Source organism: Cyprinus carpio, chromosome B20 (assembly GCF_018340385.1).
Source record: "Cyprinus carpio isolate SPL01 chromosome B20, ASM1834038v1, whole genome shotgun sequence".
NCBI lineage: Eukaryota > Metazoa > Chordata > Actinopteri > Cypriniformes > Cyprinidae > Cyprinus > Cyprinus carpio.
The window spans coordinates 12,212,307-12,496,020 of NC_056616.1; the positions used below are offsets into that span (position 1 = coordinate 12,212,307).

At 37.0% G+C, this 283,714-nt stretch overlaps 8 protein-coding genes and 2 pseudogenes across 9 annotated transcripts; 3 read left to right on the forward strand and 7 right to left on the reverse strand.

Annotated features, from left to right (window-relative positions):
• Positions 1–7,919: 7,919 nt before the first annotated feature.
• Positions 7,920–92,691, reverse strand: kcnh5a (potassium voltage-gated channel, subfamily H (eag-related), member 5a). Its single transcript, XM_042747164.1, is given in 13 exon segments — positions 7,920–11,274; positions 24,600–24,796; positions 27,294–27,546; positions 31,327–31,526; positions 50,513–50,942; positions 54,583–54,597; positions 54,600–54,666; positions 59,467–59,870; positions 60,591–60,706; positions 66,542–66,670; positions 70,661–70,767; positions 73,291–73,414; positions 92,072–92,691. Coding segments are annotated over 13 exon segments (3,282 nt in total). The 5' UTR covers positions 92,145–92,691; the 3' UTR covers positions 7,920–10,107.
• A 376-nt stretch (positions 92,692–93,067) lies between these two features.
• On the forward strand, positions 93,068–106,686 carry LOC122141103 (annotated as a pseudogene).
• Positions 106,687–109,958: 3,272 nt separating this feature from the next.
• On the reverse strand, positions 109,959–124,225 carry LOC109054160 (serine/threonine-protein phosphatase 2A 56 kDa regulatory subunit epsilon isoform-like). The gene is made up of 14 exons (XM_019071458.2): positions 123,795–124,225; positions 117,737–117,897; positions 116,425–116,621; positions 116,214–116,315; positions 115,383–115,475; positions 114,492–114,622; positions 114,199–114,258; positions 113,900–114,008; positions 113,679–113,732; positions 113,521–113,571; positions 113,170–113,289; positions 112,606–112,733; positions 112,049–112,150; positions 109,959–111,967 (listed from the first exon to the last, which is right to left on the reverse strand). The coding sequence occupies exons 2-14, from the start codon at positions 117,891–117,893 to the stop codon at positions 111,865–111,867; spliced, it is 1,407 nt and encodes a 468-aa protein (XP_018927003.1). The 5' UTR covers positions 117,894–117,897; positions 123,795–124,225; the 3' UTR covers positions 109,959–111,864.
• A 4,008-nt stretch (positions 124,226–128,233) lies between these two features.
• On the reverse strand, positions 128,234–140,543 carry LOC122134613 (annotated as a pseudogene).
• A 1,071-nt stretch (positions 140,544–141,614) lies between these two features.
• Positions 141,615–144,931, reverse strand: snapc1a (small nuclear RNA activating complex, polypeptide 1a). The gene is made up of 11 exons (XM_042746336.1): positions 144,543–144,931; positions 144,324–144,462; positions 143,810–143,972; positions 143,553–143,693; positions 143,358–143,459; positions 143,078–143,218; positions 142,943–142,990; positions 142,491–142,553; positions 142,106–142,238; positions 141,925–141,984; positions 141,615–141,799 (listed from the first exon to the last, which is right to left on the reverse strand). Exons 1-11 carry the CDS (start codon positions 144,550–144,552, stop codon positions 141,765–141,767), a joined length of 1,035 nt encoding a protein of 344 aa, XP_042602270.1. The 5' UTR covers positions 144,553–144,931; the 3' UTR covers positions 141,615–141,764.
• A 2,633-nt stretch (positions 144,932–147,564) lies between these two features.
• Positions 147,565–166,174, reverse strand: LOC109100693 (hypoxia-inducible factor 1-alpha-like). The gene is made up of 15 exons (XM_019114129.2): positions 165,685–166,174; positions 160,409–160,599; positions 159,465–159,610; positions 159,294–159,378; positions 159,087–159,196; positions 158,567–158,769; positions 156,235–156,341; positions 153,851–153,998; positions 151,886–152,142; positions 150,592–150,818; positions 150,341–150,463; positions 149,926–150,257; positions 149,637–149,727; positions 149,186–149,303; positions 147,565–148,962 (listed from the first exon to the last, which is right to left on the reverse strand). The coding sequence occupies exons 1-15, from the start codon at positions 165,714–165,716 to the stop codon at positions 148,808–148,810; spliced, it is 2,325 nt and encodes a 774-aa protein (XP_018969674.2). The 5' UTR covers positions 165,717–166,174; the 3' UTR covers positions 147,565–148,807.
• Positions 166,175–169,892: 3,718 nt separating this feature from the next.
• prkchb (protein kinase C, eta, b) lies at positions 169,893–194,539 on the reverse strand. 2 transcript variants are annotated; one of them, XM_042746508.1, is made up of 14 exons: positions 194,411–194,539; positions 184,535–184,598; positions 183,922–184,078; positions 183,778–183,812; positions 183,592–183,671; positions 183,382–183,511; positions 183,162–183,292; positions 182,892–183,038; positions 181,499–181,672; positions 178,890–179,044; positions 174,877–175,015; positions 174,589–174,777; positions 172,116–172,262; positions 169,893–171,236 (listed from the first exon to the last, which is right to left on the reverse strand). In XM_042746508.1, the coding sequence occupies exons 3-14, from the start codon at positions 183,975–183,977 to the stop codon at positions 171,090–171,092; spliced, it is 1,530 nt and encodes a 509-aa protein (XP_042602442.1). In that variant the 5' UTR covers positions 183,978–184,078; positions 184,535–184,598; positions 194,411–194,539; the 3' UTR covers positions 169,893–171,089. The 2 variants fall into 2 exon arrangements, with proteins under 2 accessions (XP_042602442.1, XP_042602441.1); XM_042746507.1 differs by lacking the exon at positions 194,411–194,539 and adding an exon at positions 187,112–188,028.
• A 23,326-nt stretch (positions 194,540–217,865) lies between these two features.
• six4b (SIX homeobox 4b) lies at positions 217,866–225,315 on the forward strand. Its single transcript, XM_042746716.1, has 3 exons — positions 217,866–218,739; positions 220,480–221,117; positions 223,700–225,315. Exons 1-3 carry the CDS (start codon positions 218,018–218,020, stop codon positions 224,173–224,175), a joined length of 1,836 nt encoding a protein of 611 aa, XP_042602650.1. The 5' UTR covers positions 217,866–218,017; the 3' UTR covers positions 224,176–225,315.
• A 5,959-nt stretch (positions 225,316–231,274) lies between these two features.
• LOC109054155 (homeobox protein six1b) lies at positions 231,275–233,380 on the forward strand. The gene is made up of 2 exons (XM_019071457.2): positions 231,275–232,122; positions 232,824–233,380. Exons 1-2 carry the CDS (start codon positions 231,563–231,565, stop codon positions 233,116–233,118), a joined length of 855 nt encoding a protein of 284 aa, XP_018927002.2. The 5' UTR covers positions 231,275–231,562; the 3' UTR covers positions 233,119–233,380.
• Positions 233,381–250,741: 17,361 nt separating this feature from the next.
• Positions 250,742–254,164, reverse strand: six6b (SIX homeobox 6b). Its single transcript, XM_042747062.1, has 2 exons — positions 252,681–254,164; positions 250,742–251,465 (listed from the first exon to the last, which is right to left on the reverse strand). Exons 1-2 carry the CDS (start codon positions 253,250–253,252, stop codon positions 251,300–251,302), a joined length of 738 nt encoding a protein of 245 aa, XP_042602996.1. The 5' UTR covers positions 253,253–254,164; the 3' UTR covers positions 250,742–251,299.
• Positions 254,165–283,714: the final 29,550 nt, after the last annotated feature.

Below are 283,714 nucleotides of genomic sequence, written 5' to 3' on the forward strand. Positions count from 1 at the left end.
TAAAGTTGCTCTTGGCAGGTTCATGAGCGCTGAATGACCGATGACGCCCTGAAGCTCACATCTCCGAAAACGTTGAAGCAAATTTTCAAAAAAAAACAAAAAAACTCATATTTGAAGTCTAAAGAACTACAAACCCGATTCCAAAAAAGTTGGGACACTGTACAAATTGTGAATAAAAACAAAATGCAATGATGTGGAAGTTTCAAATTTCAATATTTTATTCAGAATACAACATAGATGACATATTAAATGCTTAAACTGAGAAAATATATAATTTTAAGGGAAAAATAAGTTGATTTTAAATTTCATGGCATCAACACATCTCAAAAAAGTTGGGACAAGGCCATGTTTACCACTATGTGGCATCCTCTCTTCTTTTTTATAACAGTCTGCAAACGTCTGGGGACTGAGGAGACAAGTAACTCAAGTTTAGGAATAGGAATGTTGTCCCATTCTTGTCTAATACAGGCTTCTAGTTGCACAACTGTCTTAGGTCTTCTTTGTCACATCTTCCTCTTTATGATGCACCAAATGTTTTCTATGGGTGAAAAATCTGGACTGCAGGCTGGCCATTTCAGTACCCAGATCCTTCTTCTACACAGCCATGATGTTGTAATCGATGCAGTATGTTGTCTGGCATTGTCATGTTGGAAAATGCAAGGTCTTCCCTGAAAGAGACGATGTCTGGATGGGAGCATATGTTGTTCTAGAACTTGGATATACCTTTCAGCATTGATGGTGCCTTTCCAGATGTGTATGCCACATGCACTCATGCAACCCCATACCATCAGAGATGCATGCTTCCGAACTGAGCGCTGATAACAACTTGTCCTTGTCCTCTTTAGTCCCGATGACATGGCATCCCAGTTTTCCAAAAAGAACATCAAATTTTGACTTGTCTGACCACAGAACAGTTTTCCACTTTGCCACAGTCCATTTTAAATGAGCCTTGGCCCAGAGAAAACGCCTGCGCTTCTGGATCATGTTTAGATATGGCTACTTTTTTGACCTATAGAGTTTTAGCCGACAACGTCGAATGCCACGGTGGATTGTGTTCACCGACAATGTTTTCTGGAAGTATACCTGAGCCCATGTTGTGATTTCCATTACAGTAGCATTCCTGTATGTGATGCAGTGCCGTCTAAGGGCCCGAAGATCACGGGCATCCAGTATGGTTTTCCGGCCTTGACCCTTACGCACCCTTAGATTGTTCCAGATTCTCTGAATCTTTGGATGATATTATGCACTGTAGATGATGATAACTTCAAACTCTTTGCAATTTTTCTCTGAGAAACTCCTTTCTGATATTGCTCCACTATTTTTCACCACAGCACTGGGGAAATTGGTGATCCTCTGCCCATCTTGACTTCTGAGAGACACTGCCACTCTGAGAGGCTATTTTTATACCCAATCATGTTGCCAATTGACCTAATAAGTTGCAAATTGGTCCTCTAGCTGTTCCTTATATGTAGATTTAACTTTTCCGCCCTCTTATTGCAAACATCCCAACTTTTTTGGAATGTGTAGCTCTCATGAAATCCAAAATGAGCCAATATTTGGCATGACATTTCAAAATGTCTCACTTTCAACATTTGATATGTTATCTATATTCTATTGTGAATAAAATATAAGTTTATGAGATTTGTAAATTATTCCATTCCTTTTTTACTCACAATTTGTACAATGTCCCAACTTTTTTGGAATCGGGTTTGTACATTCTTGCCTAAAAACTCTTTAAACTACATACTGTGACACAAAAACTATTTTTTATAAAATGAAAGTGGATTTGGGCGTCCGCCATGACACTTGCTGTGAGAAATACTGGAAGCTGAGTGATACAAATGGTGAAAGAACTGTTGCATATAATATAATATAATATAATATAATATAATATAATATAATATAATATAATATAATATAATATAATATAATATAATATAATATAATATAATATAATAGTTTTTTGTTATAAATTTTATTATTAAAATATTTTATAATGTTATTGAAATAAAGTAAATAAATATTAAATGGAAAAACTAAAAGTACTTAAATGAAAATTAGAGTTAATTGAAAAAATAACATTTATTCAGAATAAAACTGAAAAAATAAAGCTAAATAATACATTAAAAATGACAAAAGCACATAAAACTAAAACTTTAAATGAAAATGAAAGCTGAAAATATCAAAATAAATGCTAATTCAAAATATTAATAAAAACTTTAATAGTATATAAATAGTACAAAAATAACACTGACATTGGTCTTGCTATAGTACTATTCACTAAAGTACTCATAGTACCTGGTATCAGAATGGGAAAAAAAAATTATATCACTCACCACTAATTTGTGTAGCCTGTGACACTTAAAATCTTATAAAGAGAAAAAGTTAAAACTATTCATAAACCTCTTTGATTCTAGTGCGTATCATTAATGCAGCAAATTTGAATGTGTGGAAGAGAACATAAGAGATAAGTACTTCTTTTGGGCTCTCCTTACACTTTGAGAACCATCTCTATGTGTGTCAGGATGGCTTTGTATTATTCAACTAGGCACTCCAAATTTGACACAAGGGGGTTTGGAAGGGTGAAAATTGCCTGGATGTGTTCAGTGAATGATCTTACAGAGTAACTCTGCAGTCCATCTTGAGGGATCTGATTATAGGGAATAGATTCAAAAGTCCTCAGGTCAACACTGCTGGCAAGGTATACTTGCTGTAGAGTCACTGTATCACAACAAAGACAAATAATGAAGGTCCTGCTGGAGTTGGGTCAGTGTGTCAAATCATTTAGATACAGTTAATTATTTGTTTTTGACATTTTAGAATCTAGATTATTAGAGAGCAACTGGATAGTTGAAACAGGACAATATTTTAATGTGAAATGAAGTGTAATGCGATAACTTGATACAAAAACAATGTGCATTTTAATACAGGTAAAATTAGAAGAATGACAAGATAAGTAAATTAGCACAATTAAATTTTTATTTTATAGTATCAGTGTATTACACTGTATATAACAAATTCTTAATATTCATGCCAGTGTGGTAAAAATAATCACTTTCCCCCACCTCCCTCAGAAATATTTTCATAATATTTTTTACACTGATAAAAAGGCAGTCTCATTTACAGTGGAAAAGGAGCTTAATAAACTCAGTGGTCACTGCTTCCAAAAGGGTTCAGAGGAGCCTGGGCAGCACTTCAGCTATGAGAACAGATGAGAGCAATGAAATTCTGCTGACGTCTGAGACATGCAGGTCTGAAAGAAAGAGAAGTCCTCCTACAGTGTGTGAACTGCAGATCAGCTTGAATATATGGTTTATCTGACACCAATTTCTGTCCAGTTAGAAGTTAATTTTAACCTCAACCACCTTTTTATTCATAAATAAAGTTCTTGTGATGATTTTGAGGTAAATGCCTAATCTTCACCTTTACAGTGTCTAACATACATTTACTCTCTTTTTCGTGTTTCATTGTTGAACAGCACTGAATCACATTGGACTTAATTTGGCTTTTTGACACTGATCAACAAAAAGAGACTTTAATTTCAAAAGGGAAAACTGATCTCTACAAAGTGATTATGAATAGCCTATAATCAGTTTTCACCCTTATATGTGACTCACCAAAATCACCACTTGTGCAGCCAAATGGTTTTATAGTCATAAATACTTAATGTTAAATGAACTTGTGTTCATTCTCCGATGAATACTTCTATCTGCAAGGTCCAAGTTTTGGTGAGTCAGAACTGCGGCAGAACATAAACCATGAGGAAAAACGAATACTCCAAGCAACTCTGAAAAGAGTAAAAGAAAAGTACAAGCCAGGAGATGGACGTGGCACTGAATATATCTTGGAGTTAAACCAGTAATTAAGAAATGGAAATGCTTTGCAGTCACAGCTTTATGGGAGAGTGACAAAGAGAAGCCACTGTAAGAAAATGGCATATGACATCTCGTTGACACTTGGCCAGAAGACATGTGGAAAACACCAAAGCCAGCTGGAAGAAGGTTAATTTGTCTGATGAGATGAAAATTGAGCTTTCTGGAAATTAGACTATAAATGCCATGTTTGTTGTAAGCCAAACTTCACATGATCAGAAACACACTATCATGTTGTAGGGATGCTTCTTTCCCTGGCAGGTTTGTAAGGGCAGAGGGTAAAAATGAATGCAGGAAAACATAGAAGCCCTGATGGAGAATCTGTTTTCAAGCAAAATGGTGACCTTAAGCATAAAGACAAAGCTTAGTATTACAGGGATAGTAAATGAAAATTCTGTCATCATTTACTTAACCCACAGTTGTTCCAAACCTGTATAAGTTTCTTTCTGCTGATGAACACAAAAGTAGATATTTTTTAAAAATTATGGTAACCAAACAGCTCACGGTTGTCACACACGGTTGCAGAGATAAGATTGATGAAGAAGATAAGGTAACACTTTAGGGTTACACTTTATTTAAAGGTGTGTTACAGTGTAATTATACATTTAAGCACTGAGGAATATTAATTAACTACATGTTCTTATTATATGGCTAGGGTTAGGATTAGGGTTTTGTTTAAGGTTACTTGCATGCAATTATGCATAATTTATTGTTAAAATAGTAAGTACACGTAGCATGTGTAACAAGGACAACTTAAAAAAAAGTGTTACCCACTTTAGTATAAGAACCAATTCTCACTATTAACTTGTTAACTGGCATGCCTTCAGTATATTTTAACATATTGGCTGTTTATTAGTGCTTATAAAGCACACATTCTGCATTAGCAACAGTGTTAAAAAGTCTGCGGTTTTCCCATGGAATTGGGCTACTTTAATTAACACTGTTGCCGCTGGTTGTTTTTCATGTCCGTGGGTTTAAGCGACCCCAATAATGTGATATTTAGCCCCTGGAATGCGAATTTTACTGGAGTATCCCCTCAAAATGCAATTGGGCTAGTTTTTATCTTGTTTCAATAATTATACTGTATATATATATATATATATATATATATATATATATAATAAACCACAATTTGGAGGTTTTGTTGCAAAAACCTTGCAACCCTGATCAACAAATTGTATATCCCTAATCAGACCCAATACCTAAACTTAAAAAGTACCGGTTAGTAGGTTACACTTTATTTAAGGTGTCCTTGTTAAAACAAAATTATACATTCAAAGTCACAAAATGCAATTACTCATCTCTAAATCACGCGTATTCAAAACAAACAAAGAAACAAAGGCATAGTTTGATGATGCCGTGACTGAGTGTGGAATCATGGGAGTTGTAGTCTTCGGGACTCGGGCAGAAATCATGTTCATGGATGAGCTAATGCATTAAAGATTTATTCACGTCATAGTATGAAGCAGGACGAGGCTGAAAGCCGTCGAAGCAAACGAGGTCACTGAACGAGCATGACACAGGGCTTGAAACCAACGGAGCTTTTATTATGCCACAGTCGACTGCTTCCGCTCCTTCCGGTCGTGCTTATGTGGTGTAAAGTAGCGCTGTTTTATCATACTAGATACATTTGAAAGTTCTGTTAAAATATTACTCTGTGCGGTCGTCACCTGTGTAATAAAACGGATAACATTTTAAAGCATATTTGGTGTTTCCATGTTTTCTACAAAATAAAACCGGTGTTGTGCCCAATTCTGACCCCTGCCAGATTATTACCCCCCTAGTATTGGTTGGTTTAGGGTTAGGTGCGGGGGAGGGGTTAGGATTAAGGGCGGGGTTAGGATTAGGCAATCAGATTTCAATGAGAGGGGTAATAATTTGGCAGGGGGTCGAAAATGGGCATAACATCAGAAATTTATGTATTATGTCATTGGCAGGTGATGCAATGACCAGGGATGAGCCACTATTTAAAATAGCTATTTCTCCAGATTTAAACATTCTTTAAACATTCTTATTAAGGAACTAATAAGGTTAATTAATAAGGTAACAGAATGATAATAAAACAGACCGAGAAACTAGGTCAATGAGGAAGACAGAACCAAAATACAAAGAAACATAACTGTGACAGTCGTAACCACTGATTTCTGGCGTAATTTTTTTCTTCTTCAATACTTTTGAAGTCAATGACTACCATCAACAGTTTGGCTACCAACATTCTGCCAGAATTGGCAGAAACAAGAAGTTTTGGGTGAACTATCCATTTAACAAATCCTGATTTCAGTCCAACTGAGTATTTATGGGTGCACTTTACAAAGGCCCATCTTCTCAAGATACTCATGCAACCTAGGGTGACCAAACGTGCCATTTTCCCAGGACACATCCTGGCCAGGATTTCTATATTGCCTAATATATCCAGGTTTTGGCTTTGGTTTCCTGTTTTTATACTTAATGAAGGTAATATTCGTTTGACCAATAACATGCAGACATTGTACATAATCTACCAATCATGGTGCATGAGAAGGTGGGATCTACAGAGAACGGTCAAAGCAATGCAAATAAGTGTACATATAAGTGTTCGACTTAAAGCAGCACTGAGCATACCGATCGGTGTATGACATCAAAGTACTTGCGAGAGCGATTCAAAAGCACAAGAAGCCGTCTGCTCTCTAGAGCTCTCACGGTACTTTATCATACAACAATTGGTCTGCGCAGTGCAAACAGAGCCAAAACATGGAGATTTTAGGCAATATAGAAATCCTGGCCAGGACGTGTCTTGAGAAATGGCCTGTTTGGTCACCCTAATGCAACCTGACAGAGCTTGAGTAGAAATACATAATTTCTGTAAGAAGTTTTGACCAGTAGTAATTTGGCAAAATGGATTAGTGTCAAAAAAGCCAAACTATATCATGTATTGAGAAAATTTCCTACGGCATGAATCCCTTATAAAGGCACGGTAGCTAATATTTTCTAAAAAAAAAAAAACAACAAAAAAAAAAAACTATATTTATGTTATTAAATAAACTACTGTAGACAAATATGCATTAAATCAGTTTTATTTAATTTAAATTCCTTTAATTCATTATTAAAGGATACTGTTTGATTTTAACATCCCACATTTTGGTTTTATCTTTTACCATTCACAAAGTAACACTGTATTTTGTGATGTGTTTTTAGTGATTTAGTGCCCAGGCCTCTGCCCATTTTATGTGTGTGCAGGAAAATTCACAGCAAAACACTGCTTTGGCAGGCAAATATCATTCTCATTGGCATTAAGTTTTATACAGTTCAAAAATGCAGCATGCAGTCAGATGCCAGAGTCCAACGTCTCACTGGGCCTGTGGTGCTCACCGTTGGCTCCAGCGTGTGTAAGGATTGGGCACGTCATCTAAAAACCCTCCCCATTCTGAAAAGTTGCAATACCCAGTGGAGCTGAATACCCTCATAGCCTTCAGAAAACTGTGTGTAATCCTCGAAACAGGCACCCTGGGGTCCACACAGCAAGTCAGCTCTATTCCATTACAGAGACTCACGTCAGCTGCCACACTATTACAGCTTTTAGCATCTATTATATCCATCTCTTCAATTTCATGGGAGACTCAAAGAATAATCCTTTCACTGTCTGTGCTCCTCTCCGGTGGGCTGAATGACAGGAAAAATAACTCAAACAGAATGAAGGAGCACAAGACACTGAATTCTCAAGGCATGAAACCAATGAATGAATAAAAATAAATAAATAAATAAAACATAATCAAGAGTATTTTATTTTTTATGATGCTCCAAATGTGTTATTATTGGAGGATATTATTACGGTTATTATTATTTTCATGATTCAAAAAGTTGAAGTCAGCTTGAAAGAGATAGTTTGGCCAAAGATGAAAATTCTGTAAAATGTATTTGCTGTCATTTTATTTTAACTAGTTTAAAGTTTGTTTCTTTTGTGAAACACAAAACGATATATTAAAAAAAATACACTTTTCTCTCTTCCACATAAAATAAAATAAAAGAAAAAAAAAAAAACAAATAAAAAAACAAAAAAAAAAAAACATTTTGACCAGTACAATATGAATCTTTTTCATTTTTTGTTACATTAAAGAAAGATTCATATGGGTAAATGATGACAGAATTTTCATGTTTTAGTTAACTATCCCTTTTCTCAATATCAAATCATGTGGTTTGGAAATATTATGCCCCTATTTCTCTGAATACTGGCATCTTTCTTATGTTTATTTTTCTTAAACAGAAAGCCCAATAACTCTTTTATCACCATCCACTAGTGACAGCTAATAATGGGGCTGAGAATTTGAGCAGGACACTGATTTAATGCGATTAATACAAAAGAACTAATATCTTTGGTCCCAATAAACATCATAAACTCTAAAACGATGATTAACCCAAACTATTAGTAGTGAACTAATATTATTATCTGAGCACTTACAGTGATAAGCATCTGTTTATCAAAGAGGGAACCAAATTGGGGAATAACTGGAGGGATATACGATAAATCCTATTGCTTTGACGCACTGTTGCTTGTTTGTGGTTTGCTTTATGATAGTACATTTTTATGTTAAAGGATGTATTTGCAATAACAGGAAAAGTAATACAACCACAGTCCTGTTGTTGTTATATTCATCTTAATAGTCTCTCTTCTGAACCCCATTCAGCATCCCTTGTGTTTGGTTTGAACATCACCAGAATGGACTAATAACATACAATACAACTGATGGGAAATAAGAGGTGAAGGGGCATTATTCATTACGCTATAAACTGTCTAAAGCACCCATAAGTATGCTGATACGCAGTGAGTCACTGCCTGTGGCTACAAAAATGTAATATTTAGAAAGTTTCCCACAGCACTTTCAAATGACCAACTGAAAGATTCATTCAAAATCACTGCCTTTGGAGTTTAGTGTGGCTTTAGTTTGGGTACTGGATTAAAATGTAAAGGTTTTGAAATAAGCATCTGGAATGAAATTATACATGGGTAGTATACATTGATATCTCTTGGGAAACAATACTAGGAATCCATAACCTTTCATATGTAACACACAATGTTGATGCCATGCAAAGAATTCAGTGCATGCTTGTATAATTTCCAAATGACCTGAATGTGTTCATGCTTTCCCAAAATGCAGGCCTCCTTTTGTGACTTGCACTTTGTATGTTTGCATAATTGATAAGGGAAAAACAATTAGTCCCTAGTCTTACCATGGCAGAGTTAAATCCATCCAGCATGCAGATATATCTCTCTAAAACATGTAAAACAGCCCCTCAAAAATTGGGCTAAGTCATTACTCTCTTATCTATCATAACGTTCCACAAAATAAATACAGAAAAGGCGATAATGATAATGGAATTTGAAACAGTGTTGGTAATGAAATGTGTTTCGAATATCAAAAATGAGTTTAGTTATTAGATAATCGCCTTAATCACATCCAAGAAATCATCTAGGCAAACAATCCTGCAAACTTCCAATCATTATGCTTATAAAGGAGAACTGCATACTGGGGGAAATAATATTTGAGCAAACTATGCTAAAGGCATTGTTCACCTAAAAATGAAAGATATGTCATCAATTACTCAGCCTTGTGTTGTTTCAAACCTATATGACTTTCTTTGTGTAAAACACAAAATCTTGTAAAATGTCTCGGTGGTTTTTTGTCCATACAATAAAACTTTATAGGGTCTAAAGCTATGTTGGATCCCACAGTATTACCGTTTTTTTGTACAGACAAAAACAGGTAATACATTCTTCAAAATATCTTCTTTTATGCTCTACAGAAGAAAGTAAGTCATATGGATTTGTAACGACATCAGTAAATGATGACGGAATCATCATTTTTGGAGTACCTATCCAATTTAAATGACTGTTGCTGTTAACAGCCATTTCACTATGAAGATCGACCGATGACAGCATTAAACCAAGCCTGATCCTGTCTTAAAACAACCCAAGATCCCACATCTAGGGCATCAAGCTGTCGTTCAAAGAGAAAATGCCCTGAAATATCACCTGGTTAGAAGATCCCATGTGCAAGGTCAGAATAAAATCGTCTCTGCATGCAGCCGACTCTGTACATGTACAAGCAACTGCAGGCCAGATTCCAGCTGGACATGCAAGTATATATTTACAACAGCAAGGATCCTTCCTCTAATCATCAGTATTCACCTTTCCTTCCTGAGTGTGAGGAAGGGAAGTGATATAAACAGCATATCAATATCTAAATATATTTATCCTAATTCAAAGGGGTCCATTGTCCCCCTCTGTTTCTGGAGTGACAGGCTGAGAAACAGCAAAGATGTCCTGGCACTGAAGTGGGGTTTTTGGCGAGGAGGTCTGAGGAGGTGGGGAAGGTTTCCTCTTCTCTGATAGAAGTCTCAGAATCTCCCCCACCTGGTCCTCCAGAGCCGCTAGCCGGCTATTTAATGTCTGGATGTCACCTTTTAGCTCCAGTTTTGCCTCGTACAGACTGTTTTGAAGCACATTCTGTTCAGGGACAGGCTGAAAGTGAATCCCCCGAAGGGTCATGTCGCCCACTCCAGGGCTGGGCTGCTCGTACGGGCTCCTTTCCATTGAACATCTCTCGTACGGGCTCCGTGAATCACCAACCCGGTCAATGCGCAAGTCACTTTTTGTGATTCCGCTGTCACAAGAATCAGTCTTGTGTAGAGCACTATTCTCATCAGTCTCATCGCTACTGTTACCATTTCCACCGGGACCCCTTTCGTTAGACCGCCCTCCCTCTGCTTCCTGGCTCTTCCCATCTTCAGAGATCACATTTAGCGGCTGGGGTACATCCCCCCATTCCTCTTCCTTCTGTTGTGGCTGCTTCTCCAGTTCCAGCGGAAGCATAGGAGATGATCCTGATGCAATGTTATGAAAACGCATCCAGCCTCGTCCTCTTCCTCCTCTTGGTCTCACCGGACTTGTTACCTTCAGACAATTTGAGTCCTCTACAACAAAGCTGGGCTTGAGCTCCATAGCCTCATGGCCTTCACTCCTGTTTGGTTCCTCAGTCTGAACATACGCTAGAGTGCTCTGGATTGGGGTTATCTGTGAGACGGTAACAACGCTAGAACCGCTGTTTCCATTTCCCGAGCCAGGGGCCCCGTTTTGCATCGGGGCCACGTGTTGGTGTTGAAGAGGATGGTGTCCCTGGTACTGGGGCTGATATTGCTGCTGATGAATCTGGTGGGACAGCGGATGGAGGTGGTGTTCCACCTGAAATTGATTCCTCTCCAGGTCATGCTGGGATGAACCTTGTGTGCGCATCTCCTTCTGTTGCTTGAACTTTTGGAAGAGCTTGCGGACAGGATGGTCTACGGGGATTGACAACGTCACCTCATTTTTCTGGTGTCTCCTCTCCTCTTCCTCCTTCTTGACATCGACAATCTTGCGGAAAACAATCTGTGGAGACATAACAATATGTAAGAAATCTGTATGTTTGGAATCCATGTCTGCTTTGAATGAATTAATTAAAGAACTGATTCAAGTTCTAAAGAGGCACTAGTTACTAAGAAGGCATGAAGAACTTTTATGCTGGTCATATCATCCACTGACTAATTACACTGGAGCAAAAACATATTTGTCATGATTAGGGTAGCAGAGATTTACGATTCCTCAACTATTCTTCACTCGTGACCTTTACATCCAAAGCAGAGGGGAATAGGTCACCATATAAAACTCCTGAAAATAATTCAAATCCTATAGCTATGGAAGCCAGTTTCCACCTCAGAGTAAAATAATAAAAAGTGTGAAAGTATTAAATTAATTTTAAAATAAAATTGAAATAAAGTGACTTTTTTTAAAATGTGCAAGAATTTTACATTTAGGTGTACAAAAGCTTGTTACTGGGGTAGTACCCTCAAAGCAACATCTTTCAAACCAGTACATTAAGGGTCCATATTATTACTATGAGGTTATTATGTATAATATATTTTTAGAAATAGATAAGGTAAAAAGATGTCCCTTTAAAGGTACTGTCCCAATGACAAGATGTTGCATCCCTAAATGTACTATTTTGCACTTTTTTTCTGACAGAGTGTCTGTGAGATATAAAGTCATAACTGTGAGAAGCAAGGTCGTAACTGTGAACTATGAAGTGGCATCCTCCACCTCCCCCAGCTCCAACTGTCTAGATCCACTATTGGTAATTTCATGTATGCTATTTGTGTAATAGTGACATATTTTTATATTTAAATATATATATAAATACTTATTTTATTGAATAAACCATTCACAAAATGAATGCAGTAATGGGAACCACAGTCTGGTTTCTGTTTCAGCAAGATTTACTGTTTCAGCAAGATTTACTGATTTAGATACAGTATCACTGTTAAAGATGAAGTATTTGCTCTCATGCTTGCAGCCGGTTATACAGTCAAGTGCCACTGGCGTGGTTCCTGAGGCAGAGCAGTATTGAGCAGGACAGTAGAGTACACAAACGAACAACACTGGAGCTGTGCCAAGTAGGTCAACAGTTAGGTTCAGGAACTCGTACCATTTAAACTACCAGTACTTTGAGGTTAACAGAGCATTCCTCCTTCCTTCCCCCCTCATCGGATCCCTTTCGGCTGTGGGTATACGCATGGCAGTAGCTTTGATCGCATACGTTTTAATTAGAGTGTTAATTAGCCACCCAAGTCCCCCTAGCTGAGCACCCTAGGGAGTTCTGCACGGCCCCACCTGAAATACAGAGCAGGACATGCGGCCACACAGCTTGTTATTTTTAATGGAATTTCATTACACGTTCAAAGACAAGCCTGAAATAACATTTTGTTTTGTGTAAAACTCTCACTTGTAATGACTGTCTAATCTTTGTATCACTTACACATTACAGTAGAAAAAATCATGAACTTCTTGTAAATTACTCTCTTTTTCATCACTATCGCTGTCGTGTGAGATAATGTAACAGCGACTGTGCTGACTTCCTCCAGGCAAACATTGGTCTGTAGTGTTAAAATAGAACAGAGCGTGTCACGTGCCCTTTAGTTATCCCTGTGCAGTCCTTTGGCACCCTGAAGTGCTGCGTCGCATGTCACTTCTCATCTCCCAGGAGGACTCTGGTAAATAATGAATCCAGCCCCCTTCTGCCTCTTCATATTATTTAAATGTCGCTTAATACGAACAGAATGAGATGGGAGTGACAGAGTAAACTACAAAGAAAAAGAGAGAGTGGGCTAGGAACAATGTGTAGCCAAATACAAAATAAGCTCTAGGGTGCAGAGTGAGAATGCAACAAAAGAAACAAAGGTGTGTGCAGTGATGGACGCTAATTATGTATGGGAAGTGACAGGAAACGGTTCTAAAAAATACTTGTTAGAAATAATAGTCATCACATAACTGCTATTAACAGTTGTGGCATTAAATTTGCATTCTGAACCTCTATTTTGTCACTATTCTAAACAGTTCAAATTAGGGTTTCACTGATACATTATTTAAATTCTGGCCAATACCGATAAGCTGTTAATGATTTTTTATGTTATGACATAACTCAATGGTAAATATCATACATAACTGCAACATTACAACATTATTATATACATTGTGGAAAATATATTCATTTTGAGATTTGCTAAAGATCACATTTAACAATGTTATTAAATTATTAGTAACATTGTTTTTAAAGATCAGCTCTAAATAAATAAGTGTTAGATGACAATGAAGGCAATCTAAATGTAAAAACAAGAAAATGAGAATAAACAGTTAAATATTCAATATCAACTGATTCCAGTAAATTAAAATATTAATAATATTGCCATTAACCAATATATAATGCATTCCTAATTTAAACAGCCATACACGCATCTGAGTAAACACTTAAAACAACCCACATTCTTCAGAGGGTAAAGGATACAGTAAGGCTGCTTATTATAGCTAAATATAGTACCGTAATCTCTGTCTACCATTAAACACCATTACATACTGTATATGAATGTTAAAATGCAGTGTAAGTGATGTGTATAATATATGGATGCAATGTAATGTGCCCTTGGAATAAAAAAGAGCTGTGAATTAAGTGAAGTGCCATTATGAATATAAGAATATAAAGAATTAAAAGAATTTACTCTTTGGCCTCAGTTATGCACGCTGTTTAATTATTCCCTTTGTGCAGCCTCTTATTGGATAATGACAATTATCACAACGCTCAAGCTATCTGCTGAATAAAAGCAGAGACAGAAAGAAAAAAACGTGTGTCAACAGCCTGCATCTCTGCTGCGGAGGAAAACTGATTAGAGATTTATAATGAATCTGTTAGCATCCATGGGGAATTTTAATGAAGATCCAATATTTCATTTGCACCTCAGGAGCAAGCGTTATTATTTTAACATTCTTCACCTGTGTGAAGAGACTTTTTTCCTCTTCCAACAAAGATGGATTGTATAATTGGAATAATTGCACAGGCATGCCGGGTCAGTCTTGTTTTATTTAACACAGCTGTGAGTTCACTCCTGGACAGAAACTCAAACTAATGAGCTGTAGTATTAGACTAGTATTGCTGCATGTCTGAACACCAAAAACTGTCCAGCCTGCAATTTAACAGAACTGTCACAGAAGGAGTATTAGGGACAAATCTACACAGCATTTCTTCTAAATTTCTTGAGATAACATCAGCCCCACACAGCAACAGCGGTTCAGGCAATGGTGCTGGACTGTTTCAGACTACTGTAAATCAGGAAACCTGTTTGAAAACCATCACTTTTTGTCAATACAATGAAAGTTTAAAGGGTCAAAAAGGTACTTTTCAAAATATATTATTGTGTTTTTTACAGATGAAAGTAAGTCATTCAGGTTCGGGACAACATCAGAATGAGAATATAATCACACAACTTTAATTTTTTGGGTGGACTATCCCTTTGAACAACATTATCACAAGAAGTGTCAGTGTGGTTAAGTTTGTCAGTGTAACACATAAACACCAACATTTAACACCATGTGTGGTTGATTGAGACAGAAGTAGAGCAGATGCATGAGCTCAGAAACCAGGCCACGTGGTTACGGAGGAAAAAAGACAACATGAATGATTTATTGGACCTAGAAAATGTGCCTTATCTCACTTCCCCTGATTTCAAATTAAAGCACCTGACCAAGCTGTTTAGGCCAAGATTACCAAAAATAATCAAATAGCAAAGTGAGCATATTAATAAACCTCTCTGTATAAAGGAATTGAGACTTTTTACAAGTACTGTTTTGGTTGCTTTGCTGCAGAAGCATTGTGACATAAATAAGGGTAGCTAGAGTTCTATTAAACAATGCTTGGTTAACTTGATGTGCAATACTTTTGAACAAAGCAATTATTTAGCTGAACTATTTAGGAAATGCTCTCAAGAGATGTCCAACTTAAATGGTACAATTACTCATTTACAGTATATGCCTAAAATGCGTGCACTGGGAAATACTGTAAGAAACTCCTAACAGCATTTGGTCAAACAAAAACAACATAGTCCAGCTTTGAGACTAAGAGTATTTTTTTCTTTATTATTTTTCCTCTTTAAAGCACCTTTAAGTATGCTAAATACATTCTGCTACATATACATGGTTTGATAGTATTTTTTTCATAGTAAATTAAGTAAATGTCAAGGATATATACATAAACTTATGAGATCAAGTGAGTATTGAATTTTTTAAGTTGTATTTTTTTGAAAAAATATTTCAAGTAAATTTGAAACATTAATCACGTGACTAATTTGTACAGACAGTCAAATATGCTCTCTTTCATTAGCCAGAGTACCAATTGGTTCTCATGTGATGTGTATTGTATCTGAGGAATAATCCAGGCAATTCTGCCTCTTAAAGGTATAGTTCACCCAAAAATGAAAATTTGATGTTTATCTGGTTACTCCCAGGGCATCCAAGTTTCTTCAGTAGAACAAAAATGAAGATTTTTAACTCAAACCATTGCAGTCTGTCAGTCATATAATGGAACTGAATGGAAATCATGGCTTTGAGAGTCAAAAAAAATCATACACAAACAAACCCAAATTAAACCCTGCAGCTCGTGACGATACACTGATGTGTAAAGACACGAAATGATAAGTTCATTACCTCCACCTATCTCTCAAATGGACCGTTGACACTCTATCTACAATATCATTTAGGAGTATCAATGGTCCATCTGAGAGATAGGTGATGGTAATGCACTTATAAGTCTGCGATCTGCCGTAAAGCAAGAAGAAGAAAAAGATGAGTCACACGCCGGCTGTTGAGAACGCGCTCAGACTGCAACGGTTTGAGTTAAAAATCTTTGTTTGTGTTTTACTGAAGAAACAAAGTCACCTACATCTTGGATGCCCTGGGAGTAAGCACATAAACATAACATGAACTATCCCTTTAAGTTAAACTCTCAAATACCTGTTTCTTTAATAGATGCATTTAGTTAAAAAAGAAAAAAATGTTTATTTCCCTTGGACGTTGCCTGACTTTGATAAATACATGAAAGGAATGAGACAACACTTTCATCACTCATGACAAGAGCCACATGGAACACAACATGGCCTGACAGTGACTGAGTGACAGACAGTGGGATCGGTGACAGTTACACCGCCCCGATGTATCCCTGGGGATGAGGTGGATTATGAGGAAAAAGGCCTTAACATACAAAAATCCATTTCTTTCTTCTCATTCAAGTTTTATGAATGCCTCTTTCTTTTCAAAAAATATACAGTACTGAAATACATTAAGATAAACAAGATAAATAAATCCTCTTTATGCCTACTGAAAAGATTTACATTACTTACTTTTATTTAAATTGGTTATTGAAGATTATACTACCAATAATAAATAAATAAAATTGAAGTAAGGCTGTTCTTGATTAAAAATATAAAATTCATAAAACCACTTCAAAAGCCAGGCACAGAACTCAAGTTATAAAAGTCTTTGCACACTTTAACACACCTTTTTTAATTAAACCCGTGTTCTCTTGGATGTTCCAATTCAAGAAAAAAAAAGTAATAAACTGTATAAAGTGTGTGTTTGTGGATGTACTGTAAGAGAAATTCATATTTCCTATGTAGCCGAATTATCCTGCACTGGTTTGGTGTTTTTTTATTCTATATTAAGCAATAAGCACAACCAGCAGAGTCAAATTCACAGCATGAATGCTGAAACTTATAATTTTTCTTGAGAAGCATAAAAGCATTTGCCTTTGTTCTGGTATGCATTGGTTTGAAAAGGTTACGAGTCATATTATACCCAGGTGCAGAGATCATTTTTTTGTATATTATATGATAATCAACTTACAAGGTTTATTTCTGTGCCTGGTTTGATATTATTCAAATTACTCACATTAGCCCCGCTGAGGTGTAGTAACAGCAGCTGTTGAAAGTCTTTGAGTCTCTGCAGTCTTTCGTACAGCTGTTGAAGCTTTAGTTTTGTTAGAAACTGTTGAAACTACATCCATCAGAAAAAGCTAATTTACAATGAGCGATACTTCAATACTCCACTGGCCTTGATTAGGAAAAAAGATGATAGAAAAAGTCTAATAACCAAGATGCATTTGAGGCTTAAGCTTATTTTTATTTGCATATGCTCACTCATGCAAAGGTATCCCTCCAGCTCAATCAAACACAAAGGATGTATTCAGGCTCACTCAAAAAATGACAGGAATTTGTGTTAGACGACCCAGGCTCACTGGGAAATGTGTGATTCTGCCATCATTTTTGCAAAACCTGAAATACCTTACATAATCCACATCTACGACACATCCACAAGAGGCGCTATCATTTTTCTCCATTGCAGATGTGGGTTTATTAAAATATTGATATTTCATTGCTTGTAACACACCATTTTTAAAGTGAACTATCCAGAGTCTGGCACTAAATAGTATGTTTAATATTCTGCAAAACGTGACTGTGGCAGCGTTTTATGGTGTTTGTTGTACGTATCACGGTAGTTCAGAAATGAAATGTCCTCTGTTGCATTTAAAATTAACATACTACCCACACTGATACCTAAACCTAACTGATAATGGTAACAAAAGCAAATGTGAGATGAAAACTCATTTACTAAAGCAACTATGCTGTTTTAGCTTCCTTATACAAGGCTTTGAGCTCTTTTGACTCCTGTATCAATATCATAACCGTAATTTGTGTGAAAAGGAGCAAACACTGTGGGTGTTTTTATTGCACATAGTGTTCATTTCACATGGAAACAGAAATGTGTGTATAGGTTTTCAGTTTTGCAGAAATGTAGGCAGTCATGCATTTCTAACACGCCTTTGTTGGTGTTAAAGCAGGAATGGAAATAAATTTTAGACTGAGCACTTCTGCTTTAAGCACAACAAACACAAAAAGTCTATTATTGTGTTAGGGTTGAAAATAAGCCATACATTGCGTAGAAATAAAGGGGCAAATAAACTGTGATGACTGAGACCCACAAGGGTAGTTGTTTTCATGGTTGGTATTGTTGTAGAGATTTGAAATGTGTCCCTGAGTTTTGAAAGATTCAGATGATTTTCTGCAGTGCAAATGGGTGTAAAGGCAAAAAGTACAGGGAATTGAAACAAGTCTTCTAAACACAGCAAAATCCAACAGTGTAGATTAATGGGATCTGGCAGGCATTTATCCTTCCTTTGCAGCCCCCTCCCATTCAACACTCCTCCGCTTTGCTACTTTAAGTATAGCGAGATGCTGAAGATCTGCCAGAGACAGGGTCAAACCCCCCAGCCACCCCCCAACCCATCCCAATACTAAGGAATCAACAGCCCGGGAACACCCCGCTCAGCACTTTCCAATCACGGCCGGCCAATCAGCAGATTTTTGCCCACTACTTCAAAGTCAGGACTATGATAGTCCCTTTCAGACGATCACGTCCATTTTTCTGCATTCAGACATTCAAGTGCCTCTTTTCACTCACCTATAATGCTTCCTGTCAAGAATACATCAGCTACAGAGAACCGATGCCATTTTGCAAGCCATAAAATTAGAGTCTCTGTTTGGGGATCAATACCTATCTGGCCTTTACTCCTGAAGCCAAAAAGCTGCATTTAATCAATTCATGTCTGTGCCCACAGACCTGCCAGCCAACCTAAACTAGTCTAAAAGGATCATTTCCAGATCAGCACAGATTTAATGACAATCAAGTGGAATAAATCAGTGTCTCAAGACACTAACAAAGAAGAAAATCAGCAAAGAGGATTTTTTTTTTTTTTTTTTTTTTTTTTTTTTTTTAATGAAGTATTATATTATTAATTTCAAGTGTGAGTTTGATAATGAACATTTTTGTGAAAAATTCACATTGATGATTCATTTCTAAAGTGAAAAGAACTTTTCCACTGTTTTCATGTTTGCTATATCAACACTCTAAAATTTTTGGGGTTGTTTCAGCCCAATTTTGGGTCAAATATGGATTAATCCAACTGTTGGGTTAAATTGTGCTTACATTTTTAAATTAACTTTTTAACAGTTGGGTTAGTCCATATTTGACCCAAAATTGGGTTGAAACAACCCAGCATTTTTTAGAGTGAAGTTTCAGATATCATCTACTGTATGTACCTTAATTTTCAGGATTATTAAACTTATTTAATGTCTCCACAAAGTTTAAAGAACGTAATATAGACTTGAGATCAGGACAAGTCTAGCTTCATGGATACTTCTGAAGTAATTTTGGTACACTGAGATATTGCCTTTGAAGTTTAGATGTATCCCTGAAGTAATTCTGTAAGAGAAGGCATATGCCCCATTAGAGTTACTATTTTTATCGATAATGTCCACAGTGGCCATAGAAAATATTATAGTGATCTACTTGCTTTGCTTTTCAAACTTATCAACAAAGATTTAAGAACTGAAACTTGCCTGCAGCATAAGATCAGCCAGTCTCATTATTTACATAAAATTTCTGATCGTGTCCTGCCCAGATTCCAGGAAGAAATTGTACAGATACCTCAATACTGCCTTCTGGCAATGAGATGGAGCAGCTGTAATTGTTTCTATTCATTATTTACCAAAGACAAATTGAAAAAAATGTGTCTTGCCTCCTTTGGTATACAACTGACCACTTTTCTTCCACAAAATCTCTCAAAATGAGCTAATACTTGAATATTCTCTGTGTCAGGTTTTTTAGATGCCCATGTACTGTATGTGACTGCACCCTAACAGCAGTTTTCTCATATGTGCCCTTGCTACAGTATACTGCTTGCCTTTGAAAAAGGCATAAAATGCACTTAGTTTTTTTTTTTTTTTTTTAGAGTTCAGCATGTCACTATATACATACACAGTAACATTTATTTGGGGTTGTTAGTAAGATTTTTCTTTTCTTTTTTTTTTTAAGTTTTATCTGCATTTATTATTCCTGTGATGCAAAGAACATTGAAAACACTTCTTAATATTTTTTTCTGGAAACTGTAATGCATTCTATTTTTAAGATTCTTTGAATAAAAAATCTAAAAGAAAAATATTTATCTATGCTGTTTCTTTGTTAAATTGAAAGTTAAAAAGCTCAGTGTTAAAAATATTTTCTAACAATGCAAAAGTCTTTACTGTCACTTTTAAAAAATTGTACTAATCCCAAAGTTTTGAACAGAACAGTACAGTACATACACATTCATACTGATGCTTCCAAGACTAACTCATAATTTTTTCCAAATTTGACAAAACCCTATCCATGTCATCCAGCTAGACAACATTACCTTGGTGACAAATCCTCAGAATGTGCAACAACAATGTAGAGTGTATCACAGAAAACCAAATGTTCATGTTTGCAAGGCGCTAAAAATGGAAATAAAATATGCATGAATGTAAAAATTCTTAAAAGGATTCACTGTGGGACACTGCTGGTCAATGCACCAAACAAGTGAGCTGTTCTATTAAGCACGGCTTATTTTCTGTGTGGACACACTGTGCTCTGATGATTTCTGTACGAATCTTACTCTTGTTGCTGAGAGAGCATCTCTCTGCCTGTCCTGTTGGTAATGGAGGGGATGATAAAGTTGCTTCGCCCACCTTATTGGCAGGGGTTTGCAGCCTTCCAAAGGCCTTGTAAATCTTGTTAGGAGGAAAGCGTGGCAGGTGTGGAGGATTCTGCTTCCTCTTTGCGTTTGCTGTCTAGATGAATCAGCTCAGGCAAAAAAAGACTCCGATCTGACACTAATCAGCAGCCAAAGACAACAGTTTGTTTGAGATTGGCTTGCATTGTCTGCTGATCTAGCAAAGGGATTGTCTACTGCAGTGATTCTTAAACTGGGGTACGTGAGGTGATGGCGGGGATATGCAAACAAAATTTTGGGCATTCATTTAATTATACCCCAACTTAAAGTAACATTAAAACCGAACATGTGTTTCTGACAAGCAAAATGCCACTTCTAATGTAAAAACTGGAAAATGGGAGTGCCGTAAATGGTCAAATACATGATATCCAATCAGCTTACCTCATCTTTCGTGGTCAAAACTGACGGCATCCACACAAGAAGCATGCATGCGATAGGATGCCCACTGAATATGCTGCTTTAGTAAATCACACTGCTGTTCAATGCATCTTTAAAGTAGATCTTCACTTAATAGCATGAAGAGCAAATATTGACACGGACTGTACAATGAAATTGATTTAAACTCTCTTCGATAGACACATACCCTGTGTGAGTTCTTGTTTTGACGTTTAAAATACGACCAAGAATTCAAATTTCCCTGAATATCCAAACGATAGCAAATGTGACATTAATTTTTACAACAGTTCAAAAAAAAAAAAAGGTAATATTAAGTGAACATTTTACATTTTAAATGTAGCCTACATTTTAAACAGAATATTGTCATGTTTGTTATATTTTGAAACGAAAAAATAGTTCCAACGAAATCCTACCATCTGGTGTGTGTCTCCAAGCAACATACAGCGCTGTTTCTTTAGTGAACAAATCTGCGACTTTAAACGATTCTGAGAGTCAGTGATTAATAACACATTCATAACTACAGAATTTTTCTTAATTATTGAGTGAATGAACCTGTTGGCAGTGTTATTTTTAAATCTAGCAAGTATCACTTCGATTTGCCATCATTTTTTGCTCTATTTATTATATTATTAATACACTTAATGGAATGTTAAGAATATGACATAAAACCTTACATACAAATGCCCCAGGGGTATGCCGCTGTAAAAAGTTTGAGAACCACTGGTCTACTGAACATGTGGCCTCGAAACGGGATAGATATACTCAGACATTTCCTTTAAAACTGCCAAACAATGTCTGTCAATATCAAACCATCAAAGCTTGTCAGTTCCACGAAGCTTAATGCGATCTACTCTGACCATCATGAACCACAGGAGTTACTTTAGCTAAAAAAGAGAGAGTTCACAGGAACAGTTCTTTACAAAGCACACCACACAGCTAATCCATGACTGGATGTAAAGCTGTGGAAAAATTCACTCACTAACTCACTAGTGGCCAAAGGCCTGGGGCTCTGCGGCTCTTAGAGTGACCTTTGCTTCAGAGATATTTACAGGGCTTTCACTGAGCTTTTTTTCCTTACAATCGGGACCTCGGTGAGCCGTTCAGACATTGACCAGCAGAGATAAGCGATAATGAGGGAGTCTGAAGGACAGCTGAAGAAGCCTTTAAAGAAAGTGTGAGAACTTGGGCTGTGAATCTTTTATTTTTATAATAATGCCGCCTCCTAAAACACCTCTTTTTAGCCAAATTCTAAGGCATCATCACAAATATCTTTCACCCATTCCCAGAATGTACTGTGATGAGTTCAGTGAAAAAATACATCCAGGATTCTTAGGGTGAATAAGATTTTGTAAGTAATTAATCACTTTATTCAGCAAGGATGCATTAAACTTGATCCAAAGTGACAGTAAAGACATTTTACAAAACACATCTATTTCAAATATATGCTTTTTTTGTAATTATTTCTACTCATCCAAGAAAATTAATAATAAAAGTTTAATAATAAATGTTAATAATTTTTTTCTACATTTCTGAAGGATCATGTGACACTGAAGACTTAAGTCATGGCTGCTGATAATTCAGCTTTGCCATCAGAGAAATAAATTGCATTAAAAAAAAAAGTTATTTAAAATTTCTAATAACAATATTTCATAATATTATAATTCATTTTTCTGTATTTTGATTATATAAATGCAGCATAAGGGACTTCTGATGAATTAATATGAATATAATTTATTAATATTTAAATATCATTAAATAGGTCCAGTAATTACATATTGATTGTATATTATATATTTTCATATGCTATAATTACAAATTTAAATTTCTGACCAGCATTTGTCATGTCGTGTGTAGGGTGAAGATGAGATGACAATAACATAATAATATTAGTAGAAGGCCACTCTTCTTATTATCATGAATGATAACTGTGTGTGGTGTGTGTTAGTTGGTGTGTGTGTGCATGTATTCCTGCTGATTTGACTCATGCTTTATTCAGAGTGTGCGCTGCGGGGGGGGGGCGTTTCTCCTCAGTAAAGCCGGCCCATCAGCTGCGTTACTCAGTCGACTGAGAGCAGCGGGGTGTTGGGGCGGCCTCTGTCACTCCACCGACAAAGAACCAACAGTCTGCCTTTATAACACTTCACACTATTTTCACCTCAGCCTGGTCACTATAAACGATGGTTCTTAAGTCTAATATAAACAATGGATCTAAAGTCTAAGATAGCATATTCAAGTAATAATCAACAGTAAAATCACTGTATGTACATTAAAAAACCAAAAGTAATAATGCAACAAGAATTTTTTCATTAAGCGTGAAAGCATGTAGTCTACTAATGAAAGACATATCCCAAGCTCTACAAATCAACTGCATGCAAAATTCATGAACTCAAAGTTACTCAGAGACCTTGAAGAACCATAAACCTTTAAATCAATTAATTTGTGCCCTTAGCAAAGTATCCTCTCATTAGACAGGTCCTTTTTTGCTGTGGCCAGAGGAATGGCTCACTGATTCCTGTCTGTGTCCAAGACGTCCAGCAGTTCTATGAAAGAATTTAGTCATTTATTTTGTTTACTTGAAGGCATACAAGAAGGATCTTCCTTCCCTCATTATTTAAAAATGACATTAACCCACCTAATTTCAGTGCATCGTTTCCTCAATAATATAGATTAGCTACAGCAAGAGAGGACATTTTTGCATCTAAATATAGTTTTACACAATGCTCACTAATTATGTAACTCAATGGCAGTAAAGTGCACAGATGAGGTCTTCTAACTGTGTTGTGAGTGCACAGGGTCTTTCTTTTGTCAAGAGACCCAAAGTTCTCCATGGGCAGTCTGTCAGAATGAATCATTTATGTATTTAAGGAATGTGAGGTCAGGTCTGAAAGCCACAACAGAGCTCTGAAATCATGCCAACAAAGCACACAGCAGGACTTCACAACACACATTCAGGTCAAAGTGCACCAGAATGTGCTTGAATCTCTAAAACAAAAAAATCTGACTGATATGGCAAAAGAAAAAATAAATATGAAAATATGTCCTTTATTTCACTCATAAAGCAGTAAACAGTCTTGTCTTTCTTCTTTGTATCTGATTTTTGTATACTGTACTTTTTACTTAAAATCGAAGATTATCATCATGTAACTCATCTTAGAGCTGGTTGGTTTTATTCAGGTTTTCTAATGTCTGGATTTTTAAACGCCGATGCAGGAAAAAGCCTTCTTGAAACAAGACTTGAGAAAAAGTGGGCGATCATGTTTGAGTTCTATTCTCCAAAGCATTTTAGAAGAAATTCAGCAAAAGTCTGTTGCCATTAGAATGTGATATTTGATGATAACATGTAATCAGCACTTACCCGCTTGCGGAGGTTGCAGGTGAGGATGAGGTTTCGGGAGAAGGAGTTGGCGAAGGCCGTGTAGAATTCCAGCACTTTGAGTAACGCGTCCCTCCGGATGACATGCAGGTCGCAGTATGTCAGAGCCCTCACGTTAGCACAGGCATGAGCCAGTGTGGATTCCTTCCAGAACACATCACCAAACACATCACCCTTACCTGGGACAGGAGACAGGGAATGTAGTTTGAACAAACATCAGAAATAATGTTGCAGGAAAAAAGTATGCAGCCCCTTTGGAACTGCCTGGATTTTAATACTTATATTAATACTTTTATTCAAATCCCACCATGCACTGTGAATGTTTACACAATGTGTTCAGTTAAGACATGAAACATTGCAAGATGCGAACATTTTTTATTCCATAGCAAAAACATCAGAACAGAATTATGAGATTTAAACTCAGAATTCTGTGAAACAAACTCAGAATTGTGAAAAAAAAATCTCAAAATTAATAGTTTATATCCTACAGATCAGACTTGTGGGATAAAAAGACCCAATTACCTAACAATAATTAATTTTATCTTACTAAAGTATGACATAGGTACAGTATCTTTGAAGTTCACACACCACACTCAGGAGAGAATCTGTACAAAGTACCCAGTGTTCAGTGCTTTTGATGAGGGGCATCATTAGGAGCCCAGCAGGTTTAGTCTGGTGGGTTCAAGTAAAAGCCTTGGGGCTAATTAACTCACAGCGTTCTAATCTTATTTCATAATCATTAAAGCAAAAGAGCATCTGATCCAAATCCCCATTAGAGAGAAGAGACGTTAACTTCCTCTCTTCAGCGTCTCATAAGGTCTAATGTCATGTTGTTTGCAGAAGTCAGTGAAGGGCACGTCACATTCTTGTGGCAGCGGTACATCAGCAAGACTCGAGAGATAAAGAGAGATCAAGAAATAGTCCATTCGAAGAGAGAGAAAATTTTTAAAACGTGCCTGTATGCGCATGTCTTCATCAAAACAAAATCGTTGTCTTGTTTTTATTGTTCATAGTGGAATTGGTTCCAGGCTCAGAGTTAAATAAGGAGGTAGTAACTCTCCTTTTGTTTCGGAGACATATGAAAAAAAAATAAAGCTGTACACAATTGGACAGATCAACAATGTCAGGATAGTTATTGTTTTGTCCATTTTTAATAAGAGGTTTATGAGCCAGGACTTACTAATCTTTTACAAGAGCAGTTTGCATGCCTAAAAATATGCCTTTTTTCTCTTGACAACAAATCTGGTCATTGTTAGAGCACTGGCTGCACTGGAGACTGTGTGAACTATCAGTGCACATCCCTGTGAAACAAAAGTCTCAACAATCAATGGACGGAGAATCAGTCCCCACAGTTCCATTACTGCAGGATAAGGAGACGGCATGGACAGAGTAACAAATGCCACATATAACGCAAGGAGTAGACTGTGGGCTTTTATGCTACTTCGGAGAATGATGCTAGCAAGTTCACTTTGCAAGATCCTGTGTGAAAACCATCTTTTAGGATTAACTGCATTAGTATGTGCCCTTTATAAGTTTGATATTTTTCTGTGCTTATCCAAAGCGTGATATGTTTTGGAGCTGCGGTGTGTACCCTCAGGAAAAACCTGCAGAGCTCTGAAGTGTTACTGTAGAACAAACTGGCTAATTGTGCAGCATTGGGCTTTCTTGAGTTTAATAAGAATGCAGGATGTCTTGAGAACTAAATGTTCAAAAGCTGTTAAAAGCCATTTTCAACATTACTGGCTAAGAAAAAAGATACAGTTTATTGAACACACAGTTGATTTCTTGTGACCACAGTAGGGTATGTTGTCACAATATATGGAGTAAGTTGTCACAATGGCAACTTTGCCAGTCTTGCTATTATTTAAAACTAAGACTATTAGTAATAATTTTCATTGACTGACCAAGAGTTAAAATAAAAGAAAATAAAAATACAAACTGAAAAGCTTAGGAACTTAAAAATATAAATAAAAATATATATATATATTTTCTAGGTAATTAATTAAAATAAGTTTAAGTGCTGCAATTACTAAAACTGAAAAAAAAATATGAAAAAAATAAACTGAAATTAAAATAAGAATGAAAAATTTAAATATTAAAGTAACAAACTGATATTAATAATGCTATATTAGTGAATAGATACTAAAATAACATTGCTTATGAAGTGAAAAAGTGAAAGACAAATGACAACAAAAATCTAGAAAAAAGTTAAAAAGTTAGAATAATATCAAACCATTGTTATGGTCTCCAGGAATTTTTAGCCAAGAAAGACTAAGACACAAGATCTAATTTTCAGTCCTCGCATTCTCATGAAAAAAAAGAATGAATTAATTAATTAATTAATTTATTAATAATGGAAGCATACAGAATGTGTGTGAATATAGTTCAAACTTCCTGTTAAAATCAACTTTCTAGTAGATCTAGCAGAGTCTCGTTAATTTTATGTTGATGTATGATAGTGTGGTTTTACTGTGTTCACTTGTTTACCCAATTTTAGTTAAGTAAACCAAATTAGCTATTTAAACTAGGTGTTTCAAACCAACATACATTTCTCTATTTGGATTTTTAGCACAAAATCTTATAGTACGTTGAGATATAGCCCTCGTGATGACTTCCCTATGTGACAACTAACCCCTTGTATTTTTTTTTTGGTGTGGAAAGAATGATTTAACTCACCTAAAATGGCAATAACCTCATCGTCCTGAATGACCTCCAGCGATCCAGAAACCACAAAGCAAAGAGTGTCCACACTCTCCCCTGCATGGAAGATGAGATCTCCTGGAGCGCAGTGTGTAGTCTGGAACTCCACCGCCAAAGAGCGCAGACAGCCGTCACTGGCCAGCCGGAAGGCAGGGTGCTCGTTGAACACCTGGCGGTTGAGGTGCACACAGATGTCTGCACGCATGTCCTTAGGACAGATGGACAGAACCTAGCGAGTAAAGCAAGGAAAGTCATGTCTTAATGACACATTCTCTTAACAGTAAGAACATAGTTTAAATGAAGCTCTTCATTAAATATACATAAGGATGTCCTATATGACATAATTTCTGCATTCATTAACAGTGTTGGGGAGTAACTAGTTTTCTACTGTAAACATAAAGGGGAGGTCGTGGCCTAGTGGTTAGAGGGTTTGACTCCTAACCCTAAGGTGGTGGGTTCGAGTCTCAGGCTGGCAATACCACGACTGAGGTGCCCTTGAACAAGGCACCCAAACCCCCAACTGCTCCCTGGGCGCCGCGACATAAATGGCTGCCCACTGCTCTGGGTGTGTGTTCACAGTGTGTGTGTACACTTTGGATGGGTTAAATGCACACCACTAATAATTAAAGCATTAATATTACTCCAAAAGGACTGAAAGGACAATCCTATATATATATATATATATATATATATATATATATATATATATATATATATATATATATATATATATTATATATATATATATAGGTATAATATATATATATATAAATGTAAGGTAGAATAGGTACAATAACCTGTATAAAATAGTTATACAATCAAACAGTGAACAAATAAATAAACAAACAAACAAGCACTGAATATTCATTCAAGCTTAAAATGTTTTAAATTTGTGAGAAAAAAAGACAATGTAGTGACATGAGTGATATGTGATATTTTTACTGCAGAACATCTTGATTAACCAATCAGAATCAAGTATTACAGAGAGTCACGTAATAACATGGAGTACGTCAGTTATTAAAATGATAGGCTAGGGCACTGAATTGCATTGGTAAACAATGAGTTTATTTTGCCTTACTGCGCTTCATTACTTAGGCTAGAGAGAAAAAGAAGTCAAACAGAAACATGTTCAGTTGCTGGTGATATTTGGAAATGTCAATTTCTGAATATTTCACTTGTGTGCGGTCTACAGTGAGAGCTAAATTAACACTGAGCTGAAGAACCTGAGGTTCAAAAAATATTCAGTAATGTTTATATTGTAATGCTATTAGCATACCATGATAAGCTGCCTTTGACACAAGCGTTTAACAATTAACTTTTATGTATAATAAAAAAAAGATGATTAGAACTGCTTCTGCCTGTTAATCATAGTTGTTGTTGTTTTTTTTTTTTTTTTTTTTTTTTTGTTTACTGTTTATTGATTCCAATAAGGACCCAAATACAGTCGCTCATTAATGAGCCTAAGTGTCTCATTTGGCTGAGGGCCTCAGTATTGATTAAAGAACAGGAATCAAGCCTCTTTGGTATCATGACAGCTAAATCAATTTGATTTGGGCAATAACAACGTCCAATTATATCAAATAGGGGTTTATGGAATTTATTAAGTATTATTAAATCATATTAATAGCTGTACATTTGATGTAAATATACAAAAAATAATTTATTTACCTGTTTAACTTAATATATAAGAATGACACAAATTTCAGATGGCACTTAAAGGCTTTTTCATCTGAACTCTTCATATATATATATATATATATATATATATATATATATATATATATATATATATATATATATATATATATATATATAATCTTTTTTTTTTTTTTTTTTGCCATTACTGAATGCATATTACTGAATATGCATTTGTAGGAGTTTCCCCTTCAGATGCAAAATTTATGGGAGGAGAGTATGCAAATGAATCACTCAAAGCGATTTCCTAAAGTTTACGCTCGTCAAATTACTGGTATTTTGTGTTGGTATTATTTAACGGCCAAAAGAAGCATGTCTTAAACCAGAGTTTTGTTCCATCCCTACTCCAACACACATACCATGTAGCTTTCAAATAAGCCTGAAAGACTTGATTATCAGGTGTGTTAAATTAGGGTTGAATCTAAACTATGCAGGGCTCCGGCCCTCCAGGAATTGAGTTTGACACCCCTGTCTTAAACTTTTTTGCGCTTGAAATGGCTGCAATTATTGCTGCTAGGAGGAGGCACCGCAGAGAACAGAGAGCACATGGTAGAAGGGAGAGGATTTTTTCCACACATATTAATTTATTTGGAATGCCAGAAGAACACATTATCTGAAAATATCGTTTGCCAAGCCATGCTATTTTTAATTTGCTTCAGGAAATAATAGACGACTTGGAACCCTCAACTAGAAGTCATGCAGTACCGAGTCTATCAAAATTTATTGCAACCCTTCGTTTTTTGGCCTCTGGTTCTTTTCAACTTACTGTGGCCTCTTTATTCTTTTATTCTTTATTTGCAACTATGCTAATTTGCACTGCGCTTGATATATTGTGTTGGTCGATATGTAAATGAGATGTTGAGTCAGTGTTCTTAAATTTGTACATTGTTATTAAATCACCTGCAATTTCCACGCCCATCGGCGCTGATTTGGAATTGCACTCTCGCGCTAATTTGCCCTGTTTGGTAAAACTGGCCCTATAGCTGTAATTTGTTTGAGTAATACTGCAACTGTGTAGTATGATTTAAAAAATATACACAGTATATTATATGAATGTAGCATAGACCAAAAATCTGTGTGTAGATCTAAATATGCACAGTATGTGAGTGTCAGTGCGTATGGGGTTATGGCATTAATATTACATTATTAAGTGCCCATAAAAAATTTGTCATGTGCTGGATGCTTTTTCAAGCTAATGTTTCCATCATGTGGAGAAGCACACGCATGTAGGCCGTTCTGTGCATGGAAAAGATCTAATACACTTGACCTGACTTCACCAGAATGCAATTACAAATGCAGAAACCAATTACACTTTGTGCCTCAATTACCTGCACAAGGCCTATTAATCTATATTCCAATTCTGATTTACTGCTCAGGTCATGATAAATAATGCAAATGAACACTGTTATACACATGTATAACAAATATCTAGACTTTTGGAACATGTTCTGCTCATCTTATAAATGAAAAGTCGCAACAGGTAAATTTTTTTTTGCTCTGCAATTGTCCATCTCTGCTGTCTTTTTGACAATGTTTAAATTTGCTTATTATGTCCAGTACCATACATAAATAAATGGAGAGGATTTCTCACCCCACACTGCATGAAAATCTGAGAAGTCTAAATTTGAGCTAGAGGTTGAATAGATCTACTACATTCCCTGAGGGTTGACGTCTCCTGGGATATTATGCAATTTCCCATTCTTCTTTTAGAATGAGATACAAAAGGAGGTCTTGATGGAGAGACACTTACACAAAAAAGATGGCCCGCTTTTCTCCACATCCCTTATTTTAAGTTTGACATTTCTCATGGAATGATAGCATCCATCCAAAAAAAAGATAAAGCAAATGATTTCTCTTTAGTTCAGAATTTGGGATTGCACTGCTTACATCCAAATATCATGATCAGAAAGAGAGATGAGGAAACTGCTTATTATTCCTTTTACCACTATAAAGATTAAAGAAAAGTAATTAAACAATGCCTTCCATGATCAAAACCATATCCTTAGCCTTGCTTAGCTAAATAAAAATAACAAGTGTTTGTATGTATTAAAATGTGTCTTTAACAAAAAACACTGATGAAAACATGTTTGCAGAGAATAAACCTGCATAAATAATGTCACTATTGTAAAAAAGGGTTAAAATGTCCCTCCAGTCTTTATATTAGATCAAAAATCAAATACCACAAATTTCCATATTTCACACAAATTATGTTTCTTGATCAATATACTCAATAAGAAGAAAAAGAATACATTTCCCTCATTAAGGCTTACAAGGTATTTGCTAAATACATCAGAAAGAGGAGCAGGTTACCCACCTTCTCTGTGTCTATGCCTTTGGTCATGGCCCATGTGGACACAATGTAGTCCATAACTCTCTCGCTCAGTCCTTTAGGCACCTGATAGAGCTTCAGGAAGTCTCTCACATTGTTCAGCATCTCATGGTAGCGATTGGTGTTCGTGTACATCTGCTGAAAGATGGTGGTCACGTTTCCAAAGATGGTGGCATACAGAAGAGCTGCAGATCACAGAGGGGCACTTTAGAAAGCTGCTATATATAAAAATCAAAGGCTAGACTGAAGTAAGAGTGTCTAAAAGTATCTGAAGAGAAATGGGTGCTGTGATTCGCTGGCTGAGGAGAGCTTCATATGAGCTTTGGTGCTAATGTTTGAAATAGAGATCAGCAATTTGAAATTTCTTGTGCATTAAATCCCTCTAGTATATATCTAAGCAGAGATCTGCAGCACTGTTAGAAACATGATTCTGACTGAAAACTCTCATCAACCGTATGTATGCACATGTTTAAACCTTTATGAAACAAATAATGTATTATCAATAATTCTTAGCTTTTCAACATTTTTTACTTTTTTTTAAATTTAAGATAAAATTTAAAACCACACATGCACATGCAATGTAGTAAAATATTAAAATATTAAAATCCTAAAATGAAAATTGTATTGTTGTTTTTGTTTTTAATATTATCATCAACAACATTAGTAATAACAACAACAACAAAATGATAGATGAATCTTTATTGTTATTACTACTACTATTACTGCTACTATTTTTAAATACAACATTAGTAATATTAGTATTAATAATAGTAATATTAGTAACAATCCCAATAATAATAATAATATAAATTATTATTATTAATGTTGTTTTAATATTATTATTATCAACAGCATTAGTAACAACAACAAAATAATATGAATAATTTTATTGTTATTACTAGATTACTACTACTACTATTATTATTGTCAACAATATTAGTAATATTAGTATTAATCATAGTAATAGTAACAACAACAATAATAATAATTATTATCATCATCATTATTATTATTAAAATAAGCAAGTCTTATTTTCAACAATATTTATAGCTTAAACTGGGATAGGTGAACATTTTGTGAGATCCTTTTCTATGTACTTATATACTTTTAAGCCGATGCAAGATGTAATATTTCATTAAAATGATAAAGTAAGAAATTTAAAAGAATTCTATTCTTTTACAGAAACACTGTAATCAAACTAATACAATCTGCCAAATGTCAAAGAATGTTTCAAGTATTCACAGAAATTCTATTCCAAGCAACAGCCAGCTATGTAGCTTTTTAGTCTGCTAATATATCTTTGCCAGCAAACATTGGCAATATCCCCCTAATCCTATCCCAACTTACACCCGAGCGTTTCCATGGAAACGCAGACCAGAATAGTTTCTGAAATCTATTGTTATTTTGTTACCAGTATGTTCTGAGAAGGCGGACAGGAAAACGGCTCAGACAGAAAGGATGTACAGCATCAGCAGAGAGGTAAGATTCCAGTGGAAAGCGAGAGGCACTTCAAATCACATCAGTGATTGACAAGAGCCCAGTCATTCAGAGAATAGAGCAGGGTCTGTGCACCAATCATCCTCGCATTCACCCTCTTTTGACACGCATGCCAAAGACCAGCAGGAGCTTGATCAACATTAACGGTCTATGCAAACCAAAGCATTAATTAACTGCACATGCAAGTGAACGCAGTCTGAGTGATGATAATAGCGTCTGCACACTGATGCAGCAATTCATTTCTAGCCAAGACACCAGCGACACAGATCAATTTTGGGCCAATGATTCATTCGTGTGTCAGTCTTCTGCCTGTTTTTACTAGTGTAATCAATATGAAAGAGCGCAATAAAGAGTCATCAGCTGAGACATATTTTAAACTTGTCTGGTAGTCTAGAAATGTATGCGCATAATTATGTGCCAACCCACAAGATTACACACACCTGAATGAAAACCAACAGGGTCATTTAAACAAAGCATTTTCATAGAGGTAATTGCAACACAATTACAAATACAACACACTTTGACATAATGTACATGATATGTGTTTAGTGAGTAATTAAGGGATAAGTCAGAGTTTATAGGTAATTGATGAGGTTAGTTTTTCAATGACTTGAGTTCACTGTTGGTATAAAGGTCATGCAAGCATACGATAAACTAGAAGAAGCTGAGCCAACAGAATAGAGAGTGTCACTGCATTACACAGACTATGTGGAAATAGAAAAATTTAGGGGAAACATTAGAAAAAAGATTTGATACTACCATTCAAATATTTGGGATCAGTAATTATTATTTTTTACTCAATCTTGCAAGAATGCATTTAATTGGTCAAAAGTGACAGAAAATACATTTATAGTTTTTTTCAAATATAAATATGGAATTTTTGTAAAAAAAATAAAAATACAATTTTTTGAATGAACAATGAATCCTGAAAAAAGAATTCAAGAATAATAAGACATTCTTTAAAGCACCAAATCAGCATATGAGAATGATTTCTGAAGGATCATGTGAGTAATGACTGGTGAAAATTCAGCTTTGCATCATGAGAATAAATTACATTTTAAAATATACTGCAATAGAAAACAGCTATTTTAAATCGTACAAATATTTCACTATATCACAGTTTGTTTAACTGTTTTTATTTTTGTGTTTTTGATTACTTACATGCAGTCTTGGGGAGCAAGTTTTAACAGTGTTGTACAATATATTTCAAAATGTGAAACCTTTTGACCTGCCAACAATAAACATGAAAATACAGCTTTTTTCAGTGTGGATAGTAATTAAACTAAACTGTGCTTGGAAATCTAATACTGTTAAACATTCTTGATACCAGTTAGGAAAAATTGAAAATAAATGTAAATAAAAACTAAATTTAAAAAAGCATATGTTGAAATTCTCTGGCATGAAAGAGAAAAGATGATATTTAGCAGAATATCCAAGCTGAAATTTTCTTTTTTTTTCACAGTACAAGTGGATGGGGACCACGGATGTGGAAAAGTGTCCATAAGCAAAGATGATATGATTTGGAGTGGAGAGGATGCATGTGAAATTATGAAATTATCCCTTCAGCTTTTAGCACTGCCTCTGTAGTCTTACTTGATCTCCACGAGCGTCAAGCTCCATCAGTTCTGCATTACTTCACATTCATGGCCTAATCAAATCTACTGGAGACATGATAGTGGGTGGTCCCCTCTTGAGAAGGGAATATTATATTCCTATGGGTGTTGGATAAATGTTGACTGATGGAGGCAAAGAATGGTTGCGTGTTAGCCAGACATCATTTCTCATCGTCATTTCTGGCACCATCGTTTTCATAAATGTCTTCTCTCCTCCACTGAAGCAGACATTTTCTCATTAGGTCAGGGTAATAGCCAATTTGATGCCTTTTTATGGGGTGGTAATGGGAATAACAAAGGCCTTGCAGATGCACTTTTGATGACGGCTAATGAAATAAGAAAGAGTGGTACCGGACTGGAGAGGATTTTCGATTGGACTGGATCTCTCATGCGCTGCATATAGGAGGAGGAAATAGTCACCCTTGCCCTTTGCAATTACAGTAAAATGATTCATGCTCTGTGGAGGAAGCTTGCCTTGAGCCATTTTACTGTATTTAGAAAGATTCTGTATTCTGAGTGCATGTAGAAGGTCCACCTATAAAAATGTCGTCCTGGGCCTGGAGTAGCCCAGATAAGAAAATACTGTTTATTGTCAAAATATTCTAAGGAAGGTTTCCCAAACAAAGGATCACAAAAAGCTCCATCAAAATTATAGCATATGACACAAATCAGTATTTCAGTCTTGTTTTCCAATAAAATCTAAACATCCTTAAAACAATGTACATTAACTTGTGAAGTAAAATGTCATAAAATATTAACAGCACCTTTAAAATAAGTTTATTTTTCTTATTTTTTTATTTTTCTTATTATTAACCTGATTCAGTATTTTTATATTTCTCTGAAAACCAGACCTAATGTCATTCTGTCATTCTTAAGTCCAAATATCTTGTTTTAATGGAATAGTCCTAAAAATTAAAATTTGCTGAACATTTTCAGCAAATGTTCATTTTTGGGTGAACTATTTTCCTTTAAGGATTTTTCAATGGCCAGCAAGTCAAAAATACTGAGTAGGAACATGATTTTTTTTTCAGTGTTGAATCACAATTACTGTCTTTTTGAATAACGAGCACAGTAAAGGATCTACACTAGGCAGAGCGATTCCCAAAAGGCATATGGGTCAGAGAAACTGAGTGTTCAGGCAAGTGTTAATAGCAGCGGTTTTGATTCATTTAAATCCGTATCTTTCATACACTCAGCTTTGCAAAAAGTCTCAGAACGATCCCACAGAGCGCCTTTACTCCAAGCAACAAATGAATGATGCATCGCCGCATTGAAGAGGTGACGATCTCTAGGATGTGACAGTGATATTAAGAGTGATGACAGCACTACAAAGCGAATCCCTTGTAATAGCGCCACTGCTCAATATCCAAGCTCTTATTAAATATTTACAGGGCTGACTCATGCGCTGCTCCAGTGAGCTGTGCTGCCTGGTGGCACAAAGTCGTGAGATGCAACCCTGCAGTCCACACAAGCCCTGCACGCATAATTCTGTTGAACACATCCCAAAATAATAAGTGCAGCAATGTAGGACAATATTAACAAGATTAGGAAGGCAATGGCTTAATATATGTAAGTACAGATGATTGTGCAGGGCTGAGTCCCAGAGCTCCACAGCGACGTGATTTTGTTACGTGTGAGAAGTGGGCCTGTGAGCTCTGAGATGCATGCAGAGGAACGCAAATGTACTGTGTAGTCAAGCTTGCTATTCAATTCCTCCTCTGGCCAAAAGTTTCACACAGGAAAACATTGTCTGCGCACTGTTTGTGATGTATTGAGAGACTGTAAGTTACTGTTGGTAATGAAGCCAACCTATCTGGATATATAACACAATGTATTATTTAGTACTAGGAAAAATAAAAATTAAACACTGGCGCTTTGTTTTCCACTGGATGTCGGATTCTATTTACCAGCACCCACCATGGCACAAATAATGTGACTTTAAGTGTCTGTTTAGCATGTGAAAGATTATGGATTATGTATGCCACTTAAACATCTTATATACAGTATATAGTTTATGCAAAAGAACATGTTTTAGCGCAGAATTGTAAGGCCTCTGCTTATTTTCTATTAAAGTGATGAACAGGAACAAGGTGTGATGTCCTTCATCCGCATAGTCTGCTTCAGAGTCTGTGCTTCTGTATATGAAGTGAATATGACGGCTGTGGGAACATCACAGCTTGATCAGGTAGAACTTTACCCCTGCGAGCAGATGCTGAAAGCCAGGTTTTTGCACAGTCACCATACTGACATCAAATTCAAGATCTTAAGCCCAATTTATACATCTCCGTCGAACCTACGCCATAGGCTGACGTGCACATCTCCAAAAATAACTGGTTTACCGGTTCTAATTTCTTAAAATTCAAAGCATCTCTGACTTTTGCAAATTGTGCTCCTGGCAGAGTTTAACCATCATTTTGAATATTAAAGGAATAGTTTGCCTAAAAATGAAAATTTGCTGAAATTTAGTTTTTTTTTTTTCATCTGAAGAAATTTGGAGAAATTCAGCATTACATCACTTGCTCTCCAATGGATCCTCTGCAGTGAATGGGTGCCGTCAGAATGAGAGTCTAAACAACTGATAGAAACATTACCATAATGCATCAATTCACATGCATCTACATAAATCTAATCCATCAATTAATGTCTCATGAAGTGTTTGTGTATGACGGCACCCATTCACTGCAGAGGATCCATTTGGTAAGCAAGTTATGTGGTTTTACATTTCTCCAAATCTCTTTGGATGAAGAAAAAAAAACTCTTCTACATCTTGGATGGCCTGAGGATGAGCAAATTTTCAGCAAATTTTCATTTTTGTGTAAAATATTCCTTCAATACATCATCTTCATCAAACAGTAGCTGAGCTTAAAAGAAAACATTTTCACTCTCTATCAGTGATTAACACTAATTTGATGATGTTATGTTAACCTTAATGGACATAGATTAAAGGTCAAATTTAACATGTCGTCCTTCAAAAGCTTTTCTTTTCAGAAGTAATGGATCGAAAGTATAACAAAAGCAGGGACAGTCCCTCTGGGGCAACCTGAGGTTAAGCACTTTGCTCAAGGGCACACTGGTAATAGGGCCATGTGCTGCACTTTAGGCAGTAATAAGCATGTAATTTTGACCAAAGAAGACCAGTTAAATTCACAATGTGAGAAAAACCCTCTTGCGGTGTCTCTGAGTTTTATCCCTCAGTGCTACTTCCTACGAGAGGGGTTCTGTCAGAAACATAGAGAAGATGATGGCTGACATGCTATTCGTTCACAGAGCTACAGTGGTGTACATTTATGTTGCCTTGTCAGGGAGAAATGTCCAGTATACTGTATGTTCAGATATATAAAGCTAAAGGACATGTTCATATTTTCGCTGTTTGCTGACACATCACTCCCTAAAGCAAAGAACATATCTGCTAAATTCGCCCACATTCTCTCTCAAAAAAAACCCCAACAACAACATTGTTTGCAGGAGATAGTTGATGTGTGAGTTTTGTTAAAGGTGTCCTCACCTCATCTCTCTAACTCTGATCTATCATCTATCTATCTCAGTATCTACCCATCTGTCTGTGTATCCACAGTATCTACAGTGTTGAGAAGGTTACTTTGCAAATTTAATAGGTTACAGATTACAAGTTACCTTATTTAGAATGTAATAAGTGGAGTAACTATACTGATTACTTTCATAGGCAGAGTTTCACTTTTATGCGTGGGGGAGGAACCCACTAGCAGACGAGCCAGGAGTACTTTTTTATATGTTCTACATTTTATATACTGTATTACATATATTCTACATTAAAATACATTTAGAATTTACAATGACTGCTGTATAAAAAGTAAAAAAAAACATACCTAAAGCCGCCTCTTTTTCCGAATTGCGTAGATGATATCTTTCTTTCACTATCAGTTCTGATAAATTTTCTGTCAAATCATTCTCTATGTGCAGTAGAGAAAAATCTGAGAATCTGTCCTGTGAAGATCGGAAAATTTATTCTCAATTTTCATATTCTCCTCATAACTGAGAAACCAACAGGCAGTGCAGCATGAGTGCATGCTGCAGTAGTCTGAAAATGTTTGGATATTTGTCCTTCCCTACTCTTTTAGCTTCTCAAGAGTGATTGATGCTATCGCACATTTCACAAGATCCATTTCAGCCATCACAACCTGAGGGTGAATCTTAAGGCTTGTGTACATGCATAGTAGAGGAATGATGCCTTTTTAGTGAACTGAATACTGCATCACACGCCACACTCAAGGCCATCGCTTCATGTGATAATCGCCTGCCCAGATCAGCCAGCAGTGATCAGTTCACCACATTTTTACAATAGTATTTAACGGTTTTATTTATTTTTATTAAAAAAAAAAAAAAATCCAATTTCCATTGTTCAGTTACTTTGCTAAAGTGGGAAAATAATGAAAAGAGAGTCCTCTCATCTATTGTGAAAATCTGAGTCGCGACTCAAGAGGATATGGGGCTTAAAAATAATTGAAAATAATTTAGCCCAAAATTTACTAATTCTATCCACTAAAATAACAAGATAATAAAAAAAAATGAGAAAATATGAATTCTTTAATTCTTACATTTTATTCATAGCTCAGACAAAATCGTGATAGGCTCTCATCTAAGCCAAAAGCCCCCCCCCCCCCCCCCCCCAAACTCTGCCTAAGATAACTTTATTAAAGTAATGTAACTGATTACTGATTTGATCACTTTTCTAAATTTTGAACAAATGAACCAATCAAAAGCATCAGAATAGCATCACTTTACTAAAAGGCATTTAAATGGCAGGAGGCATCGTGCACATCAAAAACAGATAACGCAACATATTAATATTGTAATAGATTACAGTTACATTTATTTTGTAATTAAATCATGTAATCCCATTACATGTAACTAGTTTTAACTCCCCAAAACTGAGCATCTATCTATCTATCTATCTATCTATCTATCTATCTATTATCTATCTATCTACTACACTAACAGTATTGATGACTAACAGTATTGATGACCGCCTGTCTATCTGCCTCCTTAACTATCTGTCTGTCTATCTATCTACAGTATCTACCTACCTATTCATCTGTCTTTCTATCTACCTATCTATGGTATCTACCTACCTACCTGTCTATATCTAGATCTATAGTATCTACCTAGTACCTATGCACTTATACCTGTCTGTCTATCTACCTAGCTGTCGTATCTATAATATCTACCTACCTACAGTGTGTGTCTGTCTAACTATCTACAGTATCTATCTACTTACCTACCTACCAACCTATCTACCTGTTTATTTATCTGTAGTTTCTATCTATTCTGCAAATTGTGCTCCCTGAAACACCTCTATAAATCTATGCACACATAAAAAAAAAGAAAAAAAGAAAGGAAAAGACTTGATTGATTCAATATTATTCAATAGTGCTGATTTGGGGCCTTAAAAGTACAGAAAGTCAAACATTACATTTATTTATAGCTGCATCTAGCACGATACACAAGCCAAATGAAATGAGCCTTCCGACATTACCAATGCAGCTGAGTGAACTCCTTTGATCACTATCTGTATCGAAAACAAATACAACCCGTTGTTACTGCCTCAATGCGAGTAATAACCACCATACATACCAATCAAACCACAGTGTAACTATATGTATCTGTAAACCCCACCAGACATAGATGGAAATTAAAAGACGAAATACCGAGGGGAGAACAAGAAGAGCACTCTCAGATCAAACTCTCCCACTTAATGAAGATGTTCAAACACATTCTTCAAAAATGATATCAAAACATGCTCTCTTTAAAGAAAAGATGCATGTGATGAGATATTTTCCGTCATTTCGCTCTCTTCTACTTCTGTTTAAAAATCATCATTGAGAAACTGTTTGACATTATGTGAACATGGAAGGAAAACTCGGACTGACTGATTGAAACGTGCAGCACTCCTCTCACTAGATGTACAGACGTAAGACTGCTGATCTAGTGATGGGTAAAGATGTCTGAATAACGTGACTCATTGCTAATGAGGATTATATTTGCATTCTTTCAGACTGATGAGTCACCATCCAGAGATCTCCCTGACCATGATTTATTCAAGAGGAGATAGGGCTGTTCCTCACACTTCTGCAGTAATGATCAGTCTGAGGGGGACAGAAGCACCGTATGGAAGGCAGAGGTTAACAGAGATTTGATCAAGTCATATATATATATATATATCTATATATATATATATATATATATATCGCTGGAATCACATAAGAATTTTTCCCCAAAGGACAAAGAAAACCAAGACCACATGATTTTTCTGCATTACATAACAGTCTTGAGCAATGTACTAAGCTTATTTAATGCACGGTCACAGTCAGGTCATCATAGAGGCTTGTCACTTTCAGTTCCATATTTCTGTGTAAATAAATGAATGTCATATACGCTTTATTTACTTTATAGGTGAAGAATACATTGGCTCAGTAAAGGAATTATGCAAATCACATAACAAAAAGAGAAAGACTGAACGACAGGATCATTTATAAATCTGTCACAATCAAGGAGTGGAGGATGGTGCTCCATTACTGTACACATTGTTCATTTTGTTTACTATAGTAACAAGAGTTGGGTTGGCGAGAGATTATAATGAGCTGTTAATTATCAAGATTACTTCAAAATATTGGAGAAAGGAAATTTGTGTATGCTAGCATAACTACCAGCAAAAACAATGTGATAATAAAACCTACCATGTTGGAATATTTGATTGGTTTGACTGATATTGGTTTACTGTACGTATCTGCATGCATGAAAAATGCCCTCATGGATAACACTGCTGCCTAATTAAGTCAGACTATGAGTAGTTAGTGAATAAAATCCATGTTTTTGTGCTGAAATACAGCAATAAATTGATGCAAGTGTTTAGTGAATCAACCAAACCATTTTTCTGATACAATTAAGTCATTTTTCAGCCCTTATGAGGCGATGACCCAGATGAGTCAGTAATTGTAAGTTAACGTAATGCTCTTGTGCTTGGAGGAATAAACTCGGCTCAGTTCCAGCATCAGCCCAACAGGGATAGATGCCTTAACACAGGGATAGATGCGGTCAGGTTCAGCAATTACTACAGTGCCTGCAGGCAGACACCATTTCTGTCCATCACTCTATTTCTCTCACCCTGTGTTGTACTTCTCCCATATCATTTTATATCTCCCCTCTGCTCTTTGAATACTGCTATATAGCAGGACAAACACATTTTGTTCTTAAATAGTATTAGTGATAGATTGTAATAAGTAATACAAACAATGTCAACTGCATCATGATAAAGTCATACTGTGGCCATTACCCTGAATCTTCATGACACCAAGTTGCTGGCACCTGGCTATGATATTAGAGTCAAAAAAGCAGAGTGTGTTTGACAGTACATTTCTTCACAGCTGTCATACAGCATGCAGCCTGTGACTCCTGTGTGCTGTCAACCTGCTGGAGATGTCCGGGGTTTGCTCTTGAGCGAGCGCCACATTCGCAGTCAATCTGTAAGGTGTCACTTAAGCTGAAGATTTATAAGGTCCACAAGAGGGTCAGAAATTAACTAGAACTCATGAAGAAATGCCACACTCCAAAGTGACCCAAATGACACACATATATGTAAATACCAGTGTCTGAAATTAACTATATGGAATTGATTCCATGTGGCAATTTTTCTGACTAGTTATACCTACACGTTTAATTTTGAATGAATGAATGAATGAATGTATTTTTATTTATATTTAATCAGGGACAATGCACAAAAAACATTAGTCTAAGAAAGAAGAGATGTCGTGTGCCAGGTTATAGCAAAAAATGCTAATTTCCACCCGCAGTCCCTAGACAGATGTTACATTTACAACAGTTCATAAAATATATACAGTATTATACATGGAAGCATTACTTCACTAACATCATAAGAACACTCTCCACTTCATGATATACATAAATTATACAAGGAAATGTATAAATATAATTTTACTTTAGTAGTTAATTTTACTTAAGTAGTAAATTTTTATCAAGCTGATTACTCACTAAAAACTCCCACAGATAATTTTTTTCAGGCCATTTCAAGTCTTATTTTGATGTAACCAAGTGGATTTATATATAAGTGTCTGAGTTTTTTAATTACTTTTTTTTAATAGTCTTCCCATTAACACCATTAAATTGTTCATTCAGACTGATACATGAACGCGGAATGCACACAAACACAAGAGGTGAGATTTATTGCATGAACCAATCACAGCCAATCATAACCAGTCATATCCAATCATATTGCGAATGAAGGCATTGCCTCTTCTTACATGACTTTCCCCCATTCGTTCTCAATTACTCCCCTCTAAACTCATTGCATGCTTTAGAGTGTCTGTTAAAACTCAGTGGGTTCATGGGAGGTGAGAGAGATGCGGATTCCCGCTGTAAGTTTACCTGGTATCATACTGGACAGTACTAAATAAACTTATACACTTTTTAATGTCCTATTTTGTAATATTTGTGTTGTTTTATTTAGATTTTATCTCATCCAATTTTTTGAGGAGGTACTGCCTCCCTTGCCTCCTCCATGGAAACACCCCTGATAACGCCCAGAGAGTGCACATATAGACATAGATGTAGGTTAGACTACTAAGGGAGCACACTACGTGATTTAGTCTATTAAAATACTTTTAGGATTCCCCAAAATGCAAGATATGGGTGTAAAAATGCTGCATATGACTTTTAAGTCTTTTATATTTATATAATCTGATAGATATATCATCTGATATATCAAAGTGCCACAGCAAAGCTGTTTTGTGTTACTGAATCAATCAGCCATTTGAAAGGATCATTTAAATGAATGACTCAACGACTCACTCATGCAGTGATTTGCCGCCACCTACTGACGATTTTAGCTTTATATTTTAAGTATTTCTTCCCCCAAAATCATTTCCAGTATTACTATTGCCTACAACAGACCTATATTATCTTACTATTTAAATTTATTGATTAAATTTAAGAATTTGACACAAGATGATGCATACATTTAATTAGGTTAGAAAAAATGAATTCAATTTAAACTTATTGGAAAACTTCATTTCTGTTACCCCTGCAAACTAACCTCCTCACAAAATATGAAGATATTTAAAAGGTTTGGGATTCATCTGTCAATGGCAGTATTAAACCTGTCCAAGTACCTGCACAATAACAAGATCAGCAAAATATCGTCTTATTATCGTTATCAACAAAATGGCAGAAAATATAGAGATATCACTTTGTGTCATTATCGCACACCCCTATATTTATTCATTCTTGTCCTTGTACATATTTTAGTCAGCTACCATTTAAAAAAAAATGATTTAAAAAATATATCATTCATAGTCAGAAAAAATGCATAATGTTAATATTGGTCACTTGACATTTACAGTATGCATTTATCAAAGCGTGCTCTCTCTTTCTCAGTAGTGAGGTCAGTGATCTCTCTCAGCTTACACCAACAGAGGGATTTACAACATGTTTTCTATCTTCCCGAAACTAACCCTCCTTCTCCTACTGCATTAAGTAACCTCCTCCTCTCTCTACATTGCTACAATCAATACAGCACCTCAGAGAGGCACTCAGTCCCCTAAAGCTGAAGATGCACCACAACAGTGTCTATTACTCACATTTTCCACATCTGTCTCCCAGTAGTGCATGCTGGTTTTTACTCATTTTCAACCCCAGTTTAAGTGCAAACATTTTCCAACTCCATTAGGCAGTAAACACAAGGAAATCTATTGACGCCTACACCCTTAATAGTTCACAATATTATCTGACCTAACCAAGGGAATTATGAGTCTCCTGCCAAATGTGAGTCAGGCTTGATAATACGCTGGTATATTGTGGACCAATAAAGGTGACTGGGAAACCACCAAGAGCCTCCAAAAAATAGTGTGTCAGAGAATTTATCTCAAATTAATGCAATTACACATGCATTATGCTTTTCCTAAATTAGACACAGTTTGACAACAAATTCAGCTATTTATACTGTTTCTGTACAGCATTGATTGTAGGTTCAATATACTTGTCATTTGAATGGACTGGGAGATCAATAAACCCTCTGGACCTTAAACTCCTGACACATTCTACCTCCTACTTAAAATGCTGCACATAATGATGCATTGCATAATACATGTCAGCCACTGTCCCTGTTTGCTGTAAGACATTATGGGCGATCTAGTTTCTATTTCCCAAGACTGCAGCAGGAGGAAAAAGACTGATTTACATTTGAATAGGTGCAAACCCAGAATGTCTTGGCAGAGAACAGCAGATGATTGTCAGAGGTGTGCATATGAGAGAGAAGACTCATTAGAGTAATTATACACCAGGATACAAAATCTTTGGGTTTGACTGTCCTTCAAATAGAAGAATGAGCTTTTTGCTATAGGTGCGTAGAGAGCAGGGCTATAAATACAACTTGTTATTATTGTACAATTATATAATAAATAAAAAAAAAACTAACTGTGTCTTGTAACCTATATTAAATTCCATAAGTAATGAAATGCTGGTATTTCATGTCATTAATTTGATTAAAATTTTTTAGAAGCACTGCTATTATCAGAAGAACATGAAAAGGAGAGCTGGTTCAGCATCTGAACAGCCATAAGCTCAGGCACAGTCAGCATCTAATCAGAGACGGCAGATCAATAACTTCACAAATGCAGGAATGCATCAATGTATTGCACTGACTGAACAAGTTAACACGTCAACTTTATTTGTGAATACTGCTGCTTATTGACATATGAAGCATGAAGAAAAGACATCCAGAACAACACTGTGCAACTGGTGAGTGGAAATGACTTTCTCGGTGGGGTGTTTCAGACATCTTGTCATACGCAACACATTCAAACTGTCTAACAATATAGCCGTCATAGACTGATGTAAGTCTCCTTAAAATTATAGCTGCAGAAACAAATCTTACAAATCTAACCGTAATCTTACTGTCTTTATTATTTATAAATGCCCTCAAAAAAAAGTACACTTTAGCATACTTTTAAAAAGAGTACTTACTATGGACATACTTTAAAATAATATACTTGCTGTAAGAGAAAACTTAATGTAATGTTTTCTTACACTTAACTGCATGTTAATTACAATTTAATGAAAACATAGTATAGTTTACATTTATATTAAATGGAATTAGTTTAACTTGCTATGAAATTGAAATGCTAAGCTAAAATATATTTTAATGTCATTTCTATTAAAATTTGCAATTTCAAAAAAAGCTTATTAGTGTGTTAAGAAAACATGAAAATGTTAAAACAATTACAATAATGTTACAGTTAAGTGCCCTTTTTTCACAAGGATCCTCATAATCACTTTATGAAATATTACATTACGAGATTAAGAAACTGCAAAGATACCGAAGCTTCTGAATCTTTATGCATACTCATGAACTGAACAAGACAAGCAATGTAACATTTACCATTTTTTCATATGCATACTCATATTTACTGTGGAGTTGTTAACAAATGCTCCTGTTGTTTGTTGACATTCTGAGAATGCACAGACACTTGCTGACTATAATGGCACTTTACAAGATGTGATTCCATTAGACATAGATCTGGTTCTTCTGATAATGTCTGCCTCACTGAAGGCAAATGTCTCCCCTGTGCTGACTGTAACAGTCCCCTATAACTGTTGATGCTCAAAGATAGCTCGAAACGAGCCACGCAGGGTCATTACAGCTACTGCTGAGGTCTATGAGATGAAGAAACTATCATATCGCTGTACCAGGAACACATAAACCTTTGGAAAACCCTTGGGTGAGACCATTACTGCTGACTGAACTGTACTGCAGTAGCACTCTGGTCAGTGCCAAAGAATGGACAAGGTTTATCGGAAGATTCAAGCCCTATGAGACTGTGGTCACATGACAGCTTGGCCCCGAGGAGTCCTGATGCACAGAGCATCAGTTTCCTTACTCAGCACACACCATAAGTCTTAACCTAGACAGTATTGAAATGTTATGTTGCTCGGAGTCTTCTGAACTACAGCCTCGCATTTGTCTTACACCCTACTCAAGAGAATGAGCGAGACAAAGACTGGGAGATGTGGACAATGTGGGCAATTTGTTATGTAATGTATGTATGTTTTATTAATCAGTTCAGCCAACTCTTAAAGGAATAGTTCTCCCAAAAAGGAAAAAAACTGTAATTTTCTCATTCTCATGTGGTTCCAAACCCATTTGATGTTTTGCTTAGGAACATGAAAGGATCATGTTGGAAATACAAAGCACTTTTATATACAACAGCAGTTTAAAGGAAGAAAAACGACCTGAGAACTGGACCTGTATACGAATGCTTCTTTTTAGCTAAATAACTGATTGATCCGATTCAAAAATCGGATTCATTCAGATTGTTTTTTTACAAAAATGTAAACGTGAAAAATGTAAACAAACATTACAAATGTTGCCTTGGCAAATAACTGAAATAAAATCAGTGTTGGCTGAAGTACTAAAATAGTGAAATCTGAAATTAAAATAAAAATCTAAGTTAAAAATTATTTTTTAAAATGACTAAAACTTAAACTAAAATTAAAAAGCTAATTCACAATATTAATAAATACTACGAAAGTATATAAATCAAACAGGTTTTATACGTGTCTGGTTTATAAGAACATATTACTATATCATAAGCTTATAAACAACATATATATGCGAAGCATCTTGAAAATATCTCATTTCATATTCCACAGGAGAAATGAAGTTTTAATTTCTGCATCAGCTGTCTCTTTAAGTGCCCCAGAAGCAGTAGTACTTGCTCTCTCTCCTCTCTCAGTCCCACAATGATACACTGAACCTTAACAAGCCCAGGATTTATGTTTAAAAAAAAGAAGTACAAAGCAAATTTATGCACCAGCAAGAACAAGAGTCTAAACTGTAGCTCTGTTTCAGTAAAACAAAAAGGCCCTGATCAGCACAGCTGGCTTTAACATGGTGATTAACCTAATGCTAATTCCACAGATAATATAAATCCAGTCCCATTCATACAATGCATTAAACACTGATTCACCACCACCACACAAAAAGTACATCCACAGATCCGTGATTAGCACACATATGACTCTAAGAACAGGCAATTAAACTCGGTTTGTGTAAATCAGCTAGTCTTTATGAATTCATATGGTTCATTAATTCTAAATGTCTGCTTCATCATAATTTAGTATTAGCTGGATTTGGCTAATGCAGTACAACAGAATACGACACAATGCACCATACTGTAGCACTGTGAGATAAATCCACAAACAACACAAGACTTTCTCTCCATCTGCTGTCATTTGTGCAGACAGACAGAAGTATGACAGAAACGCTGCAGAACAACAAAGCAATATATCAACGGCAAGCACTGTGATACTACACATCAGGAAATGATCAGCACTGCGACTCACTCCAACTAAAACTGATCTGAAGCCAGCTGTGCTTTATAAGCTGGAGTCTGCCAAATGAAACTACCTTTAGTCAGCTTTCCAATTAAAACTTTAAAGCTGAAGTGTGTAATTTCTGTGCTAATAGTGACACTTATAGAAAGTGTAAAAAAGAAAAATCACACCACTGATTGAGTCACAAGTGTCACACTGCTTAAATAAACAGAAATCACAGCAAAAAAAAAAATGAAAGAAATCTAAAGAACATTAATACATTTTATAAATAAATAAATGCTGGTTTGGTTGGCTAGATGGATGGATGGATGGATGGATGGATGGATGGATGGATGGATGGATGGATGGATGGATAGATAGATAGATAGATAGATAGATAGATAGATAGATAGATAGATAGATAGATAGATAGATAGATAGATAGATAGATAGATAGATAGATAGATAGATAGATAGATAGATAGATAGATAACAAATAAGTCAATTTATTTTTCTCATCTTGTAAGGATGTTTAGATATTTTACTGGAAAGCAAGAGAAGAATACTCATTAGAAAATAATTTTTTGCTGTAATGTTTGAAAAGCACAGTGTTTACACTCCTCACGAAGTTGACCTACAAATGGCTGACTCATAGTTGTCTCTGCATATTAAACTAGAATATAAAGAAGTATTTTAGAAAATCACATTTTTTAGTATTTTAGCATGAAAAAAATTACATACTGTACTACACTTTGTACAATAATCTAACTGCTATTTAAATTTACAAAAGTATTGCCCTCTATACAGTATCTCTTTCTAAACTGTGCATTTAGCTGTGCCGCTGTTCCCTGTTTACTCACTGACAGTTTTTTCAGCCTCCTGGGTGGCTCACCTTACGTTTCAACCAACAGCTTACAATTTTCTGTAGCTCATTCTATCTGCTAGCCCTGTGGATCTGTAGAGGATTACTGATGGAACTGTTCAGTAACTCAAAAGCTGACCTACACTACTGCTTGGCTACTACAGTACTTATGACCTTTGGAGAAGGTATTCTAAAAATAACAAGTGATTAGGTGAGGAAGAGCAAATAGTGGCATAATGGGTTCAGGAGGTTTAAAGCACAAGTTTATTCATTTATGATTGAATGTAACAGCTTAAAGAGAGAAGTTTCAGGAAATGTTTTCACAGGCGCATTGCAGGTCTTACTAGGACATGATGTAAATGTTTTTCTAAACAGAAATCCTGCAAAGGTAGAAAATAGTTTTATATCAAATTATGTGATGTTATATGATACTATTAATGTGTCTGCAATGCTTTTAAATAGCACTTAAAGTTTGGTGATATGCCCTGATTGACGAGAATTTAATAAACACTCTGATGCTATTTTAAGTGTATTCCCTACCTTGAAGTTCAGCCTTAAACCATAAAGGATACACTGACATTAAAATTCTGGCGATACAAAAAGCTGCTAATTATTTTCATGTTTTGGATGATAACGATAATAATGTAAAAATTCATCAAATTTCTACAGTGTTTTGACTAAATAAAAAAAAAATATTAAAAATTATTTAAATTTTTTATAATTTAATTATTTAATAATTATTTACTGTTTGACAGTTTTTTCAACACTTTTTGCAAAACACAACACACAATTCTTTATGTAACACACAAAAATCTAACAGGAATTAATATTATGGCAAAGGTGTTTGCAAATGTTTGCTTTTGAGATGTGTTTGTGAGGTTTTGAATGCAGTGCTTCATTTTCAAAGAGATGTGAGGCGTTTTGCATTTTGTGTGTGCAATTCTTGGATTTGTGTGTTTTGAAAGTTTTGCAAAAAAAGAGGCAAAGTTTTGAAAATGTGTGTAAGCAGTTGAAACAAAAAACGTAAAAGATTATGTTAGATGACTGCAAAAGCAAGTACGTACAATGAAAGGAATAGTTCACCCAAAAAGCAATATTCTGGATATAGGATTTATATTTTAGCCAGAATGGTTTGAAGCTAAAATGTCTTAATGATGGATTTGTTTCTTACAAACACACAGCTTTTGGGGCAGAAGGTCGCAGGTTCGAGTCTCGGTGCTGGCAGGAGTTGTAGGTTGGTGGGGAGTGAATGAACAGCGCTCTCTTCCACCCTCAATACCCGTGGCTGAAGTGCCCTTGAGCAAGGCACTGAACCCCCCCATTGCTCCTTGGGTGTATGCACTTGGATGGGTTAAATGCAGAGCACCAGTTCTGAGTATGGGTTACCATACTTGGCAAATGTCATGACTTTTTTCACTTCACAACATTTTAATTGATGGACTGGAGTCCTGTGTATTACTTATGAATTATTATGATGTTTTTACCAATTGTTTGGACGCTTATTCTGATGGCACCCATTCACTGCAGAGGATCCATTGGTGAGCAAGTGTAGTAATGCTAAATTTTTCCAAATCTGTTCTGATGAAGAAACAAACTCATCTGCATCTTGAATGGCCTTATTGTGCATATATTTTTAACATGTTTTCAATTTTGGATGAACTATTCCTTTAAATATACATTATTGAGTGCTACCAATATAAACTCTAATATCAGTCAGTAACTGGAATGGCATCGATATATTGTGCATCCCTAATCTCCAAACATTTACCAACCACCTAAAGCTCAATCTGTCTAGTAAAGCATCCACGAAGCAAGGACACCATTTAGTGATACTTACAGCCCACCATCATCATGGCCACCGAGAAGATCTTCTCCCCGTCTGTGGTAGGTGCAATGTTCCCAAAGCCAATGGTGGTGAGACTTGTCATGGTGAAATAGAGAGATGATATGTAGAGTGTGTGCTTACTGGGACCGCCTTCCCAGTGGCCAGAGCCACTGGCATTGTAGCGGTATGGTGTGCCAATACTGATAGCCAACTGATAAAGCCAGCTCTCCCTCTTGAGGTTGTTGGTGCCCTCATCGATGATCTCATAATCACCAATGCTGTACCAGATGCAGGCCAGCCAATGTGCCACCAGGCCAAAGACACACACCAGTAAAACTAACACAGCAGCACCGTATTCCAGATAGTGGTCCAGTTTGCGTGCCACTCGACCCAGACGGAGTAAACGCACCACTTTCAAAGAACTGAATAGGCTGCTGAGACCCTGGCGAAGAAAAAGAGAATGTATCATCAGAGATGGTAACAACATGTTAACACTAGCTGAACTCCATCACAAATCATGTTTTAAACATATTGGGGAAAAAAATCCACATGGCACAACTGATCAGCAGCCAATGAACTTGTTTCTCAACATTCAAATACTCAAATACACTTCAGAAACCCTCCACCTTCCCCAGCTCCACCTGTATAGATCTACTACATTTTTTTTTTATTATCGTTTATCAGTTGGAAAAAATCCTTCCAACAAATGATTGCAACTATATTGTTACTCTGTCGTTATCATTATATGGTGTGAACGTCCCAAATCTAAAATAAATAGAACAATATTTATAATTTTATCTTATCATTATCATATCTTAACAAAACAATATTTTGACAATATTTTCAAAAAACTGTTGTACTTTTTATAAGAAAAAATAGTAAAATATTACGGCAAACAAGACAATAAGAATTTATTTTGGAGAATTGAATCCTTTTATGGGAGTTTTTAATGAGACTGAAATCAGTTGTATCACTTTATGTCCAAAAAATGATCAAAGCTTATTTTAATTTAGAAATGATTCATATTCTTTAAGAGTTATGTTCAAGTCATTGTATGTATCAAAATACATTTCTGTATTTTAAAAGAAATCCAGACAAAACAAAAAATAAATAAATAACTTTTTACATTTTACTTTAATGCAGCATATTATTGAGTAGTGTTGGCTGGTGACATACTTCTCTGTGTGCAATGTAAACGAGCTGGAAAGAAAACAGTTGTGTAAGAAAATGCTTAGAAACATAAAGACATATTCATGTTGGCATGTATTGTTTTATATTGATAAGGTGCACTTGAAAGGCTTAGTTAACATAGTTCATGATTTTAAAAAAAAGTCAGGAGTAGATTTCAAGGTGAGATCATCCATGTTCACTTGAACATGAATAATTCCAGGTTGATGGGTGTCATATAACTCCAGAGACCTGCTCTTTCAGCCTATAGCCACTTTGATCTGACACCTTTCATGTCAGAGGAGGAGGAGAGGATGGATAGCTGGGATTCCTCGACTGATCCTACCACTCCATCCGCCACATCCAAAGAGAATCTTTAATCTCATGAGTGAACAAAGTTGTTTTATTGATCAGGCAAATTCTTTTGAGCTTATGAAAGATTACAGTTTATAGTTTGGATGTATGTTGTTGAGTCTGTATCATTAAAGGGTGGAATAAATATAGTCTTTTTGGCTCTGAAAGCAAAATAAAGAGGATGCTTTCACTCAGCTACGCCCACGCTTGCACTCTATCCCTTTGAACAAAAGCTTAAACATTACTTGTCAACTTCAGGCCAATGCAGATTATAGGCTTTTAAAGAAAAAGCCCACTCTGATTAACATATATTTGTAAGAGTTTGCTTAACGTACACAAATACGGCATTAACTTATTGGAAGGCCTACATAGAATATGCAGACATGGTCTGCAAGCATTGTAGGGGGAGGTCTGTAGAATGGACTTAATATGGTGTTTTACTACAATCTAAGGGTTCACAGTTACAGAGGTTATTTGCTGGAGTTTGCTTGCTAAAAGGCGTTTCTACACACAATGCAATATCCAACTGAATCAGGAATCAGAACACATGACCCAACTGTGTGCACTACCACTGAAAATGAAGAACCGTGTCCAGTGTTGCTCAAAATTTGGGAACACACCAATATTAAAATTCTAAACAATACAACAATAGCTGATAGGTTTTTCCTTGTAAAAAAAGTTTTAAATGTAAAAACAGAGGAAAAGTGTAGGTACAATTAAATATTGAATAAATTAAAGCTCTAATATCAGCTGAAAATTACTTTATTAATATGCATTATTAAATATTTAATAAATATTAGTAAATATTAAGTATAAATATTTAATAAACACACAAGCGGCATGAGCCAATATACATTTACAATATACTTTTTTAAATGACAAATCGCTAACATTAAATTCCCATACTATATTACCTAAATAATTTAAAAATAAAGCATTTAAAAAAAAATTATATGTGAAATTTAAAAAAGTTAATTTATTTTTTAATGGATATTAAGTTTGAAATTTAAATTGTAATGTTCATCATTTATTTTAATCAATAGCTGAATCTAATTCTGTACTATTTTGTCTAAATAAAAATAAAATGCAAAAAATCTAAAATAGTCTTAAATGCTACAAGTGAATTTAGACATCACAACACTATAATGTACAGAATAAAAAATATATATTCATTTTGAGATCTCTTAAAGATTACATTTAACAGTATTAAAAATATTAGTGTTTTTAACATTGACTTTAAATGAGCATTAGATAATAACAATGGTAATATAATTGTAAAAATAGAGGAAATGAGTATAACGATTGATACAAAGAAATTAGCAAAGCTCTAATATCAGCTGATAGTGCATCCATACAGGAAATTAAGCATAAATATATATTAATTAAATATTTAAACTAATAATAAATATAAACATACAAAGGACATGAGCATGTACAGAACTTTGTAAATGAAGAACATTAAAATTTTACCATGAAAATCAGCCATTTCTTATTGAATTTAATACACAAAAAAAAACTCTTTAATGCAATTTTTGTGATTCAACCTGCATGTTTCACAGCTGAACGTTTCTTGTCTTATAGAGGACAGCTGTGAGGTTATCTGGAGGACAAAATGTAATGATTTGTTCTACGCAGACACTTGATTGAATTCACTTTTTATGCTGGTAGAGCGAAAATGAGGGGGTGAGAAGTAAGTATACCTAATTGTTGCATCCTCAACAGCTTTGGACTGTCAGCCCAGAACTGTTTATTAATAGTGGCCATGATGTGTACCTCACAGGTTTAATTAGCATTTCCTCCACCGAGGATTTCTGCTTTTTTGTTCCAGCCGTCACACAGTCAAAAGGCTAATTTCTCAAACATGCTTTATGTTCCTGAAAGGAGCAATTTTCCCTAGACACTGACACGGAGGAAGGAAGGTAAAAATAGATGTGTTCATTCTGCAATATTGCATGAAATCCTAAGGCTTTTATTACGCTATAGCAAAAAAAAAACTATAAAAAACTATGCTAATTTTGGCAACACAGTCAACTCCCCAGGCGGAGCAGCTCCTAATGGATACTTTCCCAAGTAATTTATCATTTTGAGGGTCTATATCTAATTTGCAACTGTGCTTATGTAGCGTTTAGTAAACCATAAAGTTTTTTGTCTTTGTCTTTGAGGCCAAACAGATGAGTAGCTATCGGGTGTGAACATCAGAGGTTATGAGTGCTCATAAATGTTCAGTTAGATGTGACGACCCCACAGTTGTATCATGGGATAATGGAAGAGAGAAACATTAATGCCTATTGGTGAAACATGCTGCGTGTGGTTGTGTGTGTCAGGGTATGGGGAATGAAGCTTGTGCTGTCTAATTTGAATTGACTCGCATCTAAAATCACTTTAGATAAACAAAACACACTAAGGGGTGCAGCATTCAGAGCAACATTAGCATAAATTAGAGAGCCATTAGTGCATCTCTGCTCAACATTGAATAGGAGAGAGGTTTACCGAACTGTTGTACAAATGAGAAAATGGGACAGAAGAGCCTTAAACAACCCAAGAAAGGAGAGCGAACTTACAGGCAACATCGAGTCTCCTCCGCACGTGTGGTGTTGCGTTGAGAGTGGGCCGCAGCTGGCAAGTGGCCCACTGCAGAAGGGTCTCTGCAATGGGATCCTAAGTCAGAAAGACAGAGGCAGACGTTTCACTTCATGCCAAACGCTTGCGCATGCATATAATAAGCCCAGAGATGGACTTTAGGATTCAAGAGACCCATTTACAGATATTAGATCTGAACAGCAGCACACACTGAACGCATCAAACTAATTAGTATGAACGGAACAGCAGATGTATGCGGGAAAGAATGTCATATCAAGATGCTAAAAAAAAAGTTATACAACAAGTGTTCTATAACAACAACTGACATGTCCTAATATGCACTTTCAGAAAAACCTTTGTGTGAAATGATTAAAGGAATAGTTCACTTGAGATTTCTGTCATCACTCATTCACCTTCACATTTTTTCAAACTGATATAACTTTCTTTATTTTGTGCAACACAAAAGCTATATACCAGTATATATATATATATATATATATATATATATATATATATATATATATATATATATATATTATATATCAGTATATTCATATTGCTCTTTTCCACACACACAAAAACTATACAGTGTTCAAATATAATGGCTGTCAAGTTTCCAAAAAGAATTGAAAAACAAGATAATATACAATAGATTTTAGTGAGGAACAAACACAACCACACCATATATGTCTTACAGATAACATATCTTGAAAAAGATTTTAGAAAGATTTTAGTTTTTTAAAACTCTATTTTTATATTTTAAGAATTTAAGTTTAAATTTAGGTTTACAGTTTTTTGTAAGTGTTAATTCTTAATACTTAATATTATGCAATTTTGCTTTTCAGTAAATGTATATTTCGTTCAATCATCTTTCTTTTAACCACACTATAGATAGTGATAAATAAACTAAATACTTTTCTATTGAGGTTTATGTTTAAAAAACAATTTGCTGGGAAAAAAAACTTTAAGATATGAAGTCTTAATATCTTATTCAGTTGTGCTTGTCAAATAAATTAATTTTTCATTTAAATTTATTAATTTTAAAAGAAATTAAGACAAAAATATTAATTAAGAAAAGTATTTTTTGTGTAGTGCAGGCCACAACCTCATTGTACAGGTGGTACAGGGCACTGGTTACCAAAATTCCATACAGGAGAACAATTATTAAATATTTATATATTTAATAGGCATATAAGCAATAAGAGCTGCCTTGGTCACTGTATAATTGGGAAAACTGTATGGTAAAGAGCTTCTTAATCATTTCATTTTGGAAAAAAAGTCAAGTCCATACAAGTTTTGAAGACAATACGTGAAGGACTTAATGAACTTTCATTTATATATCCCATTAATACATGCCAGAAAGAGCAGGTATTACACAACACAAGTCAAGAGACCAGAATAGCCAAATAAACAGGGACATGTGGCCCACAGGGGACACAAAGACAGAACAGTCTCCAGTTCATAGAAAAAACATCTGACAGCTGCACATCAATCCCAATGACAGACAGTCGCACACACATTGTAGCATTTTATTAGGAGCAAACTTTTTTTGTGAGTTCAAATGTTTCAGTTTGTTTAACTTTCAAAGGTACATAAAACATTTAATAAACTGCAAAATAATTTTCTTGGTCTTTGTTATGTTTATTTTTTCATTTATCACTAATAATTTGTTTTCCAGTTTTAGACAAATCTAACAAACAGCATTGTTGCTAAAAACAAGAAAAACCATTTGATAATTGAGTAATAAAACAATATAAAAATTATTAAAAATATTATTAGATATTATAATTTATAAAGATTATTATAATTATTTTTTAGTGTTGATCATTTGCACTGTCATCTTTGATAAATGCCCTTGGTTTTACAGTGCTCAGTGGGGGTCTAACACATTGCACCCCCACTATCATTAACACCAGCCAACTCAACAAGTGTCCTGTTAAGATTGTGGTTTGTGTCAGGTTTGGGAGACAATTCACTGGGGGCCAGCTGAGTGTGACATTTCAACAGCAGCTGTGTCAGAGGCCATCAGCTTTCATAAAAAACACTCTCTGCTGATAAATATAAACAGTATGCAAATATAAAACATGCACATTGTCATGTATGCACATTCAGAAAAAACACATGCATAAATGCATGGGGAAAATGGAGATGAAATTCTCTGAATGCTTTTGAGTTTGATCACTCAAATGTTCTGTTCCTCCACTTTTAATTCTCTAAACTATATCTGATTCCTTCTTTATTAGTACTACAGCTTTATTAGTATATCTACGGCTGTCTTAATAAAGGTTCTTAAATGTTTCTCTACAGCATATGGGTTCATTTTTCATTGTGTTGGGTTTTTGAATTGCTATATTGCTCTATGAAATTGAAAAAAACAAATCTTGCAATTATATTATGGGTCACCTCAGCTTATCAGTTTCTGTTTTTTGCTTTGTTTTTTTTTTTTTTGTTGTTTTTTTAAGCACAAGATAATAGATGGTTTTCTAAAAACATTAGAAGTTAGATATTAGAACACTTTGTGATTAATAAAAATTGTCTCAAATGTCAGTTTGGAAATACTTTAGACTGTTTAAATGTGAGTTCCTGTTGTATGATGTATCTACAGTATATGCGTATATATATAAATATATATATATATATATATATATATATATATATATATATATATATATATATATATATCATCTAACTAGAAATAAAACAAACATAGGTTGTGTTTAATCACAGAATTATCACTAAGTGTGTAAAGAATTATCACTAAGTGTAAAGAAATAAAGCAGCTTCACAAACAAGCATTACTCCTCTCCTTTTTCAGCTACAGACCATCTATCTGAGTCATAACCTTAGCTGAACTCAGCCTGAACATGCAGATTTCAACCACAGCAGGAGTGATACAGCAGTGCCACACGGTCCTACATGCCACAGGAAACACTTTTGTTGAGAACTGGGCACACTGCAGATTTGGAACTTCATTGTGTTCCAGTGATGCAGAGACTAATGCATTCCAACAACATCACCACAATGGGAAAAGATGCCTGTTGCCAGGGCAACCGTGAACTTACAGCACCAATAGGAATCCGAGGAGTTATTTTATTGGATAAATATATCATACCATACATATGGAGATTAATAATGTAAAGAAGCTCAAAGCAGAATCATATTTTATTCTGAATGTCCACAGTCGCCCAATTTAACCTACAGCCATTAGGACGCCTGTGCCCATTTAAAGTTTTTCGGATGATAACTTCCATGCAGCTCTCTATATTAGATCCTTCAGACAGATTAAAAAAAAAATGGCAAGTAAAATCTCCCACTGATCCTCCAGAAGAACTTGAAGTACACAGAAGTTCAAAAAGAGCACTGGAAGTGCTTTTCATTCGTGTGACCTCTCAATATATCTTCTTTTATGTTTATATTAATCTTTGAGTCGCAGAAACCTTCTCATTTGGCAAACACTGCCTCCTGTGGCGAATATATACCACAGCAGCTCTAAACATTGAAAGGTCTCACACACAACTGATATCACACAACCATCTCAGTCCGTCCTAGCCTCTACTTCAACACACATCTACACAGACTCCAGAAATCATGCAGCCCACTTATCATTGATCTGTCTGTTTGGTCTGAAACCCATTTAGGCTAATGCCCAGTATCGTGAGCAGCCACTGATATGGAAAGAGATGGCAATAATGGATATAGTTTTCACGTCAGAGCTTCAGCTTCAAGAAATGTTGGAGGGAAGGGGGTCCACTCAATCCCACTCCTTTCTATCAAGAAAAATAAAGCATTCCTGACGTGCATAAAAACGTACATGCAACACCACTCGTGCAAGTTAAATAGACGAACATGAGCTGCATTCGTTTCTTCTCAGATAGAAATGTATGCTGGGGAGAATTCCTGTGCAAACAGTAATTGCCGCAAACAAGATCCACAGATGAATAATCACCAACTTTAGTAACATGGAGGAGGATTAATTGTAATGCAAGAGCTGAGTACAGAAAAATTGATTGGAATACTCCATAAATATAAAACCAAAAGTAATAAAATCTAAGAAGATGAAGGTTTATGACTTGTGCTTTTGCCTATAATTGGTCATTGGAGAACAATCAGATATGTTATATCTGATCAAATAAACTGTAAACAAAAAGATTGTGTTTGGCAGTAATTTGGATGAAAGGCAAAATGCACAGAGTAAAACTGTTTCAAGGTCTTCTGTAGTTAAATCATTTAAAGGGATAGTTCACCCAAAAATGAAAATGTGATGTTTATCTGCGTACCCCCAGGGCATCCAAAATGTAGGTGACTTTGTTTCTTCAGTAGAAACACAAATCATGATTTTTAACTTCAGGCGTTGCAGTCTCTCAGCCATATAATGCATGGCAATGGACCATTGACACTAGAGTAAAAAAATAACTGTTTTCTGTTTTAATATATTTTCAAATGCAATTTATTATTGTAATGGTAAAGCAGAATTATCAGCAGTCATTGCTACAGTCTTCAGTGTCACAATGATCCTTCAGAAATCTTTTGAATATGCCGATTTGCAGATCAACAAACATTTATTACTATTATTTTTATTATTATCAATGTTGAAAACAGGTGTGCTGCTTTATCTTTTTGAGTAATGATAAATTTTTTCACAACTTTTTGATGACAGTTCAAAAGAACAGTATGTACTGTATTTGCAACAGAAATCTTTTGTAACATTATAAATGTACTTACTGTCACTTTTGATCAATTTAATGTGCTACTGAATAAAAGTACTGACCGTAGCGTATATATATATATATATATATATATATATATATATATATATATATACTGTAGCTACATTAATATTGCTCAAATAAATGTCTATCTTCAACACTGTGCTTACCTCATCCACGTTTTCAAAGGCATTAATGATGTCATAGGGCAGGCAAGACAGCAGGTCTATGACAAACCAGGTCTTCAAGTAGTTCATGCGTATGAGCTTCGGGTCAGATATGACCTCTCCTCCAGGTCCCACAAAAGTTGTATGAAAGTTCAACACAATATCCACAAGGAAGATGACATCCACCACGCTGTCCAGTACCAACCACACCAGGTTGTTCTGTTTAGTCTTAAAGGACACATTGTAGGGCACCATGATGGCCGTGTAGAAGGTGAGGATGAGGATGACCCAGTCCCAAGAGGTCTTAAAGGTGCAGTAGTGCAATATAATGTGAGGTGGAGTTTTAGGAGCCTCTTGCTTATATTGAGGGAGGATGTCAGAGCCCAGCTGAAGAGCCTTGGAAAGACAGAAATTAAAGTTAATTAAAAGATTGAGCGAGATACAAAAGAAAATATTATACATTAAAAAAAAAAAAAAAAAAATTCTGATGTTCTGATGTCACTACAAGGTTTCTTAAGTGCTCCCTTATCAACTAGTTTTGCTTTAAAGACAACCAGTTTTGCTGATGAATATCTATGCTGGCCGGAAAATCAATCATCCTCGTCTAAGCTGGTCTTTTGCCCTGTCAAAATTATGCACTGTAAGGAATATATACCTCATGAAAGGGCACCATAAGATATAATACAGTGAAAAGTTTTAGAGACATAAAGCTTATGTCAGCAGTCATTGGACAGCTGAGTCAACTATCATTTGTCTGGAAATGAAGTCAGATTTTATTTCTGCCATGTGGGACTGAAGACAAAGGCAGCTGACCTTTTTGTATGTGCATATATATGTGTGTGTGGGTCAAGTTTTGCCTCCATAGTGAGGTCCAAATGACTCCAAAAAGACAGTAAATGAAGATCAAAACTACAAAACCTGACCAGCCAAAGGTCCTTGCAAAGATAAAAAAAGCTGAATATAGATTTAGTGAAAATGCAAAAAGGCTTATATGAAGGTCAAGAGTATGGTAAAAAGAAAGAAAAAAAACATCATTAGCTATCATTCTCATAAAAACAACAGAAGTCAATGGAAAGTCCTGATCATAGGAAAAACAAATGTGTGTGTGACGCTCACCTCTGCCAGGCGTGAATGCTTGTGGTTGACCTCAGTCTTGTTCATAGGTGTGAGCTGCTGAAGTGTACTCCGGCTATTGGTTAATGCCCTGGTCAGCCTGGCAAACTTGGTCCATCCTGCCACACAGAGCAACAAAATGGTGTATTAGCAACAGGAAACACTTCTTTGCCTCCTCTCTACATTTCTTCCTGTTTACTTTACTCACAAACACACTTTTCCACACAACTAGTAGCACTGCTGGCATCACGCTGCCAAAAAGCAATGGCCCACGCTGATTTCCACCGAGGCTCCTGCAAATGCTGACACCAGTGAAAACTGTTCTTCCCCATCCCTTCCTTCCAAAAAAATTCACATATTTTTGTGTGCCCATGCCCCATTTATAAAGTCTGTGCCATCAACATGTCTCAGCCTTCTCCTTCCTCGCTTTGTAAAAACAGAAACTGTTATAAACCCTTGGGGACTCTTTGCAAAGGCATAACGTTTCTTTATGACTTTAAAATGAAAGCATTATGACATTGTGGAGACATGAAGGAATTTGTTGCATCCAACAGAGAGCCTCGTTTGAAGTCATTGCCATCTCATTAATAAAAACAGATGGGAAGATTTTCTTTTGATCTCAATAACCCTAAAGTCAGTTGGGTCAGTTGAGTCCTACAAAGTCAGATCTTCACCAAGTGATTGTACAATGTGCACGTGCCAATGCGAATGCTATTTTTTTTTTCTGTTAATCTCATCCATTCTCTTTTTGCCCTCAGGAAGGACTGTTTTTAAAACCTAACAGTGCGGGAAAAGGAGTAAAACATTAATAACATTGCGGCTCTCCCATTTAAGTCACATCTCATGAATGTTCAAACATAACAATACAGTACTGGAGCACACTGGGTCTCTTGGAGCCACTCTCTCTCATTACAACAGGGACATAGAGGGGAAGTCTTTCTGCATGGCCACAAGAACAATGAACTCAGTGAAGGGATAAAGAGGGGAAATCAGCCGTGTGCACTTATTGGTAGGATGTATGAAAATAGCATGCTGGTCTGTTCAGTGGGGGACAGCTTTTTATGTCGGAAAAATCAATCAACTGGCTATATTTAAGTTAAAGGAACTTTCTGGGTTCATTACAAGTTAAACTCAATCAATACAAGTTAAGCATTTATGGCACAATGTAAAATTAAAATTGTTTACAAAGTAAGGCCGTTTTTAAGGCCGTTTAAGGTTTATAGCATTATTATGTCATGGTAACAAAAGTTGTAAAATTAAATGTACTGTGAATTTACATATTTATTTCTGTACAAACATTTAAAATCATGTTAACATATTTTTATGTTTATGTTATTTTAGATACTATAGTGTTACGTTGTCAGTGACAAAGTTGTTAAAATAGAAATTATATTATACATTTACACAGAAATGTTTACTGCGTTGTTTCTTACTTTTTTAAAGACAAAGTTATGACAGAAGTGTCAATTAAGTTTAAATATATATATATATATATATATATATATATATATATATATAAATATATATATATATATGACATATATACTGGTACTGTTGGTAATCTGCAATAAAAACAACTTGATTAGTACAAATATTGAAAACTCAGACAGAAAAAGAGAAACAAAATATGACAGTGCAAACACGAAACTATGTCACAGACAGAAGGAGGAAAAGGAAAGAAGAAAACAATGGATGGTTCAGGCCATCTGTCTGTGTTAGGGCAAAGAGTCACAACACTGCACTGGACGCCTTAGGCGTCTTCCAGATATAGTCCTTCTACAGGGCAAAATGATTCTAGGTAGCTGTGTCAAGCAGCCATAAGGCAAAGCCTCAGAGAAATCTCAGTTTGGCCATTGCAGCCTCCTAGAACCCTATCAGACCTAAGCTACAATGGAGCATATGTTTGCCCAAATGCACCGCATCTGGCAGAAGAGTGGCAAACTAGGTCTGCAAGACTGCAACAGACTGCAGCAGTGAAGGAAACAGACTAAGGGGAGATTTCACTAAGAATCACACCCACTGATAGAAGTGTTTATTTGCGCATGCCATTTGCATCGTTTTGCCTCCAAATGCACGAAAGGAATTAAGCAAATCAGGTAATGATACAGATGAACAAACAAATTCTGAATGAAATTTTCTTCAGGGTTGGATCTGAGTGCCTGACCGTGGAGAACGCAGCAGACTACTGTGAAATTGCACACTTTCTATTGGGATTGTACAGTATTGCTCCACTACTGTGCTCCAGCCACATTCTTTAACCCTGTAAAGCTTAACATATGAATAAATAGTCTGTACAATCAAATTTCTTGAAATAGTTTACTGAAACATTAGACAAAATATTTTAAAAAATCTGTAATTTGTTGCAGGTGCTGATATTTACATGACCAGTAAAATTAAACTATTAAAATGATACTCCTGATATTGTTTCTATCTACAGCTTTGAATCCAGTATAAGACTATACATAACCACAGATTCTTCCTTTATGAGGGCTGCTAACTACATTCCTTTGAACTTCTGCTGGCTAGCTCTCAATTTATGCTGTTGTTAATGCTTAGGTCCTAAAGTATATGCCTGATGAGCTGAAAATCCTCTCCAGGTAACTATCTGATGCGTACAGAAAAGATCTGGAAGGATCTCAAAGGGTTTCACTGTTGCCATGGAGCCCATATTCATTCCTCGTTTTTCTTTCCTATTTGCTATGATTTGAAGTTTGTGCCCCTCTGGGTAAGCCACCATCAATGAGATCACGCTGATAGGCCAGAGGTCCTCAGAGAAAGAACACGCACTCACCTGTGGTTTAAATGTATGCCCAGATTCTTTAAATGCTGGGGACGAATGCACAGTCAACACAAAGTAACCCTGTGTGCATTGGGAGCACTGACGCCTAATGGTGCTTTATTATTTCTATACAGATGCTTTGCATATTTCATTTGACCACCAGTGCAGTGCAGGGCATTACCGACAGGAACACTATTCCACTGGGAGTTTGAGACAGGATACGTGGAAACATACATGGACGCACACACACACATACACACTATACTCTTGCTTTTAGCTCTACTTTTTCCCCAGGGGCAGCAGTCACATGGAATGAAGCTCTAGGAAAGATCTTGATTATACAACTAATTACAAAATACCTATGATGCAAATAACACTAAAAGCTTCACTAGCTACGCACAATGCATGTTATCCTTTACCTTAAAATCAATAGTAGAAGCCAAAGCCTGGGATAAAAGAAACAGTCCAATCAAATTGTTTTAAACAAAAACAGTAATATTGTGAAATATTATTACAATTTAAAATAAATTTGTTTATTTTAATGCATTTTAAAATGCAATTTATTCATGTGATGAAAAAGCTGAATTTTCAGCAGCCATTACTCCAGTCTTCAGTATTCAGATCCTTCAGAAATCATATTAATATGCTTACATGATACTGACTCTTTAACCCTAAAGGAAACAGCCCCCTTTACAAGCTCTTAAATCAAGTAGCAGATGCTGTATAGCCCATCACTCTCATTCCAGCAAGCTCATCAATCACATACTTCCACTACTGGAGGAACCTTCTAATTTATTGTCAATAGAGTTGATGTCGAAGTTCAAAGCTCTTAATGCAGGGATTCCATACCTGATTCTGCACTCTCTCATTGGTAAATACACATGGGCTATTCATGAAGCAATACTGAATACACACCTGGCATGTGACATTTAACAAATGCCCCTTTAGAACAACAGATCTCATATTTACCTAACAACAAGCTCAAGCGACGTGCCAGGCTATGAATAACCTGACTGTGCTGTTAATATTTATTAGTGCATCAAGGGTCAGAAGCAGCATAGATTAACATTTTGATGAGGCAAATAGTCCTTCATTTAGAAAGTAATCACTGTAGGTGATTTGAATGCCTGATAGATGCTTAAGAAAGTTTGTGGTTCAGTGTGTGGCGATAAGCAGCTTATATTCTCAACACGGGTATTACTAAGGCTCATCTATGCCAAAGGAATGTGAGCATAGTCACCTGTGATGCATAATTTTCTATATTCATAAATATTAAATAAAAGCTATATGGATAAGTACAGCCAGTAGAGTTTTGGTTATTCAACAGAGAGAAGATAGACAGTAATTGGTTACTGAAATCGTGGTGTTTTCATTGACATTTTCATACTAAATACCATGTGACTGTAAGTGCCAAAGCATGGAGATTACTATTCAAGCACTAAAGCTAGACTTCAGGTTCTTTATTGGCATCAACGGCTCCTTGAAGAACCTTTCACATCCATGCACTTCTAAAAATTAAGGTTCTAAAAGTTTTCCCAGTGATGCCACAGAAGAACTATTTTTGGTTCCCCCAACAACCTTTCAGTTACCATTTCTTAAAATAATTATTTTAGTGTGAAGAACATTTTAGAAACCTACAGAAGCTTTTTCCACTATGAAGAACCTTATGTGAATTGAAAAGGTTCCATGGATGTTAAAGGTTCTTCATGGAACTATTGATTCCAATAAAGAACCTATTATTTTATTTTAAGAGTGTGATACCTTTCCACAAAATGTTATATAGTGGGAAAAATAGTAGTTATAGTGGGAAAAGGTTCTTTGGACTATCAAAATTATTATCATAACTTTTCTTTTACTTCTTTTAAGAACTATTGGTTATTTAAGGTGTCCTTGTTACAGTGTAATTATACATTTAGGTACTGAGTAATATTAATTACCTACTTGTACTTACTGTATGGTTAGGATTAGGATTAGGGATTGGTTTAGGATTACTTGCATGTAATTATGCATAATTTATTGTTATTATAATAGTAAGTACATTTAACGTGTAAAAAGAACACTAAAATAAAGTGTTGCCGAACAATTCAATGAAAAGCTCTTTGGGGAACCCAAAATGGTTCTTCTATGGCACTGTTGTAAAAATCCACCTTTGAAACCTTTATTTTTAATAGCATTTGCTACCACAACTGTCACTAAATGCAGAATGGTTTCATTTCAGCACTGCCTGTTCATTGGATGGTCTTTCCATCTGATAGGCTGTTTATATGTTTCAGAGTGATACTCGCTGAACTCACTTCCTGTCGCTCTGTACACACCCACTGACAAGAGTCCCAGTTGGGCACAGGTGCCCTGCCACAAAGTGACAGCAGCTGCCATCAAGTCTCTGAGGGGAAATTCCAAATATATATATGTGTATGTGTGTGTGTGTGTGTGTGTGTGTGTGTGTGTGTGTGTGTGTGTGTGTGTGTGTGTGTGTGTGTGTGTGTGTGTGTGTGTGTGTGTGTGTGTGTGTCTTTAAAGAGCTCCTGTGTAGGCTAGGATCACTGTCAAAGGACAAGTGCTTCAGTTTAGCAGTGGCACAAGCTGACAAGGAAAATAGCCACTGGTTTATATGAGATCGAGAGAGAGAGAAAAGCAGAAAGGGAGAGTAAATGGTAGGAAAAGTAAGATCTGACAATGCTCATCAATCATAAATGCACATATAGCCTATACAAGTAACCTCCACGGCTGACTGCAGTGATGCCCACAAGCAGCACTCTCCAACATAAAGTGACAGCTTGTCACTCTCATTATACTACCATGTGCTATTGGGCCAAGCAAGCTGCAACACACAAACATCCCCACTTAAAATCCATCTGACCTTAATTCGGTATTTTTGTGTGGGTTCTTCAGTAAAAATATTTAAAGTTAAACATCCTTAAAATAAGATAGATTTTCTTGAAATTGTTAGATATTCATGACTTTTAAATGTAAACCTCACAAAATTGTGTTAGGTGCATACCTAAATAATGTTTAATAAAGTATAAAGTAATTCTGGTTGGATTTATTTACATGTGCTATATTCACATTAAAAAATGCACTGTCAATTCAAGTTTGTGTGTATGTGAGTTAATTAAAAAAATTTTACCCCAAGGCTGAAAAATGCAACACTCAAGATAAGTTTTAGAGTTCTTACCTCTGGTGGTCTCATCTTCAATGGGCTGCTTGAAGACAGTGATGTCTTTAAAAGTGCAGAGGAACAGGACCACCTTATCGTTCTCATTCCTGATGGGGGCCACCTGCATGTAGAGCCACACAGGGGTTCCTGACAGCACCAGATGAACACAACGAGAGAGGAGAGAGGAGAGAGGGCAGGTTGAAAGGAAAGTAAAGTATGAAAAGTGGTATGTGAAAAGAAGCGAATTGAGGGTTTAAAAGAAGTCATGACCAGGATGATAAAAGACATGGATGAAAATGATGAAAATTATGAGGGAAAGTGAAAGTGACAGAGAGGTTAAAGGAAGGGGAAGCAGCAGAATAAATGATAATGAGATTATGGTGGTGAATAAAGATTGCAGGAGAAAGACAGGAATTGAAAAAAAAGAGGGAGACAGGAAGATCATTGAGACCAAAGTTCTCGGTTCACCCGTATGAGAAATATACTGTGTAAACCGTGTGCCTAATGGGTCATTACATCTGAGCTTAACAGGACAGCTTTATCTTATAGAGGCTACATAAGGAGATTTATCTTTATAGTAGCTACATTAGAAAAATGAGCAGACAGGATGCAATTGTGTCCAAAATGCAAGATGCCTTGATGTGTAAATGATCAAATAACTCAGCAAAGAAGGTACATTTTTGGGATAGGAATGAGTAGCCGATGATCGGTCATGATCATAAGTTATGGGACTGTTAACGGTATCCAGATAAGGGGAGTAAGGGAATAAGAAGAGAGCGTGCGCACACACACACAGACACGACTCGATAGCTAAACCGAGTGCAACTGAATGGAACAGAACACAGGTTTTTCAGACTCTCTAAAATAACTGTTTTTAACTCGTTACAGCGTATTGTCACACTGTGGGATCTTAGTTGTCATTAATGTCAGACTAAATAAACAGTCAACACATACATAAGAAGATGTGTCTGGAATTTTCCATCATCAATCTGTAATGCGTTTGGTGACAGTGAGCTGCATTTACATGCGGAATTGAATTAGTGACTAGCAAAGAAAAACAATCTTGAGAGTTAATTTTGATAATGGCTTGTATTGAAAAGAAAATAGAAATAAATGAAGACGATATGTGAGGAGCAAGTGGTGGTTAATTGTTGTCGCTCATCAGGTTCTGTGCTCCTACTGGTACTTAAAAGTTGATCACTGAACATGTCAAATTAGCGATCAAAGAGTACAGATTTTAGCATAGGATCAGAGGAATCTTTTAGGATTCGGGCCAAAATCACACAGTGTGCAACCAAGATGAAAACAGAAAGTGAACCTCAGAGCAACCGAGCTAAAAAAATAATATACAGTAAATAGCAATAACAACCAACCTGAGAAGACTAATTGACTTAAATGCCCAAACCTATTTTAAGTAAGACACTTTTTTCACAGAAAGTTTTTAGAGAAACGCAGTGGCTCTTTTGCCTCCTCTTAGCTTGTTAGGTTTTTTTTCGACTTCTGATGTGGCTAGCCTTGCCAATCGGCAAGTATTTGTGCATTTGCGATCTGGGACAGGAGCTGAAATCTGAGCCATAAAACCAGACACTTTCTGCTGGCTGTATTGACGTTCATGCTGTGTTTGCAAATGAAGTGGATTAGTGAATTTTTAATGCAACACCCAGACACACTTTTCAATGAGCATGTGCTGCTTGATGCCTGTATTTAAAAGAAGAAAGTTCAAAATAAGCCTAAATTATCTGAATACTGATAAAAAGGGTCTGTATTTTTTGTTGTTGTTGGTTTTATATTGATTAACTTAACACAATATAGCATTATGATTACACCAACAGAGTTTTTATGGTTATAAAAAGACAGATAAAAGTCACAAAACTTAACACAATATAACATTATTATTACAAGAACAAAGTTTTTACAGTTATAAAAACACAGATAAAAGTCAGAAAATAAGAGGTGGTGCCACAAAATCACTATTACTGGCTGATTATGCTGTGAATAGGATAATGCCCGTCCACGTTCACAATCAGCCCACAGATCAAAATTAAAGGTGCCATAGAATGCAATGATACAATATTTTAAATTGTTCTCCTATGTCCCCAGAATGTGTATGTGAAGTTTTATCTCAAAATACCACACAGATAATTTTTTATAGCTTGTTGAAATTCCCACTTTTAGGGTATGAGGCAAAACGCAGTGTTTTTGTTATTGTCCCCTTTAAATGAAAATGAGCTGGTGCTCCCGCCTCCCTTTTCAGAATAGCTAAAACTGGTGGAAAGGGGAATACTGCATACTAAACAGTAAACATCAAACTGAACATGAATTTATATACATAAAGTGGTGGCCAAAATTATTAGAACACTAGTATTTTCACCAGCTAAAAATGGTTTTAAGTCAGTTTTTTCTGATATATCATTTGCTGTAATGTGTCAGTAAGAAATATCAGTTTACATTTCCAAACAATCATTTTGCCATTAATTGTAGTAATCCAGTGAGATTTTTGTTTGCACAAGGAGTCTGACAACAGCCAGTGCTCCACACAGAGATCTGATCTCATCATCATCCAGTCCGTCTGGAATGACATGAAACTGAGACAGAATAAATCCAGGAGAACTGTGACAACGTCTCCAAGAAGCTTCAAGATACCTATCTGCAAAGCTACCTGAGAAAGTATGTGCAAGTGCACCTAGGGCAAAAGTTGCTTTAAACGCAAACCAAATGTTGGTAAACATGGGATACTCCATCCCAAAATGAAAATTTTGTCATTAATCACTTACCACCATGTCGTTCCAAACCCGTAAAAGCTTCGTTTGTCTTCGGAACACAATTTAAGATATTTTGGATGAAAACCAGTAGGCTTAAGACTGTCCCATAGACTGCCAAGTAAGTAACACTGTCAAGGTCCAGGAAAGTATGAAAAGCATCATCAGAATAGACCATCTGCCATCAGTGGTTCAACCGTAATGTTATGTAGTGACAAGAATACTTTTTGTACACGAAGAAAGCAAAAATAATGACTTTATTCAACAATTCCTCTCCTCTGTGTTAATGGATAAAGAAAATCTATTTATGACATTATTTTTGACAGCATCCTCATTTTTACAGTACTGTAGCCTTTGCAGGTAGGTTTCTTGAAGCATCTTGGAGACGTTGCCACAGTTCTTCTGGATTTCGTCTTTCTCAGTTTGTTCTGTTTCTTCATGTCATTCCATACAGACTGGATGATGATGAGATCAGATCTCTGTGGAGCACTGGCTGTTGTCAGACTCCTCGTGCAAACAAAAATCTCACTGGATTATTACAATCAATAGCAAAGTGAATGTTTGGAAATGTAAACTTATATTTCCTACTGACACACTACAGCAAAAGATAGAAATAACTGACTTAAAACCATTTTTAACTGGTGAAAAACTTTTTGAATTTGAAGATCAGGGTAGATTTAACTTATTTTAAATGCAAGACAAAATAAGGCTCTTAATGCATTGTTTTTCCTTCTGGAGCCTCAGTGAGCATTTGAACCTTTTGTAATAGTTGCATAAGAGTCCCTCAGTTGTCCTCAGTGTGAAAAGATGGATCTCAAAATCATGCAGTCATTGTAGAAAGGGTTCAAATACACAAAAAAGCTGGAAAACCAAAGAATTTGTGGGATCTGAAGGATTTTTCTGAAGAACAGCAGACAGTTTAACTGTTCAGGACAAACAAGGGACTCATGAACAACCATTACTAAAAAAACAAACACAGCTGTGGATCATTCAGGTAAGAACACAGTATTAAAAATCAAATCAATATAAACTTTTGAACTTTGATTTTTGAACTATTATTTTCTCTTGTGGACTATATGTAAACATATTTTATGTGAAATATCTTATTCAGGTCAGTACTAAATAAACATTAACATGCATTTTGTATGACCCCTCTTATTTTGGTCAAATAATTAACATTTTGCAGATTCTGAAAGGGGGATGTAAACATTTGACCTCAACTGTATATCAAACAGAAAAAATTAAGCAATTTTCTTAAATCATTTTCATTCATTTCAGGAATTCAGCTCCCTACATGGACACAATTGCATCTCTGTACTTTCACTTTTCTGCTAGACGCAGCAGGCACAGCTAAACAATCGTAGCTGGGAATACTCACTGTTCTTCTTATAGAGCAGCACTTCAAAGCAATTGGACTCATAGTTATCAAAGGTCTGTCTGACTTTGTCTATTGTCTTCTTGTCTGTCAGCTCGCCGTACATGAAACTGCCGGGGGGACAGAGAGACAAAGGATGAAAAGTCGAAAAAGGTTGTGAGAGTGAGAGAAGTGGGTGGGAAAGGGAGAAACAGGTGATGAAAATGAGCAAGACAAAGAGAGCAGAAAAAGAGAGTTAGAGTAGAGCGCACACCTGTGTGGCACACACATTCACCCAGCAAGCTCTACCTTGTCTTTCACTGTCAGTTAATTCACAGAGTGTGCACAAGGGGGAGTGGCTGATGACACGGGCTGTCAGTTACTGCAGCCGCTCTATTTAACATGCAGAGGCTGGACAAACAGTAGACACTGAACCACAGTTCCGACATGCTCTGCCCTTAAGGTTATGTAAAAGGAAGGAAACATTACATTTGAAACAGTTTAGGAGAGCAGTAAAAGACAAGATATTCTTGTGTTTTTAGCGACTGAAGTTCTCGTAAATGTTTGCAAATAAGGTAGCAACACTGGGATTCAAAAGTCTAAGACCACATTGAAAATCTGGCAGTCAGATTATTATTCTAGCTTGGAAAAATACAAGAGGCTTTAAAGAAAACAGTTAATGCAAAATATTTATAATTCTGCATCACTTTGTGACAATGATCATGTGAACACCTTTGTACAGTCCTTAGGTCAAGCTGCTTGAGTGCTAATGTCATTAAAGGGAGAAATACAGAAAATCTCAAATGCATGTTCATTTTCTAATTCAGCTTTTTACTTGTTTAGCTTTCAAATGTTTTGCTGATTAAAAAGTTTGGAATAAAAACGTGTATTGAATTCAAAAAATGCCAAATTGGTTTCAGACTTTTGGAGAGTACAATTTAATAATGATAACAAACAAGCTATTCATAAAATTCTTTAACATTTTATAAAATAGAAATTTGACTAAAAAATAAAAGACAAAAATGTTCAATACATTGCTAAGCTGCAGATTTTAGAATTGACACAAGGAAGAGGTAAGACGTAGGATGGGTGTGGTGGATCTTTTATGCAGTATATTCATATATATTGCATATTAATATATTGCATATATAATGGGTATATTAATATTTCCCATTTCTCAATTTCATGACAATATTACAATGTAAATTTTTACAATTATTTATTTTAAATTTTTCTGGTCACACTTTATTTTAAGGTCCAATTCTCACTTTTAACTAACTATTAACTACAACTTTTGCCTTAATTCTAAAGTCCTAATTTGCTGATTATTAATAGTTAGTCAGGTAGTTGTTAAGTTTAGATATTGGGCAGGATTAGAGATGTAGAATATGGTCATGCAGAATATGTGCTTTATAAGTACTAGCAAAGAGCCAATATGCTAGTATTATGCATGCTAATAAGCAACTAGTTAATAGTAGGAACTGGTCCCTATACTAAAGTGTTACCATTTTTCTTTACTTTAGCTCTTTATTTCCATCTTTTCAAATCACGTTATAATCAAAGGAGTTTATATATTACTGAGCACTCAAACTTTTTCCTTTCTCTATCTTTCTCATCTATTGTCCATTTCTTTCTTAAGTGGACACCGGATGACAATTCTCTACACGTGTGTCTCGTTATAGCGATTTTAGCAAATTACTAGAATCAGGACTGGGTGACTTTGAAACCTTTTTAGCATTGTGCTAAATCCCCCAGTTTCCTTTTAAAGATTTTATTTGTTTTGAATCCTATTATCACTTCAGCTTCCATAAAACCAAAAATACAGAGGGTAATTATGGTGCATTTGAGTTTTGTGGCCCTAAGCTACTCAGAGATTTTTAGTATCAAATCCTCACCATTATTGCTTTAGCTGACAAAGGCTTGTGCCAATTCTACCTCTAAAATTCCCCCTGAATCCTGAGTCAATCTGGAGTCATATCACAGTCTGTAGGCAGATCCATATCACTGCATGTAGGTAGAGCCAAATCGCTGCAGTTGGTATTTCTATATCCACTCTAATGACTTGCACCTTACTGAGCGCATTTAGCGCTAACAAGGTGTTCGGTGATGGCTCAGGAGAAATACGCTTTCTGAGTGGCTAAATAGCACATGCAGATTCCACTATGGCTCAACACAGCTGAACTGATGTGAGAAGTGTGCTTAAGCATCATTGCCAACTCAAGCAGAGTGAGAAAATGACACTTCTGTCCCTAACACTTAACCAAATCATTAGCGAAACATCCTCACTTGTCTGATGAGTGAAACTTGCAGGAATAGTGGTCAGTTCTCACTTGAGAAAGATAGAAAACAATAATGAATGATCAAACTCTGTCCTTCCTCTACTTCATATTCTGCATTGCATCAGTTTAATAGATTCAGCTTCTGTTATCTGAGCATAATCCCTCTGGAAATGTTTATGAGGCTTCGTTTTCGGATCCAAAATAATGTAATTCTGTGAAAACACATAATTTAGTTATGATGCACACTAATGCATTTTTTGGACCCTGCATGCCTTAGCCAGAAAAGTTGCGAATATAAATTAAAATCACATCACTGCCTGTCCCTGTCTACTGAATGAGGACAGGGTAAAAATAGACAGGTGGAGAGCCACTCACCTGCAGGTGCTGCTCTTCTGCATGACCTCTGCCCTGTGGTAACCAGACAGCTTGCAGAATCCGTCATTACTGTAAACTATAGGCCACTCCACGATTTGAGCGTTGCCCAACAAGAAACTTGTCTCTGCAATCAAAAATAAGAGAACACTTTTATAAATGTGCATAATAACTAGTATGTATATTTAGTGTAGCATTTGGACCAATCAGACACACAACTATTTGTTATATTTAACAAATAATATCTAACGCCCCCCTCATCTAACCAAAGGGCCAACTATGAGGGTCTATAGACCCTTCCCCCGAAATGCAACTAACACCTCAAAAGGGCAGAACAGGCCTCTGGTTACCTTGGTAACAAAGACACACATCAAGATATGATTGTTTTACGACTCAAAGGAATGTAGAGTTTTCACTTTAAATTAACTTTGAAACAGACAAATGTACCCTTGTACTATACAGTCCATCCTAATTCTAGCTCCCTCTAGATATAACCACTTGAGAAATATAGGGACATGTACCCAGTTTTCCCCATCTCATTATTTTTGCCCTTATAGTGTTTTGTTTATGTATTGATACGAACTCTTTTCAATGAACATTTTAGAATTGCATACTATTGTTATCAGAGATCACAGGTATTCCATGTTTGGTATCTTTTGGCTGCATTTTTAATGGTCTAAATGTTCATTTATATTATGTTGATGCCTATGGAAGGTATTAGTGGTACCAGAATCTTTAATAGTTCTTCATCAACATCCAATCAAAGATCATATGCCTGAGGAAAAAGGGTCGTAAACTTTCCGTCAGAAGGGACACTTTCTCATTGGCTCACTCAAATCCTGAGGGTGTGACACCGTCACCCATTATAGATCACTGATCAGAGAAGTTCTTTTCAGATTCAGGAATTCCAGGAGAAGATGCTGAACTAAGAGTCTTAAAAACCACCACAAGCTTGTACCAGGCCTCGGCCTAGTCTTTCCTAGTCTTTCAGCCAATCTACTGGAGCCCCAAAGTGCATCAGGACTCTCTTTCAAACAGGTGAGATGTGCAAGCATCAAACTTAATCTTATTAATTGATACAATAAGTATCATTTGCACCTTTTACAAAGGTATGTTTGAACTAAGAAACGTCTCGGTTACGTATGGTAACCCTCGTTCCCTGAAGGAGGGAACGGAGACGCCACGTCGGTGACCGACGAAAATGGGATATCGCTTCGATAGACCAATCTACTTCGAGTGTAAACTAAACGAGCCAATGCACATTGGCATGCAATTATTGCATCCAGCTGCCGCTGATCACAGCGTGAGTATAATAAGGGAGCAGGTGCAATGCATACCAGGTTTTTGCTGAGGAGCCGAGCCGGAGACCCGGCGGCTCTCAGCGGTGGTACAGCAACCATGGCGACGGGACGTGGCGTCTCGTTCCCTCCTTCAGGGAACGAGGGTTACCATACGTAACCGAGACGTTCCCTTTCAGTCGGTCACTCTCGACGCCACGTCGGTGACCGACGAAAATGGGATCCCTACCAAAGCACCATGGGTGCTGCCCCTTCCAGTGCCCTGTGCAAGCCGCCTGCGCCCCTATTAGGTGTAGGCCGGGGCTCGGAACAAGTAGCTCCACTCACCATTGTCAAAGCACTACCTCACTGGGTGAGACTGGATAACACTGGGAAAACGTACCCGTTCCACTTGGAACAGGGACGCTGCGGAGGCTCCATCCTTCCCGAAGGAGGTCTCGGGAGCAAATACACATATAGCATCCGTTTAGGTGTATATGGAAAAATTTGAGGTGATTCAAACCCTCCTGGAAAGGCAGAAGTCTGCCGGGGAAACACGGGCTCTAAGGCTATACCGTGGACTATACGCATACGAGTACCGCTTAGGTCTCAATATGGAACCCAGCCTTCTATGGTTCTCACGGATTCATCATGAAGGCCAGGCGCCGGACGTTCCGCCGTGTCCAGCTGCCTAGGGTGATGGAGGATCTCAACAGGGTCTACAGTACGGACACTCTGGAGCAGTTTTAGCAAGCCGACACTAACCGGGGCCTCTCGGTGCCACTACCCGTTTGAGGTGAGAACACAGGAGGATACCGGCTCTACACGAAGGCTATAGAACCTAGCAAACGTGTTAGGGGTCGCCCAGCCCGCAGCTCTACAAATATCTGTCAGCGAGGTGCCACGAGCCAGCGCCCAGGAGGATGCAACACTTCTTGTTGAGTGAGCTCACAACCTGAACGGGCAGGGCACACCCTGTGCCTGATAAGCCAGGGCTATGGCATCCACAATCCAGCGGGCCATCCTCTGCTTAGAGACGGCATTCCCATTCTGCCGGCCTCCGTAACAGACAAAGAGCTGGTCTGAGGTCCTGAAGCTTTGTGTCCGGTCTACGTAGCATCTCAATGCTCGGACGGGACAGAGCAAAGCTAGGGCTGGGTCTGCCTCCTCCAGGGGCAGCGCTTGCAGGTTCACCACTTGGTCTTTGAAGGGTGTAGTGGGAACCTTGGGCACGTAGCCTTAGGAGGGGCCTCAGGATTACCTGGGAGTCAGCCGGCCCAAACTCTAGGCACCCGAAAACGCGTGCAGGTCCCCTACCCTCTTGATGGAGGCCACTGCAAGCAGGAGCAGAGTTTTCAATGAAAGAAACTTTGGCTCGACTGAATGCAAAGGCTCGAATGGGCCCTGCTGTAGTGATTTTAGCACCAGAGTCAGGTCCCAAGAGGGTATGGAGGGGGGCCGGGAAACATCCAACCTCCTGGCCCCTCTAAGGAACCTGATGACGAGGTCATGCTTACCTAAAGACTTCCCATTCACGGGGTCATGGTATGCAGCAATAGCAGGCATCCTGGACTTTGAGGGTGAAAGTAGACAGCCTTCGCTCCAGCCCTTGCTGCAGAAAGGAAAGCACAACCACAATTGGGCATCTTCGGGGGTCTTCTCTGCGTTAAAGTACACCACTCAACGAACAGGTTCCACTTCAAGGCATAAGCGTGTCTCGTAGACGGTGATCTTGCCGAAGTGATGGTGTTCGCTACCTCCTGGGGCAGGTCACCTAGAAAACCTCCGCGTCCCGTCCAGGGACCAGACATGGAGTTTCCAAAGGTCTGGACGCGGGTGCCAAATGGTGCCCCGTCTCTGAGTCAGTAGATCCTTCCTCAGAGGAATCGGCCAAGGAGGGGCTGTCGCGAGGAGCACCAGTTCGGGGGAACCAGGTTCGCGTGGGCCAATATGGCGCCACTAGCAAGACTTGCTCCTCGTCCTCCCGGACTTTGCACAGTGTCTGTGCAAGAAGGCTCACTGGGGGAAAACGCATACTTGCGTAGGCCCCGCGGCCAGCTGTGTGCCAGTGCATCCCTGCCGAGAGTTCCCTCGGTCAGGGAGTAGAACAACTGGCAGTGAGCGGTCTCTGGAGAAGCAAACAGGTCTACCCGAGCGGCTCCGAACCGTCTCCAAATCAGCTGGACCGTCAGGGGATGGAGTCGCCATTCTCCTGGGAGCATTGCTCGAGACAGCTCGTCGGCTGTACGGTTGAGCAGGCCTGGAATGTGAACGGCACGAAGAGACCTCAGAACCTTCTGACTCCAAAGGAGGAGGTGGCGGGTGAGTTGTGACATGCGACGGGAGCGCAGACCACCTTGTCGGTTGATGTACGCAACGGTCGCTGTGTTGTCCGTTCGGACCAGCACATGCTTGCCTCGTAAGTGACCTTTGAGACGGTTCAAGGCAAGGTGCACTGCTAACAACTCTAGGCAACTGATGTGCCACTGCAGCTGCGGGCCCGTCCAAACCCCTGAGACTGCATGCCCGTTGTACGTGGCCCCCCAGCCGGTGGTGGAGGCATCCGTGTAAACCACAGCATGCCTGGAGATCTGCTCTAGGGGCACCCCTGCCCTGAGAAACGCAAGATCTGACCACAGGGTGAGGGTTTGGCGACAGGCCGGTGTAACTTGGACCCGGTGAGTGCCGCGCTTCCACGCCCACCTCGGGACTCGGCCATAAAGCCAGTGCTGTAGTGGTCTCATATGTAACAGGCCAAGCTGTATAAAGTGCCGCTGCGGCCGCCATATGCCCCAGGAGCCTCTGAAAGAGTTTCAGTGGGACCGCTGTCCTGCTCTTGAATGTATTCAAGCAGGCTAGCACCGACCGCGCACGTTCCTCTATGAGGCGTGCTGTCTGTTCGACCGAATCCAACTCCATACCAAGAAAAGAGATCCTCTGCGTTGGCAAGAGTTTGCTCTTTTCCCAGTTGACCCGAAGGCCCAACAGGCTGAGGTGCCAGAGCACCAGGTCCCTGTGTTCGCACAACTGATCCCGAGATTGTGCTAGTATCAGCCAATCGTCTAGATAGTTGAGAATACGAACACCCTGCTCTCTGAGGGGAACAAGAGCCGCCTCCGTGACTTCCGTGAAGACACGGGGAGACAGGGACAGCCCGAAGGGCAGGACCTTGTACTGATATGCCTGTCCTTCAGACGCAAACCGCAGAAAAGGTCTGTGGCGCGGAAGGATCGACACATGAAAGTACGCGTCCTTCAGGTCGATCGCTGCAAACCAATCTCGGGGATGGACGCACCCGAAGATGCATTTCTGCATCAACATCTTGAACGGTAGCCGATGAAGGGCCCGGTTCAAAACTCGCAGACACAAGTTTGGACATAACCCACCGCCTTTCTTGGGTACAATGAAGTAGGGGCTGTAAAACCCCGTCCTCATATCGGCTGGAGGGACCGGCTCTATCGCGTCTTTCGCCAGTAAGACTGCGATCTCTTCCCGCAGAACAGGGGCATCGGACGCTTTCACTGTAGTGAAGCGGATACTGCTGAACTTGGGGGGACGCCGGGCGAACTGAATCGCATAGCCGAGGCTGATGATCCGCAGGAGCCAGCGAGACGGGCTGGGTAGCGCTGACCAGGCGCTTAGAAAACCGTACAAGCGGGACCAGCGGAACCACAGCCGTACCCGCAGTGGGGCAGCGAGGTGGAACACAGGGACCCATCTCGGGGCGGCTTGTGAGCAGGCCTGAGTGTGGTGCGAGTGTGGGGTGCAGGGCTCACCTGGTTCCACGGGTTGGCAGAGGGTGCGTGAGTAGGGCCTTTGTTGACGCTCTCGAACCGCCCGCTGCTGCCATCTGGCGAAGGAGGAGGATGAGTGAGGTCCGGTGTTTGGCCGTCCGCAACTCTACGTGCCCTCCTGGGACCCAGAGACAGAGAAAACCGCTCTCTCTCATCAAGATTTCCAGATTCTCCCCCGGCCCTCCTCCAGGGGAGGGAGAGGTGCTTTCACCATCCCCCAGAAAGCGGCTACCTCTCTCTGGGCCACCCATCCCGGGGCCTCTTGCTCTTCCGCTCACCGCCAGGTTTGACGGGGGCCAGGACGGGTGGGGCGGCCTGCCTATGCCCAGCTCTACGGCGCCACTTGCTGGAGGCTGCTGCGCGATGCGGCGCGGGAGCAGGTGGACGCAGGGGGCCGCCCTCGGTGACGAGCAGGCTGGGGCGTTGCAACCGGCGGACGGGTGGAGGCAGCAGCTTCCCGCCAGGCAGAAAGTTGGACCGCCTCAGTCTGCTCCCGTGCAGCCAAGAACTGCTGGGCCAGGTTCTCGACCACGTCATCGAAGAGGCCGGTCTGGGACACACGCATTAAGGAACCAATCTTTGTCGGCGTCCCTCATTTCAACCAGACTCAGCCAGAGATGGCGCTCCTGGACCACAAGCGTGGACATCGCATGACCCAGAGAATGCACGGTGACCTTCGTCGCTCGGAGCGCGAGGCCAGTGGCGGTTCTGAGTTTTCAGAACTTCTGGATCGTAACCACCCTCGTGCAGGTCCTTCAGTGCCTTGGCCTGGTGCACCTGCAGTAACGCCACAGCGTGTAAGGCAGAAGCAGCTTCCCCGCAAGCCATAGAGGCACTGCCGGATAGACCAGTCGAATGCCTATAGGCCCGGGAAGGAAGCACTGGGTCTCCCCGCCAGCAGAAGGCAGACTTAGGACACACTTGCATCGCTACCGCCCGCTCCCCACTGGGGGAATCACCGAATACCCCTTCGCTGCACTGCCATCGAGAGTGGTGAGGGAGGAGCCCACCAGCCAGTTTCTGGCAGTAAAAGGTGCCATCCACGACCTGGTGATCTCGTCATGCACTTCCGGGAAGAAAGGCACCAGGGTGGGGCGCTGAAAACCAGCGCGCACCACCTTCACAAACCAATCATCCTGCCTCGAGGGCTCGGGACGCGGTGGAGATTTCCACTCGAGCCCTACCCTCTCGGCGGCCCGGGAAAGCATAGCTGTCATCTCCGGATCCAATTCAGGCTCCGCCACCGTCCCAGAGGGCAGCAGCACAGCTGAATCTTCATCTGACAGCTCTCCCTCCGATGCTGAGATCGACATCTGGTCAGGGGGAGGCCCACTGGATACCACTGGTACGCTCTTTGAAGAGGGCCCAGCGCGTTCCGTGGGTTACTCCTCTGGATCGGAGATGCAAGAGGAGTGATGGTCCCCAGAGGGTTAGTTCCCTGCGGGGTTTGCCACCACTATAATCCTCAAACCGCCCGTGCTACTGCTGGAAATGGTTTTCGTCTGTCGGTCGGCCGCCAGAACGAGCCCCAAATCGCGGCAGCGGCAACGGGACTCCGCCCCCTTTTTTGAAGGAAGCAGAGCCTGGTTCGCAGCTCCGAGATGGTCATCTTCCCGCAGAGAGAAGATGATGACTAATCCACGAAAGCTACCTCAGCGTGTTTGCCCAGACACGTGAGGCAGCAATCGTGACCATCACCCCTTGCCAGGTAACGACCGCACCCAGAAACGCACGGGTGAAACGGCATCCTTATAAGAACGATCCGTCGTCTTTACAAAGACGCACCCATGAAGCTCTTTTAGAGAAATTTGCTCTTTAGGAAATGCTCTTTTAGTGCTGAGGCGCACAGGGGAATTGGCCGCTTGCAACACGACAGGGGGTAGTGCAGCCTGAAGTGTGCAATCCACTCGACGCTGGAACGACCACCGCTGAAGGACCGTCTCGCAAACACACAAAGCTTCCGAGAACGTGCTGAACTCGTAGTTCACAGCAGACACAGTTGAACAAAACGATACTAACGCTCGGCTCCGAAGCGAAAAGCTGGTATGCATTGCACCTGCTTCCTTATTATACTCAAGCTGTGATCAGTGGCAACTGGATGCAATAATTGCATGAAAATGTGCATTGGCTCGTTTAATTTACACTCGAAGTAGATTGGTCTATCGAAGCGATATCCCATTTTCGTCGGTCACCGACGTGGCGTCGAGAGTGACCGACTGAAAGGGAACTGATGTTTCCTTCAGGCTGTAGATCTGCTGAATATCAAATTGTACCATAGCTTCATGCTTTTATTTCTCTTCTCTTTACTGCTTAAGCTTTAACCCCTCTTCCTATGCCAACTGTATGCATTTGTTTGTGTGTATGTTAGACTAGTTTAAGTGTTTATGTGGTTAATAAAGTTGTACTTGTATCACACATGAGGTTGTTCTTTGTTTGCTCATAACTGGAGTCCCTAATCATGCAGATTTTTGCTACATGCTCTGAGTAGTATTGTTCAGTAAGAAAGTTATTTTCCTAAACCAGGAAATTAACGTTCCTAGAATTGACAGACAGTTGACACTGAGATGTCAAGTAAATACTTACAGCGGATCTAAATATTTATAATTAATTATAATCAATTATAACTAGTTATAATTAATTATTCATATTTCCCCTTTGAGCTGATTTGCTACATTAGTGTTCATATTATTGTCTGGCACGTCAGTTTAACCAACTAGTATGGAATGAAAGAAACACTTTCTTTGGCTTAACAGACCTTAAAATAGTCATTTATGTAGATGTTTTCTTGAAAGCCTAAGCTCTCAGAAGCATAATTTATGAGAACAAACAGAACCGCTGCAGGGAAGAAAGAGAGGCAATCACATGCTAGTAGCATGACCCAGTAGAGCATTTTCTCCATTGATGCTAATCAAAATTTTTGCAAGCAACATTAAAATATTTTCTAAGTCAAGACACTCCGCTCTGTTTATATATACACACTACTCTTCAAATGTTTAAGTTTGGTAAGGTTTTTTATTTATTTATTTTATTTTTTTTGAAAGAATGCTGCTCATTATGGCTGCATTTATTTAATCAAAAATACAGTAAATTGAGAAAAATTGTGAAATATTATTGAAATTAAAATAACTGTTTTCTATTTCAGCATATTTTAAAATGAAATGTATTCTTGTGACACAAAGCTGAATTTTCAGCATCATTACTTCAGTCTTCAGTGTCACATGATCCTACAGAAATCATTCTAATATGATGATTTGCTAACATAATTTTTTATTATATACAGTATGTTGAAAACTTTGTGCTGCTTAATATTTTTGTTAGGTTAAACCATGATACTTTTTTTCAGGATTCTCTAAACTAGAATAAACTGATCAAAAGAATATTTATTTGAAATCAAACTATTTTGTAACATTATAAAACTCTTTGCTGATATTGCCACTTTTAATTCAATGCATCTTTGTGGAATAAAAGTATTAAAACATTAAAAAATATAACTGGCCCCAAGCTTTTGAATATCAGTGCATATACATCTTATTTTATTTATCAAAAATAAAAACTACAAAACAATATCTGGTGGCTAAATCTGCAAACTAACTATTTAACAAATAAACTGCATTAGTTTCTGTAGTTGTGTGACTGCAAAATAAAATAAAATAATGAATTAAATAATAATATAACTATAAAATAAAACATTTAGTCTAATCACCTTAAATGACCAGACACCTTTTTTCCAAAGGTTAAACACTTCCCTTTCAGTGGCAATTTGTTGAAAAGAAAAAAGACTTGAGTTTCAAGCCCTAATTTGTACTCCGTTTGTAGAAACTGCCTTAATTAGTTAATTCTTCCATTTGACAAATTGCATTGCAATGCAGTCTTTTACATCAATGTAATTGATACACAGTGGTCTAGCCATAGCAGGTGGGTTAAAGACCTGAACATTTTTCCTGCCATTAAAAAGACTAAGCCATCCTCTCTAGTCTTCATCAGTGTTTTAGTGAGGCTAAAGCCAGCTGACTTCAGCCTCTCGACGCAGGTATAAAAATAGCAAGGCAAAGAGAACATTACAGCACCGGGAAAAAAAAGGCACAAATTGTTACAGAAATGTCTGTGACAATACAAAACCTTACACAACCACAAACAGAATCATCTTTGCTCTCTCTCACACACACAAGGCTTTTATAATGTGAAAGAGCTACAATTCTCTCTGGACACATGCAGTCCCCCCTGAGGAAAAGAGAAAGAGAGAGAGACAACGTGGCATTTGACACAGCCATTAAAAAAGGTGGCCACTTCTCTCCTTCACTGAATAGTCTCCATTATCTTTCCTCCTCCTCCTCTTCCTCCTCTTTCTGTTTGCCTGCGCAGGACCGGCTGAAAGGAGAAGCGGAAAGGATAAAGTGAAGTGTTGTCCCCTTGAGGAAGGAGAGTTGAGACTCATTACAGTGGTCTCCATGCCATGGCCCCTGCCCTCAGATCAGGGGCCAATCGCGTGGAAGTGCTCCCTGAGGATGCAAAAGACCTAGATCCTGTTTGCAGATCAGGGCTTAGTGATATGATAATCATCCAATGCTCTGTCACTGATGATATATCGCATTCTTAGCCAAGACAGCACGTTCAGACTAATAAAGTCTCTGCTAAGAAGTCAAGCATTAATAACTAATATGGAAAAGGAATTCAGGCGAGTGGAGCAGGACCGTGTACAGTCACATCCACAGCATAACCACAATACAGGAAAATCTATGCGAGGAACAAACGGTGTAAGGAAAGACATTTAATTAAATGTTCTATTTCTATTTTTTTAATTTACTTTAGTTTTAATTAAGTGATGGGGGAAAAATTGTATTTCCATGCTTTTGTGTTTGCTTGTAACAGGGTTATTATAGTTAATAAAAATACAACAAAATCTATATAAAAAATTGTTACTTGAAAATTTTTGTTTTGATTTGTTTTGTTTTAACTGAAATAAAATTACATAATAAATTATATACACACATACATACATATACAAATAGTTTAATTTGATGTACTAAAATGACTAAAACTTAAAGGGATACTCCATCCCAAAAGGAAAATTTTGTCATTAATCACTTACCCCCATGTCGTTCCAAACCCGTAAAAGCTCAGTTTGTCTTCGGAACACAATTTAAGATATTTTGGATGAAAACCGGGAGGCTTAAGACTGTCCCATAGACTGCCAAGTAAATAACAGTGTCAAGGTCCAAAAAAGGTATGAAAGTCGTCGTCAGAATACTCCATCTGCCATCAGACGTGCAATCTGGGTTATATGAAGTGACGGGAACAATTTTTGTAAGCGAAGAAAACAAAAATAACAACTTTATTCAATAATTCCTTTGTCAACAGTCTCCTCTGTGTCTCTCCATATCACCGTATGCTGTGTATGCTCTTCTGTGTCATCTGCGCCACAAGGATGCACTGTTTCTACGTGTATTTAGCTTTGATTTGAAATAATACAGCGCATCATTGTGCCGCGGATGACACAAAAGAGCATACACAGCATACGGTGATAAGGAGAGACACAAAGGAGAATGTTGACAAAGGAATTATTGAGTAAAGTCGTTATTTTTGTTTTCTTCGTTTACAAAAAGTGTCCCTGTCGCTTCATATAACCCAGATTGCACGTCTGATGGCAGATGGAGTATTCTGACAATGACTTTTATGCCTTTTATGGACCTTGACACTGCTATTTACTTGGCAGTCTATGGGACAGTCACAAGCCACTCGGTTTTCATCCAAAATATCTTAAATTGTGTTCCAAAGACGAAAGAAAGCTTTTTCAGGTTTGGAACGACATGGGGGTAAGTGATTAATGACAAAATTTTCATTTTCATTTAAAGGGAGTATCCCTTTAAGCTAAAATAAAAATTTAAAACTATATACATATCTAAAAATAAAACGCAAAAAATCATTGAAATACTGACAATATATTAATAAACAAAAACAAACAATATATTAATAAAATTTAAACTAAAATTCAATTGAAAATGGAAAATATAAAAATAAAACTATCTCAAAAAATTTATAAAAGTTATTATAGCATCTCAGTGACACTAAAATAAAGCTGGTTTACAAAAGCATAAAAATAAACATTTTTGCTCCCATCTCATCATTTTTTTTCCATCAACATGTCCCCTTAGGTACAAGTTTTCAATCTGTTATTACTAGGTTTAGCTTTTTCAAATTGTTTATTTTAGTTTTAGAAGGGCTGTCAAAGTTAATTCATTAACTGGTATAATTTCATAAGTGTTTGAATAAATTTTCCAGCACAGTCTTATGGTATTTTTCTCAATAGTGGCATGTTTATGTTTAATGTGGGCAGGTTTTAAAGGCTTCAAGCTATATATATATATATACACATTAATATGTGGCCTTTTTTATTGTACTGTTTTTTACAGTTTGTGGCCATGAAAATTTTAAAGCAGTTTCTGTTTTTCCCAGTAAGGTTTTTATTTCAGTTAACAATAAGAGCACTAGCTGCAATAAGATTAAATATTTATTTAGAGTTTTTAAACTTATATGAACAAAATTGTGGAAACATTCTTCAAAATATATTTTGTTAGCTACACCTTTCAGAATTCAAAGCCTGTTTTATAAAGTAAAGCAATACACAGACAACACAGATCCACCTCAAGGCAAAAAGAGCATCCATTTCACAGGCCATAAGAGGACACGGCTGTTTTGTCTGGCAGCATGTAAAATCAATGGAATATTGAGACTAGAAAGACTTTAATCTTTATAATCTCACTTGAGGCAAATTAACACTCAGGCTTACCTGTGTCTCTCTTGAATTACTCTCGTTGTTTTTAAGAGCAGCTCATGTCAGCTGATGCAGACTTTAAATAGCTCAAGTGGTTGTAACATGCACATTGATCACACTTCCAGATCCACGTGAAGCCTAAGGCAGTCCGTCAGCACTTTATGTGTATTATGGGATGCTGCCGAAAGCTTATTGTGTAAATGGTGAATAAGAGGAATATTGACAGTGATGAAAGACTTAGTGATGTGCGTGCCAACCCCACATGGGAGGCCAACAGACAGCTGCTAGGCTACTCTCCTCAATTCCACAGCAGCGTGTTTATTGGAAAACCATCTCACATAAGTACTCACATGAACACCTTTACATATATACACATTGCTTTCTTCCCCCTTTACTTGCCCACTCACACAAAACCCATGAAAAAAGCTGCATCTTATTTTGAATGTAGTAAAACATGTCAATGGAACATAATAAAATGCACTATAAAAAGAAACTAGGAAAGTTAAAAATCAAGACAACATGATGCATTGAGATTTTTCAGTTCAGTTTGCACTGTGTAACTTTAAAAAATCAGAAAAAACTTAAATGTTCACTAAATGCAAAATGTTCAGCCAATAAAAAATTTGTAACTTTTCTAAGGTCCAATTATGCATTAACTAACATTAACTAACAAAGAGCAACACATTTGTAAGAATATTATTAATCTTTGTTAATATTAATAAAACTGTGCAATGTTAGTTCATGTCAGCTCAGGTCTATTAAAAATATTAACATACAGCTTGATTTTGATAATGTATAATGTTCAAATTAACATCAACAAAGACTGATAAATGCCTCCGGAGTATTTTAATTGTTAGTTCATGTTAACTAATGTATAAGTATTGTTAACAAATGAAACCTTATTGTAAAGCATTACCAAAAAAAGTTGTCAGAATCAACTACAGACTACTTGTTTAACAATTTATTAATACTTTTGAATTGTCATAATTTCCTTCATACACATAACTGATGTAAATTACGGCGAGAAAAATCTGGCAAGGCAAAGATTTATTAAAATCGTATGAAATAGTTTCATTTAGAAATATAAAAAACTCAACTCAAATGTCACTGGCGGTTGCTAGATATAATCTGACTGGCTGCCAACTTCCTTTTTCTGATATATATTTCATTAAACATGCTCTTAAATGCCACATTAAAACACACTGTGGTTGGTCGCTTTGAATGTCAGTCAGGCGGTCTTATACTCTTTAAGTTTTAAGTTCTTGGTCACAAAAAGTTGCAACTAGGACCAAGTCCTGATCTTATGCCACACATCAAACATCTGACTAGGCAAGTCTAAAATAATGTTGACAATCAATAAACCTCAATGTGTGAAAATATGATCATTGCACAATGAATAACTAAGAGCAATAGCATAAAGTCAGCAAAACCCAAAAGAATACACTATCCAAACAATTTATGCATGCTGCAATGCATGATGGGAGCTTGCAAGTCAGCAACATTGTTCAATATAAATCTGTTTGTTCTGACCACTCTCTCAGGCTAGTAGCAACAACATTCAGGGGGAGTATTATTGGTCTTGCATGTGTTTTTATGTATTCGAAGTCATTCACATTTCTTAAAAGGCCTGAAAAAATGTTATTCCTTGGCATTTGCGACGCAGAGAGACAAGCCATGATTCCGATTCAAAATTTTCAGGTTTGACAAAAGAGGGAAGTAGATTTATAAATTGCTGATTATTAAACCCTGTGCGGAAGAGTCTCTGCTGTCAGACAATTTGTGACCTTTTCTCTGGCTCCATCCCCTCTCGCTGTCTTTCTTTATCTCTCTATAATTCTCTATTCAATTATGGCGTGACACTTTGTGTGTGTCAGCATTTGACTCCATTACTTCTAGCAAGAGGAGAGATGTCCACAGCATGCGCATTAGGAAATAACCACTGCCAGTCTCCGACCGAAGGTCCTGCCTTAAGCAAACAGCTTTGAGGATAGTTGTAGATTCAATCTCAAGCGCACACTTTAGAAATTCCAATAGAGAAGGTTCAGACAGGGGCAGATGAACTTTGAGATATCCTGAGGGCCAATGTGTCACCTTTAATAAAACACATTTGTCCAAACTGCCAAAGGTTTGCTTCAGATTCAAAATGGCTCATTTTATTATTATTAAATGCTGTGTAAACATCTTGACTTGCTGACTTAGGTTCATACCCAAAGGCTATTCAGATGGGAAACCCCAATCTTGTGAATCATTCACTGCTTTAACAATATGTACGTTTTTTTTCCTTCTTTAATTTATACTTTTATTTAGCAAAGATGCATTAAATGTATCATTTATGCATTAAATTAAATTTTTTCTAAAAAATAGTTCTAAAAATATTAAGCAGCACAACTGTTTTTAACACAGATAATAAAAGTAAATGATTCTTAAGCAGGATATCAGAATATTGGAATAATTTCTGAAGGATTATGTGACACTGAAGACTGAAACAATGGCAGATGAAAATTCAGCTTTGTCATCACAGGCATAAATACCATTTTAAAATATATTCATATTGAAAACAGTTATTTTTAAATTGCAATTATATTTCACAATATTATCAAATTATCAAAAAATAATCACAAAATCTTGTTGAGAAAAAAAAAAGTCCTTTAAAAAAACATTACTGATCTTAAATGTTAAATGATAGCATAGTCAGTATATATATTTTCCTTAACTTTTAAACGCTTAGTGCAACATATTTGAATTGGACGTGACTGCAAATAAGTCATATGGAGCATTTTATAATATTTTATGCTGTTTTTTTGGCCTTTTTAGTTCTCAGTAGATCTAGTCCCCATACAATTTAATGGGTATATTCTAAACAGTTTCTACATTTCTTATTTTGCGTTCCCCAGGTGATAGTTTGGAATGGCATTTTGTTTGGGTTTTTGTTTGTTTGTTTTACTATTTTTTTAAACTGTTGTTAGAGTTAGATGCATGCCAATTCACTGTAGTCTCCATCAGCAATCAAAACATTTTATACAGCTATCAAGGATGGAAACACAGAGATGGTACAAACCCACAAATACATGGAAATCCATCAAACAGCAGACTGGACTGGACTGACAACACAGCAATGCTGTAGCAGAAAGACCAGAGAAGCCTGAACTTTCTGAGAAGGCTGTCAGAGACGTTCTACAAATCTTCTAGGTTAGAAAAAGAAGATGGAGGTGCAAGTGGAGTCTGTTACAAACAAATCCCCATGTAAACGCTCCATTCAGTAGGTCTGGTGTCATTAGGAGGTACAACGTGTCTTTCCTGCACTCATCTGCATGTTACTTCTGGCGGTCACTGCAGTGAGAAGTAATGACATTGAACAAGCACAAACATTCTATTTTTGGAACCATTAACATAATGCATTCAATTTTTTTTCTGTGTATGTGATGCTATTGGATTGTATATGTTCTTGCACTGTCTATGTGGAAGTATGTTGGTGCACCTGCTTCTTGGTGAAAGGGTGACTACAGGGAAAGTGGAAGAAGAAACAGATCCTATTAAGATAAACCTATACTTACACAGAGTGCACCATTCTTAGTGCCTGTGAAAACACTTTTCTGTTTGCCATTATGGATCCTAAGCATGTTAGAAAAACAGACTATTTTCAGTTTAGATACAAATCAGATACTGGTTCCCTTTGCTAGTGAACACAAAACACAACCAGCTCTCTGTTCTCGTAAACTGTGGTTAACGTAAGATAGCACTTTTATTACATCTGTGGCTTTCTAATCTGCATTCATATCTCCTCACATGCTTTTCTGTTATTTTTTTCTCTCTGGCACTAGTCTTATGATCTCCTTAATGGTATGGTTGTACTATTGTGATGTGTGGTTCTCTCAAAAGTTTCATTTTACCATGCAAACTCTACTTTATCGATTTTATCCTCAGAACTGTCAGCCTTAAATGCTGGTACAGTATAGCTGTCCTCAATATCAAAAAGAGCTTTTGAAATAATTTAATTTCCCAGTCAGTGAGAACCCTGCAGTCATCGATTAGCCAAACATCAAGCTAGCTACAAAAAGCTTCTCCAGCACATTAAAACTCAACACAGTTGTTTCTCTACTTACATAAGAAAATTGTAGGGAAATATGCATTGCTTTTGCTGTTCTAACAATGATATGTAAAGGTAAAAAGTCTTTATGAAAGTTGACTTTGTTTACCCCCCAGCTGTGTGTTTCGATTCCCTTAAGTGGGCTGGAAAAACTCAAACAAACTCTGCTGTCCGCATACAAAGGAGAAGACCTACAGGGAGGTGTTGGGTTGTAAATGAGGGACAGAGACACAAAGCCTCTGAAACACCTACATCATTTCGACAGCTGCACTCGTGAAAGGCTTCATTATTTTGAGGTGGACATGCTGCGTATGACAATATAAGAGGTATATGAAAAAACAAATTGCTTGAACAATTTTAAAATCTTGCCAGAATTATGCTCAGAGATTGGATAATTATTGGCTATTACATAATTGACAATAATTCAGAGTTTTGATAGCTTGGCTTATTACACCCGGTTCAACTTTGATGCCAAATGCATGGTGTTTTGGGGTTTCAATTAAAATGACGAAGGTAGTGGTGTTTTTTTCTGTTCTTTTTTTGAAGTCAAACCATGTCTCATCTTTCTGAAAATATTCCTTTTGATTCCTTACTACCGTACTAACTTCATAAAGACAACAGAAAAGACCTCAACTACCCTTCTAGAATCCAACTGAGATAGTTCCAAACTCTCTCCAGTTTATCCCATAAATCATACAGTGCTCACATCCTTTATTTACCACATGCACACTATTGGCTTATTATATCTGCGTAATCAGATTGTAAATAATTACCAGCTCTGCAATTCTAAAATGTTCCACAAGGAGAATTTTAGAATGTTCATCATCAATACATTTTCTATTCTTCACTCCCAAATATAAATTTGTATCACCATCAGCATGCAGCCTCAGTTGGAGCTGGCAGCTCATTGGCAGCATATCGGCGCAGGCTTTAGATACATTTGCCTTTTAATTACATGCAACCTCTCTTTTTTATAGAAGACACTAACATTGCCTTTTAATTACATGCAACCTCTCATTTTTATTCTTGACACACAATACTGACTCTTCCTGACTTTGTCTTTGACTTGTGCCTTGTACTGACGGCTGTAAAAGTGTTCATTCATCCAGATACAGAATGCATGAACTTCCTTGTAAATTGGTAATTTAAAAAGCCTATGACAAGGAAATAAATGTAAATTTAAATGCAAGAATCAATTATCCAGCCCATTCAGATTCAGTCAGCATATTTTAATTTGTAATGGGATGAGGGGAGGATGTCCAGAAACAATATGAGATCTGCTGAACAACTATATCTGCACTAGAATTAGAAATTCCTCCACTCACTGCATCGCTTAAACATTAAATGATGATCACAGTGACAGAAGAGCTCACAGAAAAAAAAATCAGCATCTCGTTACTACAATGACTGTGATTAGGATTTATAAAAAATAACGTGGAGCCCTTTTTCTCAAAAGATGCAAGCTCTGCGTCAGATTTAGTAAAGAGTGTGTGGAAGATTCAGAGACCCTCGGAGGTCAGAGACCTGCCCACGGCAAATGTCAGGGCATGGTATTATGAGCTGAGAGGATACCACATAAAAAAAAAAAAAAAAAACATTTAAAACACACACACACAGTTCATTAGAAATAACTGTTTGGTCTCAGTGTATACACAAAAACACCTAAATCTATGTCTTTAACTTTTTAAGTTTGTGTTATGTGAAATACAGTGCAGAGATATTAACAGCTTTTGTTGCATTAATCATGTGTGACCTCTGCTGGTGAGGTCCTTTAACACAAACTCAGACGGAACCTGTGGCAGATTCACACGGAAACTGTATGTGACACAAAATGACTCTGCAATTCACACCACAGGCAACATGCCTTCCACACATGAGAAGATAAAACAGCCGAGAAAAACTGCATCACCTTTAAATTAACTTTTGCTATGATCAAAAATAATTTGAGGATACAAACTGAGAACTGAACATGCAGATAAACTGATGATTCTAGAGCCTCTTTGACTGTTTGGTTAATAGTAATAATAATACAAATAATACTAATACTATTGCTACTACTACTACTACTACTACTACTACTACTAATAATAATAATAATAAAAATTGTTTTTTAAAAAAAAGATCATAAAGCATAAATAAATTTAAATATATACAGGCCTACAAAATAATTTATAAGCCACACTTCAGTTTAACCACAATAAACTTAAAGTATCAGATTTAATGTTTGGTTTAAAGTTTAACTCAAGTAAGCAAGAAAGGTGGTTTGTGTAACGAAATGGTTGCTTGTGTGACTAAAAAAAAAAAAAGAAAAAATGCATTTTTTTTACAAGCGTCAAATGACGCAAATAAATGTTTCCCTGCGTGAGATTCATCCCGAGTGTAGGCTGTTGATGCCATATAATAAGCAAGTCTTACTGATGCATTATTACATTAATGCTGATAATGTTTAGCAATAGTAAAGGTAATGTTTTGGGAAGCGATCGAGCAATGTGTTGTTAACTGTGTTAAATTACTATTATTATGGTAATGGAACGGTCATGTTTAGCTCACGAATGTTTTTCCGTTTTGTAGTTCTCGGTTTTAATGTGTTTTATTAAGCATTCAATAAAGAAGACTTTATAAAAATGACTTGAGGCGCGTCAGATCTAAATATTTAATCTTACTTTGATTAGTAAGAAATGTGGGTTTCCATTTTTATGGAAAGAAACTCACGAGCTTCACTTTTATGCATAATTCTACGCATTATTATAGTTAGAAAGAAGAAAAAGATAGAATTGAAACATATCGTAAGACATCATAAGACTTTCCCTTTGTTTCATCGGCTACTGCAATCTGAAGAAAGCAATAATCTTACCACTTGAGCGACGGACAATATTTTCCAAAAAAGTGTTCTGTGGTGCCACCAGTCCTCTTTTTCCCCCGTGCATTCTGCGGCAGGGCAGCGTCGGTCAGGCTTGCGGACTTGCTGGAAGCTGGTCGTTAAAGTGATGCAGGCGGGATGGGAATCTATCGGTGGGATGGAGAAGATCATGGTAACGCTGCGCCGTGCCTGTCTGGTATGGGTCCTTTGTACCACGGAGCGCTCGCAGTTCTGCAGGCTCCGCGCTCCCCTGGTTTGCGCCTGCGCACTGGCAAACTGTAACAATAAAAATTGACTGGCACAGGAATCTCGAGCGCGATGCCCGGTGCCATGGAGATAGTCACATGCAACAGATGGTGCCTTTTGCGCGCGAATTAGTTGCATGGAAACTCAAGAGGTTACTGTAGATGATGGAAATGTCATCTTAAGTGAGCACAAAAAGTAAATGTAACAGTTCAAGTGAGTTACTAAGGGATAGGGTTTTAATCCATGACTTTACGTAAGGTTTATGTGCAATCTTGATTACACCGGGATGCAGAGTGCTTTAGGCTACGTCAGTATGATGGTACCACGTCAGTATTCACCGTGAACATTTCATAAAACTTTTCATGTTCATTCAACTCATTTCAGATTAAACCTGAGTGAATTTCATCATAAAGCCTTCGAAAAAATATGAATAAATGAACACTGAATAAATTAATATGAAAGAAACTACAGGCTAGACAAATTACTGAAACGTCAAAGAAAAAAGGTGAATGGATGAATGAATGAGTGAATGAATGAATGAATGAATGGATGAATGGATGAATGAATGAATGAATGAATGAATGAATGAATGAAAATCCACCTCCTGCTAATTCCCTGTGGCGCCATATTTTAGGAAACGCAGTTAGATTTGGGACGTCCTCCCGCCCCCTCCTGTGCCGCTGAAGTCCCCTGTCTGAGCAGGCTGTGGACAGAGCCCCTATTGTTCCCAGCCCACTCCTGCCTAATATGGAATTCGCGAGAAAACCAATGATTTCCTGACACTGACGATGCGTAGCCGCGGAGGGGCGAATTTGGAAAGCTGTTTGGAGTATGAAGGAATTAAACCGGAGCCCCAGCCACTGTTTTTGAAACGGTTTCGTAGTCGAATCAGGAAAATGTAAAATATCGGAATGCAAGTTGTAGGAGTTATCGTGAGTTTTCTTGAAACTGCTGTCGATGGCGAGGGATTGTTTTGGAAGCACGAGCTAAAGCGTGGGTCACCTACTTGACGGATTTGCTTGCGCACCGTACGACACGCCAACTCGGGTGTTTCAACTGGTCACACGAAGACTAACGTCTTAAAGATTTGTATTTCTAGTCGACCGAAGACTTGACTACCTGTGGAGGATATAGTTTCTGGACTTGTCCAACTATCATGCCTACTCTCAGCTCGAAAAGTAGGCAGAACGCAGTGGAAGCGGCTGAGGATGGAGGCAGTAACAGAGATCCTCTCGAAACTGCGGGCCAAAAAGATGTTGAAATGTGTTGTGGTCGGCGATGGAGCTGTGGGCAAAACCTGTTTGGCAACTGATGAGTTACGCAAACGATGCTTTTCCCGAGGAATATGTACCAACTGTATTCGATCACTATGCAGGTAAGACGGTTTCAAGCTCAAAAGCATTTAACTGAATTCCCTGTTTATGAAATGCAGTTTACAGTATGTCTACCTAATCGTTGTCTACCGCCCCCCACTGCAGTCGGGTAGGGGACGGTCCCAAGAATAGCCATCTGAAAGAGGAGATAGCAACTGCCAGAGCGAGGACTGAGGCCCGACATACTAAAAAGTAGAAACAGGGTACAAATTATAGTTTGGGATCAGAGCCCTCTAATTAAGGGTTAATGAAAATTATTATATTGTAGGCCTACTTAATGAATTTCAAAAGGGTGTCGCTATTAAAATCTGTAAAAGTAAGAGCTCGCGAGAGCCGCAACCTGTTGATCACAGGAACCAGACGCAATCTAAAACGCGTTGTCAGTAGCCTACTGGAGGAATTATAGCTTTGTAGAACCACAGTGGTTTATGGTTACAAATGTGTTGCCATCCATTAAGTTTTTTCTTGTTCTCTCTGACTCAAACGCATATGTAGGCTATGAATGCATAAAGGCTTTGGGTTTTCATCAGGGGAAAGCCCCCTATGACACATGCATGCTCCCAGAATCCTATGAGGGTCAAGTCTTAATTACACAGTGGCAGACAGGTCAGCTTCAACATCCTCTGGAAACAGCAGGACACTTCCCTCACAAATATAAAGAAAGAACCTTCTTAAAAGAACTTGTAGGAAGAAAAATTACAAACAAGCCCTGTGTCCATATGCCTGCTTCCATACTAGTAGGTGAAAGTCAGTACATGAAAAAAGCAGTGTATCTGAATTCATAAGAACAGGAGGCAAAAAGTACCTGACTTACAACATCCACAGAGACACTGTACTATCCCATGAGGCCACAGAAGAGGATTTTTAAGTGGCAGTGAAGGGACGCAACTGACACTGGTAGGTCACGTGACAGTAACAACATAGAGAATAATAGTACGTTCATTCATACCTCCCATATTCATACTATATAAAACACACTTTTTGAACAGTCAGAATTAAAGTATGTTTCAAACCAAATATAGCACCTACTTGACAGTATGTGATTTCGGATGTAGCTATGATCTCTTATTAAAAGTTTTCCCAACTATAAAAAATTCTAAGATGAAAAATTCAAAATGACACTAATATAAGGAGTGCTGCAAAAGTAGATGTCTGCAATCATTCTAATCTAATGCAGTCTTCCAAATGCAATACAGGTCTTTTCAGTAGACGTTATTAGCTTTGGAAAAGTTGGAAAAGCAGTGGAGTGAGTTGCTGTCATTTCATATTTACACTGTTTGGATTTTGAAGCAAGATCTCTTATTCAGCGTCTTTAGATGATTAATGATACCACAATGACTGAGTGATTCACATATTTCCAGGACTGGAGAGAAAAAACTGGTGAATTACTATGAAACATGGAGGGGGAAAAAACTCAGTTTAGCCCCAATCTTTTTTGGCTCTCATTTGTGAAAGTGTTTTTTATAGCTTAAAAACCTGAAAGCAGGTATTGTCAAAGGATTTTCTATATTGCACATTTCGCTCCAATGTGTCATATGATCAAATAAGGCATGTTTATCTGGGCTGTGCCAAAAAGTAGAACTCTTTTCCTTTTTATGAGATTTTAATAGTATCCTGTGTTGTAATTTCCTCCAGCTGGCCAGTGCAGGCTCAGTTCAAACACACAGACTGAACTCATTCAAGGAGTCAGTAAAACTTTTAAACTCTTGGGAGTTGAATGAGATGGAAAGATCTTCAGGGAGTGTGATTCTCAGTCAACTCTTGCAGTTGAATAAAGCTGATGAGTGAGGCCATCCAGAGGACACTAAATGGATATCACAGAACAAAAGTTTGAATGCATGCACTTTTTGGTAATAACAATAAAAAAAGCAATTAAAGGCCTGACTGAGCAGAGTTTAAAGGGGTCATATGATGTTGCTAAAAAAGAACATTATTTTGTGTATTTGGTATAATGCAACGTGTTTATGTGGTTTAAGGTTAGAAAACACATTATTTTTCACATACTGTACATAATTTTTTCTCCTCTATGCCCCACCTTTCTGAAACGCATTGATTTTTAGATTATATTTTTAGATTATAGATTAAGAATATCTCTTTGGATTTGAGACTTTAGTCTTTGCAACTTTACAGATCTTCTTAATGGACCAAGAGCTTGTAACACTCCAAAAAGAAAGGAAAAATTAAAAAAATTATTTAAATCGCATCATACCGTTTAACCTTGTGGTTTTTAAAGCTGTGATGATTTTATTTTTAATGTTTAAATACTTTCTCCTGCCAAGACAACTTTAAGTTTGCCACAAGACTTTTAAGAATCCTAACCAGAATCCAACAGTGAGAGTGTTTGGGAAACCTGTTTAAATTTTTACAGTTAATTTTGGTGACATTAGTTGTACATAAACAACACACTTCACCTTTAAGGAAATGAAACCGTGCTCATAAAGAATAGCGGACACATAAAGGCATTTTATTTGGTTCCTTTATAGTGTGCTGGCAAACTGAATTAAAATTTAAGTCATGGTATGTAAAAGTTAGAAGTGCCTAAGCACCATTTTGAGGTGGACTACCATAATTTACAGTACATGTTCTGAAAGTATAGACAGAGTAGTACAAAAGGATTGCGAGAGAAAAGCGACGATATTCTTCCAGGGCCAATCAATTACTTACTTTCATTTTAGGCCCCTGGAGAGCATGACAAAGCATCATAATAAAGTAGCGAATTGTCACATAGTGGCTTAATGTGTAGGATAAAGAGGACAGAACTTTCATTGTAGGCCAGTGAAAGCTTTACTGTGTTGCTATACTAGAATTGGTCTTAAATGAAAAACTATGAAATTCATTCATGCCTCAGCAGTAATGAAACAGTTTGCAATATAGGAAGCACTGAGAATATGGTGATTGAATTATAAGTGAACATATAATTAATAAATAAGCAGCTTTTTTCAAAATGTATAGTTAAATGGTTAACTGAGCAATCCAAGCAGCAGCTATTTGGAGATATATTTATTTTGTTTAATAGACTAAAAAACTACTGACCCAAAACTTTGGTAGTGTACATTAGAAAAGGTAATATCATATAATCTATCTTTTCCAGTTATGTCTTTTACACAGCCTAGTGTGTTTTATTAATTGTAACACATACAGAATACTTTACAAGAAATAACTCATGTAAACAAGGTCAAATATAATATAAGTGATTGAACTAAAATTATATTCTTTTCACCAGAGCCATTGTGATTGCAATCTAGAGAACTACAGCTCAACCCAACAGTATCTGGGACTGTGGTTTCCATCCATAAATCCCACAGGATCTGAATCCTCTTGTCCAAAACAAACCAATGACATTCCCGGTCCATGACACAGTGCCTGTTAATGTGTTTGAGATGAGTCATCGTCTACTGTGGCTCCCACTACACTCCTGACAAAACTAACTAATCTAGCAGTGATACTGCATTGTGTATATTGCCACGTGGTCAATATTAAAATACCTACAGCTGGAAAGCTATAGTTCGTTTTAGTTATAGGGACAGGCTGGGAAGTAGCAATTTTCAATGTTAAACACTCATCTATGCCATAGCTAATGGTAACTCTTTGTGCTGCTACGCTCCATTCACCACAGCTGGCATTGTATCGGCACAGATCGCTAATTTAACACCTATTGTTTTTTTCATTATCTTTCCACTACATTTTCCATTTGATTTGATCTCTTCTTGATTTGGCAGATCTGTAAAGCACAGGGTTTTGAAAGATCACCATGAGCAATAATATTCTGAGCTTTAATAAAACAAAAAGAGCCTATCAGTTAGATTGTTTATTAACACTGATATCAATAATAATTATATATTTAATAATACTAATAAAGGAGACCAGAAACACCCAGAGTATTTCAGCTGAGTTTTGTTCTGGTTTTGAAGATATTTTATTAGTTGCTGCTTATGATATCCTGTAATCCTGTGCAGATGGTTTGATGGTTAGTGGTATCAACACACCAGATTTGGTGAGTGGTTGGTTGGTGGAAAGAATAAAAGTGTCTAATGGAGTGGTTGAAGAAAGTAAACCTTCTTTGAACTATGAGTAAAAGTTGCTGGTAAAACATATAAAAAAGCCTGTGGTAAACATAATTTGACGATACTTTGACATTTTGTTCTACAATGTATATTACACACATCCATATCCAAAACAAATTTTGAAGCAGTTATGTTCATTTTTTAAAACATATGTTTTTAATAAATAACTAGATAAGAAAGTTTGGGGTGTGAGTGTGTGCAGTTTATGTTGTAGAACAAAACATCAAAGTATCATCACCTTATGTTTACCACAGGCTTTATTTTACTCATAAATAGAAAAACATCACTATAAAACCCCATGAGAAAATCTCTATGCAATTAGCAGCAAATTACTCTTCTGGTTAGTTCCCCCACTCTGTTTACTTGGTTACATCTAAAGCTTACTTGAATTTTCCTAGAGTTATAATCCCTTCTGATTGAACATTTGCTCCACTTTATCAATAAAAATTAAAAACACCTTCTGAACCAACATTTACATGTCCCTTCAAGTAATATTATAAATGTAAATATTTTTGAGGAAGACCTTAAAGAGAAATGGCTCATAGAAACCTAGAAAGAGTTCCTAATAAGTAATTAAATGAAAATTCCTAATTAGTGGAGTGGTTGAGCTCATTTCATGTTTTGCTGAGTGGAAATACTGTGACAAAACGTTCACTGACAAGCAAAAGCTCAATCTTATAGCAAGTGCTGTGTAAGGGCATTACAGATTCTTTTGGCTTCAGAATACAAGATTAATCGCATTAATGTCTTTTTTAGTTATGCTATGCAAAAATGTGTATGTAGATTATGTACACTTCCCTCTGGCAAGCAAAGTGTTGTAAAAACAGGAATTGAAAAGAGGATAAAACCCAGTGGCTTATTTTGCAGATTGACCAACCAATGCCTTTGAAGAAACACTAGTGGTCAAAAAACATAAACCAATTTATGGATCACAACTCTGCAAGAGCATAGTGGATATATTTGGCAGGTGAATGTAAAGGTTGAATTGAGTGGTGGCATTGGCCAGTTTGCTGACATAAAACAGTTGTGACAATTGCACTTTGAATGGTGCACAATGCACCAATTACCCGTACCAGATCTAAGATGCCAATATATTTATTGCTAAAAAGACTATTTTAATGGAATGAATGGTGGACAACAGTCCACCATTGGAAAATGGGTGTCAGTTGTGAGAGAGCAGTGAAATCATCTACAATAAAATGCTTACTTATCACTTGAGACCTAATGCCCTGGTGATGGAATGGAAATTGTCTAAATTAAATTTGCAGTCTCTTGCTATTACCATGTGAGTATCTATACAATTCGCTGTACTGTTCTTATAGGCTAAAGCTCACTAAATGCAGATATATTGGCTGACTCAATGTCACAGGCCAGTTCTGTGAAAGAGAAAAGGAGGAATGAAGAATGTTGAGGTCTGGAGGGGCGTGTTGGCTTCTGACGCCCCAAATCACATTTCACAACAGTGGGTCAGGCTTGCTTGAGTGAGACTGTAACACAACATTGATTTCTCTCCAGGCCACAGAACGGGGGCTGGGGGGGGGTTTTTACAGAAAGCTCGAGCCTCATGGGGAAAAAAGACAGCTGACTGGAGAGAACAGCTGAGAGCCTGATTCACAGCCACCAAACCTTCTCCATCCCTACAGACTTGAATTTCTCTACTTCTCTCAAACTTTCACCTCACATCACCCCAGCCTTGTTTTTGTACTAGTGGCTTTGTATTTATAGGCAAAGAAAGAGTCAGAGAATCAGTAAGTGAGAGAAAAGATTAGACTCCTTATTTAGCCCAGCCCCAAGAGGGGAAAAAGAATCGTGCTGGTAAGAGGACCTGTCAGGAACAGCTGATACAAAGCAACAGACTCAAGGCCACTGTTTCTGGTCCATCTTCATAGTCTACAGGGGCAAAGAACTTCTAAGCACATCTAATCAAAACACCGCTTGGCTGGTTTCCTACAGCTGCAACACACCACAGTTCACCTCCTCAGTGACCCCCCTGTACCCTCCATGAGGCTAAGTTAGGGGCATTAGAGCTGCTGCTTTGTATTTGTCTCTTGTCCCCAGTGTTGAGCAACATGATTTGTTAAAATTAGCATTGAGATTAGCAATCGCTTAAGCGTTGTAAGAAAATGACTGAAAATTTCATTTGAATTTAAAAAGGGCCGCACAGACCCTTTTTGCACTCATCATTTATGAAAACAAACCATTATGCCTTTTCAAGTGAAAACAGTTAAGCTAGCGTAAGAACTGCTTTTTTTAGGGTTTTTTAGTGTCTTTCAGGGTTTTGTTTTATGACTAACTAGAACTATTCAAATTATGCATTCAGTATAGTTGAACAAATGTTTGTTGTTTGGAGAACAATAAAAAAACTTTTCTCATAATGAAATATTATCAAAAAAGATATTTAAAAAGTCAACAGAACACTATAAAATTATCATAAAAGTGGTCCATATGACTTGTGGTATATTCTTAGTGTTTTGATGGTAAGAATCAAAAAATGTTTTACTTCATATTCCATGAAAATCTACCCCTCAAGTGAGCTGTAACTGGATCGTCAAACAGTTTGTTGTGAATAAGACCATTGATATTCACACAAAGCTATAATATGACTTCAGTGGACCGGGAATCTAGCACACAAGTTGTATGGAGAACTCTTTTATGGAGCTTTTTTGTTATTGTGAAGCTTGAAAAGCAGCAGGATAAAAGGTGAATCCTATTGGAGAGCCTAGATTTTTAAATATCAGATTATTTTTTATAATCAGTGAGTGTTCATCTGTACTCAAAATTTGCATTGCCATATTTTTATTGCCATTATATTGGGAGTGTTTAATCTGAATTATCTGTGGTGAATTTCTTCGACATTTTGCTAGGCTTATTTTCAAGGGATATTGGAGAGGCTGTCTTCTCCTTTTCCAGAAGCTTCTCAGCTCATTAAGGACGCCAGATCTATAGTTTGCAGGAAGTGCTTTGGTTCTGACAGGAAGGTTATTGGTCATTTTGGAAGCATCCATGGGTATCTGGCTCAGTACAGTTGATGGGTTATGAAATATTTGGTATAATCTTTTTATGGTCCCAGTCATCAGTATTGCAGCCCATCATGTAGTTGAGCAGATTGAATTCAGTTCAGGGTGTCTCAGTCTCAGAAGGTGCTGAGGCCTGAAGAATCTGGTGGGGGCCACCTTTCACATCACAGTCTCTTTCTTTTCTCACGCATACATTCCTTTAATCAGTCTTCTCAAACCACTATCAGAGGGCTGAGTTTGAAAAGAGTTGTGGACACACAGGGGGACTAGTATCTGCGGTTTGTTTGAAACCTCGGTGAAATTTGAGTCCAGCTGTTCTCCTGTTCTCTGCAGTGGTCTTTTATTGTGTGTTGTTTGATGACAAAAAGAGATGACTTGTCTGGGTTTTTTTTTCTTCCTTTCGCTTGTGTCAACACAGCCGTTCTCTCTCCTCCTCATCACCCGTAACAGAATGAAAATATGTATGCGAGCACACACACCACTTTTCCCTCCCTGTTTTCCAAAACCAGTCACCCCTTGCTGTTGACAGCTGTCCTGTTCTAAATCAACCTCCGTTCCCACCCACAACCAAACAGCAGGTCCAGAGTTCTGGAAGTACATCAGAGGGATGTGATACATCAGGAGCAGAAAACACTGCTGGACAAACACACATTTTATAGCCATATTCTGCACAGTATTTTTCTGTTTGATATGCATAATGAATGTAACAAACCGTTTTTGCTGTTATTTTTTTCAGTGAATATAACAGTATCTGGGAGGCAGCACTTACTGGGATTGTACGATACTGCTGGACAAGTGAGTTAATGCTTCTGAAGTCTATATAGTCACAATAACAGAAGCAGATGTTTCCTTCTATACATTCAAGTGGAGGCAGACTTAAATGAGAGCTTGCAGTATATTGCATTTACATTTATGCATTTAGCAGACACTTTTATCCAAAGCAACTTACAGTGCATTCAGGCTATACTTTCTTTTTTTTTTATCATGTGTGTTCCCAGGGAACTGAATACACAACCTTTTGCACAGCTAACGCAATGCTTTACCACTGAGCCACAGGAACACTATTGTACAATTACACTATTGAAACACTAACAATATTGTAAGAAAGTGGTGGGGTTTAGGCAGACAAAATGATTGGAAAAGTCCAACAAACGTCACCAGATAGCAGTCTGACGTTTTACTGCAAGATCGAGTTACGGCATTTTGATTATAAATACAAGGTAAAGAATGTGACAAATTAAACATTATGTATAGCTAAATCATTCACAATAAGATCTATAACATGCATTTCAGATTTTTTTTATTTCATGCCGACTTCCTCAAAAAGACTGACTGCCCTCAAATGCATTTAAATTTAATTACAACTTCACATTGGTTACCAAATACCAATGAATATACAGCCATATAAAACCAGACATAACACAAAAATCATGTTTTTCACTTGGTTAATGCCTTTCCCCTACTAATTTCATCAACTGCATTTGAAACTCTTAAAAACATTACTAAATTAAAACATTGTGGCCATGCATCAGATCACTCTAAATGTAAACTTTGCATCACAGTCACATTTTAATGGTAGAATGTATAGCCTGTTTTGAATAATGTTGTAAATAAAGCTGCAAGCACTGACTTGAAATTACAACAAACCACAGGCTGGGTTTTGTTTTTGTCACTGTCAGCTCACCATAATGACTTTGATTTTGGCTTATTGCAGTGATTCAAAAGGAAACTCATAACTATTCATATACAGCCTGAAGAGATAGATGCATCTGAACCAAAGCCCAGCTGTTTATTTTCCTTGTGTGTCTAAAGGCATCACAGAATCAGCCGGCCCTGTAATATGCAGCTTATGGGGCGCCAGTTGTTAGAGTTTTAATCCTGCAACATATTTGTGTTGTAACTTAAATTAGTTGGAAAAAAAATAATAGTCACATAATTATTTTCTTTTTTTTTATGATTGATCATTACTGTCACTTCCACTCATCTGTTTAACAATTTCAGCATCAGTTTTATTGGCTTTTATAAGGAATTCTCTTATTCTCATTAGGAATATTCTCTTATAAGGACTTTGGCAGTTGCTGACATTGCACAGGGGGGTTGGCATTCATGAAACAGGATTGAATAAATTATGAGGAAATAAACTATTCTTTTATATGCAAAAACATGCAATACAAGGGAAAATAGCATTATATGCATATTTTACATTGCATGTCTCAGATACTGTACCAGACTGGTGAAAAGCACTATAGGGTACTGATTTGCATAACAATATAAATATTTACCAACTTTTACTAACAATGCACTGAGGGTCACTGTTTTTTTTTATTTGTTACTTTGTTTCAACGACTGTTTTTTGCTTGAAGTAATAAATAAAGCTAATGTGTGAGTACTACTGTTCACTTGATATAATTAAGTAAATGTTTCTTAGACATATAGCTGTAGCAAGCACAGTATGAGCTGTAATGAAGAATATCTGCTGCGTTTCAGAATTGAAAAGACTGTCTAATGTAGTGAGCCGCACATTGCTGTATAAATGAAAGTTATATAATCCAGTACATCTGCTCCTGTAAGCAGTTCACTGATACAGAGGAGCATCTGTGTGATGTCTGGCCCTTCTCTTCTATTGATCACTCACTATGAGATCAATGGCACTCAAGAAAGAACTGACTTTTACAAGATGCTGGCGCTGGTGCGGAGCTGTCATTCGGCACTGAAGTTTTAAAGGCCTGATGTTAATTATTTATGTTCATTTGCATTTCATAATAAGTGATAGAATAAAGTCATGAATAATAATGATGCTCTACATGTAAAAATTTTACCAGAAAATTACATTTATTGACTCAGAATACTCATTTTTTAACTGTTTCACTATTGTTTAGTCCAGTGATCCACCAGGGGTACCTGCAAATTCAAATTAGGTTATACTTAATCATTTTTAAAAGTCTCTTATGCTCACCAAGGCTGCATTTATTTAAAAAACAATGCAGTAAAAAATTACAGTTTTGTAAAAACCCTTCAGAAATCATTCTGATAAGCTGATTTTGTGTTCAAGAAACATTTATTATTATTATCGCTGCTGAAGACAGATGTGCTGCTTAATATTTTTGTCATGACATTTTTTTTTTTTCAGGATGTTTTACAAATATTTGTAACATTGCAAATGTTTACTACCAATTTTGACATCCTTGTTCAATAAAAGTAATATCTTCTTTCCAAAAAACAACTGACCCCATATTTTTGAATGGTAGCATGATTCTAAATTTAATTATCTTTTTCAAGAATACTTCTCCATGATATCCTCCAGAACTGTCAAGCTAAAGTGTCTCATTAAAGGAACAATCAAATTGGCCTCTCTCACCCAGGCACTTTAATAAACTGAATTCTAATTTCTGAAAGGTATTCAGCATAATAATAGTCAAAAGAAACACATTTCTGGTGTGGTGTTGAAGTATCTTAATACCAGAAAATAACACCAATCAACACTTAAAATATTTGTTATTACAGCTCAGACTGTGCTTTCCACAGCTATATATCGACCGAGACATGTTTGCATTATTATATCATAATGAATATGCACACTTTAGAGAAAAGTCCTTAATTCAAAGTCTGTTGGTTTTGCAAATGCGTACATTTATACAATTACATAAACTGAGCACAACTTATGGGGGTATGTTAGACACACAAAAAAGCTTTAAATGAATCTTTAACCTTTAAATTAATCCTCTGCACTCTTTCACTTATATTTTGTTTTTCAAAAAGATCTTTTGCATCATATTTCAGTTGTAAGAGAGATGAACTGAGTCTAAAGCAGGCCTTACTTTACTCGTCGTCATATAGGAGGACTACAACCAGCTGCGGCCCCTCTCCTACCCCAACACAGACGTCTTTCTCATCTGCTTCTCTGTCGTGAATCCAGCTTCCTATCACAATGTGCAGGAGGAATGGGTACCTGAGCTCAAATCCTGCATGCCTCATGTGCCCTACATCCTCATCGGGACACAGGTGCAGGAGTTTTTTAGTTCAGACAGTAATGTGATTTCATTATAATAATAATAATAATAACTATACATAATCATTTATTATTATTGTTGCTGTATTTTATTAACAGATAAACCATTGATATTATTAATAATAGTTATTATTATTGTCTATTATCAGATGAAGCTCAAACAGATCAAAGTCTAAATATGAATATTTATGGAAAATAAAAATAAAATGAATCAGCAATTTATTTATTGGATTTTTTTTTTTTCTATTTAAATTGACTTGCGAGATGACCCAAAGACACTGGCACGTCTGCTCCAGATGAAGGAGAAGCCACTGACCTATGAGCAAGGCCTCAAACTAGCCAGAGAGGTGATGGATGTTCATATGTTTGGCAGTTTGGCTTCATTTTCAGTTTTATTCTTGATGTATCTATTCATAAACTTTCCCCACTGTGTTGCAAAGCACTGAAAGGATTAATAAAAATTCTGTCTCATCCTAGTGTTGTTCCAAGTACGTCGTCCCATATCACTGACTTTCTTCTGTGGAACACAAAGAAAGATGTTTAACAGATTTTTTTGAGCTACTCTTTTCCATTCAATGACAATGAATGCTGACCACAGCTGTCAAGCATGATTTTCAAGGTTAAATTTTCAATTTCCTTTTGTAGGATCTCGACAATCTGTGGTCACTATCAATTTTCTTTATATGGAAACTAGCAGCTCTGCATTCTGCCAAACCTCTCTTTTTTTTTGTTCTGTGGAACTAAATTTCCTGTCCCTTTAACCTAAAGTTGAGAGTTTTGTTTCAGAATTGTATATTGATGTCCACAGATTGGAGCCCAGTGCTATCTGGAGTGTTCGGCACTGACTCAGAAGGGACTAAAGACAGTATTTGATGAGGCCATCCTGACAATCTTCAGCCCAAAGAAACAAAACGGGGCTGTGCGGCCTGCAGGAGCTGTTGTGCTATCATGTGAGGATAAAACATCTCCAACTGTGAACACCCACTCTCCTCCAAAGCTTTGGACAGAGTAGCAGACCCTAAACCGCCTCTAGTCTGCTGTACATCCTTCCTTTCTCCATCCGCCTGTTGTCCCTCAGGACAATGAGCGGTCTTGCCCTCGGTTTGTATGTCTTGTGGAGAGCTACACTGTCCAAAACAAGTGCCTTAATTTTCCCCCCGCATTGCCTTACAGGATTTGCTTCTCAAGCCAAAGAAGTCTCAGACGGGACTGCAGTTTTTCTGAACCAGCGTGGCGCGACATCGCCTATCTCCAATCCAACATTTCAGATTCAGCTCTGAGCCATTGGATTTTTTTTAAACCGGCTATATTACATGGTTTCTCGAGGCTTATGAAAAAAATGAAAAATCCATTCCTCCGTACAAGCTGGTTTTCTCTCAGTCACCTCAAATCAATATTGCGCTCTTTCTGGAGTCAGTGCTTCAGCAGTTCGAGCTAGTTAATAAGGGAAATTCTCTGGAGGATGGCCAACTTATCAATAGAGGTAGAGTAGATGCAAAGAGAGAGAGAGTAAGGAATCTTCCTTGGGTCATTTAAAATTAACAATACTGATAAACCGCTACAGTACTATACATTCAAAGATACGTAAAATAATGTTATCCATCAAAAAGAGTGACAATCAAGCACACTGTGTAAAGACTGAAATCTGCCAGTGATAAAGGGAAAATGTATCTCGTGACAACATTATCCCATGTATCATTTATATTTCCTTGTGTTTTTAAAACTGAGATGCCCTGAAGTGTACTTAGTCACGTTTCTGTGAGCCATCAGACCTTTATACAGTGTAGGTGTAGAACAATGATGCCATAAAATGGTGCTGTAATTGTTATATTTTTCACATGCATTTACATTCTGATTTTTGAAGGGGCCTGTATTTTGTCTTCTCAAATGACTCTGCCTACACACATTTTAAAAAATGCTCTCATTTTCCTCTATTAAAAATGAGCCGATGGAGGACTAAATTTATGGAAGACTGTACGTGCCACTTAAAATAAAATGAAGAAATCAATCACCAATGTATTCATTTAAAAATTAAAATCGATCGATTAATAAATCTTAGTTTATTTCATTAATGTTAATGTTGTTTAATGTAACAAATAATATAAATCATTTTAAATGCAATCTAACCTGGAAGACAACATTACTCTAGTCTCAGCCTCAGACATCACATTCATGGAACGTTGGCTGAATATGCAATGAATAAGACGCATCTCAAAATGGGAAACACTTCAAGTCGTCATCCGATTGGTTAAATTCTACAGAATTTCCACATTCTTAAAAGGTCCATCTGGAAACACAACCATTGTGACTTCAATCCCCCTCGTGGAAGTTTACAACTGTGACATTTTCCCTGAAAGTTTGAGTTAGAGAATAGTTTCCAAGAGTGTGATTTTAAACACATCCAGGCTGTAAAAGCAGACTATTGAGTAGACATGTTTTCCTGTTTTAGCGTGATGGTGTAAACCTCTGTAGTCTCATTTAGCCACTTGTTAGCAACTGCCATTTTCAAGACAAGTAAAAGCTTTAAAAATGTCACGAGGGGGTATTACTGGTGTATTGTATGTCGTAGAATAACACAGGAAAATATTTTGAGCTTGTGTCCACCGCAGACCTTATTTGAATTATTAAAACAAAAACCTGTTCAACATTTGTCTACAAAAACTCATAATCCCTGCTGCACTGTATTATTGTGATGATTTTAGTTTAACATTTTAAACAATAAATGTAAAAGGTCTACTTTTTTAAAAGTGATAGGTAATTTTCCTTTATATTGTCATTTTCATTTATATATTTTATTATTATTTAGATTTAATTTTTAAGTGGCACTCATAGTCCTTTAAGTGATCCAACACTGTGAAGTAAAAAAAAATTCACCATCACCCCATCACTCTCTATTTCAGCTGAAGTACTTGTGGACCAGGCTTATTCCTTGTCTAACGGCTCAGTTTTGCCTCTGGCTGAAGCCACCCCCTCATTTTCCCTTTTAAAGATCAGCTCAAACACAAATGGCTTTGTTCTTCAGTCTTGTTTTTTTCCTCAGGCATGTAGTGTGGTCATGCTGTAAACTGCACCGCTGATCATGGACTTTCAGCAATCCCACCCTAAATATGTGACCTTTTCAAAGTCCCTGCTGTGTTTTGGTACAAGTGTCAAATAATATGGAAAATATTATGTGTAGCCCATACATTTTTGTTTTTGGACATGTGTTGAACAATGTATAGGTTAACCAAGTTCAAGCATTCATAGTCACTTACCAAAATCTGTCCTGTGAGTACTTGTAGTTCTCACACCACAATGTTATGGACACCAGAACTGGTACTGATTACTTCTGATTTCTCTTCACATCAGTCGTTCCTTAGTTTGACCTCAGGGACTTCTTTCCGGAGCCCGCAAGGTGCTAGAGACCATCCTCCGGCTGAGGAATCAAGCCCACTCCACAGAGAGGAAGAATGAGCCGTCATTCACTTGCCTTTAATGTAGCATAGAGTTTGTTTCTTCACTCAGTTTAAGTGCACTTACAACACTGTGCCTTGCATCGTCCTATGCAATAGTTTATATACTGTAATGCTAATGAGAAGACCAGTTTTCAGTCGCTGGTTGAAAGAGCTATAACTTGAACTCAACTGTAAACTTATATCTAATATTTTTAATGTTTTTTTTTTTCTTTAAATTTCATGTATTGATTTATATGCTTAAGAAACATGCCAGCTTTATTTGCCAAAACTAAAAATGTGTTGTAAATATACAGAGTGATTAAAGCTTGTGATAAAACTTTAGAATTGTCTTTGAAATATTCATTCATGAATGGACAAGTTTTTCCAATACCTGCTGTCCACTGTCATGCAAAAACTGCTTATATGAAAAGCAACATCCTATCGTCTAATATTGCTTGCCGTTAAATATTCGTTCTGCAATTTATGTTCTTTTTCAATGATGTCAAGGCTATTTGCAGTTGAAAGATGACATGTTCTGGTGAAATCCACGTCCTGTTATTTTAACTACAAAACAGTATATTGTGCTAGTTGTTATATTATTATTTTAATGTATTATCATAATCATAAACACACTGCTTGGTAGCGCAGATAGTCTTACCGTTTACTCTACTTCTAGTTATCTATAGCAGCAAAAAAAAAAAAATAATCTATAGCAGCTAATGAATAGGAAATCTCGCACATTCAAATAAAATAGCTTACTTCCACGTAGGAAAATGAAGTGCGGAAGTTTACATCACATAATAAGAACATCTTTGGTCTTCATGGTTACTTAACAGGTGTGTTTGAGAACCTTTGGTTTTGGTAATGTTAGCTTTTAAAACTGTGTGCAAAAAAATGCCCCACCCTGTTACACACATTACATACAAACAGTACCTAAATTCACCGTGTATAGTTAGTAATAGTTAGTATGTGACTACTCTGAAAGCGATAATCGTCTCTCTTTTGATAATTGATGATAATACTGTAGTGCTCTGCTCTCCTCCAGGCTGAAGAAGCGGAGAGATCAACAAGTAATCATCAGTGTAGCTTTCAGCGCCCTCTGTTGGTGAAAATAATCACTACACGTTTGCTTGTTTCAGACATGCAGTGTTCTTGTCGGTTTAAAACTTGCTGTAAAACCGTGAGACAGGACACCAAAAACCATGACGTCTGGTCATCCTAATGTAAATCACTGGCATTTATAGACTGAGCTTGACCACAAGTGCAAGATGAAAGCATTAAAATTACAAATGGGTCCCTCACATCTGACAAATCTATGCCTATTAAGATTTCTTACATATGCATTGTGTGTAGTTTCTATAGTGAAGCATGATTTTGTCTAGATCACCTAAAAATGAAAACTTTTGACATCGTTTACTCACCCTAAAATGTCATTCCAAATCTGTATGAATTTCGTTCTTCTGTTTAACACAAAATAAGTTGTTTTGGGTAATCAAAGTCGTTGGTAGCCATTGACTTGCATAGGATTTTTTTTCTCTCCATACTATGAAAATCAATGCCTACCATCAACTGTCTGATTACCCCAAATATCTTCTTTCATGTTCAACAGAAAAAAAGAAATTCATACAGGTTTGGAATGGCATGAGGTTGAGTAAATGACAACAGAAAATACATAAAATGTAAAATCTTTAAGACTAATTATTACCAAGACTACCAACTACCATACTCTTATTTATTCACCATATTAAATAGATGATAAAATACATATAAATATATCAAGCCAATTTTTGTGCAACAGAGTGAAACCTTATTTTGTCCCTCTCATTGCTTTAATAAATTAATTCCTCTGTATCACTCATCTGAGCAGTTGGAATGAGCCTTCTGCCACCTACTGGATTTAAACTGCACATTAATGCTCTTATTAATTTAACTTAAACCTTCATATTTTCTCAGATCAAACTGTACTTTAGTATACTTTAATTATAATAGACATAAAGATGACACTAAGCCTCATGGGTTAATCAGGTGTAATTCTGAAAAAATAAATATAACACTGAAACCTACAAAAGCAATTAAGAAAAACAAAGCAGGCAAGTTTATCACAAAAAAACAGGTTTATTTAATATCTCTTTCTTTTTAAAATAATTAGATTTATTCTATTCATCAAACCCTTTCTTTTGAATTTTTTTACATATCAAACTTGGGCCATCATAAAACACACTATGAGCTTTGGGAGAGTTAAAACAAGGAAGAGAGAAAGAGAGACACGTGATTAAGCCAAAAAAATAAAATATAATAAAATACATCCTCCTCACATGTAAAATCCACAACCACGATTGTTGAGACTTCAAATAAAAGAAGAGAAGAAAAGGGGCTGAAGTCCCACGAGAACAACTAATGAGCTATAACTCAAAGTGCTTTAGTTCTAACCTGCCCTGGCGGCTGGTATTTCAGAAGAGAGATTATGACCTACCGGATCAGAGTTAGGCCCTAAAAACCCCACCATAAGCAGGATTTCATTTCAAACACTCCATGAAAAGAAAGAAAAACCTTGTCTCGCTCAGCTCAGTCATGTAGATGACATCCACCCACCCTAAAAACAAAATGAACCGAGCCGAGCGGTGGAAATCTGGGTGGCCCATGAGAAGCAGTCCAGAATATTCTTTATGAAAAATATATGTCACTTAACGGTTTTAAAAACACTGGATGAGCTCTGAACACGGCGTGCCACTGAAATTCCACGAGTCCTTGCTAGTGTCGGAGGAACCGAGCTTGATGTACTCTTGGTAACTACTGAATTTCCACATTGGAATTCCCAAGAGTCTCCACAGCAGACAGCATGAAACTATGACCAGATCATTACCTGGTTCACCAGTTAAAAAAATAAAGGTCCTCAGAGAGGTTTGTCCTTTTTATTGAGTGAAGGTAACCACCGTAACCGACTGCGGCCCATCTCGCACATTAAGTCATGGACACCTGTCCATACTGTACAGTAAAGGACCGAGCCGATCATCCTGTAAAAGAAAAAAAAATGCAAACCACAGAGAGGATGTTCAATGTTTGTTTTTTTCTCTTTCCACTCCGGTTTTCCTTATATTCACGTCATGGGTTTCTGGTTTGTGTCCCCTGAGTCAGGGGAGTCGAATTATATCTAGATGGAAAAGTCTCTCTTCATAAGGGACCAAAAAAAAAAAAAAAAAAAAAGATACGTGGTGGCCACGGGATCCTCACATAAGACATCTTTAATTGCAGGGTGAGCACAGATCCCAAAGTCCCAGGGCACTTCCTTCCTTGAGAACAATATACTGACATGGAGACGCTGAACAATTTCTGAACTGAAAAGGTTTTTTAAAATATATCCTTTGACCATAGTTGATTATCATTTCACCATATTTTTTCACAACAAGGAGTGCACATTAAGTCTCTCTTCAAATTTTCTGTTTTTTCTTCTTCCTTTCAGTGTAGTAGTATGATACAGGAAAGAGGGAAAGGATTATTTACAGTGCTGTTGAAAGGGAGGAAATGAACGAGGGAGTGTGCGGTAAAGTACGCAGCATGAGAAGCAAATAGGGGGACGGGGTCCCTGTGGCAGAGTAGAAAGGGATTGGTTGGGGCCACACAGAAGGGCGGAGACGAGGTCCGTGTTAGGTGGGAATGATGCCATCGCTGTTCTGGATGCCCCGTCTGAGCTCCAGCTCCTCCAGCTTCCTCCATAGGTCATCTCGCTCCTTGTCCTTCTTCCTCTCCCTGCAGGAAAGAGAGGTAGAGGTTATCTGAGCCGCTCTGTACACTGCAGGAGTTTACAACAATGCATTGTTTGTTTCTTACTTTTGCCTGTCTGATTTGTAATTGGCGGCGAGTTCGTCAAACAAGGCGCTGTTCATCTCCATGAATGCTTTGAGCACATTGTAGATCAAAGCTGATATTGCCCTGATGGTGGAGGAAAGCAAACACAATGAACATCAAACCACTTTGTCAAAAGTGCAGGAATGTGTGCAGAGTGTCAATACCAGTTGCAACTAGATCGTGCTTATTATTGAGCAGACCCTCTGATCAAAAGGTTAATAACAATATATACTTTAAAAGGGGTTGTTTTTTTACTTTGTTTTTTTTTCAGTAGGGCTATATTCTATATATAATTGAGTAATGATGCTGAAATTTCAGCATTGTATCACAGAAATAAATTACATTCTTTAAGTAGTAGTATTTAACAGTAATAATAGTAGTATTTCACAATGTTACTGTTTTCACTGTATTTGATTAAATAAGACTTGGTGAGCATAAGAGAGTTAAAAAAAAAAATCTTAAAAATTTTAAATGGTATATATTAATTGATTTTATTTCAATTTAAAAAAATACATTATAAATGACAACATAAAACTTACGGGTTCCAGTGCTCTTTGGAGATCCTGTAGAGGCTGGCAAACATGATAGGCAGGATGACACTAGAGTTCTCCTCAATCAGACTCATGATATACTCATTGTTCCAGTAGTACAAGGCTCGTTCTGCCACCTGAAACAATATACAACCTCCATTTTAAACCATTTAAAATCTTGTAATATCAGTAGTGTTCTACATACAGATTTTAGACTGCAGAACCTGATTCAATTGCACTAAAAATTTAACCTAAAACTTTTAGTGGAAATCTATTCGTGGAAGCAGTGTTGATTTTGTTTGAGCAATGCATCTTATTCTTGTTTTATATTTAATAGATTTAATGTCCAAAATGTTGTGATATTAATGATCAAACATGCTTACTAATCTTTACAATAGACTGGTAATGTGAACAAATATGGAGCATGGTTCCTCTCACTAATAAACAGAAAATAAAGAACCTGTGATGCTGCAGTGATGGGAACTTGCTTTCGAAAATCTTCATGTTTAAGTATCTGCCAATTACAAGACATCACAAGGTATGTGAGGGAGATTTAGGGTGGGGTGTGTTTACCTGAAAATGGGGGCTGGACACACATCTAGCAATCTGTTTGAAGAGCAGCTCTTGGATCTTAACAAACTGAGTGGGCTCAATCACATCTAGAATCTCCTCCAACTCTCCAAGAAACATAACCTACAAAAGAAAACAATGCAGTCGAGGGTACAAAAACATTTAGGAAAAGCATGTAAAGCATTTCTTCTGGAAAAAAAAAAAAAAAAAAAAAATTGTGGAAGAAAAGATATCATAGTATTTTTCACTTGCTAAAATATGTTTTGGTAGATCAATTAAACAGTTTAATTCTGAGATCAAGTCACAAAAAATGACAATGGATTAACTTAACTTTCCATAAAATTAAGGCATTACCTCTTTTTGACTGCATGTTTTTGGCCAAAACTTCAACAAGCCTCTGATAACCTACAAAAAACAATGAAGCCAACTAGTGAAAATCCTTTAGAAAGAAGCTGAAACAAGATGAAACTTGATTAAGAATGAGGAAGATAATGGTGACAAGGAACACTTACAGGTTCTGTTAACGTGGGATCTTTCTCTAGGAACTGTACAATACAATAGGCCAGCTAGAAGAAGAGATTACTTCAGATTAACATAAATGCATTTCAAATGTTCAGATTCATAAACTGTCATAAACAAGCATGGAAATGAGGAATCTGTTTCTTCTGCCCCTGAAATGTAAGCGAGCAAGCACAGACACGTGTACAAGTACCAAACAGCTGAGTGTCTGTACCTGGGCATGGAAGAGAGACAAGCTCCTCACTGTGTGCAGAGGCAGCAGCACTTTCACCAGAAACTGTTTGTGCTCAGCTTTGAGAGGAAGTGCAAAACCATTGATGATGCTGTAAAACCAGAGATGTGTGAGACTTCTGATCTGACACTGATAACCATGAAAGAAACTGATTATATGCAGGAGACACAAAATATGACTTCTTTGGGTCACCCTTCATGTCTTTCCAAACTCTTTATTTCCTGATTTAAATTTCTCCACATCACTGACAACCAAAGAATGGGTCCTAAAATATGGCATACCTTCCCAAAATCTCCAGCAGTTCAGCTACGCCACTGAAGTGTTCGGTCTCATATACAAAACTGTAAGGGCAGGAGAGGAGAGGGGGGAAAATTTTATATATATATATATATATATATATATATATATATATATATATATTATATATATATATATATATATATATATATATATATATATATATATATATATATATATATAAATAAATATATATATATATATATCAGAATAACTTAATATTTCATCTAGTATATTCGCAACCAAACCCCCTTCCCACCAAAAAAAAGTTATTTACCAAAGAAAAATGTTGTTGATTTGTTTGCGGATGAAGGCCCTGAGGCCAAGGAACTTTCCGTAGATTCTATGCAGAACTGTCTTCAGGCAGTCCCTCTCTCGTGGGTCCTCACTATCAAACAGCTCCAAGAGCTAGAAATCCACAAGAGGAGTTTTATTAACTATATTAGTGTGTACCGCGCTAAAAAAGACATATATGACCCTGGACCACCAAACCAGTCTTAAGTGTCAATTTTTCGTCTGAAAGCTGAATAGATAAGCTTTCCATTGATGTATGGTTTATTTGGATCAGACAATATTTGGCCGAGATACAACTATTTGAACATCAAAATACTGATAAAATAGCCTTTGAAAAAAATCTAATAAGAAAAAAAAATCCAAATACTGAAAAAATCGCCTTTGAAATTGTCCAAATGATTTCTTAGCGATGCATATTACTAATCAAAAATTACGTTTTGATATATTTATGGTATGAAATTTACAAAATATCTACATGGAATATGATCTTTACTTGATATACTAATGATTTTTGGTATAAAAGAAAAATCTATAATTTTTGCCCATACAAAATTTTTTTGTCTATTGCTGCAAATATACCCCAGCGACTTAAGACTGGGTTTGTGGTCCAGGGTCACATATTACCGTTCTTAATATACAGATACTAAAAAAAAAAAAAAAAAACTATTTGGAACTGGTTATCACTGACAAAATTCAACTGTACAGTTTAGTGGTAATTATTCAAAAAAAATATTTGACAGAAATATGCCACTACTGAGCAATCAGAATCAAGTATTCAGACATCTATATCTGTGCTATTTCACTGGCAATACTGGCTTCATTTGATTGATACTAGGATGAGAAGTCAAAGAATATTTCACAGACAATCACTCACCTGTAATACAAATTTCTGGTCGATGTATTTTTTGGCAACGCTGGGCTGAAATTCCTGACTTTCCAAGAAGCGAATGAAGAACTCATAAATGAGCTTAAGGGAAAAGGAAGAGAGAGAGATCAGAAAACTTGTCCTTGAAATGAAACCTTGTAATTATTTCAACCTTAAGACTTTTTAAAGCCCATATTGTTTGATTTCTTTAAACATTTGAGACCTTTGTCAGTTATTACATGCATTACATTTTTTAAAAAGGTGATTAAAAGGTTAGTTCACCCAAAAATGAAAATTAGTCCATGTTTTACTCACCCTCAAGGCATCCTAGGTGTATATGACTTTCTTCTTTCAGATGAATCTAATCGTAGTTATGTTAAAAATTGTCCTGGCTCTGCCAACAGTCCCAAAGTAGTTAAATAAAGTGCATACATCCATAATAAAACATGCCTCACACAGCTCCGGGGGTGAATAAAGGCCTCCTGTAGCAAATCAATGCATGGATTTTTATTTATTTTTTACAAAAATGCGTCAATTTGCTACAGGAGGCCTTTATTCAACCCCCAGAGCCGTGTGATGCATGTTTTATTATGGATGGATGCGCTTTATTTAACTACTTTTGGACTATTGAACAAAAAACCCGCGTACCCCCATTCTAAAGGCTTGTCTTGGAAGAGCCTGGTAAATTTTTTATATAACTCCAAATTAAATTTTTCTGAAAGAAGAAAGTCATAAACACCTAGGGTGTCTTGAGGGTGAGTAAAACATGGAGTAATTTTCATTTTTGGGTGAACTGACCCTTTAATGCCTATTTATTTGATGCTGGCTGTGATTCTCTACCTGTAAGTGCGGCCATGAAGCCTCCAGCGTGGGCTCGTCTTCCTCTGGGTCAAACTCATTACTGTCACTAGGGGGAAGAGTCCGAAAAATATTGCAGGACACCTGTGACAAATGAAAAGAAGGAATGCTTGAGGTATCTCTAAATTATATAGGCATATAAATTAGACAACTACAGAAACTTTCCAGTCACATAGTGTACTACTAATCTCACCATTTTGACCACCTCGGGGTAGGTCTGCTCAGTCAGGTAGCCCCGGCTGAGGGTGACGTAGTCCACCAGCTCATTGAGGGTGGACCGCTTATACTCTTTCATTTTGAGGTCAGACAGCGTGTCCAAGAAGTCAAACAGAAAACAGCACTGCTGCAGTTTCTTGAGAAATAGCTCTGGTTGCTCCTGCGCAGAAACATCTAGACAGACAGAAAGAAAGAAAGAGTTCATGCAAAATAATCCATGGAGTACTAAAATTCCACAAATGTTTTACATCAACCTCCTTGACTTTCCCCACTGTTGGTAGGAGGCCTAAAATACTTCACATATTAGCCTGGAGCTCCATCTGGCATATGACCTCTAAATATTCCAGCTGATAGGGGCTTGAGTTTGAAAAGCCTTTCAAGACACAGTTATACATGTCCCATAACCAACCACTTACAGTGGCAATGTTCATGTAGTATGTGGCTTTACTGACCATATTTAAATATATATAAACACAGCATACGCTCCCTTTTAAAGCAAAACATTAAAAAAAGTTTAAGTTTTACATGTTAAAACAACTTTTACTGTTCATAAATGTATTTAGATACTGTGTGGATGTCAAAAGTTCAATATGTTCATCATTAATGTGATGAAACATACTCTAGGATAGCTGACGTAAAAAAAAAAATTGCTTTTTGCTTTTAAATTTGCTGTATAAATGTATTAAAGATGCATTAAATTTACCAAAAGTGATAATAACGACTATTACAATGTTTTCTATTACTCAAAGAATCCTGATGAAATGTATTACTGTTTCCACAAAATTAAGCAGCACAACTTTTCATCATTGATATTAAGAAATGTTTCTTAAGCACCAAATCAGCATATTAGAATGATTTCTGAAGAATCATGTGACACTGAAGACTTAAGTAATAATGCTGAAAAGGGTTCTGTCAGAGGATTTCAATTTTAAAATATATTTAAAATACAATAAAAAAATACTTTTATATATGAATAGAAAACTGTTATTTAAAATTTTTAATTTGTTTTTACTGTGGTTATCTTCAAATAAATAACAGCCTTGGTAAGCATGAGAGACATAAAAATGGGACATGACACAGACTTAAAATCATAATCCCATCTTGAAAATTGAGACTTTTCTTTCATTTGGTCACACAGCGACAGTTTGTCTGCATTCAGTGTGTTGCTTTGCTTTTTTTGTTATTATAGTACAACCAACCTTATCAGCTCTATCAGACCAATAAAACCAGCAAAACACTCTGCCATTACCAACCATTAACTTCATCTGACCACGTAAAACACAGCTTACCTTTCAGCAGAGGCAGCTGCACCAGCTCTATGGGCTTGTCCTGAGATCTGAACTGGGACGAGCTCTGTGCTCGCTTCTGCCTGGTTTTCCTGACAGACTTCCTGGAGAAGCCGTCCACCTTGTCCACCGACGGGGCTGTGGTGGCTGCTGAAGACATAGCCCTGTTCCAGAGAGAGTTTATGGGCAACCAAGAAAGAGGAAAACAGAACAGTTAAGGATAATGTGCAGAAAAACCATTGAGATCCTGTGCATCCTCATTGGATGGAGTGCGTATCCAATGGGAAATTACTATCCCATGAGGCCACAGGAAAGGAGCTGTGAATGGCAGTGAAGACATATTCAGATGCTTGGCTTTACTGAGCAGCAGCAGAATATTCAATCTAAATGACAAAAGCAAATAAGCTTCCTATGGAGGAGGCATTTTAAGGCATCATAGACACGCTCTAGATGAAAACTCTGTTACGAATTAAAATTCCCATCCAGTCATGATCAAGACAGACACGCACTCAAGCCCTCAAACTCTACCTGCTTTGGCCTTTTAAATTCAATGTTAGTAAACAGTGGTGGGCCATTACAGGTTAAACTGTACTTAGGCTGGTGTCCCTGAGGCTTCTCAGCCTTACATAAAAAGGCTCAAAACACACCCACAGGAATGCCATGCACTGGGATTACCATGGGACGGATGGGACAGGAAGTGATGAGGCTTTAGTACTCCTCCCAGGCAGAGCAGGAAGTGGAGGAGTGGCAGAAGGAGGTGGGGACTTCACATTGTACACGTGTTTAGCAAGGCCATATCTCCACTAGAATGTGTAACGCTGGACAAAATGATGAGCGACAAAAAATAAAACAAACCCCAAACAAAAAACAAAAAACAAAACAAAAAAACAAGAAACCAAACAATGAAACATAAACAAACAAAAAAACAATAAATAAATATCAAAAACACAAAAAAGCAAAACAAAAGTCATTAAAAAAACTATACCAAAACTAAACAAAAACCAAAACAAAAAATACACTAAACAATAAAATAAAACAATGAATAAATATTAAAATAAATATAAAAACAAAATTAAAAAGCAAAACAAAAATAAAACATGCAAACAATAAAAAAGCAAACAAAAATCATAAACAATTCCAAAACTAAAAAAAAAGCAAAGAAAAAAAAAAAAAAAACACTAAAGCAATAAATAAACATTAAAATAAATATCAAAAACAAAACAAAAAGAAAAAAACCCGCAAAGAACAAACAAACTAAAATCATAAACAATAACAAATAAAACAAAACAAAAAACAAGAACAAAACCAAAGGGGGGAAAAAATACCAAAACTAAACCAAAACAAAATGAATTGGAAATTACAAGACTGCTTAAAAAGACTGCAATGAAGAATGTAATGAAAATCATTCATCCTGAATAAGAACAAGTTTTTTTTCCCCCAACCCACCATCTTTTCAGCTAAAATGTTAACATCCTGACACTTTGCTATGGTAGGAGCCGGATGAGAGTAACAGACAGCTGATTAATGTCACAGCAGGCGCAGATACTTTGCTCTCCAGAGAGCATCTACAGGGGGTCTATGGATGTGACCTTCTGTTCTGCCCTGTGTCCTACATTTGGATACACATCAATTTCAGCTCCAGGTAACCAAAAAGAAACCTAACTGAAGACCAGAAAAAAGGGGGCCATCATTGTATCATCAGTTTATAAATACTCATAATGGATTAGATATTAAAACACATTAATTAATGAACATTAATAACAATAAAATTATCAACCAATTTAACACTTTTTTAAATCAGCACTACAATGCAAAAATATGCATTACAATGCAAAGGCCTTTCACTTATTTAAATGGCTGTACAATATATTACTGTATTACTGACCTGAACCTTCACTGGATCAAAGTTAATGATCTAGGGCCTTTCGCTTTCTTCTGGATTCCTGCAAGGGGTGTTGGCTAACAGAGACCTCACAGTTACGGTTACTGTGCAAATCCAAGTGCTGTCATAATGACAACTCACATCATTATGACCAGTCCGCCAACAATGACAAGCAAACATCTCCCGATTAAAAACCCCTTATCTGCTGACAAGGAAGACGACGACTCGTCTGAAAGTTAGTGTAATGAAGACAAAATATTCCCTTAAGTCTACTTTTCTGGTAGGTTGAAAGTTCGCCAGTTCATCTGCTCTGCCCTGGCCTAATATTGCTTGCGTTTCTTACCTACCTGTGGTGATTCTCCAGATTTACCTTCTTTAAAGTTGTCAAAATAAAAGGACTAATTTGCACAAAAACGTGTTTGGCATATCCAGTGGCTATGATAAGCAATCGCTACTGGGTATACATCTATTTTTTTGTTTTCATGGGTTTAATAGAACAACTGGTAGGGAACTAGATAAAGCTCAACTTAAAAATAACTTGGCTTAAAAATGTCCACTTAAAAAGTATTACATTTTCAATGTACAATAACACAACTAAATGCATTCAATTTATGCAGTCAAACACTTCTCATGCAACCCATTGTAGACTTAAGTCATTTTACATATGACAAATGCCCTTGGCGTCTAAAAAAAAAAAATTACGGCTAATTGTGTAACATACAAAGCAAAAAGGAACAACCTCCAAAACGAAAGGCCATGACATACATTTAAGCAAGATCTTATGCCTAATAAACACTCTTTGCTAATAAATTTCACAACTGAGTGTGTAACTGTCAGTTATCAGGCGGATAAATGTGAGGCTCCCATAACACCAGTCATAAACTAAAAGGACTTTGGAAGCAAAGCCACGCCATGTAGGGAAGTGTTTCTGCCATCCTTACTGCTGCTTGTAAATTGAAAAACAAGAACAATTCGTTTTAGAAAAGTAAGTTACATTTAACATTATTGTCAGCCCAAACGGTAATAATATAAAAGGTCACTAATCTGAAATTATTCATATCGACTCAACTTTAAATCCTGATAAGTTTTCAGTGATCTGTTTTTCATATATTGAGCCACATGTAGCCCATGAATGCCTTACCAAAACAGAGATGAACTGAAGACTACGAGACCCTTATGTAAAAGTGAGCTTTGAAGAACAGCCGACTGCTTTTCCATTCTGCAGATGTGTTTACATTTTGGTGGCTCTAATATGGCCCTAGACGGCCTGCCAGTACGAGCCTGAGACTTAAAGTGCGGAGAAACAAAGCACTGTGCACACTTAACCACAGTCCAGGATTTATTCCCCATTCATCTAACAAAATTATAAATCAATGTATGGCTGCACAATTAATTTTATTTCTAATCGCGATTACAATTATGAATGCCACAATTACGTAATCGTTCAAAGCGGCAATTAAACGTTCAAAGTCCACTTATATTATTCTGCATGCTTAAGATATTTTTTTATTAAGTTTTTTCTTTCTTTCTAGATGTTATCTTAAGGGTTTTACCATTGTTTTAGTTTTAGTATAACATTATAATACCATTCATATTTTTACTTTTTTATGATTTAAAGAAGAAACCAATCCAATGTACATTTGATATTTGAGGCTTAATACTATAGAAAAGCACTAAAGGTTTTTCAGTAGAGTGTTTTCAGCTTATTGTCATATAAAAATACAGCATGCAGTTGCATCAAACAATGGTATAAACATTATTTAATTTAAATTGTGATAATCATAATTAATACTCACAATTACAATTTCAATCGACATTTATGATTTTTGTCATAATCGTGCAGCCCTAAATCAACGCTCAAGATACCAAGTTGTTTATTGGACGTTTAAGGTTTCATACACAAGGCCTTTACATACATCGGTAAGAGGAGGACTGTGATAATGTTAAAGTCCATTAATTGAACATAAAATGTAAGCTCACCTTCTTCATAGACTGAACTATAAAATTTCTCATGCCATGTCAAGCGAGAACATAGCAACAGGACAATCAGGACTTTGACTTGGCTGTTCTAAAGCATGAAATGTCAACTGAAGCTGTTCGGTTATACATTTACTTAAGAGAGTAGGATCATTGTTGTACAACATGACCCACATTCAGTTTAGCTTGGCTCACAAACGGACAACCCTGACGTCCTCACAACCTCCAGTAAAACACCCTGGCAAAATACAGAATTTGTTTTTTTGCGACTGTGCAAAGTTATCTCGTTTTTAGAGGCGGCAAATGAGCTCCAAAATATTGCACCCCCTTACATCACAAACAGCAGTCCAAAGAGCATGTTCTAGGTGGTTGATTCGCTACAGAAACTGATGTGTTTACATATCCTGAAGTGTCCTGCTGGGGTTTTGTAACCTAAAAATTTCTCTTGGAGTTGGTTTAGATGGGTCAAACAAAACAAAATCTATATTTCTATGGCTGACCATCACCATACACCTATTTTTAGAGGGAGCTAGTGGCAGTTCTCTTCCACTTTATGTTCTTGGTTAAATCAAAACATGACTCAATACAAAAAACATATTAATAATTATGACCACTTTTATTTTAGTGATATTAATTATGTACAATGATTATTCCTAAAAAACTACTATGTTTTTCTTTCAATTGTATTGGGAATTTTAATGGATATATTCATACATTCAATTTTTTTACAATGGTGAATAACCAGAGAGAAACAGCTGCTTTAAGAACAAACTGAAAGCTCTGTGTGACTCTCAGGGGAGACAAAAAGTGACAATCACAAGTCAAACTCAGAGAAAGTGGACAGAGGCAGCTTAAAACATGACCGTTTTAAAGTTCTCACTGGACTGACCAAATTTTGACAGGCACAGTAACGATATTTGTCGATATTTACGACATTGTTTGACATTTTAAAAAAATCTAATTATCATGCAATTTCATTAGCCAAGATACTATTTTGTTTCAAAAAATCAAACGGTTTTAAAAATATGACACCTGACTGTATCGTAACGCTTTTCCAATGCTTTCATGAGCAGCAAAAAAAATTTTGCCCCAAAGAAAACACTTTTAATAATACATCTCAAACCTCACAAACTTTGAATTTAAAGAACATTCTGCGAGACAACAGCTTGAGTCTGTGTTTGTTTTATAAGGAAGGGCCCTGTAACACACAATTGACTCCTCTCATTGATTAGAACACCTGACTCAAATTACAACCATTATACAGATGGCTGTCCTTTACATTGATATAATGTTTTTGACAGAGTGAACACTGGATCGGAGTTTATAAAGACAGCAAACTTTCCTTCTACATACTCCAACATGCTTTATCCAAAACATTTTTATGCATAAGACCGACTACAGACAGTTCTGGCACTCACGTTGCCCAAGGTTTAACTACTTTTTTTTTTGTTTTCACACACAAAGTGACTGGTATGATCTTGCATTGTGCTTTCTGATGAAAGGCACGTCCTTGACAGATAAAAGTATGTCCTGTCTCAAAATAAACACTACCAGACTGGAAACCAGGAGACCAGAAGAGTTCAAATCAGTGTGCCTGAAAAGTCTCAATTGTCAGTGAAATGCATGACTGCTGCTGTGGAACAAAAACAGGTGTGGAGTATATTGCATTCCCAAGAGCCTGAAAGACAAGGCCAATAAACAAGACTGTTGACTTGGTAAAGCCGGCAAAAGCCAAAGAAAACCTAAAGGTGACAAACTCAAAACAGATTATTTGCATTTACTCGGATTTGGAAAGTGAGTTGATATTCTCATCCCCTCAAAAGGCTAATCAGACTGCCTACACAGGTGCCTAAGAATACACCTCAACATTTATGAAGAAAATATAATCCTCATCACTGCACAGTGAACAACCGGTGCTCATTTCACAGCTTTATCCCATACCGATATGAAGAAGGCGTTTCTGAATACCTCAATTCAGCAAATATGTCAGAAACCAAATAACAAGATTGTAATCAAAGCACGATCGTGCTGACCTGCCTATAAACACAAATCGACCTCAGTGGTTTTGATCTTTTAGAGTGCCTAGTTCTCTAGTTATAAATAATTGGCTGGTCAGTCTGCTTTAAATGACCGGAACCTTGTTAAATATCACTCTAAAATCACTATTAACTTAGCACTGCAGTGTTTAATTGTGTTTCTTACCTCTTTCGATGGTGATCGGGTCCAGGTGGCTCGTTTTAAGCAGCTAACCTTGTACTTGCAGGCGACCCAGCTAGCCAGCTAACTCAAACGCTTCACTATCGGACTATTTAAACCGGTCTCGGCTTTGGAATACAGTCCGCGTATGAATGGTGACGATTTTTCCGACTGAAGTCACACCAAAATTCCTGTTTATGAGATAATTAGCAAGCCGTCTGAAGGTATGTCAGCATTGCACTGCTAGCAGGAGCTCCCCGTACAGCTAATCCCTGTAGCTGCCGTCCCAGCCTGCACCAAAAGCCACATTCATACACATTCACTGACCGACTACATACCCAGGTGTTGGGCACTAAGGTAAGAATGTCCGTCTCCTTACTGCTAAACTCACTCAAATAACGACTAATTGCTAACCTGTTATCACAAGTATATGTTAGCAGGCTTGTGCTAGTGCTCTATGCCAATTTTTTTTCCTGGCTCAAAACAGACCGCTAAACCGAGCGTGATGAAACGCTGGTTTATGCTGTTAGGCCAATGATTGGTTACTCGCTTCACAACGAACGCGTGGATTGGTCGCTGGACTGTCAATCAAAAAGTGTTTAGGGCACGCCTCGAAAGTCAAACGTCATTGACGTCGAGGAGCTATGGAGGTAGGTTGCAGCGTAAATGTCTGAGATGGAGATTGGATGAAGACAAGGATCATAAATGCCCGTATGGCGAGAAATGTACCCCGAGCTGTGGTCCGCTCGTTCTCCGCCGGCTCTGTTTACCTCAAATGAGTCGCATTAGAACAAAGTAATTACGCTTATAACGCCGTAGACTGCTACACAAAACGATTGCACTAACGTTTTCCTATTTTCCCCCACCGGTTTCAAACCGTACGCGTAAGCAGCGCGTATTTTTTTGGCGCCCATGTTAACAGAGCATTCACGCCGCACGCAGAGGCGGCGCGGCAGCGCGGAGCAGACGACTCTATTTTTGCTGCGCTGCTTACGATTATTTAAAGCCACAGTGCATTTTTCTTGATCAAAATTGATCTGATTAACATGAAAAATAACACATTTCACCATAAAAATCATGTAAGTGAAGTGTTTCGCGTTTCACTATCACCATATGAAAAAAATAAGGAACAAGTGTAGGCTACAACAGGCCTAAAGGCACACCTGAAGAAAAAATGTGCTATACACTACTCCCATAATGTATGATTGCAGAAAAATATCGTTTGTTTTTAACATTTATGGAGCAACAGATTTTGTGTGAAAATAAATCATACAAGTGTTTTTTGTTTAAAAATAGGCTTTTATAAATGTATGAGGTAGCAAGGGGTGCCTTTTACCCCACATGGGGAAAAAGGCTCACAGTATTGATACAAATAGGGCTAATTTAGTTCAAATAATGTTTTTCTTTAAATAATGTCTAAGTTAATACTTGTTCAAAACAACCACTGTAGCAAAGTGTTTCTGCTTATTTTGATAAATAAAATATATTTTTTTGTAAATACCTGTCATTAAAATATATTAATATAAAAATACATTTTAAAATACAGAAACAAAATCACTTAAAAAAGTAAAGATTCTGAAAGCACTGAAGGAAATACTATAATAATTTTATATAGATTTACAGTAGTAACAACAAATGATATTTTATGATATGATTATTATCATGTTTTTAAATATGATGGTTTCATTATAAACATGGTTATTCTCTCTAAGATTGATACCCAGCATAATGATATTTACCATCTGACAGCCATGTCATGTCAACAAATGGAAAAGTCGGCCATCTATTAATTATCATGTTAATTATTGTGCCTTTACACCTAACAGCAGAGGCGCTTTTTAACCCAAATACCATAATACATTATTGTAAAAGTTATTGAACAACTGTTGCTTCAGTTATCGAAACAAAACTGGGAATCATTAAGAAGACCCTTTTCTCAAAATATATACAATAATTGTCAAGATTTTTTTTTTTTTTGCTAATAAATTTTTTAGAAACATTGAATATTAGATCAAGTTAGCACAGAATCAACTACACGATCACACATAACTGCCAGGAGTCATTGCCCAAACTTCAAAGGCCTGTTAAATTATTAAAACTAGAGGCATTTATTAACTTTAAGATTACTTTTTATCATGTAAACTACCTGTAGGCCCATCATGTTATATGCACGTGTGTGGGACAGAGGGGAACACGGCCACATCACAGCAGAGTATATGCTGCCCATATCATAAACCAAAGCACATGACAGACAGTTGTTGGAGAACACCTGAAAAGTGTGACCGAATGAACGATACTCGTCTGTATTTGCAGTAAGCCGCAGTTCAGCTGCGCGTGACAAATGCTTAGAAAAGGATTTGGGGGATTTTTCCACTCTTCAATCACAGAGTCCTCTCTTGGAACATGGTGTTGCATAACTTAAATGACACTGCAGTGATGATGTTCCACCTCGTTCACCCTTTCATCTATTCGCTCCCGTTTCTCTCAGCCTCGAACTTCCTCTGAACTATGTTACTGGAGCATAAATAAATCCCCGCACGTACGTCTAGACCTGGGAAGACAGTTTTAAGGATTCAAGTCTGAATGTTCAGTGGCCTTTAGTGATGATGATGGTGTTGTCAGTAGTGTTTGGTATGAATGGGTGCTTCTGAATGAATCTTTTAAGTGAAGGAAGGATTCCATTTCCCTCACGAATCTTTTTTTTAGATTTATAGATGTGCATTTTCTTACTAAAGTGTAATAAAATAAAGAACTGTCTCTTAAAACTCACAAAAGATACTCTAGTCGCCACCTACTGGTGTAAAGCCGCAGAAGAGCGAATCAACGAACAAATCGTTTTGGAGAACGGGTTCAAAAAAGTCACTGAATCAATATTACCATCACTAATGACTTTTGTAGATTATCTTCTATAAATATAAATTGTTAAATTGTTTTGCAGTGAACTACGCCCTTTCAATGTAATTGCATTAACTTTTTAGTATTTGAGAAAATTTTCAGTACTTGAGAAGAGTTGACGGAGAATCCATTCCACTGTTCTCCACGATGTACTTTGTAAGTACAGCCACATGATGGCAATAGAGTACCTTAACTTTGTTCCTGCCATTCCTAATGAAGAGTCCTTCTCAATACGAGATGATCAAATATAATGTTTTGATTAAAATACGAACACAGTTCAACATTTTCCCCAGGGAAATGACTAATAAAATGTCAATTATCTTTTTATTCAGACAGGCCCTACTGTTTTAAAAGTATAAATGTTCAATGTAGTTCATAAATTATTGTGAGGTCATAAAACTGCATTCATTTTTTAGATTTTGGGGGGGAAAGTCACTTAAAGTAGTTTTAGAGCAAGCACAACATGTAACACTACTAGACACTGATGTCATTGCTTTCATGTCAGCTACCCTCCGAATAAATGGAATTTTTTATTTTACAGTGAATGTGAGGGGGAAAAAAACTTAAGCTAATATATTGCAGTACATAGAGCCTAAAATATGTGTAATGTACAATTAGCTACAGTGTGGTATATACAGTACAGACCCAAAGTTTGGAAGCATTACTATATTAATGTTTTTGAAAGAGGTCTCTTCTGCTCATCAAGCCTGCATTACAGAAAAAACAGTAATATTGTGAAATATTATTACAACTTAAAATAATAGTTTTCTATTTGAATATACTTTAAAAAATAATTTATTCCTGTGATGCAAAGCTGAATTTTCAGCATCATTACTCCAGCCTTCAGTGTCACATGTAACATCCAGTCTTTCACATGATCATTTAGAAATCATTCTAATATTCTGATTTATTATGAGTGTTGGAAACAGTTCTGCTGTCTAATATATTTGATGAATAAAAGGTTAAAAAGAACTGCATTTATTCAAAATATATATATAAGAATGATTTATAAAGGATCATGTGATAATGATCCTAAAAATTCAGCTTTGCATCACAGAAATAAATGATAATTTAAAGTATAATAAATTTAAAAACAATTATTTTAAATTGTAATAATATATCACAATATTACATTTTTTTCTGTATTTTTGATCAAATAAATGCAGGCTTGATGAGCAGAAGAAACTTTTTTCAAAAACATTAAAAATAGTAATGTTTCCAAACTTTTGGTCTGTACTGTATGTATGGTAGGAAATAAGGCAAGGTCCTCTAGCACTTACACAGTGGGTTAAAATCAATACATCATGCAGAAAGTAGACCTTTGTCCAAAGAGCTGACAAATTGAGAAATGAGTATGCGTGCCTCTGAATCTTGCTGGATCAAGAGAACACAAGCACACACTTACACTGATAAGAGGAAACACTGCAAGCCAAGCATTTAGTCATAATCAAAAAGTAATTTTCACAAACATGATGCTGGAATACAAAATGGAATAAATAAAAAATATATATATATATATATTTCACATGACAAGAACACAAATACAGTGGTAATTCATACTGGGTTTTATTCACGGTAATAATAAGAACAGAAAAATGGCAAGAACATTGCAGACGAGGAGCCATAGATTACAGGTACACTACACGTGTGAGTTTAGATGACCATGAACGGCTCAAAGTTCAGCACAGGTAAGGTGTACAAGCTTCATTCAAAATGCATTTCCTTGGAGGAAACCCTAAAACACGATCCAGCCGTCTGTGATATGATATCCACTTCAGCTCAGTGCACTGTAAAATAAAACAGCTTATTCAGTTATGGTGCATTTACTATATGCACAACTGAATATATGCACAACTGTTTCCTTTATACTGGTGCACAGATAAATTTGTCACCTTCAAAATATGTTACCAGAAACCCGGTAATAAATTCCACATATAGCACATTAAACAAATCTGTATATACACCTCATATGTAAGGGGGGAAAAAGTTAAAAGAAAAGCCATCAATTACATAAACAATGAGTTTTGCAAATAAACATTATGAATGCGTGACAATATTTGCACCATCAAAACTGTTTACAGAAAGACAGTTGTGGTGTCTTGTGCCTAGTTGGAGGATAAAGTTGCCCTGAAAAATAAGGATGCAAGGCACTGGGGTTTCTGAGCAATGAATGTTTATCAGAGATCTGGCTTCACACCATTTCCTTGTGAAACTGAACACACTAACAAAATATACTGCAAAAACAGAGTACTAGTTCAAAGACAGAGAACATATCAACTACCTAGGTTAATACTGACAATCAGAAAATACATGTCGTGTTTAATTTAGCCAATGTTATCATGCCCATTATCATATTTAAATAGTTAAAACTGCAGTGAATTCAGACAAGTGAACAAAGCAAGGAAGTTCAGTCATTCCATGAAATAAAGTCACGCTGAGTGTGTTCCTGGAGAAAGATTTCAATGCATCTCCTCCAAACTACTGACTACATGCTGATGGGATGATATGGATGTACAATGGAGATGTACAGAATACCTGCAGCACTCGACAGCTCTAAATTTTTGTATCTCAATTTAGCCAACTGTTAAAAAAAGTGATAGTTCTCTCAAAAAAAAAATCTGACATTTATTACACACTCATGTCATTCCAAATCTGTGATACACAAAAGAAGATTATATAAAAAAAAAACTCTTTTTAACCGTATAATTAAAGTCAGTGGGTTCCATTTTTTTTTTAGGTAAGTAAATTATGAATTTAGATTTTTGGGTTAACTGTCCCATTAAAAAGAACTGGAAGGAAATGAGAAACACTAACAGAAATATTACAAAAATCCATTCGTAAGTATTTGTTTAAATTAAAACTGCCCATTCACTCACTGCATAAATCTTACTCTCTGTAATCATTTTTAAAAACATATCTGACGCATATAAATATTACATTGACAAAGACAATGTTAAAGATATGTTGCATTCATATTCAGAGTGGCCTTTTCCTAGCTTGGGTTTCACAGTAACACTTCCGCAGGAAGTTCATGTTTACAGCATTCATACTGACAAAGATCCCTTCCCTCATTCTCTCAATGCATTACCGCTTATTGTAAGGCGTGAACTCTTAGATAAGAACAACTTTCTACACCTCTCAGATTTAAGAGCGTCTTTCCTAAACCACGGAATGAACCATTAGGGCCACAGCACTGATCTGTAGTGGACCGACTGAGAAGAGAAACAAGCCCTAGGAAGAACAGAGAATTACAAAATGTTATGAGAACGAGCCCTTGAGGGAAAACCATGACAAGGATACAAATGTCTGACAAGGGTGTTCACTCAGGTTAGTTTGCTTCAGAAAGATAAAAACAGACGGGAAGGACTGCAGACTGAGCCATACAGCGTATTGTTGAGCAAGAGAAAGCACAAGGGTCCAGGATGGGTGGGTGTCAGTCTGCTGAAGGAAATCCACTGAAGACAAATGCAGGAAACATTTGAAACCTTTTTGAGAATGGCTATAAACATCGCTGTTCAAGAGTCAGAAGCTTTGAACAGGTCCTCTGAAGATCATGACGTCACACGCACTCACTTTTAAGAAAAACAGCCAACAAAAAACCCTGTTCAAATTAGCAGTTCCATAAAATCTGTAAACAAATCAAGCGAAATAAATTAGTATGGAAATGGAGCTGGTGAAATTATCAAAATCATGAACATCATATGTGTTTGCAACCAAATGTTTGTTGGTTTTGACTACAACTGTGGACCTTCACTGGTCCAGGTCTTGTATATGTTAAACCGGATAATAAAGGTTAAACGGGGGGGATTTTCTTCAGGATAAGCCAAGGAAGCCAAAGAGAAGTGGCACCAGGAAAACGCAGCAGTAGGCCACTGTGCCGTAGACCAAAAACCGGTAAGCCAGTTCCACGTGCGCGTGTTGTCAAGCCTTCCGCACGTCATCCGAAGGCACGCCAAAGACCCTGCAGGCCAGCGGGATCGCCACTGCCTTCATAGCAGCCCTGACGGCTAGAAGCACGGCCACTCCTACCAGGAGCCGCATGATGGAGCGGCTCAGTAAGGCCCCGTCGATCAGGGGCAGGGTGAGCGGGAGAGCTTCTTCGGGGGGATCTGGCTGCAGACCCACTTGGTGGTTCAGACGGGATGCCAATGCGGCTCCGGCAGCTGTGGCCAACGCTTGGGCCGTGTCGCCACGGGAGGTGCTCCATGAGTCCAGCGAGAAGGCCACCAAGCTGAAGCCAACATGCACAAGCACGACGACCAGAGGGGCGTAGCTGTGGGACAGGTAGAACGTGTCGATGTCATGCAGCATGGGCTGAAGGACCGCCAGGATGAGCACACTGTACAGGAAGCCTGTGATCACCTCCTGTGAAGATGAAGGAACAAACTTATTAGATTGAAAAAGTCTGAATTCTGTCATCATTTAGTCACCTTCACGTCATTTCAAACCCATAAGACCTTCGAAATACAAATTAAGATATTTTTAATGAAACCTGAGAGGTTTTGGTCCCATAACTTTTTATACCACCTTCATGACATTTTTGTTTCTATATGTTTTAGTTACCTGGACGTTCAATGAAGGGAGACAATCCTCTCAGTTTTCATTAAAAATATCCTAACCAAAGTCTTAAAGGTTTGTAACGACATGAGAGTGAGCAGTTTTTAGACAAATTGCCATTTAAATTCTCATCAGTTTATTCCCTACTGGCCAGGCAAATACTTGAAGGTTAGTGAGAACAGGTATTGCTTGGCACGAGAAAGGTGGTGTTCAAGCATCAGTGATCTGTATAAACATTGTGTGAGTCATTATGGATACAGTTATACAGTTGGTGTATAGAATTAACAAAAACGTTCAGCCTGAAATAAAACGTTGCAATGTATTTATTAACTATACAGTGAGTCCACTAATGTAAGGCCATGATTACCATAACATGTCAAAACAGACCTGAGAACAGGCTGGAAGAATATGGCATGTAGATCTGATAAAGAGGTGTCATTTATGCAGGTTTTACATACACTTCAGCTGCATTATTTTGTGTATGGCACCAAAATATTGTTCAGTGCATCTCTCCATTTTATGTTAGATTTCACAGACAGCAGATGTTCAAATTCTGAGCTTCCAGCTCACCTTTTCTAACACTGCAGTCTTGATGAACATTAGGAACTGGTTTTGTAACATTCTTCCTTCAGACTTAGTTTTTTGACATTTTATGTTGATTTTAATGTTGTCATATCTTTGTGAAGAATTTTATTTAATAAATTATTTAAAAAATTACATTTTTTGAAGAAGTTTCTGCTCACTTTTCAGTTAAAAGCGAGTGGTTCACAATATTCAAAAAGAATGCAAAGCTACCATAAAAGTGGTCTATGTAACTCATCTGTTTTATTCCAAGCTATCTGAAGTTATACAATAGCTTTGTGTGAGGAACAGACTGATCATTCATTCATTATTTACAGAAAATCTTGAGATCTGCCCTAGCTGTTTGCATCACAATTAAGCAGCAGAACCGTTTTTATTCAATATTGATAAAAATAAGAAATGTTTTTTGAGGATCATGTGACAATGAAGAATTGATTAATGGCTGCTAAAAATTCAGCTTTGCCATCACAGAAATGAATTGCATTTAAAATTACATTAAAATAGAAAACAATTATTTTAAACAAATATAATTTCACATTTGGAGCACTTTGTTGGTGCTTTTGCATCATATTTGCTTGAAAGCCTCAATTTCGTTATATGGAAATGATATAGAGTGGTTAGAATATTCTTCACTTTTTTATTTTTTATTGTTCCACAGAAGAAAGTCACAAGCATCTGGAGAGTCATGATGCAGTTCAGTAAATGATCCATTTGCCCCTTGTTGTCTAATCTTATGTGAGGCACTTTCAAGGTTAACAGAAGATTATAGCCTGACTTTGGACACCTCACGAGAACACTACAATCTGATTGTCTGTATATGATACACTCATGCTGTTATGTACTTTAAAATGGGTAAAAGGTCAAAGGAGCCTGCAGAAGGAAAATCCCTAATCATGAGCCAACCACATAGTCACGACAAGAAGCCTGTATCTTAACTTAGATCTGATAGATGTGTAGCCTGTTCAACCTGTCCATGTCTATTTTATACATGTACACACACTGCTCCATGTGCTGCAAGCCAAAGGTCTCTGATTCTTTCCAGCAGCGTCTCGTTTTAACATTCCCACTGCACTGCTGCTCTAGTCCTTCCCTCTGTATATCAATCTTTTTAAGTTGAAGGGTTGAATGGATGCTGGAAAGATCTAAGAGACTTTTTTTTTTTCATAATCTTCTCTCCCAAAGCACTCTGATCACAGGCACTTGAGCCCTAAGCTGTCAAACAGTCCATCAGGGGCTCAACAATAAGGATTTTTTCTATACTGGCTTGTCCACAAATTCAGATTTTTACTTGCCTTGCCAACATTTTCACACAAATAAGAAATATTTTTAGTAACATTTCTATGACAACTAGTTTAGATTTTTTAGGTCCACTAGTTCAGATTTTAGTGAGATATAATGCAACCACCAAAGACATCCCTCTGCATGAGTACAACCAACAACTATATTTATATATTTAGGCATATTTACATAAGCACAATTTGAAATAACATTCATTAAAAAAAAAAAATCGCATGTGGTCAATGAACCACATAAGACATGGCAAAAGTGGACTGGCCCGATAGGACAAGTGACCATACAATGTTGAGCCCTGGTCCACAGACTTGTTCCCACAACATTCACACAGAGCACAATCTAGACTTCCTAAATCATTAGGTGTGCAGATTTCCACAAAGATGATTCAGCCACCTTCATCGAGAGCACAGCATTAAAATAACAAGGTTCCCATCACCTAGGCAACCAGCATCTGCTTTCTAAATCTGTCTGCTCCCACTAACAGCATTTAAAAAGATAAAGAGACACAGCCTCTGCAAAAAAATAACCGGTGTAAGAAGTCAGTGGTAATTGTTACTACATGCACAACCTTCAGCACTGATGACTAACACACAACATGTCAATCTTGATGACTAATGCAAAGCTTGTGTTTCAAACTGTCGGCCTCTGTCTGCTCAACACATAAAAATGTAAATGATCACCACTGGCTCATACAAGCCCAGGGGAAGCAATTATCCAATCAGGGATCTTCTGAGGAAAAGCAAAACAGATGAGCATTAGAAGATCAGATGATACTGAGTCAGCCGTGATGACTCACTGATTTGTTTCGTTACTGACAGGAGAGGGGTGCAAAAGACTAAAGCAGCATATATAAGGCTTCTTCTTGAACTGCTCTCAAAACCTTAATCGCGAAGCATCAAAGTGAGAACTGAAAAGTTCCTCAACTTTGAAAGCTGTGGAAAGCTGAAGGTGCCAGAACTGCATAAAACATATTAATATGCTCTGAATTATACACAGCTACTAGTGCAACAGACTGAAATGATCATGCTTATTAAAGGTTCGTACATACAAAAATGAAAACTGTCCTCATTTACTCACCTCATGATGTTCCAAAACCTATTTGATGATCCACTGGTTTAAGGCAATAAGAAAGAATGATTAAATGTGACAAAAACATTACTCACCAGGACAGAGTGCATGCCCATATAAATCCTGCTGATGCACACAAGGACACTCCAGAACAGAGCGATGCTCAGTCCAAACATGAACGGGTACTGTTGAACACAGAGGGGAAAGACTTGTGTAAAGTCAATTCTTAAAATTGGTAAAAACCAGGGTTATAAACTAAAACCAACACCATAAAAAAAGGGAAAAGAAAAAAAAACAGTTGGTAAAATAAACCTTAACTTAAATAAAACATAAACATATATATATATATATATATATATATATATATATATATATATATACTGTATATATGCATGTGCTGATATTTATCGTGCATCCCTAATATATACTGTATATTATTCAGTATATATTAGGGATGCACGATAATATTCGCACGATATTAATGCGCATCTTGTCAGTAAAGCCGGTTCTGTAATCAGTGGTAAATCTCTCCATGTACGTGCTTTCATGTGGAGCAGCATTAACTACACAGAGCTGTTATTCACTGACAAGCTGCGCAAAACATGCGGAAAATATGATCGTGGTTTTGCGCAGCTTGTCAGTGAACAACGCCTCTGTGTAATAAATTCTGCTCCACGTGAAAGCACACACGTGTATATACAGTGTGTGTATATATTTATAAAATGTTATTTTTTTTAACCTGATATAACTGAAATATAATGAAATAAAATTATTACATTTTATATACATTTACAAGAGAAAATAAACAGAAAATAAAAAGCTGTGGGTCATTAAGTTTTTTTAAAGACATAAATGCTTTAATTCTGCAAAGATGAAAGAGAAAATATTAAGCAGCACAGCTGTTTTCAACATTAATGAATCTCTTGAGCAGAAAATCAGCATATTACAATAATTTCTGAAGGATCATGCGTCACTGAAGGCTAGAGTAATGAGGCTGAAAATTCAGCTTAGACATCCACAAAATAAATTACATTTCAAAATAGAGAACGAGTCAATTTAAATTGAATATTTCACAATATTACTGTTTCTACTGTTTAAAAAAAAAAAAGATGCAGCCTTCACTCTTAAAAATAAATGCCATACAAGATGCCATAGAAGAACCTTTTTGTCTAAATGGTTTCATAAAGAACCTTTAACATCTGAAGAACCTTTCTGTTTGACAAAAGATTCTTTGTGGCGAAAGAAGGTTCTTCAGATTACAAAAAGGTAAGAAAGAGATGGTTCTTTAAAGAACCTTGGGCTGAATGTTTCTTTGTGGAACCAAAAATGGTTCTTCTATGGCATCACTTGAAGAACCTTTCGAAGCACCATTATTTTTAAGAGTGTTGCTGGTACTTTCGAACTTTCGAACGGTAGTGTATGTATATCAGAATCCAATATTTAGTCAAGTAGTATCCAAGAATGTCGTGTTTTTCATACCAAAGAAAAGGCTGAACAAACTGCTTACAGCAGGGCTAAAAACCATACAAAATAACTTACAATACACATAATGATCAACCACAAATTAAGCAACAGAATCAGGACAGAGTGGGCCAGAATGCCTTATGAGTCCATCAAGGATTGAGACCAGCAGGCACACTGTTAATGTAAATTCATAAGTTTGATGAATTCTGAACATACTCTAATACTTTAGAGGGAGACCAAGTGCAGTTGCAAGAGATGTGGATCGAAGTAGCTTCTGATCTATAGAAATGCCTCTGGACTTCTCATCATTCAGAAAAGATCCATTCGTTTTTGGCATTCAGTTGAACTTTCCTTATGTGCCCATGCATTTATTCACTGCAGTAGTCTGGGCACTATAGCAGTACCTCCAGTCCCTCTGTGTGCAAGTTAAAAATTTGAGCAGACTTGACCTCACTGGTTCTCCAGCAACTTCCATAATAAAGCGTTAAACGCAAATTTTCAGTTTCCCTGAAAAAAATCTTCATACGTGAAAACAAAGCTGCTAGTTCTTCATTCTCCAATCTGTAGGCTTGTTTGAATAAATCATCTACAGAAAATCAAGAAGCCAGAGCAATGGCGAAAGAAGAGGATACATGTTTGAGGCTATTGTTCCTAGTTTCCTGCTAAATTTAAGAGGATATGAAAGCAAGAAAATAAACTATAGGGACTGATTTCTGTTTTCTACACAAACAGCTGGATAAGATCTTCAGTCTTCAGCAGGAACACAGCACATTATCAGTCAGTTTCTGCTGACAAGGGAAAAAAATTAAGAAGAACAGACTTCTTATTAGTTTTTCCCCAGCAGTTTTTCCATGAGAATCTGTCAAAAGCAGAAGACTAAGAAAAGTTTTCTACAGAACTAGATCAGATCCCTGTTGTATATAACAGGTGTATCAAAAAGAGTAATCATAATAAGCAATAGCACAACGTCTTCTAACTATATGCTTGTTGTTAAAAGTAATGATTTTTAACACCAACAAGCATATGATACAGATAACTTAGCAGAGAAATCCATATTTATGAATAATACAGTGCACTCCATAAACCTTTAGTGCTTAAGTAACAAAGTCTACATATTTTCCACCCCAAAAAAACTATTGAGATTAATGTCCTGTCTGGAAATGCATATACTGGCAACCTTGATTTCCAGATGAGTTAGTTCTACAATAATATGGAAAAGTAAAACTATTTTCCAATGGATGCAACAGACTAAGGACAGATGAATTTTGAGATCTGAAAATCAATTTTTGAGCACCAGTGAGTGAAATAATGCCCTTCACACAGCAAGTGAACTTCACACAGCAAGTGAATTAGTATAGAAACTAAAAACATACCACTTCCTCTAAAGAGAAACAGCTTATTTCGGTACTTTTTGATGCTGCAAGTCCTCGTCATCCTTCAAGTAAGTTTTTGAGAACAAAGCATTAGGAATATGCCTCAAATATGTTTGATTAAATATGACGCATACAATTAGACAGTGCTTCATAATCTATAAACAGTTTAAATAGCTAAATGAACTGACATATATGTATATAGAGAATACAAAACCTTTACATTCTTGTCTGTTAAATGTTAAGGGTAGTTAATGTAGTCACTGAGATCTTGAACAAAAGTATTCTGTTGTTTCTTTGTTTTAATGGCCTAGTGAAGAAAGTTCTGTTACCATTTATTTTCAAAGATAACTTAAACTAATAAAACAACAAAAAAATCAATGAAAGCAGGAAATCTTTTTGAAATGAGATCATTACACAATTCTTATGCTATGAGCCATCCCAACCCCCTGTACTGAAACTGACAGGTTCACTGATTAACACTAATTAACAAACAACATAATTATTTAACCATCAGTGCATTTTGGAGTATTTCTTTAATTCTTTAATACCACTTTGTAAAGGAATTTGCTTTGAATAAATGATACATCTAGGTAAACAGTGAAATCTGGGCTGGGCATCAGGATATTATTAGCTTGCTTATACATAATAACTGAAATGCTAAAGGTAGGTTGTTTTGATAATGAGGACAGATGTTCAGAATGAATACAGCACACCCAATACAGCACAGCAAGTCTTAACATGTTAGACCTAACTTGTATCTTTTTCTACAATACTAGCACTTACTTTATTATTAGTACGGAAAAATTTTAAGCATATTAGCCCTTTCCAGTACTGCAGTAACCATTCAGTTAGTTACTGGCACTGCAACTTTTGCTACTACTTGCTGTCCCAAAAGTGAAAAGTAATTATTCCATTGTCACTGGTAACAAATCACATGTTTGCTGGGACAGAATCATTGCGAATTGCAATATGGGAATCTGTTGTTGAAGTATATGTATTACAATATCTGCACTTACATACAATTACTTTTTACATGTCATATGTAAAGACTAGTCAGAATTTTAATAGCCTTGTGGGTAACATGCCAACTTGAAGCATCGTTGTGCTAAGGCTGTCCAGACTTCGAACCCTGGCTCAAGGACCTTTCCTGATCCTGTACCCCTCTCTCTCCCCACACCCAGAGCAGTGGGCAGCTATTTATGCTGCGGCGCCCGGGGAGCAGTTGGGGGTTCGGGTGCCTTGCTCAAGGGCACCTCAGTCATGGTATTGCCGGCCGGAGACTCGAACCCACAACCTTAGGGTTAGGAGTCAAACTCTCTAACCACTAGGCCACGACTTCCCCCTAAATAGTATAGTTGAACTATGATGGAATAATTTCTCTACTAATACATTATTAGTAGTAGTATTCGTTAATATAACTTAAGGGACCAGGGCTAACATAGCAATAAATAGTAACACTTTTCTTTAAGGTTTCCTTGTTACAAGTTACATGTACTTACTATAATAATAATAAATTAAGCATAATTTGACTTAAGTAACCCTAATCCTAACCCCTAACCATATAGTAAGTACATGTAGTTAATTAACATTACTCAGTACTTAAATGTACAATTGCACTGTAAAATAAAGTGTAACCCAATAAACAGTTGTAAACTAATTTCAACAAATGAAAGAATTAATAAAAGAATGAAATGATTAATAAACTCTGCATCAAGTGTAGGTCATGTAGGTTAAGGCATCAACTAACTTTGTTACTTCTCACTCTTTGAAAAGTGACTAATTGTTGAGGAATAAATAATAGTATTTAATGACTTGAGTGCAACTGGCTAATTGAAAAGATACTAATCAATAAGTGCTAATGCATAGCTCGTAATATAAAAAAATAAGTGCTTGTTAGTTTTGGAGGACAGATTGCTAAGAACAGACAGACGGAACACTGTCCACTTGTCTCACGTGGGTACGATTATCGATTGGTCTTGTGTGTGAAAACAGCTCAAGAGTGCATCATACCTGCCATCGGCTGCACGTGAGCAGGAACAGACAGAAGGGCAGCGCGGTGCCGGTCATGGCGTGTGTGGAGGGCATGCTGTACTCCGTGTTGTAGAACACCTCCACTTTGACCACAGGAGGAGATGCGGGACGGGTCCAGCGGACCAGATCTTTCGTGGACTGGCCGAGGAACAGCACCCAGGCCCACACCACGATCAGCTGCCGGCTCACATAGGGGTCGACGTTCCACATCAAGAAGGGAAAGAACAAGATGAAGAACATCTCGTTGCCCAGCTCGGTACCGACGGTGAAGAGATAGAAGAGAAGCCTGTTCTCGATGATGAACTCCTGGCCAACATCACCGGTCAAGGAGTTCCTGCGTAATGGCTTGACTGTGCCTTTGGAGTCCCTCTCCGCGTCTCGCCCCGAGGGTCCATTAGCGGAACATTCGTCCTGTTCAACATTTTCAACAGCCTTTAAACTTTTTCTCAGCCTTTGGGCCGGAAGTCTGTCTGCGGAGTCTCCACCAGCCGCGCATTGCCCCACGCAAGCACCGTTGACCCCAAGCGTCTCCCCAGCCTCGGCCGGTTTTTCAGAAAAAAACGTCCCGCGGACGCCGCAGAGCTGCTGGAATCTGGCGACATGGCAGGGATCCTACAGGTATCGACAAAGGCAGACGAATCTGTGGAGCGCGCCGCTTGCCATGGTGAAAGCGAAAGGTCTGAATCAGTATCCCACGCGCTGCTCACGAGAGGCTGTAAACACCAGCGCGTGCAAGGCTGCACTGAACAATGGCTGGTTATATTGCACGACGCATAGCTACACAATCCTCGAGTCTTCAAAGCGCAGGAGACAGCGGTAAAATAAGAGTGGCTGTTTGACTGGGAGCTAGGAAGTACCCTTCCGTTATTAAGCAGGGAGGACGATAGATGAGGTATGTACGTAGCTGAAGGCGGGGACGCGCACTGGCAGTGACGCACAGTAGGTCCCGGTCTTTCTCAATTATGGTCTGCTGGGAATATGTTTTAATATTCTCTAAAAAAAAAAAAAAAATTATAATAATAATAACGTTATAGTAACTAGCATGAAACAGGAGGATCAGAAAATGGGCGGAGCTTAGCGCTTTAACAAGAATGATGAGTTTGAAAAATAAATCGTTATTAGTTACTCGCTCTGCATAATTTATTCAATGGCTGTTATCGGTTTTCGATGGAATTTTCAAGTGTAAATTATCATACAGGACTCTTCTTAAGCAGATCGTTGATGTCGATTTCACGTGGTACCTGTTACTTTTCACCGCGCTGGTTAGGCTTCACCAATCACAGTCATTTTAAAGTAGTAGATGGGAAATTATTTTAAAAAGTCATTTCAAAGGGATTGCGGAGTATTTCTGTTTGTGCGAAAACTGCACAAATGCTCGGAAATAACTAAGCTAAATCATACGTTTGATAATGTCTCCCAGACAAAACCTCACGAGATTTATGCGACCCAGTTGAGTTTTCAGTTGAGTAAGCAGTCGAGCGCCCCCAAAAGGTAAACTAAATGTTTGGTGACATGTAAAAATGTTAACCTGTGCAATTGTACAATTTTATAAATTACAAAATACAAAAAAATAAATAAACAAAATAAAAAACACAAACAAAAAACAATTGAATATAGCATAAAAATGCCGTCACCTTTATGACTCACGAGTAGATAGGATCCTTTGTCTCAAGAAATACCTCATGACAACTTTGAATTTTTTAAAGATTGTTTTATTCTACAACTTTTAACGCGTGTTTCACACTATCAAATTTACACTTCACAAGTACCTTAAAGCAAGTAACTGATGTATGGACAGAAAAGCAAAATTACTTAAACCTAACAGTAAATGGGTTTATTTGGCTCATGAAACACCTTATTATGAAGACAAAAAAGGGACAGGAAAATGTGGGGGGAAACAATCTAATTAAGTTTCTGTAAATTATAGCCAACTAAAAAGTCTTAATATGCAGAATTTGTCATTTATAACGTTTTTGAATTCACAGTTATTCTGTGTCTTGGATAGGATGACACTGGTACAGCTGAATCTCATGGGTTTTAAGATAGACATGACAAAGCCCACAAAAAGGAACACGATATCAAGACTGGAATCAGGGCTTTCTCATGGTGATTACAACAGTGCTATGACAACGTGGAGCACACGGAAGGACACAGAGGGACCTTTGTGGTCAGAAGAAAGGGGTTCCCCTCACTACAGGATTTCATTTACACTGTGGGGCTATCATATGTTACGTCATAGTTATAGCTATTGTGGAAAAGAGTGGGGTCAGTGCTTTAAAAAAAAATAAAAATAACTCTGTGACATTGTAAACATTTCTCCACTAGAGGGAGAATTTGCATGGCTTTTCATTTCCTAGTGGCATTTATCAGTTTTATTAAAAAAAATAAATTAAATTAAATTAAATGATTTGGCGAAAGCAATGTACCACTAATGCTTTCTGAAAACATAAAATCCCTAAACCTAAATTTTGACTTAAATCTAAAAATCTAAGCATTCCCTATGAAAAATGTAACAGTCTAAAAGCAGAATCAAACTAGAAACCCAACAGCAGGATTGAAGGATCTCATTTTATTATTTATTTTTGTCCAAACCAAAACATAACCCATGCTTTCACATTCAAGTGTTCATATTATTAAATAAAGCACTGTGGAATACATAACGCAATGTCAACTGACACATAAATTAATGACTCTGTTCAGAGCTATAATTATTTCACCACTTGAATCTTCTAATGTCTTTACGTTTCACTGAAAGAAAAAAAAAAGAAAATGTGTGTATATATATATATATATATATATATATATATATATATATATATATATATATATATATAATTTATTTATTTTTAATATTAATGGAACTATACACTTACAGGCATTTTTGTCTTCCTCCATCACACTCAGAAGCCATTCCTGTGTTTGTTCTGGCTTGCCTTTTTAAAACAAAAGTGAAAACAAAACATTACACCAGTACCGACTTCTGGCCCATAATTTGTACTACCATTGCTCTCAAAAGTTGTTTTATGTCTAGAAGAGGGTTTAGCCATTTCTGACTTGGTTTGCCGAAGTTTTGCCAGGTTCTGGTCCTGAGGGATGGGGGTCTCCTTTTCTGTCTAAACAGGGCTTGATCGGTCCCAGAGCCTGATGTGACCTTCTCAACCTGTCTGTGGCGCCTAGATTTCATTCCCAACACCATGGTCCGAAGCCATGTGAAGGGAAAAACAAACCATTATCGGCATGAGTTTTTTTCAAAGAGGTAATCGTACATAGGTATAAATGTATGCAGATGATAAACATATCAGTATCCTAAAAATGATCTTAAACAGAGCAAGTAATTTAAGTACTATCCTCAATAAATATTGAACCCACTTTGTAAACCATGTTTAGAGAATTTAAGCAACAGGCATAGCAGCATTTGTTGCAAAAAAAAATGTCAAACCTTTGTCACATGACCATATGATTTGGACTTGATGGCAGCAAGCATGTCAGCTCTACTGGAGGACTGCAGAAACAACACCAGTAGACTTTATTAAATTCAGACACTACAACTTTAATAACCATATGAAATTTCTTTAATATGAAAGCTTGTTTTAAGTGGGAAAAAAGTCAGAATTGTAAAAGTTGTAGTAACCTTTTTTATTCTGTGCCAGAAAAAAAAAGCTCCTGTGAGATGTAAACTTAGAATTAATGGGGGGGGGGGGATCAGAGTTCTGATTTTGAGAGTTCACAATTATGAGAAGAAAATGGCCAAATTGCAAAATACAAATTCTGATCTGAGAGAAAAAGGTCAGAATTGTGAGAAGAAAAGTCACAGTTTTTATTTTTTCATCCCATGGTGGAAACAAGGTTCCATATTTTACTGTGGAAAGTTTCTGGCCGGGTTTAACGCACCTCAGATTTCTGACTGGTTTCCTTCTTTGAGTTTTTCTCCTTTTCAGCCTGAGTACAAATGTAATTATGAATAATGCACACTAGTAAGACAAAGTCATAGTACTACATACATAGTACTACAGTTCATCAACTTACTGCAATTTTGTCCTGCCACTGTTGGTACTCAAAAGCACATTTCTGAACTAAATATGTCAGGTTAAGCAGCGTCACTCCAGATGATGGTGGCACTGACGATTTCTTTAGCTTCTCATAATGATCATGCACATTTGAAATCTCCTGCATTTAATAAAAAAAATAAAAAAAACATCCACTAATTTCAAATTATCAATATTTCAAGAGACATTATGCAGTGAGAACTGTTTAAAATGGGTAATAAATTTCACACTAAAAACATTTAGCTATAGTAAATACTCACTTCTAGCATTTCAATGGAGGCGAGTTCGGCCACTCTGTTCTTGCGGTCCCGAAACTCTTCATTCACATTATGCTGAACGCGTTCACTCGCTTCAAATGTCAGCTGCAAGTCAGTCAAATTAAGAGCCTTTTACATGCTTTTGGAAGATATAGCCCTTCACCTCAAAACACAATAGTTGAGGTAGAATCTGCTGACCTTTTGGGGCATGGCGGTAAAACAAAAGACCTTAGATGATAAAAGCCTTTTAAAGATGTAAAAAACATCCAAATGCTGGCAACTTTTTGCATCTGCGATAAGCTTCTGCACATCGTACCAGTCCTTCAAAGCAATCCTTATCTGAGTAAATCAGACATATACTCAACTTTATGTTTGTCATATTTAGAAACAATTTGCGGGAAAAGCTGAATCATTGGTCTTGATTGAAAAGCGAGTGAGAATACAGAACACATCACCTTTTCCTTAGGCCAAATACTCTGTGTATTGTAAAGGCCGTAGATCATATACAGTCCTCCCACCCGAATTTGAAAACTGTATGGGGGCAGAATGTATCTGTAGGCTATGGTGAATGTAAGCCGCGTGAAGGATCTCTTCTCATGGTCAGACTGAGTTCCACTTCTTCCGAAAAAGAGATGAGAGTGAGTGAAATACAAGACTTAAATAAAACCATAATTTACACTATTTACATAATTTACCCCACTAGTGTGGGTTTCTATGAAAAAAGTCATTATATGTTAAATTTTCCTTTGTGGGGGAGAGATTATAATAATAAAAATATAAAGTGTGGCATACATCTTAAAACTATCACCTGTAGCCTACCTGTACACATGACAGCTGAGAAGTCTATGTGAAGTGACTTAATTTAAATCTACAATTGCAAGTCTCATAAGCCTATTTATGAGCAATAATATCTTTTTAATTTCCCCAACTATTACTGTAGTAGTGCAACGCAGTAAAAGTGTTACTTACAAAAACACACTAGAGAAGTCCATCTCCCTCCAGATAGCAGAAAACTCCTCATACCGAACCGACTCGGTTTGCTGGAAGCGGCCCAGAAGCTCCTCACAGTCGCTTTTGAACGGAGCCCAGTAATATTCACACAGCTTCTCTATCCGACGACACACTCACATGAGAACCCAACACTGATGTCAAGCAACCATATCTAAAATAATATTTACAGTAACTTACTCCGCGACATCACCTCAAGGCCTCGATGTTTTCTGTTTACAGTCTTTGAATGGTAATTGCCTGTGCACCTGCGCGTGGTGAGTTAACGAACTAGCAGCTGTTGTGTGTGTTAGCGCGCGTGTAACGTGACCAAATCTGCAAAATATATTTATATTAAAACATTCATATAAAAAGACACTCGTGGAATTAAACATACACACGATGAAGTCATGTAACAGCAGTGTTGCATTATGCATACTGATAATTAAAATGTTTACTGTTGTAGACTTCAGTGTATAGGCTATGTTGCACGTTCTGTAGGGAATGTACATTGCAGTATTATTTTTGTCCACTTGAAGTTGGAAGTAGTTGATGTAATAAAGATATTAATGAAAATAAAATTGTGTGTTCAGAAGACTTATGAATGCAAAAGTGTGTGTGTGTGTGTGTGTGTGTGTGGAGGTACTGCCCCCTGTTGTCAGCATTGTAATACAAAACAGTATATTCATTATTTATATATATAATAGTACAGGTGCATCTCAAAAACAGAGAAAAGTTTTTTTTGTGTAACTATTTTTTCAAATAGTGATACTTTCATATATTATAGACTCATTACATGTAAAGTATAACTTTCAATTTGATGGTTAGAGATTACAGCTCATGAAAGTCAAAAATCCAGTATCTTAAAATATTTGAATATTTACATTTGAGTTTCATTACATTTTTACCATCCCTACAGTAAAAATTCAGGGTATCTTTTGTTCTTTGAAACTATAATAATAGGGAAGACTGTTGATTTGGTAATGGTCTAGAAGACAGTCATTGACACCCTCCACAAAGAGGGTAAGTCACAGAAGGTCATTACTGAAAGGGGTGGCTGTTCACAGAGTGCTGTATCAAAGCATATTAAATGCAAAGTTGATTCAAACACTTGGGAGAGCTTCACAAGGAGTGGACTGAAGCTGGAGTCAGTGCATCAAAAGTCACCATGCTCAGACATCTTCAGGAAAATGGCTACCAAGCCGCTTCTGAAACAGAAACATCGTCAGAAGCATCTTACCTGGGCTAAGAAGAAAAAGAACTGGACTGTTGCTCAGTGGTCCAAAGTCCTCTTTCAAATAAAAGTAAATTTTGCATTTCATTTGGAAACCAAGGTCTGGAGTCTGGAGGAAGGCCAGAGAGGTACAAAATCCAAGCTGCTTGAAGTCCAGTGTGATGTTTCCGGAGTCAGTGATGATTTGGGGTGCCGTGACATCTGATGGTGTTGGTCCATTGTGTTTTATCAAGTCCAAAGTCAATGCAACCGTCTACCAGGAGATTTTGGAGCACTTTAGGCTTCCATCTGTTGACAAGCTTTATGGAGATGCTGATTTCCTTTTCCAGCAGGACTTAGCACCTGCCCACTGTGCCAAAACCAGTTCCAAGTGGTTTGCTGACCATGATATTTCTGTGCTTGATTGGCTTGATATGAAATCTATGTGATATTTTCAAGAGAAAGATGAGAAACAGTCAAGCAACAATACAGACGAGCTTAAGGCTTAATCATGCCTCAGCAGTGCCACAGGCTGGTCGCTTCATGCCACACCTCACTGATGCTGGAGTTTGTGCTAAAGGAGCCCAACCAAGTATTGAGTGCATAAATGAACATACTTTAAATAACTTAAACTTTTCTGTTTTGCAAATCCTTTTTTTTGATTCTTATATTTTGATACTGGATTTCTGACTTTCATGAGCTGTAAGCTCTAATCATCAAAATTAAAACAAAAAACTTTTGAAAAGTTTTACTTTACATGTAATGAATCTAGAATATATTAAAGTTCAACTTTTTTAAAGAACTTTTTCACGATATTCTAATTTTATGAGATGCACCTGTGTGTGTATATATATATATATACATATATAAGATATCATTCCAGTCCTGAATCCTGAACAGAACTTAAATCCCAAACAGGAATTTTAAAACAAGTAAACCATTTTTTGTCAGTATGAGTTTTCAATAATAATAATAACAAATAATACATTAAGACCATCCTTGTAGCGAATCCCTTTATACACAGAGCCAAATCCTCCTTCACTCAGCTTGTCCTCCCACCACAGCTCTTCTCCAAAGGGGATAGAGGGCCATCTCCAAACCTTCTTTCTTTTTTCCTCTTTTTTCCAATCATCTACCCCACCAGCCACAGCAGGCTTCTCATCAACCTGATCCTCCATGATTTTGTTTTAATACATGCAAAATTGTATAAGCAGGGTTGTTAATTTTTTTTTCCCTTCTAATCGGATAGGTCTACTGAACATACAGAGGCCTTGTGCATTACTGTTTGTTTTGGGTGCTAAAGGTGCAAAACTGCATCGTATGGAAATTGCCACTGATCAAAAATGTATTATTCAATGTAAAGGCAATAAACCACCCATATTAATATATTCTAAGAAAGGTGCTTTCATGTGTTTGAAAAGCTTTTTAACCGGTTCACTGAAACAAATGGTAAAAGAAATCAGGTTGTGAAAATGAAGTTCAAAACACAAGTCTTAGAAATTCTATCTCTATATTCATGTTGATTTTAAAAACATTTATACCATTTTCAACAACAGAAATTGACTGACGACTCTAAAGAAACGTATCATGATATTTAAATAATGAATATAAATACTTTTCTTGGGGTTTCCTGTGTTTTTCACAATGGCTTACAGCATTTTTAAAATTGTATTTTACAATAAAATAAAACCTTTCGTTCTTTTAAAAAACACAAAAAAAAACAAACAAGTTTATATTTTAAAACAAAGCTGCTTCAGTGCTTATTTTTTTAATGAAATTTTAATTAAAATTACACCAAACTACGTTGCCAATAACTTTTCCATCAAAAAATTCAGCCTTTCTCTACAATGTCCAGACACTTGGACATTTACTTTAATTCCGATATTAAAAGAAAGTTCATCATGGAAGTGTATTGTCACTATGTCTGAAATGCAATTTAATGTACTCCTGAATAACTTAATAGATCCAGATAAAAAAAGTGTCATGTCAATTGAAACATACATCACAAAATTCTGGTCCACAATTGTCTTTTACTGATTATGCAATAAACAAAACATTTAGTGTTAAGAATAAAGGAAAAGACTGGAGACTGTAGAGATAAATGAGACTTACAATAACATAAAAGAAAATGTCTATTGAAAAACGGGATAAAAGGTCATAAAATACTTGCAGGACTTTGTCAACAGGCTGACATTCCATTGAAAGCATGATGAAAAAAAGTTTCGTCTTACTTAAAACTACGCATTCATGTTCTAATGCCATTATAAATACTTATAAAACTGGGATGTAAATGATACATCAGCTTTGCATGATCTAAAACAGCTCATGAAGCAGAAAAAGAAAATGGTTACCAGCTATGATATCTCACAAGCATGAATTACCATAAGCATCTACCACAAAGAGAACTAAACAGAGAAACAATGACCACTAAAAATATAAAAATCTATTGCATAATTAAACTATAAATCTGTTTTAATCTCTTTGAGACAAAAACCATAATGAGAAAACCACAGCATGATTTTGAATTCCCTTTTTTGCACAATCTCCATCGTTACTTTCAATGGCTTTTTTACAATTTATCTGTGATGTTCAAGAGAAAACTTAAAGTGATGTAAGCAAATAAGAAAGCAACACTCACAAACATCGACCAGACGTTGAGCCTGTGAGTGCACACAAAGAACTCTCGCGTAACCGTTACACAACAAAACTCAGAAGAGAGAAGAGAAAAAATAAATTGTTCAATCTTTCATTAAAAGTACATATTCGTAAAAATGGTTTCGTATATTGCATGGACTGCTGGTATTCTGTCTTAAGAAAATAGATCATTGTGCGACTGTAGCTACAATACACACACTTTGGGGAGGGGCATAAAACACAATGGAGGGTTTTTAGGTAAAAGCAGGGAATCCAGAGGGAGTGTGGGAGATTGTTACGCATCAGCATCTGTGCGTCAATGTGCATTTCACATTAAGGCTCTTAACTCTTGTCTGGTTGATGCCACTGTTAAGTTACATTACGCTCGTCTGTCTCCAGGCCCTCTACGCACTGGGATGGATGTACTCCCTCTGGGCTCACTAGCGAGATCAATGGAAGGTGCAGGTTATCTAGTACATTTTTTAAATACTGGGGTTTATAGAGAATATTAGGGCTTGGAATAAAAGCAGACAAGTGGAGGCAGATTTCAGGGATCGGGCGGGCAGGGGTCAAGGGGCAAGAGAGATGCAGTGTTTGGAATTGCTAAACACAGCAAAGCTCAGTTGACTTGGTCCAGAGCACGCAGGAGCTCCTCTCCCTGCAGCAGATGATGGCGGTCCTGCACGGGAGCGTTGACTTCGCAGTCGTAACGTGTTAGCTGAGGCAGCCCACTGCAGCTCTCTAAAGAACTGCACAACAGACGACTGGCCACATCTGCACAATCAGAGGGGAAAAGACAAACTGGTTTACAGACAACTGTATATACATGCTTAGAACAGAACTCTAAAAATGCCAAGTGGTGTTGCCATCAGGTAAAAAGTACTAAAATAATTAAATAATTGGGTTTTCTTTGGGCTTCCTGCATTTCTAACAATGGTTTGCATTTAAAAATCGATAAAATACATGGTATAGTAGTGATGATGGTCTTGTCACTCACCAGAGGGCAGTATGAGAATGGTTTTGTTTCCTCCAAGCACACTCGATCCTTTAAGCTCTAAAACCTTTGCCCTCTTTCCAGGCTCTATAGCACTGTCCACACTCTGAAGTAAAGCACTCTGCAGGAAATTGGAGTGTGGCCATTAGTTTTGGAAGTAAATGGAAAACAAATCTTCAAGAATCACTTCACATGATGTTTCTCAACTTTTTTTTTTGTTTGTTTTTTTTTTTTATCAGCCATGTTTTCAAAACAAATTTATGCAAAACGTAATAAAAACAATTAAATAATTTATGTAATAAAAAAATGACATTAATCTGAACAATTTTATTAATTTACATATTATATATATAGTAATTTTAAATATTATTTATATTTTAAATACTAACATAAATTTGGTCATAGTTTATGCAGTTTTACTTAATCTTTGCATAAAATCTATTTTCATACTGACCAGTCCAACAGCCTCAGAAAGTGATGTCACTTCCTCCAGCTTCCTCTTGCGTTGGGCGTTCTGGATAGCCAACATCTTTGGAGACAGCTCTCTGGGAAATTGGAGCAACAAACACAAAATCAGATAATCTACTAGTAATGACATCTAAATGAAGTCCAAATCCCAGCTCTATGGTCACGATAGAACAGTTTTTGGCTCGAATCTAATCTATTTGCCGTTTAATACTGATCAGCTATTAATTGATCTGACTGAGATTGCCAGCAGGAAGTCATGCCAGTGAGAGCTTTACCTCTTGTTGAGCTGATTGCTGTTCTGTGGGGTGGAGGACCGAGCAGGGGAAACGTCCCGACTGCCACTGAAGGGTGAGACAGGGGCATTGCACACCTCCTGCAGCAGGTGCAAGGGCGAAGGGCCCTGAGATGACGGCTCCTGTTTCACTGTGCTGCTGGAGGAAGAGGCTGGAGATGCAGGGGAGGATAAGGGCTGGAACAGGGAGCTCATGGCTGACACAGAGTGAGGGCCAGAGGGGAGCGGATCCAGCGGAGAGGGGATGCGCAGCTGGAAGTCATCATCCATTGGGATGTATGGAGCCAGCATCTCTAGGTCAAGATCCTCCATGTCCTAGAAGTCGCAGATATTTGTCTTGTGAAGTTTATGTAATGCAATAATGACCACAGAGAGAGAGATTTCAGATAAAAGGTTACCTGGGAGCTAAAAGGGGTCTTTGCCTCGGTATCGATAGCAAACAGTTTCTCAACCAGGTCCAGTTTGAATTCAGAATTGATGTCTGAGTCTACTTGGAAACAGTAATCCATGGGACTGTTAGGCTAAGAAAAAAAACACACACTTGAAGTCTTTGAGACACACAGGATCTCATTAATCAATAAAAAGGAGCAACCCTTTTAAATGACTAAGAATAGCAGCTAAAAAAAGCAAGTGTTTATTGAGTCTTTACCCCCGAGGAGCCCAGTCCAGATGTGGAAGGTGTGTTTGTGGAGTCTGGACCACGATCAGAGGCAGAGCTGAAAGGGAAGTCCTCCGCTCCGGTGTCTAGTTTGGTCAGAACTGGGGCGGAGTCGGTGGGCGTCAGAGGAGACAGACTGATGGGCAGCTTCTCGCTGCTGGAGGGCAGCATGACATCATTGTAGAGGGGCACCTCCTTCAGCAGCTGCATGTCAGAATCTGGAGGAAATTTAATTCTGTTAAATTATCATTGGTAGCACATCAAGGAATTGTGTGTATATATTAGTGCTGACAAATGATTAATCGCGATTAATCACATCCAAAATAAAAGTTTTCATTAACATTATATGTGTGTGTGTATTGTATATATTTATTATGTATATATAAATACACACACATGCATGTATATATTTAGAAAATATTTATATGTATACATTTATATTCATATAATTTATATTATATATAAATATATTTAATATATAAACACATTTTTCTTAAATAATTGCCTAGGCATTATTATATTAAGGTACACTCAAAAGTTTTGGAGCCAGTAAGAATTAATTTTTTGAGGGATTTAGAAAGGATGCATTATATAGATCAAATGTGATAAAAAAAAAACTAAAGATTCTATTTCAAATAAATTCTGTTCATCTGAACTTACTATTCCTAAAGAATCCTAAATTCAAATAATTTCTGAAGGATCATGTGACACTAAAGACTGGAGCAACAGCTGCTGAAAATCCAGCTTTGTTATCACAGAAATGAATTACATTTTTAAATATATTAAAATAGAAAGCAGCCATTCTAAATTGAAACAATATTTCACAACATTACTGATTTTACTGTATTTTTGAATAAATACATGCAGCCTTGGTGAGCATAAGATACTTTTTTTGGATAAACATTACAAAAATCTTACCAACCCCAAACTTTTGAATGGAAGTGTATGAGCTGTCAGTCGATAGTAGACGTTCTTCTTCAACTTCTGGTTGCCTTACATTACTGGTGGGCTGCACAACGAGCCACAGCTATTGAACTTTGCTGCTGTTAAGAATGTCATTTTATTTTGACAATTACACTTTTTCGCTAATAAAAATGAACACTGTGGAGGGGAAGCATTCATGTAAGTTGCAGGAATATCATCTATGATTAAACAAGATGAGAATAATGAGAATAAATATATGCTCTTTGCTCATGTCACCTCTGACTGTCAGCTCTCACTTCATTTGCTGCAAGCAAATCTTAATCTGTTCCATTTAAGCATGTAACCATCCTTCAGGAAGCACCTGAGTTGTTGAAGTCCAGAGAGATGATGGTGTCTCCTGCAGAAGGTGCCAACACATTGAGAGCCTCGGGCTCCTCTTTCAGCTTCTCATACAGGTCAGGGCTCTTCATGGGACACTTGAGGCTTTCTGGCTTGAAGAGTTTGAGTATGTCCACCTCAGAGGCCTCATCTTCCATCTTCTGGTTCTCTTTCTCCTCAGCCTTGGGCTCAGTCATGTTCTGCTGCAAGGACAGGACAACATCCCCCTCCACAATGCCACTGGACGGGACAGAATGGTAAGTTGAATTATGATCACAGACACAACTGTATTAGAGCTGAAACAACTAATCGATTTAATCGATTAAAATCGATTATTAAAATAGTTGTCAACTAATTTAGTAATCGATTCGTTGCTAAATAATTTTTATTTGCCGTAAGCGGCTCATTTCGTGCATATTTTAAATCTGCGGTGACCAAAGTGTGGCAGTAATGAGCCACCGGAGGTTTTACTCAGCCAGTACAGCAGGAGAAGCAGCGAAAAGCCAATAGCTGGCCTCGTTTTATGTCACGTGCTTCCCGCACAGCGTCTCTGCAGCATTCAGCGTGATGAGTGAGGCAGGCGGCAGTGGAGTAAGCTCCAGTAAGAAAAAGAAAAAAGCGGAAGATAAAACTAATCGGACGAAGTCATCCAAAGTGTGGGAGCACTTTACTTTGAGCCTTCAAAAAAGAAGAGTAACCTGTAAACTGCGGCTGTTTTCTGTGGCAGGAAACATATCCTCTAAAAAGAGAGCAAGCCTAACTGTTAAGCCCTGAACATTTGGACATGTTAACCTTTTTGCACTGCAATGCAAAGTTTTTCTCAAATAATGAGTGAATAGTGGTCTTCCTCATTTCCCACAGGTAGTCGAATTCCAGTCAGTTCAGGCATAAGCTGTTTTGTTAACATTTTATCGCTTTATTACATTTTTGAATTTTGCACTGTTAAAAGGACCACTACATATTTAAATCCGATGAAAATCACAGTGTTCAGACTTTTATTTGTGCAGATTCTGCAGTACAATGTTTTTTGCAAATGTTTAGTCGTAAAAGCTGATAACATTGCTTTTTAACAATTAACATTTAAAGCTTTGTCGTTTACCAGTTCATAATTCAGTCTTGCAGCCTAATTATGACTGACTGAGAGAGGTTAATGTTTAAATGTATTTGAAATGCACTTTTTTTTCTAAGTATTCACTGCACTTTTTCACACAGCAGGTTTTTTGTGTGTGTCCAATTTTTTTCTGGACAACCTTCTGATGGTTTTAACTTTAAAATGTTACTTTAAAATGTGAGTTCCATTCAGGTTTCATGCCATTGGCACTTTATTCGAAGGATTGTTTACAATTTCACAGCATAAGCTATAAAGCTGTTTCCCAGTTATAAGCTGTGTGTTTACAGGAAAAAAAATAATAAAATGCAATTTACTGCAATTTTATTCTGTTTTATTCTTATTCTTCGTGAAAATATGTTCTGAAAGATTCCTTAATAAGCTTTGTTCGGGATGTTAAAGTACTTTAGGAGCCCTAAGGACTGCCATGGTGAAAACATTATTTGAAACCTCCTTGTGAAATTTGCTAGAGTATGTATGGGTCAGTGTTTTGATTGCAGAAGAGTTAGACAAAGGATAACTAACATAATAAAACACAACTCCAGGTATGTTTTTGATGAGGATATGACAATGCAAAATGGTTAAAATCTCTAAAAAGTCTATGTTGAATGATAAAGACCCTTTGTTAATAATTTACTTGGGGAAAAAAATGGGCAAAACTAAAATATAAGTACATAAACCGATTCATCGATTAATCGTAAAAATAATCAACCGATTAATCGATTATCAAAATAATCGTTAGTTGCAGCCCTAAACTGTATACACACGCAAGCACTTTTCACAATATTTTGCTTCTATAAATCCACTGGTTTACTGAAGATCTGTAAACTGAATCCGTACCTGAGAACATAGTTGACGCACACAATGCACTGTGGCTGAGAATTCTTGGGGTTGTAGATAACGGTGGCCTGAGTCTCCACCCACACAAAACCACCTTTCTTAGCCAGCATGCGGTACTGGCCTGTGGTGGCCTGGCCCTTTGCAAACACTGGGAAAAATAACACACTCCAATCAGAAGTAATCAACAAGACATATTTTGTAACAGTTTTGCACGTTAAAGTGAAACCTTTACCATGATAAGGTATTAGGGGTGTAACGATTCACTTGTTTTCTCGATGCATCGATTACAAACCCTGACGATGCATATGCATCGATCTTGAAACATGGATTTTAGAATCGTTGATTTCGGACAGTAATCGATTTAGAACGCTTAGAACTGAATGAATCGCAATTTCTATAGCTATTCAGTGCTTTAAAATATATACACATTAAATTACTACAAGCACAAATTAATGGAGACCTTAAACAGTGTCTTGTTTGTGCCTCACATCTCTCCTTCACATGCTCCACTATTTACTGCCTGTCACAGGACTGCGCTCGCACTCCGTTTGTAGCTCTCACGGACACATTTTCTGACCAGCCAAATTGAGCAGCTGAAGAAGGCTGCCCATTTTTGGATGGAGCCAAAACAATCTAAGTGTCTAAAAGATTATGCACGGTTCCAATGAATGATAAATTACTTTTAACTTAATGTTGTTAAATCGAATGCATGAAGAAAACTGTTAAAATAACCACAGCATTAACAACAACCTTGAAATAAGAGGGTGAGGTTTATCTGTCAATCAGATGCATAAAAGTTGTGTTCGTCATTATAGCAAATAGACATCGGCATGTGTTCTTTCAGAATCATCATTCGTCGACAGAGAGGAAAAGTTGAATGCTGTAGCAGTTTATTTTATGAGAATAAGATAAAGAAGCTCACATCAAGGTGTGACATACAGTAGAATGTTACCCTATACATTCACACTATGCTACACAATAGTTAACATAAAATGTTTCTAATGGCTCTATCTTCAGCAAGATTTTTTGCATTGTATTCTCTTGTGTATTGTATGTTACTGTTTGTTAGGGGTGTGCAGCAAAGCCAGTATTTGTATCTGTAACAATCACAAAATTATTTGTATCTTTAGTCAGGTAAAACCAGAAGTAGGCGGAGCTTGAACCAGGACTTCATACAGTTAAATGTGATAAGACCGTTATGTTTATGGTTTTACAGCAGGTAGTTATCACTGAACAAATATGCTGTTTAACTTTTTTATGATTATAACATTCATTTAAATATCTTCTAACAGTCGGAGCCGATATCCTTGTATAGGCAGTGCTTCGATATGTAGTGTGGTTGTGCTTCGGGCAACGCAAGTTCGCGACCCAGCTTTTTCAGAGGTTTATGTAAAACAACATGATTTCCTTTAGCTCACCGGTTCCTGCGCGGTTTAAAAAAGTATTTCACTTAAGTAGGCCTAATTTGCAGGTCTGGAAAAGTAGCCTATTGGGGGAAAAAAAGTATGGAAAAATATTTGTTTTGACTATTTGCCCTATTCAGTGTTCTAAAATATAAAATTAATAATTTCTAAAAATAAATTTATCATACAAGTAGGAAGATTTAATTATACATACTAGAGTGAAAAATAAATATACTCAGATGTATTTGAATTACATTTATTCCATGCTACGTCTACTACAAATACATTTACATATTTAGGTGCTAAATAAAAATACCCTCCAACTGTACTTGTAGTATACTAAACTGGTATACTTAAAGTCTGTTAAATTGGAACAGCTAATTTTGTACTTAATGCACTTTAATTGTGAGGAAGTAATGTTAAAGTCCAACTAAACAGGCCTATATACTGAAGTAGCCTACACTTGACTGTGCTAAAGTGGAACTACTGCAAGTATACTTCAGGTACATTATTACAATATCTTGCATTTAAAGACTGATATTATTCAAAGATCATACAATCTTCATTAACAGGGACATTAAAACAAATTTTAAACTTAATATTAAGAAATGTGCATTGCGCACAAGAAGTAATCCAAAAAAAGTTTAATTATAATTTTTATATCAGTAAGTTTTGAGCAATATGTCAGTAAATGTATTAATACATTTGAACTATACTTAGTTTGAAATAAATGTATTTAAAATATATTACTTCTACATATTCCATATCTCATGCCATAGCATCATTAAACTAACATCGGACAAAAGTGTTTTTTTTTTTTTCTCGAATTTAACTGTGAATTGTCTTGAATCGATTCGTTCTGAATTTGCAAAAATCGTTCTTGAATCGAATCGAAACCCTATGAATCGTGAATCGAATTGATTCACTGTTTACCCATAGATTCACAGCCCTATAAGGTATGCATTCTGTCCAGGTACTCACAGTTGTGATGTGTCTTGGTAAGGTGATCTGAATCCAGGGCATGATAGTATTCGTACACAGACCTGTTCAGCAGATCATCTGGCTCATATCCCATCAGCTCTGTGATCCTGTGAAAAAAAGAGTGAGAAGTTTGCAATTAAGTAGCTACATGCTGAAACAACTGCCACTTCAACATGATCTGGATATGAGAAGTCTAATACAGGGGTCTCAATCTTCTGTGTTCTGTAACCCATTTTTAGTTCTCATAAGACCATATATTATATTTAACTTAGATCTGTATTTGGTCTTAATATGAACAATCCTGTGTCAATCATGGCAACTGGTTTTTACTATTTAATTTTAGTTAAAGGTTTTAGTAATTCTGTTGTCTGCTTTTGCCATTTTTATTAGTGTTTTTTTTTATAGAATTATTAATTATTATTATATAGCTTATCGTTTTTTAATATTATAGTTCAGCTCAGGGATAGTAACTAGGTATTGTAGTATGCCAAAACTGAGCAAAGGCTTAAAAATACTACAGGCTTCTGCCACTAGGTGGTGTTAATAACATTTGTAAAAGTACACAACACAGACTTTTGTGCTTTGGCCTACTGAACTCGTTTTACAGCATTGCTTTTATTCAAAGAAATGTCAACAACTGGTCTGCACGCACAGTATTCATTGCGAGGCACAGATACCATCAAGGCAAACCCAAATACATAAAACAAAACAAAATAGGGAAATAAAGTATGGCAGGCCAAACCATTTACACTTCAACAAAACAAAAGGAAGAAAGAAAAGGAGCTGTGTGCCAATCTATCTACATAATCTGGGGGAAATAGTTTGGTGTAACATTAAAGCAGGAATGGTCATTTGTAAATTTTAATGTTCAAGGCTTCCCGTTTCATTCGCTATATGTTATTTTAATTTTTTCAGTTAGGTTTTTAAAAGTCTGTTACGCTGCTTTATACTGCAAACTTGTATTTTTTATGTTATTTTAATCTATTATGCTAATCATAAACACACTGGTTTGTAGCACAAATAGTTTTATCTTTTATTGCACTTTGTTAATCTTTTATTTATTTACCTATAGCAGTTAATGACTCAGTAGTCTTACACATCACAGGAAATAGCTTTCTTGTGCTTTGTAAAATAAGGTGGATATGAGGGCATTACATCATTCTAGGGATGTTCATTATAACTGGTTAACCATTAACCGACCGTTAAGAATTTTGACCGATTAATACAATCAGTTAAACGGTTTAAAAAGTCTTATTTATTTTCAGTAATTTATCAAAATATTTAAAAAGGTTTGCTGCATGGTTAAAATATGCTACACATAAAAAAAAAGTGTTTTTAGAGAGAAAAAAAACAAGTCACGTTTTATTATTTCATTCAGAAACAGGCCTAATGCTGACACACAAAATGTTTACAAACATTATAATAAACACTGTAAACATGGCTAGGCTATTTTAGTTCCCCTCACTCCACAACAAATCCTTTCAACTGACTATTTAGAAAAAACAAGAATTAAAAATAAAAGAAGCTATAGCAATATAAACGACAAGCCAAAACGAATTAATTTAGGCTAAAACGGAACTGAAACCAACGTTGTGACTCTCATTCAACACGGTAGTACGGTGAGAACACTTAATGGCACAGATTTGACTGCATATTTAAACCGAGCAGTGTGGGGTTTTTTTTGTTCCCATGTTTGACTGACTGTATTTTATTATGATAATAAACAGGCTGCATTGTCAAGGAAGCAATGCTTAACTGTGTGCGCTCATGCGACGCTGATGCAATCACTTGATTTTTTTTTTCTCTAACAGTGGAAGGAACTCCTTTTAGTCATAAAGATAACTGGAATTGTAAAATCTTTGTGCTTTTGTAAAATAAGCCTAAAGAAAAATAAGATGCCGCTTTCTGCTGTCTGGTTTCCTTTCATGCAGCACAAACTCTGCATACTAGGCTACTCGTTGCACAGTTTTTCGTTCATTTTCTTTATTCAATATTTAAGTAAAAATATTTATTGTATAGGCCTATTTATTCATTATGTCTATATATGCCTATATAAAGCCTAGCTTTATTATGTTTTCTCCGCTAGCAGAAGCGCTGCAGGTGGGTGATGTGATGACCATGTGAATCCACACGTTCTGTTGTTTGCTGCTTTTTACGCATTTAAAATTAATTCCCGGGAAACAAATGTTAGTATTTTTAACGGGTCACAGACACTTATCCTTTCTAATTTTATTCAATTCTAAATTTAAATAATCTTGTTGGTTAATGGTTAATAATCGGTTAACGAGCATCGGTTGTCGGTTCCCTAGCATCCCTACATCTTTCTGCTAACCTTTCATCACAGTACGAAAACTTCATGTCCAGAGTGTGGCGGCTAAGGAAGGTCTTGCTGTCCAGAGGCACCTCGATGTTCGAGGGATGAGGAATGGGCTCACAGATGAGCACAAGGTAGGTCAGAGGAGGCTCTTTAAAGCCAGAGTCTCCCGAAACCTCGCCGCACTCCTGCACACGCACATGACCAGTGCAGTGAAGAACCTTTAGCAGGAGAGAGAAGGGGGAAATATCTGTTCAAAGTCTTTGTATAGCGGGTATGTCATAAAAAACTACTATAAGGATGCTCTTTGCACAATAAGACTCAAGTTTATTTCCTTCTTCCTTGTTAAATTTCCTGTATTCATGCAATGTCAACAAAATGAATTAAACATTTAAAAACAGCAAATCAGGGTAATACAAATGTTACCCTTCTAAAACAAAGAGCTAAAAATGTACCAGGAAATTAGGGGGAAAGTATATCTGTGGATATAGGCTGTGAATACCAAAAAAAAAAAATAGTGATGTTTAAGAAATCTCACCTTCCACGTAGCAGACTTGATATTGACAGTGCGACCTCTGCTAGTGAGTGTGCACTTCATGCGCAGGAAGAAGCTGCGCTCTGTGTTTTGTTCCTTGGTCTTTTTGGATCCTAAACATGGACAAAAAATTAAGTTCATGCATTCATTATTGATGGCTTGTGTATTTTTTTTGCAGAAATATGTTGCAGTGTAGCATGTGTGAATTACCTGTCCTGTGGACCAGCATCTCTCTCAGCTCCTCATGGTCACATGGGTGTGAAAATTCAAAGATGCTGTGACCAGTCAGATCAAACTGAAAGAAAAGATGGTAGAGATAGTCAGCTACAACTTAAGCTTTATATCTAAACAGCAAAGAACAAAACACAAACATTTTGCTACCTGTGAGAGTCCCATGCTCTTGTTGACATTCTCAGAGAGATAAACCATGTCTCCATCTTCAGACAGGACCATGAGGAAACCCTCCAGGGCCTTCAGATAAAAGCTGTTCAGCTGACTCTCCACCTCATTCTCCTTCTCTGATTCATCTGTAAAGCCAAATAACATCCTTTAGCAATCTATTAAGCATATGGTCATAGCAGCACATAAGCCTTTTTCACACTGTCAGAAAATATAATATCTTGAGAGTTACAACTTGTCACTAGGCCAGTACATATGACTACCTAAAAAGTAAATACTAGTATTATTATGCACCCTTGAAGGGAAGATAAGCTACATATTAGTACCAAAAGTAATATTAGCAAAGTTAATACTAATAAAAAATAATTTTATTTTACAGAACAGCTGTAAAATTACAATACGTATACTGACGGCTGTCTTAACTGCAGGGAAAGTAAGCTTTACTTTTGTTGACAACAGCGGGTTCATCAGTGCGTCTCATTTCAAGTTTTTGAAAATGTAGATGCAGAGATGAGCTCAAGTGGAGCAGTATTTACTGCAAACGGCTGTTCCAAGACACTGAAAACATTGGATCATGAGCTGCTTGCGTGTCAACAAAAACTTACTTAATTAAATCACAGACTTTGCAATTTGATAAACTTACTTAGCCACTGCAATTTCGGTTAATTATGCAGCCATGGTACTGTACACACGAGTATCTAAAAAGTACATATTAGTACTAATATGCACCCTTTGAGGATTCTACCTCAGTGACAGTGCAGATTGCACATTTTTGCCTCTGTTCATCAGCTCAGTGTTTACAAAATTTGTTTACAATATCGAATGGTGTTTACAATATCTACTGGTGGCAATGTTTTGATTCCCATTTGAATGCGGTGTAACTATTTTGCGTATGTAGATGCAAATATTCAAGTCTGTTTACTGACCAGAGTTGAGCAGCTTCCTCATGCGCAGATAGCTGATGGTCAGCCTCATGATGGAGGCTTTGTCCAGGTGGGAGGTGACATTGTGTGGCAGGGGGAGCTGGTTTGCTAACTCGTAGAACACCTCGGACTCCTTTCCCCTGCGAGATCGTGCTGCATCCCTGGACTTCTCCTTCCTGCGCTCCGAGCTCACCCTGAAAAGATAAGGAAGGACAGTGTTTTGTTACTTTGGCTAGGTGTTTGACAAGAGAGACCTCCTGCACTAGTGCTTGAGGGCAGCAGCAAGGTCAGCTTATTTTAAATCTCTCATTTGAATTGCGTCAAAACTTGCAACGTCAGAGGCCAGAAAGATAGTTTCAATCTGACTGGCTGGTAAAAGGGGTGTGGACATGCTGTGACAGACACAGTTACAACCCTTGGAACCCAGCCAACGGTGATAAATGTTGTAGTGTCGGACAGTTTACAGATTTCCAAACATAAACTTTTCGGTACACTACAAGGAACAAATGTTCGCACAAAAACAAGCCATAAAGTAACTGGTATTACAAGCAAGCAAGGTCAGGATCTGGACAATAAACAGCTCTTGGCCAGAAAAGAACCTCTTTCCTGACAAATAGGTCATCATGAAAAAGCTTTTTGCTAAATTGAGTCTCTATCTCATCATAATTTCCAAAGCAGCCTATCTATTACCCTTGGGACCTCTGCCTATTCTGTCACTGCAAAGTCCAACTCCCACACATTTGACAAATGTTTCAGTTCACTGCAATAACGGAGGTCTCTGAAAACAAGCAAAGCTACTGGCAACAAAGAGCAACAAAGTAATGTGCAATCTGTAACAAAAGCCACCACCTTCAGGTGTTCATTCACGGTTTACCGATGTAGAAAAATGTTCAATGTTAACAAAAGCTTACACTTTAGGTAAATGGCATTCAGGCACAACAGCACAAACACATCATTGTCTGTAAAACAGCAGACCGTGTGGAGTTCCTGTTTAATTTGATCAAAAGCATCTGAGAATTAATGTTGCGTTAGACAGTTACATTGCAACAATATGAAATTTCCTAATGCACTGTGAGCAGCCGCGGGTCAAGATCCACCAGAGCTTCAATGTAGTGTTAGTTCATCTGCATGTATTCTCATCGAAAGACGCAAAATAACTCTTTCCATTTTCAATTATAAACCATTAATGGCCAAACAACAAATTACACAGTGTAAACACCACTCGTCTCAAACCATTTATACAGTTAACAACTCCCTATGAAACATAATGCTTTCACTGCACAGAAACGTTCCAGCTATTATCAAAGTTAAAACAGTGCCATTTTCGGGCATGCATTCAACTATAATGTCATCTGGTTGATATTTTATTTTTCTTTTCTTTATTTGCATGTGGCCTTGAGGTGATATAAAAGTTATAAAAAGTAGTCAGATTATTACGTTTATATCATGTTAGTTGGATTACGTTACGGATTATGTGTTTTACGGCAATAAAATTATTTTTCTACACTAAAATACATTAAGGGAAGCAGTTAAATACATTTATAATAAGCTTTTTAAAAATTCTGAATCAAACTGAATTGTTTATTGAATTGTTCTGAATTTTTAAAAATGGCTTCTGAATTAAACTGAATACCCACAGATTCAAACACACAACAAATGAATAAAGTGATGCAGATTTAGGCCTACATACATTTTGGCTTTCATAATTTAAATGACCAATGAGATCTCCATGCAACTGGCAGTGAATCTATATATTCCCCATCTAGGATCTCCAAGGTCAAGGCAGCAATGAGAAACAATGAGTAGGCATTGTGTCAACCGCCAAAGCCACGCAACACAAAGAAGGGAAAACGGTTAATACTGCCTAGTGCCCTAGCAGGAAAAAACAGCATCTTCAGACAGACGGCGTCCTAACTGCTCCCATCCTCCCCATCAAAGTATTTTCTGAAGCAAAGCATTTGGCCAGAAAGAGAGGAAAACCCTTGTGCACAGGGGATGTTAACACACGCATTTTAATTGTGGTTTTCAGCCTGTTTGTGTCTGTGCGTGCCGGTACATTGTCATCTTCTTTAAGCTCCATATATGGACTGCTCAATAATATATGTCTACATTACTGACTCTATTCAGGGTAGCTGGAAGGCCCCTTTAGCAAAGGGGAGCTTTTTACTCAAATGCAAATGCTTAAGTATGAGGTTGCATTGTATGGTTTTAAAACGCAATGAGAAGACAAAATACAAGAGCTTTACTTGAAGTGGATGTGCCTCATCATGATAGCAAAATGGTTAATAAAGTAAGCTGATAACATTACCAAGATGTCATGTTCTGATACTGTATCTGTCATGATGCAAATCCAACTTGCTGTATTCTCTCGATCCATTTGCCAAAGCAATCACCAGCTTGTCATGTCTACATTCACTGGCATTACTTAATTACCTATTTTATTTTAATTTTTCAACTTTGTGATATAATAATCCATATCTGTCCATTTCTAACCAATTTCTAGTATAGATAGCAACTACACTGTATTTTTTTTTTTTGGAGTGTTTTAAAAGAAAATACTATTCCAGTATTTCTACTTCAAAATGTCATGTTTAATTAAAAGTGTTATTTGCAGTTTCTTTGTAATTATTGAAATTTGCCAGCAATGTCTAAGTGAAAATTGTCTCCTAAAAAAAATTTCAGTGCATGTCTTAATTTATTCTTATATAGATATGTTATGACATGACATTTTTTTGATTATTTTTCTCTCGCTGTTTTTAAACATCTCGCTACAAATTGTTGCATTTTTAGGACAGCTAAGTTACAAAATAGTCCAACTTTTTAAAACACTTTGGTTCTAGTCGAATCTGTTACACTTAAATGCAAGAATGAATTTAACACAAACATAAATGCATCCGATTGGGGTGAGGTGAAACCAAAAAGCAAACCCTCTGACTATTCAATATGGAAGATATAGTTTTTAACCGGTTTAAAGTGAGTAATACCTTGTTTTCAGTGGCAATATTTTCCTCTGACATTATTTTGGTTGGCATCCAAGTTCAAGCTGCTACATGCTCTTTGCATCTCTTCTCTCAAATCTTAATCACTCTAAGCATTGACGTCAAAGCAACTTCCTGCCCAGTCTTGTGGCAAAACCTCTTTCAGTTTGAATGTTGAAATGTGGCCCTCTTGTTATGTTTTCCTCTTTAGAGGTTTTGAGGTTTTGATAAGTCTTGGATCAAATGGAGGTCTATTGATTCTGTCATTGTGTTTCAAGGTCTTGCATGTGATCTATGTGAATCCAATTATATTGGGAATCAGGCCAACTTTTAGACCTGTGTCCATTTTAGTTATCAATATTATTTAGTTATCAATATTCAACCAGTTAATTTTTTAGGAGCTCAAAAGTCTTCCTAGGTGGAAGGATTAGGCGTTATGACAAATCTTACGTAATGGCGTGAGTACTTCTGAATAACCAATATAGTAGTATATCATAATGTTTGATTGTAATTATTCTCGAATTTAGCTGGAAAAATATTTTATGTTCTAAGTGTAAATAATGTGCAAATGTATTAACTTTGATATAAATGTCAACCATTTGAGATTTCGCTACATTTTGCCTTTGCGCATTATTTATCATATATGCATTCAGTGCATGCTAAACTAAAAGCCTATCACACAGTATTGTTATAACTACAAATAAAAAAAATCTAGGTATGATTTTAGTGGTCAAGGGTCAAACTGACCTTGGATTCAATTCAACCAAAGAACACACTATAAAAAAAAAATCATTTAAAACAGCAAACCTTTAATATTTATCATGTATTACAAGAAAGTGAACTTTTTTTTTTTTTACATAAACAGTGATTATAATACATTTTTTAAAAACATCTTGAACTTTAAAAGTATGGAAAAGCACTTCTTCTGCATTCTTCCTGAAGCTCAAACAGAAGAAATGAACAAGCAACAAATAATAAAAATGTCCACTTTCAATGCAGTGTAAGTTTCTTTGAATAAAGATGTCTGCGCCAAAAGCATAAATGTAAATACCATCAGAGAGTAATTAAGGAACTATTACATAAATCGTATCCACAAAGTTTTTATTTCAGGTATGTGTAGCTGGTTCTTGTATTTTAATGAAATACAACAGGCACACTGACCCGCAAACATCGTAATTGTAATAGAAATTTTGCGCGCACACTCCACAACACTTTGCATGCATGTTCACAAACCCAATGAGAATTTTCAAGTAAAACATGATTGGTTAACCAGCAATTCCAACAACTCAAAAACCGAAATCTGCCAAATTGACCTGTAACTTACATACAGGCCTAAATGGTGACACACTGGATCTTTTATCATCTACAATACCAGTGCCATCCTTCTCGTAAATTCACTAGTACCGAAAAACCAAGCAACATTTTCCAGTTTTAGCAATACCAACACTTATTTCCATCTCATCTGAGCCCACACTGAAGACAGGCCTGACAAAGAATAAGACACTGTCAGCAGAATCCAAGGACGGATTCCTGCTTCCAGTCCTTTATCCACAAATATGCCAGACTGGCTGAACAAGGGGAACGAGTTCATGTAAACTGTGGGATCAAGGGGTCTGAGGGTAAAGAAGGGACCCATCATATAACTAGCTCATGGCTCTTTTTATCTAGTTCTGCATAAAACATTCAGAAATGCACACAGTACAAAATACCAGAATACAAAGTACACAATTAGCATCCACTGAGCAAAGTTTATGCCGCTTACTTTCTCCTCTATTGTAACAGACTTGCAGCTGTCTGATCATTACACTATTGGAAAAAGCATGTATTTTATCTTTAATATAAGCATTCGACATTCACGCTCAAATATGTATGTGCCTATATAAACAACGTGTTTAGACATTCTCATGAGAACTGAATTATGTCTATACTATTATAAACTGTTTATAACCGTTTAAGCAATAAATCAGGGGAAGTGTAAGTGAGCATGCAGCTAACGTGTTCGTTTTGTTAGCTTTCTTCCACAGAAAGACACTAGACACTCTGTTACCTCAAAAAACACAAATAATGCGTTACAAAGTAACAAATATGAGTCTTTAAATTGTTTAGAATAACGTTTAATGGTTGTTTAGAGACAAATAGCCGGCATGAGCGCTTTTAGTTGTTTGGTTAGCCATCCAACACAAAATGGCGACACGTTCTGTGTGACGGGGGAGGAATATCTTTTGGCCTGTTTACTATACAAAACACAACAAATTCCGCTCAGCAGACCACCTTGTTTGACAGAGACACTGGGATCCCTACCTTTTCTTTTCAGTGACAACTCCAGTATCCATTCCTGGGTACAACCACTCAGAATGTGTTAGGTTTTTCCAAACCGCGAGGCCAGAAAAATCAAGGACGTGGCCACCTCTCGCTAACAAATAAAAATGTGTTTACGACAGAAAACGAGCAGACGCGGTAAAACGTTCCGATATTAGTCCGGTGTGGTGTGTTGAAAACGGCTGAATGGTAGAGATCAAGCCTCCGGTTCGCTGAAGGTCAGATCATTTGTCCGGCACCGGTCGGTGCAGCTTCTAGTCGGTACAAAGAGTTAACCAACCGTGTCTGCGCTACATTACTCTCTCTGTGGCACGCGCGCTCACGAGGCGCCGACGGGAGCGAGCACAGTCATATGATGAATTCAGACAGCGGTGTCGCACTCCAAAAAAGACATTGATTGAACCGATGGGACGTCGGTCCAAACAGCACGGTGTTATGTAACCAGCACTATCGATCTCACCACAGATGCAGTACATTCAAACTACTTGCTTGTCCCACAAAAATCTACTAAAGATGTTTTTCTTTTTCATCCAGTGAATACTGTGTACTGTTTATAACCAGTAATTGGAGTTAAAATATAGAGTCTAATCTTTAATTATTATTATTATTAATTAAATTATAATAAGGATTAGGTAACGGAGGACAATTATTTTACAAAATAATTACACCAGCCACCTTGTCAAACAAAAGCAACTCCTAACCAGCAAGAAGACCTTTAGAATTTACTAGCAACCTTCCAGAACACCCTAGAATCAATCAGCAACCAGGCAGAACACCCAACCCCCTAGCAACTAGCCAGAGCAGCCGGTGATAATAACCTAGCAACTCGCCAAAACCCCATACCAACCATCAAACAGCCCTATTTGTTTAACCACATCCAGGTAACCAACCAACACACTTTGCAACCACCAAGCAATGGCCAAGTAATCTATCTGCTGACTATAAAAACTCCACACTTTAAAATAACCTATTAAAATAGTGAGACTCCGTCAAGCCAACATCAAAAACTGTCTCAATAAATCTAGTCAAGTTGGCAATAGTTGAGACAGGTTGCATTCCCTCAACTCATGAAAATAGCATTTAATTTTTTTTTAAATCACTTTCATAAAAACATTTTCAGCTGACAAACTATAAATGCATGGAAGAGCTTGAGCATTTAAAAAAAAAACAGAACATTATTGTGTTAATGTGGGTGCTAATATATTTATCACTACAGTTGTAACTTATTTATTATTTATTCATCCTGAAAGTGATTTTTGATAGTGTTCATTATTTAATAAATAAATGCTGTTTCCGGTGAAGGAATGCAAACTGCCTCAACTCAAACGAAACCAAGGAAGGTTTTTGATGTTTTGATGCTATACAGTCAAATTAGCAGGCGGCTGCAAGGTGGTTGCAAGAGTGTTCTGGATGGTTAGCAGGATGTGGTTAAATACTGTACCCTCCATATTGACACCCTTGGTAAATATAAGCAAAGGCGGCTGTGAAAATAAATTTGCATCATTGATCTTATTTGTTCTTTAATTCAAAAATATTTACAAAAATTCTCACCTTTCTTTGAAGTAAAACAATTGGGGAGAAAATCTCATTATGAAATAAATGTTTTCTCCAATGCATGTTGGCCACAATTCTTGGCACCCCCAAATAGGGGTTGGCAAAGCCCAAATTCCCTTAATCCTCTGACCTGAACCCTGTAGGGAAAATACATTGCAGTAATTGGCTGCCAATAATTGTGGCCAACATGAACTAGAGTAAGCATTTATTTCACAATGAGATTTTCACCCCAATTTCAATTGTTTTACTTCAGTGATGGGTTAGAATTTAGTAAATTTTTTGAATGAAAGATCAAAAAGATGAACAATGCAGATTTATTTCCACAGCTACCTTTGCTCATATTTACCAAGGGTGCCAATATTAGTGGAGGGCACTATAGTTATTGGTCTTAGTGGGCCTTAAATTTTGCCAATTTTATGGTTGTTTAGGGAAGTGGCTGGTGTTGCTGACGAAATTTTCAGCAGAATTTCACCAGCATTATTTGGTTTCTTCCTGTTGGCATGACCTTATTTGCACTCAATAGATATTTCCTTTCAGCACCACCAACCTAAATTATATATTCAGGTTTCAGTTGTTATATATGCATATGTAAAAGCACATGTTTAACCAAAAAATCAGTCAAATTCTCTTCAAGATAAAATTGCTCCAGTATTCCATGAAAATGACTATAAGTTGTAAGCTGTTGTTTATAAGCAGTGTGCCAATGGATACAGCATCATTAGGGTTAACTGTCAGATGCAACCAAGGCCATATTTAAGGTTTCTCCTGATGTGGAGGCAGAGATTGTCACTGACTCATGTTGATCACGGACAGACATAACTAAAATAAATGGACAAGGTATAGAAACTAATGAAACTGAAGAGATTAAGTGGAAAGCACATGACTCGAATGAATGACTGATGAAACAGCAAGAAAAAGACTGAAAACAGTTCTTCACTGTCAGCTAGCTGACCTCCATAGAGGTTAGAAGTTTAAGGAAATACACTTGCACAAGTCTATGGTGTCATACACAAGTCTTATTGTATAAAGAATGATACATGTTCTTAATCCAGATATGAGAGGGAAGATTTGAGCTTTTATGGCAGTTTGCTGATGTTGATGGTTGTCTTTTGCTGTTGTAAAAGAGTTTCTGTCTTCCTGCACCTGACAGCTTTGATCAAACCTTCAACTAGAGGAGTTGCTTTAGCAGGTGTTAAACTCTTTCACCTGTCAAAGTGGGTTGTGAAGGGCTTTAAGGCTCTAAAAATAAGCAGTTGCTTTCTCTCTGCCATTCAGGAAAGATAAGAGGAATTACCAGGTTGCTGCTATACACAGTAAACACTGTTTCCAGTAACGTCATCTCATGTAGCATGAAGCCCAAGACCCAAATTACAGACTATCAGAGTCTGAGTCAAATATGGCAAGGGAGGAAACTGAGGAAATAATTAAAGATAAAATGCCATATATGAACCATCCTGCTCCAGTTCTAAAAATATCATCACAGTATGTCCATCTCTGAGATCAAGGAAATCAAAAACAGTAATTTCTTTTCCAGTTGGGAGTAAAGATTTAACAGCTGATATCATGCATCATCAGGAGTGTTTTTTTTTCTTTCCATGGAGCACCGCAGAGCAGGACATCTGCTAGTTTCAACTCCAACTCACATGTTCCCAAAAAGCCAGTGGGACCAAAATGTTTGTTTTTAATAGTTAATAATGTGACCATTATTTCTGATGGTGGAAAAGTGAACAGCCGAACTCTACTGAAACACTGTAGGATACAGAAAAGCCCCTGAATAGAATTAGCAGACACTCAGAAACACTTCAGTTCCAGTAAGAGTATACTCTGCTTGCCAAGAGCATTATTTTTGAATTTGAACCACTTTAAAAAAATGCAATAATTTTGGCATATTTTGAAGAAACCCAATGAACTTCTCAGCAGTGCTGACTCAATGAAAGGTCTGAGTCATGAAGCCACCTCCCAACCAGACATGGCTGGTTTTTGGCAGTTTAACACCACAAGCCTAACTGGAAGAATCACCAGAACACTAGACTACAAGTAAAAAAAATTCACACAACATCCCTGAGAATTCAGAATGGAGAGTATTTCATCATTTTATCACCTGCATTTAACTGCTTCTGGAAACAATATCAAAATATTCTGTAAGGGTGAGAAACTTACAGTGGAACTTACAAGTGAAAGGGGTCAATCCGTAAATGTTAAAATACTCAATATGTCGCAAGTATAGCCACAAAAAACAATTTGCATCTTAACATGATTTTAGTGTAAAAAAATCATCTTTTCAATGTGAAGTTGTTTTTAGTTCAATTTTACAACTTTGTTGTCATAACAAAGTAATGTCAAAACACTAAAACGGTTATAAAATTGAAAAGAACAACTTTTCAGCTCAAATAATACACAAGTTCTAAAAGAGGAATGCTTTTATAAAATTATGAGTAAATGTTATTTTAAGTGCCTCTGAGAAATTTTTCTTAATGTTTTAAGAAAATGAGTAGAAAGCATTTTTTCTGGTATTATGCCTCAAATTCTGTTGATTGATCCTAACCTGTATTAAACCCGCAATAGTGGTGTAAGTGTATTTGTGTAAGGTATAAGTATATTTAAATAATACCAAAAATAAATTGCTTGACAATAAATAAGCAGATCATTCTTTATCATCTCTAAAACAGCTTTGTCATTATTTATCTAATTATAACTGCTATTGCCTGCCAGAAAAATGCCAACCGAGTTTCCAGTTACAACTGGTTTGGGGCAAGCGCGTAAAAACCCTTATTGGGTAATGCCACTTTTCAAACAAGAGAATGCTTGAATAGAAAACATTTATCACTACAACCAAATTTCCAGACATGTAATTCGAGCACAAAACAGTTCAATAGAAAAGAAAAAAGAATGGGGTCTTTAGTTCAGTTGTATAAGCTACTTAATGAAATAGACGTGAATTGGCAGCATAGAACAGACCTCAAGTTAAATGTTTTATGCTCATAAAAGCATCTTAACCCCATTAACAGTGTGCAGCATTAGTTGATGGTGTATTATCAGTGTATAAAGGTTGCTTCAAATACTGGGTAAGCTCGTGAGAACAACAAATGAATCAAGGGTAATAAATTATTAATTGAGGATTTCCACATCTACGGAGAAATGTGACATGACCGCAGCTCTGTTCTGTTCTTTGAGGTGAAAAGGATATGTTTTTTGTTTTTCTCATGAAAGTTTCATGATTCTATCTCATGCCACAAGTCCCCTGATTCATTATTCAATGAACTGGACAGGTGATATGTGTTGTCACATGTGCTTTAGGTAAACCAAAATTGTCTCTTATAGCCTGTTACAAAAGGATTTTCCAAGTTCATAATTTAGACTTTAGTTAGAATTACTTTACAACACATCACATAACTTAACAACTCATTACACTGAATTAACAGCTCAATGTAAGTTACATAAATTTGTTTCCATGCTTAGTAAAGAGCTGGAAGACAAAGCACTTGGCAACATACAAATATTATCATGCTAGTAATACACTTGTAAAAAAAAAAAAAAATTGTGACAGACTTTGCATACATTTATGCAGATAAAAACATTTCAAAAAGCATCAGTTCATTTCAGGAGATCATTATTTTCTTCCTTTCATTGCATTTACAAATAATCCTTTCGTCTGGATGATCCTGTGGAGTATATTGTATTGCTTTCTTCCAGTTTGAATCATGTCCATATTCTTGACAGACTTGGCAAAAAGTTTGTCAACAGAATGTTTCACAACGAGTTCGCTAGAAGCCGTTAATTAGGGAAAGTAACATATAATCTATGTATGTAAAATAAATAAACCACAGCTGATGTTAGTGCAGCCGCAGCTCTGGAGCTGTGTAGGTGAAGTCTTTAAAATCCTCCTGGTGGAAAGGAAAAAGACTGTCCTCGATGGGTGTAAGACAGGGTTCCTCTTGAGTGAAGTCAGGGTCAAAATTGTTTACATCCTCAATAGAATCCTGCAAAACAAAACAAAACATTATTTTTGACCAATATTCACACTTATCAGTTCTTTGATTTTATTCGGTTATCAGTTATTATATGTTTATCAGTGTACTGATAAATGCCACCATTTGGTGGATCTATAAATAGAATTCAACAACAGTATTTTAAAGTACATTTATTTATTTACTTAATTTTGTTTTCTATTTATTATATAATTTATTTAACATTGTTCACACACACACACACACACACACACACATATATATATAAAATGAAATATATTATATTAAATTCTAATATGTTTGCGTAAATACAATGGAATAACTAATAAAATTAACAACAACTACATTAATATTAATAATAAAAGATAACTTAGGCTATTATTATTAAGTCGTGGGAAGTCGTGGCCTAATGGTTAGAGAGTCGGACTCCCAATCGAAGGGCTGTGAGTTCGAGTCTCGGGCCGGCAGGAATTGTGGGTGGGGGGGAGTGCATGTACAGTTCTCTCTCCACCTTCAATACCATGACTTAGGTGCCCTTGAGCAAGGCATCGAACCCCCAACTGCTCCCCGGGCGCCGCAGCATAAAAATGGCTGCCCACTGCTCCGGGTGTGTGTTCACAGTGTGTGTGTGTTCACTGCTCTGTGTGTGTGCACTTCAGATGGGTTAAATGCAGAGCACGAATTCTGAGTATGGGTCACCATACTTGGCTGAATGTCACGTCACTTAATATTAAACTAGTCATAATTTATACTGTGTTTAATTGTAGTAGTTGAATGATAATACATTATTTTATCAAATAAATTCAAATGAAATTAATTAAAAGAAATCAGTAAATAAAAATAGGTCCTGCATATTCAATATAAATACAAGAAGTGGTGATGTAGGCTTACTATTCGAGGTGTGAAAGGTGGTGTGATCTCTCGTCTGTTCAGCTTCTCCCAGTCCAGTCCTGTGAAGAACGGGTGTGCAGTGATGGCCTCTTCTCCTCCATCTCTATCCATGCAGCCCAGCCGACATGCTGGGTCTCTGCTGAGTAACTGTGTAGAGAGTAAACAGAAATCTTCATCATCTATAGCTTTCGAATCCAGTATGTTTGAAAAGTGCACTTGAGCTACAGTATCTTTCAGATAAATGCCACTTGGTTTCTTATGCATGAAAATGACTATATTTTAAAGGGGTCATATGATGCTGCTAAAAAGAACATTATTTTGTGTATTTGGTGTAATGGAATGTGTTTAAGGTTAAAAAAAAAAACACATTATTTTCCACATACTGTACATTATTGTTTCTCCTCTATGCCCCGCCTTCTGAAACGCGCCGATTTTCAAAAGGCTCATCTCTCTGAAAAGCGAGAAGTGCTGTGATTGGCCAGCTATCCAGCACATTGTGATTGGCTGAATGCCTCAAGCGTGAAACGGAAATGTTACGCCTCTTAAGATACTGTGAAGCCTTATCCGGCCGGAGCGACGAGACAAACACATAAAACCCATTATAAACATGATATAAACATGATTTCTAGTCGCGTTTTCTTTTGGAAGGCTAAAACAAAGTAGTTTTGCTTTCTCAACGAAACAACTTCACACACCTTCGCCTTGAGTGAGCAGAGGCGGGCGGCTTGAGAACGGTGCGGCAGGCGGATTCTACGAAGGAGCGTACCTAGTGTGCCAAAGGAGCATACCAACCACAAGTGACGACCCCGGGCTGTACGGTGCTTCGTCCATGGTGAAAGCCGATTCTGCGATCCACAGTACAAAGTTGATGTATTTCCTCAGCGACCAGCACGGATCAGCCCCAGGCATGACGAAGCGGATATCGACCTCTTTTAGAAGACCAAACAAAGTAGTTTCGCTTTCACAGTGAAACACACAGCGTCGATACGACATGGCGGCAGCGGCAACAACAATACTACAACGAGAATAAAAGGTACGCCTTCTTTCTTTGCGTGAACATCTGGGCGGCATTATGCAAATCTTCCCACATACTGACCTAGAGATGTAGGGGCGTGTTAGAACGAGCCGTTTCAGGGGGGCGTGGACGAGTCTCAACTTATAACTTATACTTTAAAGTTAAGTTAATATAAAGTTAACTTATACTTTGGATTTGAGACTTAAGTCTTTGCAGCTTTACAGATCTTCTTTATTCACCAAGAGCTTGTAACACTCCAAAGAGAAAAGAAAATTTGAAATCGCATCATATGACCCCTTTAACTCCAACAAGTCAGAATTTGCCTTATGCGGATAAACTAGAAGTGATATTTTGTTAAGAATCACTGGAAAAATACAACTTTGTCTTTTTACACTTTCACAATAGTCCAGAAAGTTTACTGCCCAAAATACTGCACAGATCACTGACTTAAGCCCTTGGAAACATTCCCAGAGTTATTAGGGATTTTACTCCACTAATGCAAGAATACCTCTACTCAGTCACGTGATGTTAATCCTTCTACCATGACACAGCTCTTTAACCCTTCATGGGGCACAGTGGAGCTTATGTAATGACGCACAAAGGACAGGGACAGTCTGTGATCCTGATATCCTGGGTCTTTTGAGGGAAGAAACTGCAGCCCACAGGCTTTGCCCTCCGCAGCAAATTAGCCTCATGTTTACTGGTGCTTATATGGGAACAGCTGGCCAAAACCCACAGAAAAGCCTCTCCGCTGCATTAGCCAAGAAACATGTTCACTTGGAGCTCTTAAATGAAGCCAGTTTTGAGTTTTTTTTTTTTTTTTTTTTGAGTCATGTTTCGGCATGAAGGCAATGGAGTAGTTTTGATTTAAATGTCTTGGCAATGAGTGATCAAAACAGAAGAGGAAGAGAGTTGTTTAATGAGATATCACTACCAGGAAAGTTACAGATTTCCCAACATAGCTGCCTGAGAGTCAAAACACTGGAGTTGTGTCCTTAGTGTAAAAGTAAAACAGTTTGTCTAGTAAAAAAAAGAGAGACAAATGTACTTGCTATGGAAAACATTGGATTTCATTAAAGTGACATCTGTGAGTGTTTACATATGAAGTTATAATCTAGCTACAAGGCTTTTTGTGTTGTTGAGCTACAGTCTTCATTGCTCTGGTTTTATTTTAATTTCGCATTTGCACTTTGACATGTAGACAAGGAGATGAGGAGATTATTTTATTTCTGTGGAGACAGAATGTAGAATATAAAATTATATATTTGAAGGTTAAATACATGGCTAATACCTCTGTCTTTTAAAATCCAATGTTGGATTAAGCCGAGCTACAATGACTTTTTCAAGACCTTTTAATGAGACAAACTGTCTTAATCCGACTGAAATTAAACTTTTAAAGTGCATGCAAACAACCTTTGTTTAATCCGTCTGATATTTTGACTGTAGATCTAGACTCACTCCTCTAAGGATGTCCTCTGCCTCGTTGCTGAGCCAAGATGAATAAATTATCTCATCTTTCAGGATGCACTCAAACAGCTCGTCCTCAGTTTCTGCTTCAAATGGAGCATGACCTGACAGCATCTCGTAAACCAGCACACCCAGAGCCCACCAGTCCACTGATACGCCATACGGCTCCTCCAGGATGATCTGAGAGAGACATAACATATAACATGCTATATAGGAAGAGAACACACTCCCAAATATTAAGCACCATCTTCTTTCAAATGATCTTTTAGTGATGCTCACCTCAGGTGCAATATAATCAGGAGTCCCACAGAAGGTACTAGTGAGTTTTCCTTCACGTATATCCTCTTTGCACATGCCAAAATCTGCCAGTTTACAATGGCCATCTCTGTCCAGGAGAATATTGTCCAGTTTTAGGTCCCTTTGATAGAAAAACAAAACATTTTTTTACTATGCTGTAGTAAGTGATCTTACATTCTACAAAATGTACTATTTGAAATCAAACTGAAGTAAGCTGAAGAATTAAAATACAAACCCGGTTGACAAAATTACTAAAACGTAAACTAAAATGGAAATGAAAACTGGAAATATAAAAAATAAAATCAATTCAAAATACTACAATGGTATTAATAAAATAACACAGGGTGTACCCGTCAAATAAGTGATAATATTTTTTACATATTTTCCTTGCACATTGAATACATGAGAGTACAGGTTTTAAATATTTTATAATATAAATATCCATAAATAAATACCATTACTTTTTACTTTGACTAAATACAAAAATCGTATGGATTTTCTTTACTTTGTGTAATTCCACTGAAATTATTTAAACATGTTAAAATGCATTCTATGCACCAGAGAATACTCTTACTGGTAGCTGAAAACAATTATTAAATGCTTTAAATAGCCAAAATATTTGATAAATGGACTGAAGGATTTGTTTAATTTTATGAATGACAGGTATTACAACTCATGTGTGCCTAAGCATTAAGTCATCAATAACAAGTGAAACAGCCAGTAGTAGCACAAAAATGTAAACAAAATATTGCAAACACATCATGGTAAATAACAAACAGGGTTCACAGAGTTCAAATAGTACTGACACACAATGACAGAATGAGCATGTAGTGCAAATGCTTGCATGCTTGACACAAGGGTGAAGAGTAATCAGCACAAGAAGCAGCATTCAGTCTCCTGTCATCAGATACGGAGAAGCATATTGATCCCGTGGAAAAGTCAATGACGGAACGTAAATTGGACTAACAGCCTGCAGTGGTTAAAGTTTCCCAAGGAAATCTGGTCTGATTTCATTAGAACACAATTAACAGAGGAGACATTGAGTGTTGACCTCTTTACAATGGTGTTCAAAGCGCGTGACTCTGCCGCATTACCTAGTAAACAACAAAGAACAGAGTGTTTTAAAGCAAACACTCTGATTCCATCACTCACTACCTCATTCAGTCAGGGTATTAATACATCAATGTATGTGCAACACTGTTAATGATAAAGGTATTTTTGTGTGAAACATTCATAAAATCATTCTCTTTACTTGAGAATAGCTGAATCAGTCAAATGATAAAGGAAGTTTCCTTGCATATCTGGAAAGAAAATCAATATATATATATATATATATATATATATATATATATTGTGTTTTGATCAAATTAAGAAGCACAATTGTTTTCAACATTGATAATAATAAGAAATGTGTCTTGAATGGTAAATCAGCATATTAGAGTGATTTCTGAAGGATGCTGGAAATGTAACTAAATAAATTACATTTTAAAATATTTGTGTCTTCTTGTTTCATCTCAAACAATTTATACAAAGCTTATTCTTGTTTTATTAATCAAGTAAATGGCACAAATGGAAGAGAGGGAGAATGACAAGAAAATCAAAAAGATATATTAACTTGCTGTATTTCATGCCTAATGAACAAGAACAGAGACATGCAGAGCCTCACGCTCACAGTGTCGGAGAGTTGGCGCAGGGAAAAGTAACAGCGTGGCAGACTCACCAGCCTGGCCATCAACCACAGAGACCTGGCAGAACTTTTTCAGGCCCTGTAAAAATGGACAAGTCTCTTTTTTGCCCAACCATCAGTGACGTAACCACATACTTTCTTCTCTACGTAAAACAACCCAAGTCTGCCCAACCTCACTTCACCCAGTGCTTTCCTGTCTGCTCACTACTGTCCTGTCGTCTAAAGGCAAAAGCCCATAAATATAACTTAAAAAATAATAATTATGGTTTATCAATGAAAGGAATAGTTCACAGAAAATGTACTAATTTACTGACCCTCAGGCCATCCTAGAATTAGATGAGTTTGTTTATTCATCGGATTTGGAGAAATCTATAGCTTAACATTATTTGCTCACCAGTAAATCCTCTATAGTGAATGGGTGCCGTCAGAATGAAAGTCAAAACAGCTGATAAAAACATCACAATAATCCACAAGTAATTCACACAACTCCAGTCCATCAAAAATGTCTGGCTCAAATACAAGCCCATAATCCATAATAACACTTCCTCCAGAGAAAAAGCACATCACCTGTTGTCCTCTAACAAAAAACAAAACAAAATCCACTAACATATTTGTTCAGAAAATTGGACTGTGCTTGATCTTTGCATGTTTCTCTCCTGATTCAAATGGACAAATATTTCACTGGAGAAAGCAATGTTATAGATAGAGGACTCTCAAAATAGATTTGTTTATTGTAAACATACAGCTTTTCACTTCACAAGATGTTAATTGATGGACTGGAATTATGTGGATTACTTGTGGATTATTGTGATTTTTTTTTAACTCTCATTCAGACGGCACCCATTCACTTCAGAGGATATCAATTGGTGAGCAAGTAATGCTAGATTTCCCAAAATCTGTTGAGATGAAGAAACAAACTTATCTACATCTTGGATGGCTTGAAGATGAGTACATTTTTAGCAAATTTTCCTTTTTGTGTGAACTATACCTTTCATTAAAAAAAAAAACAACAACAGAAAGAGCCTCCTTGATGCCCTTTTGGAAACCACGTGTACATTAGCAACAGTGAATCAGTTTGAGAACTGAATAAACACTCTGCATTTGCAGTTTCTCCAAGCCTCCATGTAGAACCTGAGACTAAAACACTAAAGTCATTAATGCACTCCTTGTTTCTGTCATGCACTGTCCAACGTTTTTAAATGAACCCGGTATAGTCCAGTCCTCAGATTAGAGCAGAGCCAGATTACATGGCATTACAGTAGCCTCTAAAATAAGATCGAGGGTAAGTAAGGTAGAGTGGAGAGGAACAGCTTAACTCAGAGGTCAACGAATCATTGTACTGCTGGATTATAAAAAAGCTGTGTTACAGGTGGTCCCTTAAGATCGATGCTGAAATCTTGTAATGGGCATGATGAAAATATTTTAATATATATTTGGAATAATATCTTTGCATACTATATTGCACTTCGTAACAAACAAAATCATGTGATAAACTCTCTCTCTCTCCCTCCCTCGTGCTCTCTGTTTCCCTGAGTAAACAGCTTATGTAATTATAGCTCCACTGCATGCTGGGCAGGGCTGTAACATCAGATCTGGTCTTCACTCAAAAATGTCCCCACAGTCCTCTTGCACTACAACACTGCCATCTTTTCCAAGACTCTTTATCATTCCCCCCTTAAGCTTCACTACTCACAGAAGCGTTATAATTACCCTAAAATAATTATCTTTAAAGCCCAACAAAATCAAAAGGAAAGGTGAGAGTGCCCATAAAAGGGGCCATACGGTTGTAAAGATGACAGGGGTTCAGCAGAGTTCGCCACCATTCCTCTAAAGGTCCCGCAGGGAAGCTTGTAAATGCCACAAGCCTTATTTGAATGGGAAAGCAGTTTGTCAGATGTGTTTATATTTGGGCTTGGCTCTATTACAGGGGTGTTTAGAAAGCTTACTCAGGTAGGCAAAGGTCATGTGATTACAGCCAGGAAGAGCACAATGTCCCGCCATGAAAAAGGAAGACTAAGCCAGGGGCGGAGACTGTCTGTAAAATCTGACTAAGTGTGTCAGGACATGCGCAGACAAGATTTCACAGGCATGTCAAAGCAAATAACTGAGGGCAGTGGCATTGGAGTGTGAACATCTGCAGTATTTTCAGATGAACATAATGAATTTCAAATACACTTTCTTTTTAAATTGGGAATTTAAATGTTTTGTAAATTAAACCAGTGAGGAAACTATTACATCCACAGCTAGCTCAAAAGTAATGTAATGACAGGAAATGTGCGATGTTAAAATAATCCTCAGTATTCCTCACCTGTAAATGATGCCTTTGGAGTGAAGGAACATAAGGGCCGAAATGATCTCTGCAGCATAAAACCGTGCTCGTGGCTCGTCAAAACGCCTGCACTTCTGGATGTGGAACATGAGGTCACCACCATTCACAAACTCCATGACAAAGAATAACCGCTCCTGAGAAATGAATAGCACAGGTTAGCATACACATGGAAAAATAACATGGAAAAACATTTTATAAAAGTAAGGGAATATATTATTGTACTCTTTCCAGCATTTTTAACTACAGTATGTGTACTTGTGTACTAAAACACAGTGATGCAGTACAAAATACTGCCATTCAAAAGTTTGGGATCAGTAAGATTTTTAATGTTCAAGGCTGTATCTATTTGATCAAAAATACAGAAAACAAACAAACAAAAACTTAATTTTGTGAAATATTACTGCGACTTAAAATATATATATTTTTTATTTTAATATACTTTAAAATATAATTTATTCCTGTGAAGCAAAACTGAGTTTTCAGCATGATTACTTCAGTCTGTAATGTCATGTGATCCTTCAGAAATCATTCTTATATGCTGATTTTAAATTAATGTTGGAAACAGTTGTGCCGCTTAATATTTTTTAGGACCTGTGATTCTTTGATAAATAAAAAGTTAAAAAGAACAGTGTTTATTCAAAATATATGAGTTAAATGGATAAAAAGTGATAGTAAAGACTTCTATTTTGAACAAATGCTGTTTTCTATTTTGAATAAATGCTTTTTAAATTTTTATTCATCAAGGAATCAAAGAAAAAAGTATCACGTTCTAAAAATATTAAGCATTACGTTAAGTTAAAAATGCTCTTTAAATAATCTCTTTACTGTCACTTCTGATCAATTTAATATGTCCTTGCTGAACAGAAGCATTACTCTCTGTGTAGAGGTTTATATGATTTATTAAAATGTGTATAATGACATAGGTATTACAATGTAACCATGGTTTATGAGGACACTCCCAAATGACCTTTAAAAAAAATTATTTATATATATATATATATATATATATATATATATATATATATATATATATATATATATATATATATATACAAAAAAGTGTTTATTTTGTTTTTTGTTTTAAATCTAAAAGTGCATTCAGTTTTGTGTGAGGGGTAGGTTTAGGGTGAGGGGATAGAAAATACAGTTTGTACAGTACAAAAACTATTATGCCTATGGAGAGTCCTGTAAACCACATACAAATATGTATGAGAGAGATAGTGTGTGTTTGTGTGAGAGAGAGAGACCTTGCAAGCCACTTTAATTAACAAAGTATAAACCCATCATATGTTAATTAACATCATAAACACACAAAGGAGAAAAAATTAAGAAGAGAAAGAAAAATAGAGAGAGAAAGAGAGATAGAGAGATGTAGTGTTTGAGGTCAAGAGGTGTAAAATGTGTAAATCAACAGAAAGCTTGCATCACTTCCCTTTAGCTAGTATCCTCCCACACTTTCACTGAGTCGCTCTGGTATGCAGAAGACAGGCTACTTCTCCTCAGCAGGAAGTGAATACTGTTCCGCACAATGTGACTCTAAACAAGAGGCTCCATCTACTGTTTACATTTGATATCGCAATAGTCATCACTCATTTGGATTATTTTTAAAAGATAGGTTTTTATTTTAAATTACACTTCCAGAAAGGGCAGGAATCTTATTAAAACAAACTAGAGTGTATATAAGTGAATAAGTAGCATCTGATATCACTTTCAATAACTCTTTTGTTACTGAACCGACTGCTATTCAGCTGTCAGATTTTTACCGTCAGGTTACATTCTCATGAAAAATACAATCAGTTTCAGAACACTAAAGGCAAAATCCAAGGCATTTCAGGAATTTTAAATGCATTTTGTTGATATGATGTCAAGGGGTTTTTGTCAAACAGCATTGTGTTTCCTGGTTGAGTGAGGGACATGAAGTGTCTACATTCAACAAAACCTTTTTCCCGGTTTGTCAGTCAACATGGAAATCATGGTCACAGAAATCAGTCTCCACTGCTACGTCTAGCGTGATTTCTCCTTGGCTCACATTACAGATTACCTACCCGATAACACGTAAACACATCTAACACTGCATTGAGTTCACCCCTGACCGACTATGATCTGCATTTTCTCTGGCTGTTTCAGCTGAAGGCTGTTTGAGACACATTTCTAGATTCTTCTATTGTCAAAGAATGTGCCTTCTAAGAATTCATTTGTATAATTAGGAATCACACAGAGTTCAAAGTGCCCTACACTTTCAGAGATAAAAGTACAAAAGCTGTCAGTGGGGTGGTACCTTTTCAAAAGATACACTTTTGTTCCTGTTAGGTTCTAATATGTACACTTTAAGGTACCAAAATGGACCCTTTAGGTACAAACATGTACCTTTTGAAAAGGTACCGCCACAGTGACAGACTGTGTGCCTTTATTTCTGAGAGTGTATAAGAAAAAATAAATCTGTAGAAAACAATCTGTAGTCATTTTCTGCATAGACATTATCTGTTAAGTTACATTTAACCCTAAAACACAACACAATGAAATGTGTAATTCATGTGTTATATATAATTTTTTTTTTTTTATATATATTACTATTTGTTGTCTCTTACCGCAGTCTGAAAGCAGTAGTAGAGCTGTGTAAGAAATGGATGCTGGTGAGCCAGAGTCAGCACTCTCTTCTCAATCATGGTTGCTTCTACATCATCTTCTTGCAGTATGACATCCTTCTTCAGCATTTTTACAGCAAACACCCTGTGGTCACTTTTTAGACGAGCCAACATCACCTATGTACATATATACAATTATAGATTTTTGTGGGTTAAAAATGCATGTCTGTTTTACAAGTACACTTTTAAAAATACAGGTTTCAAATGGCGGTTTTCCAGCGATGCCACAGAACTATTTTCTTCTTAGTGTGACGAATATTTTGAAAATCTAAAGAACCATTTCTATTTAAAAGAACCTTTTGTGTTATAAAAAGGTTCCATGGATAACAGTTCTTCATGGAACCACAAATGCCAATAAAGAACATTTACTTTTAAGAGTGTACAGCTGAACTGGTACTGGAATTGACATAGTAAGACTTGATAAGAATCAAATGGAATGAACGGTAATGTGTTTTTATCATAAAATTCTGTTAAATTACTGTTACAATGCTGCAAAACAAATAACTTTTCACCAAAGCATGAATAGTAATGCACAGTGAGCAAATTGCAAAAAAGTCAATGATAACACTTTAGTATAGGGACCAATTCTCACTGTTAACTAGTTGCTTATAAGCATGCCTATTATTAACATACTGGCTGTTTATTAGAGCTTATAAAACACATATTCTGCATGACCACATTCTACATCCCTAATTCTACCCAATACCTGAACTTAACAACTATTTTACTAACTATTAATAACTATTAATTAATGAAGGCAAAAGTCGTAGTTAATGGCGAGAACTGGACCTTAAAATAAAGTGTGACCAAAATTTTTTATATTTTTTTTTTTTAATGAATCTATTAGTCTGCATTTACATTGCTTAATTTTGATGAATTATATTCTCTACTGTCTATTGCTATGGTTATCACTATGTCAATTGATAGTCATAATCAATAAAGAAGATGAGAGGATTCGCGAGCATGCAGAACACAGAGTTTGAGCGGTGATTGAATTCTGACTAAATTGAACGCAATGGCCAATCAGAGATGTACAAGAAATCAATAGCTATATCTGTGATTGGCTACACTGCTCAACGCTACAAAAACATGTTGTAAACAAAACATTTAATGCTGTCCTGAGCACAAACACAAAAACGCACTGGAGAGGTTGCCAAATCTGTATCGGTTATATCTTATTATCACAGTCTTAACTGAACTGCTCTTATTTTCATTTGAGGGTGCCTTTCACTGCGTGAGAAAATTATCGTGTGGCATCAGAGTGTGGGAACAGTGGCATTTGCATGAGTTTTACACTGAGTGCATGAGAGTTGGCAGACCTGCCTGTATGTCTCACCTTGCCAAAACTGCCTTTCCCCAAAACCTGCAAGAAACTGAAGTCTTCCAGACCAACTTTAACAGTATCTTCCTCTGGCTCTTCAAGCGTAGGCTGTATGGTTTTCATGGAGTTCTGACCCTTTATTCCTGGCATGTGCAGAGAACTCTGTGAAAAAGTAAGCAGATATGTAAGCAAACGCAAGGGTGGAGAAATATCTCACAAACAAAATAAATGTGCATTTAACAAAACCAAAATTCCCTGATAAAGGAGGCTTTTTTATAATGTTACCTGAGACTTTCTTTTAGAAAGCGTGTTGAGCAATCCAATCTCAGACAATTTGCTGGCAAGTTCAGCACTGTTCACCCCACAGTTAAGTGCAACATTCTGTTCACAGCGTTTGTGGATGTTCATCTTGCAACCTGGATGAATCCACACCACACAGATGACAACAACAATCTTGCCCCTATTGTATTTCAATGCATTTCAAGTCGAGTAAATATGTGCTTACTCTTGCATTGGAGTCCCTGTTTTATCAGGCCGTAAAGTAAAGATCCGCAGTGGTTACAGTATGTGGGAACTTTATAGTTGTGCTCTCTAAAATGGTGGGGTAGATTGATGCTAAAGCCCTGTCTTTGGTCCTGTACACAAAATAATATGTATGTGGGAAATTGATCCACAAGACAATATGCAATATGCATTTACATACTCACACTCTTACCTCATTTGAATCTTTTTTCATACGTGTACATTCACTAACAACCAAATCATGACACCTCTTGTGAACCACACACGCACACACTAGAATAATGAGGCATACAAGTGAATGTTGTTAATCCTTGTGCATGAAGTATATTAAAACATATGGGGAAATTATTATTCCACTAATATAAGTAAACATAGTTACCTTGACACTGATAACCTTGCTTTCCAAAAACACCCCTGGGGAATGATTATATGCTTTTAATCACTTGGCATAACACGTATTATGCAAGTCTGATTTGTTGATTGTTTTATGTGCATGAAGGTGTGTTTTCAGTGCAAGTCTCACCAGATGAAGTTTTTGCAATGGCAGCAAAAAGTAGGCTGGGGAAGGAAGGTTGCCATAAACTTATGTCCATAGACTTGGTGGACCTTTCTTTTCTTCAAAGCTTTTTGCCTTTTTCTTGTAAACTTTTTATGGGGTCTCAGTCCATTTACAGCTTCATCTGAAATGCATGGCAACACTCAGTAAGCACAATTAAATTGCTTACAAAATTAAGCATAAACTTAAAACAAAGTGCTGTGGGTAAGTACTACTTTAATCTAGTTACGATCCTTATACATTTTCAAAAGAATAAAACTTAAAAGAGAGCTTGTGTATCATGTTGAAAGACAAAAATACAACAAGATCTTAAAGAGATAAAAAATGGTGAACAAAACATTCCCTTCATCTAAAAGAAAAATGTCACATCAGGTTTCATTCACAGCTTAACTGACTACCATAAACGTTCTAATTAATAATTAGTAAATCTTCATAGCAGACAAACACAGAATCAGCATAATTATATTAAAATCAAAGTATTACACAGAATATAACTGATTTTTATACAATAATAATTCAAATAAATAGATATGGTTAAAAAATAAAATACAAATATCTATAGTTATCAAAAACAGCTAACCATCTGTAAAGGTGCCGGTGAGAGAGATGGTGATATACACACTCCCCTCGGGTTCCAGTTTCACCTGAAAGAAGAGATAGTCAGTGAGATAACACTTTAAAAGCTCACTAAAACACTCTAGGTGCTAACAATATGATAAAATATCACTTTTAACAAAAGCATTTTAGCAGGCCTGATATATGGAGGACATACTTCATTTCCTTCACAAACAAACTAAAAAAATACTTTTAAAGTATTTTAAAAGCCTAAACATTTTAAAATACTTACTTATTCCACAATGTGATTATATCACATGTAAAATTATTGTTTTAGCCTGAACACATAAATATTTAACAATTGAAATTAAAAAAAAAAAAAAAAAAACGCATTATACTTTTCATTAAGCTGGTAACCCTGACAAGTAAAAGGTGACACATTTAGGTAAATTAAAATGTTTTTAGAGTGCAGGATGTGGCTACTGTGTGATGTGGTCACCACTTAGCATAAATTAAAATGCTGTGAGCTCTTGTTACAATGAGTGAAAGCTTGTTTGGTTTAATGTATAACATAACATAATATAACATCATATTTAACTGCAGCATATTATCAGAGTCGTATCTCTAGCTTTTCACACTAACCTTCTAGCACAGTCTTAGTCATTCTATCTTGCCATCTAAGTCATTCTCTCACTTATTATCATTTAGCTTGCCCTGTAGTGTGGGAGGAATTCCTGTAACATGAGGCAAGACGAGGAAAGCAGGACGAGCTGGTTCAGGGAGTCAAGTCCACAGCATGCACCACCAAACACAACAAGTGCTTCAGAGATCGGAAGGTTTAAGCATTGACCCAACCACTTCAATAGTATTTAAAAAGCATAAAATTTAAAGAGACCAACACAGCATCTGATAGGACACTTTTTAAAAAAAAAATATAAAACACATTATAACTAGGTTGCCAGTAAACCACCATGGGAGATGCAAAAATAACTAGTATTTAATTGACCAACTCTCAGCTGTGAAGCCAAAGCATGGGTTTACCCACAAACCAGTAGATATGTTTGGCAGCTGGCTTTAAAATTACACTTCAGACCACACAACAAAATGGAAATCATAACAAAATGTCAACTTAAGTTCTGATAACTATTGCAATTCATACATGTGGGGAAAGTAAGATGTAAAACACAGGAGAGGTTATAAGGGGCGAAGAGAGGAATCTAGCTAGTTTGGTTGAGCAGCATGTCTGCACTGGTGGTATGTGAGTTTGCAAGCACGTCCCCCACAAACAGAGTGAGAGAACCACATTTGCAAAATAACCAGCACATTTTCTGCAACCTATATTGAAACGGTGATTATGCAATTTGACTAAAGCAAATACTAAAAATTATGGTATCATGTTCAGTGTTCAAATGTTAATGTGTAATTTCTAAACACGTTTTAGCATGAAACATAATAACCTTAAACACCCTCAGCATCATTTTTTCAAGACTTAAAAAAAAACTTCACAAGGACTGATCTGATCACGGATTTGATCTGATTTTATCGCTTGGACTAAAGGAAAAGCAGAACACGAGTATATCAAACCGCACATCTACGGTTACCCTATAGATGCAAGAGAATGTAACGCTCTGAAAGTTTCCGTGATGCATGGTGGGGTGCAACATGTGGTTTTGAGCACAGCCTAGTTACTGCACAAATGAAAGCGACAGGACCCTTTTACAAGAACCCTAATAGGCCTGTAGTCAGGAAAGACTGAAAGTGCAAAGAAAAGAGGCCAATGGTTTTTCACATCTCTCTTACTTTGTATTTTGTGTTTTGTCTGCAAATGCATATCAAAGTATTTTTTTATCAAAAGTAAAGGATGTGAAATTTGGGGGGGGGAGAGTTGGGGGGGTTTCCAAGAATGTAGGCCACTTTAAAACACAAGTAACAAAAAGTTTCACAACCTTTCAATAAGTCAAATAAGTACACAAAGAAAGAAAACACCTGTGCTAAAGGTAACCACAGCTCGCTTTTTTGCACTTTACATTTATAAAACAAATTATTTGTCATGTTATCATAAATGCATAAACCAATATATCACAAAAATATTATCACCAACTGTTTATCACATCAACATTTCCGCCTCAAATGAATTATTGTAAAAGCCCTGTAATATTGGCCAGCTGCTTAAGTAGCCACTACGTTAATGGGATAGATTTTCTCAAAAATGAAAATTCTGTCATCATTTAAATTTCTCAACCTCAAGTTCTTCCAATCATGTACGAGTTTCTTCTGTTGAACACAAAATATGGTAGGCTATTTTGAAGAATGTTGCTAACCAGACAGTTGACGGTAGCCGTTGACTTCCATAGTATTTTCACCTTATTCTATAGAAGTCAATGGCTACCGTCAACTGATTAAGCAGAACTGTCATTAATGGGTGTACTGTGTCTTTAAGACGGACTCTTTAAAACTAGTTCGACCAATTAGTAGGCTAGTTAGCCAAGGGATAACAAATCTTAGCCTACTATTCAGATTTAAATTAGACCTGTCTACTTTTTACTAGTCTAAGCAGTCAATGCAACCTGTCCGGTGTGTACACAGTAGCCTAGAAACTCACCCATCCTTCAAACGTTTGTCTTGTGTTTGACGACGTTATAAAGTCCTCAAGCTGGATTCTGTAATTGGCGACAAAGTCGTCGTAGCCTATAGGAGTGTTATGGAAAACAGCCAGTTCCAGCTCTTTGCCATTTGTGATGGAAGGGCAGAATTCATCATTGAAGGTCGGATTGTTGGTCTTCGATTTTGTGGCGGTCTGTCCAACTTTCAGATTATCAACTTTAACAACGATATAAGGATCCAGGACGAGTTTCTTATGAAAAGTGTGACGAGTTGAAAAAGTTGTTGGTTTTAAATCCACCGCCTCCCTGATACGAAGCCTCATAAATCCGTTGAATTTCATATTGTAGGTCCAATATTTAATATTCGATGCAAAAACCTTCTATGCAATAAATCAAAACAAAACAGTCATATAGTAAAAGGTTTTTTTTTCAGCTAACACGAACTCATAATAAAGAACAAAACAACACGTTCAAGGAAACGTAGAAACAAAGCAAGTCTTTTCGTAACATTGTCAGTTTAGTAGGCTATAAAAACTAAAAGAGCAAACCACAGAGAGCTAAGCAGTCGTCCTCTGCAGGAAATCGTATTCTGTCTCTCTCTCTGTTGATCTGTGTGAAGTACAGCGACAAGCTTTCATGGGTACATGCCTCATTCCGCGTTTGTGCCGTCATCTAGTATAGAAACTATGCAGACAATGCGAGCATAACAAAGACAACGCCGATGAATTGACACACCTGACTCAGTCCTTCCCTTACAAACAGATGACATGGGAATCCATTCATTTTGAATTAATCACTATTAGGGCTGGAATGCAGCATGTTTTTCTGTCTTTTACTGTACAAAGCTACTAGTTTAAATGCTATCAATCCAAAACGAATAGGCTATGAGGCTTCATGAACTGATCTATATATGAAGACACTGACTTTCCCAAGAAAACAGAGCGGAGAAAATCTTATGATGTCCGCTAGAACTGGAGGAAAAAGTGAAAGTGAAAGAGAGAAATCATGCGACGAAAAATATTAAAACATAAGTTACCTGCTTTGCCACCAGCGCTGCAATGTGAATGTCAGCAACTGAATCTAATATTTGAATCTTAAGTATAATAACTAATCTAATAGCCTATATTATCTAATATATTATTATATAGCCTATTATTAAAAAAGTATATTATAATATATTTTCAAGACCAAACTGATGCATGAGAAAGACATTTTTTGATTGAAATTGGGTTGGTGAGGAGGAATGGCACTATTATTTTGAACTGCTAAATATAAGTGTTTTCAGTTTGTGTAACCACTTTGTAATATATATATTTTTAATACGCTTTTATCTTAAGATTTCATTTTAATTTGAGTTCATATTTAGGTAATTTCGTTATGTGCTTTTGTCATTTTAATGTCATTATTTTTGTTTAAATATTTCTATTCATCTCTTTTTGCTTATTTCATATTTTATTAATTTCAACTTAAAATGATTTATTTCAGTTAGTTGCCAAGGCAACATTTCAGTTTTTTTTTTTTAAGTTTAAGTTTTTCATCGAATATTTGTAGTTTATTTCAGCATCAACAAAACAATAGTAGTAGTGCTATGTACGGTTGTCCAGAAGAGGGCAGTGTTGTGTAACGCTGAATTGTGGCATCAGACCATCAGACATCACCTCTACAAAGGGTCAGTTGCATAAAATATTTAGAACTAGTATTACAAGTAAGTCATCTAATTATTATTATTTTTTTTAATACTGGACGTTTTAATTTTTTATTTTGGTTACATAAAAGCATAGATTAGTCTAAGATGAATCCAAAAAATAAGATGATTACACATTGGCTAACTGTTAGCTGTTAACTGTCAGACTTGCTCTTAAGACACAGAATCTTAACATAGAGGTTAAGTTCATACAAACAGCCCCAGTTTAGGTTTCAAAGTTTCTAAAAGAGCTGCTCCAGGCCTTTACAGTCTGGCTTTGCAAATACAAATTTATGTGATTTATGGAAGTTAAACTTGCTAGCTTGCCAGATGGACTATTTGCAAGACTTTTAAGACCTTTAAAATTATATTGTCGCCATTACCAAATCACAGCTATTATTGCATTTATAAAATAATTGACAAGAGTGAATTATAATAATTACTATGGCCAATCATACATCTCTATCATGAAATAGCATTCACAGGCCCAGCTCCACAGGGTGGCTGGGTGGGTCTGGCGCACCCAATTATAAGTTTGGCCCAGTCAGGCAACCACCTACCTGCCTCTTCCCCAACCATCCAGCCCACCATGTTTAATTACTTCTGTTGTGGTTACTGAAACAATAATTGATGTCTGTATCAAACAGTGGATGTTGCATGCATAGATATAGTCTATACACAAAGAGCACTAGATGTCACTGCAACTCAAGATGTGCCATTATTTTAGAAATATGACACCGAATTTTCAAATGTGCACATGTAAAATGTGCTAAGGACCTAAACTAGACATTTTTATCACATAATGCTCGATAAGCATGTTTGCTTTTTTCATTCATACAATGCAAATTCAAACATTTAAATCAATAAGAAAAAAATAAAACAAAAATAATTACATTTAGAAAAATATAAAAAGCCTCACAACAATATCTCTTTTTTCAAAAAAAAAACACAAAAAAAATACCTGCTGATGCACTGGAGGAAAAGTCGGCGTGAAAGATACGACATTAAACTAAAAAAACAAACAACAAAAATATAAAAAACACAACACCTGCTTTGCCATCACAGCCCTGCAATGTGAATGTCAGCAAGTGGGCTACTGAGTTTCTATATTGGCAGCCAAACGAGCTAGGCCTCAAACTGTGAATAGCACCTCATTCATCATGCTCCATAAAGAACCCAAGGGAACACGTGCACCATAACCACAGGCATAAAAATAGACACTGCAGATTCACTAAGGCTCTCTAAAACACCTTCATATACATATCGGGGCATATTGATCTGAGGAATCAACTACAGGTTTCTTAAGTGGCATAAGAGCAGACTATTCAGACGGCTTATGCATGTTTTTTTTTTTCTTCAATTGTGCCATATAGTGTCTGAAACCAAACCCGATACTGTCTATACTATTACTACGAGAGGAATTTTTCAGTGTATCCACCTGCAAACTGCCATCCAGTTTTCCCATATAAAACTGTAACTGTAGTATATATTCACCTCCGTCTCTCAGGTACAATGACAGCACATTACAAATGTCTATAACATGACTGACATTAGTTGTGTGTGTCTAGTGGGCTGAAATAATTAATGCTACATGTAAAAACTTGTAGCATTGTTAACACTCTGTCCGTTGTATTGCAACAGGCCTGTAATTAACCCTGCATGTCATTCTTATGTGGACAATGCTGCTTACACTCACCACCTTCTATTTGTTTGAGGAGCATGACAGTAATTTCTGTCACACTACAACCTTTAGGCAATGACTTGCAGCATATCACATTAATAGCGAGCTTCTAATACAAAGTGGTCCCATTTTAAAGTTATCAACCTCTTCTATAAGCTCTTCACAAGGTCACAATTCATCTTTGAAGGAAGAAAAACAACATGTTAAGGATCCGATTTAGAAAATAATGTGGACATGTGTAACCCAAGCTCCCTGCTGCTCATTCAGATGATTGAGAGTGGCCAATAAAAGCTTCATCTATTTTCTTTGGTTATTCCTTCAAGGGCAAATAAGTTTGTGTATGTGTACTGTATGTGTGAGAGAGAGAGAGGCAGAAAGAGAAAGGTATGATTAAATTAGAAATTATTATGAGATTTTGTGCTCAATCAATTTACAAATTTTGCAAAAGCCAGGAAAGAGGTTAATGTCTTATGGACTTTTGCTTTTAGGACCCACACATACAAACACAGGCACATACAGTAAGCATGCTGGAAATGGAAACCAGTACTTTAGTAGTGAATTCTGTATCAATATCCATCTCAGTCTTTTTTCAAATTCTAAAGCAAGTGCTTAACTCGATTAAATGTATACTTTATAGCCTGTGTTAGCACACAGACAATGTATAACTGTACAACTCAAATCCTCCGTAGGATTTACCATAAAAACTGATGTGGACACTCTTTGCAGGAATGTAAAGCTTGGGATACGCAAGGTCTGCAGGATGACAGACCTATTTTTTAAAGTCTTTACCGTTAGCTACAATTTCCACGCTTGTGAGATGAAGCCATACGCCTGTGACTGTGGAACACATGGGAAACATTTGCCCACTAAGCTCTAATTCAGCCCAGCTGTGTGGACACACCACTCTGAGGATGAAGCTTCAGCCACTGCTGAATTGATTCTCACCAGAGGGGAGAAACTGAGAGCGAAACGTAATTTTCTAAACCTGGGTCTCAATAAGCCTTTCCAGTGGATCCCCCATCCCACAAGAAGTGCTAATCTTAGTCTGGCCTTGCAGTGAGAGTTGGTGCTTGGTTTAGTGCTCTGCAGCACAATGGACTGTTTTTGTACAGCTAAAATAACTGGAAGTGGCCCACACCAAAATGTCTGCTCACACTCTTATGTTAAAAATAAGGTGGATAAAACAGTTCAATAAATAAAAAGTTAATACTGAATAACACATTTTAAACACGTTTTAAGCACAATACTGACAGCTAAATTATTACAAACAAAGCCACAGATGAACCGCTGAACATCTGAGTGGTGCATTCCTGAATCCTGAATGAATCAGTGTTTTTAAGCGAATCAACTCAATTAATTATTCAGATAATTCAAACCTATTGGTGTAACAACGTAACATGCAGAAAGAAACAAAAATCCCCACCACTAAACCACAAACTGATAGATAGTGACTAGTACACAGACAAGCAGAATTACTAGCAGGAGCAGGAGCAAGTATATTATTTAATGATTAAAATTATTTTCTTGTAAACTCTATCAAATCCCCATACGGAAGTGCACTAACCAACCTTGAACCTGAAATGTTCGTCTTTGATCAGCACCTATAGCAAAACCAAATTCTATTTGAAAACAAACACATCTAATCACAGTCAACTTTAGTCACAATTTATACTAACAGGTCTCAAGATATATATCAACTTCACAAAGTAACAGCCGTTTACTATAAACCCCAGATGGAAAGGCACATTCCAGTGACAAATTAGTCACCATTAAGGCAGGTAAGCAAGGTGGCCTGTTGATTTGTGGTTGGTAAATTTGGCCAGGAGGGCAAGCCTGAGGGTGAATGGCTATTTCTGGGAAGACTGAGACCTACAGTTGAGGGACATGTCTAAAATAATCTATGAGGTTGCTCCAAAATAAATACTATTCTGAGACCTAATGGAAACACATAATCCAAAAAAATAAATAAATAAACAATATGGATTGAAGCCAAGACTAATTTTCCGCATCTTTATTCACAGCGTGGGCCAGCAGGTTCAGGAAATCTCTCGGAAAGCCATGAGTATTAGTGTCCAGGCCTCGACCGGATGCCCCAAAGCTCAGGGTTCAAAATTCATCCCATTCTTCCCTCTCCCAGAGCTGAGGATCGATGGGGAAGAGAAAGAAAAAAATATATGATGCAAGACAGAGTCAGTTAATATAAAACATAAATCTCCCAACATTTCTTTTGCATTGTTATATTATTTAAAATTCACTTTGTTTACTGTTATGAGACCATACACATATTTTCATATTTACATGGCAATCCCCACTCTATCCTAGTAAACTACGCATCATCCATGAGCCTTAAGCTTTCACAACACAGCACAGCGTCCCTCAGGGATGTTTTACTCCAGGTCTCGGCAAAGGTAATCCCCAGCCTTATACAACAAGTAGTCCTCTTACACTGTCCCATTCAGAAACAGCCCTCACGCCCTGGCCTCTCCCTTTTTCCCCACCATCGGCAGGCCAGCTGTCACTGTAAACTGAGCCGGGTGGACCCTCGCGAACAGCTCAGCCTCTGCCCAGCTGCCGCCTTGGGATCTTATCAGCCACAGGACCATGCAGCTCAGACAATATGGACATGGTTTGTGTTTCAAGGCCATTCAAAATGACCTAAATGACATCAATAACACACTTATGGTAGAAATGGATTAAAAAAACATAGACTTGTGTGTTGAAAACCAATGCATATCTGCATTTTTAAATTAAAACTTGAAGTTTCATTTAAATTAATTTAAACTTACATGCTCAAGCTGAGTAACAGCAGGAGTGAGATGTAAAAAAAGGCCTAAAATTTAAACAAAACTTCACAGTGTGTCTCAGATTAGATGTACAGTAACTTAAAAATAGACATTGGCTCAACAATCGTAAGCAACAACATGAACACAACCCACAAGGACATTTCTTAAGAGAAATTTATTTCAAAACTTCCTTATATTACTATGATAAGAAGAATGCCTTTCAATTTAAAATGGGTCAATGGCAGTACACACTGACAATAACACACACAAAAAAAGAACTTCATTTTCCAGAATGCTTTAGTATTAGTGCTCGAATGGATTATGCCTTTTTTTCTGTTACTGATAAGTATGAAAGTAAAAATTATGCATACTGTGTTCATGACGAAAACTTTCTTTACTGTTGCAGAGGGCAAAAAGTTAACCATTTTTAATCGTATATTTTTGGATATGCATTTATTTTTATGTTTAACATTACAAATATTGTCTATGACAACTGTTATATTTTATAAATGTTTGAATTTTGACATAATTTGATACTTCTCACGCTTTTTGACTCAAAAATGTTGGTAATATTTTGGTTACCATTAACATTGGTTACTATTAACAAAATCTTAAGAATCCTATCATATCTTTGTTTTTTATCATTAGAACATGAGGGTGAGTAAATGATGACTAGTTTTCATCTTTTAGGTTGAGTAAATGATGAATTTTCATTTGTGGGTCAACAATCCCTTTAGTTATTTTCATCTATGAACACAGCAAGCTATTTCCTTCCTTGGGTATGATTATTTGATTATTGATTATTTCTGATTCCTCTAAATGACAGCAATGTCCTGATGTGATATCAAATGTATAAAACTCTCAGAGTGAAGTACAGGTCTTCATCCCAGAAATGGATTTCATGACACAGCAGCACCTCAAACAGCAGCCTCTTAATTAGAACAAATTCCTTCCCTCCAGGCATTCTTGCAATAACAGTGGGACTGTAATTAAACTCAATTAGCTCATCAGCTTTAAAGTGGGTTAAGTGATGTTTACTCAACATGGTCTAATTGTGTGGCATATGGTAAGCTTGGTAGATGGAAGTGTAGGGGTGGGTTTGTTGTTGGATATTTTGGGATAGGTCTGCGGTTAAGCTATTAGGGATTACCTGGGCTGATGGTGGCGGTCCTGACGGCCCTGAGGGGACGTGAGGGTTGAGAATTCAGAATCCACCCCATACAATCAGCAGGGGGCTTCAAGATCTCTTCCTTTTGAGAGCGCTCTAACAATGTCCAGAGAGAGAGAAATATACAATTTTATAAAATGATTTATATATACTAATTAATAACATACTTAAAAACTAATAATAATAATAATAATATGTCATTTGTTATAATATTTTTATAATATTTAAAATAATAAATCAAAAAAGATATATAAACTGTTTTATTAAAATTATCCTAAAATAATATAAATATAAATTTTTCAATATTAAATTATATAAAATTAAATAAAAAATAAAACAATGTAATTTTTTTTCTATGTATAAAATACACAGACATAGATCAGATTAAGCTGTATCATGGCATCATTGGTAAACAGACTGATGTTAAACAATGCATTTCAGTGTCACTGTGGTTGGTTAAGAGTAGCAGGGTTGCTCTTTTTCTATCCAGGGAACAGTGACAGCTGTGGGGCCAACAGTGGGTCCGAGCTCCCCTGCAGCTGTCTTGTGAGCCTGGGCTGCAATGACTCAGTGGTTCTCCTCTAACTGGACAGATCCGGACCAGCACAACACCTGCTCTTTCTGGCAAAGCACAGGCAGGCCAACCTTATTGTGCAATAATTCCACAGGACAGGCTGGTTGTGGTGCCTTGTGTTTTACGTCTGATTACCTTTTTCTGTGTGTTGTTCAAACAGGAACCACAGATGAGGGATTCTTCTGGCAGAGTTATAAGGAGCAAAAAAGAAGAACAAGGGATTCTGTGATGCAGAGAGAACAATAGGTTAGAATGCCCTCTGTGCTCCTGAATTTGCAACGTTCAGTATTTTTCTGTTTCTGTTAGTCAGCAAATGAATCATATTATAAATTCTGATGACTGCGGACTATCCAACCAGTGTCTTTTTTCCCTCCCTTATTTCAAAGCCCCAAAGGAATTGACTTTGAAGGCTCTTTGGTCATTGGCTTTCTTTTCCATGTTTTTCCTTGACCTAACTGAGCTGATTCATCTCCACGTCTCATCTACTGTAAGAAGGGCTAGCTTTGGCTAGGTGACCTCTTTATGTAGAGTCAGCAGAATGGACTGTAAAGCTTGTGGCCATAGGCTTCTGTTGGGGTCGCCATAATACAAAGTATAGTCAATATGCTTTCAATTAGCTCCAAAGCACATAAAAGCTCCAAAGCTGACCTCCTCCATTTTTTAACACAGAAAATTTTATTTGTTGCACTAAAAAGTTGTGAAAATGATAGTAAAGATTTTTAGATGTAATCAACGAGTTTGTCTGCAGTGTCTGAAATGTTTAGCAACTACTCGTCATTGGCAATTGGCTATGCGGTTGAACAATCAAAGAACCTCTATCACAACCTCTCCTTGGAGGATGTATGTTATTAGTCTCGTTGACAGACAGATATTCTGTATGGCTACCATTCACAAGGGAGTAAGAGGCTTAGCAATGGCTTTTTTGGGATTCCACCCTTGCCAAGTTTGAGGAAGTATGTGTTTAGAGCATTCATATGGATTGCCCTCTGGAGCTTACTATCATTGACATGTGGGAAGAGAGGGGCTAGCATACTGCTGCCCTTCTGAAGGACAACTGAAAGAGTTTGGAGAGAGAGGTAAGAAAATGCTGACAGGGTGATGCAGTAAGACGAGAACAGCATGGCACAGTGTAAATGGAGTTGGCACCGTACTGAGAGAGCAAAGAGATTCACAGTACCAACTAGCTGGCACTTTTTGCCCATGCAGCTTTGCAGCAGATGTCAGTAGTCATGGATTAAAGCATCAAGAACAGCTTAAATACATGCTGAAAATCTCAAATAAACATCCTGACATCTGTTAATTGTGATTTGAGAATTCATAGTTTATTTAAAAATAAACATCATTTAAAATGTAATAAATTATTAGGAAAAAACTTGCATTGTTATTTGAGGAACTCATTTCTATTATTTTACTTGACGAATATCAATTACCTCATACTAGAGAGTGTTTGATGTCAAAATGTGTTTTAGTGACAAATGGTGAATGAAATGATTGGTGAGTACATTAAAAGAAAATAGACAACGAATAAGGAAAGTAGGCCAATGTCCCTTGGGAAATAAACATCCTTCAGTTATTCCCTAGACTCAACAAGCAAACAAAGTACAGAAGAAATAGCTTCAACAGGATATGAAATCTGGGTTTAATTGTTTAAATAAATCTAATAAGAACTTTCTTGGAAATGGGGTTTTGAACATTTTAGCTTTACCAGACAACAGAGTTCCCAGACATAAACTATAAAAACAGTGTAACATTTTACAATAAAGTTGATGTTAATTTACTATTAAAATATACTGTTATTCATTGCTAATTCATCTTAGTTCATAATAGAGTAAATAATGTATTAAAAAATGTATTAAAATAACCAAGATTAGTTTATGCTGTAAAATTATTACTCGTTGTTATCAGAATACCTAATGCATCGGCTAAAGGGTGAATTAAACCACCTAATTCAAACACATATATTAATATAAATGTGAATGTATGTAAAAATTAATATTACATTGAAATAGAAGAATGCTTAAATGCTGCTAAGGGACCCTACATGCTTCATGTGAAACTGGGGGTTTACCTCATCCAAACCAGACACCAATATGACTGCCAAACAACTGACCTTTGACCTCAAATTACACTAATACTTCCTGTGTTCATTCCAGCATATCTCCTAGCACAGACTGATGTGAGGGAATTCTAAAACACACAGATATACTGCCAGAGGACACTAAACACATATGAAGGAATACACCAGTGTACTGTATATGGAGATGCTGCCATGAAGGTAAGAAAACTTAAAAGGAGATTATCTTCGAGAGGCCATCAGCGTATTGATTTGCTCAGAAGTTTTTTTTCCGCTGTCAGAGTTTCAAGGCTATTTCCAGCTCAATGCGGGCGGCTGTCCTTCCTGGTTTGATCCCCTAGGCAACCGATGTGGTCATTCCTTCCAGAAAATGGAGAGCAATGTAACCAAACACCAACAGGGGCCTCAGAAAAACCAGTGTGTCTGTATGTGTGTGGGTAGGTGTACGTTATGGTTGAAAAGGGGAAAGAAAGTCAGATTTAGTTTTTTTTTATTACCAGAATCTTACACAGATAATGTTATGCTTAGCATTTATCAGTAATCATAAATTAATGGTATTTATGTTTTTTTAACCATTTAACATGATATTTAACATTTAAATATAATAACACTAATATAATAAATATAACAATAAATATGAAATTTTTTGTACAATTTTATCTAAAGGAATTATTTTCATAAATGAATCAAAATTATGTTTATTTAATTCTGCGTAGTATGACATATACCAGCTTTATACCATATTTACAACCACATAATCCACATAAATAATTTAATGTTGGATTACAGCCATTGTCAAATGAATAGTGCTTGATTTTTCCTTGTTTCCACAATCTTCATCAGATTCAATTCTTCTTCCTCCCTCTCTTCAGATTATTTCATGCACAATCATTTCACCTCCCTATCCATTCTGCTCGAGTGTCTTTCATATTCGTTTGCCCCTCCCCACGTTTGCCCTCTCTTTTTATTTCCCAAGTCTCCCTCTGTATAATTTCCTTTCCACAGGCTTTGTTAGGCACCTTGAAACCTTAGCCGTTTCAAATAGCAATGTCTCTCAGCAGCAGGTCCTTGCTATAGCATTAGATGCAACTTGATCTGGGCCCTCAAGCAGAGCCTTGTTATTGGATAAATACAGGGCCTCCTGCCATGACCGATCTGTTCTACAGGGGGCACTAGAGGAGAGAAGATTCAAGGATAGCACAGATAGATACAATTTTTATAGCTTTTTAGGATCTTTTTTCAGCCGAACTAGTTGGTAGCTATTCATATAATTTATCAGTGTAATTTAAAGTGTAATACGTTGACTGTCAGTCTAAACTGTAAAAGGGAGGACAAACATCTCTATAGGAAGCCGTCTTTACTCTAAGAGAGTATGTAGGCCGGCCCCACATTAGCACACACTCTCTCAAGCTCCATTAGAGACATAATGAAGATACAAATCAATCTAATCCTATTGTGGAGACATTCCCTCCCACTCATCCACATAATCCCGCTGCAGTGAGGCTGAGTCCTGCTGGAATGCCGTGCTGAGGGGATACAGATCTCTCGCTAAGATAATTAGCATTTCACAGTACCACTTGCCGCACTCTTAAAGTGTTGCCAGTATATATATATATAAAAAAGATTGTTTTCCAAACACATACAAAAAAAATTATATACATATATTTCTAGACATGAGAGGGAAATTTAGGTTGTGACTGAAAAGAAAGAGTTTAGGTGACTGATGGGAAGTGATGAACATGAGAGTGACTTTTGGGGGCCAGGTCTTCTCAGCAGGGCTGCTTCAGGTTCTGTCCCACATGTGTTCTGCATAAAGACTATCAAAGGCTGAGTCCCCCCTGCGGCACAAGCCCGCCCTGCTGTAAAGAGCCATCAAACGAAAGTGTGACAGACTGAAGGGCTGTAATGGGTATATGAGGGCCTGGAGAGAGTCCAGACACACATACACAAATGCAGGTCTGCATGAAGACATAAACTAGAGTTTTTCCTCTATTACATTCACTGTGTCTCATGTAGGAACACATCTAAATGAGAAAAAGACTAACTGACCTATTATTCGTGGTGCTTTTGAACGATCAATCAATGTTTTTGACTGTTATTAAAGGCTGGAATATACAACAAGTTTTTTGCCCCGATTTTCGGCTGATTTACAGTTTGGATAAGTTGACGTTAGTTGCCGCAAGTCAGAGATTCTGCAGATTTGAGCTTACAATTTAGATACATAATTGTCAGTTACTTTGTCTATTTGTGCTCCACCTGTAAAAAAAGTTGCAATAAATAAATAAATAAATAAATAAATAAAAAGTGACTCTGACCAACACATTGGTCTGAATGATAAATAGGTGAATGATTCAGTGACTCACTGATTAACACAGAGCCCCTGTCCCACAATTCATTTGCACATACAGTCTTGTGGATGTACATTGGGTGTCCATGTCTGTTGAGTTCACAAGACCATAGGGCAGGGATGTCCAAACTCTGTCCTGGAGGGCCGGAGTCCTGCAGAGTTTAGCTCTAACTTGCCTCAACACACCTGCCTGGAATTTTCTAGCATGCCTACTAAGACCTTAAATTAGCTGGTTCATTTTTAATTTACTGAAAGCTTCAAGTGCAGTTAATTATTTGACATGTTATACAGTACGTGCACACATATGACGGCTTTGTTGAAGCCATGCTCTTTTGTTTGCTGTCAAACAGTTGACCACTGCCGTGTGTGTATCCTGACACAAAATGTGGCGAAAAGTCCTACACAATGGTAAAAGTGTGATTAATGTCTATACTGCACTTCAATAATGCGACTAAAATAGGAATACTCTACATCTTAATTCGATTTGTGTTTAATTCAAGTATTACTTTAGCGGGATTAAGGTAATCAAAAATCTGTTTACATGATAGATTCTTAATCAGAGTATTGTCTTAAAATTGGAATATTGTTGTCCATGTAAACGCTCTCCAGGACCGAGTTTGGACACCCCTGCCATAGGGTGTCTCATTTTGGGTTTAAGAAGAGTGCACATGACTGCCCCATTTGCAGTCGCTATTCATTTTTGCCGAGCCCTCCACTTCAGCCTAACAGTCAAAGTGGCATCATGTGTGGACTTGAGGAAGACTGCTTGGTCTTTTGTTGCTATTTGGGACAGGGCCAGACTTGTTTAGTTCCTGAATGAATCAGTTGAGTCAATGACTCAGTGACTCACTTAATTTGTCACCACCTACTGGTGTAATGATGCAACACAGAAAAAGTCACTGAAAATCTGAAATGAATAGATTCTAAAAATATAAGTAAATACAAAATGCAGTTTTGAAATTATGATTTCCATTTATTAAGGGAAAAAAGCTGTCCAAACCTGCCTGGCACTACATGAAAAAGTAATTGCCCCCTAAATCTAATAACTGGTTGTGCCACCCTTTGCAGCAACAACTGCAATCAAGCATTTGCGATAATTGGCAATGATTCTTTCACGTCGCTGTGGAGGAATTTTGGCCCACTCTTCTTTGCAGAATTGTTTTAATTTAGACACATTGGAGGGTTTGAGCATGAATAGACGGTTTGGATTTAAGTCCGGACTTTGACGTGGCCACTCCAAAACCTTAATTTTGTTTTTCTTGAGCTGTTCAGAGGAGAAATGCTGGTGTGTTTTGGATCATTGTCCTGCTGCATAACCCAAGTGCGCTTGAGGTCACAAACTGATGGCCGGACATTCTCCTTCAGGATTTTCAGAAATCCTGTGCAGAATTCATGGTTCCATCAATTATGGCAAGTCACTCAGGTCCTGAAGCTGCAAAGCAGCCCCAGACCATCACACTATGATCACCATGTTTGATTGTTGGTATGATGTTCTTTTTATGAAATGCTTTGTTGGTTTTATGCCAGATGTAACAGGACGCACACCTTCCAAATGTTTAGCTTTTGTCTCATTAGTCCACAGAATATTTGCCCAAAAGTCTTGGGGATAATCAAGATATTTTTTTGGCAAATGTGAGATGAGCCTTTGTGTTCTTTTTGGTCAGCAATGGCTTTTGCCTTGGAACTCTCTCATGGATGCGGTTTTTGCCCAGTCTCTTTCTTATTGTTGAATCATGAACACTGACCTTAATTGAGGCATGTGAGGTCTGCAGTTGTTCTGGGTTCTCTTATGACCTCCTGGATGAATCATCGTTGTGCTCTTGGAGTAATTTGGTAGGCCAGCCACTCCTGGGAAGGTTCACCAATGTTCCAAGTTTTCTCCATTTGTGGTTGTCTGACGCTAGAGTCCCAAAGCTTTAGAAATGGCTTTATAACCCTCTCCAGACTGATACATGTCAACTATTTTGTTTCTCATCTGTTCTTGAATTTCTTTAGATTGCGGCTTGGTGTTCTTGTTAAGCATGCTTCACTTTGTCAGACAGGTTCTATTTAAGTGATTTCTTGATTCAACAGGTCTGGCAGTAATCAGGACTTCAAATAACTAGAAAAAACAAACCCATCATTATAAAATAATGTGGTTAATCACAGTTCTTTCATGATTTAACAGAAGGGGGCAATTCATTTTTCACATAGGGCCAGATAGGTTTGGACAGCTTTTTTTCCCTTAAATAAATGACGTCATCATTTAAAAACTGCATTTGTATTTACTTGCATTATCTTTTTGTAATGTTAAAATTGGTTTGATGATCTGAATCTTTTAAGTGTGACAAATATGCAAAAAAAAAAAAAAAAAAAACAAAGTGGGCAAAAACCATATAAAAACACATATATGTGTGTATTTTTTATTTATATTGCATGCAGAACCAGAAAAGTATCTGAGAGCTGAGCTGTGTAGTCTGGCAGTTGTGTTGGCTCTACTGTGAGGGATGAGTGGCACACCTGCTGAGTAATCTGTCATTACAGCTGGGGGACAAATCTCAGCTGCCCACACCAATCATCCTCTCCTCTGCCCACCCCTGAACACCCCCAACATTCCTCACACAGCTCTGTTTTCAGACCACTCTGCGTACGTGTGTGTGTGTGTCACAACACAAGAGTATGCTGTTGTTTATGTGGCCATGTTTAGTTTAGATTAGGGACTTACGTGAGAGCTGACATACGGACAATACATATATGGATATAAAACCAACATCATAATTTTTTCACCAAGACATGTATCTGATAAAAATACAGTTATGTTGTTAAATACAGAAATTTTTTTACTTTTTTAAAATGTTTTCTATTTAAATATACTTTTAAATATAATTTAAAAACATTGTTTTTTAATATGCAGTTATGCAGAGCAGGAATTTGGACCAACAATATTTAATGAGGGCATTTATAAAGGAGGAGCTTTCTGACATGGTTTTCTACTGATATTTTTTCTTTATTATATCACTGAATGTTACCAAAGACTTATTATATAGAGCAAGTAATGACTAAAAGGAGATCACGTGATTGCTAACTTCACTGGTTGCTGGCTCTCATCGAAAACGAAAGACTTCCTGTTACTTTGTCAAGACAAATACTGTCAATGCGAGCACCTCCTCTTTAAAAATCAGTAGCTTTGAGCTTGTGATGCTTTGGTGTGAAACTTGATCTAGGAGTTCCCAGCTGTGTTGAGTGCATTATACTGGGAGGGAAAACACTGAAAGGGACTTTATTCTAGAGGGAAATGGATGAAAGCATTGGAGATACTTTGCTGAATGGTCAGCAAAAAAAGGAAAAGAGGTTCAGATCAGGCAAAAAAGTCCTATAAATTTGTATGATTCCTGTTCCAACACTTGGCGTCTCCATACACAATGTTCTATGAACATTTACAGCCCAGTAGACTGAGACGGCATTTTGTTAATATTAAAAACACCTCACGAAAGAAAACATGGTCATGTGACTTACATATCCTATGGGTCCTAGAGAGAGAGTTGAGCTACTTGAGGCTCCCTCTGTTAGTGAAGCAAGGGCGTTAGCTAAACTAATAAACATTAAATTATTAATCATGACCTTTTCTAGCCACTCAGATTCCCAAAGGTCCATAAGAAGGCTGGGCGGAGGCTAAACTTCCTGTTTTGTCGTCATGCTGCTTGGAGAGAGGGAGGGAGTGCACTAAACAGTCATCACTGCTGTCCTTCTCTTCTTCCTCTGACGATGAGAGATGATTTCCCGACAACTGCTCCTTGGTAAAACAAATGAACAGGAAATCTTCTGGGTATCACACCAATTAACCCTAAAAGGGGAAAATGTCTTTGGAATGTTTTCCTGATTGACAGTTAGTGCAGAGAAATCTGCATCTCTCCGAGGTGAAGTCATTTTCTTACGCTATGCCAACAGCAACAAGAGCAAGATCGCTCGATGTTTCTTTCTTTCTCTCTCTCTCTCTCTTGAGATTACTTACTCGCTGTCAGCGCTTGAGGTTTAATTCAGGTTTGAAGAACTGCACAAACTCTCACAATCCCCCTGTGTTTTTTTGTTTCTCCCTTAATATACCACATGGTGCCTACTGCCAAGATATGTGTAAGGAAAACATTCACTCACGCTGCGAAAATCAGATCTCAGCAAATCAGAATATATGAGTCAGAGAGCACTCAAGATACATTTTGCACCACTTATCGATGTGAATAAATTGCATATGACTATATAAACATAATGGCTTTCCACTTTTTATGTAGGCTCAAAACTTTGAGGATCAATCCTGATCTTCAGCAGTGACTCATCTATGGACTATTTTTATTTGAACTGACATCTGATTGACATTTTTACATTTAGATAACCTTTGCCATTTGCATCTATTCAACAAGAAAACAAACTGTTCAAAAGTGACAGTTAAGACTTTTAAATTGATACAGATTTTATTTTTGTTTTGATGTTTATATTCATGCAGTGTTATTTTATCAGATACTATTATAGTTTTTATTAATATTATGAATTAGTTTTATATTATATGTTTTAATTTTAAATGTAGTTAAGGTATTAGTAATATTGTTGTTGTGTGTTTTTTTATTATTATTTTTAATTAAGTTTTAGTTTTAGTTATTTTAGTACACTTAGTTAAATATAATTACAAATATTGCATTGACAACTAACCAAAATATATTAAGTTTACTTAATAGCATTAAAGGTAAAGGTAGGTAACATTAATAATGTTTTTTTCAACCAAAACAGATTATTATCAAAATCTTATCGACCCCAAATGTTTGAACAGTAATGTATGCATAAGACAGTGTTGTAAAAGAGAAACAAAAATTTGACTCTTCCAACAGGAAAATTCAACACTGTTGTACTGCTGATGCTAATTTTAGGAGGTACAAACCAGTTTATAATTAAAAAAAAAAAAATCTAAGCACAAACTTTTTTCTTTTCGACTGCTTGAAGGACAAGTGTTGTTCCTCTATAATAAACAAAGAGTTGAGTAATGGCAGCTGGCCTGGCCACATCCACGGTTCAAGTTCCATATTCACACTGTAATATGCTGGGTGATTTATGATGAGCCGATGTAGGTCTCCTGCAGCTGGCTTATAAAAACCTGACAGCAAAAAATATGTCTGTGAATGTGTGTGTGTGTGTGTGTGAGAGAAAGAGAGAGAGAGAGAAGAGAGAGAGAAGAGAGAGGCTAGTGGAGGCAGAGATAATGGCAAATAGTAATGGCAAGAGAGCACTCACTCCCAAGATCTCTGATGACCATTTCTCATACTTCTAGAGAATAATATTCATCACAGATAAATGAGCAGGGCAGATTAAGGTTGTCATGAGGACATAGATGGAAAAATAGAACACGAGAAACAACGACTTTACAAGAGGATTTCTATGAGCACAGTGTTGTCTAAGTCATGCTCAGTCATGTGTTTGGGGTTGACTGCATTATCCGTTAAATGCTGCAGCAACTATTTTTACAAAAACAATGGCACAAGCACCCATAGAAAAAAAAATCTTAGGTGCATTGTCTAATTTCCACAACATTACCAATACCAAATGGCAATAACTAATAACTTTACATATTTTCTGTGTGTGTGTGTGTAAGGAATAATTGACGACAGGCCGTTGAATTATTAGAAAAATTATGCACACCCCGTTACACTTCAGGTGTGCATTATTTTTCTAATAATTCAACGACCCGGAGTCAATTATTCCTTACACACACACACACACACACACACACACACACACACACACACACACACACACACACACACACACTTTTTTGCTACAGTTACCATACCTCAAGACACTGATCAGATCATATATTTCAAGGCATTTGTCGGTTTTGTTGAAACGCTGTTACGAGTAGGATTAATTTCTTCCTCATCTCATCCAGTGCCTCCATTGCTAATTCCAAAACGTAATTTTAAACCTAGTAACAGAGGTTTGAGCCATTGATAGCAGACTAATGCAGCTAATAACTAAGTTATGAGAGAGAGAGAGAGAGAGAGAGAGAGAGAGAGAGAGAGAGAGAGAGAGAGAGAGAGAGATTACCTCTGTGAGTCTGTGCGTCTCTCAAAACTTTTTGGCAGCAATGTCTCTAGTAGCCTTAGTGAAACTTTAAGTTAATTTTCTTCACGAACAGCGCCGTTGTTGTTACCTTGCTTGTGAGAAGTCATGTAGTTTTTAAGTTGTTAAAGGTGACATATCATGAAAATGTACTTGGTTACTAATGTAACCTCGGTTCCCTGAGATACGGGAACGTGTACTGCGTCTTGCTAAAGACGCTATGGGAACACAGTACAATCATGCCGTGCTAGGCTAGAGGAATGACTGCATATTATAATCTCCATAAGCAAGAATGCCCATAGGGAAGTTAACAATAAACTCCAAGGCTAAAGCGGGCCGAACTCACCGAGGTCATGCCCGGCCTGGGTAATCGTTCCAAAGTACTCGTACAACTTTGGTGCCCCAGGGGTGCTACCCTCTCATTTGAGCTGAGTCAAAAACTGCACCCAGGAATGGTATTCGCATCCCCAGGTGTTCTAATTGACTGAGGAAAAGGGTTCTGTGTGCTTAACGATTCTGCCTCTGACTGGGCCAGCACGAGCCAGTTGTCGAGGTAATTGAGAATGTAGCTTCCGATCTGCCTCAGAGGGGAAAGAGTGCGGGAGCCAGGGACAGCCCAAAGGGAAGGACTGTGTACTGATAAGCCAGTCCCTCGAAGGCGAATCTCAAAAATCGTCTGTGACGGGGGGTTTTTGGATGTGAAAGTATGCATCTTTCAGGTCCAGAGAAAAGAATCAGTACCCTGAGCGGATTTGTGAAAGAATCTGTTCAAGCATAGTCATCCTGAGCGACCTTTTCATGAGGATGCGAATCAGGTGTCTGAGATCTTTTTTAGAAAACGAGGATATAACAGCTGTAGAAGCCTGACTCGCTCTGAGCTGGAGGAACAGATTCTATGGCTCCTTTTGCCAGCAAAATTCATCACCTCTGAACGCAGGACGTGAGCGTCCTTGCTTTCTACTGAGGTGGAGACCACGCCGCTGAAGCGTGGGGGTCTTCGAGTGAATTGGATTGAATATCCTCGTTTTATTATCTCCATAACCCCCTTTGCTTGAACGGGCCCAGAGTTCGCAACAAACACATTTCCCTCTCAGGGCTGAATGGGGTGATAGGAGACTTAAGAGAGGTCGCTTGGTGGGTGGTCCGGCTGCAGCAAGACCTGGCCCCATCCTCTTCCTGTCACGCAGATCAGGGGCATCAAGGAAGGGGACCTTATCCGTGTCCTTGATCTCTGTTAGTGTTTGCCATAGATGGCACTCGAGCACCACGAGGCTGGCCATCAATCTCCCAATTGCCTGAGTGGTGGTCTTGGTGGCGCGCAGAGCCAGGTCAGTCACACCCCTTAAGTCCCTGAGAGTCACGGCGTCCAGGCCAGACTCCTCCGTGGAAGCGAGGATCTTGGCCTGAAAGACCTGGAGGACCACCATAGAATGGAGTGCCAAAGCTGCCTGTCCAGCTGATGAGTAGGTGTGTCCAGGGAGTGCTGAAGTGGTCCTACATGGCTTGGATGGATGAGTGACCTTTGCCTTCCATCGGAATGCCGTGGGCAGGCAGAGATGAATGGCCACCGGCTCTCCAGGTGAGGCAGCTTTTTGTGTCCCTTTTCTTCAGCGCCATCAATAGAAGTGAGGGTGGATGAAGCAGAAGTATGGAGGTTGTTGGAATAGGGAGCGCGACATGATTTGGTGAGCTCATTATGGACCTCCGGGAAACATAGAGAGGAATGCTGACGAGGGGCCTAATGGTGCCCCGGCAGGAACCACTCATCCAGACGGCTGCGAGAGGGTTCCTCTGGTGGAGACCACTCTAAACCCAGCCCCTTGACTGCCTTTGAGAGGAAACTGAGAATTTTGGCATCCATCCCAGCTTTGGCAGTGCTGGGCGCGGACAACGGTAAGGAGGCGGGATCGGTAACTGAACCTGACAGTTCCTCTGCGTCCGAGGCTGCCAATGACATGCTGTCATCAGGCAGCTCGTCCTCACTTACCCCAAACGAGGCAAGATCGCTCATGCTGGCAGAGGGACACTGGTCAGGCTGGGAAAAGAAGACAGGTGAATCCTCTCTCTGTGGTGAGGGCGAGGCATGCAGGATCTGGGCCGACGTGAGCTCGTCTGTAGCCAAACGCTCAAGTCCTCTGCCCCTCTGTTTTTTCCTCACAGGATTCCTGGGACCGCTGCCGATCAATTGGTTTGTTTTTTAATCCACTGCACGAACCAATGGCCGTGCAGTTTGACTGCGTGATTTAAAAAAAGGCTTCAGTTCAGGAGAAAAATTTATTTTTCCCATAGCGTCTTTAGCAAGAGGCAGTATTAGTTAAGTAGCGACAGGGAATCTGACTTTTCCAGGTTTTAAGTGCTATAATCAGGTCCCCAGTGCATCTGTCAACCAAGGAAATGTGAAAAAGATTAACCCATTAACTTTGTTTTGGTAAGCCTTTTTCTGCAAGTGTCTGAGAAAACGAGCGCATCAGATTTCGCTCCCTTGGTGACGTGGCAAAGGGATCTCATTATAATATTACAGCCCCTTAATCTGTAAGTTTCTACCCAAGGTGGCATCATTTTGATTTTGCAAGCGACAACGGTGTACCAGTTCTAATGCCATGGTGAAAGTTTGTGCAAAGCATGCTAATTGTTCTGCCTTTGGCTGCACAGACGAGCACAAAACAGTATTTAGAGTCCCAGTCTCAGAGGAGACAAGAGAGCAGTGGATTTATTGATTTAATTACTGTATATTGCTGCTGCCACACAGATCTAAAATAAACAAGCGATTTATTTCCCAGATGTTTACCTTCACAAACATAACCAACTGATTTTGTAACTCGTGTGTTTTTAACATAAACTTAAACTGTGTGATTGAGAACTTAGTTTAGTACTCACATGCTGTGACAGCCGCTTTCTATCCATGTGCTTTGGATGTATACACTCAGAAAACCCTATATCTGAAGTTTAAACTCATATGGTTTAAAACGCATAATTTCAGTGTGATAAACATGATAATCAGAACCAAAACAGATGTTTTTAGCAGATAGAGCTGTAATGGCAAAGCTCTAGTCTGGAAAAGGGGGCGGGGAGCAGCAGCTAATTTGCATTTAAAGACACAGTCCCGAAAACAGTGTGTTTCTGCTTCCACTCAAAATAGACATTTTCAAAATATATAATAAATGTAATAATAAATAAATGTAATAATAAATTATATAATAAATGATCTGTTGAGTATTTTGAGGTGAAACTTCACAGACACATTCTGGGGTCACCAGAGACTTATATTACATATTGTAAAAAGGGGCATAATATGTTTCCTTTAAACTATGGCAACGTTACTGATATACACAGGTAGTGACAATTCTCTCCGGCCAATCAGTGATTAGCAGTGTTTACATGTCACGACTCCAGTGAACCACGGTCAGAATCAATATTCACAAATGGAGAAAACTTGGAATATGGTTAACCTTCCCAGGAATGGCTGGCCTACCAAATTACACCAAGAGTGCAACAATGATACATCCAGGAGGTCATAAGAGAACCCAGAACAACATCTAAAGAACTGCAGACCTCACATGCCTCAATTAAGGTCAGTGTTCATGATTCAACAATAAGAAAGAGACTGGGCAAAAAAGCATCCATGAGAGAGTTCCAAGGCAAAAGCCATTGCTGACCAAAAAGAACACAAAGGCTCATCTCACATTTGCCAAAAAACATCTTGATTATCCCCAAGACTTTTGGGCAAATATTCTGTGGACTAATAAGACAAAAGCTAAACATTTGGAAGGTGTGCGTCCTGTTACATCTGGCATAAAACCAACAAATCATTTCATAAAAAGAACATCATACCAACAGTCAAACATGGTGGTGGTAGTGTGATGGTCTGGGGCTGCTTTGCAGCTTCAGGACCTGGGTGACTTGCCATAATTGATGGAACCATGAATTCTGCAGTCTATCAGAAAATCTTGGAGGAGAATGTCTGGCCATCAGTTTGTGACCTCAAGCGCACTTGGATTATGCAGCAGGACAATGATCCAAAACACACCAGCAAGTCCACCTCTGAATGGCTCAATAAAAATAAAATTAAGGTTTTGGAGTGGCAGAGTCAAAGTCCAGACTTGAATCCGATTGAGATGCTGTGGCATGACCTTAAACAGTCTATTCATGCTCAAAAATAGAGACCTGCGTGGGACGGATTTTTCATCCCGCGCCCGCCCGCTCCCGCAGAAAAATATCTTATCTGGTCCCACTCCCACCCGCAAAATTCATGTTTTGTCCCACTCCCGCCCGCAAAAACCCGCATTAAAAATAATCTATATAGATTTTTTTCAGCACATCAAAGAAATTTACATGAAATGGTTCTGTAATATCTCCTAAGATCCACAACTTCCCTGCATAAATGCTCCCGATCAAATATTTGTTATTTAGGCTAAGCATCAACAATCACAAACCACTGTTATTTTTAACAGAAAAGCCAGCATGGGCTGCTGCATGCATGGTTTGGCATGGCAGAATGCAAGCAGCGCTTCCTTTATTATCACTAAAAGCTGACATCTCAGTTCATTGCAACCTCATAAAGCTCTGTTATAACTCAATGAACATATCCACAATGAATCTTTCACAATGTCTACACTTCGTGTTAAAACGAGACGATTCGTGAGCACGCAATTTCAGCACTGCAGTGAGTGGATTCTAACTTAGACAGTAATCACCTCTGATTGGCCATTGCGTTCCAGAAATCAACAGCTGAGTCTGTGATTGGCTACATTGAGCAACCCTTTAAACATGTGTTATAAATAGAAACTCTGCCTAGCTTGCGTGTTAATCATTTTAATGTTATTAGTTGTTCTTTTTGCTTTTCTGCAACACGTAAACATTTATATGTTTTAGACATTTTAATCATTTTATTTTCCCGCACCCCGCACAAACACTAGTCTCTTCCGGCCCTCACCCACACTCGTACATTAAGAGTTGGCCCGTGCTGCACCCTATTGCGTTGGGTCCCGCGGTACTCCTGCGGGATTGCAGGCCTCTACTCGAAAATCCTCCAATGTGGCTGAATTAAAACAATTCTGCGAAGAAGAGTGGGCCAAAATTCCTCCACAGTGATGTAAAAGACTCATTGCCATTCATAGCAAACGTTTGATTGCAGTTGTTGTTGTGTAATATTAAAATTAGTTTGATCTGAGTTAAGTGTGACAAACATGCAAAAAACAAACAAACAAACAAAAAAACAGGAAGGGGGGGGGCTAAAACATTTTCACAGCACTATATATATATATATATATATATATATATATATATATATATATATATATATATTCTATTTATAATAGTAAAAAAAATTTGTTCCTCTGAAAATCTTGGTTTCCACAAAAATATTAATCAGCGCAAACGTTTTCAACATTGATATGTCAAAAGAAAATTAGAGACTTCTTTCAAAAGCATTTAAAAAATCTACCAACCCTAAACCTTCAAATGATACTATATAGCCTACATTTTCACCGTCATGTCTCAGAAACCATTGCCAGTCAATCAGCAGCTGCTGATTTATTGTTAACAATGGTTGAATTCACAGATGGTACCAAACCAAAAGTCAAATTAAGCAGAACTCTCCTTTAGTCAATATTATCACCATAGGAGGTTCTGTCAAACAGCACGCCTGCTTTGCTTATGTAAACATGTAGCAGACTGGTGCAGAGTAATCATCTTCATGGGGAGCAGGCACTCATCCATATCTACCTTTAATGTGGGTTTGATTATTACGTGACTGACGGGAATCAAGACAGATGTGTTTTGTCATCCCTTTAAAGATCAACCTGAAATACAAGTCTGATATGTGATGTTATTTAAAGCTATTTATGATGATGTGCCTGTTTAATTGGATTAAAATCGTCTTATACATCTTTTCCCCACATCATAACAACCAAATACCTTTTTTGCAAAATGAGAGGCATGGATTATTCCAAATTTTGGTTCTTTTCTCCAAGTGAGAAGACGGAAGCCAAGAAAAACACATTTTCTCAAGCATTTCTTTAACAATAATGCCTGATAATGACATGCTTGATGGGGAGATGTAGGATTAAATACCTGTGAAAGGTGGAAAGATGCCAGAGGGTGAGATATATCAACAATTCAGTGAAGGGAGCCAACTATGCCAAGGGCTAAAACCCTGACGGAGCAGACTTCACACCTGCAAGCTCTCTGCAGCAGCCCCTATGCAAACACTGCAAGCTCAGGGAGAATGAGATAGTCAACAGCTGATAAGATAAGACAAGCCATTTCCCACATTGATGGGGCAAGAAAGAAAACTACTGTGCGAGGTTATCAGATACTTAATAATTTATGAGAGGTCTTTCCTCATCAATATACTGAACTGTTCACTTTTTGGTTTTCCACCTCATTCACTTTATCTTTTTATTTTGTCTTTTTTTAAGCCTGAGTGTCAGCAAAGCATCAGACTTTCAAACGCAGCCTAAGACAAAGTCCACAATAACATAATATAAATAATATATAATTAATACAATAAATTAATATTAAAATAAACAGCACTGTAGAACAAAAATTGGTTAGTGAAATCATGGCTGTAAGTCATGAAAGTAAGGCTGTGGTCGGTATTTGGGAATTGATTTATTCAGCAATAAACTTCTGAGTGTGTGTATGTGTGTGTGTGTGTGTGTGTGTGTGTGTGTGTGTGTGTGTGTGTGTGTGTGTGTGTGTGTGTGTGTGTGTGTGTGTGTGTGTGTGTGTGTGTGTGTGTGTGTGACCCTCCTCTATTGTTGACAGTACACAAGGTTAAGACACACCCTGGACAGAGAGGCCTGGGAATGGAAGTTTTGTTGGCAATACAAAATACTGCACAGTCATCACAGATGACACACTACAATATACAAGTGACATTTGTAATTTTAATTTTAGTTTTAGCTATATTTGTTGCCATTAGTTATGTCACTGAATTTGACAATGAATGTATGTCATATATCATTACAGTATCCAAAGGCATAATCTTAACATCTTATCTGCGGCTGTTCATATTCATTGTTGGAATTTGATATGGCTGAACACTACAGGACTGATTAGGTGATTTTCCCTTTCACTGACTCACAACAGTGGTTTTTGTGTGACCTCTAACTTCAGGCCTTTCTATTTGCAGATAAGACAGTTGAAATTGCATTTAATTATATTTATTAAGAGACAATAAGTGATGACAGACGGCAGGACTCTTGCCAAAAGTTAGTAAGGCTCTAAACTTGTTATACGGGGTGCAAGATTAGCTGTTGACGATTAGCTGCAACAACCTAAAAGGCGATATGACTGAAACAAAAAACAAAGGTTATGGCTTGTCCCACTGTCAATCATTCTTAGAAGACTGAAGTCAGTTTTTACCCTCCAGCAGAAAGTGACAACTAGATTAAATACATGTATGCCTGCCGCAAAGGCCTAGAGGTCAGAACATTAATCTGATGGTATTTACTGATAGAGATTTCCTGCAGCATTTGACAAGACACTTATTTCTTTAGAAATCAATTTAAGTGGTGGAAAATGTAACACCTACAAAGCGCCTACGCAATATATTTGATAACAATCAGTCAGCCACGGTGGTCATCATCACTTTGACAATATGATAAAGGTGAAGGAAGCCTCTGAGAGACAGTTTCCGCAATGGGGCAGCTCACCTTAAATGAGTGCGTTTACCCTTGTGACATTCCAAGTTTCTGTTTATTTCCTTGTCTGTCAGAACTAACCATTGAACAGGTCCTGAGCACACAGAGATGCACACACTAATGCAAACATAATCCTGCTAATGCACATACCACGCACACTCTTAAACCCGTTCACACCAAGGATGGTAACTTTATTAGTGTCAATATCTTTGTTTATTATAAGTGTGCCGCAGTTTTGTAGTCTGCCACTTTAAATGCTTGAGCTGGATTCTGATTGGGTGTCAATGTATTTATTGTTCAGCAGCTGGAAAGAATCGTTCCAATGATATTGTTCCTTGTGTTGTTACCATTATGGCCATGTAAATGCCAATTCAGAATTCAAGCACGTTCACATACCAAGAACGATAATCAAAAAGACAACTATATTAGTGTCTACATCATGATAATTTTCTGTTTAAATACGAGCGTAGTTTCGTCACCTGCTGCTTTAAATTGGCAAGCTCTTTAAACAAGGGTGTATTTAGGATTTCTCTATTTCCCTGTTCTCGCAAAGTTACGGTCCTTTACAACAAGAACAATAACTAAACTCTAAAGATAACAATATTAGCATCCACAACAACAAGTGATAATGCTCTGTTTATTATAAGTGAGAATGCAGTTATGACATCTGCCAATTTAAATGTGGGGAGAATTCTGATTGGCTTTTAATGTTTTTCATTTTATTGTTCATCAGCTGGAAAATCGTTCTTAAACAATGGGGTCTTTGCAAAACAGTTTTAAACTGCAAATTGTGTTTTAAGCAGCCTGAAAATGCAAACGTTTGAAAACAGGTTGTAAAGTGCAAGTTTTTAAAAATTATACTGTTACCGTCTCCATGTAAACTACGAAAATGCAAATTTGTGTATTACCTGTTCACTCTATAGATATTTGTATTTGCACAGGTGCGTATTGTTTCTTTTACAAAGTGACATCGCCATCTACTGGCCTGGCATGCATACAGCGTTTTTAGTCATTTTCATGAATCTGTGTAAATGGGGACTGTGCGCATACTGACATACAGTCGTCTGTACGAAATGTTTCAAAAATGCAAAGGAGAATTATGCCATTTTAGTAGTGTTGTCATGTAAATGTACCCTGATTTCAACGATATTGTTCCTCTGTGTCATTTCCACCATAACTATGGAGTGGACTTCCCTGCTCTAATAAAATTAGAAATATAGTTAAAACTTACCATCCTTTGTGTGAACAAGCTTATACTAATGAATGCAAAATATCCAACAACCACATCAAAATGTCTGTTGACCCTGGGATTCTCATTAAACCTTCATAACCATCAGGACATTCAGTTGTACTTACAGCCATGATGAGAGCATTTCTGTTGAAGTGAGGAAGCTGAACTCTGTTCAAACTGTGAAGCAAGTTAAATTGATCATTTTTAAAGACAAGCATATCTGAAGACACCGCACCAAACCTCTGTCAGAAGAAATAAAAAATGCCTGCGCTGGCTTGTTTTGCTTACATTCCATCCTAAACTCAGCATTACAGTCAAATCAAGGGCATTTTATCCTACGTTTAGCATGCATTGATCTAACAGATAACAGCTCACTGCGTGGTGCGCGGTGTGAACAAACTGAAAAAATCCCCTTTGAAAGACTAGTAAAACCAGACATGGGGGAAACTAAAAGACATGCACAAACAGATGCACAAAGAACATAGACAAACATCCGCTCATACAAATGCACACAGAAAGCTCACTCACAGGCCATCAAGTTCAGAAAAACTATAAAAGATCACCTATCCCACTCCCTCATATCTTCCTTAAAATTCCTAAGTCATCGTCAATGTTAGACTGTCCATCCTTCCTGAAGAATAGCCCCCATTGTAGCCTGGTCAGGGGCCGGTTCTTAGTGGGAACCCCCAGGCCACAGGTTTAGATGTATTGGGAACATATGGAGGGAAGGGTGGAGGTTGCAAAGAGGTTGGGGTGGGTTGCTTCTGTGCAGTTGCAGTGCCACAAAGGATTCATTCATGGCCATAGTGTCGCACATGTGGAGATACCACAAGCAATGAAACAGACAGCGGGTGGTGAACATATTTTAGAGAAATAGGGATCCACTCTCTATACCTTGATATCAAGAACATAAAAAGTTATTAATCTAATGATGAACATGATTATCTAAACCCCCTATAAAGAGCTTTGACATTTTGATTAGTCTGGTATAAATAATTTAAATAAAAGCAATAATAAAAATACATTTAAAAAGAATAAAATACAATATAATGTAATATTAAAAATAAATAAACCAACTAAGGAGTTTTGACATTTTGATCAATCTGATTTTTTTTTTTTAAATGAATAAAATATATAAAAGCAATAATAAAAATAATAAAATAAAATTCAAAATAATAATATTAACAATATAAGTAAATAAATATTTATATATGATAAATATATAGAAAAAATACAATAAAAATAATAATAACAAATACAAATTAATTAAATAAAATGAATGTTTAATCACTCAGTGGATGAATGAATGCACAAATGAATGATCAAACATTTTAGAGAAAATATTTTGGGTGTCCTTCATTCCTTTTGTCTGTCTCTCTCTGCTTGGTGTATTTTGGCCAATTGACTGAAGCATTGTGATGGATTTGGTTGCATGTGTTTTGGATCATCTGCTGAAGCTCCAGGTATATTAAGGATTTAAATTGGCAGGAAATTCTCAGCTGAATTCCAACACCCAGCCCCCTATGACAAACTTATCATCTCGCTCTTGCACAAGGATTCAACCAGGAAAATCTTCACAAGCCACCCAAGAACCCAGTGTCCAGAAACTAACAATAGGAGCGTAAAAGCAGTGAAAAAGCATGTAAAACATAAATCATGCAAAAACTTAGGAGTGTGCACATATTTGCAGCTCTGGTGACAATGATTGATTGTAATGAAACACTTCATATTACAACATTTCATCATACCTTGATTAGAGGTAACATCATTTTAAAGAGGAAAATTAAAGTTTGTATATCTACAACAAACTTACAAAACTGGACAAAGTGCAAATGATGATGATTAAGAATATTCAACAGTACAAAAAAAAAAAAAAATTCACCAAATCATTGTCTCTAATGGTTTCTAACAGGCAATTTAAACCATTTATCTGCTAACAAAAGCCATGCCCACAACAACAGGCAACACTTCACCTAATCTAAACTGGGAATCTAAGGGATAAAGGCAATAATGTGGCCATTCTACAGCTGTGCACTCCTCCCAAGGTTACATAATAGAGGTCATATCCTGATGTTTGTAATACACAATAATACAGCTTCATGACAGCTCTCATCATTACATAGTCCATTCCTGATAGGGCTGAAGAGAGACATAGTTTACTGCCTTTCCCCAGGGACAAGCTTGGGCTTCTATAATCACTGACCAGTATAAAGTCTGATACCTACGTACCCAAGTGCCACCATCATACCAAAGAGCATGTGAATGCAGGGTTGTGCCCAGAGCTGCTGCCAGGTATTCTGTTTGTACTGGGTTTAATTTTAGGGATGCAATCACGTCAAACTTCCCTCTGCTTTTGTGAGAGGCTTCTGGGGCCTCCTCTCAGCTGTTGCAGTTGCTGGCTCCCATTCAGACCTTCGGTTTCCAGTAAACAGCATGACAAACCGAAAAAAAAAGAGTGCAATCAAGAGGCAGATTGTCAGTGCCTGTCTGACAAATGGACAGACATAAACAGTTTGGCTTACAAAAAATCTGCTTCTTATACAACCTGCAAAACAATAGATGACTAAATAGCTTTGCATTTTGCTATTATTTCTTAGCTAAAAGTGAAGATTTCTAGACAACAATGGTTCATCTCTCCAAAATGTATGTAAACATACATGATGAAATTAAGCAGTGAATTGGCTCAGACAAAAATGTCAAATAGAAATGTTGCAGCACATTATGTTTCAGTCACTGAAACGTCTCATTTTTTGCTATATATGTCTCAAACTTTGATATAATATTCCCATATGTATCTGCAATAAATTGAAGTATTTTGGAAAAAATAATGTTACAAATAAAAATGTAAAAATGCTAAAAATGTTAAAAACATTACATTTTGTGTGTGTGTCTGTGTCATGCTTATACGGCTGTGGCAAATATAGACAAGCAAAATGGAAAATGTCACAACCCTCCCCATCTGCTCATGATATTTGTATTTTAAACATATGGATGAAAGCTAATAAAAGCTGGATGCTTTATACCACTAAACAAGACAATCTGCTTATTCAGATGATACCAGTCATTTAATCTTCATGATCATCGTGACATTAATTTTACTCTTTTGTATATCTCAAAGTTTTCAACTGTAAATCCTTTATATTTTACATAGTGCCTTATAACTTCGACATCTGGAAGGTGATGGTCATGCAATGATCTCATCAATTAGCATATAATTTGTCTTTTTTATTATTAATATGCTGTTCTCTTCAAGAGAAGGCATGTTTTTGGCAATTACTTGGAGTAACTAATGACACAAGGAAGAAACTATTTTGTACATTTGAAAATGTGAAATCACGGGCGTGTATTGTGGACGTGTGGACGTACTGCAGCCTGCATTACCTTTCGCAGGTACCCGCGTTCCCACTGCACGCTTGATGGATGTTCCCATCGCAAACATTTGTCTTCACATCCCAGTCGCTCCTCCCCGCAGGGGCAGAGCGGCGAATCAAAATGCGCTCAGGTCTTGGACTCCTTTCCAACGTGGGCTGTGGAGTTAAACTTGTGGTGGAACGGGGGACGCCAGATCTTATCCACACCACACAGCGGCCAGATACCTGATCGTGCTTGGATGGAGGGGCGAAATCCGATCGCCTGATGTGCTGCCTGAAACCCAGAGGAGTGACTTATCAGGACGCGCTCAAAATGTCTTCTTCCTCAAGTGCCGATGAGAACAAGAGGGAGAATCGTGGGAGTGTCAAGCTGTCAGTGCTGGACCCCGCGGAGTTGCCGATGGAGAATGCAGAACTTTTGGACTGCTCACCGGCTTCCCTGGCCTTCTCCCCCGAGCAGGTCGCATGCGTCTGCGAAGCGCTGCTGCAGGGCGGGAACGTGGAGCGCCTGGCCAGGTTCCTCTGGTCACTGCCGCAGAGTGACCTGCTGCGGGGCAACGAGAGCATCCTTAAAGCGCAAGCGATAGTCGCCTTCCACCAGGCCCGCTACCAAGAGCTCTACTGCATTCTGGAGAACCACAGTTTCAGTCCGCCAAACCACTCGTCTCTGCAGGATATGTGGTACAAGGCGCGCTATATCGAAGCGGAGAAGGCGCGGGGTAGACCGCTGGGTGCCGTGGACAAGTATCGCTTACGCAGGAAATATCCGCTGCCTCGGACTATCTGGGACGGAGAGGAGACCGTGTATTGTTTCAAAGAGAGGTCTAGGAACGCGCTGAAGGACATGTACAAGCGGAACCGGTACCCATCTCCAGCCGAGAAACGAAATCTGGCCAAAATGACAGGACTTTCTCTGACGCAGGTCAGCAACTGGTTCAAAAACAGGAGGCAGAGAGACAGAAATCCATCCGAGGCTCAGTCAAAAAGGTAAGCCGCAGTTATATTTAAGACGTTAATCGAGAGCGGAAAACGTATGATGGAATGCGCGAGAGCGAACGGAGGACACGTTTCATCAATGTTTTGAAATACGAAGCTTTGAGCGTTTCATTGAGGTGCAGCTTTGAAGAACGTGGAGACAGTGACGCGTTTACTCTTAAAAATGAAGGTTCTTCACTGGTTCTTCACTGGTTCTTCGGTTCATCAAATAATAATTTTCTTATTTTTGGCTTCTTGATAGTAGGCTACTTTAAAAATTAAAAAGTTCATGATGCACTATGGATTGTTCAGATGAGTCTAGACAATTTGTAACAAGTACATTTTTAAGTAGAAAATGCTATTTAAAGAATTGCTTAAAAGTTCTTCTTTCCCACATTTTGAGTTATTAGTTCAGCTCAGGCCTCTTTTAACCATGCAGACATTTCATAAATTGGCCAATTTAATTAAAAGGGTCATATTAATTGGATAAGCAAAACAAAGACCTGACAAACATTTTAACAGACATGTTGCTGCTTTCAAATACAACCCCAACAGACCCTAGGTTTACTTTAGATATGATAAGCCATTACATTACCATAGCCATTGTCTATGTTTGTTTCTGGATTTTAAAGCCATTGTCCCACCCTGATAATCAGTCAGAGAGATCTGCACTCAATCTCCTGACGTGGCCAAAATCCTCTTCACAGCTTGAGGCATCTGAGGCAGATAAGAAGCAGCTCTGTATTTGTAAACTTTTGCTTGCGGTTCGTGCAGAGTTTCAAACTCCCGTGGAAATAACTCTTAACCATTATGCCCGCAAAATGCTGCTTTTATCATAAATAATAAATCTTGAAACTCGTAAATAAGGGAGGTCAGGCTTTTCCGTATGCGTCAAGAATAAGCGCTGCTTTGATGATGCACTGTTAAACCCTGACAAAGATAATTACTCATTGTTTGAATGAAGATGTCCATGAACTCCTTAAGGGAGCTCTTTGGACGAGAAAAGACAAACGGCTTGTCGTGTCAATAAGATCTTTGTATAGATGCGGCTTGGCTGCTCGAGTCACTCTGAACGATGCACACGCAGCTGTCATAGTCTGTAAAGAGACCCACCAAATGCCTCCAAGAGCTCAGATCCTTTTATCTGATTTTTGACCCCCGGGGGCAATAGGTCCACTTTAGAAATGATGACTGAGATATTTACAGAAAATGATTTTTATTTTAGCGGTCTGCTTTTAGAAGCGCACAAGAGGTCGATTTTATTGCAATGTGCTTTAAAGTTGGACAGCTGGTTTATAGAGTTTATTTTATAAAGTGTTTCAACACAAGTGCTTATAACGCTACTGATAAAGCAGTTAGTGGCATACTTTAGTACACACTTTCTTCATAGTGAAATTCCAAAATATTTTTTATTAACTGATTATGAGAGAAACAAATAAACTGAGAAATCAATTGGAAAATGACTTCTTTTTTTTCTTTTTTTTTGACATATTTAAAGTACACAGGTTTACCAGTTTACCAGATAGATTTTCAAACGATTATGGGCATTTTAATGTTATTTAGCCTACTGTTAGTAAATTTAGTGAAAGTTCTTCAACATAGTGCAACAATTCAAAATGAACAAATTAAATTCATAAGACTGCAAATAATTGATGGCTTTGTAGAAAAAAGCAAGATCTCATGCCAAACACAATTTTTGGGCACCAAAGCAATAAATAAACCTTTGGGCTGTTTAACTTGTTCTTTTTTCAGTGAGTCAGATGGCAATCATAGTACAGAAGATGAGTGCAGTAAAGGCCAGGAGGACTTGTCACCACGTCCCCTCTCTAGCGGCTCTTCTAGCTCAGTCGCACACGGAACAGCCCCCCCTACAGTTTACTTGGATGGAGGAACCACAGTCATCCAACAAATTGGAGATGTCAAAATGCCTTCACACCTAGCTGGAGGAATGAGTTTTAACGGTGATCTAGCAAGTGTGAATGCTCACTACATCAACGGTGGAGCCTACGTTCAGTCACACAGTAGCAATGCTCTCCTGAATGGACTCGGCGCCACGAGTGGCCATTTCTTGACCTTTGATCCCCAGAGGGTCTCCCATCACGGTCAGGAGAGGCTGTTAGGTGGGTCTTCTGTGTCTTATGCTCCGTTCTCAATGGGGGTTTCTGAAACTGGCTCTGGAAAGCTGGAGGCCATGCAGACTCTGGTTTCCAATGCTGAAGATGGAGTCATTTCTTCAGTAGTCTCCTTCGCTTCGGCCCCCTCCACTCCATCCACTACCTCAGGAGGACTTCATCTCAGCAGTTACAGTGTGGTCAATCTCCCTGGAAATGAAACCACCATGGGGCTTCCTCCTTTAATGCTGCCCCCATCCACAACATCATCCACTCACGGTAGGAGGCCATTTATTAGATATATTGTGACAGTTCACCCAAAAATCTGTCAGAATGCACTAACTTTCATGTTCTTCCAAACCTGTATGAATTATTTTCTTCTACAGAACACAAAAGAAGATATTTTGTGTATATAATAAATGTCAGTGGGGTTCAGCGTTGTTTTGGATGCCATTAACTTTTATTTAATGGGCTTTTGTCAGCATACAGATTTGGAACAACATGAGAGTGAGTAATTAATGACCAAATTTTTAATTTTTGGGTTATTTCTTTCTGTAAATTGGGTACATACTGTACATAATGCGTTCCTGACACTTCCAGTTCAAAATGGCTGGTTTGAGCCTCTGCGTCTCAAACATATGTCTATGAAGATACAATAACAACAATATCTAAAGTAGTCCGAGCACTTCTAGTGAGCTCATGAGAGCCAGAGTAATTACATCATCACTTTGGAGAATACTGTGACCAAACATTTATGTGGTTAAGCTTGCCAAATTTGACCGCAGAGCTCAGTGCAAAAGAGAGGAGGTTTTGCAAGAAAGCCTTGTGGGTCACGGGCAGTTGGAGTGCATTGTGGGTGAAGTTGTGAGAGGCATGTGGGGGTCCAGGTCAACTGGCTAGAGGATCATACCAAATGCAGTATCTCAATACGGTCCCCACCTCCCCTCCATGGCCCTAACCACTCACTAATGGTTCTTTCCATGAATATTTTATGGCCACATCAATAACAGCAAGGCTAGCTGCGTTCTGCCTCTCTCTCGCTCGTCTGTTTTATCCTTTAATATGCAGTTTACGAGCCACATAAAAACAAACCCACCCCTGGCTGAACTTTTGATTTAGAAGGAAAACAGTTGAGCCCAAACGATCTAGCAAGAAAAAGACGATATTAAAATTGTTTAGCCAAAACCCTGTTTCCTTGTGCCCATAATTTTCAAGGCATTTCAATAAAACATGTCTTCATAAAAACACAAAATTTAATCTCCAGTGCCTCACAAATACAAAGAAACAATAGAAATTTCCTTGCAGCACTATTTTGTCTATGAAGTCAAAACTTGCGAGATATGGTTTCAGATTTTTCTTCTGTATAGTCATCCAGATGCCTAAACAGGACTGAGTAAGCCTTGTAAGTCAGATGGAAAGAAAATATATTCCTGACCCCCTCTATACAACAACCCCCTCCCACAAGCAATGTCTGCGGGAAGCTAAAGAAAACCTGTAGAAAACTTGGTTCTAGTTTCAGAAAGTGAGCGAGTTTGAAGTGGGGGAGGAGGGGACTGGGCGCTGTGATTATTTATCAGACATTTGTGCAAGCTTAATGGAAGAAAAGTGTCTGGCCAAAAGCCAGAGGCTGTCACTGCAAGATACATGTGCCAAGAACCACATTCTAGAGTTACAAGGAAATCATAGCAAGTCTAACCGCAAACAGAAAATGAAAAAGGTGTTTCATTTAACAGTTCACAAGAAAAGTTCTGAAGAAAAGAAAGTAAGAGAGGTACAAAGAGATATTGACCGAAATAAAAGAAACAGACAGGGATAGAAGCAAACCTCTTGAGATAACAACGAAGAAGTCCTATCTGGATAAACAGATCACACCATCACGCTCTGCCCTTTCTCTCTCATCCTTTCTCAATTGAGTTGTTACAAGCAGCTATTGCCAACTAAAAGAAAAGAACATTGTATTAAACTGGGAAGAGTTGATGTCCTGGCCAAAGTGTTTAGGGTTACCTTGCAGCACAGCATTATATGCGACCTGCTCCATCATTTTCATTGGAGTCGGTTTGAACTTGAAGTTTTCAGTTTTAGGCAATGAATCAAAAAGGAAAGTCCCTGCTTTATAATGATTTCATATAATATATAATAAATATAATATATTAGCTCCCCTTTCTGAGAAAATAGACTCTAAAGATTACAAACTTACATTTTTGACAGAATTAGATGTATTCAGACATACATAAAATAAATCATTCAACAATGAGATGTTATGTAAAATATAATGCATTTGTAATATTTAATGATATACCTAAGTAATATTTTGCAACATGCTCTTTTCTTAAAAAATTTTTTCTTGATAACGACTAGCTATGAACACTTAGAGACTTTCCTGAGGTAAACATGTGACATGTTCACAAATTGTTCACTGATTGAGCTATTACATGAGAGATTATATATTTCAGTTAAGTTGTTTTAACATACCTTCTGATGTTCACTCATGTTTATTTAGTGCTATAAGATTTAGTAAAGCGGAAGAGCAGTTCACATGTGCTCCGTGCTGCAGTTTGAGGCAGATACAGCGATCAGTTACGCTACATTAAAGACATTTGCTGTTAAAAATTTTGCAAGCGGACAGAATTTGAAATCTGAGACTTTGTCACAAACAACATAATGTACATCTGAAACAGTCTATATCAAAGTTCAAGTTTATTTTCTTTTTTTTTTAAATTGCATTTCTCCACAAACAACTCACTGTAACTTCTGACTCAAATTGAGAGTGTGACACATTGCATATATTCAATAATTTATGAAGCTTACCAGACATTGAGAGCTACCTTTACTGAACAAGATCTTCTTTATCCCCCATACAGGCTCTGCTCCTTTGGGGAACGTGGTCAGTGACTCTCCTCAGCACTTGAGCCAAACCCTTCTTTACACCCAAACTGTGAAGCAGGAGCCTTTGGATGTGTCTGGAAGCTACACTTATCCTTCTGAAATGTCACTGGACCAAGGCAGCAACCTGGGCTACACAGCCTCCCTTTTCCTTTCTTCTTCCTCTACCAGTGGTTCACTTCCCCCTACCGTCACAGCTACGGTCACCTCTGCCCTCTCGGGCACCGGGGTACACCACACTCTGAATCAAGCTGGACGTGGCATCCAAGAGGACAGTGTAGCCCTGTCTTCGGACTACAGGTCTCAAGATGTTCAGCTGCCCAACAGCCTGCAAGTTGTGTCTAGGGCAGGAGAATGCCCAGTCAGGGTTGTTTGTGGAGATCTGGACATGGAAGGGAAAGAGCTGGCCAAGCTGCAGACTGTACAGATGGATGATGACGGAAGTGACCTATGATGATATCATTAGCAACAAAGAGCTGCCTTTCACTGGTTTTGTTGCACCACATTGTGCCCTTACGGACCCTGTAAGCACAAATCATTTTCAAATGAACCCTGATGATGGATATAAAATGCGAACAGTGCCTTCCTGTCCTCAGATATCCCAACTTGCACTAAGAGGGCTGCAGAATGAACCAGGCAATGCACTGACTTTCTGAAGATTATTTACATGCACTGTCTTTACTCTCACCAAATGTACGAAAAGACCAGTTAAAAAGCACAAATGTGCTCTGAATCAAAAAATGCAGCTTTATAGTGATTATTTTCTTTTAACAAGATTTTATTGAAGCACAGATGCGATTTTTTGTTGTTGTTGTTTATGGTCTTTTGTATTTAAATTCTTTGAGTGTGACAACGCAAATTTGATAATGGTTATTTTGTTATGTTGGACTTTTATGTTAAAGAATTTTTGATTCAAACTCTTTCTACGCATCCCAATGTGGACTTTTAAGTATATAATCTAGACCATTAGTGCAACTGGTCACATGTGCCTTCATTATAAACTGTTAATATACTAAGAAGCTAGGCTAGAAAACAAGCCATTTGTTTGCAAGAATTCATCAAGAATAACTGAAGTACGAGTGTTTGTTTTTGTTTATTTGTGTGACAACTGTTTTACAATGATTTGGACATGTTTTTCATTTCCTTTAGCATTAGAAAATGCCTGGCGCTGAATTCTGTGAGCTTTGTGGGGCAAGATAAATATTCATAAGGTGTGGTCACATTTACAGTAGTTCGGCAAATTTTCATGAGCGAATTACAGTAAGAATTTCAATTCGAATTGGGAATTTTGCATGAGGGAGAAAGATTCCTCGCACCGATTTCGCAACAGGTTCAAGTTAGTCATTCAAATTTGTTTACCTAATGCAAGCTGCTTGGTTTGAAAGTGACTTCTGTGTGAGCTGCAGATAATATACAAATTTGCATCTTTTCAGCCATGAAATTCTGCTAATGTGACCGCACCTTTACACCAAACATGAGCTCTGTACATACTGCAAGAACCACAAGAAACCGTAAAACGTCAGTCCTGCTTGAAAGAAACCTATTTTTCTAAACCCTTCCACCCTATTAAATATTTATATTTGTACATATATAATGAATGATCCAAGGGTTGTCTATGTCACTGACACCGGTGTTTCACATTAGAGTCCAAAGCCTGATAATTCAAAAAGTAAAGGGAATGACATCACTTTCAGTGAATCATCTCTTATTGGAAGCACCAGGTAAGTCAGCTATATGTTTTTAACCAATGGCAGGCGTGATGTCTGTCTAAAGGACATCCAAGACTCTATCCATTTAACCAGATCAGGCTACAACTTGGACCCCCTGGATGGCTGGCGGTGATCTCAGACATTACTAATGCATGGACGAACACATATGCAGCATGGTGGAGATCAAGCTTGTGTTCTCACCAGGGGCGTCCTCTGTGATCTCTAGCCAAAGCCTGGCAGCTGAATAAGCCCCTGCTCACTCTTAAAGTGTCATATGGTACCTGTCATGACATTACTCAAAGTAAAGGTCATCCAAAAAGCCAGAGTATATGAGAAGTTACATATCCTTATTAGATTTCCTGAACCGTCCTCACATGATCTAGCAGGAATAGACTTTTGGCTCGAACTCAATGGCAAAACGCAGGCTCATCATTTGGTAGATTATGAAAGGATGATAAAAGATATATACTCTCTTCTTAGTATTACTAAAGAGGACATTCTCTGTTCTACCATATCTAGATATTGTAGTGTATAATGCAATAAGACAGCAGGTAATTCAATTAATGGGACAGGTATTTATGCAAACTTTGATTGCTCATAAAAGTGTGAAAGTAGGAGCCAAAGTCCGTTTACTGGCGTGGGAACATTTCCTTCTCTTGCCACACAGTTGTCCACACCAGTCCGTGTGAGTCAGTGCTAATTGAATGGCGCCCAGGTAGGATTTGCTCCCTCGCACAAAGGAGGAGACAAAAAAGCACATTGGGTAAAGAATCTATTGTTACCTGCCCAAAGGTGACCCTGTCGCCTAGGGCACCAGATTAGCTGATTGCCAGGTATCAGATGGCGCCTCCTGGAATACTGAAGGTTAAGAAAGCACTATTGTCTGGGGCTTTGAGCAAAGAACTGGTGGGCGCAAGAAAGAGGGACATGTGTGTTTCATGTCCCCTATTTCCCCTTGGCAGCCTATATGTCACTGTGCGTTTCATGGGAAGCGGTGTTATGTTGCTTTTTTGTATTATTAAATACGAAATACGTCACTCAATCACCTTGTACCGTGAATGGGATGGTTTATTGGCCGACCTTAAAGAGCTTTTCATCCTTTATAACAAAAGGCACCGAAGAGGAGAAAACACCTTCATTTTAATTTGCTCTCCAGTTTCACCAAAAGAATGTAAAGTACAAGGAACAGTCATTCAGTGTGAATGATGCCAACCAAATATCACATATGAGAAAAGTACATCAAAATCATTTTTTTTAATGGTTTAGCAGATATGAAGAAAGTAATAATAGATTCACACTCCACAAGACAAAAATTTTCAGTGTGTGTTTTTAAAAACAGTGAAGATGTTCATAAATTCTGGAAAAGACAGCTTATAAAAAAGGAGCAACCCTGCAGAAGTGTGCTTATTAAAGAACCTGACCCCTGACTTTTTCTGGAGTTTTCAAAGTGTGACATTTAGTGAAGCACAGCAGACTGTGAAGCACATGTAACCGGAGCCTCGTGCCCACTGCGCCACAGCACTATACTCTGTGCTAATGTGAGGTCAAGGGGGAACCACCACCTCTGTACAACCCCTCTTAAATCAAGAGAACAACAATCTATGTTTAATAAAAAGGTTTGTTTTATGAAAATACTGAGTGAACATTGTTATTTCTGAGGATGAAGTTTTTGCAAGAGACATTATCACAATCATTGTAAAAACAGATATTATATAAATATGTATTATTATTTAAAATATTTATATTGTCATTGCAAAATGTTGATGACAATAAATTATTATTATTATTATTATTATTATTATTATTATTATTATTATTATTATTATTATTAGTTTTGGCAACTTAAAACATCCAAACCAACAGGGGGCAGTGCTGCATGACTTCAATGTCAATAGTCCATTAAATGTAAGGGATGCTCATAAACCATTTTTAAATGCTGTATTGAGAGCTTTCTGGTCTAGGGCTTCTTAAAGCAAAGACTTGTTACCACCATACATAAAAACACAACTTGCAAAATAAAATACAAGTGAAAAAAAAAAACTTGTTCTATTGCAAGCTCTCATGCAGACAAATGTGGAGCTACTTCTTGAGGCAAATTTCTTAAATAACTGCATGGAGCTGATCATTATCAGTGATGTTTCTGATTAGAAAAAGGAAAAGACAATAACAAAGTGACTAAAAAAATATGTTCACATCATGAATGCCCAGTATGTTACACTGAGACCCAGCAAAAACACCTTCTTATTTATTTATTAGGGTGGTCATATGCGCCATTCATACACCAAAGCAATCACACCAAAGTAGGTGCGAGAGCGATTCGAAAGCATAAGGAGCCATCTGCTCTGCTCTCTATAGCTCTCATGAATGTCACACAACAATCGACCTGCACAGAGAAAACAGCCAAAACCTGGATATTTTAGGCAATATTAAAATCCTGGCCGGGACGTGTCGCGTATGAACGGCGCATATGGCCACCATATTTGTTTGTTTGTTTGTTTGTTTAATTATAGTGTTAGGGGCTCAATAAACATATGAAAAAATAACTGTTGTAAAAAAAGAAATGATATATAATGGTACTGTATAACATGTTGAATAAGACATTTATAATAATATAATATAATGATTAGGCTATAGGCTATATGAATGATGATATAATTATTTTATTTATTTATGATTTATTTTACATTGGTTATAAAAAGTAAGAGTTCACGACCTTACACAATGTATTTTTTTAAAATAATAACATGATTTTAGCAGCAACTGGTAATACAAATTACACCGAAATATGTTTCATAGAAGTATCTTAGGAACATTTTTTAAATAGTACGCTATGTAATTAATCTTTAGTGTCTCCCCAGGAGATGAAAACACACACACACGCACACACACACGCACACACACACACACACACACACACACACACACACACACACACACACAGTCCTAATGTCCTCTGCTGTGGACAAAAGAAAATAGTAAATAGTCTTTCTTATATAGTAAATTAAACTCTGCTTAGAAAACAAGAAACAATCTGGAAGAAAAAAAATACAAAGATCATGTATAAAATAATACACAGGCTATTAGTATCAGGTTTTCATATTTGTATAAACCAATAGGAGGAAGGTGCCATGGCCTAACCCTCAAATACTCAGTATTTCTGAAAAACCAGTGATAACTTCTTTAAGTTGCAGCCATTTAAGCATACACAGTCTCAGAGAAATGCACAAAAACTCATGTTCTCAGGAATTACTGGTTCCCAGGAGAATATTGCTTAAGCTATAAATAATGACTTTATACAGAATAGACCATAAAGCGAATATTATCCATGAAATGTCTGCATCATAAATTGAATGAAGATGAACTGTGAAAGCCCATTCATTTATATTAACAATGGGGAATGGACTTGTAATCATGGGGCATTTTTGTCATTTCTGCAGTTGACTCAGGGAAGGGATTGTTACCCTCATTATGTCAGATCAGCAATGTCATATCACAACATAAAGGAAAATATACAGAGTACAAAGTATTAGCGTCCCATTACCCAATGTCCCTCTTTTTTAAAACCCAGATTACTTTAATTCACCCTATGACATAATTAAATGTTCAAGTCCTTTAAGCTACAACCTTCTTTGATTCTCGTTACACCAAGATTTTAGTTTTTGTCTACTCTTTGGACTCTGATGTTTAATCAATAATGGCGCTTTAACAGAACATGCATGTTAAAAATTGTTCTCTCAAACTGCTAAAAAATAAGAATAACGTGTTTACGAACGGAATTATTGCTGGTTTAATATAGCGTTCTGCATTTGAGCTATTCCTTTAATACGTCTGGAGAGTTATGGACATGACTGAAACATGCTTTAAGAGAATGACCTCATTGTTATCCAATGTATAGCCTACCGTGATGTCTTTTTGAAGGAAGCAGTTTATGGTGTGTTTACCATTGGTATGTGTGCAGGAATTAGCGTCGACCTTGCCAACCCTCGCCTTTAGGCCATAAAAGAGCACATCTTGAAATGATCAGGGCCTGAGAACGGGCACGGCCTTTCGATTTCTGAGGTTTAAGGAGGGGGCGCGCCGCAATGTGGTGGAGACATTACGACAACCCGAGCGCCGTCAATCACAGGCCTGTGTGCTGTTACACTGAAGCTGATACTTGACCCTTCTGACGAAGAGACCTAAATGTCGTTAAATTCAATAAAGTCTACAGTCACATACAGCAATGGAAAATTGGTTACGAATTGGAAAACCACCGTTACAAGCTTAAGAAACTTCATTTAATCCAATAAGAAAGTCAAAATAATAAGACCGTATATTCGCATGAACATTAAAAAATAAATGTAGTATAGACCTATACAGACAACACTATGCCATTTTGTAAGATAGGCTATGTGCTCTTATTTAATTGTGTAAAAAGAGACAAATAATTTTAAAACCTTAAAAGTGAACAAATTACACAAATTTGGGATTTTCTAAAAAATGTAATTTTGTATTTTACAAAACAACTTGTAAGTCCAGAAAATAATTTGTGGTAGATCTTTAGCTTTTACATTTGAAATGTTTTTTGTGCCTTGGGTGATCTTTCGGGACAGATGGATGGGGCAGCTTTCATTAGCCTGCTCCTCTCTGACCCTTCAGAGACAGTGGGCAAAAAGTTGTTTTCACAGGTGTACGGATTGGCTGCTAAAACCGATTAAGTCCTCGTTTTATGTCAATGTCTCGAGGCTTGCAAAATCATTTCAGCGCCAGATAGAGGGAACAGTGGAGGCTCCTCAAGTATAGTCCACATTAACGGCCCCATGCGTTAAAAGCCTCTTAAAATGAACGCCGCGTCTCAAATTAAATTAAAAGAGGTGCTCCATTCTAGGTGAGTGATTGTGAGTTTTGCGTCGCCGTGGAGTCAGGTTGCAGATTTCGAAGAAGATAAAGAAACGCGATCTATGCCTTAAAACAGCGTCTGGATGGCAAAGACCTCGACGAAGACAGAACTCATTTACTAATGCACCGGTTTTAGATTTCACTGTACAGAGAGACGAGAGAGGACAAGAAAGAAAAAGCTGGGAAGAATGCATTTTTTGTTTTTTGTCCTAAATAAAAAGAAGAAACTAAACCGAAAAAAATTACGATACATTTTATCTTTATGGATATTTTCTTTATATTATATTTTCTAGCCTAAATATGTTTAACGATTTTGTGGAACTCAAACAGCAGATATTGAGTACGTCATTTATTGATATTAACTTTGATTTGGCTAATGTTTTCTTGTAAATAAATGCATCACAGTCTTTGTGTAACCATGCAGCACCACTTCAGAGATTCTACCGGTCTTGCACGTTCGGTCCACATTTTGAAAAACCGGGGGCGCTACTTATCTAGTGACTAGCATTATGTTATCTCACCAGCTCGAGAGGCTGATTGTTTTCAATTGGACTCCAAATATCTCTGCGCGCATCTAGACCTTGCGCACAGCGTGTGCTCTTGACAATGGCACAAGCCAGGCAGAGTGCAAATAACTGTGTAGCAATCAAATGCACGATTATCTGTTACACATTGTCAATCTAATAATTAATTTTCAACTGAGGAACGTCTTTTCTTAGACTATTACTTAATAAATAAAGACAATGCAGTTCATTTTACATTCTTCACTTACACAGCATTGTGCATTCAAAATCTGTTAGCATAAAAATAAAAAGCACCAAAAAAAGCATGTAAAGGCTTTTGGTGCAAAAGGAGCGAACGCTGCCTTCAGACAGTTGCTATAATTGATTAGTATCGAGGTGCCCGGCTCCCTCAGGTAGAACTGGAGACGGGGGATCCAGTTTCAGACCACCGAGTCCCCGTGGGAGGAAATGGAAGCAGAGTTTTCTCCGCACTGCTGCAGGGGATAGGGCAGCTGGAGAGCCAATCAGCAGTCGCGCAGTGCTCTTTTAGCGCGACATGAGTCGATAGTGAGCAAACTGTCTTCAACAAACACCCAAAACTTCACGGCGCGCGCAGAGGACATCTCCAAGCCCCAAAATCTTGTCAAGCGAACTAATCGCTCTCATTAAAAGAAGGCAAACGGGGTGTCTCCCATTCCGCTTCCTTCACAGCATCTAGAGGAGAGCGGCTTGGTAGCGGGAGTCAGACGTCATGTCAATGTTGCCTTCCTTCGGGTTTACTCAGGAGCAAGTCGCGTGTGTGTGTGAGGTGCTGCAACAAGGGGGGAACCTTGAGCGTCTCGGCCGTTTTCTGTGGTCTCTTCCGGCCTGCGACCATCTCCACAAGAACGAGAGCGTCCTCAAAGCCAAGGCTGTCGTCGCCTTTCACCGTGGAAACTTCAGGGAACTTTATAAGATACTAGAGAGTCACCAGTTCTCTCCGCACAACCATCCGAAGCTGCAGCAGCTGTGGCTTAAGGCCCATTACATTGAGGCCGAGAAGCTGAGGGGGCGACCGCTGGGAGCGGTGGGGAAATATCGGGTGCGGAGGAAATTTCCTCTGCCACGCACAATATGGGACGGCGAGGAGACCAGCTACTGTTTTAAGGAGAAATCCCGCGGTGTGCTGCGGGAGTGGTACACGCACAACCCCTATCCATCTCCTCGGGAAAAGAGGGAGCTAGCCGAGGCCACAGGGCTGACCACCACACAAGTGAGCAACTGGTTTAAAAACAGACGGCAGAGGGATCGCGCAGCGGAGGCAAAAGAAAGGTAAGCTCAATCACCTGAGAACAAAATAAAAACGCGTTTCATACAGCAAGTTTAGCTGCTCATAACACTTACTTACAGCTGACAACTGTTGCAGTTCTGATGATGCTATTGTTGACATGTTTACTCGGATTCCAACAAGTGCGCTGCTTTATTTTAGAAAGAACAGAAAAGAGATCAGCGTCGTAGACTGGAAAAGCATGGTTACCTTAAGGATCTATTTCTGTCTTATAGCTTTTACAAAATATATTTATTAGTGTGACCAATAAAATCAGGTTGATTCAGTTGTGTTTTATAATATTTGTTATGCAATTAATTTGTTACCAGATGGAGCACCTATTTTTTCCTTAAAAAAATATACATTTTTATCTTAACGCTCAGAGAGAATTCCAGTGAAGCCAGATATTTTTTCTTTATTTTAATATTTACATTTTTATTTTAACAGTCAGAGAGGATTCCAGTGAAGCCAGATTAAAGATAAACTACCGATATTTTCAGATCATTCAAATGAAAATTGTTCCTTTTATTTCGATGTGTTCAGTAGGCTAATTATGAAATAAATTTGAATTTGAATGTGTGAGAATTTATTTTATTAGATTTGGATTCCAAAAAAAAAAAAAAAAAAAAAAAAAACGATTGTATATTTTACACAGCATGTTTTATCTACAATATAAAGTTAACCCTGCTCTCATTATCTTTGACAGAGAGAACAGCGAGAACAACAACACCGGCGCTAACAAACAGAACCAGCTGTCACCGCTGGACGGCGGGAAGTCCCTGATGTCAAGCTCGGAGGACGAATTCTCGCCCCCGCAGAGTCCTGACCAGAACTCCGTGCTCCTGCTCCAGGGTAACATGAGCCACCCCGGCGCGTCCGCGTACTCCATGACCGGCCTCGGCGCTGAGCAGTCGGTACACGGCATGCAGGGACACCCACATCAGCTTCAGGATTCATTACTGGGACCTTTAACTTCAAGCCTAGTGGACCTCGGTTCTTAAGTGATTACGACTGAGCTTTTATTTATTTTTGTTTATTTTGTACCAAATATAGACTGAGATCTGCCACTTTTACTGTATATATATATATAAGAGAGAAAATGAACAGTATAAATCTGAGTAAAACTCCTTAATTTTTATCTGGTTTTCAGAGAAATACTCAGTGGTACGCTTTACCGTGGTGGACTGACATTTGCCAAGTCGTTAAACTGGTCAGAAGACAAACCAAAAGCAGTTAATAAAACGATTCTTTTCTTCAAACTAATAAGACGTTCGTCTAGCATTTCATCATTCTGTTTTGCACCCATAAAATCCTAAGATGAATTAGTGGAAAACTCATATTTCTGTTTAAATACAATTTCGGGATTTTAATTTTCGCCAAAATCTGTTTGACAAAGATATATGGTGAAAAAAATATTTACAGATGAAGCGTCAGGTCTTTGTATTATAACCTGCAAATAATTCAGAATATAATAGGTTACACCATTACATTTAAATAAGAAAAAAAGTAAAGTTAATTTTAGCTAAGGGTAAAAATAACACATTCGAGTATTCGCTTCATGTATCGGACGAAGATATCCTCGCTCATCATCTCTACAAAAGCACATTTGTTAAAAAAAAAAAATCCTATTATTTCCTAGATCCTATCTGCAATCATTGTAGGCTATAATAAAACTCCCGTGCTTTTTCCCGCTCCTTTGTTCATCCCAGATCAAACTTAGCCTAAATATTAAATCGAATACCAAACAATTCGTTTTTAAGTTTCTTAGTTTGCGTAGAAATGACAAAGGTCACAGCCCAATAGAAATTATTAAATAACTAATTACAAATTATAAAATAATTGATATATAATAATAATAATAATAATAATAATAATTAATAGATAAAATAGGCTACCTGTTGCATGACGCTATTAATTTAAATTCTCATAATAATAGCACTTCTTCTTATAGGCTAATTCATCCAGCTTATCATGTACCCATGTCACAAACGTCCTCTTAATAATGTGGGTCAACAAAAAGCGGGGAGTTGTTGATTTTCCTTTAGCCTCAGGAGGCGCGTGTTGCTTTTGTGGTCGCAGTGCATCGTTAGGTTTGTAGAGGGGTGTTTACTTTGCGCTCTCCCAGTGTTTGTTCTGGTGGTTCTGGGCCAAAGAGAAGACATACCAGCTGCGGGAGGCAAACTCACGTGGCTTCATTCATAAGTTTCTTTTGAGCAAAAACGCAAACATGGTTCTGGGGCCAGCTGACTGATGTTCTTGTTATCTCATGGTCTTCAGACAACAACAGCAACGTTAATAATAGCCTACTAATAGGCTACTAATAAAAATAATAACAAAAATGTCCTCCACTAATTTGAACCCTTAAAGAATAACTACATTATTTGGCATTGCCCAATATTGGCTCATTTAAAATGTAGACAGATCAAAGAATTTACAAGGACCCCTGATTGTTAGGCCAGCTAAATGTTGAGTAACCAGGCAGCCTCCCACCCATCTTCCACGCACGCACGTCAGGGTAATTGTTTTTAACAGAGAGTACCGAGGATTTCCGGTCGCTAATCGTAACCAGTTGCTTGCGCTAGGTTCGCGTTGTAGAGCACTGGAGGCCCAGAACCGCCCATAGAGGGGCAACTTCCATTCTGCCCCAAGGGTACCAAAACGTGCAATTTTGACGTTGAATGCAACATTTGTTGACAGCCGTGCGGGTACCAATTTTTTCGTTTCTAATCTACATTCCCTTTATATTGTTTAAATTATTAGATATCCTAATCAGATTAGCGAATTACTCAGACTTTGTAAAATGAATGTACTATTTCGTATTTAGGCTATAAATGTGTTTCTAAAATTAATTAGTTAATGGTTTAGAGAAAATAAATGGTATAGCAGTGGTGGTAAATCCAACTTTTTTCATGTTGAAAAATGTATTACCTCGGTTATGGTCAAAACGTATTTCACTGATATGTTATTTGTAGACATTTAAACATGGTTTACATGAGAACATATATTTGTAGATATTTAAAAATGTGACAATACATCTACACAACATTATAAGAAATACCTAACAAATACAGCCTAATTCACATTTTCTAAAAATGCTACTTAGGACAGTTCACCCCCAAAAATAATCAAAATAGTCATCATTTACTCATTCTCATGTTGTTCCACACCTATAACTTTCTCCATTCTGTGAAACACACAAAAAAAGATCATTTAAAACTGTTTTTAATCCTTTTTATATCCATACAATGAAAGCCATTTAATCTAATGTCATTTACAACCTCAAAACTCTTCATAATATCTTCTTTCGTGTTCTACAGACGAAAGAAAGTCATACAGGTTTTTTATGACTTAAGGGAGAGTCAATAATGACAGAATTGTCTATTTTTGGGTGAACTACCCCTTTAATAAATGTTTAGTATTGAATACTGAACTCAAACAGAAAAAGAGTAAACCAAATATACCATGGTACGCTGTACAGCTTTATTCAATATGCCACAACCATTTAAAGTCGAGCACAAAAAGTAAAATATTAATAACAATAGTAAAGGAAAAATATAAAAAGTATGAACTTCAAAACAAGGTTTACTGTTGTTTTGTCGCCACCCAAAAAGCATGCAGGTTGGGAAAGAGTGTTTGGAACTCTAGTGAGCCAAAGCTGCTTTTTAAAGGGTTCAGGTTTCCAGTCCCTCATTCCCTGTCGGAGCATGAGCTCTACACTACTGTGAACCAAGGTGAGCACACAAAGCAGAGGCCTGTGCTGAACGTGAATGAGACAAATAGAGTGTTCCTCATGTGGGAAGAAAAGGGTTAGGCTGTAATGTGAGCAGCCTTTGTGGGGGTTAGGAGGGGGAATGACTGAGTGCCATTTTCTTCACAGATAATAGTTGAGACTTTTGGGAGTTGTTAAGGGGGGTAAAGGGAGAACAGGTGGGCTTCATGGCTCCTTGCCCTTCCCTTTATTACCTTTTGTCATCTGAGCTCAGGTCATCCCTCGCCTCGAGGTTCGGCTCAGTGAGGCATCATGGGATTACAGGATGGGACAAACAAACAACATACACACAAAACAAAACCTTTGGAACCTGTACAGCCTGAAAAGTTTTTGAAATATCAAGTGGAGAAATCTGTGTGACTACAGCACACATATGACAAATTAACATACAGATGGTTTAGAAAAGATAGCTGTAAACTGTTTAAATGAACTTTAGAATTTAGAAGATTAAGACGGTTCTGTGTCAGAGGCAAATGTTAGTTTGTGTTAACAGCTTATAATAAATCACTGGAGCGCTAAGGGCCGGTTGGGCATTTGCAATAATATGTGAAAGTAGTTTTCCATATGGTTGTGTCGTCAAAGAATATGGCCTTTGAGAGGTGCTGAGAATCCCTTATAAACTGTAGTGGACTCTGAAAACTCAATGGAGCATTCATTATAATTCACTGAATCATAAATCAAAGAAGATAGATATAATCTATCAATATTATTAAATCTATTTTCAGTTGCACTTTATTTTAAGGTGTCTTTGTTACAGTGTAATTAAATGCTTAAGAACTGAGTAATAATATTTAACACTTACTATTTGGATATAGGATTAGAGTTTGGTTTAGGGTTAGTTGCAAGTAATTATGCATAATTTACTGTTATTACTATAGTAAGTACTTGTATAACAAGAACACGAAAATAAATTGCTACCCTATTTTTTATTCCACTATTAAAGGAAAAGTGAAAAAAAAAATCACTTTCCACCCTAATGTCCAAACCTGTATGACTTTCTTTCTTCTGTGGAACACAAAAGAAGACATTTTGAAGAATGCTTTTGCTATGTTTGTCCATACAATGAAAGTCAATGGGGTCTAAAACAACAGAAATGAAAAATACTAATAAATTGAAATTCCTTTTTTGTGTGTGTGTGTGTGTGTGTGTGCGTGTGTGTTCCACAGAAGAAGGCAAGTCATACAGGTTTGGAATGACTTGACAGAATGTTAACTTTTGGGTCACCTATTATTATTTTTTACTTTTTTGGCAAAATAACTTGTTTAAAATTAATGTACAGCTTTAAAAAGATTTTTGTTTCATTTTGGTTTTGTTCATTCTTCCCAAAACAAGCTAAAAAGAATGACGCTGGATGACTGAGCCCAATGCAGTACGTTGTATCACCTTACAGGAAGTTATGACTAATGGCGTCACCACAGTGACTGCGCGTTTCTCTGACTGTCGATCGACCAGCATTGTGTTCCATTACAAAATGGCATCAACGTTTACATTAAAAATACAATTATAATTATTCTAATTATCTGATGTAGGAAGGTCTGGAAAAAACACAATCAGAGCTTCAGACTATCGTACTTTCACAGGGCATCACATGGTACAATACAGGGAACTAATTTTCATTGTAGGAGGTCAAAAAAGGCATTGCTTGTGAACAAACAAATGCCACGTTCTCTTATGCATTGACAAGCACTTGAGCAAACACACGTCATAAAAGGTGGACTAAAGCCTGTGCTGCACACCTGCCTGTGCGTCATCTCTCTGTACAGCTGATTTCAGATGAGCTTCCTCTCTGGGGAAGTTTTTGTCTTTTATGGATTTGTCAAAATGACAGCAAAATTACTCCATCAATTTGGCATTACTTCACGCTTTTATCTGTAAAAAGTTGAGGGACACGCGCTTTTCCAGCACCCTCGATGGTCATGGTCTGTTCTGCGGAGCTGGGTAACGGATTACTTCCAAACGGTCACAGAGGCTCAGGTTTCAAAGCCAAGCCTCACTGATAAACGAGTGGAGGCAGTTGTCACCCAGGCAGGGAGTCCTCCATCAGCAGCGTTTGAAGAGTAAGAGGGCAGGGGTTTTTCACAGACTTGCTGTGAGCCTGGCGTCAGCCACTCCAGGGTTCATAGAGCAGGTATTTAAGGGTGATGACCATGGAGCAGCCGACGCGTAGAATGCACAGCCATATATAAATGGACATGTAGATGTGTGTGTACACAGTCACATTCACACAAACAAACCTCACTCATTCTGTTCCTCATGTTTTCAAGACTATGGGATGCCAAAGAAAAGGAATATTGCATAGGTGCTAAATACAGATGGTAATAAACTGGCAGAAAGGGAGGAATAATCTAGAAATGATACACAACCCACTGTTTAAAGATTTGGGGCCAGCAAATTCATTAAAAGTGACAATGAAGACATTTATAACACTACACTAACACTACAAATATATATTTCAAATAAATGCTATTCTCCAATATAATTCTATTATCCAAAAGGCACAAGACGACAAAGAAGAGTTCAAAATGTTTAATAAATTCAAGGAACAGGGCACAATCCACACACACACTAGCACAAACTGATGAGATCGAATGACTGACAGAGACAAGAGGGGAGTATAAGTACACAGAAGGTAACAATTGATTAAGGGCAGGTGAAACAAATCCAATTAAGACACATGATGAGAAAACTAGATCACAAGACACAGACACAACAGAACAGTGACAGGCCTGGGTGACCCTGAGAATCCGGAGGGTCGAGGCGAAGCAACGGTGGAGGTGGGGATCTGGAAGGCTACGCTGGAGCCGGAGTAAGTGAGGATGAAGGCAGAGCCAGAGGGAAGGAGGAGTCTGACAGAGCCAGAGGGACGGAGTGACGAGGCGAAGCCGAAAGAGTGGAGTCCCGAGGCAGAGGATGGTCAACAAGGGACCTGGGTGGAGCCAGTGGTACAAGGGAGCCCAGTGGAGCCAGAGGGATGATGGGCCATGGTGGAGACGAGGGCGCTAGGAGACAAGGCGGAGTCTGGATGGTAGGGGAACCTCACGCCAAGGCAGAGCTGATGGAAGGAAGCCCTGATGAGGACCCACATAGGTGGCAGGCAGATGCAGGACTCAGCCAGCATTGCAGAGGCAAAGCAGTCCAGCATAGCTAGCAGAATCACAGGCCATAGTAGAGGTAACAGTTCTTGAGGCTGGACTGGAGTGGCATAAGCTGCAGCTGGCAGAAAGTGAAGTGAAAGACAGACAGATAGAGGGCTAGAGATTGAGAGAAAGACAGAATCAGAAGGTGGAGGTGGAATAGGGAGGATGAGTGGAAGATTGAGAGATTCCCGAGGATCAGGGCTGGACAGCACAAGCAAAGAAACAGAGGATTCAGTATTCAGACAGACTGATGGGGCAAGATGAAGATGAAGAAACTTATGGGTTGAAAAGAGAAAGTTGTGTGAGCACATGGCTTTTGTTTTTGTTTCTTGTGTCTCTCATGTCATTTGTCTGGACCTCACCCATCTTGTTACCTGATTATTGGTTAATTTGCCCCACCTGTGTTTCTCTCAATACCCTCCTCATTTGCTCCCTGTTTATTCTCCTTGTGTTTGCAGTCCCATGCCAGTTTGTCTTTGAATGTTGAATGTGTGCCTTGTGTCCTGCCCTTCCTTGCCAAGCCGTGTCTTGAAGCCAGCTGTGTTTTTCCCCCACAGGGTAGTTTTTGCTGTTGTTTTTGTTTTATTTTATTATTAATAAAGCCTGATCCGTAGACCCCTAACAAAAAGTTATAAAGTATAGACTTTTAGTGTAAACTTTTTACATCTGCCATTTATCTGTTTTCAGCCACAACATGAAAAGAATTTAAGTATTGTGCATTCCTAGTTGAAATGATAAGAAAAGCAGCGATATAGATACCGATCTAAGAAAGTCTCACAAAAACTGAGATCATCTAAGGTGAGGGAGAATAACTGTTTGTTTACACACATATTCTGAAGCTCTAAACCGAACAAATCTAGCTATCATTTCACACTGGACATTTCCACACTGGGTTTTTTTAAGTAGACTTGACAAACACAGAAAGGAGATCCTTTCTGTGGAGTGCAGAGGTGAAGACACGCACAATTACAGAGGTTAAGAGGGGCATTGTGGGAGGAGACTCACAGGTGACCAGTGCTGACAGACACCCTGTCATAACATCTTGATCTGCGTCCAGGAGAGAAGGTCGATCATTTTTAATTTGCACTGAATTTAAAGCGATAGTTCACTGAAAAATTTCATTTACTCACTCTCATATTGTTTTTGGACCCCATTGACTTTCATTGTAGTTACAAAAATAGTTATTTCAACATTCTTTCAAACATCTTTTTATGTGCATCTATGTTTCACAGAAAAAAGGCAAACCGATTCTGAACGACATTACAGTGAGTAATTTACATTTTTAGGTGAACTATCCCATTAAGATATCATGTGGCTCTTGCTAGCCTATGCTGGGTTCACACACAATATTAAACACATTAGTTTTGTTTGACCTTGACCACCTGCTTTATATATAGTGTTAATACATCATGAGCACTTTACATTTTGCATGTGTGTGTCTGATTGAGCGGTGAGCAAAACTGAATCATAACGGAGGGGGCCTGTACGAGACCCCGGTCTCAGCTCAAAGAGAGAGTTGTTTGTTCATTGATGGCTAAGTGACTAGCCAGGTAACTCGAGCTCCTTCCCCCTTCCTCCCCTCCCCTCGCTCAGTGTAACGGGCACTGATAAAACCCTGGATGTTCCCTCAAACATTTCAGGAAATGAAAGTTTGAAACATGATCCGGCTGCGCCAACATCTCCTGCTCCAGGACAAAAGAGGCTCACAAACCTGCCGGATACTGTTCACCTAACAGATGATGGAGGGAAGAGTGAGATGGAGGAGCGAGAGGGAAAAAAAGAGAAGGATGCCAGAGAGGTGACAAAATGAAAAAGAAAATGCTATGTGTTTAGATGTTTTCATGCAGAAAAGTCAAATACTTTAGCAGTCAAACGTTGCAAAACCAAGCGAGTTTTCTTTCTCTTTCTCAGCTGTCCCGTTCCCCACTGCTTGGAATGCTTAGTGCTGTTTGTCACTGCTCATTGCAGAGCTGGTCATGCTTCACCGAAGCTTATCATGAGAGTTAAATGATTGACAAGCATAAACTCATAAGGTGAGACAAACTGGAAACACCTTTGATGTCCTCTGCGTCTGAGACAAGCCTGGACAGCTCTGTGCAAGAAATAAAATAATTTCTAATCTTGCATCGTCTCTGCAATGCATGCTAACAGACATGATGAAGAATTTAAAGGTTCCGCCACTGTCCTTAGTTTATCAGTATCCTGTGCTCAAAAGCAATTATCTTTATGGTTCTTTATTCTACATCTCAGCATTTTCTACCTCGGAAGATGGTTAAGGATTATAAAGTTAGTTTATGTATTCATATTTTCAGTACTTCAAATTTGTAACAAATATTTGGCCTGATGGCCCAGTGTCTCCATAAATAAGTTGTATATAGTAAATAAGTTGCAGAAATAGGGTGTCAGTCCAATATACTTGACCTGTTAAAACACTTAAGCCATACATCATATTCACTACAGTTAAAAAGTTTTGGTTCGGTAACTTATGGTTGTTAAATATTTGTGAAAAAGTTTTTCAGGCTCACCAAGGCAGCATTTGTTATTCAAAAACACAGTAAAACAGTAATATTGTACAATATTGTTTTTTTTTTATATTACAATAATACTGTTTATTAGTACTTATAAAGCACATATTAATGCATGACCATGCATTCTACATCCTTAATCCTAGTCAATAACTAAACTTAGCAACCTTACTAAATATTTATAATTATAATATAGAAAATAAGCAGTAATTACGAGTTTAGTTAACAGTTAGCTAATAGTGAGAATTAGACCTTAAAATAAAGTGTATAATATATTTTAAAATATAATTAATGACAATGCTGAATTTGCAGCAGCATTACTGCAGTCATTAGTATCACATGATCCTTCAGAAATTATTACAATATGCTGATTTGCTGCTCAAGAAACTTGTATTAGTATTATCAATGATGCTGCCTAATATTTTTGTGGAAACTGTGTTACATTTTTTTTTTCTATTCTTTGATGAATAGAAAGTTCAAAGGGCCAGTGTTTATTTCAAATTTTCGATAGCTTTTATGACATCATAAATGTCGTCACTGTTACTTTTGATTAATTTAATGCATTCCAACTGATAAGTCATAATTTCTTTTCAAATGTATTATATATTTTGTTTTTACACACACACACAAATACACCACCTCCACTTTATTTCTATGCCTTCTTTCCTTATTAAAGTCACTAAAAATGTCCATTCTTTTTGTCCATCCTCTGGCTTGCCATCAATCACACACCTGTGGCCCCTCTATTTCAATGCCAATAACAACCTGTGTCTGTCATATATAACCTGCATACCTCCTATTGTACATTGTATTGACACCAATTTTAATATAAAATGAAAATCAATATCTATTTATCTAGTTGTCAATAATACTATATTGCAGGATAACAAATGATAAAATTAACATTTTTGTGCATATGTGTTTGAATACTTGCCAGCCAAAAAAAATGAACTTCCTCAACTGATTTTTAGTTCCTTCTATGTCCTTTACCATCTAGGAACTGAATTAATTATAGCTATTTCACTGCAATGTCAAAAGAATGAGACAAAGCCTTAATGCCCTAGTGAGTGTTCTTCACTCAGATCCCCACGGAAGAGGCCGCTTTAGCCTCATTAGCACCCGGTCTCATCTAAAGGCCCGGCGGGTTCAGTGTGTGGGACGGGGATAATAATGAAAAGGACAGAGATTCAGCGGCTTAGTCTGCATCCGCTGCTACTAGACCAGAATTACTGGGTTGCATGAGGGTTTAACAGGTGTCGCACTATAATTATTTCAGAGTCGGCGTCAGAGCAGATCTACTGGAGGGGCATTGGATCATCGGCGGGGGGGCACTGTCGTTTGATAAATATTTTTTTGACGCATTGGCAACATCATAGTAGCATGGAAATCCAGACCTAAATCTGAAAGATCTATATAGAATCTATATAGGTTTTTATCTAAAGAGGAACAGAAGGAAATCTGTTTGCGGACCGGATACGGCTCCAATGATCTAAATAGAATGACATTCTACCCTAGAATGTGGTTAGCTCCAATGATCTATCTATATATTATTCCTAATACACAAAAGATACGATTGGAAACGTTCAAATACATTCCATATAAGGTTAGTATAGCCTAGTTCACCCAAGTACCTATCTTTACAGTTCAGAGCCTACATTTTTGGGAAAATGTACATTTTTTGGGAAACGCGCGAGGAAAAAGTTCTAACCTTGCATAGAGAGCGCTTTTAAGAGCTAAGACAGGTCTTAGCCTAAACAACAGAACAGGACAGAAAATAATAATATAAATATATATAGGCAAAAAAAAAAAACATAAAATAGGCCTTCAATGAATAGCTATATATTTTTATACTTAAATAATTAACAAATTACGACGACAAAAAAAAAACAAACAAAAAAAAAAAAAAACACTGAATCATTTGAATTTGAAAAACCGCAAAAAAAGTCCCCATCAGACAAAGTTTTTTCGTATAGATGTTTCTGAAAACTTAAGGCTTTTTTCTTCATAAAACGAGTTGGACATCATCATACAAATGTATGGACAATTAAATTCTATTCCTGCATAGAAGAATAGATAATGAGCCATTGTATAGGAAATGCAAATTTGAATATATTCAAAGATCAAATAAAATATTAAAGTCAAAAAAATACCCATGTCTTAACAAATAAGGGGACTTCAAAGGCTTTTCTAACAAAATCAAAGTGGTATATTCTCTTTATGCTAACACTTGTTTTTTACCTGGTTACACTCCTGCAATTTATCACGCACCAAGCTATGACTAAGGTACACAGCAAGTACTTGCAGTTAGAACCCACAAACATTCATCACCAGACCGTCCTCTAACAACTGTCTAGACGACAAACTACAAGGATTTTGCGCGCGCGCTGCAATTCAACTTTACTCGGCGACCAATAAGACAGCTGACAAGAAACAACAGAATTAGCATTTTCCCCATTATTTTATTTAAGTTACAGTTTGAACATTTAATATTAACATTTTTTTTTTTTGGGCCACGCCAAGTCAGGGGCATCCCGCTAGGGGGGCCGGCCCTCGAGACCACAGCGCCGGCACTGATCTTATTGCAAGATGGTTCAAATTATGCCAAATTAAACGTACATCCTATGAGACTGTAAAGAAAAGCTATATCAGGTCTTTCTACAATGAACCAGAGATTCATAATTTGAAAAAAATAAAAAAAATAAAAAAAATCTTTGAATATATTCAAAGATCAAAATAATCCCCATGTTTTTCTTCTGAGGGACTTCATTCTCTTCACACCAAGACTTGCCTTTTCCTTTATAACAAATGAATCCCATGCTATACATGAAACAGACCGTTCAGTATCGCTGCAGAAACCAGAGACCAGAGTTATTTATAAAACCCCTTCTGTAACATTTCAAGTCAGCATCCCTCCTCAGTATATGTGAAGAATTACATTTTTCTCAAGACAAAAAAAAAAAAAAAAAAAAAAATATTAAAAAAACCTGGCAAAAAATTTGTATCGAGGGTATATTTTCACAGGCCACAAAAAGAGAGAGGGCACAATAAAATATATATATATATATATATATATATATAAACAGGCCATTAATCAAGACCATTATTTAAATAATAAAAAAATATATAGTAAACAACCTCATTTCCCATCAGTGCATCTGTTGTGGGATCAGTTTTGTTTTCAGGGCTGGTCACTGCATCATTAATGTACTGCCATACTAACAAGGAGCACTAAAGCCACATGCCATCTGGACTGCAGGCTTGAGGTAAGTCTCTATGCAACAAAAAAAAAGTGGGGGGGGGGGGGTAGTTTATGTCACTAAGAATTACCAGACTCATTTTACATCATTCCATTAAGATGTCAATATTCATGTATATATATATATATATATATATATATATATATATATATATACTTGTTTACAGGGGATTATCTAGTTCTGTGCACCACTTGTTTCTCGTGAGCCATTCAGTGACAACCAGCCATTGTGTTTTTTATGTGTCATTTGTTCATTTTCATTCAGGCATTTGTAATTTTCATATCTGCCTTAGTGTGTGATTAGGTGTCGTGGCTAGTCATTATTGTCAGTATGTGAAAAACTGTTCATTATAAAAATGCCCAGTATTTGACAAATACTATGGATTACATACAGACTGAAAAAATGTAACAACTATAGATGCCAAGAGATTGTAAGCTTCCATTCCCCAACCAAGATGCTAAATTCTCAGAAGCCAATAGTTAGCCAAATCATTGGTAGATCTCCATCTTTTGGTCATTACTGAGTATTACAAGAGAGTCAGAGCTTAGAGTTTGTTACATTTGACAGTTCTAGATATGATCAAAGTGACGCGTTAAGTTGTAGTGTGTGATCAAAGTGTCGCACAAAGCATGTAGTTTATAAAGTATTCTGACTGTGCATTTTATTAATTATGTGAAAGTGAAATAACGTAAGAAAGAAACAGGTTTGTTAGAGAAGAATTTGTGTAAGTGCAGCATTTTGCTATATTTGCCGCTCTCTAGTGGACAGTGTTTGTATAACAGTCCGCATAATATGCCTAACCGCTTACAACTGTGGAAAAGGATATTATATTAAGAGCATATGCCTACTTATTTAGTAACTATAGTTTTAATGCGTAACTGATGTGTTAAATGTAAAGTAGACAATATGTCTTGATTTAACTTTGATTTAATTTTCACAGTAAGTCTGTTTTGTAGATGAATGGTGGAGACTGTAACTTTCTAGCTGATTTGATCCCTCTACTTCAGAATACACTACAACAAGAACGGTAACTAACAACAATACTTCATCGTCTTCTACACCTAGAAACAATATTGTTCTGTGCACGTTCTGCAGTTAAGCCGTCTGCCACTTTAAATGCTTGGATCTTTAAAGCAGGATTTTCTGATTGTCTGTCAAAGTTTTTTAATCGTTCCTAAGCTGGAAAAAATCGTTTGAAAGTGATTCCGACGATATCGTTCCTCTATGCTTTTAAAGCTGTGGTGTGGACTCTTTATCGATGTAATTATCGTCTTTTGTGTGAACAAGCCAGCAGACAAATGCACATGATTGTAAGAGCACTGTAGAGGGAAAAAAAAAGGGAAAAAAAACCTTTTGAAGATTGCACAGGCACTGGCCATGGTGCTGAAATCGTGATATTGTACAAGACAAATGAGCTACGACAATGAGGAGAATAGATTTACAGGAAAGTGACAGTCACAAATAGCCTATGGTGAAATTAAAAAGAAAACAATGCGATTCTGCACTGCAGTACAAGTGTGATCGATACAAATATCTGTTATAACTGAGTCAGAGTCTGTGTTACTTTTTAGTCCCATCAATATAATGTTCTAAAACTACATTTGTAATTCTTTACATATCGTCTTTCTTCTTGCATTACTTAGAGCTATACTAAGAGGACAAGGCCATCAGAGCATGAACTGAAATAAATTGCTATTTTAGCTGTAATATAAAACTGAAAATAATATAAAGATTTCCTACCTGAGGCACCTTATCCCACATCTGAATCCATAATATTCATATATGTAATTTCTGTTCTTATTTCGAAATTGTTAATAATGTACAATTTTAAATTAGAAATGTAATATATAACAAATACACACACACACACACACACACACACACACACACACACACACACACACACACACACACACACACACACAGTATGTTTATTATTATTAAATCACACCTGTAACAACATGCCATTCTTATCATTTCAAAAAAAAAAAATTACCCCAAAAATCTAAATTAACATCTGTATAAATAAATAAATAAATAAATCTAACAATTGTTGCGAATATAAAAAGTCGAATATAAGAGGAGCAAAGCCATTCACTAAATGTGTTTATTGCGATTTAGTGCCATCTAAGGCCAAGAGGAAAATTAAATGTGAGGAGGACGTCTTACACAAGGGGGCGTATTGTACAATGAATGTGCATTTTAATAAAATAGCAAATTAAAATACGCAATATAAAGAGTATAAATCGCATACCTCGCTCGCTTCACTTAGTAATGTATGCTGCGAGCTCGTCGAAATCCACGCACTCGCGCTTTTACTTCTGCTAAAGTGGACCTATGACAGATTTAGGCGGCCAGCTGCTAATTACAAATGACAGCAATAAAACTAATCAGCATCCTAATGATTTACATTTCTTTACAAATCCAGTAATCCATCCAGTTCCGAATACTGGGGAAAACATGGATATAACAATGTTTGGTCACTCCAGAACATATACTGTCATTAACAAAACGATGAGACTTTGAAGTGTTTCATTATTTTGATGAAAATCTAATCACTGGTTCGACAGGAGCAATGTTTAAGTTCTTGCCAACGTTTAGCTGGTTCTTCGGTTGGTCCCAAAGGGATCAGTGGTCTTGGACTTTGTACTGACAGCTGTTGGCGTGGATGCGTGAAGTTTGTTTATTAACTGCGATGCAACAGTATGTGCGAGTCTTACACACATCTCTTGTGACCTGACTGACTCTCTGTTTATCTGCGGCTGCTGTGGCTGGTGTGGGTTCATGCTCGACTCGACGATTCCTTGAATAGGTGATAATACGCCGTGTAATCAATATGTAACCATGTAATCCATGGTAATCCATGGCAAAACAAACAAACAAACGAAGACAATACAATACAATAAAAAAAAAAATATTTAATCTATTATTATTCCAAAGCCATTGTATACTACGTTTATTCTAAAATATCGCAAATAAAAGTTAGGCCTACAAGCCATGACTAACCTTGGGACCTTGGAATGTGTTCTAAATAATGTTAATTTCACAAGAAATGAAATCCTGCAACTGTTTCACAATAATACATTAATACTTGCATATAACTCCCATATTTATTTATTTATTTATTTATTTATTTATTTATTTATTTATTTATTTATTTATTTATGTCAATATAAGGCTATTGTTTTGTTGTTTGTGTTTAAGGCTAACTAAATCAGCAAAAACTAAAACGTGTTGAAAAACGTGATTATAGTGGTTCTGCACTAAATGATAGCTGCTTTCGAACCCAGACAGTTTCTTGCAATTGTATTTTTAATCAGGAACCAGGGCCATGGTGTGGGCAGATTAATAAATGACTTTTAACAGCAGAGGGCGCTAAGCTCTAACAAAGCCAAACATAATGTATTTCCCTCGACTGTCTCCTTGTTCGACAGATAGCCCTATACATTCCCTCACAAAGGACCTTGTTCTTTAAAAAAACAAAAAAAAAAAAAAAAAAAACAAATTATTAATAATAAGGGGGGTTGGGGGTTGGTACATTGTCACTGATCATTTTAACAGTGAACACTGTACTGTCTAACCTAAGGTCTAAGAGATTACCCACACCGTCTGTAACCTGCTTTTTTTATATCAGGGGTTGAAAAACAAACAAATAAACATGATATTGTAAACTCTGTAATGTAAATCGAGAAGATATGTGTTATTGCAGTGTTGTATTGTGTAATACATGTAATTTGGATTGTGTTTTGTTCCACTCTTCAAAAAAGCAATAAATAGAATGTTGAAGCTAATTAATTCTGTGCAAATTCGCAGTACAGTTGTAAATTTTGAAAGCAAAATGACAAACGTAGGGCATATTCTGACAAATAATTGCAAAGAGTGGGTGTAATTATTTTTCCACAAAAACACCCGCACTGTAAAAACCATCATAACGTCGTCTGTTGTGCTTTAAATCAATTACGAGTATTACAATAAAGAAATTGCTGGACTGTACAATCAGTCCTCCAACATCTCACGAAGAATTTTGACTTTTGTTTGAAAGTTTGAAAGAGGATCGCTTCATAAAAGTAGCCTACAGAAACGAATTCAACAATTTAATTCTGTGGAACAAAATAAAGCACATTTTATGTATTTATTACACCTATGTGAAAGTGTTTAAGTGTCAGTTTAAGTGCGTTTAACCATCAGTTTAAGTGTGTATTTGCATGTAATCTTTAATATCTTACTCGGGCCATAGGACTCTAGGGGTGCTTGCTTTGATTCATCACATCACACAGCCTCATTAAGACATTTTAGTAGTTACAATTGCTTGTCCATTGTTTGGAGACTTGCAACGATAATTTAAGACGGGATAAGATAGAACCACGGAGAAAGTGATGCCATTGTTATCAAAGATACTTTTTCTGTTCCAAACATAATTTTAGTAGCCTAAAGGCTATCAATTGCATGTGCTCTGACCTTGAGGACGACAAATTTGTGTCATGTTCACAAAAACCCATGGCAATTGTTAAACACCCAGGAATTCCGAATAGCTAGCCTACTACTCATAGCCTCAAAGACCTCATTTAGTTTCAGTGAATGCAAGTCCCTGCTCAGTTTTAGAAAATGAAAATCTCATTCTAGCCATACCAAATATTCTTGTTAAAAAATAGTTAGCCATGTTTCGGCCTATTTAAAAAAAAAAATTGTCAGTGGTGTAGGCTAATTGTTTCTGCTAATGAAGAATGCCATAATGCTATTTACACATAGGCCTACATTATTTACAGTATATTTTCTATTGTAATAAATATGCACTGAACAAGTAGTATTGGAGCACGTTGAAGAGAAAGCTCCCCTTTAAGCCCAACAAAGCTTTGAAGAGCTCACTTTTGTTCCAGTGGGTTTGAGAAGCGCTCATTACCTCTGATTAGCGCTGAAGAGTTTGACAACCTTATTGACTGTCAGAAACACTCTTTTCACCTAATCTTTCCGCTTTGGTTCTCTTCCACAATCAATAGCGTGCTCTCCTCTCCCCTACCACATCTATGGCTCCTTTTTTCCTGTAATAACAATGTGTTACCCAAGCATTATTAACAGACTTTAAACATACAGTTTGTCCTTCCTTTCCGTAACAAAAGTGACATTAAAATAATTTAATCGTGATACAAAACGAAAAATAAAAGCAATAGTCTAAACAACGACAAAACAACAAGATGAGTTATTCATTATAATAATAAAGTGGACATAAAATAATTTTAGATGTTTAAATTCATAGTGGTTTGAGGTTTTGATTTGACCTTAAAAAAAAAATAAAAAAAAATAAAAACGTAGGCTAGCAAAACCCTGTAAACGATCACAATTCCGCAGTATTTCTGAAAGCAATTAAACCACAAATTAATAAGTAAATTAGTCAGTAAATTATAGCACTATCTTATGCATTTTACATAGTTTTGGATGATTTTCCTCTCTTGCTCGTTTTTAAACCAAGGCGCTTCGCCCTCTCGTTGACCTTCTCCTGTCAGAAAGCATTACTGGACGGCGAAGCCAATCACACGGCCCGGTTAACGCGTCTGGACACGCAGTAAGCTATCAGGTTAAACACACCACTATAGCCTACGTTTACCGATTACTGGCTGTGCGTGGACCTCACACCATTTATACCAGGTATACAGAGGCAAAAGTTCAAGTGGTTTGTCTGCCTAAATGAAGGGTGAATGCAGACACAATGCATTCACATATGCTAATGCTATAACAAAAAATCCAACTCACAACTTAGGCTATAATAACTAGGCTAACTAAATAATAATAATAATAATAATAATAATAATAATAATAATAATAATTGACAGAATAAAAAATTTTAGCTTATCAGCAAAATGGTTGGCCTATCGGAAATAGGCTAAACATGACTTTGGTTTAGGCTATTGGTAATTGACGAGAATAAGTCTGTTTGATTACTTTGAGCATCAAAGTTTTATTAGCGGTAATTCACTATCGGCGCACATGCTCTAAAAGTAGGATCGTTTAACACCGAAAATGACCAGACTGAAATGACCAAGCAAATAAAAATCCGATTCTATAAGAGCAACAATTTAATGCGTAAACACCTTAGAAAACCTGGGAGGTAAAATGTTTCACCATAAAGTCCTTTTCAAAATTACCAAAGAGTGTGAATATCATTTGGACACATATTTGCTTGAGGCAATCGGTTACAAAAGTTGTTTTAATACAGATAGTATTTTTTTCGCGTTTGCCCCCACTTTGCTCTCACAAAAAGATAAATAGGCTAGCCTACATTTTAAAAGATAAAGCATTCCATGAATCCCACGATTCCGGGCTGATGTAACAGCCTCCAAATAAAAAATAAAACAAAATAAAAACACGGCCTCTGATACGTTAAGGCAGGCACTAATGTGCTTGTTTATCTTGCTGATTGTCTGTCTCGATTTCCTTCGTATGTGTTAATGTTCTCATAGTCTTCCCGTATAGCCCGCGGGCCGGTTCATGGTGCGATGTTAGATGTCACATTCGCTGTCACTTGAAGTGATGGAGATAGCCGACGCTGCGGCTTTGCTCGACAGGCTCGCTTCGGGGCTCGACGCGTTCCCCAGTCGGTCTACAGCACCATCCTCTCCAGTTAGAGACCGAACCGAGCCATTAGACAACACCTGCTGTTGTAACCTTTAAAAAGAAGAAGGCTGGGGTTTAGATGAAGGGTTTTCTATTAAAACTAGCCTAGGCTAAATAAAATCGGTGATTAATAACAGTAGATTTTTCTGCATTTGTTATAATAAAAGCGTGCAATGAATGCAAGAACACATAAACTACTTTGGAAATAAATGAAAATAGCGTACTGTAAACGTTATGCATGAAATCTATGACCATATTATGAAATGATGCCCTGCTTATTCCAGGCTCCAGGTTTAGCCTACTAACGGAATGCCCCGGAAGAGCACGACGTGGGAGAGCATCTGTAGAGCCAGTGCGCGTTTAGCCTACATCGGTTATCTGGGCTTTGTTTAATAAAATGAATGGCAATGTAGAAACATTTATTCTTAGTTTATTAGTCTAAACAAGTTTTAATCAAAAAAATAGAATGATTTTAAAATATCAGTTTTAACAGTTTAAAAATATAGCCCAATTTTAACGATGTTACTGTCAGCTTTTACATTTAAAGTTAAAACACAATTAGAACATAATCTGACAGAGGTAAATTATTATTATTATTATTATTATTATTATTATTATTATTATTATTATTATTACTATTTGTGAGTAACGGTCCTTGTTCGAATCACTCCAGCAAACACCTTGCATAACAAAAAGCCTATTGACATCACGGTAGATTTTCTTCAATTCACAGCTTAACTGTCGGAACCAAGCGAAATTGGTTATCGGGCTAAAATTAAAAAGGCCATACTTTAATATATTAAGCAGTTTTTAGTCATGGTTAATTGTTATTTGGCATATCGAAAATGACTTTTACTCAGTGATGCAGACTAGGCCCAAGCCATAATAAACACAAAAGCTAGCCACTGATTTTTGGTCAAAAGTGAAGTATTTTTTATACGTGTGACGGCCCCTTTTGACCTGTTTTTTCTGTCTTTTCTTTTTCTTTATTTTAGTGAAAATGAAATTAAAAAAAAAAATGTCTAGCAAATTTCGGCTTTAATCAGAATAAAACACATTGCTCCGGTTAAGCTACAGTTACAAATAATAACCGGTCACATCTGTAGATTAATCTATCTATATATAGGCTATATATATATATATATATATATATATATATATATATATATATATATATATATATATATATATAATTATTTTTTTTTTTTTTTTTTTTTTTTTTTTGCTCACTATAAGCCCCATGATTGAAATCGGGGAAAAACACACCTGTTTTTAGCGGCCGCCGCTCTGTCCCTTTGTCTCCGATTTTTAAACCAGTTCCCCACTTGAGTGGGAGTGAGTCCCGTAGCTTGTGCAAGCTCTCTCTTTTTACTCGGATTCGGATAAGGATCCTGGAGGTACCATTCTCGAAGTAAATGCCGGGTCCTTTCTTTAAAGCAGTGCGTCTTTTGTTCCCCATCCCAAATTGTTTTAGGCAGAGGGAACTTCTTCCGTACCCGGTATTTGTCCACTGGCCCCAGCGGGCGGCCTCGGAGCTTCTCTGCCTCCTGGTAGTGTGACTCCAGCCAAAGTGCTTGCAGTTTGGAATGGGACTCTTTGGTGAACTTGTGGTTCTCCAGAATGTGGTAAAGCTCACGGAAATTCCCAGTGTGGAAGGCTACGATAGCCCGAGCCCTTAGCACAGACTCATTTCTGTTGAGTACCTCGCAGGCAGCGGGCGCGACGGGCAGCGACCACAGGAAACGGCCGAGACGCTCGATGTCTCCGCTCTCTTCCAAAGTCTCGCATACCCCCGCTACCTGCTGGGGACTAAAATTCAAGATTGGCAACTGAAACATGAAGGCTTCTGTTTCCCCCTCGGAGTCCTCTCTACCTCAAGCACAGCTTCGTGCTTTATGTGACTTGTATCTGTCTCCCCCAGTCAAATCCAGACAAAAAGGCAATCCCAGGGTCAGCAGACGAACGTAGACGATGCAGAGAAATGGAGATGTCGCTCTATCGGTCTGAGGCTGCCTCGGTTGGAGACACCGAGCGTTCGAGGGCACGAGATTATAGCACAAGAATGAAGATGTGTTTTGAGGAGGGAAAAGAGGTGCTGCCCGCTTCTGTTTTTCTATTGGATTTGGCAGATTGGTTGCGTAGTTTCCACCGACTCCTGTCAATCACTGTCAAGCGTGCCAATCACGCGGAACTGAGCTCGAGTAGATTTCAGCACCTCCCAGACATCGACAGCGCCTTTTAGAAAGTAAACATCAGCGACCTCTGCTTTTACCGAATCCCCGCCGGTTAATTGTGCTCGATTGCGTGATTTACGCACATTTTTAAGTGAAGCTTATGCGACCTAAACTAGTTTCTGTGAATTTTTTAAACCCTAATGGAATGCTTTCCATTACCATTCACGAAATGCTATATTTAAGCTGTCACTCGTCGGCGTTTTTATAGTCTTAACGCAGGAGAAGACGTGATTGGCTTTTTTTTTTTCGTTCCGAATACGCGAGCGCAGACGTAGACTATACGAAGCGTATTGCGACGCGCGAATGGTTCTGATTGAAACGACAAATGACATTAAATAAGATCATCCGTTTGTTGTGTGGAATTTCAGAGAAGAAATCAGTCGTCAGCCTCGGAGTCTCGCTTGTGAAGAATAACGGCCGCTGACACAAAAAGGAAACAAATTAAGAAAGATTCGTTCAGTTACGCATTCAACGACATGAGCTTGTAGACATCTGACAGCTCAGCGTAACAGTCATTGGCCTGTCAAATTTAATATCGCGCTGTTTAGAATGAAACGAGTCTTAACTGGACAAACCATTCCGCCTTCCAGCTGCACGTGGACACGAGTCTGCTGATCTTTGGTTACCAGCAGGCTAAAGACTCTATTAACAGCTTATAAGCAGCTTTAATCGACCATTTCAAATATAATCAGCAAAAACAAATATTTTAAGCAAATATTTTCGTCCTAGGTATTTTAATTGCTTATTTATTTATTTTATTTAGATTTTTAAACTACAGTGTTCTCATAGCTTTCACAGGCCTTTGCATCAATTAAATATTTTGAGCTCATTTGGGAATTGATAAGGATTTGAGAGGGGTATCAATGAACAAACCTGTCACCCATGCGGTTTGTGGAGATGCCATATCATATAAAAACTGTGGTATAGTATCAGCTACAGCTCGCAATAAATAAGAAGACGGATGGATAACGCAGATGGTTTGAAGTGTCGGGTCAGATTATTTCACGGCTGGCTTCGATGGAAAGTTCATTCTGACGGAAAACCCCTGATATTATTTTCACAGACCCACACAGTTCATTTGAAGAAAACCCTTCGGGCCCTTTCTGCATGATGTATGAGCTGCCCGTAGCTCTGATTATAGAACTACCGTCTGTGTACTGAAAGCTGCTCATTTTCATGCACTGCAGTCATGTCACGGAGACTGATCCTTCTTTACACCATCAAGATCTAGATTTGCCCCATTACCTCGAACACAATTTAACCTGCACACCATTAACAGAAAGTTATTTCTCAAAACAAAATAATATTAGTTATTTGAAACAAAATAATAATAATAATAATAATAATAATAATAATAATAATAATGCAAATCAAACAATAATTTAGGTAATAGTTCATAATAAAAGGCATGTAAGGGCAAAATATAATAAAATTATCTTATATAGACTTCGGATGCATTTATTAATTAATATTTAAACTTTTAAAAAATGAGAAAATACATAAGAGAATCCCGTTTCAATAACATTTCAAAAGCCTATAGGAAACTGAAGATTTCATCAGAGACATGCTTTGGATTGCCCCCATACTCCACACTGCGGGCCGTGCGAGCATATGAAACAGGAAAAACGTTGTTTCAGTGGCCTGACATGTTTAAGCCTTCAAACATTTACAGGCCGTTTAATATTTTATATTCTGTCTTGTAAGTTTGAAATAGCCGAACAATTGCTTTTGTGTTGCTCCAAAGAATGAGAAAAGCGACACTGTGGCCTAGCTGAGGTTCGGCTGTGAAAAGAAAGTACAGACGTTCCTGCAAGGAATTCAAAATTGATAGCTATTTACCACTGATATTTTGACTGATTCAATATTTTTGATGGATTTAGGTAAACGATTAAATTAGGATATATAAGCTCGTCATTTGCAGTCAAATTCATAAGTTCATAATTGAAACTGCTTTTAATGGGTTTACATTTCTTTTACATTTTACATTTCTGTTATTAAGTATATCATTTCAATCACCGGAGAAAATGTAATACATTTATATAGACATGTAAATTAATAAATAGTCTACTTTCATACTACGACGTGGAGTTGAGCAAGATGACGGCTTGTCATTAATAGCGTTTTATTATTGTGATGGGTTTTGAATAAAAACAAAACACAGGCAACAAAAATATAATATTTGATGGGCGCGGTAAACTCTTCTTGGCTTTCCAGTAACATATCTTTTGAATGTATTTTCTGTTTAATTTATGATGATTATGATATAATTTTGTCATGACCATGATAATGAATTAGATCTATAAGATATAGCCTATCGAATTAAAAAAAAAATGAAAATGTTTAAATATTTTGCAATTGATCATGGTTGTTATCATATTACAGTTGTTATTTTTCATTTTTGCTCTGCTTTTAAATCGCAAATGTTTAATTAAAAAATAGACAGACTCTTCTATCTCTTCAACCTTTTTCTTGTGAGACAGTTAAAGTCATCCGTTGTGGACCACAGATTCCCACGGTGTGGGGTCACAGCATGCCCCACAGCAAAAAAAAAAAAACCGAGAGAGAAGGAATAGTGGGTGAGGGGCCATTAGATGCCCCAGATTCCTCTGGATGTGCTGTGCAGCCTACAGACTGTATGAGAGCATGCTCTCTCTCTCTCTCTCTCTCTCTCTCTCTCTCTCTTTCTCTCTGTTATCTCCACCTCTGTTTCCCTCTTCCTAAATCCATCCTAAACATGCCTTTCACTAACACTTACACCATCCTGGCTTTACACGCCTCCAGCTAGTGTCACAGTATCATGCTTTTGTTGTTCAGATGGCCTAGAGTACTTTGTTTAGCCAGACTAAGGATTATCATTCATCAAACATGTTGGATCAGTGACCATTAGATTGTGAATTTTGAAATATCCATAAGGGAGCAGATTAAGCAAACACAGGCCTAATTTTGTCATGGCACCACCGAATTTTCAGAAAGCATGGCTACAATCTCAGAGGCCAGAGAGCAATTGCTCTGGCTGGATTATATTGTAATTAAGGTATCATGCCAGATTGCCAGCAGTCATATTAACAAACCCTCTGGTGGTCTACATATGCAATGGTTAAGCTGTAAATGGGCATTTAGAGTCAACAGAGAACAAAGTATCGGTTCAATGGATGAGGACACCAAGCTGGATAAATCTGGTGCTCTGGATGGTGCCACACAGCATTAGAAGAGCTGACTTCTGTCTTTTTATAAACTATAATCTACAAATGTACAGTAACAGAAAATATCTAATATCTATAGCACAGCAGATACATATTTATAATCAGACAAAAACACATACACAACCACACACACAGGCTCAAAGGAAAATTCATGGTCATCCAGCATGCCCAGTAGCCTACCTTTTAAGTACTTTTGTATTCTACCAAAAAAAAAAAAAAAAAAAAAAAAAAAAACCTAAAATGCTATTTACTTTTATATACTTTTGTTATATAAATTGTATTTAAAAATATGATATTTTGATTCAGTTGTCAAAATCAAAATGAAGAAATCAGCATGTCAAAAAAAAAAAGCCTCATCGAAAATATCAGACACTTTTGGCTTTTTATGACAGGACAAGGTTGTAAAATGTCATGTGGTGTAACTCCTAAAGAAAATAAATATTTTTGAATTTCTAATGGTTTGAATTAGTAAATGTTTGTGGGAAAATATTTTTTCCTTTAAAATATATAGCCTACTTTTTTTTGTTTATTTATTTTTTCAAATAACAATTAAGGTGTCCCGGACAAAACATTTTTGGAGTCATTAAATTAAAACCTTTTTCTTTTTTTTTTTGAAAATAGTATAAAGATCAAAATATATAAATAAAGTGTTTTAAACTATCCTATTTTATTTATTTATTTAGTTAGTTAGTTGTTTGGTTGTTTGTTTTTTAGTCTGATATCCTGACGCAATGGTGAACGCGGTAATTATTTTATTTTATAATAATGATAATATAATCGTTTAATTTAAGTTGTAGGCTATATTGTGCATGACTAAATAAAAGCATAATAAGAGTGGTAATTAATTTACCTCATATTGAAATAAAAGGGGAAAAAAACTTGAACTTCAAACTGTAAAAACTATCTAGGCTACATAAACAAGTCTATTCCAATAACAAAGACTCTGTCAGTCACTGAATATGTATTTTGAATAGTGTTAATGGTTTATTTGTAATACCTTGACGTACTTCGTCTCGAGAGCAGTGAATTTACAGAGAGCCCGCCCACACGCTATTACGATTGATTGTGATTTGATTGACATTGTTGTGTTTGGTTCGGACAGACAAATTACTCATCTCTCGAATCTTATCGATTTAGTTAGGATAAGGTTTGACGTCAATTACTTATAAACAGCATCAGCTTTCGGCGTAGAAATTATTTTAACTTAGAAATTGCTAATAAATTTCAAAGAAACGGCAAGTAACCTTTGAATTAAATGTGAAATTTTGACGTAGAAAGACTGAAATAGTAAAACGTAGCTACTCCAGTAATCTTTGTTTTGTTTGCATCTAATTTCTTTGCAGAACTATAGATTAATACATAACCTATAGATTTAACATGAAATAAAACTATTTTAAACATTCCATGTTCTATTAATTTGTAGTAGCTATATGTAGAGAGGTGGTTGTGTTGTCTTGGTTTAAATGCTACTTCTAAAATTACTGTAAGCTTTGGCATCATGCACAAATCTTTCCACATTAACACACTGTTGTATATAACCTTTTCTGTCTGCACACACATACACAAACAAACAGCCCAAGGTGAGAGTGAGTGCACTTTCAGTCTGTTGAGTAGCAGGCCTTATTAGGAGGAGCCTGGAGGGTGAGAGGAAGGTGGGTGAGGAAGACGGGAGTTCCCAGCAGTCTGTGCATGATGACTAAACCATGTTTAACGTTATGATACAAGACGCAAGAGAGCGCAAAGCTTCCTCTGGCTAATCGGCTTATTGGGAACAAATGTAAATCGGCTCAGAAGGCGCAGTTGTAAATATGACTTGTTTGGCTGGAGGGTCAAGCTGTCTTTCTGTGCGAGAGAAATTTTGCGTTTCTCTTGTAGAGGTTCTGAAGAAGTGATGATCGGATTAGTTGGGACCAGGAAGGATGTTCTTTCACATAAGGCTGACTTATGGTTTGGTGTTATGTGAAATTCTTCTGGTATTACTATCTATTCTTTTCTCTGCTTATATTTATTGCTCTCTTTCTGATTATTCATTTTTGTATTGTCACACAAGAATTGCATGTGTTCTAGTCAATTCTCTGAAGTGGTTCTGATGTGCAAGGCTACTGCATGACCTGCTTCACCCTATAGTCTGCCTGTTTTTGTTGCCTTCGATACATGGATTAATAGATCACCCATATACTGTAAAAATGAAATGTTGAACCTTTAAAATTGACAGTGCCATGGTTTTGTATTATTTTTCTAATTTTGCATATTAAGAGCAGAACATTTCTTAAGTTTTTTGTTTTTTTGTTTGCAAACTGTTATTGTTCAATATTATGTGCATCAACAATCAACAAAAAAATATATATATTTTTTTTGCAGAGAAACAAGTTCATCCTAACAAATCAAGAATTACCAAATGTGACAAAAATTAAGATGTTAACTAAAATTTTTAATGCAATTTTTAATTATTTACCGATATTTTATATATATATATGTATATATAGATATATATATATATATATATATATATACATATATACATATATATATATATATATACATATATATATATATATATATATATATATATATATATATATATAACATATATATATATATATATATATATAATATATATATATATATTTATATATATATATATATATATATTTATACTTTCACCATTATTTATAGGACAGTAGAGTGTAGACAGCAAAGTAAGGGTGACAGCAAGGGCATGAGATCAGGTCTGACTCAAACCTCTGTGCCTGGAGCCAACTGCAAGAGCAAGAGCAGTGTCACAGCTCTGGCATATTTTGCATTTGAATTATGTTTTAAGAATTTATGAATATTAATTATAAAAAGCCCATTCTTTAGTATTGTGTACTGTCCAGAGCACCTCAAACTGTCATAATCACACTGAAAATTGATGTGCTCAGCAGCAAATTTTCTTTCATTACACCCCAGTGAATCCAACCTCATAGCTCACAGATGAGCACTTAATTGATGTTGTAGTTGTAAAAGTCCAATACACTCAAGCTGTACAAAGCTGCCATCAAGATTAATGACACACTTGCTTGACTTTGAGCTCAGGACCTTTACAGACCACTGTTCACACCCACGCAGACAGTTCCGTGTCCGCACACAGCCCGCTCATCCTATTGGAGCCTTGAGCATCCTGAGAGTCTGAAAGGTGTTCACCAAAGTAGATCATGCTCTATTTTAAACTCCTAAGGTACATGTTCTAAAGACGGCCCAATCTGGCAACTAAAGAAGTGACATGCTGCAAGCAGACAAGATTAGGGTTATAAATGGGATTCCAAGAACAATGATAGGTGCTATAAATTATGTTTGGAAACAGTTTGTTGTGCTCGACCATAAATATCACCACAATTTAAATACAGAAAGCATTATTAATAGGCCATGCTAGCTCTGATGTAAGTAATGGAAGTACTTTGATTTTATTTGATTTTATTTATTTATTTATTTATTTATTTTTAAATTAATATTTACATTTTATACACAGTACAGACTAATTGTTCCACTCAAATTAGTTCGATTTTTAGTTCAATATTAAACAAGCTTATTAGCTTACATGGATTTTCAAGGAAAATATTTGTCAATGTTTTTAAAGTATTTTAAAAATTTTAACTTTTAATATTTACTTGTTATTAAACAAGCTTAGTGACCAACATGGATTCTCAAGTACAATATTTAATTAGTTTTTTATAATTTAAATGTAAATTTTTAATATATATATATTTTCTATACAGTACACACTTGTTTTAATGTTTATTAAAAATTGATTTCAAACATTCAAAGTTTGATTTTTAGCTTGTTTTGTTAAGCTTTTGTTATTAAGCAAGCTTTTAAATGGCAGAACAGAAATAGTTTGTAATGACATATTTGCTACAGAATTATTTACCAGTGTTTGGTATATTGTAAGTGAACAGCATGAATTTTAAATTAAACAGAACAGCCTAATTATACATTCTATAAACGGAACAGCCCAATTTCCAAGTATAGGTCAGGATTTAAGAGCCTCAGCTAGTAAGATTTAAGACAACTATTTTAGGACTTGCACGCTACAAATAAATCATGGGATATTTTTGAACCACCACATAACACTTTAACAACAGAGGATATCCTCACACTGCATTAACATGGGTTTGTGGCATTATAGAATAAATACAAATGAAACTGTATTATGGAAATTCAATATGTTCAAATAAATCTTCACAACAGATATCAGATGTCCTTTTTCTCAGGATCACTGGAAACTGTGATAGTCTCAGCTCTTCTCATGCAGTGATCTGGTGTGCATGTTTAATACTAAGGAGAAAGTGCTGTCACCGAGGTGCTGTGTGTGGATATGAAGCTGTTGAATAATGAAGAGGGCCAATGGCACCCATGCAACTTTCATGATGCCTGCTCTCCATGTCCGTGCACAGGGAGCGTCGAGAGCATCTCACGGGTGTCAGCTTGTCAGACCGAGAGGACAAGTGAACTTTCATTTCTGCCTCGGTGAGCAAAACTCTCTCTCTCTTTCTGCCCCCACAGAATCTCTCTTTCTCCTACACACACAAACACACACCACTTGACCACACACTCTACCTGTTTCCACATTATTTATGTGCTTGCTTGGCTCTTTTTCTGCTGTGTGTCAGTCTTAATGAGCTCATACTTATGAATTTAGCAAGTAAGTGCATCACCTGGATCTTTTAGCCTATAGGCAAAATATGAAAAAACAAGCTTGTGTTGCATTTGCGTAGACAGAGGATGCACATAATGATTGTGATATTATTATTACTTTATCAGTGTTAAGGATAGTAAGGATGCTAGAACAGCAAATGTACAAAAGACAAAAATTCTAGAAAGAAATGTGTAATTTCCCCCAAAATGGCCATCAATATAATTTCATTAGTTTCATTTGTTATATTGCTCATTAATAGTTCAAGCTAATTTATGCATTAATGTTATCAAGCGAGACATTTTTTTACTACATTAAATGAATATAGGCCATACATACATAGGCTCATAGAATAGAATAGAATAGAATAGAATAGAACAGAATAGAATAGAATTGAATAGAATTTTATAAAATTGTTAATTTCAGATAATATTACCTAATGATCTTTTAAGCATTATGTTTGTGTTAAAATGATTTATTTTATTTTTTTCAAATTCCCATCAACATATCCAGTCATATCTTTATGTAAAACATACACACAGAATCACAAATACAGACCACAACGTATTAAACAATATTGACCTTTTCCCAGAGTCCCCTTGTCAGGTTGTTTTAACTTTGTTTTACTTAGAAGAGTAATCTGCTGTTGATCTGTGTAATCTGTACTGTACACCCAGTGTTTTAGGAGTAGGTGTAGTCTTAAGTCTCTCAGGGAATAGAAATATACAGTATCTGTGTTTCTGCAAATAGCCATCACGTGTTTGACCTCTGACTAAACCTTGAACATCCTGGTGTGTCAGTATGTGAAAACCTGAGACCCTGAATGCTCCTAATAGAAAAAAAGAGGCGTCACAAAGATGTTAAATGCATATGTTCATGAAAACTGCATTCAGTCAAGAACTAGTAGTAGTATTATTATGTACTTAAATTCCTTCTAAGTAAATTCTCAACATTTGTATTTTCTCCAACATTTTTTTAGGAATGGAATCTGCGATGGCTGTTTATTTCACTTAAATGAATAAATATATAATATTTAATAAATAAAATAAAATAAAATAAAATAAAATAAAATAAAATAAAATAAAATAAAATAAAATAAAATAAAATCACCACTGCTGTTGAAGAGGCCGAGCCAGTGTTTAATCAGTTGTTTTGGGTGGCTGGCTGCCCTTCTGTTTCCACTGCACAGATTGACCTCATGTGTGACACATGTCCAGGCGGCCTACAGTAATGCCATCTTAGTGCTGCTGAGCCTCTTATAAACTCATAAAGTTCAGGCCAGGGGGAGATGGGAATCAGAAAGGGACCTGTAATCCACACAAGCTAAAATGACCATTTGAAAATATGGTTAAAACCCTGGATATGGTCATACCTTGCTATATATAACTCAATAGATAAATAGAAAATAAATGAATAACAAATTAAAAAATAAAACAAAATTTGCACATTAAGAAAAAATCTGTGATTCATATGGTAGCCTTTCATCTTTGCGCATTAGGATGGAAGCTTAAATGGCTTAAATCCACAAAATTAATTCCATTTCTCCAGCTTGAACTGGAAACTATCACTTTACTATGGTGTGTACATGGGAGCATGGCTTAAGGATGGATTGTATGGAGGGAGTGTGGACTTTGCTTGCTAATATGATCAGTGGATCTTAAGCAGATGCACGAGTGGCTCGGGGCATAAGCCCATAAATGGGGTATTATTGCCTAATCACTTCTGCAGATACCTGGGTAAGGAGGCTAAAAGTAAGCCATACACAACCTCAAGGTAAAAGTGCTACATGTAGTAGTGTAAGATGATTTTTATTTTTAGTTGCTATTTTTTTACAAAAAAATTAGCCCAGCATATACTTGTCTGCTAGGCAAAGGAAGGATGACAATCCATCACTGGTATACACTATTTTCTTGTAAAACATACTAATTATCTTTGGTTTATTTACAACTTTGATTATTTATTTATTTATGTATTATTATTATTATTATTATTGGCATATACCATATTATATTGACATATATTGGCATAATCATGGAACATTTTCAATGCATAAAAGATTCTTTATACTAAAAAAAAGGTTCTTTAGAAAAATTCTTCACACTAAGAAAAAATTGTTATTTTAAGAACTGTTCACTGAAAGATTCCAAAAAAATCTGTGGCATTACTGCAAAAAACTCCCTTTATGAACCTTTAATTTTAAGAGTACATGGTATGAGTTTAAATGCTATTTAATTAATTTATTTCAAATAAATAACTTTATATTTTTTAAAAAGACAAATTTATTAAATATATTAAAAATATAATATTTATATATATTTAAAATTACACAACACATTTTAAAATATTTTAGATAAAAAAAAAAATATATATTACAAAAATCATATATATATAGAAATTAATATATATTTTATAATATTTTTTTCTTTCATTCAACTATTCACTGCATTTAGTTGTTGTCAGACGTGCCAAGGAGGTCATGTTGATGAACTGTGTAAGATTTCACAAGATTAACATTGGAAGAAAATGCTGAAATATGTGTTAAAATAACTCTCACAGTAGGCAGGGATTTTCTGGGCATGGCAAGGACAGATGTCACTGCGGCCTACATCATATCAGGTCACTTAAAAGCACTGGTCCAGTCTTGTGTTGCTGGCTGGCACGTCAAGGTTGATTTAGCTGGTCAGATGCTTGCTGTCACCAGACTGGGTGGAGGAGCTTAGAGTCCCTCTGGAACCTGTCTTAACATGCCTGTGTAACAGAAAGTAGAGCCAGTGGCGAGCACTGCTGTCCACATGCAAATACTGAGGCTCGAAGACAGTGAAATGCAAAACTTAAGGGGGGGGGGGTAATCATCCTGACCTCTGTGATCATCAGTAACCCCACACAAAATCCTTCACATATCCTCAGGATGTTACATCGTATTGCACATTATAGTGTGATTTTTCTGAAAATGATGTCTGATTTATGCATTGGGTGGACTGGACAGAACTGATGGTCTGTACTGTATATGACAGTGGTGCTCTGAGAACTCAAACAATGCAAGCCTTAAGATTGTGATATCATGCCATGAGCTCGGCGACGGCTCCACACTGAAGAACATGATGTCATCCACCTAGCGACAACAGAAGCTGTTTATTTTTCTTTTCTTTTTTTTAGGATAAGAAGAGATCACTTATAATCATCATGTCAAAAATTACATTCAACCAAATATGCTGAAAATTGAGAGCTGGCAATAACTTTAAGCATATGACCTTTAATCAAAACTCAATGACACATTTGCAATCAAAGCATGGAAAAGAAAAGCATTCTTAATTATTCATTGTAGAAACATTATGGAAACATGAACCCTTGTTTAATCTGACAGTAATAAACCATAACGTCTTTACAACTATAAAGAATCATCAGATTCTTAAGATACACACTTCTATGCAAAATCACATTTCTATAACACAGCTGAACTATTTTTAAAACCAATGTAATGTAATCATAATAAAATAATGATAAAAATGAACAAGAAAATTACCTCCGAATCATGTGGTCAAAACAAAGAAAGAAGGAAAGAAAGAAAGAAAGAAAATTTGGGACAAAAACAAAGTACAATTTGTCAAAAATAGACAAAGCATTATAGAAAACATTTATTTGTTTGTTTATTCACTCATTTTTAACATCATAATTCATAATACATTGTTTGACCATGATTCATACGTAAATTTCTCTCACACTTTTGATCAATTACTGAATAAGTAAATAAATGAATGAATGCATATTATGTTAGAAAAACTAATAAATGGACAAAACATTTGAATAAATATTACATGAAGTGAAATGCCTGATATTATTATTTAAAAAAATAAAAAAGGGATTTTACAGATATAAACAACAGATACACAGTATTGTGCAGCCGTCAGTGTTTCAGTTCATTTAACTGTGAAACTATATACTAAATGTTTTAAAATATTTTAAACAAAAAATATTTAAAAATTTAAAATGAGGAACGTGAATTTATAATGATAATATGGTATACAAAGCTATAGAATATAGCGAATATAAAAATGAAAACCTTGGAGAGCATTAAACGCACAGTTACGGCAAACATTTGGTGCCTCATTGTGCTGAAATATTGTGTTCTATTAGTTAGCTGTAGAGACAGAGTTTTTCTTCAATAGCCTTCTGAGAATCACTCTATAGGGCACAAATAGCGCAAGACAATTTTTTCCCTCTCTGGGAACTCTTTATTTCAGAGTAAGTGGACAGGATACAGCGAGGGAAAGGGGGGGGAAAAGCAATGTGACTATCTGGGAGCAGAACAGAGAATTGAACAGCGCATAAAGGAGAAGAAAAAGACGGACACGCAGCGGTTGTTAGTCACCTAGCAACAAGTCTTCCATCAACACCCCCCTCGTTCCCTCAGCCTCTCGTCCAAAGTCTTCCCACTGTGCTCCTTAATTCAGCAAATGTGCTACGGATGTACTCCACCTCCTCCTCTCGCCCCCTGCTTCCCCTTACCCCGACAAAGCACGTTCCGAGGTGCGCTGAAGGACGCGAGCCTCCACCTCACACACAACCACTCAGCCACCCCATTGACCGCTGAGGCCTTTCTCCCGGAGCACAAAGAGGCAAGGCACAAAGCCCTGAAAAGAGGGGCAGGCCCAACAGGGAAAACATTTGCTTCTAATTGTGATTGACTGCATAATTAAAATGATGTTCTTTTTTTGTGGGGGGGCTCTAAATGCCAAGGAGGGGCAGAAGGATGCTTGTTAAAGCCAGTACTTTGTCACCAAGTAATGAGGAGAAAGCATTCCTGCTGGGTAGAGTGGGCAAATATTGAGATTGCGCCTGGAACAACTCAGAGCGCCTCTTCAAGTGTCTGCACAATGAGGACAGAAAAGTGCTGGGGTCTCACACATGTGCGCACTATTAGACCCGTATTTAAGCAGCCAGTGGCATAGAAATATGAATGTAGGCATAGAAAACTCACAGATAAACAATACATTAGCTCTGCTCTCTTAAAAATATCTGTAAGCTATGTTTCTGTGAAGAACCATAAACTTCCACGGTGCCTTTCCATTGCACAAAACTTTCTTTATATTAGAAAAAAGGTTCTTCTTCCTAACCCTACAAGACAATGAAAGGTTCTTTGAGGAACTTGAAATTGTTCTTGCATCACACCCTTAAAGGGGTAGTTCACCCAAAAAAGTAAGAATTCTCTCATTAATTACTGACCCTCATGTCGTTCCAAACCCGTAAGATCTTTGTTCATCTTCAAAACACAAATTAAGATAATTTTGATGAAATCCGAGAGCTTTCTGATCCTTAATAGACAGCAAGGGCACTACCACGTTCAAGGCCCAGAAAGGTAGTTAAGACATCGATAAAATAGTCCATGTGACATCAGTGGTTCAACTGTAATTTTATGAAGCTACGAGAATAATTTTTGTGTGCAAAGAAAACAAAAGTAACGACTTTATTCAACAATGTCTTCTCTCCTTTATCAGTCTTTGATGTCCTTACTACCTTGAATGTGGTAGTTCCCTTGCTGTCTAAAAAAGGTGAGAAAACTCTCGGATTTCATCAAAAAATATCTTAATTTGAGTTCCGAATGTGTCTTATGGTTAGGTGTTACAGGTTTGGAATGACATAATGGTGAGTAATTCATGATAGAATTTTCATTTTTGGGTGGACTATCCCTTAAAAATAAGGTATCTTTACTGTCATTTATACTTCCATGAAGATCCTCCATGGAAACCTTCCAGTGCACAAAATGTTGTCTTTGCAGTGATACCATAGAAGAACCATTTTTGGTTCCCAAAAGAATCTGTCAGTGAACAGTTCCTAAAAGAACCATTTTGAAATTTAAAAACCATTTTAAAAATCTAAAGAAACTGATTCAGCTATAAAGAACCTTTTCTGCATTTGAAAGGTTCCATGGATGTTCAAGGTTCTTAATGGAACCATTGATGCCAATAAAGAACCTTTATTTTTAAGAGTGTTCAATGGCATCCTTGCGAAAACCTCCTTTTTGGACCTTTAGTTTTACGAAGAAGTAGCCGAAAGCATCACTCATTTGTGGATCCTGAATGTGTATGTAGTATGTTGTTAACACATTGAATACAAGATGGTTTCTGTCATCAGAAAAGCCACATTGCTATTGCAGACATCAACACAGGCAAATTGGAGGGCATTTGCCATCAGAGGTCCCACCCGGGGTGCCACAATAGACACATTCAAACACCCCCGCAAAGGTCAACTTGTTTTCATTGCTTTTGAATTTCAGAATCACCTTGGTGACCATTCTCCCCTCACCTCCATCAGTGGATTGCCTGTACTGTCTCTTCCCTTTGTCTCCTGGCTCAGCGGGTATATGCTGGGTCATGTGCTGTAAAACGAAACAGGCAGGAGAGTGGCAAATATGTGGGAGTCAAAGAGGGAATCGTTCAGAAAATGCACAGTAAAGCATATAGGTACTGTATGTATTGGGCTCCTGGGTTTTCCTAAATGATCATTTTAATACCAATCGTTTGTATGTTTGTACAAAGAAATTATATATTTAACAAGGTTGCAAATCTCTTTAGATTAGACAGCTGTAGTTGTATGTTTACACTAATAAAATCTGAATAAAGAGAATATTAAAGACTGTATCATCTGTCCAGTTTTTCTCAAACCCTGTATGTCCCTGATTATACTGAGATTGAAATAATTGGTTCTTTTGGCCGTGCTTTTCAAGTACACATGGATGAATCCACATGTGACCCACTGGTTACAACTTCAATACAGAATATACATATTTATATTTTACATATATTAATGGTTTCATCAAAGGATCCTTTCAGTAGTGTAATAGTAATTGCCATGGCAGGTATAGGTCTCAGGAGTCAAGGAAGGGGTCAATATCATTATTTTCAGGAGTTGGTGGTGCCATTTGTGTATGAATAGTTTAATTTAAAAAGGTTACTGTTGAAAAAAAAAAAAAAAAGGTTGCACCAAACCTCATTTACATTAAAAATTATTGTGTTTTTTGCCAAGGACATTTTGAAAAATTACTTTTTTCCCCCCTAAAAGCACATAATTTGACCAGGGGAATATTAGTGTAATCATAATAAATACGAATAAAAACTATAAAAATGTACCTTTGTTCTTCACTTAAATCTAATTAAACATAATTTTAAAGGGGCACAAGGAACATAAAAAAATAAAAACAAAGCATGAAATTGTTATTTCTACAAAGTCAAAAATTACATTCTAATTTTGTAAATAATCTATTAACATGAGAATTATAGAATTCAAATTTTATATATAATACATTAAAATGTAATGATACAATACTAAACAACAAACAAACATTTAAAAATACAAATCACGGTTTGTTCTTTTTCTTTCTTTCTTTCTTTCTTTCTTTCTTTATATATATATATATATATATATATATATGCATGCATTGTGACTAATTCAGAGTAAGAAATAAGAAATACTTTTATCTGATCTCAGCTTGATACATTTGTTGTTGAAAGAAATGTTGATTTGTTGTCTTTTTCCTTTTTATCACAATTGTTGAAAAGCATCTAAATTAATATTATTATAATTATTAATAAATTATTATCCAGAGTTAAACTAACTGAATAATAATTTATTATATTCTTTTGTCCCTTCAGGGTAAATCTCTCAAATAAAGTCAATGAACTGCAGTGCCCTGTTAACATATACATAGTTGTAAGTCATGGAGATAAACATGGCACACAAAAATTTCCTCAGAATGTCCCTTCTGCTGCAATATTAAAATCAGATTTTGTGTGAGGACCATTCTTACACTAGCAAAAATCAGAGAAAATGATTGAACAATCTGTTATGCAGTTCATAATATAATATAATATAATATAATATAATATAATATAATATAAATATAATATAATATAATATAATATAATATAATATAATATCATATGATATAATATATATAATATAATATAATATAATATAATATAATATAATATAATATAATATAATATAATATCATATCAAAGTTGTTTTTGTATAACGTTGCACAGACATTTTATTACATTTTAAATTCTTGAGCCCATTTGTGATTGTAAATGGTCTGTCTTGAACTAATAAGCTTGAGTATGACTGTGTTTTCCAACACAGCATGGAGGTAAGTTCCCAGGCAACAATCTAGTTTGAGGCCCTCACGTTACCTTTAATTTTTCAATGATCTGACAAAGAGCAGGGACTCATCATCCAAGGCAAATACAAGAAAGTAAGGCCCAGTCATGGATGCCCTCTTTGCATAGCAAAAGTGGTTTGAAAAAAGGTCACAAAGACTGGCTGTCCTCCCAGAGCTCCTCGATGTGTCTCTCGGCTGCAGAGACTCTAAGCTGACACCAATTAAAGAGATTACATCTCAGTTTACAAGGAAAGCTGAAGTCCTCCATGCTGGTGATCTTATCTGACAAGGTTACCAGATGCCAGGCAGGGAGGGCATGACCTCCAAGGCTTTCAAGTGGCCTCTTAAGAGTGTTTTCACCACTCAAAACGTCAGTACCCACAGGCCAGTGTCTGAATTACTGTACGTTTGAGACAGAAAATTTAGCATGTGTCAATGTCGCTTGTGGTGGTATACATTTATTTACTGTCACATGAAACCAGCATCAAAATAAGTTTCAGATTTGTGTTGATGGTATATGCTTCTACCATCAACACATTTCTTAAACTAACTAATATAATTACCAGAAATCTAGAAAAAATTGTAGACATTAAAGTGCTTTGCAAAAGTATTCAGACCCTTAATCAATAATTTCTTTGGAAAATGTGGTCATTTGAATTTGGTATAAGAAAAATAACTGAAATATAGTATTTACATTGGCATGTTGTGAGTATGACCCTCCCATACAAGTGTTATGAAGAGCTCTTGATTGGTTCACCTTTATTCTCAGCCAGTGAACTCTAAGCTCCTTCAGAGTGATTCTTCACCACACTAAGGTCTTACTCAGGCCACTTGAGAGTTTTGAGGGACCTGCTTCAGTAGGAAGTGTCAGGTGGTGTTCTGAAGCTAACACTTCCTGATATGTTTGCTGTTCAACATGTTGTTCCAGCTACATGTTTTCTGCCATGAAACAAAAAGACAACAACATAAATTCCGATGCCTTATAAATGGCCTTGTACAACATTAACACAACTTTCACACTGGATAACCCATAGCTCATGGAGAAGTTCACTCAGAAATATACATTTTGTCCTCAAACATTTCCAATTTCCATTTTTTTCCCTCATTCATTCCTTTCTATGAAAGACATCATAAGTTTTCAAGCAGAATGTTCAAGCCGCAAAACACCTCTTTTTTGTATGGAAAGCAGAAGCTAGGACATTCTGCTTATGTTGTGTTTCATAATGTGTGGTCAAAATAATGCTAAAATATTTTTGAGCAAAATATTTCATTAATTAATTTTAAAGTTGTTTTAATGTTGTTTTTGGTCGGCACAAGTTTTTGCATAAGTTTAAAGGACTGGGGCTAGCTGTCACCCCTTTTAAAGAAATTGTTGCTGCCAGTTTTTTATTATTATTATTATTATTATTGCACGCTTTATAATTCAGTTCTGAGAGAAGTCGATTTCCACATATTTGGTTCCCTGCTGTTAAAGAATGGATGATTTCCCTGTAGTCGTTTTCAGATTTTTCTTGCTTTCTTTTTTTTTTGGTTCATTTAATTTTAGTTCATTATAACTAGTTTTTATATATTTTTTTTTATTCTGATAAAGGTCCATGTGTCTCTCCCCTCCTTCTAATAATACATAATACTTCCACCATCATCAACAACAATGATTTTCCAACAACAACAAACCCAAAGAAAAGAAAAATAACAGTAACTGTTGTTTTTATGCTAAGGGATTTGTCAGAGGAATGTATACACCTTTTTCATGATATAAAAAAAGGAATCAGGAATTTCCTAAAATCAGGAACCAAGGGTAAACAAAACGTTCAGTGAAAGCTTAATGCTTTAGTTGAAAAGGCAGAGAGACTTCCAGTCTGTATTGTTTTACATAAGAATTCAGAGGATGCTGTTGATTTGTTTGGCTGTTTGAGGCAGCTCAGCTCTTTGTCTGTCTTCCTGCCCTTCACTGAAGAGTAACTGACCAGCTGCAGAAGTCAAGCCCACCCACCAACCCCTTTTCCCCAATCACAGAGTGAAGAGTTTTTCTGCTTTACCAACGGAATCATCATGATGCCCAGATCATATGAGAAGCAGGTGCAGATGAGGTTTGTTTGTGTGTGTATGTGTGTGTAAGGAACAGGTGCAGAGGAACTCGTGGGGGGGGCTTTGCTTTCACAGTAGCCCACTGACTTGATGTCTCTATATGAAAAAGGTTGAAGGTTACCTATTCTATAAAAGCTGAATTTGTGCAGGCTTAAATATGGCTTTGTTTGTGTGAAAATTATTAGGTCTAATTTTTCCAAGAAAATTGGATTTCAAAACTAGCTCAAATGAAATTGGTGGAAGTATGTGTGGGTATTCAACAGACCATCATTAATTTTGCCATTACAGGCTGAAGTAGGCCTTTTTCCAATATCTGCAGTGTTTGAAATATAAGCAACTGACAGTCATTGCTTTAAACAGACTCAGAGATTTCATTGCATTGACTTTTAAGACTAACTAAAAAGATAATAAACGTAATCGATTTTTTTTAGTGGGAATATTAAATACAGTAGTCAACGTGAGGAAAAATAGGCTGTAGTATATTTGGAGGTCTTTACATTCAGCCTAGCAAGAATCAGTGTCTATTAAATAAGATCATGGTCATTTTGTTCATGTATTCATCCAAGGTCACAGAATGTGTTAGAATCACACCTGAGACAAATATCTGAGTCTCTCCAGCATATGGTGCAGAAATAAAATAAGAATCATTACTGACCTTGTTGCACCAACATCAAAGGAATCGCATCACATTAATTTGGTTACTTTTTAATCACCAAAGAAAAGGGATTAATGTAAATGTTAATATTTTATTTTTTAAAGTCATCTCCTTAATGCTTTTAGTAACCTTGCCAAATAGCAGTGCTTTTTTATAAAAACTGCAAGAGTTTGTCCAATCAGCCAGTCACTTTAACTCCCATTGTGGATTAAAATGGAACATTCACCATGGCTTTGCTTCCAAACACTATGGTTTTTCAGAATAACACTGAATGGGAACACACTCTTGCACAGCTGTGTCCTGGTCTGTCAGTGTATGCGCCTGTGTCAGTGAGTTGGTGTGTGTCTTTATAAAAGGTCTCATCTAGTTCATTCAACCCTAAAGAAGAATCATTTAAATTTTTTAATGGAAACAACTGTAAACATCCACAAAAACAAAATACAGCGCCTCATTTAAGTATACATCAATTGCACATGTGTAGGCCAACCTTGAAAATATGGGCAATGATGCAATAGATATTTAAATAAATCACTAAATCAGCTATCCCATAGCCCATTTTGTTCATTTATATGAGAATATATCTGAAAATAATAAAATCTACCTTTGTTCAGTGATAAGGAGGATTATGGTGTCATCTGTGTGTCTTTCAGAGTTGCTGCCACTCTTTATCAGTTCAGATGTTTAACATCACTGTTATTGTCACATAGCGGTCCCACATTCCCTCATATCTAAAGAAAAAAAAAGAAAAAAAGCTCTGAAGCCACAGATTAGGGCCTTGAGAGAAAAGGTACCTCAATACAACCACAAAACAAAGACTTTGTACAGTACAGATATATATATGAAGGTTAGAGAAGGGGAAAAGTCAGCTTTTAAAAAACAAACACCAGTGGAATGGCAGGGACAAATCTAATTGTTGAAAAGAATTGATTGCAAAATAAAAGCCAGATTCCAGAAATCAATAGCACTGTATGATACATAAAGAAAAGAGAGCATGAAATGGAATGGCAGCGAATTTTCCGCTCAGAGACACATTTTGGCAAGGACACCATTCAAATGCAACCAAAAGAATCCAGTGAGAGATGGCCCAATTCAAGGACAACGTACATTTATCATGCATTTGTTGTTGATTGAAACAAAGCTTCAACATTCATTTGTAATACAATGATGACATGAGATTTGTTTTAGGCAATAATGCAGGGATTTATTTTGCGAAAAAAATATTGGCTTGACTTTTCCCAGCTTATTACACAACTAAACATACATACATAAATGTGGACATAAAACATTTTATTTGGGTTTAAATTATTATCCTAAAGCTTTTGCTATGTAAAAATAGCCTTACAGTATAATTATATTGAAGTCGATAAGTGAGAAGAAAGATGGCGGCAGTGATTCCACAGTGTGGTGCTCATGACGATGATGAATATTAGGAAATATCAGATTCATGTGTGCTGCATTTGACAATCATAAAAAAAAAAGTATTTCAGAGAGAAGAATGATAATTAAAATGTAAAGGTTTGTGTAACAATCGCTAGCAGATATATTAAGTTACACTTTTGTCCTTCTTACAGTGCAATTATACATTTAAGTACTGAGTAATATAAATTAACTACATGTATATGGTTAGGGTTTGGCTTAGGGTTGCTTGCATTTAATTATACATAATTTGTTTTTATTATAATAGTACGTACATGTAACATGTAACATGGACATCTTAAAATAAAGTGTTACCTTTTTCCCCCCTAAATCATTCATTCAGAACCCACTTGGAATCATTAAAACAAAAATTTTAGTGCGCTTATGTACTCTGAGAGGATAAAGGATGTTTTCAAAAATTATACTAAAAACTATATAATTTTTGCATAGTCTGAGGAGCACCAACAGTGTGAACTCAATGAATCAATAGACAATTAATAAATAGGCAGTATAATCTGTCTAGTGGTACTATGTGCAAATTCTACAGGGCTATGATTGAATCGGCCCTGTGTTCTTCATTCACTGTTTGGTTCAGCTCTGCTACTCTGCTACCTTCCCTTCAAGATCTGCATTTGTCACAGGTTAAGAAATGGGCTCAGAGGATTGTCTGTGATCCTTTACATCCTGCATTCAATCTTTTCAGACTTTTACCTTCTAGAAGACGTTATAGTTTGGTTTAAAATGAGAGCTACCAGATTTCAGAATATCTTTTTTTTTTTTCAGAAGCCATAAAAACTCTAAATTCTACTATGTAATTGTGTAATATCTCTTTGTGTGTGTGTGTGTGTGCGTGCGTGTGTGTGTGTGTGTGTGTGTGTGTGTGTGTGTGTGTGTGTGTGTGTGTGTGTGTGTGTGTGTGTGTGTAGGATGCCTCATACCGGCAGAAAATTCCTTGTATGTTATGCATACCTGGCCAATAAATGTTGTTGTTGTTGTTGTTGTCAAACTAGTGCTCTCTGCACTTTTAAATTACTTTAAATTATTTTTTTAACAGCTAAACAAATTTGTTCCATTTCAACTTTACATACGCATCTCTGTGGAAGTCACTTTCATTCAAACAGTTCTACAGAAGAAAGCTGCACTTGTATTACAAAACATTATAATTATTTTGCAAATATCAAGGCCACTTTTCCTTATCGTTCAGATTTTCATTATTATTATTTTTAGAAAAAATATATATAAAAAAAGGGAGAAAACTTTTTTCCCCTTTTTTTCTGTTTGCAAGTGGTTAGCGTGGACAAACATGAGTAGAAATGGTCTTTTAGTGTGGTGTGAGGACCATTCAGACTGTGCATTTAACTGGAATCAATCAGTATTAAGTTCATGCCTGAATGGTGGAAAGCAGGAGCAGGAAACACACCAGAGCAATGCTTAATCCAGCATTGCTGTAACACTGGGGTCAACAATTTGCCCTCTGCACAGGAGGAGCATGAACAATTCATTTGCATCTTTAACATAATATAAATGTTAAAGGTGACAGTGATATATAAATTCAGAGATATATAAAAGATGGTGAAAGAGAAGGGAATGACTTAAATGAATGTGATATGGCAACCAATTAAACAGTATGGCAACCTAACTCCCCTATTCTGTTGAGATTAATGTCTTCATGTGTAAAATGTATGTGATATATATATATTTTATATATAGGCATTTTACAATCTGAACTAACTATGCCTTGTCATAAAAAGGATAAATTATCTGATATTTTATGAGACATGTTGACCACACAGTCATGGTTTTGTCCACCATGTTTCAGCACATTGTTTGCACCACATGACTTTGATTTTGCAGACAAAAGCTTTTTTAAATATTAATATTTTAACAAAACTGCTTCAGTGCTTTTCATTTGTTTTTTAAGAAATAACAAATAATGGCAATCTGCTAAACAGGGTTTTCGTTTTAAGAATTTAATCTTTCAATTAGGCTTCTTTCTTTATTATGATATCAACACAGCTAACATTTTTTACTTTATGCCCGCAAAGAATATCATAATGAATTTTAATTCAGAAATTAAAAATATGCTCATAATACAAAAGATGTACTGAAGTCACTGAATTGCATTTTTCATTTACTATTAATAAATACATGGATTCAGGCAAAAAGAATGAGTCATAAACCTTAAAAGAATATATGTTACTCAGCATGACCTGCAGCTAACAGCAATATTGTTGCTCATCTCGTGCTCGTCAGCGTGCTCAATAAGGCGGCCTTTAACCCTTCTGTGGCCTGTCAGTCACATCCTGGCTCAAGCGGGCCCATGCGGGCAGAGCAGACAATGCCAGCCCAGCTCCAGATGGACCGCAGCTGTGGTTCAGTGGAGCGTGGACAAACTGCCCTCGTCAGCTGCCTGCATTGCAGCTCTGCCGCATGTTACGCAAGCCGCTTGTTCGCTCTCTCTCCCTCGGTCTCATGCGTGAGGAGGAGGGCTCTTAATGGCACCCCGGTGACTCGGGGGAACATAGAGCAAGCTTTTTTACCCAGCAAGCACTGTAGCAGATTCCTCCGTTACCATCAGAGGACGGCGAGAGGCCCAAAAGCACCTCAACCGTTTCTTCTCCAACACAATGAGCAAAAGTCACGTCCCTGTCAGGATTATTACATCACATTCGTTCACAGGAAAACTAGAAAAAGACATAGAATTGAAGTCAAAGTGGAAACAATGTGCTTGACTTCATTCAGCCACGTGTAACATGGGCCATCATCCGGAACAATAGCTGCTAGCCTACAGTCAAATATTAAAGAGAGAAATCATAAGCGGAGGAAGCCGAAGTGAATGTAAATGATCGGAGCAAAGACCCTAAGAAATGCTGCCTATGTTTCTGCTAAGGAAAATGAGGTCAACTGACATTTAATATGAACTGGGCAATTTAAACAGTCTGGGTGAAGCTGCAGGCTGGGATGTAGCAGTTGCATAAAAATGACTATAAAAGAAAAAAAACACCAATCCCCGCCAGCTACTGAAGACGTTTCATGGATATATAGAGCAAGCTGCAAGTCAGTGGGTCACCACCATGTAAAAGGTCATATTTGGGTGCAATCATTTTCATTGTTGACCTTGAATTAGACATTGATAATGTTTGGCTTGGAGACAGGGTGCCAGTTGACTGTTAATCAATAGGCATACAAGCACATAAATACATAGGCAAAAGACACTGTAAACGAGGCACACACATACGCATTCATCCCATTCTCCATTCAAATGATATAATGTATCCCAAGACTGGAAGTAAACTGCAGGAGAGAGGGCTGACATCAGATCCCTGGGCCTCAGGGTGGTGCAGGCTAACTGCTGCATAGCCGTGTTAGTCACACTTAATGGCCTCAGTGAGATAAACAGAGCATGATGACATGGGCTAAATAACACATGCAGCCCGAGCAAGGGCCAACGCACTGCTGATATGACTGGTTTTAAAGAGTGCAGTGCAGGGGAGGATCACCCCACCAAACTTTGACTTTTCCAAGCAGAAGTGCTGCCAAGACACAAGGGTTTGTTGATGTTTAATTGAAAAGAAAATGTATTTCGATTTCTTCTAATGGAATGAAATGAATGTTGAGATCTAAAGAAGCCAGTCAAGTGTCAATGGATTCAAATGAATCCTTCATTGTGATTAATTAAAAACAAAAACAGCTTTTTTATATAATGAATTTAAAATGTATTTTGTTGTTTGTCATTTTATAAATAATATAGTATTATAGGCCTATACCTCAGGCCTCAGGACTGCCTGATGAAGTAACTAGGGCTAAATTCAGACTTCAGTCAACACATTACAGTTGTCAGTTCTGTTTCAGACTCTTTAATGTGGTTATGTTCACACACATTTTGGTTATAAATGAGAGTAACAATAAACTGGATTGATGCTGTAAACTCACTGCAGATAAATTCAGTCATCTCAAGCTGTAGTTTGTGACAACCTCATTTAGAGGAGCCTACCTTAAACCTGCATTGTGTTTAGAAACTAATTTGAACAAGTACATATTAATGATGTATTCAAAAGCATCAATTGTGTCTCTCACAGGGAAAGAAGTATAATATATCAATGCAAACTTTTCTCTTACATACTGTAGTAATCCTCTCAGTCTCAGGACAACCCATGTTATTGTTTCAGAAGCAACAGTTTTACGCACAAACAAACAAAACATGGCACCTCAGTCGAAAGCAGACTAAATATTGACAGATGAATACATCACTTTTGTTCAGGCAAATTTAAAATTTCCATGGAAGTCTACTTTATCGGTATTGAAAATTCAAATAACTGCGAAATGAGGCGTGCATAATCAAAATAAATTAAAGTAATAAAAGTAAGATTAAGTCAAATACAATAAAATACCAGTTGTGCAAAATAAAATATAAATTCAAATTAAATTCAATAAACAAGGATTGATTGCAGGGCAATCAATTTTAAAATTAAGTTAAATTGAAATAAAAAACAAATTTATAAGAAAAAGGCATATTAATTGGAAAAAAATAGATAAACCAAAAGGAGAAATTTCAGGAGAAATTTATATTTTAGTTCTAAATGTCTAAGGAGTAGAATATATTAAGAAGAGTGTGTAATGTAGTTATATTGTTGTTATACAGACATTTAAAAGGGTAAACCAATAGATACACATGCAGTTAGTGCAAACCATTGCAGTGGGGGAAAGTGAATGCTATTCCTTGTCCAATGGTGAAGATATTGGAATTCAAACTTCCATTTAACCAAAATGCACTGCAGCTAATGAAGGACCTATGTGGCCTGTATATAACAGAAACAGAGTAAACATCAATTATAACGCATTAGCCTCTCCCGCCCACTCAGCATAATGAGAATGCTAGCCTTAACTAATCTAATTTGTGTCTCTCCCTCTTAGGCCCAATGTTACCTCCAGGAAAAAGCAGTAATGTAATATCTTGATATGTATTTTTTTCTATCTATTCTTTATGTGAAATGTAAATTGGACTTGCTTTTATTGACTTCATTCTGTCTCAGTGTACATGTTACAGTCAACCATCTAAATCTTGTGAAATATGTATAGAAGGCACTGCAGTGTTATTGTAGCATTCTTCAATAGTGCGCCTTTTAGGTTAAACAAGGCTGAACATATCTATACAAGCACATAAAACAAACCTATATTGAATCACACCAAGCCGTGGAATTACTTAGATGTAGGGCCATCTCATTTATGCAGGAAAGTAAAGGAAAGAGAGAAGGGGAAAGCCTGGTTTTGTTCTCAGTGCTACTCCAGAAAGAATCGTGAATTAAAACACTTTCACATGTCAAGGAGAAAGTAAAATAAATCGGAGTAGTGACACAGAAAGAGGCGAATATCCATTTAACAAGTCACAGGAGAAGTGAAAAGATAAAGAAAGCCCGAGGATGAGAAAAACTCTGGCGCCCTCTAGACACAGTAGATGGTAGCGCTGTCTGACCGCTCCTGATACATGTGGGAGGAGTAATATGTAGCTTAAACGTAGCCTATAAGACTTTATTAAATGGAAAAATGAATACAATATCACCTGTTTCTGTATGTCACTTTCACATATTCACTTGATTTTATTCTATCAATCATATTTTGCCATGCAGAAGTAAGCTGTTTTCTTTTGGATGTGCGAGACTTCCGCTTCAACAGTAAAACTATTTGTGCTACAAACCTGTGTGTTTATGATTATGATAATGCATTAAAATAATATTATAACAAATAACAATTTGCAATATCAAGCAGCATAAGGACTGCTTTTGTACAGCTAAAAATATTTGGAAGTCATGACACCGGAAACCTCGCACAGTCAAAATTGTTGCACGTACACTTCAGGTCAAAAATAAGGTAGACACAAATAATGTATAAAATAAATAAAAATGGATTTCTGTTATGTTCAAAGTTTGTTTGCATCGTTATGTTCTCTCTCCCTCTCCGATCGCTCCAGGGAAGTGCCAAGACGAGCTAACCACCCCTCACTAGGCCGCCATATGGCTGCCTAGGAGCTCAGCACTCCAGATAGCACGCGTGTCATCCATGAGTGATTGGTGAAGCTGCTAATGCTGTAATTAGACAGGCACATCCAGGTCAGCTGATCCGCGTGGTTGAGACTCCTGATGATCTTATCCTCATTAATGATACTGAAAACAAAGGGGTCCTCAGAGAACAGCAGCACCATACATATATTAACCCAGGGGCCCCGTTTACATACTCTAGACGGCAAATTGGGAATAATGGAAGGTCATCAATGTCAATTTAACTAACAGTTACATTTTTGTTGGGTGTCCAGTTGGCTTTGTGCAGAAAGCCAAACAATGCATCAACTTACTGATATTCAATTCAGTCAGGTTTTATTATTGTAAATTAAGTTATAAGAATAACTTATATTGGGAAAACAATATGGACAAATAAAATATTAAGTTAATAACAAACACTTTAGCATCAAAAATAAAGTGATATGTTTTAACGATGATTAAATATAACAATTATTGAATTTTTAAATGTATTATCATTATTTTTTTTTAAATGTTTTGGATTTGAAGATGGCTAATAACAGCCAAAACTAACAATTATTTATGTGCTTTGTGACAAGAACAACAAGTTAAAAATCTATCACTATTCACATAACAGAGCTTGATTGAGCTCGATGAGTTCAGTACACAGTACTGTTTAAAAGTTTGGGGTCAGTAAGATTTTAAAAGTTTTAAAGTTATACTTAACAAGGCTGCATTCATTTAAATTAAAAATGCAGTTAAAACATCAATATTGTGAACTATTATTATTACAGTTTAAAAAACTGCTGTTTTAAAATATAATTTATTCCTTGTGATGGCAAAGCTGAATTCTCAACAGCAATTAGTCCAGTCTTCAGTGTCACATAATACATAAATCCTTAAAACATGCTTATTTGGTGTTCAATAAATATTTCTTATTATCAATGTTGAAAACAGTTGTGCTAATAATATTTCTGGAAACAAGCCAAAAGTATATGAGACATTAAACCGAGGTACTGACTCTATGGTCATTAAAAATCCCAGGATGTCTTTCGAAAAAGAGTAGGGGTGTAACCATTCTTTTCACCAAAATATATATATAAAACATGGCAATGCATGCAATGCTGAAAATTTGCTTATCGGATAAAACTATTTTGTTCAAGGACACAGCTGATTGACTACTTGCTCCCCATGTGTCAGGCTCTAAACCAGAGCTTTGCTGTGTCTATGTGCTCTTCCGATGGATCCAAACAAAAAACAGACAGCCAAATGACGGCCAGAGCATGCCAAAACAATCGCTGGTCTGCAATTCAACAGGCAATGTCAAATACTATTTAGACAGTGCACCTGCGGGGAATTAATGTTACACACAAACAGTTTTTTTTTTACAATTTACTTGCACAAGCTAATTCATAACAAATAACAATTTTAACAAAAATTATGAATAATTTTTTTATGTATATATTACAAAAGTTTATTAGAATGTATATTATTATTTATATAATTAAAAAATAATTTTAACCAACAGGTGCATACAGTATTAAGCCTCAAACAGACATCTCCAGCACACATTCAAAGCAAAGCTGTTTCTATTTTATGCTCTCTGTACCAGGGACCCTTCCTTTGATCCTCAAAGCAAAAGGGTCAGCAAACAGATGCAGGATGATTCCTATGATGCTCTGAACTGACCAGCACTCAATAAATCTGAAGAGGCAGCCAACAGTTACTGATCAATGTTAACAGAACAGAGAAAGCAAACAATAGGAAGAGTTCTGTTGAAGAAGAAACAGATGCAATAAACATTTTATTGATTTTATTGAAATACTTTTTTATATTCTTACAAAGAGGATAAATTATAGACCAATTGTAATATAATATAATATAATATAATATGATATAATATGATATAATATGATATAATATAATATAATATAATATAATATAATATAATATAATATAATATAATATAATATAATATAATATAATAACAAAATGGCAAAAAAAAAATTCAGAATAGAATAAAAAGATCAAGATAAAAAAATATAAAATAAGGTCCTCTGTATGTGACCGCTTGTAAAGTTCCCATTATATGCAAAAACATTATGCACAAGGAGTTTGGTTCAAACTCAGCAGAAATGTCTCACAGTAAAACATTCATACACAGGTTTATGAAGAACATCCATTGATTCACATTGAAACTGGTAATGAATACCTGTGAAGTGGGAATGAATACATGTATCTTGGTTTCAGATTTTTTACCTTAACATTCACGCAGCACACACAAATCTTATTCAGAATGTGCAAAATGCTATATAGATACATCAGGAAAACTAAGACTCTGAAGATTTTGCGGCTATAGATTAATATTCCCATGTTTAAATAAAAGGGTCAAAGTTTAAATGATTCAGCCGGTCACAATGTGCTGCATTATTAACCAACAAATGCTGCCAGAGGTTGCAGGTCTCTGGTTATAAATCACTGCATAATTGGTCTCTGGAAGGTCATACAAGAAGAGGAAGGCCAGGAGTCTGTCTTTGCGTTCTTTTCTCTACCACTTTTGTCTTTATCTCAACACAAACAGCCCTGAATAGAGATCTCCTACTTTATTTATGAAAGATTGCATTTAACAGCTTTAAATTATTTACATTTTTATGTATCTCAAGGTGTCGACTTCAGGTTTGAGTAGTGAATACAATTTGATAATACAAAATGAAACCACATTGCATTTGGCTAAACCACCAAGTCTCGGTACAGTTAGAGTAAATGGCATCTCTGGTTTGCAGTTGTTACTAATGGTATGCAAGCTTGACGGTTTCTTTTAGTTCCAAAGCCTTATGTAACCACTTGCCAGAAATAATGCTTGACCTCATGTCACGTGGCAGTAAGTATGTCACACTGAAGTGTTGTGAAGTGGTTGTAAATAGGTGATTTTTTGCTTTATATTATTAATAAATGTTTCCCTCATGCTGATGCAAAAATCAATAGCTAAACAATCATTATAGCACTGTACTTTTTAAATACTGTAAATAACCTTAACAACACTAATCAAATCCCGGTTAAGTCACTGAATTGTTACAAGGAATATAAGTCTCAGCTCACTGTGAAGACTCCTTGATCTAGACCTTTTCAGCAAATAGTGAGTCATGACTCATAGCAAACTGAGCCATCCTCAGTGTTGGTATTATCTCACGACTGATTGGGAGAGAATATGTAGGAATATACGCGCTACTACCATTTAAGGTCTGTAAGTACTACTTAATATTTTTCAAAATAAGGATCTTATGGAAGGTTGCAATTATTTGAGCAAAAAATTCTGCTAAATATTGTGAAATATTACAACTGAAATTAGCGTTTCTATTTTAACAATTTATTCCTGTGTTGCCCAATTTTGAGCAGCCATTACTTCAGTAATCATGCTGATTTAGTGGCATTTAGGTTAGGGCAAAAACTTTTCATTCATTTCACATTTTTATGCCAACTCATAAGTTCTTGGTTAATATTCTCCTTAAACAAGCATCTAGTAAAATGGCATTATGGAAAATGTCAATCCCCTTAGTAAATTTTATAAACAGATAACAAGAGCTTTCACATAAATATTTCAGTAAGGCCATTATCTAAAGGGGTAGAGAGAAGTATGGAGAGGCAATGAAAAAGAAAGATAAATTAAAACAGCAAGATTGTCTATTATAAGAGGGAAACGTCACATAATAAACATGGTGGAGTTAGAGGACACACACAAAAAAAGACCTGCTGTGAGTCACCCAAACAGTCCTCCAGCAGAGAGATTTCTGCGGTAAAGCAGTTCATTCATTAACTGCAGTACTCTATCAGACACTACAGGCATTATTTCAGCACTTTTA

Coding starts and splice junctions, on each gene's coding strand:
- LOC109054155 (XM_019071457.2), top strand. CDS start 231,563: ATGTCAATGTTGCCTTCCTTCGGGTTTACTCAGGAGCAAGTCGCGTGT. Junction 232,123..232,823: donor GCAGCGGAGGCAAAAGAAAG/GTAAGCTCAATC, acceptor TATCTTTGACAG/AGAGAACAGCGAGAACAACA.
- prkchb (XM_042746507.1), bottom strand. CDS start 187,453: ATGAAATTCAACGGATTTATGAGGCTTCGTATCAGGGAGGCGGTGGAT. Junction 184,079..184,534: donor CACCGGCACCTTTACAGATG/GTTAGCTGTTTT, acceptor CATGCATTTCAG/ATGAAGCTGTAAATGGACTG. Junction 183,813..183,921: donor CATTGCAAAAACTTCATCTG/GTGAGACTTGCA, acceptor ATCATTCCCCAG/GGGTGTTTTTGGAAAGCAAG.
- LOC109054160 (XM_019071458.2), bottom strand. CDS start 117,893: ATGTCTTCAGCAGCCACCACAGCCCCGTCGGTGGACAAGGTGGACGGC. Junction 114,623..115,382: donor ACCAGAAATTTGTATTACAG/GTGAGTGATTGT, acceptor GTGGATTTCTAG/CTCTTGGAGCTGTTTGATAG. Junction 112,734..113,169: donor TGTCCAGCCCCCATTTTCAG/GTAAACACACCC, acceptor ATATTGTTTCAG/GTGGCAGAACGAGCCTTGTA.
- LOC109100693 (XM_019114129.2), bottom strand. CDS start 165,716: ATGGATACTGGAGTTGTCACTGAAAAGAAAAG. Junction 160,600..165,684: donor GTTGTCACTGAAAAGAAAAG/GTAGGGATCCCA, acceptor TTATCTTTTCAG/GGTGAGCTCGGAGCGCAGGA. Junction 148,963..149,185: donor CATTCTCATACTGCCCTCTG/GTGAGTGACAAG, acceptor CTGATTGTGCAG/ATGTGGCCAGTCGTCTGTTG.
- snapc1a (XM_042746336.1), bottom strand. Junction 143,973..144,323: donor GACTTCTCTAGTGTGTTTTT/GTAAGTAACACT, acceptor CTTTTTCGGAAG/AAGTGGAACTCAGTCTGACC. Junction 143,694..143,809: donor GTATTTGGCCTAAGGAAAAG/GTGATGTGTTCT, acceptor TGATTTACTCAG/ATAAGGATTGCTTTGAAGGA.
- six4b (XM_042746716.1), top strand. CDS start 218,018: ATGTGCTGCCTGAAACCCAGAGGAGTGACTTATCAGGACGCGCTCAAA. Junction 218,740..220,479: donor TCCGAGGCTCAGTCAAAAAG/GTAAGCCGCAGT, acceptor TTCTTTTTTCAG/TGAGTCAGATGGCAATCATA. Junction 221,118..223,699: donor CACAACATCATCCACTCACG/GTAGGAGGCCAT, acceptor TCCCCCATACAG/GCTCTGCTCCTTTGGGGAAC.
- six6b (XM_042747062.1), bottom strand. CDS start 253,252: ATGTTTCAGTTGCCAATCTTGAATTTTAGTCCCCAGCAGGTAGCGGGG. Junction 251,466..252,680: donor GCGGCGGCCGCTAAAAACAG/GTGTGTTTTTCC, acceptor TTCTTTTTAAAG/GTTACAACAGCAGGTGTTGT.